General features: G+C 39.2%; 5 protein-coding genes across 8 annotated transcripts in view; 2 read left to right on the top strand and 3 right to left on the bottom strand.

The window, feature by feature from the left end:
* The window catches only part of LOC128511868 (E3 ubiquitin-protein ligase TRIM9), a 26,698-nt gene extending 24,678 nt beyond the window's left edge, over positions 1-2,020 (top strand). For both annotated transcript variants that reach the window (XM_053484877.1, XM_053484886.1), the window contains one exon: positions 1-2,020. This exon is cut by the window's left edge and continues 1,171 nt beyond it. The gene's annotated coding sequence lies outside the window, so the exon portion shown is untranslated.
* A 540-nt stretch (positions 2,021-2,560) lies between these two features.
* Positions 2,561-7,117, bottom strand: c2h1orf131 (chromosome 2 C1orf131 homolog). Its single transcript, XM_053484899.1, has 8 exons — positions 7,044-7,117; positions 6,875-6,962; positions 4,780-5,075; positions 4,622-4,678; positions 4,411-4,506; positions 3,732-3,821; positions 3,582-3,622; positions 2,561-3,394 (listed from the first exon to the last, which is right to left on the bottom strand). Exons 2-8 carry the CDS (start codon positions 6,960-6,962, stop codon positions 3,268-3,270), a joined length of 795 nt encoding a protein of 264 aa, XP_053340874.1. The 5' UTR covers positions 7,044-7,117; the 3' UTR covers positions 2,561-3,267.
* A 150-nt stretch (positions 7,118-7,267) lies between these two features.
* gnpat (glyceronephosphate O-acyltransferase) lies at positions 7,268-17,517 on the top strand. The gene is made up of 16 exons (XM_053491086.1): positions 7,268-7,405; positions 7,624-7,815; positions 7,901-8,077; positions 8,645-8,774; positions 8,869-8,996; positions 10,238-10,313; positions 10,941-11,092; positions 12,049-12,179; positions 12,287-12,510; positions 12,640-12,891; positions 13,029-13,108; positions 13,229-13,369; positions 13,489-13,588; positions 14,426-14,519; positions 14,641-14,702; positions 14,835-17,517. Exons 1-16 carry the CDS (start codon positions 7,382-7,384, stop codon positions 14,876-14,878), a joined length of 2,007 nt encoding a protein of 668 aa, XP_053347061.1. The 5' UTR covers positions 7,268-7,381; the 3' UTR covers positions 14,879-17,517.
* Positions 17,518-42,851: 25,334 nt separating this feature from the next.
* On the bottom strand, positions 42,852-212,760 carry LOC128515110 (exostosin-1). Its single transcript, XM_053489143.1, has 11 exons — positions 211,777-212,760; positions 70,707-70,800; positions 65,591-65,698; positions 61,991-62,110; positions 56,321-56,453; positions 53,655-53,773; positions 51,276-51,371; positions 48,584-48,673; positions 45,303-45,463; positions 44,195-44,366; positions 42,852-43,439 (listed from the first exon to the last, which is right to left on the bottom strand). The coding sequence occupies exons 1-11, from the start codon at positions 212,688-212,690 to the stop codon at positions 43,254-43,256; spliced, it is 2,193 nt and encodes a 730-aa protein (XP_053345118.1). The 5' UTR covers positions 212,691-212,760; the 3' UTR covers positions 42,852-43,253.
* A 67,809-nt stretch (positions 212,761-280,569) lies between these two features.
* Positions 280,570-285,153, bottom strand: LOC128544468 (uncharacterized). Of its 3 annotated transcripts, none has more exons than XM_053514602.1 (10): positions 284,975-285,153; positions 282,988-283,299; positions 282,568-282,879; positions 282,264-282,320; positions 282,070-282,150; positions 281,707-281,799; positions 281,582-281,640; positions 281,413-281,478; positions 281,255-281,320; positions 280,570-281,157 (listed from the first exon to the last, which is right to left on the bottom strand). In XM_053514602.1, exons 1-10 carry the CDS (start codon positions 285,111-285,113, stop codon positions 281,050-281,052), a joined length of 1,293 nt encoding a protein of 430 aa, XP_053370577.1. In that variant the 5' UTR covers positions 285,114-285,153; the 3' UTR covers positions 280,570-281,049. The 3 variants fall into 3 exon arrangements, with proteins under 3 accessions (XP_053370577.1, XP_053370593.1, XP_053370584.1); XM_053514618.1 differs by having other exon boundaries at positions 282,568-282,913; positions 284,975-285,149; XM_053514609.1 differs by lacking the exon at positions 284,975-285,153 and adding an exon at positions 284,640-284,789.
* Positions 285,154-288,358: the final 3,205 nt, after the last annotated feature.

Raw genomic sequence — 288,358 nt, forward strand, 5'->3', positions numbered from 1 at the left:
CAGAACCAGCGCCAACGTTTCGGGTCTGTAGACCTAAATTGGAGTAAGAATTGTTTATTTTGTCATCAGGATGACTCTTAAACCATTTACTAAATGTTCTTCAGGGAAAAACACACCACTGATCAAGACCAATGATACTTGGTCTTCAGGCTTTCTAAAAAACTTACTTTTTCCATCAAGAACAATGATACCTGCCAGTACCCATTGTTTACAATTTTAGAGAAAAAAAAATGGTTACACCTGTAGAGGTCTAAAACGTTCTTTGGTTTGTTTCCACTAAGGGTAATGCTTTAAAACGACAGAGGGATTTGTATCTCATAACCACCCAAAAACTCTATTTGAACTAGACATGGCTCTCTTTAGTGGTACCATTGAACCGATCAACCATGCGATTATAACCGTTAACATTAAAAGCACCTAGGTTTTAAGTTCCCCTTGTGCAGCACAAACGGTTAGCGGTGGATCCTTTGGGTGCTGGGGGTTCTGTGTTGGGGCTTCCGTGGATCAGACCTGTTTGATCCACAGAAGCTTTAGATGAGAATGGGATGAGACTGGGATCCGGAGAGTTTGAAGGCCAGTTCGGAGGTCTTGAGCTTTGCCTGCTGAGCCTAATGTGTAGCAGCTGTTGTGTACTGAGTGTTCTGGTGCCTCTCGCTCATGGCAAGTGTTGACTTTTTTCAGCAATTTGTGCTACATTGGCTTTTCTATGGGATTAGACTGGTAGTACTTATAATATTATGGCTAATCAGTGTATTCTTCAGCACTTAAACAACATGTCTTAGTTGCTTTTGCTTAGAACTCCAGAAAAAGCTTACATCTGGCAATCTATATATTCTTTGGATTATTCCAAATGTATAAGTTTTACAGATTCTGCTTGCCATAAGAGGGTTAACGTTTAACTTAACCATTCAAAATAAAACTTCTAAAAGTAGGTGACACATGACCCCTTCTTCCTCCAAGGCTTTCTAAAAGGTCCCAGTTTGGTAGTAAAGTTTGAACAAACTGGTAGAACCAACCAGTGTTGGTAACCTTCAACAGTAGTCTTAGACGGCTACAAGGGAACAACACTTTACACTAATCTCAGGTTTAAATACTCAGCTGTTTGGTGCTCCGGACTCAGATTGAACTTTTAACACTGCCATAGTTAGCAAACCGTTAGTAGGCTGAATCTGTGTCTGGAACACAGGACCTTATAAGACCGTCTTTGTTGCGGGTCTCTTAAAATTCTCTGGAAATGAATGATCTGAAAAAGTGTCAAACGTGTAATATAGGGAATATAGGAATATCATTTGCTGCTCGTAGTTAGACAACATATTTCATCCTTCAGGATTTGACACTGAACCCTTTCACACTGTGATATATACGCAAAAATGTGAATAACATTCCAGAGTCATTTCTCAAATATCTTTTACTATGTTTGTCTATTTAATACCCTGTCCTCATTCATTTATTTTTTCTCCAAGCTGTATAGTTGAACAGAATCGTGTGGGGGAAGCGTGTTTTATTTTGCATGGTACACTGCTGTTAATGATGGAGCCGGTAACGACTTGAGCATGAGGTTTATAAACCTATCTTATACTCTTCTTGTATATAGTGTGAAAGTGTGATGAGACGCAAAGCCGAAGTGTGAAAGCTACAAGGTGTGCTTTGATTCTTTTTTTTTTTTTTTTTGGACCAACTGCTTAAGCCTTAAGCAAAAAAAAAAAAAAAAAAAAGCACAAAAGTGTCATAGAAACATACCAAACTTTTTACAGTTGAAGTCCAAATAAATAGCGCAATTGAAATGAATAATTCAGATTTATAAATTGTTACAGCAAAAATTACCACAGACTTTTTAGACACAGCTAATTTTTGTAAGTAGTCGTAAGGTTCTCCGGGCCCGTCAGCACGTTTGATGTGTAAGCGACTCGGCAGAGGTGTACAGTAAATGTTTACCGAGTTCTTGTCTCGCTCTGGATCGAATCATCAGTGCCAATGTCCTCAACGATTTCAAGACATCATCAGACGGTTTCAGAAGTGTTCCAGAAATACTAATGATGTGTTTGTGTATCTCAACCCTCTTCTTCGGAGGCATTTTTGCCCCAAGAGGCACTTTTTAAAAATATATACAGTATATATTACAAGATAACAGATTGACAGCTTCGTGGATGAACTTCTTTTCCTTTATCGAATCAGAGAGGTGAATTAAGATAAAACTCATTCAAAACAAAAGGACATTTTTTTTAATGTAATGAATTTTAAGAAGGGTGGGGCAGTGGACCGGACAGTTTAAGGAGGAGTCAGCGATAGTGGAGAACAAGTGCTAGAATCCATATCCATAGACACGCACTGCCAAGGCAGCGACACTGACAACAGGGCTGCCTGATCGATATTAATATAAAACATCTTCATCCTCATCCTGCTGATTGGCTGTAACAATGTTGTGTGCTGTGGTCTGCACCACTTTTTGTTTTTTCCCCCGTTGATGAACACAAGATTTTTTTCTGGTCACACCAACAACGGTAAGTTAGCACACAAGTGAAATGAAGTGAAATGAAATTCAATAAAGAAAAAAAAAAACGTATTGGGTTAGAATCGCTGATTACTCCTTCAACAGCTTGTTTAATGGGATAGTTCAAAGGATCCAAAGATCTTGGTTTATAACAAACGATCAGAAATCAAACCAAGACGATGTGTGCGTCATGTAAAAAGGTCAAAACGCACCCTGTTTCTCTGCCATGCAAACAAACCAAGTTCATCCCTTCTGATCTGTGCAGTGAATTACAATCCTGTGTTTGAGTTTGCGGTGCTGTGATTCTTTTATTGCGTATGTTTTTTTTCCTACTCCTTCTCCTGCCAATGTGAACGTTTTTGTACCTCCGTGTGGCATCACGACTGCATTGTAATTACAGCGTGCAACACAACAGCATTGTCTTTCTTCTTTTTTCGTTTTCATAAATGAGTAAAACTGTGATGAGCGAAACAAGTCTCAGGGTTTCATTTCCATTCTTTATGTCAGGGTTTCTGTTTGTTTACACACACAGACACAAAAAAAAACATAACAAAACTCATGCCCCCGTAGTAAAGTCTTGGCAACATGACGATGTATCGATATCGTGATACGATACTGTCGAGTATCAGTGAGTCCATATCAAATAATGTGATAGATTCCTGCCATAACTGTTCATCTCTACCCATCATGCACCACAGGTAAAAAAAAAAAAAAAAAGTGACTGGTGGAGATCCGGCTCTGTTTAAGCAGCACAATTCTTCGGATTCCTCTTCCGCTCACTTTTTCACTTTCCTGTTTAACTTCTGCATGTCCTTCGAGCTCAGGACCAGCATGCCGTTCTTGAAGCGGCCCACGTGGCCCGTCGGTTCTGCGCCCGAAGAACCGGATTTGCGTTTGAAGTTCCTGGAAACAAACAAGCGACAAAGTTCTTTGCTGGCAAAGTCAAATGAGGCAAAAATCTACAGATTTGTGTACAATTTGTCCAAAGTTACATCACATTCATTACAATTAGAATAAGAACTCATTAGTTTGAACTTAAATTCAACGCCATTGTCGGAAAGTGGCATTTAATAACAAGAACTTATCATACTTTTGCTTTCCAGGCGATTTCTTCTTCTTTATCTGCGTATCCTGTGTGGCAGGGCAAACAAATAGTGCTCAGATCTCACATACACTCATCAACCCAAAGCTCTAAATCATATATTCCTTTTAACACACATGCACAAGAGATCACACACACCACTTTGGCTTCGTCCTCCTTTCCTTTCGACTTTTTCTCCTTTATCGTTTGCTGGTACACTTTATAATTGACATAGGCCTTCTTTGGAGGCTGAGGAAAGAGCAAAAAAACACAAATACAGAAGTTTTTGGTACATACTTGAAAAACAACACTAACCAAATATTAACAAAAACCAAAAAAAAAAAAGTGTTGTTGGAATAAGAAGGAGCAAAATCCTATCCTAGTCCTGAATTTTTTTTTTTTTTATTATTACTGAACACTAAATTCCATAATTCCATCAGCTTAGATAGTTATGCTAATGAGTAATCATTTAATTGCTATGAAGAATTTAACTGATTATGTTTGTCTTGCATAATGTTTCTCTGTCGCTCACAAACCTATTAACATGTCCAAGACAAGAGCAGTGCAGGAAAAAAAAAAAAAACGATTGAAACATGGTGATATATATGAAAAACCTGGCAGCATTTAAACCTTATTTTTAATTATTTAAAATTGATTAAAAGCAATAAAACAATAAGATCAAGTCCTGTGCTTGTTATAAGTGTCATTAAAGTAACAATCATTCTAGAAAACTAGACATCGTAATTTTCAAATCAAAATCATGTGATTTAGTCCCGCCGCTTAAGGAAGTGCCTTTTCTTTCCCTATAAGAATGATCAGGTACTGTGTAAACCCCTACCCTGGCTCCCAGCATGATGGCTCTGTCCTGCTCAAACACTCTTTGCTGCTGCTTCTGGAATCCGGTGATGCCGAACCGGTGGACGTCCAGCCGAGCCTGCGGAGGAGCGAAGACGCACCCGAGAAGATACACACACACACACACAAACATTAAAAACATATACACTTTATTGAATATGTATTCTATAGCACTCCTTATGTAATGTGTGTACCTTTTCCATGCTTAAAACATCCGGCTCTTTTTCCTTTTTCTCTTTCCTTTCAGCTGGCTGAGAGCACACAAATTAATATACATTGTTTTTTTTAGAAATATCATATCTAATCTATAAACACAGATTTATTATCAGACGTACACAGATTTCCTACGTACCTTGATTTCAGCTTTAACTCGTTTTAATCTGTTCTTTTTCCGCGGATCCTGAAACGTGACGACCTCCACAGCCGACGCTTTCCTTCCTAAATGCTCGGAGGCGTCGGGTGTCGAAGCCGAGACGCCGGTGCTGGTCACATGACTCACATGATTTGTCTGGTCATTTTTACAACTGATCTTTTTTAAATTCTCTTCCTGCGCTGCCGTCACATGCTCCTCCTCTTGCTCTTCTTCTTGATTCATCTGTTTTCTCTTTTTATGCTTTTTCTTTGATCGCTTGTTATCTGGTCCATCTCCTGATTGAAGAGAGACACGGCGAGCACGAGAGGTCACATGGCTAATAGAGATTCTACAGCATTGAGCACTGTTTTCATTGTAATGATATCCTTCATGATGACTCGACAAAATTTAAGAAATTAAAGAATTCTGTCAATAAAGTTCATACAGTTTATAATGCCTTAATTGACTTAATTGTGGGGCAATTAATGTATCAACTGCAGAATGTCGCAGTTCCTCTACAATCCCACAGGTGGCGCTCCAAACTATTCACACAGTGGCAGGGAGTAAAGCATTCTGTGCAAGTTTAGAATTGTAACGAAACCTTAAATTGTAATAAAATTATGATACTAACAGAATGGCGATACAGATCAGAATATATTTTTCCATCATAAGAAACAAAGTAAAATGTATTTTTTTTCTATTCTAATAAAACTCTGTTGTGCTCTACTGCAAACACAATCTTCCATAAAAAATATCTAACATGATCAGGGTTTCTGATTAAATTCTATTTTATTTCATTCTAACAAAATGATCCTAATCTAATCAAGTTGAATTTTATTTTGATTAATATATATATCCTATTACAATAAAGTTGCATTCCATTGTAATTTATTTATTTATTTTTTAAATAGGACAATTTCATTAAACTTGACAAATTATGTCAAAAGTGTCAGTAGAATTTGCTGGGCCCTGGGGCCAAATTCTCGATGCAGAATGATGTGAATGTTAAAAAAGACGATTAACATTTACTCGGTTGAGCTGCAGACCTGCCTCGCCTTTATTGGTCTTGACGGGCTCCTCCACTGTGAAGACTGTTGCTTTTAAATCACTGAAAGCAAGTCAAATCACAAATCGCTGCCAAGTCCATCCCCAGGCTGCTGACCCAGAAGCAGAAGGAACACCGTGTTGAAGTCAGCGCCTGAGACGAAGCAACAGTCTCCACAGTGGAAGAGCCCATCATCTCCACAACTGAAAAAATGCGAGGCAGGTGTGCAGCTCGACCAAGCGCATGCTCATCATCTTTTTCAACATCCCAATCATTTTGCACCAAGAATTCATTCTCAGGGGCCAGACCGTCAATAGCAAATTCTACTGGAAGGTTTTAAGGCGTCTGAAGTGTTGCGGATCTGTGGCGCAACGAATCTCAAACCTTCTTAATACCACGTCGTATAATACATTATACACAGGCTTAGTTTATATTAGCTATTCTGATAAAGTTGTATACTATTGTAATAAAACCTGTCCTAGTTTATTATAAGAAACTTCTATTACGTTTTATTGTGATACAAATGTGTTTATTCTAGTTTACACTGCTAAACGTCTATTCAATTCTAAATAAACTATTCTGATAACTTTGTAACATATTGCAACATTTTTATCAATTAAGTCAAATAACATTCTACTGTGATCAAAGTATATTCTGGTCTTTTGTGATAAAATTTCTATCATAAAAATATCCTATCCTATTTCAATAAGGCTGCATTTTACCAGTCAAAATCTAATTTTATTATTCTAAATTAATTATATTCACATAAAATATTTTCTGTTTCAGCAAAACAACTTTACTGTAATAAAACATACTATGTTACATTTAAAAAATATATATATTGCACCAACTTTCTGTTAAATTTTACATAACAGGGAATAAAATTATATTCTGATTTATTCCAATTCTAATCCCTAATATTTAATGAAATTAAAAACATTATTTTTTTAGTGCATTAAGCAGATTTAATGATTCAACGTTTTTATGATTAAGAATTAGGAACTGTATAAACACAAACATTAAAGCTAGCTGGTTTAGCATTAGCCTTACCAAAATCATACAGCTGATCCAGAATCTGGTCCAAAACATCATGATCCACGTCAAAATCCTCTTCGCTTTCCGTTTTTCTTCGCTTCATCTTAAAAAGATAAAATAATAATAAACTAAACACACGCACACACACTTCTCACGTGGTCCACTTTCACAGCGTTTCACCTACTTCCGCATTTCGCGCAATGTCCTCTCACAGCCACCGTCCGACCAGCCGCGTTTCCAGGAAGTGTCCCGTCTCCAGGGGTTGGATTTTAAACAGCGCGTTCTTTCTGTACAAGCGCACTTTATAGTGGGTAATATCATGGCGTTTTACAGCCTAACGAGGGCGCTAAACTTGTTGACGGACGGTAGTTAGGATCGAGCCTGCTATTTTTTGACACCGCCCATGTGTGGAGCTGCTAGCTTGGGAGATGTTTGAATTGAGAACTTTCAAGTGGATTTTTTGGTGATTTGGAGAATTATTAGGTCACATGGTTGTGAGAGTTGGGATTTAAAAAAAAAAAAATGTCTTCCAAAGTGATCTACTCGGTGAGAAAGCATCGATTAAGGGATCTAGTGTGGTGGTGGTGGTGGTGGTGTAAGAACTGGAACTTGCAGATGATTTAACTTCCAAACATTGTTGTTATGGTGCCATTGACTCAGTCTTATAAAATCCAAATCAATTTTTTTTTTAATAATGTAATGCATTTACTCCTAATCATGCTATTAATGCTCTTTATATAGTAATAATGTGTATCCATGTGCAGCTCAGAGATCCTGTCCCCAAGAAAAGGGATGACTTCGAGGACATCCTTGAGGAGAGGAGGAACTCCAGTGACCTGAGATACGCCCTCAAGTGTTACACACCTGCCGTGTACAGGAACCTGGTGCCGTGTAAAGTCAGCGTCCTCAAACACCTCATCCTGCAGTCCGAGTCCCTGAGATACGTCATCGATCAGGTAGAGAGCGGCGCACTGTGTATGAAGCCGTAAACCCCAGGAGGTTCGGTTTAGATTTCAGGCTCTCGTCTGGTTCTCCCCGTAGGTGTCCATGGAGAGCGGCGAGTCCCGAGAGGTCCTGCAGGAGGAGGCGTCTCAGGTCCTGGAGGAGATGGCTCACCGGCTGCAGCTCAGCACCGTCCGCTTCTTCGCCTTCATGCTCAGCAAAGCCTTTAAAGCGCTGTACCGCAGTGTACGGGTCAACGAGGAGGGCTTGCAGAGAGTAAGGCCCGCCTCGTCACACGCCCACGCTGACTTTAGAGGGTTTGGGTTATACTGAGCATCAATCCATGCATCTGTCCGTTTGTCCAGGCATCCATCTGTCCATTAATCAATCAATATCTTTCCATATAGTCTAATCTATATCTATAGTTTTTTCTATTAACATATTCTTTCACAGATACCATCAATCTATTCAACCTTTCGTCCATCTAAACTTTTATTCACCCATCCATTCTTCTTTCTTAAGATTTTATTAAGAATTGCAAGTGTATAAACCATTTTAACATCAATGTCAGAGCGTTACTAACAAGGACTAACACATCATCACATTTCAACATCAGCACATCTTTAGCTGGATGCATGCATACTCAAAACAGTGTTCGGCTAGTTCGGATTTTATTCAAAAAATGTAAGAAAATAAATTTTTCTTTCTTCATATTAACCCTGATGATGATGATGATGATGATGTTCACCGTGGCCCAGCATGCCTAATGTGTCCTGTGGCATTATAACAACTCCTCTGTATATGGATGCATGAGTTGATGTGTGTATGGATCGTTGTTTCCAGCTTCAGCAGGCCATTCAGGAGCATCCGGTGGTGCTTCTGCCCAGCCACCGCAGCTACATGGACTTCCTGATGATGTCATACCTCCTGTTCACCTACGACCTGGCACTGCCCGTCATCGCTGCAGGAATGGGTGTGTATCTCTCACGATAACAGTCCTCAGAGAGACTGAGTTATACTGTTCGCGTGAACACGGCACTCGGCTAAACCTCGTTCTTCTATTCCAGATTTTATGAGCATGAAGTTCGTTGGCGAGATGCTGCGCATGTCAGGAGCGTTTTTTATCCGCCGCTCCTTCGGAGGAGATAAACTCTACTGGGCTGTTTTCTCAGAATATGTCAAGACCATGCTGAGGGTATTAATCATCTATTTGTCTGTCTGTCAATCCCTTCATCCATTCATTTGTTCTTCTCTCTGCCTTCCCATTATATATATTTATACATAGAACTGTCTATAAACTTTCATACACTCACCTTTCAGCCACACTTCCATTTATTCTTCCATCCTGCCAGCAGCAGTCCATCTTTTCATCTTTTTATTGTTCTGCTTATTAATCCCTCCATCTAACCAAACTTCCATCCATCCATTTAGAAATGTCAGTATGTTTTCATTTATCCATCCATCTGTCCATCTTTTCAACCACAACTTCATAAATCCAACCACAACCTTATAAATCTATATTGCCGTACATCTATCCATCCATTCAGGCTCTACTTCAAAAATCCAACCATCCATCCATCCATCCATCCAAACACAACTTCTTAAATTTAAAACTCCATCCATCCATTGATCCATACACAACCTTATAAAACCATAAGACTGACTAGCATCCATCCATCTATTTATCCGTCCAACCTCATCTTTATGAATCCATAACTCCATCTGTCTGCCCATCAAACCACACTTCCATCCATTAATTTAGCAATGTCTGTATGTTTTTATTAATCCCTCCATCCCTCCATGCATTTCAAAAATCCATAACGTCATCCATCCATTAATCTAACCATCTATCCATCCATCCATCCATCCATCCACAACCTCTTAAAACCATATAAGGCTTAACATTCATCCATCCAACCTCATGTTTATAAATCCATCCATCCAACCACAATCTTATAAATAAATAATGCAGTAAATGCATTTATTCATGAATCCATCCATCCTTCTAACCACAACTCCATAAATTCGTATATCCATCCATGCATGTAGCACAAGTCAGTGTATATTTATCCATCTGTCCATCCAGCAGACTGGTCATCCATCCATCCATCCGTTCATCCATCCATCCATCCATCCATCCATCCGTCCATCTATCAGGCTATTCATCTTTATATCCATCCATACATCTGTTTGTCCTTCCTTCTCTTCTACTTTTCTATCCATTCGTTATTTTCACCATTTCTGTCGCTTACGTTCATTTCTTTCATTTATTACTTCCCCATTTCCAATGTCTTTTATTTCACTCCTTCATCCATGTGTACATGAATATAAAATATAGTCAGGCCCTATCTTTTATCCCTATATTTGTCCTCAGCACACAGAGCACTTCTCCTCCTCCTGTAACGCTCACGCTCGTTCCTCTGTTGAATTCCACAGAACGGTTACGCTCCGGTCGAGTTCTTCCTCGAAGGCACCAGGAGCCGAACGGCAAAGTCTCTCACGCCAAAGACGGGTAAGCTGATCGCCGAACGCACAGCTATGTTCAGGGATGAGGAGTACCCTCTCGAACTGCGAAAAATCTTGGCACCCGGAGGCATAATGTAAAAACCTACGACTGCATGCGTTAGGAAAAGATGAAAGGCTTCTAAGTAAACAAAGCCTAACAATACAGGAGATCAGCAGTGTACCTAACACCAGGGGGCGCTCCGGGTGTTAAACAGGGACAGATCAGAAGATATTACGGTGCAGTAAAGTTCTGGAGAGAACGGTCTCATTGGCAGACTTTAAACATCGTTTGCTGAGTTAATCCAATCTGCATAAAACATTAAACTCGTCTGGGATCCTGACACGAGGCCCACGCTGACTCCTGCATAATATAGTGCAGCGTCAAGACTTTTCTCCTACGTGTCATCCGTTTCATTTTTTTCCCCCGGTTCTTACAGAAATAAATGAGACACGACAGGAAAATGCTTTCTGGTTCGGCTGTGTCTTAAATGAAATCTCGCCGAACAGCTGCACAATCGAATCAGCAGTGATTTAATGCCACAGACTGAGAAAGTTTGGTGTGATGAGCCTGAACTCTGATGCGGCTATTAATCAGGTGTGTGTGTGTGTGTGTGTGTGTGTGTGTGTGGTGCAGGTTTGCTGAATATAGTGATGGAGCCGTTTTTTAAAGGTGAAGTCTTTGATGTCAACCTGGTTCCAGTGAGTATAAGCTACGAGAGGATTCTGGAGGAGTCTCTGTACGCGCGCGAGCTGCTCGGCGTCCCCAAACCCAAAGAGTCGACGTCTGTGAGTCTCTCTGCAGATCCTCAGTCTCTCACTCAGACACAGGATATGTGGACTTCTCCCTCCTTCTCTCTCTCTCTCTGTCTCTCCCTCTATTTTTATCTCTTTCTCTCCTTCGCTGTCTTTCTTTCCATTTCTTTCGCTCTTTTTCTTTATTTCTGTCTCTTCCCTCTGTCTCTCCCTCTCTCTTCGCTTCTCTCCAGCTGTCTCTCTCTTCCGCTCTCTCCCTATCTGCCTGTCCTTTCTGTCATAGTGGCCGTGAAGTGCAAAGCAAAATGAACAAAACTGAAAACGAAATGAAGAATCCAAAAACAAAATAACAAATTTGAAAACAAAGTAACGAGTGGGGAAACAAAATCTGATGTTATTTCTGAGTCGTTATTTTGTTTCTGAATTTATTTTGTTTACAATTTAGTATATATTTTTTTATTATAATTATTATTGTTTTCAGTTTTGTTATTTTGTTTTTGGATTTTACTATTATTATAATTTTTTATTGTTTTCGGTTTTGTTATTTTGTTTTTGGATTTGGTAGTTTGTTATTGATTTTTTTAAAGTTTTGTTTTCTATTTTGTATCCGGTTTTGTTCTTTTTGTTTTCTGTTTTGTTCTTTTTGTTTTTCATGTTTTGTTATTTTTGTTTTCGATTGTATTTTGTTTTCGGTTTTGTAAAAATAGTTTTTTTTTTTATTTTGTTTTCGGCTTTATTTTCGTTTGCACTTCTCGGCCCCACTTACTCCCTCCAACTCTTTCTCTCTCACTCTGTCTTTTTCCTTCTCTCTCTCTCTCTCTCTTTCCTCCTGTCTCTGTCTGTTCCTTTGTCTCCTTCTGTTGCTCTGTTTCTCTGCTTCTTACATCCTCCCCCCTCCGCTCTATTTCTCTCTCTCTTTATCTCTCCACACATTTCTGTTTTTCTCTGCCTCACCCTCTGTTCCTCTCTCTTCTCGCTGTCCCTCTCAGGGGCTGTTAAAGGCCAGAAAGATCCTCAGTGAGGATTTCGGGACGATGCACGTGTACTTTGGAGCCCCCGTGTCGGTGCGGAGCCTGGCGCAGGGACACATCAACCGCTCGCAGTACAATCTGGTCCCCAGGTAACACTTGTGTCCACAAAGTGCGCAGATGTTTTTCTGATTAAACCAACCACACTATTATAGTATGTCTCTCTCTCCCTCTCTCTCTCTCTCTCTCTCTCTCTCAGACACATTCCCCACAGGCCTGCGGCAGACACTCAGGCGTTCGTGAACGACGTAGCGTTCCACCTGGTGCGGCTGCAGGAGGAGAACATGGTCCTGAAGCCGTGGTCCCTGATCTCCACGCTGCTCCTACAGAACCCCCAGGGCGTGGAGCTGACCGCTCTCAGCCAGCAGACCGACTGGCTCCGGCGTCTAGCGCTCAGCTTCGGGGCGTTCCTGGACTGGCCGGGTACGAGCAGGAGGAAGAGGTGGAGGAAGGTGCAGAGTGTACAGGGGGTCCCTGAAGTCTGGATCCAATAGGGGAAATAACACACACTTCTTCTGTCTGTCTGTCTGTCTGTCTGTCTGTCTCTCTCAGACGGCGAAGCGTGCAGTAAGGTTGTCAGCTCCAGTCTGAGCGTGCACAGGAACTTGGCGTGCGTGTCCGGTGGGCGTGTGCAGCTGGTCGTTCCTGAGGCGCCCGGGGCGGGGCTGAGTCCAGAAGAGGCGGAGTTTAACCGAGCGGTCATCGTGCTGTCCTGCGCGTCCTACAGGAACCAGACGCTGCACGTCTTCGTGAGGCCGGCTCTCCTGGCTGTAGCCATGCACGCCGCAAACTCCAGCAGGAGAGGTGATGCACACCTAACTCCTGAAATTCATTTACAGTTAGATGTGCTGTGGTTTATCCTAGTGTATTTATTATTATTATTATTATTATTTATTTATTAATTAAATTATTATTATTTTTTTTTCTTTGATCGGCTTTAGACGAGGTCTACAAGTGCTTTAACTTCCTAAGGAACATTTTCTCCAATGAGTTCATACTTTGTCCCGGAGCGTCTGTGCAGGTTCAAGCGCGCACACACACACACACACACACACACACACACACACAAACACACGAATGAATCTTTTATATAGAGAATATTTTGGCCTTGTACGGATTGTGTGTGTGTGTGTGTGTTTAGGACTTTGAGGAAGCGTGTTGCTTGTTGGTGAAGTGCGGCGCCATACAGGAGTTACAGCAGGAAGTTGTGATGTCATCGAGCGGAGAGAGGACGCTGTCCTTCCTGTGTTTGCTAATGGAGCCGTTCCTGCAGGGGTACCAGGTAAAGGCGGCCTGACAGCTTCCTAAAGTCATCGTCTAAAATCCTATGCTTGCCTTACCTTTTGTGTGTGTGTGTGTGTGTGTGTGTGTGTGTGTGTGTGTGTGTGTGTGTGTGTGTAGGTGGTGTGTCGGTACCTGTGTGAGGACGCGCAGGAGGATCTCCCCGAGAAGACCTTTCTTATCGCTGTGAGGAACTTTGCTCTCCGGCTCATCCTAGCAGGTGACATCACGAATGCCCAGTTAGAATTGAGTGCAAAAGTTTGTGCGCCCTTAAAAAACAAAAAAAACAGAGTTTTGAGTGTGATTTCTATTCACATGTACAGGTAGTCTCCGACTTATGAGCGAGTTTCGTTTCAGAAGGAATGTTAGTAAGTCGGATTTGTTCTCAAGTCCGACAGAGTGAGTCTTCTACGCTTTTGACACGAATATACAATCTAAAGAATACAAAATCCACTTGACTAAATCCCTGTCCCCTTTCCCCACACTGCCAACATGTGGCCAAAAATTTTAATTGAGCCTAAGGAAATGAATCTCACAAAGAAATATAACAGTGTTGTAACAGAGTCTTTAAATTGCGAGGGAAATCCCAAACGCCATTTTTGTCTCAGAGCTGTTTTCCACTGTATTGGACTGTAAACTGTGTTTTGTTGAGGATTTTCCCGTAGTTAGGATTATTCACCATCAGGACAGCTTTACAGGACAGACATTTCCTATCATTGTGCTTCCTGGAATGATTTGCCAAATTCGATGAGGCCGACTAATTTCTCCCACACACGCACACACACACACATACAATATTCGGGACTTTGGACACATTGTATAAATTCACTTACACCCTGAAAATATTTTGTATGCAATTGTAAATATTGGTATCCCGTGCACTGCAATACCTTATTTTTGTACAATACACGTAAGCTAGAACCGTGATTGAATCGGAAGTAGATCCGCGGTCCGTTCGTATCTGCAGAAATGTTCGTAAGTCGGGGACTACCAGTATATTCCTGCATGGTTTTTTCATATCTCTTGTGGTTAAGGTTTTCTTCTCTCATTGTTTCAGGGAGTCTGAGGTATCACGAAGCCTTGTCATCTGATTTGCAGAAGAACGCTCTGGCTGTGCTGGTGCACCTGAAAGCTGTCGAGAAGGTTAAAGAGTAAGTGTGGGTTTAATAATAAATCAATTTTTTTTTGTGTGTGTGTGTGTGTGTGTGTGTGTGTGTGTGTGTGTGTGTGTGCTGTCTTTTTGACAGGTTTTGCTTGTGCTTTCTCCTCTAGCGGCGATCAGGTGACGCTGAAGATCAACAAGGTGACGGTGAATGCGTTGGAGGACATGCTGGGTAAGTGTGGTGTTATGTCCTGTCTAAGATTTTTGCTACAACATTATGCAAAGCCTGTATCATTATTATGCATAATTTATAGCCAGCGTGTGTCTAAGTTTGCACTGAGTGACCCAGTTTCCGTCTTGGCAGGGGGTAAAATTCCCACCCAAAAGCCTGTCGTCGCTCGGCTGTAAGCACATACACACACGCGCACACATTTTTTTTCCTCCAAGTGTGCCTCAACTGCCTACATTAGCATAATTTTTGCGTCACGGCTCCACCGGCTACAAGGACTGTTTGTCATCGAGCTTTAAGAAACCGTAACCATCTGGGACGTGCTATCTCTCTCTCACACACACACACACACACACACACACACACACAGCTTCAGACTTGGTATCCTGCTGTGTGATCAATGCATCAGTTTTGAACTACGCCGAACTTTCATCATCAGCTGTCACTCTTTGTGGTTTCGCCAAATTTACTTAGTTACTCTTCTGTCTGCTTTCTTTATTTAAAGAAAATGTTCGAAAGCTCTATTTATGAACTGGAATTTTTCTTTTTTTTTGTTGTTGATGTTTTTATGTTTGAGCAGCATCAGGTGCTTGCATTTTGTTTCTTGATGAAACGCTGCCATAAAAAAGTGAACCAGAATTTTCTAGATGAGAATATGCAAAAAAAAAACTCTAATAGAAATACTTTTTTTATTACATATCCAAATATATTTGTTTGTTGTTTATCTAATTTAAATTACAAGGTTTAATGTGCTTGATTTATATTTAAAATTTTTGTAGAAACGGCCATAAGTAGATATATCCAGAAAACAGTTTGATTTTGTAAGTAAGGGGGGGCCGGGATACAATCGGGTACATTTTAATATTAAACTGGGATATTTTGTACTTAATTTGGATTTGGGATATTTGACCAAATTCATTGAATATCACGCTTAAGTTTCAATTCAGGCAAGGATATTTGGTAAAAGGTTTGGATTTGGTCTGTAATTTCTAGCTCAACATAATGGGTTTGGTCTGGAATATCATGCTAAAGTTTCTAATTGGTCTGGGATGCTTGGTTTGAAAAAAAAGTTGCCTTTGGTAATAATTTTGGATTTTGTTTGGGATATTTAGTTTTAAAAAGTTTGGATTTGATCTGGCACATTTGGGAAATTTGGTTTTAAAAAAAGTTTGGATTTATTAGGGGATATTTAGTAAAAAGTTTGGATTTGTAATGGAAACTGTGGGAAAAGTTTGGATTTGGTCTGGAGTACTTGGTGTGGGAGGGGTTGGATTTAGTATGGGGTACTGGGGGGGCGTATTTGGGTTTGGTGTAGGAAAAAGTTTTGGTGTAGGAAAAAGTTTTGATTTGTCATGGGAAATTTAGGAAAATGTTCAGATTCTGTATATGGTATTTGGTAAAAGTTTGGATTCGTTTGGGAAATTTGGGAAAAGTTTGTTTTGGAAAATTTGGTTTAAAAAAAGTTTGTATTTGTTATGGGGTATTTAGTAAATAGTATGGAGTCGGCATAGGGTATTGGGTAAAAGTATGGATTTGGTCTGGGATGTGTCTGGGTATGCCTAGGATATCTTACTGAAGCTTGATTTTAGTCTGGTGTTAAAGATTAGATTTGGTCTAAAAAAAAAAAATAGATAAACCCTACACAGGATCTGAAATATTTGGCTAAATTTAGATTTCGTCAGAGGTATCTGATTAAGTATGGTTGGTGTTTGGTATATGTGTACATTAGCCTTTTTTTATATCCACTTCTCTAACCAACGTCTCAGTGTTTTAAAGCCATATTTCAGTTTCTTTATATTTTGTTTTAAAGCCATTAGGCAAGAATATTATGTAAAAAAAAAAACATTTTATGTATTATTTATAGATCTATCATATTACAGTATTCAGATAGTGCCAACAAAGCAGTCAAAACATCTCATGAAAAGCTATGCATTAAGATACACAAAGGTTTCTCATGATGTAATGTTTACTGATCTTCATGGTGAATTGTCACGTCGCCCAACCCAGGAACCATGTGTTTGAACTTGTAACTAGATTAAACGCATTATTTACTTGGTAACAGTTCTGATATGAGCATGATGTAAACAAATCATGACAGATCAAGGGCAGAAATGAGGTAATGTCATAAACATTCAGACACAACCTTATAGTGTAAGTCCAAAACCTTCAGACGCATGACCACTGCTACTGATTTTAGACATCTGTCTTGAAGTTGTCATGAGAACGGTGCTTTGATAGAGTTTTATAAGGCGGAGTTTAGATTATGTGCATGTGCGTGGGGTGGGGGGGGGTGTTATTTACAGCTGATTGTACTAAAAAATAAAAGGTCATTATTATATGATTATTATAGTGTGCCAAATGTATTTTGAAACTCTGTTTTATTGAAGTCCACTCAGGGCATTTTTGTTTTTTTTTTTCTTTCTTTTTTTTGCTTAACGTTGCTTTAAAACCCAAATTCTTCTCCATCTGCTACATGGTGTCTTAGTAAGTGAACTTTGTCACATTAGGACATGTCTAACGAGTTCCTGTTTTTAATCCCTGTTTTTTCTGTCCTAAATCCTAAGCAAAAGAGATGAAGACCTGACTGTAAATTTATTTGATGCTTTTACTGTAATGTCTTTGCCAACAACGAACTCTTTTGCCAAAGTCACTTCCTGTTACTGATATTTGTGTGCTTTTGTTTTGCGGTGCGTTTGAAGCATTACTGATTCAGTCTAATTTCACGGTTTGACAGCGTTTGTCTAATGAATATTGATTGTGTGTGTGTGTGTGTGAATGTGGTATTAAATCTGTAATGACAATAAAGTTTGATAATTGAGTGTGCATTCATGCAGACTGTGTGTGTGTGTTTACACATATTTAGCGTTTTGTGAGGACAAGATATGACCAGGGGTCCTCATAATAATAGGGTAGTATCATGAGTCCTCATAAACACTGTGTGTGTATTCCTATAGTCCTGTATGGACCAAAAATGCCTTTAAAAATAGGTCCTCACAACGATGGGTGTCCACACAATCACTGCCTATGTATGTGTGAGTATACACACACATTCAGTCCTGTTTGAGAAAAAGAACTAAGTATCTCACACTGACATGTGCTACACCATGACAAGCATTCGGCATCGTCTGATGAGTGTGAATGTGAAGTGTGTATGTGAGAAAATCTCTACTTTTCAAATGTCTTGCTTTTCACGTGTACCGCCCGTAATCCCCTCTAGATGGCACACAGGTGCTGTATTTTCTTTCCCCTCCACTCCTGGAATGACTGTGGCGGGTTTCAGAGGTCCGATGAGCAAACAGAATTCCTGTGAAGTTTTTCTTACATCATTTGTGCAGTCAACACTGGTTTGCAAATCGACTGAGCATAATGACCAATTTACATCCAGTTTCACCCGGCCCTCATTTCTCATATGAAGCTCGTGTTCGTTTTCACGCCTGTGACGTCAACACTTAATGATTCCCTTAACTTCGTCGTGTGAAGTTTTTTTTTTTGGTGCAGCCTGTGTGATTTTCCTCGCAGCGTGTTACGGTGGCCGCCGCCCACCCTCCGTGCTCAGCCGTGCGCTCTGTTGATCTCAACAGCCTTTGATTGATTAGGCTCATTTACCAAGAACGCATTTGGTACATTTGCATTTAACAGATGAGAGACGTTGCATAGAGGGACGTGAAGGCACTCAACACTGCTGATGTCGACAGTATTTTCACAAGTTTGGAGAAATTACTGTGCAATGGGAGTCAATTAAAAACAAATATAATGAAATGAAGAAAAAAATATGATTAGCTCAAATGTAGTTGATTAGATCTTGGAGGATAATGTAATGGAAAAAAGAAATCCTGTCCAAAAAATCTTTCATGTAATCATCTGGCACAAATTGATACGGATGAAGGATATACAAATTTCAAGTGCTATCAAAAATTTCTCAGCAAGATGTTACCAGTCAGTTGTCCATCATGAGTTGTACAGTAGAGCTATAAGTCTAACAGCGCTAACTGATCTCGCACACTACATGGTGTGGCGCGGCCATCTTGAGTGACGTTAAAGGATCATTGACTGTATAAAATGAACTGGACAAACAGTCCATGATGTCACACATATGTCGTCCCCTTTTTGGCCGAAGCTGACTGCCTAAACCCTGGTTTATCCATTAAAAAGCAAATGGGCGAAATGACCCACATTTGGAGACAGCCCCCAGTGGACGTTCGAGGAACTGCATGTTTTAGCACATTTGTCAAAACCAGAAGTTAGTCAGATTTCTTCGGCTCCTGTTGGAACTCCATGATATCACGCCAACATCCTGGCACCCAAGCAGAAGGTAAGGAGATATTTGTTTCATTTAGGTAAAAGATATGCTTACTGTACATGGGAAAGGCCACATCCTGTTCTAAAATCATACAACTTTGGTACCTTTAACATTGATAATTCAATTATAAAAAAAAAAACTTTCTAATGCTTGGGAATAATAAGGAAAAACCTTCAAGAAGCTATGATGTTAGCAATTTATTTTAAGCAAACACTCATGTCCAGTTAAGCACGTGACCTCTTTCTGCCTTCTCAGCATTAAAGATGATTTTAGACTCTCATGAGAGACACTTATATTATTTGTTCTTGAGCTTTCGCTATTGCTGCGCTGACAAAGATCTGAACGATAACCCCCAGATGGGAATTGTCCCGAAATGATGCTGGTGTGAAGATTTAATACCATCTAGTTAAAGTGATGAACGTCGGTCCTTAGACAGACAGCTTTCTTTACTTTTGTCCTGATCTTTCGGACAAGGTGAAATCTCAGCATTGCTTCTTCTCTCTTTTCTTTCTCTTTTTGCTTTTTGTTAGTTGCGTATATGAACATGTCTGAAAAAGTATCTTAAATGGTAGCTAATAATTAAGTATCGTATGTACGAGAATGAGTAGAAGTTCAGCATTTAGTGGTCAGGGATTTAAAACGACAAAGTAAAGGATTTTAATTGAAAAAAATTAAAAATGATTATATTGTGTAGCTACAGTATGAAGTTAGTAGTTTAACATAACATAGCATTCACACTGTTTATATACAGTAGACAAATTGTTTATGTATGATTTTTACAGTACCTAGTTGTAGCAGGTACACATTTCCCCAAATCATGGCATTTATTGTAGTCATAGCATTTATATGAAGAAATGTTTTTGGTAGCCATTTCCTTCACTTTTATTAAACAACTGGCATTTGCAAACATGAAATTAGGTTTTTCTTTTTATTTAATTTTATATTAATTTGTAATTATTTATTTTTATATCTTTGTAGTAATTTATTTTGGCTTTCATATTTATTATATTTTTTATTTAGTAAAAGGAACCGTAACAAGAACCTTGGGTATTAAGACTTGTAGGACTCACTCTCACTCATTCTTTATACCGCCTGACCTGTACTGGAGCCCATCCCAGGCACGAGGCGGGGTACACCTTGGATGGGATAGCAGTCCACTTAAACTTGTAGGTTTTAATGCAATATAAATGCTATCTTCTACTAAAACAAATAATTATAAACACATTAAAGGCTTTACTTATTTAAATAAAAACACACATTGTCATATACATATTTTGGGTAGCTTGGGGTCTGTTGAGATACTGGACTTTTCCAGAGCAACAAGTGTGATGCGCGTTTAAGGCGGAAGAGCGTCATGTACACGGGTTAAATGGAACATGCCCCGGGAACTTCATAGAGTACGCCTTTGATATCTGTAACGAGGACAGCCACGAGCTCACCGCCCACCAGATCTGCACGTGCACATTCCTTCCTACTCTTTCTTTCCATCGTCCCTCCTTTAACCCTTTCTTTCCCCAATTTCACCTAGATAAATGACCCTTTTCTCGTAAGACCTCGCCTCGTGTCTGTGCTTTATGGTGCCGCCCGTGCAACATGAGTCGAACCTGTTACAGTACTTTGGTTGTATTTGGTAGTTAAGCTCATAGTGCTTTTTTATTTTGTTTTATTTGGAAAACAACTTGGAAAAACACAGAAAATCATGCATTGTGCTGCTTTTGGGTGGAATTTTAAGTGGCGGGGCAACAAGAGAAGTGATGTAAGTCTTTACAATTGCCCAAGAGACAGAAAGAGGAGAAAAGAATGGGAAGTAGCTTGTGGACGAGTCCAACCTCGAAAAGACCTGCAGCTGTTTTCGTACCATTAAACATTGCCATTGACTGGACAATCATGGACACATTCATGCAATACACATTTATATATATGACCGTTGCACATGACACTTTCTTAAGTCACTTTTCATGCATATTTGCACAGCCATTGCCACTTTAAAATTTTTATATATACTTTTTTTTCTCCCCCCCCCCATATTCCTATATTTCTATATTTCTATAATTTGTAATTTTTTATTATGCCCTTATTTCTACAATTTATTTCACTAGTTAAATTTATTTTCTTTCGTATTTCTTTTATTAATATTTATTCCTTTTATAATATATATGTACAAGCATTTCACTGCATATCGTACTGTGTATGACTGTGTATGTGACAAATAAAATTTGAATTTGATTTGAATTTGATTCATATTCTTTGCTTGTACAGCCACCACGAGAAATCAGAGCTTCTTACAGCAATCGCGCTCCTTCTAAATTTCCATGGACATGCAATTGGCGCAAAGATGCTGTCGATTTTACCCGACTTTCATCTTCTCACTGCTTTGATCGTCTCCGTTTTGATGTGAATATAAAAGTCTTCCGGGTTTTTATTTTTTCCATAAATATTGTGCTCTGGGCAGATGACATTTTTGTCTTGTCGAGAGGTTAAGAGAACTTGTTAGAAATCGCAGCAACCGTTCAAAGTCACTACCCAGACTGCATTGCAATCTAAACAACAATGGTGGCCTACAAACAAAAGTTTTTATATAATCAAGATATATGGGTTGTAAATTACGGGAAATTGATGAATCCAAAATGCACAGAAACACAACCGACCGAATTGCTAAGGTCAAAAATGGCAAAAATAAAAAAAATGTTTTTTTTTTTTTTTTTTTTTTTGAGAAATCACACAAAATCAATGAATTTGTCTTAAAGTCTTACCTGGAGTGGACAACCTCCTGTTGCAAACCACTGACACTGGAGACTCTTTCCAGAGAAACATTCCGGTTTCTCGGTTTCCTTGCCAGGATGTGCTTCATCAGAGCTGTGCGGTGATTATTTGCCCCCTTGGCCCCCTGGGTAAAGGCCCCGCAGTGTGTGCATTACTGCAAATTATATTATGAAATTACAGGCTCTCAGGTTGATCAGCACTATTCAAATGAGTGCGTCTAGCACATTAGCCAGCCCGCGTGTGTGTGTCTATGTGTGTGTGTGAACGCGAACAAGCGCAGTGTAATTGCCTTCGTGGCTGTGCCGCTAGTCAATTAGCATTACCAAATGAGTTCCATTGGGTTTCAATGGAGCTTTTCATTAAGTGAATGGCGAAGGCTGCTTTAATTAAAATGGCTTGATAGGTAAACTTGTTCACAGTGCTGCCAAAAAAGCTTTCAGCATTACAATTACAGTGCATCAACGCTAGCTTCGCTCGCACTCGCGCTTAGCAGCCTCTCATATTTGGTGACAGGCCAGTGAGGACAAAGTGAATGAAATGCAGCAGGCGCATTATAATCGGACGGGAGGAATAAACCGCTCGGAATCTCTGTTGCGTTAATGCCATCTTGCTTTTATCACACAGGCGCGCTCCAGGGGTTGGCGTTCGCTCCGGTGTGTCTTACGGTATAGTCAGTGAAGCTCAAAGACAAGGATGGATCATCGAAGACACCAATATTAAAGGTCACCGAAAACCGAAAACGTCTATGTTCGGGATCTCTATCAAGAATTGCCCACCTGTTTTCTGGCTTTACCCCACACACATTTCTGACAATTTTATTACATTAACTTAACTGTGTTCTATACAAATGATTAAATTTCTTTGCAACAAATGTTTTTTTATTTGCAGCCTTACTGTAAATGGGCGTTCAAGTCAAAGCGGGACTTTTTCAGAATAATGGAACACAGTTATGAGAGTGAAAACTCCCTTTATTGCTCCATATAATCCCCTGCTACAGTAGACTAATGCACTTATCCCAGTGTTTCTTTAACTAGTGATTGGACCCCATCAAGGTAGAAGGTTTTCTCAGTAAGCCGGAGCAATGATCCGACAACCTGCTACACATCTGAAACCCCGGCCTCCCAGGAACTCCTTTAATGGGCCAAATATGTGGAATAGCTTGAGCTGAGATCCTGTAATGTGCAAGTGGTGTTGGTAAACGATTGTGTGTACAGTTCACACGAACAGATGCGTCTCTTCTGCAACTTGGTGACAAGATGTCCATCAATCTCCAAGGATCACATGTTCCACTTGGTGAATGGGAAGGACTGCGCATGACCTTCTTCAAAACGTTTGCATCATTCAAACCATTGAAAATTAAATTTTTCGCTTTTATGCCTGTGTTCACCTTTTCAGCACTTTTAATGCGTATGTTCACCAGAAATTGTATCACATTTGGCTTGAACATTGCTATTATTGTTATGGGGGAAAGAAACTTGAGAATTTCAGAAGATGAACGATATCTTACTTCAACTCCACACAAATGAAAGCGACTTTGAAGATTCCTTTTTCTCTTAAACTGAAATGTAACCATTTTTTAAAAATCAGGGAAACTTTTAGCTTTGCTTATTTCCGATGTTGTTATTCCTGCCCGAGTACCACAACTCAGAAGATCCATCATTCCTCGGTGACTGTTTCGATATATGGAACGCGGCAGTGCGGGAACGGTCGAGGGCGCTGGTGACGTTAGAAGGAAACTTGAAATATGCTCAGCTTAATCAAACAAGAGAGCTGACTCCATAGACCTTGAAACTGAGAATAACTGGTAGAGAGCTTGTAGAAGGCGAGAGCAGTGAGGGATGGATGAAGGGAGGGAGGGAGGGAGGGAGGGAGTGATGGAGGGAGGGAGGGAGGGAGGGAGGGAGGGAGGTGTCAGGCAGGGTTATCGCAGCTCAGGAGAGAGATGTGAGCTGTACGGAGAGAGGCAGAACGTTATCAGTCTCGTCGCTCACCTCCCACCGAGAGCAGAGGCCACCGAAGTCGGAGTGAGCTGTACAACCTGTCAGAGTTTGAGAGGATCGACGTGTGTGAGGGGGGAAAAAGTAGACAGATAGACAGATAGATAGAAAGAATCTCTGAGCATCTGGTGCCCTGGAGGAGATGAGCGAGGTCAACTCATACGAGTTTGCCAAGTTTTGCTACAGAGGTGATGAAGATTTCACACTCACTTCAGTTCAGAAGAAGGTTTTACTGGCACGAATAATCAAAACATACAGTACGTGGATAATCATTTTATTATTGAACAGATTGAACATTATTTAAATCTCTCCACTGTCAGTGCTTTGCAATTTGAAGTTGTCTTGTTTAAACCTGTTTAAGTCTTTTTTTCATAATACTGTATGTTTACACGGTTTATCGCATTTCAAGTTATTTTTATATACGAAGGGCGTTCAAGTCAAAGCGGGACTCTCGATTGTGCAGTTTGTGCATGATCGGACTTTGTGTGTGAAACGCTAGCCTCCCAGGAACTCCTTTAAGGCACCACACATATGGAAATGGCTAGGAGCGAGGTCAGGACTATACAGGGGATGTGGCAATAACTCCCAGCCGAGCGTGAAAGTGGTGCTTGTAAATGATTGTGTGTACAGATTCCACAGACAGATGCGTCTCTTCTGCGAGTTGGCAACAAGTTATCTGTCGAATTTTCAAGGATCAGGCGTTCCACTCGACTCAAAAGACTGCAGTGGCCACTGAGCCACCTCGGCCGGGATCGTCTTTCACAGATACACCACCTTTTTTAAAATTCTTTAACACATTCGCACCATTTAAATTTACAAGCTTCATTCACCAGAATACCGTAACGCACTTTGAGTTACTTAAAACTGAAGAGCCCTGATCAGTTATACTGGATGTGTTTGATGCCTTGATATAAAAAAAAAACAAAAACAAACATATATGTGATGAGAAAAGCATGACTGATGTTCTACCCTGATGATGGCTTTGGCATGAAGTTCAAACTTGAGATCTCTTGACGACAGGTGACTGTTTTTCCAACATATTTGGAGTTGATGGTTTCTTTTATTCATTTTTTTTAAATAATAATGCATGGACTTATGAGATAACACTTCGCGTTTCTTCACTGCAGTTCATTGCAAAGTTCTGGAAGGTGTATCTGCCCTCTTCCACATACATGATGCCTGTGATTGGCCAGCGATGTTAGTTGTGTAATACAGGAATCGACCCCAGAAACCTAAAGTTTATTTAATTTTTCATTTAGGATATTTCTAAGTAAAGTTAAGTTCAGGCTGTGATCATCACATATACATTACTGCACTGTAAAAATTCTTCACTCTCATCTATTACACGGGACCAGGCGGGGTTAAGGGCCTTGCTCGAGGGCTCAACACTGGCAACCGGGCGGAGCTGCGGCTCGAACCTCTGCCCTGTCGGATCGGTAACTCGAACCCTAAACACCTTGAGCCTCATCATACTACATCATACAGTTTCATGCGTGAGAAATGTAGAGGCAGGTGGGTGTAATCAGGAACCGTTCCAGTAACTTCCTGTGCACAAGCTGCCTTTCTTCTCCTGGAGTCGTGTACGGCAGTGTGTGTTCCTGTCAGAGTGGCAAGGTAGAGAGTGTGACACCGGGAACTCTTATCCTGAGCGAGGGGGGCTGACACGTCTGACAGGTGTCTGGAGGATCCATCAATGACTGTGTGTGTGTGTGTGTGTGTGAGTGAGAGAGTTGAGAGATTATAACTCAAATCTGCTGCACCACTGGACTGAACTCAAGCAGAAAAACACTTTGTGCTGTTCTAAGAAAAATAATCGACGATGTGCCGCTGTGGTTTGAGACGTGGAGTTACTGTTACGTCCCCAAAGTCGATTCTTTCCCTCCATCTGCGTCCCTCTCTCACTGCATAGAAGGACATTTTTCAACTACGTGTACGTTTGATCTTTTAATAGGTACAGCGTTGTTGCATGTCGATGTGATGATACACACAGCTTCTGACCAATCAGCATCCCGACTCTGCAGCGCTGGAGAGTAACGAGTTTTAATGTATCTTGATTAATTTTTTTAATTTTATTTTATTTTTTTTGCTCACTATGCTGTTTTTCAATAATCTACCAGATTTTTAGGCAGCTAACAGATGGGCAGGATTTCTACCATGGGAATTCATTGTGTGTGTGTGTGTGTGTGTGTGTGCAGACACAGTCTCGTCACCCAGACTGCAGGTGTGTATGAGTGTAAGTATTAATGACTACTCGTCTGTGGAATGCTATAGCAACTGCTGCACCTGCAGCTGTGTGTGTGTGTGTGTGTGTGCGTGTGTGTGTGTATAACTGAGCATAAGTATACAGTACAAAGCAGCATTCTGACTCTAAGAAATTTTGTGGTTGATGTTAATTAATAATTTACAGCCAGAGCCAGAGGTTTGCTTTTAGTTTCTCTATTAATATATTTTTTAAATCTTAGTTATAAAAAAAAAAAAAAAAAGTTTTGCTACAAATGCAGTGTTCGTGCTTGAAAGATTTCTTTTGGTTCATATAGGTTTATATATTGCCTAATAAATATATTATAAAAAAATATTGCGCAATATGGTGGCAGTTCCACTAACGTGACACAAGGAGGCAGAGTTCACTACCACAAACCGTACTGTTGACGTTCCTAGTCTTTAATCTACTGTCATTTTATAATGAACTCTGGTTATTTATTGACGAGATGAATATTACCTCACAGTCTGATAGAGAGTGCTTTAATGGACTCCCTGGAGGGGAAAAAACAAAAACAAAACACCTCAAAAAAGAAGAAATACGAAAAAAAATCCTTTCTTTGCATTCATCTGTTAGTTCCTTGAGGCAATAACGAGTGTTTTATTATTATTTTTTAATGGAAAAAAAAAAGAACTCTGACTTACAAGCATGAACCTGAAAAGTTATTCATGTTCAAGTTGTTCTTAGTTAAAAAAAAAAGCTTGAGCTAAAAAAAGCGCTACAATTCCTTCCAACGTTTCTTTGTTAATTTGTGCACACGAGATAAGCACATATTTACTTCTCGTTCAGTTTGTTTTGAGTTTTTTTGCAAGTTTTTAGTGAAATGGGTGAACAAAGTAAAAAAAAATATATATATTTAAGCGAATCTATAGATGGCTGAACAATTTTGTAAACAAACACTATTGAATAAACTAAGGAGTAGGTGTGTATATTTCTGTCTCTGTAAAGGAGGCAGGGCTTCAGTGGAGGAGGTGTGGCCTCTGCATCTTTTTCTTCGAAAAAGGTGTGGCCTATTTATCTGCCTCAGTGAAGGGGCGTGGCCTGGGCAGGTAAATAGGAGTGTCTCAGTGAAGGAGGCGTGACCTGTGTATCTGCCTCAGTGAAGGAGGCGTGGCCTGTTTATCTGCCTCAGTAAAGGAGGAGTGGCCTGTTTATCTGCCTCAGTGAAGGGGGCATGGCCTGTGTATCTGCCTCATTTAAGGAGGTGTGGCCTGTTTATCTGCCTCAGTGAAGGAGGCGTAGCCTGTGTATCTGCCTCAGTGAAGGAGGCGTGGCCTGTGTATCTGCCTCAGTGAAGGAGGCGTGGCCGGTGTATCTGCCTCAGTGAAGGAGGCGTGGCCTGTGTATCTGCCTCATTGAAGGAGGTGTGGGCTGTGTATCTGCCTCAGTGAAGGGGGCGTGGCCTGTGTATCTGCCTCATTGAAGGAGGTGTGGGCTGTGAATCTGCCTCAGTGAAGGTGGCGTGGCCTGTGTATCTGCCTCAGTGAAGGAGGCGTGGCCTGTGTATCTGCCTCAGTGAAGGGACGTGGCCTGTGTATCTGCCTCAGTGAAGGAGGCGTGGCCTGTTTATCTGCCTCAATGAAGGAGGCATGGCCTGTGTATCTGCCTCAGTGAAGGAGGCGTGGCCTGTGTATCTGCCTCAGTGAAGTAGGCGTGGCCTATTTATCTGCCTCAGTAAAGGGGGCGTGTCCTCTATGTCTCAGTGAAGGGGCGTGGCCTGTGTATCTGCCTCATTGAAGGAGGTGTGGGCTGTGTATCTGCCTCAGTGAAGGGGGCGTGGCCTGTGTATCTGCCTCATTGAAGGAGGTGTGGGCTGTGAATCTGCCTCAGTGAAGGAGGCGTGGCCTGTGTATCTGCCTCAGTGAAGGGACGTGGCCTGTGTATCTGCCTCAGTGAAGGAGGCGTGGCCTGTTTATCTGCCTCAATGAAGGAGGCATGGCCTGTGTATCTGCCTCATTGAAGGAGGCGTGGCCTGTGTATCTGCCTCAGTGAAGTAGGCGTGGCCTATTTATCTGCCTCAGTAAAGGGGGCGTGTCCTCTATGTCTCAGTGAAGGGGCGTGGCCTGTGTATCTGTTTCAGTGAAGGAGGCGTGGCCTGTGTATCTGCCTCAGTGAAGGAGGTGTGGCGTATTTATCTGCCTCAGTGAAAGGGGCGTGTCCTCTATGTCTCAGTAAAGGGGCGTGACCTGTGTATCTGTCTCAGTGAAGTAGGCGTGGCCTGTGTATCTGCCTCAGTGAAGTAGGCGTGGCCTGTGTATCTGCCTCAGTGACGGGGGCGTGGCCTGTGTATCTGCCTCAGTGAAGTAGGCGTGGCCTGTGTATCTGCCTCAGTGAAATAGGCGTGGCCTGTGTATCTGTCTCAGTGAAGGAGGCGTGGCCGGTGTATCTGCCTCAGTGAAGGAGGCGTGGCCTGTGTATCTGTCTCAGTGAAGGAGGCGTGGCCTGTGTATCTGCCTCAGTGAAGGAGGCGTGGCCTGTGTATCTGCCTCAGTGACGGGGGCGTGGCCTGTGTATCTGCCTCAGTGAAGTAGGCGTGGCCTGTGTATCTGCCTCAGTGAAGTAGGCGTGGCCTGTGTATCTGTCTCAGTGAAGGAGGCGTGGCCGGTGTATCTGCCTCAGTGAAGGAGGCGTGGCCTGTGTATCTGTCTCAGTGAAGGAGGCGTGGCCTGTGTATCTGCCTCAGTGAAGGAGGCGTGGCCTGTGTATCTGCCTCAGTGAAGGAGGCATGGCCTGTGTATCTGCATGTAGTCTTGAACAGATGTTTATTCTCCTTTAATACTCTCTTTCATATTTACCACACACACACACACACACACACACACACACACACCGAGCGGAGGTCATACTGGCATAAACATTGTGCATGTCAACATTCGGTTAACATTCTGATCAGCTCGAGTGTGTGCTTTGGCAGCGCCTCAGTGATCAGTCTGCTGACTCTACAGAGACTTCACACACCAGTGACACAGCTGACCCTACAGCTACTGTTCTGTTCATAAAACCTGCAACACACACTCTCACACACACACACACACACACACACACACGCTCAGGGCTACACGTCAGGGGCCCATATTGCATGATTGATGGCATTAAATTGCCTTTATCCGAGGCTTTATCAGGATTTAGCAGCCCCCAGCACCCCCGAGCTTCACTGCCTCTGTTTTCATAAATCACACTGGTAAGAGACCTGGAGAGACGGAGCGAGACGGAGAAGAGGGAGGAGAGAGAACTGGGAAAGAGACAGGTGTTGGGGAGTGAGCGGGGCGAGACGCGTGCAAGTAACAGAGAGACTGTGAGGAGGAAGTGTGTGTGAGAGAGAGAGAGGGAGAGAGAGAGAGAGAGTGAGAGGAAGAGTTGGGGTGGTATGAACAAGTGACAGAAAAAAAAGAGAAGTGTGTATGAACTAATGATCAGAAGGCTGAGAAATACAGGCGCATGTGACAACGGCGGAATGCTACGATCCTGACTGTCTTCTCCTCGACAGTTAGGGTTAGAGAAGAAGACGGCGAGGGAACGGAGAGAGTGATATTAGAGATGTTTGAGAATAAGAGAGTGCAAGAGAAATAGATAGACTTAGAAAAAAAAGGAAAAGATGAGTGTCGGTGTAAGAAATAGAAGGTGTACATGACGGGAAAAAGTGACGGAGGTTTAGAGATGGAGAGAGCGAGAGAACGAAGGAGAGGAGAGATGGATGAGCTGACTGAGATCCTGCGTTGTGTTGACGAAGAAACATGCGCACGTTTTTAGGCCATAATGGAAAACGTCAATCTGTCTGAGTACAGACAGGAAACGACACTTCTCATCTCACCTCTTCTCATTTACAGCACCGCGCGTGTGTGTGTGTGTGTGTGTGTGTGTGTGTGTGGTATCTATTTGTGTAGGTATTGTGTACAGCACTGATTACGAAAAATATTCGCTTGTGTGTATACATACGTTGTGAATGGAGAATTATGTGCTCAGGAGCTGTAGAATTGCTTTTCACGACGTGATGATTACAGATTAAAGAAAAGTTCAGTGAAGAATGAAAATGCCAAGAATTTCACACACTTTTCAAACTGAAGTCCTAAACGATCGGATTATTCAAAAAAAACATGGTGAAAAAATGTATAATGTCAATAGTTGCACTTTACTACCAATTATTTCAAGATATTATCTTGTTTTGACTTGACTTACATACTCGACAATATTATTCTGTTATTTTGAATTGATTTAATTTCCTGACTCATTTCACACTTTTATCTTGTTATGTTGACTCAGCCTTGTATTTTTGATCAAAATATTGTTTTTTGCTTTTTTTTTTTACTTAGTATCCTTGTTTTTAATATCATGTTATTAGATTTGGTATTTTATTATTCTGATATACTCATTAATTTAAAGATTTTATCTCATTATTTTGACTTGATATCTTGATATTTAGACCTACTTCTTATGATATTGATGTCATATCTAATTTTTCCTGACCTATTAACTTATTTAAAGATATTAAATCTTTTTTTTTTGTTATTTTTGTTTTTGACTGACAAGTTAATTTTGAAATGTCCTGTTGTTTGACTTTCGCATCTTTACTTGGTATTACTTTGATGTACTCACTAATTTCAAAATATTGCAACATTATTTTGATTGTTTATCTATAATATTTGGACTAAATAATATCTTGTTATTTAAACCTACTAACTTCGTTCAAGATATATCTTTATATATAATATTGACTTTTCAACATCACATTATTTTGACCTATTTAATCATTTGCAAATAATAACTTGTAATTTTGACTCATTTCAAGGTATCGTTTTTTGGGCTTAGAATAATATTTTAATTTACTTACTCATTTTAATATATTATGTCATTCTTTATCTTGATATGTTATTTAGCTTAGCAACTGATTGCAGGATATTTTCTTATTATCTTTTATTTGATATCGGGTTATAGATTACGTACAATCAGTCGAACGTATCTAGTAATTCTGATTTAGTATCTCTATATTTTAACTTACTAACTCACTTAAAGACTTTTACTTTGACTTGATAATTCTGAGACATAACCTCATTTCAAGGTATTATCTTGCTAAGCAAATTATATTATTTAGTCATACTGTATTTCTTAAAGTTGACTTATAACTGATTTTAAAATATTATCTCATTATTTTGATGTTATTTTGTCATTTGAAAACATTTTCTTGTTGTTCTGACTCGGTATCTTGTTATTCGATTCACCAGGTAATATTTTGACTTACTAACTCATGTCAAGTTATCCTGGTATTTTGGCTTGGTATCTCCTTATTTTGACTTATTAACAGATTGCAAGATATTATCATGATATTATCATATATATTTATATCAAGATAGAAGTCATCTAGTAAATCAGATTTTTTTTTTGCCTTACTAACTTAAAGATATATTTTTGTTGTTTTATTAGTATCTCACACCTTTTACTTAATATCTTGTTTTAACATGTTATCTCATTGTTTTGTCTTACTGGCTCATCTCAAGCATAGCTCGCAATTTCAGAGAAAAATAACACAATAAGAAGAAAGACGGACATCCTCCTTCCCGCGAATGGCATCTTTATTTATTTGACCAGCGTGCATGACAGTGAATCAACTCCATGTCTTGTGGGCATGGAAGCACCACAGCAAGCGATAAGCAGTTGAAATGAAGAACAGATGGTCTGGTGTATACCTCAGCCTGAGATTTCTGCCAGAGAGAGAGAGAGAGAGAGAGATCGTCAGCGTTGATATGGATGACCTTTCTCAAACTCGTCCTGCTGTAAAAGACTGCGAGCAAAGAGAGATTTAATCGAGTGGAGATGACACGACGCACTCAGCGACTTAGCAAATGTACACGCCGTGCCCCTTTTCCCCCTCCCTTCTTTTATCACTCGCTCTGTTTCCTTCTTTTCTCTTCTCTCTGCATTTCTTAGAGGAATATTCCAGAAGGCAATATAATACAAAGGCGAAGAACAAAGTGAGGATTCATGAGCGCTGTTCAGATTCATCCTACGATGATGTAGTACTTTAGACTCAGCTGGTACTGCAGGTGCATTTCTCTTTCCCTCTCTCTGGCAGCTCCTTCTTTTACTTTCCCACTTTTCCCCCAGAAATAATGGTTTCTGCTGCTCTCGTGATGTGTTCCTGGAAGTGTTGCAATGTAAGAATACCTACATGACCAATGGCCCTTTGGGGTTCACACAAAGCAAAAAATCTAATCCTTACAGAGCAGGTGTGGCTTGCTGGTTCTCATTTGCACCACAGCACTGTTGAAACGTTCGGTCTGACCGCTCAGAAAAGTGTTGATTAATTTTCTTAAAATAGGAGCATGGACAGTAGTTATGCCTGTGATGAAAATACGAGACTATAGTTTAGATATTATAACTATCATAACTATAGATTGATGGCTGTGATAACCAGATTGACACGGCATGGTAGAGTAGCACCGCCTCCAGGGTCTGGGTTTATATCCCGACTTGGGGTCTGTGCAGGTTCTCCCTGCTTGGTCGGTTTCCCCCTGGTACTCTGGTTTCCTCCCACAGTTCAAAGACATAAAGATTAGGCTAATTGTCATGTGTGAGTGTTGACCAGAGGTCCTACAATGGTTGTAAAAGCAGGAATGAACACAACGGCCACTATTGGCTTTAAAGGTCCCTATTTGGACTACAGAGGTTCCTAGATCAATAGATGGATGAATTAATAAACATATTAAAAGTGTTTCATTTTTAACATTTAAAGCCACAAAATCATTTTAATTTTCAGTGTTCAGTTTTAATAGGACTTGGAACCTGAAGAACTTATCATTTACAGTTTCTTGGAAACAAACTGCAAATTGTGAGATTTATTTATTTATTTATTTAATTTTTTTAAATAATTTGTTAGATCAAACTTGCTAATGCTTTCAGTTGCATATTTGGTATTTACATCTATTAGATTTGCTACTTGTAGTTTATTACTTACTGTTAGTTTATTCTTTGTGATTAATCACTACATTGCAAATAAAATAAATAAAGTGAAAATATCTTAAATATAGTTACATTCATTTACATTTTCTCAAATTAAGATAAAAAACAAACCAAATATAATACTATTAGGCTTATTTAGTCAAATTTTACTAATATTTCAAGGGATTTTTTTTTCTTTTTAGATTTATAGGATTTTCTTCTTTAAAAGAAGCCAAATTAGATTAGCTCTTTAATTTAGTTTCTTGTTTATTAGTTGTTATTATTATTAGTCTATTATTAGTCTGCCGTGGCGACCCCATGTATTAGTGGTTTATTACTTATACTAATCTCAGCTGTAATTCTGTTCGTTCTAAAGCTGTACGTTCACTTAATGTAATTTAATCTCAGCTCTTATGATGAACCATAAATTCCCATCATTGTGAATTTTAAAGAGATTATTAATCTGTATTAATAATTAAGATGATAAAACTGTTAATAAATAGGATCAGAATGTTGAATACCAGTGTGTGTGTGTAACTCTTACATTGGGTAACTTCTGAATAGTGCTTAAGTCTATAGTTACTTTCTTCTGAAATCTGAACAGCAGTGTGCACAGTTTCCATATTAAATTCTCACAGCATGCTCTTAACTCCGAACGCAGCCTCCTTTATCAACAATGACAGAATCTAAAACATTAACCCAGGCTGTTTGTTGCATTTCCTGAGCAATAATTTATGTCATTACCGAAGCGGTTTTGATTCATGCTTGTGCTTGTATACATTCAATATGACTCAGAGACTCTGATCGCTCTAAAGTCCCGGCAGAAAAGTATTTCCTTGCAGGATATTGCCAGCGAGATGAAGAGTGCGCCTTCCGCTTCCCCTCCACCCCGCGTCTCCCTCCTGCTCGGGCCTGGATGAACGATGGAGCCGAGCGAAAGACAGAAAGTGAACAAAGTGGGGGCGGAGTGGGGTTGGAGGAAGAGGAGGAGGAGGAGAGGCGGCGGAGGGCGAATGGGAGTTGTGGGGGGGGGGGGGTTGGGTTTACAGGAGGCGAAATTGAAAACCTGCTGGAAAATGAGATTTCAAATCAACTTCTACCATGGGAATGAACATGGTGTGGTTTGTGTGCCTGCAGTGATGGATTGTTGTGGCTGTGTTATTAGGATCAGTCACATATACACACACACACACACACACACGCACACACACACGCACTCATAGGGATGGCTCTTCAGGTCCACAAGAGAATGCTGAAAACAATACGGAGTAATGTGTGTATAGATTGTATTATAGTAGCATTGTTATGTAACTATGACAAGCCAGTGACTTGAATTCTGGACTCTGATTGGTTGGAGGATGCTGATTAAACCCCAGCATGATATAAATGTGCTTATTCTAATTCTTAGACAAAAAAAAAACTGTAAATTTATCTTTTCTTACATGTTTAGGACAGAAAAGTTCCTGTTTTATTAATTTTTTATTATTTAAAAAAAGAAGAAGTTTGACACACACACATTTTCGTTTAGTAACACCAAAAACGTCTGCCGCTGATAAGGACGAACAAGCAGAAAACGCCAAATCACACAGAAAACATACGTGTACGTTAACAACACGGTTATGCGCTTCTATAGCTATCTGTTACAGTGTTTCCATTTCAGAACTGTTGCATCATACATATGCGCTAATATAAATTTAAAAGTGATCCCGTGTTAGGGTAAACATTTTGTGTTGTTCCATCACAACTGTATTGTGAAAGTCAATTTTCCTGCACGGGGCAAAGCCAATAAAGCATGACTGAAATGAAAATGAAATGAGAGAGAGAGAGAGAGAGAGAGAGAGAGCATGCGAGACTGAGAGAGTCAGAGAGAGAGAGTAAACAGAGAACGAGAGAAACACCGCAAGCACTAAGAGCTTCGCTGAGCTCCAAACAAACAGCAGCGTCTCGCAAGCCGACGTCGCACCCTACAGTAGCTATGACAACGCGGCCTGAGGCGCGCGAGACTAATACGACACGCACGTCCGATGTGTGTATAACAGTTTTCGGAGTGAAGCAGTGTCTGAGATCGACTGCTGTGCTTAACCTTTCTGTTTTGTTCGCTTCGGGGACATGGATGCTCAACCTAACCTGTGTGCTTAGAGTTTTCATTTGATATGTTTAATGTGATAAATAAAATAAAAACATCCTTTAAGTAGCATTAAACCTTTTTTAATTTTATCTATTTGTCTTATCTTTCATCTGCTCAGCCTATTGAAAAAGTGTGTATTTGTATGCTTTGTTTTTCTACACTTCAGCATTTGTTAGAACCCGTGTTAGAGCCTCCACTCCACCAGGGGGCGCTGTGATTTTTTTCTTTAACAAAAAAAAAATGATCCTCATGGTCTATAGCACTTATAAGCGTGGATCCTATCCCAGAGGACTCGGGAGACAAAGCAGGATATAACCTGGACATGTCTATATCCTGGCAATCTTAATGCTCCAGCATACCAAGACATCTTGGACAATGCTATGCTTTTATGCGACCATGTGGCAACAGTTTGGGGAGCGCCCTTCTCTATTCCAGCATGACAGTGGCTCAGTGAACAAAGAAAAAGACTATAAACACATGGTTTAATGAGTTCGGTGTGGAAGAACTTGACTGGCCAGAACACAGAGCCCTGACGTCAACATCATGGAGCAACTTTGGTACAGTATGAACTGGAACGGAGACCACGAGCCAGACCTTTTTGTCCAACATCAACATCAACATCATCATTTCAAAATCTTGTGAACAGCCTTCTAGGAAGAGTTTAAACTGTTATAGATGCAAAAGGGGGACCAACTTCCTATTGATATAGGCATACTGTACATTGGATATAATGTCATTGCAGGTTTGGCCAAATACTTTTGTCCATATATAAAAATTAATGAACTAATCCTGCATTCGACTAAAAGTTGTAACCGAGACTCCGACTGGGAAAAACAAAACAAGCGCTTGCTGGTGAAATGGTATTGGGTTCCTAATGTAAACGTTAGCATTAGTACTTTTTACCCCAACATGTTGTCATCTACATACAAGAATTTACTTCAAAGCAAGAAAAAAAAAAAAACTGCTTGTAGCGGCATGGTGGCTTAGTGGTTAACAATGTCACTTGGGTCCAGGTTCGGTTCCTGTCTATGTGTGCAAGGAGTTTGCATGTTCTCCCTGTGCTTGGTAAGTTTCCTTCCACAGTCCAAAGGCTAATTGGCATTCTCAAATTGCCTGTAGTGTATATGTCTGTGCCTTGTGATGGATTGGCACCTGAAGTCTCCTGTTATAGGCTTCAGGCCCCCCGCGACCCTGTATACAGGATAAAGCAGTATAGGTATAGAAAGTATAGATGTGATTTTTGCTTGCTACTTTCTCCACAATTCACTTTGTTCACTTATTACAGTTAGCTGGCTAGCCTACTGCTAACAAAAGACATATACATATGCATCCATGTTGTTCAGTTTGCAGCATGAATGCACTGAGGTAAACAAACAAACAAACAAACAAATTAAGATCTGTCAATTTTTGAGTTTAATTGAACAGAACCTACTGAACCATTAAAACCTAGCGAGGATGTGACAATTATGAAGTCTTCATATTTATCTAGGGTGAAAAGTGAAAGAAAGAAAAAAAGCGGGACAGACAAAGAGGCCAGCTAGCAAACAATGCTAATGAACTATGTGTTTAGTCACATTTCTTAGTTTTCTTTCAATTAAGTTAAATGGAGTTTATATTTATCTGCTTTTATGCTTTTCTTGAAATGAGAAACATCACTGGCTAGCTAGTTCGATACCCAGAGTAAAGAGTGCTATGCTAACATGAGTCGATTAGCTAGCTTGTGAATACTAGCTATGATGAAGGTTTCTGGTTGAACTGATGTTTAATAGCTGCTCAGCTTGTTGAAACGTTAAAAATGTAAAAACTTATTTTTAAAATTATAGAACTCTACAAATGAAGTTATTATTTATTAATTAATTATTATTAATTATTATTTATAATATACTGTAAATGATGCAGGGATCTTAACTTCGTTTTTCAATTGTACCTCAAATTCCTTGATATAGACAGTTAGGCACAATGCTGGCTGGCTGGATGCACAAGTAAGGCAAAAATAATGCCCTTTTTTTGAGTGACAATGGGTGTTCAAGTCAAACCAGGACTTTTGATTACACAGAATAACAGAACACAGTTATGAGAGAAAACGCTCCTGCTGCACTGATGTACTTATCCCAGCACTTCACTAGTACCACCAGTGTATAAAATTTTTCCCAGATTCCATGATCTGACTGCCTGCTTCACATCTGAAACGCTGGCCTCCCAGGAACTCCTTTAATACCTTTTCCAAACATGTGGAAATGGCTTGGAGCGAGGTCGGGACTGTACAGTCCACACATACAGATGCGTCCCTTCTGCAACTTGGAGACAAGTTCTCTGTCGATTTTTAAAGATCAGGCGTTCCACTAGCTGACTGTTCACAGTAGGTTTCATCATAAGTCCTGGTTTAATTTGAACACCTGTCGTGTGTTAAATAAATAATAAATGTAGCTCTTCAGAAAAGAACGAATGAAGCTAATTTTCACATGTTAGCGTGCTTTGGGGTTTGTTCTCCATTAACGAAATGTTCTCATTAAAATTGGCATGAAGTGCTTTTTTTTTTGTCAAATAACAAAATGTCCTTGTCTAAGTAAAAAATAATGTAAAGTAATAAAAAGTAATAAAACTACTGATTTTAAGCCAAGCAGAACATTATGGAGAAATATATACGTAAATAATCCGAGCTGCTTGGTTGGAGACACTTTGGTGACACGCCAAGCTGGCAGCCGATAATCATCTATTTATAGTCATGATGTAAGGAATTAAACATCTTAGAGTTTCTGTTATAGGAAAATTTTCAGCATTGGAAAACTATTTTACTGGAAAACTGTTTATTTCTAATTTTCAGTTTGTAAAACAATAGATTTTGCTTTGGATGAGAATATATCGAGAAATAACTGAGACTATTTTGAACATAAATGAGAATGAAAATAATGACTGTTTATGATTTGATCAGTGCATGGCCTCGTTGTAACACACTCATCATTCAGTCCCAGTGTGTGTGTGTGTGTGTGTGTGTGCGTGTAATGCCAGCACTGATGAGAGAGCTGCTTCTCTATGCGCGTCCCCAATCCCAACTCAATTTATGGCATAGAGAGACTATTAGCGAGTATTGACGAGCACTTACCAAACCTACAGGGGGCAGAAATCATTTTTATTAGCATGCAGGGAAAAAATTTTCTTTTTTTTTTGTGAGATTTATAGATATTTTAACAACGTCTTTGTGACTGATTGATTCAGGACTGTAATAATCGACTCCCATCAGGTTGCTGTTTGAAGAAAGTGAAAGAGAGAGAGAGAGAAAGAGAGAAAGAAAAAGGGAAGATCAAATTTAGCTTCTATTTTTGCGACTGTTGAGTGGCAGTAATGAGCAAAGTTCGAACACAGTGCCACACAAAGGTAATAAAGTTTTTCTAGCTCACGCACCATGATGCCACAAGCAAAAATCAATGTCTGGTTAAAAAAAAAAAATAGAAAGAAAGAAAGAAGGAAAAAAACGTAGACTGGGAGTATGTCCTAGTGATTGATGTGAGGAGAATTCAACTGCGATTTTGATGTGAGTCCACTCTGGTATATGTGTTCTGGAGATATGAGACATACACACACACACACACACACACACACACACACACACACACGCACTCAGAGAAGCATAGTCTGATGTCTGTCACTTTCGGCTTAATTTTTTTCCCAAGGTCAAAACACACACACACACACACACACACACACACACACACACACCCATACACGCCCCTACTTGTCCAGTATACCTCCCTTTGTGTCTGACCGATGCAATCCCTCTGCCAGTAATGGCTGTCCAATTTTAGTGCACCATCTGAAAGGCAGCTAGGACTTGGCAAATACACAATAATCGGTTTAAATATCACTAAATATTTCACACGATATACAATTCTGGACTCTGATTGGGCAGAAAGTGTTTGTCCCTCGTTACGCGATTCCATAATTGCAACAGCGATGCAGCTAAAGACTAAAGTTTCACAGTGTTTGCTTCATCTTACGGAGCGTCAGAAGTTCGTCGAAGAAGACATCAGAGCGTGATGAGAGCTGGCATCAGGCTGAGCAGGAGAACACCGTGGAGAAGAAGAAGACGGATGGGAGAAAGCGAGACACAGAGGGAGGTATGGAAGGGTGATTCTCCGCCTATCAGCCCTTTTCTTTGTTCTGAAGGTTTCTCAAGAGAGGGATGAAAGAGTTCTTAAAGCCGTCGATAATCAAATCGTGTCAGCACACAATCACTTGAAAAGAAAACAACCTGATCTCAAAAGCACTTTGAAATAATTTCAACAATGTGATGGAACATGCCATTGGATTTTCTCCGTCTGTACCGCTTTAGCCTGTATACAGGGTCGAAGGGGCCTGGAGGCTATCCCAGAAGACTTAGGGTACGAGGTGGGGTACACCCTGGATAGGGTGCCATTCCATCGCAGGAATGTGTACACATCATGGTCATTCACACACTACAAGCAATTTGGGAATGTAAACGTAATCTGCATGTCTTTGGACTGTAGGAGGAAACTGAAGTACTCGGAGAAAACCCATCAAGCATGGGGAGAACATGCAAACTCCATGCACACAGACCTGAGGTGGGAATAGAACCTATAAATACATAGTCGTTTAACATCACCCTATTACGTCACATTACTCCTCGTCTGATAAAGAGAATTATTTATTAGACAAGGAGTAACGGAGTTTAACCGATCATAAACATGCTTAGTACAATTGCATAAGCCAGCTGTATCGCCAAATATCCAGAAAAGGTGGAAACACAGTACATGGTAGTGTTTGTTCTTTATCTTTGCGATTGCGTGGCTGACTGACAGCTTCATGGGGGACCTCGGACATCATATGGATAGCCAAGGAAAAGATAAAAACATTTCGCATTTTATTTAAAAATAAATAAATGAAATCTTAAGTAAAATCATCATAAGTCGGGGATCATCTGTATTTAACTTGATAAAGGTAAATAAGTTTTACAAGAGTCAGATCTAGCTATTAATGATAGATCTAAATAATAATACAGTATACTCGCTATGAAGCATCTTTGGTTAAAAAATATAAACACTGATTTTACTCTAATCTTTAATGTCCTTCTATATAAAATGTATTTTATAAACTTATTAAGTGAAACTATTTTTTTTTTACTGAAAAGTGCTCGAACAAAAACTATCAAACAGAAAATATTATTTATCCTAAAACCTATACATTTTGGACTATAAGCCCAAACCTAAGTGCAGAATAAATGGTGTATATACAATACAAAAAAACAAAAAACAAAAATGTGGATCATTAGTCAGTTTTCAAAGTTACAATTGTCTGCTTTTTAAATATCAGAAAATAATTAGTGAAAAAAAGAGAAAAAAAGAAAAAGAATTCCCATAACATTAGCAACTTAAGGTCATCGGTGAGCTGAAAAATGTGAGCTGATTTAAATATATATAAAAAAGTATAAAAATGTTCAGAGTAAATCACTCTCATGCAGCATACTGTGGCAGTCGTCATTGAGTATTAGTCACTAAATTAAAAATACAGATCTGCTACAGTGTATAAAAAAAGAAAAAGTGGGGGAGACTGTGTGGTGTTGATGGAAAACTGTTTGTGTTGAAGAAAATAAATGGACTAGGGGCATATATTTGCAGCATGACTAATGAAACTTCAATTTCAGAAGACCAGCCAAAAATGTAATTTACTTAATTTCCCGCATCCCAGAGTAGCCAAGTGTCTATTTTTTATGGGTATTGTGTTAATGTTAGCATGATAACGTTAATTATGCTTGAGGTCGGGCATTTTGATTGATACAATGCACACAGTATTCTGACACATTATTTTTGTCAGCATTTTATGTTATCGCATTTTATCTCACAACAGTACTAATTACTGTAGTGCCAAATTGTTTTGCAAAATGCAGTCTATAGTCCCACTGGTCTGTGTAGGTGTCTGAATCTGTATAATCCATTTTTATCCAACATCAACCTCTTACAAATCTTATCATCATCGTCTTTAGTAAGTGGGATTGATTGGCGAGCGTTATAAAGTGCCGTATATAATTACTCAAATACTGCATTCAAATACTGTCAGACTATAAACAAAAGAAAACATTTAAGTTTAAGGTTTTTAAATAAAAGCTACAAAACACTTTTTTGTGAGGACTGAATTGTTGTGAGGACATTTGGTCCTTTTTGGTCCTCACTAAACAGCTTAAACAGAGATACTTGGGGATTTGTGAGCATCTTTAGGCATGTCTAAGCACCCCAAACACACACACACACACACACACACACACACACACACATTGTAATTTTGGGGACTTTTGTAAAATGTAACTGTCATTGTGAGGACCTTTTGTCATTGTTGGATTTTTAAGACAATCCCATCATTGGAATTTCATTTCATTTGGTCTACGTAAGAACTTGTAAAGTTATTCTGTTATTGTGAGAACCTCAGTATACTATGTGGTCCTCATAAAGCAGTAAACACACACATGCAATTACAGAGTGATTGTGAGGACTTTTAACACAATATGTTCATTGTATGAACGATTAGCCAGTTTTGGTCCACATAAACACACACAGTGACTGTGATAACTCTTGACACTACATGTCAGCACCAAAAGTGTGACACACACACACACACACACACACACACACACACACACACACACTGTATGATTGTAAGGACTTTTAACACTATCCTATCACTGTGAGAACCTTTAGTCAGTTTTGGTCCTGACAAACTAGTAAGTACACATAAACACACACAGTGACTGTGAGAACTCTGGACACTACTGTAACACACACACACCAATCCACCCCCCCCCCCCCCACACACACACTGTAATTGTGGGGACTTTTTGTGAAACATAACTGACATTTTGAGGACCTTTTGTCATTGTTGGATTAAACACACACATAGGGTAAAGGATATTTGTGAGGACTTTCAGGCCTATCCTATCATTGTAGAGACCTTTTGTCATTTTGGGGCTAAATAAGAACACACACAAAGATTGTAAGGACACTTAACACAATCCCATCATTGGAATTTCATTTCCACAAACATTTGGTGTATTTAAGAACTTGTAAAGTTATTCTGTTATTGTGAGAACCTTGGTATAATATTTGGTCCTCATAAAGCAGTAAACACACACATGCACTCACAGAGTGATTGTGAGGACTTTTAACACAATGTGAACGATTAGCTAGTCCACATACACGCAGACAGTGACTGAAATAACTCTTGACACTAGAGTGTGACACACTTACACACACTGTGGGATTGTAAGGACTTTTAACACTATCCTATCCCTGTGAGAACCTTTAGTCAGTTTTGGTCCCGACAAACGGGTAAGTACACATAAACACACACAGTGACTGTGAGAACTCTGGACACTACTGTAACACACACACACACACACACACACTATCACACATCACACTAGATGATTGTGAGGACATTATGAAGTATTGTATAACTGTGAGCAGCATTTTTGTTATTCTTTTGGTCCTCAGAAAGTGTTTAACATGCGCGCACACACACCAACACAAATCTTCTCTTTAAGTAATATACATCTAATATTCGAAAGGTACAGTAAGAATGACTGCAAAGGGAAAACATTTCACCAACCTGTCCTCAGTGTAAACCACTTTCTATTACAATGCACCAGAAATAAACCCTGGCAGGAAAACCGAGTCATCAAAATCAGGCTGTTTGTCATCTCAGAGACATGAGCCGAGACACACTTAATCAGCAGTCCTTTTTTCTATAGCATTCAGAGATTTTATTTGACTTTAGACTTCTTTTAAAAAAGGCAAAATCGTACAAAAAATAAGGGAACTAAATGTACATATTGCAGGCATTGGTGTGATTTCGGGCGTCATTCCCGTGACCTCGACTTCGGCCATCCTTCCTTTTTTACGAGTGGGTCCTATTAGTAACGACTGGCTCTGCAATGGACTGTAATGACGAGGATGGAAAGTCCTTGGTGCTGAATTCTCAGATACCCCCATTGGAGCCATTAGAGAAGACAAAACCTGGAGTTGCATATATTTTAAATGAAATGACTTTGCAGAAGTTATATGCGTGAGGCCAAGTCCATGCCAATCAGCACATGACTCATAAAAAGCATCCATAGATTCCAGACGTCGGTGTTGAACCGAGGTCTCCGAGGCTGAGTCACGCGTCTCTATAGTCTCTCGATGTCTCTGTATTTCTTGCGCAGGATGGAGACCTGGTCTTTGAACAGGACGGGATCCAAACGGAGCTGCGAGTGAATGAGTGGCATGAAGCCGAACCACGCAGCGAAGGAGTTCATGCAGGACTGCCGCTGGGCGAAGTGGTCCGGGTCAGCCCAGCGCGATGACTTCGAACCCTGAGTGAGAGACAGAGAGAGACAGAGAGAGACAAGGAGAGACAGAGGGACTAAGCCACAAGTCAACTCTAGAACATTCACTTTAATACATCTCTCCTAATGAGATTATATAATAAATGCTAAGAGATGCGTGACAGGGTGGAGGCTAATTCCAGTTGTTCAGTAAATACCAGGTGTTTGGCTTGGACAGACTGAGCGAAGAGTGATTTAGCGTCAGACAGACCGTAGAGAGCAGGGAGAGTGACCGCATCACTGTCTGATATAAACATTTCAGGACTTGACAGGTTGATGAAGAAAAAGCAGAAAACATCACTGGGGTGTTTTTCCCTCCAGAGAGAGAGAGGAGTAAATGCTCTATCTGCACAGACACCGGCTTTATGGATGACCTGTCCTACCCCCCCCCATGCCCCCCCTACCCCCCCCATGGACACTTCATCCACCTGCCATCTGGTGGAATCTTCTATCCGGAGCCTGAGCCCTAACTGTCCAACTTGAACACTAGACTTGGAGATCGAGACATTTGTCAAAAGGGATATACTGCTGAGTCAGTGAGCAGCCAGACACACACACACACACACACACACACACACACACACACACACACTGCCCCAGAGCAATCCATCTATCAGTCCTGACTTCTGCCATCCTCACTGCTGCATTGGATCCGCCTGGCTCACACACATTTAACACACACACACACACACGTATATAACACACACACACACACACACACACACACACACACACACACAGACCTGTTGCATCATCGTCTCCTTGTACTGTTTCTTCTGTGTGACTTTGATTGGTGGCAGCTTGGTTACCGTGGAGATGAGGAAGTTCATAAGAATGTCCTCACAGTTGGCGAGCTGGTCGACCATGGAGAGGAGACGACCGGGCAGGTAGTGAGTGTAGAGGAAATGATAGTACCTGAGAGAGGGAGAGAGAGAGAGAGAGAGAGAGAGAGAGAAAAGGAGGGAGAGAGAGAGAGAGAGATTAAAATGGGGAAAGAAAGAAGGAAACAAAAATGTGTGGGAGAAAAAATACAAAAGGGAAATAAAATGTGGAAAGGATGGAAGGAAGACAAAAGAAACAACGATAAAGCATGGACAAGAAAGAAAGAAAGATAAATAAAATGGGTAATAAATAAATGAATAAATAAATAAATTAAGAAAGAAAGAAATTAAATGAAGTACATACAAAAGGGAAAGAAAAGAAGGAAGAAAAAGAAAAACATAAAGAGAAGTAAAATAAGTAATAAATAAATAAATAAACAATTAAAGAAAGAAAAAAGCAAGAAAGAGAAAAAAAAGAAAGAAAAAAAAAGAAATAGAGAAAAGAAATAAAAGATGAAAAAAAGGGGAAATTAAAATGGGGAAAGAAAGAAAGAAAGAAAGAAAGAAAGAAAGAAAAAAACAATGGACATAAAAGAAAAAAAGCAAGATAGATGATAGAAAAATAAATAAATAGCATGAAAGAAAGCAAACAGTAGAAGAAACAAATATGAAATAAAGAAAACAAATGAAAGAAATAGAGAGATCCAGCTGTTGTTAATCTAAATGAAATGTTTGTCATTTCTGTCTTTTCCACACCACATCTTATGCAAAGTGCTGCGTCTGTAAAACTGTCTTCTGTGTGTGTGTGTGTGTGTGTGTGTGAAAAATGATCAGAGGGGCCTTCAGTTTAAAACAAACTGTGATCGCTGTCTCACCTGCGCTATAGATCTCTGAGATCTCCCACTGAACCTGTCAGTGCAAACATTTATATCACACTGTGTCTGAGAGCTCTCTCTGTCTCACACACACACACACACACACACACTCTGATTAAACTCCCCACACAGCCCTCGGGGTGCTGATCTGGTACCTGTGGTAGAAGGCGGCGCCCGTCAGTACCATGGAGTACTCGTTGGTCCACTTGGACGTGTAGCCCCACCTCCCCTTGGTGGCGTCCCAGTAATGGCTGCGTGCCGGATATCCGACTATGCGCTCGGGAAAACTGTGCCACACGATGAAGGCGAAATCCACCTGAGTGCACAGAGGGAAAGGTGTTAATGATCTCTCAGCACGGCTGCTTTAACGCAGACTTAGCAAAAATGACACTCTTATAAACAGGACGTCTGCAGGACGAGGGCTGGGAGTGAACTCGTCTCTGACGTCATAGACTTTAATTAGAAACAAACAAAAAAAACATACTTCTGAACATCAATCACACGCAGAATAAAGTCTCTGCACCACCACAGAAAACAAATCTCCTTCACTGATCATGACACACACACACACACACACACACACACACACACACACACACACACACACTGCCAGGTCAAACAGAGTCACCACCTGGATTAAGCCCATTATCCTAATGGATGGTCACTGCAGTGATTAATATACTTCAGATTTTTCCATCAATGGATTTTTTCGCCTGTGATGACACGGCCATGCTCCGAGACGACGCTGCCAGGATTCATCAAAGTCGAACAGTAAAATAATGGTTCAGGGAGCATGAGACAATGACATTTTCACACATGGTTTGGCCACCACAGAGTCCAGACCCTAACCTCATCGAGAATCTTCAGAATGTGCTGGAGAAAATCTCACACAGCGGTCCGACTCTCCCATCATCACTGCAAGATCTTTGAATTCGAACCTATTCGAGCTATTCGAAACAATCTCATGACTGTAATCACAGCTAGAGGCGGTCAAAGGAAATATCAGATTGTACATGTTTTTTTTTTTATCGGCATACAGTAAATTAAAAAAAAATCACATTTAATGTTAGAAATGGAAGAACAAAAAAATTAAGGAAGGAAGGGAAGGTAAATAAAACCGAGAAGAAAAAAAGTAACTGGAACTAAAACAAAAAAAAGAAAGTTAGGAGAAAGAAAGGAAGAAAGGAAGGATATAAATAACTAAGGAAAAAGATAGAAAGTGATGAAAAGAAAAAACATGATAAAAAAGAAACAAAAAGGAAAAGATAAGAATGAAAAAAGAAAGAAAGAAAGAAAGATAAAAGAAAAATAAAGAAAAAGATGATGGGGAAATTGTGGGAGAAGAAAGAAAAAAAGAATAAAAGAAAGAAAGAAAGGGAGAAAAGGTAGAGAAAATATGGGAAATAAATAAAGAAAAAGTTAGAAGAAAGAAAGGAAGAAAGGAAGGATTAAAGAACAGCTAAATAAAGATGGGAAAATAAATAACAAAAAAAGGTAAAAAAAGATAGAAAGTGATAAAAAGAAAAAAATGTAATAGAAACAAATAAAAAATGGAAAAAGATAAGAATAAAAAAAGAAAGAAAAAGTTGATGGGGAAATATTGGAGAAGAAAGAAAAAAGAAAGAAAGAAAGAAAGAAAGAAAGGGAGAAAGGGAGAAAGGATGGAGAAAATATGGGAAATAAATAAATAAAGAAAGAAAGTTCAGGAAGTTAGTAAGAAAGGATGGGAAAATATGGAAAAAAGAAAATTAGGAAGTTAGGAAGAGAGTATGGGTAAAATATGGGAAGAAAAGAAAGAAAGAAAGAAAGAAAGTTAGGAAGAAAGGATTGGAAAAATATGGGAAAGAAAGAAAGAAAGAAAGAAAGAAAGAAAGTTAAGAACAAAGGATGGGGAAAAAACGTGAAAGAAAGAAAGAGAAAAAAGAAGGAAAGAAGGAAAGTTAGGAAGAAAGGATGGGGAAAATATAGGAAAGCAAGAAAGAAAGAAACGAAGAAAGTAAGATGTGAAAGTGGCATTGGTTAGAAGTGAAAGTTAAAGACTGAATGGTAAGAGTTCTGTTGTACAGTCAGATATCGACAGTACAGTCACACTGCATGCACCTAGTGTGTGTGTGTGTGTGTGTGTGTGTGTGTGTGTATCAGTTCGTTAAGGCAGCGCTCTTCCATTATACACACGTCGTGTTTTCTCTATAACACTATATTTGCATCGTCAACATGCGGACAGTAAGCACTAAACTGCCTAATGGCTTTTCTAACCGAACTCGGCATGCGTGATGAATAACCCTCGTCCACGTCCCCCTGCCTCCGGCCAAGGAAACAGGCCAAAACCAGGCTCCATTTGTTCTGAACTGACAACGGCAGCGCACAAGTTAATGACAAACAGAGAATTACTTCATTTATTTATCTTCCAGACTTTCTCAGACCTCGAGCTGTTACTTTTTCTTCTGTTTTACTTCTCAGTCAGCGCCATGGCCCGGCTCCCATGATTCCCTTCGGCTGCCGATGTCTGGGAGGGTTGCCTTGGGTTTACCAACATGGATCGGCCACATCATCATCACCATCATCATCACCATCATCATCATTATCATCATCATCATCATCATTATCTCATTTTCTTTTGGCAGTCAGGAACAATACAAAACCTCTCCAGGCTGATTTCAACTTGATCTGTTTTGGCTTGCAACCTTGGTCTATCAAAAGGACTTTCACTAACATTCAGAAACAGTGTATAAAGAAACGTCAGTGCTTTAGGAGCACTAGAAGTCCGATGGAATCTAATGCAGATCTCCCAATAGAAATGTTCTCTTCATCCTCTCGTAATTCTCCCTCTCTCTTTTTTGTTTTACATTCCTTTATTTTCTCTTCCTGTCTATCCGTCTCATTCTCTCCTTCTTAGACACGCACTACTGTCTTATTAAATTATACAACCAAGAGCAATTAAAAGCAAATCCAGGCAGCCCGCTGATCCCGCGCCGTGTAAATATCATGCCTGCGCTAATTGAATCTGAGGAGAGCGAATTGACATTAACAAAGTGCGTGCACAAACACAAAACACGGCGACGAGGGAGGGGGCAGCGCGCTCTGCATAACAAAGACGTCTACGCTAAGAAAGCAAGCTGATTAGCAGAAAATGAAAACGGAGACAAAAATAAGGCGGATTAATGGCATTTTTTGTTGTTAGGTCAGGTTCTATTTATTCATCTTATGTTTTATTTTACAAAAAACACGCTAATTCAGAATAATTCGATACAATGAGCTCAAATTATATTAAAATACATGAACTTTATGGTAATCTTAATGTCAATTGTGTTCATTTACAAAACTTTTGCATAAACAAGTATTTACAAAGAATAATAAAAAAAAATTCAAACGTAATATTCGTTATTATGTCTGCGATAATGTTACAGTATCATCCATTATATGATGTAGTCGTTACCTCATTCGTGGACAGAACAGAGTCCTCGTCCAGGCTGAGCACGGCGTCAGTCCCAATGACATCATAAGGGAAAAAACGCCGACTCATCGTCTGAGGAAACCAAGACAGGAAAGCATGTGAGTGACAACAGCAATCTAAAAAAGTCCTCCAGTTATCACTTTTTCAATTTCCCTGTAGTGCGTTCTAAAAAAAAAAAACAAAAACAAAAAAAAACAGAAAACAAAACAGAAAACAACTTCATCTCCACTTTGTTGTTTAGTCATTGTCTTCATTATCGGAGCATCTGTTTCCATGCTTTGTCTCAGTCATGTGAAAAATCGCACTGTGGAATATGGCAAATTGTGAAGCGCTTCAGAGTGCAAAACACGTTTCAGAGTGCAAAACACGTTTCACTCCTTCATGTGTAGAACTTTCAGTCTGTGGGGGGGTTTATACGTTCTCCATATTTTTTTTAATCAGACCTGGACTGCCCTACGACCCTGAGCTTAAACCGAAAGTGCTGTTTTGCTTATTGCACCTTTAATTGTTTAACATGCGGAGATTTGTTAGCGGGCTGGAATCTAGGAGCGTGACGAGAAACCGCGCCGTCGACCAGACTGATATGATGGTGTTCAATCATTCCGGTCAATAACTGCTCCGAGCAAATAACTACCCTAATTGCACTATTGATGCTTAATTAGAGAGGCTGAGTCCTTTAAACAACTTCATTTTAAAGCAAAGAAAATTTGTTTAACCCTAATCTACTGTATGTGGCCATGAAGGCCGAATTGTAATTATTATAATTTTTTTTTAATTAAATCAGCAAACAGATTGAGAGAAAAAACAAAACAAAAACAGGTGTTTTTTTCCCCCCAATCTAAAACTCTTGGGTTTCCTGTTATTCTGTCTCAGATTCCTGCACTTGACTGACTGGATCCCCATGATGTCGATCTTCTGTTGTTGTAGTTCATCCACCTGAAGGTACGACATATCACATGTTCATATGTACAGTTGAGCTGTTTTTCTGTTCACAAGCAGTACAGGCATGTACATGAAAATGAGGTGTGTCAAAGTCCAAAAAAAAAGGGACCCAAGCAAGGGAACATCAGCTAATCAGTGTTTGACCTCATGATTTTTTTCCTATTCAGTGTTACATCTGCACAACCTTTTTTTTGTCTTTGGGAAACAATGTTTCCACATTGTTTGTTTTATCCCTCATTTGTTTTTACCCCTCATTATCCTTATATGGTCATGGTTTCCAGTGGACATTTGGTTCCCAGAAAGACCAGAGTGACTCATAGGGTGTCATGTCCACCTTCTCAAATCTTTTTGATCCATTCTTCAATACTTAAACATCCACCTAAGTTCTCCTCTAGTGTTCCTTATATGGTAAATGTTTCCTGTTCTTGAATTATATATATACGGTCATTGTTTCCTGGAGGACATTTAATTTAAGCACAAAATGAGGACCGGATTGGACGGTCTCTCGTTGACTTAACCAAAACTTCTTGATTTGTTCTTCTCTCTCTCTCCTAATATGGTCAGCATTTCCTTGGAAGATTTGGCTCTGACAGAATAGTAAGATGTCCAGTAGTGGAGGACACCATGCCTGCTCTGTCTCTAACCATTGCTCTCCCTCGCATACCTTATATGGGCATTTTTAGTTTTTTAGATGGTCAAGTAAATTTGGGATCCCCTTGTACTATTAAAATTTTAGGTGAGGACAAATTGTAACATGTGCAACGTAATGTATGTATCTGCTTTGATTTTGTGTTCAAGATCCATCATTTCCTGCAGACTTTTCCCATTGTTCCCATTGAGTGCCATGTCCTCTCATATAATCTAAGGGGTAGTATTTACCTAATCATCATAGTTCTTCCTTACAGTATATGGTCATCATTTCCCGTGAACCGAGTCCAAAGTGCCAACATGATTTCACATTTTGTACCTCACAACCCTTATATGGTTGACATTTCCTAAAAAGGAAACTATGATAAGTGGGGATTTTGTCTCAGTTTGTCTCCGAGTAGGCTTTGCAAGCTCCCTCGACTGATATCTTCTTTTCTTTCCTTTTTTGGTTCTGAGAGCTGCTTCCTGTAACAGTTACCATGGTTGCTAATTAATCTCACCTGATGCTTGTTATCTTTGTTTTCGTCAAGTTTTGTCTATTTATATGCTCTTGTTTTTCAGGTATTTCATTATTTATTTACTGTAATTTCCTAGACATTGCACTTGTGTTTTCTGGCTTCATAGTTTTCCTTTTCATTCTGGCTCTGGTTCATCCGTTGAAATCCCAACTCTTGTTCTGCATCACAATGAGAAGGTGTGATGTGAGTGAAAATGATGAGCAGGAAGAAGAGAGCTCAGAACATCACATGCACACACACACAAAACACGGTACATCCCCTGAGAGGATGTAATATAAAGTTGCAGGTAAAGGTCAGTTTATTAAAAATCTACCAACACAGTGACACGCAGCGGAAGGCTGAAGAACGGAGAACCCGGTGTCCCTCCGAGGCCGACCACAGCAACAGATCAATAAATGTACCGTCCCTGTTTCATTCCGACACAAGCTAGGGATCCGAGTCGTGTCCTCAACATGCTTTCTGCTGGACTATTGGTAAGGAAGCGTCTCAGGTAGGCTGTGGTGATGAAGGACACAACTAACACAAACACACAGTGTGGAAATGCTATAGTCTTTGTTTTGCGCTACCTTTCTCTCTTCCTCAATGACGGTCAGAGGGACGCTGATGGACGGCCATTTGCTTCTGGGAGGTGAAGGTTTGTCACAGTTCCACAAAACGATGATCTGTAACAGGGTGGAATCATCCAAAATTCAAGCGAATTATTAACACAAGTTTTAAAATTTTCCATAACAGCGCATCTGGAGTGGTTTGCTCCTTTTATACCACAGCAATTAGTCAAAGAAAAAAAAAAAAACACTAGTTATTAATTTAACAAGAAATTTTTTACTCATTTATAATAAATCAAAACATAGTTTTACTTATTTTTTAATAACTTGTAACCCTTAAAACTCAGCAATTTAGACCATTTAAGTCATTATTTGTTTTTCCGTTTTTTTAACAAACATATACTAATATATAAGTTCATATATAATGTTCAGCTTTTGTCGGTCACACATACATTACTGCACAGTGAAATTCTTCAATTCTTCGCATATCCCAGCTTCTTAGGCAGGGGTCATTTTATGGTGCCCCTGGAGCACACAGTGTTAGGGGCCTTGCTTAAGGGCCCAACAGCGGCAACCTGGCGGAGCTGCGGCTCGAACCCCCAATCCCTAACTCAGAGACTTAACACGCTGAGCCACCACTGCCCCCTATATATATATACACAGTGGGGCAAAAAGTATTTAGTCAGCCACCAATTGTGCAAGTTCTCCCACTTAAAAAGATGAGCATGCTGAGGATGAGCATGAGCGAGGCCTGTAATTTTCATCACTTTTGAGAGACAAAATAAGAAAAAATAATCCAGAAAATCAAATTGTAGGATTTTTTAAAGAATTTATTTGCAAATTATGGTAAAAAAAAGTATTTGGTCAATAACAATATTTCAACTTAATACACTCTACTTTGTTGGCAATGACAGAGATCAAAGGTTTTCTGTAGTTCTTCACAAGGTTTTCACACACTGTTGCTGGTATTTAGGCCCATTCCTGTTGATGTTTTGGGGCTGTCGCTGGGCAACATGGACTTTCAACTCCCTCCAAAGATTTTCTATGGGGTTGAGATCTGGAGACTGACTAGGCCACTCCAGGACCTTGAAATGCTTCTTACGAAGCTACTCCTTTGTTGCCCGGGTGTTGTTTTTGGAATCATTGTCATGCTGAAAGACCCGGCCATGTTTCATCTTCAATGCCCTTGTTGATGGAAGAAGTTTTCACTCAAAATCTCACTATAAATCGCCCCATTCATTCTTTCCTTTACACGGATCTGTTACAAAACAGCCCCAAAGCATGATGTTTCCACCCCCATGCTTCACAGTATTTATGGTGTTCTTTGGATGCAACTCAGAATTCTTTTTCCTCCAAACATGACAAGTTGGGTTTTTACCAAAAGGTTCTATTATGGTTTCATCTGACCATGTGACATTCACCTTAACCTCTTCTGCATCATCCAAATGCTCTCTAGCAAACTTTAGACGGGCCTGGACATGTACTGACTTAAGCAGGGGGACACGTCTGTCCAGGATTTGAGTCCCTGGCGGCGCAGTGTGTTACTGATGGTAGCCTTTGTTACTTTGGTCCCAGCTCTCTGCAGGTCATTCACTAGGTCCCCCGTGTGGTTCTGCGGTTTTTGCTTACAGTTCTTGTGATCATTTTGACCCCGCGGGGTGAGACCTTGCGTGGAGCCCCAGATCGAGGGAGATTATCAGTGGTCTTCTATGTCTTTCATTTTATAATAATTGCTCCCATAGTTGATTTCTTCACTGGTGCAGGTCTACAATTTTGTTTCTGGTGTCCTTTGACAGCTCTTTGGTCTTGGCCATAGTGGAGTTTGGAGTGTGACTGAGGTTGTGGACAGGTGTCTTTCATACTGATAACGAGTTCAAACAGATGCCATTAATACGGGTAACAAGTGGAGGACAGAGGAGGCTTTTAAAGAAGAAGTTACAGGTCTGTGAAAGCCAGAAATCTTGCTTGTTTGTAGGTGACCAAATACTTACTTTGCAAATAAATTCTTAAAAAATCCTACAATGTGATTTTCTGGATTTTTTTCTTTCTTATTTTGTCTCTCATAGTTGAGGTATACCTATGATGAAAATAACAGGCCTCTCTCATTTTGGGAAAACTTTCACAATTGGTGGCTGACTAATTACTTTTTGGCCCCACTGTGTGTGTGTACTGTATATAGCTCTATAGCTCTCATGCTCCAATGCTGCAGGTGGCGCTGTTAAAGTTCCAAACGTAGAAGATGTAAACTTGTGTTGCTCAGAGTCATTCGGTATACAGTATAGTCCTGGACATGCCTCTTTTGTAACAACCAATCGCATGCTTGGTTTCCTGTATCATAAACAATAAACATATACATATTTAAATATTTACACACACACACACACACAAACACACACTCACTTGAGCACAGAACTTGGACTTGGCAACAGCGATGATGAGCTTGAGGATGGGCTGCTGAGGAGACTGAAGAGGCGCTACTGCTTGGATAACAGCTGTGAACTCCTGCTGAGGAGTCTTACCTGAATGCACACACACACAAACACACACACACACACACACACACACACACACACACACACACACACACAGGGAATTTAATTGCCTGCAATTAAGCCTACTGGCAAATTGAATTAATGGGGGTATACAAAGACCAGTCTGTGTGTGTGTGTGTGTGTGTGTGTGTGTGAGAGAGAGAGAGAGAGAAAGAAAGAGTGAAAGCTGACATTAATGCATGCATTAAATATAGAATCCAGTAAAACACACACACACACACACACACACACACACACACACACGCACACACACACATTGTAGTTATTTATTTTGCAAAGTCAAACTTCAACCGTAATACACTTTTTTTTAACCCGGTCCCCACAATGCGGTGCCTGTCATGTGTTCCTATCATTTCTATCATTATGGGGACACAGAGATCCTATTAAAGCTACACACTCCAGCTGTGTACTACTTCCCCATCACTGGCTCCCATGTGAGCAATTTTATCAAGAAAGCATCAAGCTACTGACAGAAAAAAAAAAAAAAAAAAAAACACTTCTCAGGTATATTTTTGTCCCCAATAGCGTGAACAATATGAATGTATTCTCAGTAGTATTCATTGAAATACGTTTTAAAGCTCTATGACATTTACTTTCCCAGGACACGTTAAAGATCAAATGTAAAAATGACTGTGGAATAATTCGAAATGAAAAAAAAAGTAAATATTGTTATTAAAGTAAGTTTTAAAAAGAAGTTATTAAAGAAGGATCCACCACATACAGTAAATTGTATATACAGTAGTATGACCTGACATCAGAGCGGTGTAATATTTTGTACGGGATGACTAGCTACGGTTAGCGTGATGGTAACAGGTTTAGCAGATTTACACGTTTTTTTTGAGTACTTTGATGTGAAATGTTGTGCGTCTGACATTAGCTTGTTACAATACTAATGTAGCTAACACTGTATAGAAATCTATTCGCCAAAATCATGCTGCTACGTAAAGGAACATTTACTGTTAACTGTTTACTCATTACCTCAACCAGTTACCTCATTACCAAAAAGTATTGGATTGTTATGTTGTTTTCACGTTTGCACGCGCACCCTTTTGTATAAAAATGTAGATAGTTCTCTACGCTCTGTCTTGTCCCAGCGAGCCAGCTAATTAGGTCTCTAGCTAATTAAAGCTAGTTAGCGTTTTGTTCATTTATGTTGCTAATTTATTATTATTGACTTGACTTGAATAAATCCAATTTTAGTTTTTATTTGTAGAAAGAAATGGATTTATTCTGAAGATATTCGAAAGAGCATTTACATTACATGTGATATTCATTGAAAAAGAAAAAATCCAGTTTGGAGACAGTCGTTCATATCCCATGAGTTTATGTAACGAGGACCTCTAATTGATTGTCTTCATATTATATAATTGTTTTAGTTTAACGTTAATCGTATTTACTTTAAAATCTCAAGAACTTTTTGTGAAACTCTAATCACTGCTAATGACCGGAAGGAAAGCAATTTTAACAAATAAGCGTACAAATCTGATTGAATCCGAAAGTAATGGCACCCAACAACTGTGATATAAATACCCTCCCTTGGTGTTGATCATTTGTTTACAGTTTAAACTCCTGCATTCACTATGTCGCATAAAATATTTCAACATGTCAATAATCCTGAGGATTATCTGTTTTTAGATCGTCTATCGTCGACTATGCAGTTTGAGGTGTGTGTGTGAGGATTTTAAAACACCAAATTGAACAACACAGAAGCCTCGCGTCACGCTAGGTGTTAGCGAAATTAGCCTAACCGTTCCAGTTCAAAAGAAACACACCAAACATGTTTTTAGGGTCTCTCTCTCTCTCTCTGGGTTTTATGTTCAGCTGATTGACAAAAAGAAACTGCAGGTGTCGCAAAACCCAGTGTGTATTGTATGAGAAGTGTGCGCTACGGTGTAAACCCCGACAGATTTACGAGGGCGGAGCACCAGCGGATATATCAGCGCACCGAGCTGCTCCTGCAGCGTCATCAGAATTATGGAAAGTGAGACTAACAGTGCCGATGCCACTGGAGAAACAGGTCGTATATCAAGGCAGCGCTACAGATTTACAGCTCTGAGATGGAGCACAGCGACAGCTTGAACACACACACACACACACACACACAAACAGGTGTGAAAATCGCTGTGTGACTTGCAATCGAGTTACACGTAAGAAACTATATTGCATGATGTTGTTGTGGAGGTAAAGATACACCTTTATTTTACACACACTCAGGTATACAGTGACACACACACACACACTCGCTCTGTCTGAGACAGCTTGGCATCTGTCTGAGTTACGGTTTCATTTTTGCTGCCACAGACTTTTACAGCTCGGAGCTGAAGATGCTCAGGAGAGACAGGTCCATGGTATTTTTCTTTCTTCTTCTTCTTCTTCCTCTGCTTGTTCTTCTCTCTCTCTCTCTCTCTCTCTTCCTCACACACACACTTGCACACAAAAGCAGTTACCTGACACGCAGCCTGATGGAAATCAATACCACAAACACACAGCACAAACACACTTGGTCCTACTTACCCAGGATTCCGTAGTAAAAGGGGAAAAGGGTGGTGTATGAAGAAAACCGGGGGAGTGTGTAGAGTCCACCGGGGAGTGAGTTCCACATCAGCATGCTTCTTGATGTATAGGTGTATATCCTGTCCTGGATGATCTGTTCAACACACACACACACACACACCAGATATTAAATACGCAATAGAATATAAGGAATAAAACACCCGATTCCGTGCTGTAGTAGAAAAAAAATAATCAATGACAACGATGAAACGGAATCGATGTTACCACCCGGCGTTCTATTCTCGTCAGCAGGTAATGAAATTCGAGGAAGATAAAAATAAAACCTTTTCTTTTGATGCACCACATTTGCCTCAAGTACCTCTCAGCAAATATTCCCTCTAATTAGCAGATAACTCACCTCGGTGTAGCGCTAATTAATCACACCCCTCCTAATCAGCACACCTGGGCCCGCGTGTGGCCCCATAAGGAGATATTTGGATTAGGTGGATGAAAATAACCTATATGAAATATCACACACATGCACACACCTACACTTACATTCACAGGGGGGTGTAAAGAGCACACTCGACTCGAACAGATTGTTAATGTTGAAGATCCAATGTGTTCTTTTGTAACAGTTTTGGCCTTAATGACAAAAGTCAGTCAGTCACACTAGCCAAGACAGGCGAAGGTGAAGTATGCTTGACGCTCTGCGATATATGCAAAGTTTGTGAAACGTCTCCATGGTTTTAAAATGGAGGAGGAGAAAAAAACGGCATAATTGCAGCCTGCGCATATGCTTCATTCACCAATTTTTGGGGGGTTTGCTTTTCCATGTCACCTGCGATGTTATAATTCCACACGCGCTTCCACCGGAGAATAACATTACGTCATTAAACCGCGAAGAAGTCGCAGTTTTAATGACGTACAAAACTCTGATCGTACGGAAATCCGATCTGTCTATTTTACGCGACAATCACATTAGCACATATCTGATTTATATCTGATTTATTTCCACATATGAAGGAGGCCTGAAACCGATCTCGAAATATCGGAACGCATGCCTTTTTTTTTTCCTGTTTACATGGACATAGAACATATCGGATATGTGTCACATACGAGCAAAAGATCGGAATTGGGTCACATTTGACAGTGTAAACGTAGCCTTTTTGTAGCAACTATACCTTGTTTTGTATTACTGTATATAGCCACACTTTAGTTAATAACTATAAATAGATAAAAGAGCGATTTTTTTTAAAGAAATACTAGATACTAGCCCTGGAATGAAATTCCACAACATGCTGATGCTTTGTGGGGACATTACGGTCCTTACATTGTGGCAAAAAAAACGACATAGACAGCAATAGTGAGGACATTCAAGTAAAATAAAATTTAAGATGACATCGCGTTTTGCAAATTCAAAGTATGAAAGACTGCACGATTCCTAATGTTTAAAGTCTAAATACATGAAGTATTGAACAGTTTTACCTTTTATAAAAATGAATACTGAGGAAAATCCAACAAAAGTAAGGTTTTGCATGTGTGGGAATGTGTGTATATGTGTTTGTGTGTGTGTGTGTGTTTGTGTGTGTGTGTGTGTGTGTGTAAGAGAGAGAGAGAGAGACAGAGATCAGGTCGGTAAAATAATGTGCCGTTATTCCCTGTTCGTGTTCCTCCATCTGCTCTGGCACGACTCTGTCTCCTGTGAGTCTGGAGAACTGCTGTGTCAAGCTGTAGCAGCCAATTAGGATCAACTACAGGGTCTAATTAAGTGTCCCAGCATTTACTACTCTGGGGCAGCCCACTGACCCGTGTGTGTGTGTGTGTGTGTGTGTGTGTGTGAGAGAGAGAGAGAGAGAGAGAGAGATAAAGCATGTTACATCCCGGTCTAATCCCCACAGGGATAGGAAATCCAGACAGTGTTGACATTGTGGGGACATTTGCCTGGTCCCCCTAAGGAAAACTGCTATGTTACAAGAAACTTCTACTTCCATGTATAAACATCTTGTTGGTTTCTCACATAAAGGTTAGGCTTATATTTACAAATAGCAATTATCTGCATTAATATTCATTAAAGTGAGGTCCTCACAAGTATGACAGGATGTGTGTGAAGTGTCTACTCTAATGAAGATCTATAACTTTAAAACCTCCACAAATATAATATTAATATTTAAACCAGAACTGTCTATATTTATCCATCTTTCCATTAAAAATATGGAGGCTAGCTCAACAACCTTGACCACCCAGTGTACAGCAGGCTGTGATGCATTGGGTCATTCCATACCTTTCGGTACCTATCGTGACCAGCATTGACTTTTTTTTGGCAGTTCATGCTGCATCAATATTTCCGTGGAAAGAGACAGGTTGGGCTGTCCTTTGGGATCTAAGGCCATGGGTGAGCCTTGGGTGCTCACAATTCTGTCACCAGTTTACTGGTCAATGTTATTAAATTCACCTGCTGGTGGTGAATTGGAGTGGCTCCAGGATCTCCCATTACCCGTCACAGGATCAGTGGTATAGATAATGGTGGGTTATCACTATAATTCAGGTGGGTAAAAGACAACACCATGCAATGTCCATTCTGACCACCAATTATTCAACTACATCACGTTATCTATTCTAAGACTACCGACATATGTTTGGAAACCATTGGATATATAGTATATAAAAAAATTGCTAGCATTCACAACAATCCACACCTACTGTACACACACACAGAGCATCCCATGGAGTATTATGGATGCCTCATTTACTCTGGTGTCAATGCATAAGTCCCTCCCCTTGTTTAGAGCATCTGCCATGCATGCACACAAAGACAGAAACAAACGCACACCGAGCATACCCGACTATGGAATAAGGGCTAAATTAGTCTCAGCAGGATTTCTTTATGCACCTGGTGACATTTATGCTGGCGAAACATAAAACTCGAGCTTTGCTTTAATCCCTCTACACACCCGAGACTCTATTGCTATTTTTTTTTAAATCTCTCTCTCTCTCATAGTGGGAACATCTTTTCCCTTGCAAATTTAGCCTTTTGTTTTGTTCTTCACACTTCGCTTTTGTTCTCTCGCCACCTTTCGCTTAGTTTCTTTCTCTCTGGCTATATTTGTGGAATTGTCTGGAGACAGATGTGGAATTTCACACTGATGCTTTATGAACTCACATCCAGAGAGGCATTTAATGGCATAAAACGAGGCGACTGGAGTGCTGGACTCATTTGTTCTGCGCTAATGTGGCTATTGCGGAATTAACACTAATGAGAATCATTAGAGATTATTGGGGAGCCCTGGAAAGCTGCTGGAAAAATTGGTGATGGAGATTTTTCCAATTTATTACTGCAAGTAACACAAAGACTAGAAACACCAAACACAAAAGTGTTTGTGTGTGTGAGATGTAATACCTCCTGGAAACATCTGATTGGAAACATCATGTAAACACTCAATAAGCTAGTGTTTAATTTTTAGAGAGTTTTCCAAATTACGTACACAGTCTTCAAACTGACCAGCAGTGGAAATCTCACATTCCTGACCTGTACTTAGGGAATATTCATATTTGCTGTGTTTAGTCTATTTGAGTAGAGCTTTGGTTTGTCTCTTTTTTTTAGGTATTAAGATGCTGCATATGGTTTTGAACCTTCCCTTTCCAGATAGTAAAAGGACTCTGAATCAACCTTTAGGGACTTTAGAGAATCGAAAGACAATCAAACATGCAATGTGTTTCGAATTGAAGAGTTTGTGTAGGCATGAGCTGCTCAACTTAACCAAATGGCATATGAACCAATAAATAAAAAAAGGGAAATAAACCCTATAGATGATACCAGTATGTTTTAAACTATATAAGTACTGAACTACAAAACCACCTATTACATTTCAAACTGCTCAACTACCATTTTATTTCACTTGCATAAGCCTTCAGATAGTCTTCATTGGCTAGTCTCACTATGATTGATGTTTTCAATCATAGTGAGACTCTTTCGCGTGGGAAGGGTGAAGGTTTGCCACCCTTCCCACACAAAAGAATTTAGCCAATCACTCTCCAGGCTTCCAGGTACAGATGGCTGTGGCAACCATTGTGGTGTTCCTGACCAATTTGCAAGGGAATTTGGAATTTTTCAGGGATACATGCCCCTCAAAACTATCTGACCTTTGACCTTTATTTATTTGAGTACAGGATTAAAGCACACTTAAACAGCTAACTTATTAACACACAACATTCTATCTCTACAGTAAGGCATAAATCTAAAATTTTTAAGGTGTTCCACAAGGCTCTGTCCTGGGTTTTTTTTTATGTTTGTTACCTGCTACCAGTACATGGTATATACAGTCACACCCAAGTTTATTTTGGTTTATTTTAGTGTTTATTCTAATGAATTTTGCTTAACTATATTTTTGCTAGTAGTATGTAATGTATAAAGGTGTAAAAAACTAAAGATATGCATGTCGAACTTTACAGAACTAGACGTTATACAGAATTCCAAAAGAAAGTTCTATTGAACCCATTATTTTTTTATTTTTTTTATTTCTACAATGCTATAAAATATTCACAAATTATACAAGTGCTCTACTTGTGCTTCCCAACAATTTAAAAATGTTGCTCACTCTATGATGGATTATAGAGTTTCTCTCATGGCACGTTCAATGGCATGGCTGTTCTCTCAAACAGATAATAGTCAAAAAGTAAAAGGGCTCTGAATCAACCTTTAGGGACTTTAGAGAATCAAAAAGCCCCAGGTTTGTTTCCCAGATAGTGTCCCAAACGTAGTCAAAGGATACCAGGCATTCTTATTGCTGGTCCTAAGCCCAGATAGATGGAGGGGAGGATTGCATCAGGAAGCGCATTTGGCATAAATACGTTTGACAAATTAAATGTGTTGATAACTGTGGTGACCCCTTAAATAAAGGAGCAGAAATTAATAACAGGACATGGTCTCCTTAATTTTTATTGTAGGTCACACCCAGGTTTATTTCGGTTTCTTCTAATACCCTGCTAAGATGTTTTACAGAATTTCTGTTCAATTTAATTAGACTCTATAGAACCTATTGCATGGAATAGATATATATTATTGTATTAAAAAGTAGATGGTAGATAGATTTTAGCATCATAGATTATAGATAATAGAAAGGTGGAGTTTAAACCTTTCAAGTGAGCCAAATTGTTTTAAAATTAAAGTTAAAGTGAGGCATGGAATTGAATTCGGATAGCCCTTCTTATAATCTTTCACAAAATCCATTTACATTTTCAAAAAAATGTTGAGAAATTTAAGATTATGTAGTCTCCACAGGCATTTTAATAAAATTCCACATCATCGTAAGAGATTTATTTTATTCAATTGAGTTGTCAAGCTATCACTGGGTAGAGTGGCTCATCCTCATTTACCCCAAATCTAATAAACTCAAATTCATACAGTCAAATCTGTTCCCAAAATGAACTTGCTTTGCGAGTAATAAAGTGTCATCTAGTCTGAGTTGTCCACACTGATCGACCGTGTTTAACGATGCGGCATGTGTGAAGTATCGCAGGCACTACATCGCTTAGACGCAACGCTGTCGAGAAACCTGAGCGTTTGTGTGAAAAGGCTGTGACAAACAAATTACCACAATGTCAATCTGTTCCTTTCGTTTTTTTTAACCCGCCACATAATCTGTTCGCTCCTAGTCTGACCTTTTTTTTTTTTTCCTGCTGTAAACTCACCTCTAATGTGGTTAAGACAATTTTATCCACGGAGGAGAAGTAGGAGTCCCACAGGAACTGTGTCTGCTGTCTCAGAGCCAAGATTCGCTCTGCATCGACAGACCTGGTGATGGAGGGAATCTGAGATGGAGAGATTGAGAGGGAAAGAGAGAGAGAGTTAGCAAAGACGAAAAATACATCTCAAGGCACTATGTCTGTCAGTGCATGCATGTGTACGCAGGGAACAAAGACGTAGAGGGGAAGGAAAAACATAAAGTGAAAACACATGCTGTATTAATGTTTGTGCGCTTTGCCTCAGGCAGCGTGTTTTGTTAAATTAACATTTACAGATAGATGTTTTGCATACAAGACGTTCTGATTTTAATCAAACGTGTCAGTTTATGTAGATTTATTTTTGGTCTTTGAGTGAACAAAAAGTAAATGCTGATGTATTTTATTAACATATGAACAAATATCCGTTAAATTACTTAACAAATACAGGAAATAGTATTATTTTCCGTATTATTTTCCTTATTCGTTCTGTATTTTAGTTCTTCGGAAAAGATTTCCACTCTACAATATTGCATTGCTGACATAATAATTGGATCTACCATGTAAAGCCATTTTCATCATAGACATATTGCAAAAGTTGTTTATGTTACACGAGCGATAAATTCCTGCTATCACTTCTGTGGCACTTGAGTCCTGCTGTGGTAACTGACTCCTCATACAGTCTATTTGATTCCTTCTATTGCACTTGATTTCTGCTAGGGGAATTTAAATTTCTTTTAAAGCACTCAATTTGTGCTACAGCATCAAATTCTTCTTACACTTGATTCTTTGTATGCCATTTGAATTCTTGAACACTTGACTCTTTGTTAGATCACATGATTCCTTATATGGCACTTGGTTCCTGCTCAACCACTCAATTCCTGCTAGGACATTCAACTCCTGCTGTTGCTTCTTAGTACACTTGACTACTACTACACTACAGCACATGATTCCTGATAGAGTAGTCTAATCCTGTTATAACACCTGGTTCCTGCTTAAGCACTAGGTTCCTGCTACAAGACTTGATTCGGACTTTGGATCTGGCTCCCTTGGGGCATGGCTCTGCAGGGCCTTTGGGTGTATGCTGTGGTGTCTGGCACCAGGACGTGAGTTGTGGGGTGGGGCCTCCATGGATTGGACTGGCTTCTTCAGTGCCTCTCATGGGAACTCTATCAAACTGAGATCTGGGGAGGTTTGGAGCCAAATCAGCGGCTGTGGACTCATAGCATCCAGGGCCCTGTCTCTAGAGATCTGTGGTGCACTGAATGTTCTGGTGCCTTTTTTCATGGCCAGCATTGACTTTTTTTTGGCAATTTGTGCCGCATTGGCTTTTCTGTAAGATTGGACAAGACTGATGGCCCTTGATCCACTGCCTAGGTTCCATGGACATGTCTCCAACTTACTGGTGCACGATCGGTGATGAATGCTGTTCAGTTCACCTTTCAGCGGCCGTAACGTTAAAGCTCATCGATATTGCTGTGATTTAACAATAAAACCAATGATGGCTCAATTCATGAGTGAGAGTCTCAGCGTTCTCATCTTTTTATATTATTAACGACTGTTTAAAAGAACATGTCATAAAACTTACTTTAGGTGTTATGAATAGCTCACCACCCACAATGAGTCACTGAAAAATTTAAGAAAGACAAATGTGTGTGTGTGTGTGTGTGTGGGGCCCTAAGGGCATAGGGTCATTAATAATGGCAATTTCCATTTGTGTCCCCTGCTATAAAATCCCCCCAGTCTGGTTTCTAGTCTTTACTGACATTTTGCCCGTGATATTTCAGCAGCACTGCGATCGGCACATTAATGGCTTCGCTCGGAAAGGGCAGGCAGGTAGCAGCCATTAATAACCCTAGTAATTAACGAACATAAATACCATATCGCATCTTACAGCACGTCCTTAATGAACACCGGTGACGTGTGCGTGAAATTTACTACTCGTAGCTGAAGAATCAATTTGGAGCTTTATTATCCAGGCTTGAGAACTTGAAAGTTTTAAAGCTCCACCTCGGTAAAGAGACTCAACAGCTTACGAGGAGATTAACATTAACATTTACGTTTACTCTTTTAGCGATCACTTTTTTATTCGAAGCAAGTGATTCTATGAACCTTCTGAGCTATCAGTGCTGTCTGAGGAACACATTGTCATGAGAAGTAATGCTAGTCAGCTAGCTTGTTAAGTCGCTAATCATTACAAACAAGAAAATCTAAAGAGATTACCTAAATGATTAGCTAGCTAATAAGCGTCACAGATTTTTTCTTAGCCTAGCAACGATAAAACTAGCAACAATGCTATGATTTTTTTTAAACCAGCCAAAGAGATGATAATCTTATATGTATGACATCATTTAAAAACAGCACACATGAAACAAACAAACAAAAAAATCAATATGTCACAACGTGTCAAACCTTTATTCAGTAATGCTGTTTTTTTTTCACAGGCTTGCCCAAGGATGTCAAGTCAATGTCCACCCTCAGGCACGTCCAGACACACACAATAAAAAAAATTAAATTACAAAATCAGCTCCTGGGGTATTAAGGGAACCCCAAACTTGCAGGTTTTAACATAGAACCTTCTGGATGTTCCGGAGGAACAAACACTAAACAATGACACAAAAAAATCTTTTCCTCTTGAAGATGACTGACTGTTAGAGAATAGGATTTGTTCTATTTCCTTTAACTAGGTTTGCTTCATAATTCTCTTAAAGAAAAAACATGCATTCACATTAAAGCTTTGAGCTTTTGAGTTGAGATCTGTGTTTTTTTATTTTTCAGTTTATTAGAGTGTAGTAATCTAAGAGAGAGTGGTGGTTTAGGTGGTTCAGGTTCTGGATTGCTGATCTGAAGGCCGGGGGTTCGAGCCCCAACACCCCCATACGATTTGCCACTGTTGGTTCCTTGGGCGAAACCCTAAACCCCATGCTCCATACAACCCATTCACTGCATGCCTGTGCCAGGTCTTGTGGATTTAATGACTTGGTGTGGATAAAACTGACAAAGTACAATAATAATAAAAAAAAAACGTTCCCAGGGAAAACCCATTGGAAAGCAGGTGAGGAACACTAAAGTTTAATGTTTAAGTTTTATGGTAATTTTTCTTTAGCATTTCTTTAAGTTACTGCATATAAAGACACATTATTAAATACACATTTACATATTTACTTAATAAATGTATGAATATATTATAATATTAATACAAGTAATATAATAATAATAATAATAATAATAATAATGTAATATTAATTTATATTTTTGTCATAGTTTAAAACTGCTGGCTTTTGAATGTGTTCAAATAGTAAGAAAAACAAAAAATCCCACTTGCCAAAAAATTTTAACCTGGAGAATTTAACAATAGGGGTTGTTTTTGTAGCAAAAACAAACAAAAATTAAATAATTTAAATTAAATAAATTAATAAATAAACTGCACATGCTTAAAGATTACATATAAAATTGTGTTGAGAATTTTTTTAAGTTCATCTTGATCATGACTAAATAGCAAAGAACAGTTGAGTGATTCAGTGTGTGTGTGTGTGTGTGAGTGTGTGTGTGTGTGTGTGTGTGCTGTACCTGCAGTAGTAATCTCTCATCTCCTACGATGGCAGCTTTACTCCAGTCGATGACCTCAGAGAAAGGCAGCTCCCATCCGTTACTCAATAATACAGGGATACACGCCGCCTAAGGAAGACACACACACACACACACATATACGTGGTAGTACCCAGAGATCAGTACACTTACAACTTTATTTCAGTTTATACAATAGTGGTGTTGAATTCTTTGTCCTAATTCCCATTCTAATATGATATGGTTTCTATGGCAACAGCTCATGCTCAGTGAACGTGTACAGTGGACATGTCATATAATCCGTTTAGGGGTGGGGTTTTCTTGCAGGAGACGGTTATTTAATATAGAAGGAGTCATCCTGGAAAAAGAGTGATGTACTGCGAGAAAAAAAAAAGGCTGGTGAACATTAACTTGTGTGTGGACATTCTATACCATTGCATGTAGCTATAAATAAAAAAAAATATATATATACGGTGGCATATTCTAAATATTTTAATAAAACAATATGAAGGAGAGATGAGCATGATATCACAGGAAGGACAGAACCAAGATTTTTACCCCCGAGCAGAAACCAGGAGAATCGCTTCTTGCTTCTTAGAGATGAAACATGAATAAAAGCTCCTGAGAGAAAGAAACTCCCTGAATCAAGGATTCTGGAATAAAGCTTTCAAGTGATGCTCATCAAAGTAAACCTCCAACCATAAATTATGCCGAGAATACTCTACCTGTTACCAGGGCTGAGCCTTACAGAACATGTACAGAATAATGAATTATAGAAATACATAACCAAAACATATATGTAACTAAAGCATATCAATGTGTAAACATTATGTAACAGTTATTATTATTATTCACTTAATATTAAAGTGCCCTCAGCTGATGCCCCCGAGTGGCGCAGTGGTCAAGTGCTCGCCCTATCATCCGGAGATCGCGAGTTTGATTCCCGGTGATGCTGTAACCTTTCGCAGCCGGAGCCCTCTCAGAGAGGGGGGGGGGGGGGAATCTGGGGAAAATCCCCCCCCAAAAAGCAATTAAAATCACAAATAAGAAAAAAAAAATCTGAAATTTGGAAGGGGGCCAATACGTTTTGACAGCATTGTAGAAACAGAGGAATATCACCCGAGTGCTTCTAATACTTTGGCAGGTGTGCTCACACTGGGAATTTCACTGCAAATTAATTAACAGATTCAATATTATTATAATATTTTTCTGTAATCTGTAAATGGCTTCATTTACTTAACAAATGTGTCTCATTTACCTTAAATGCCTTATTTATTATAAAAAAAATTAAGCTGTTTTTACTTTAAATATTTCTATCATTCTATCTATAAATGTTCTATTCTACTGTATGTTTTGTTTTCTATTTAAAAGCAAAATTTAATTACTTCTAAACATAATTTTCTGTTTGGTTTCCTCATTTATTAATCTAATTAATATATAGGGAGAAAAAAAAACCTCTCCATCACTTAAATTTCAAAACGTTTAAAGAAAAATATACAAAATTTGATATAAAACATTGAGTATACTGTATTTCTTTTAATTATTTCTTTTTGTTTTCTCATTAATGAACCTAATTTTAAATTTCAGCTTAAATTTCATTAACTTTCTATTTTTATTTATATAAATCTGTTTTCAAATGTGCCTAAATACAGTACATTCATTTTACTCCAAAAACATTAGTATTTTATTATTTTAATATACTTTGATATTTATATCATTCCTGTTCTGGTTTTCTTATTCACAACCCTAAGATGCCTAAAAAGAATGATCTCCCTCCATGCTGTACTATATTCTATAGTAATATAATCTAAGAGTAGTGTCCTGTTATAGCTCTCAGACTCGTTAATGTCCGAGAGATTTCCTAAGACAGAAAACTGTCACGTCTGAAAGCTTTTTGATGTCGCTTTCTCAACCTCTGAAAGCCACTGAGTCACACATGAAAGGCGGACAGAGATCAGAAAAAAAAAAAAAAAAAGATAGTGTCCCCAAGCGCGACTTGGCATTTTGTCCTCTTTATCCTTTTTTGAGGAGGGGAAGATCGAAATTGTGACATGCTAGCTTTGCTTTTTGTGAGGCTCCGGAGTTGAAAATCGACTTTTTCGAAGAAGAAATATAATAGTGGAGTTAATGAAAAACTTTAACTTGTTCATGACATTATGAGTAGTTGAGGTAAGCTCTAGGAGGTGGAGTGTACACACTGCTCTGCTAAAAGATTACATGATGCATTTATATCCAGTGGTAAAGAGCAAGCCGGTTGCCAGATTTAAACATAAACATTCCACAGCTACTATGGTGTTGATTTTTTTTTTTTATAGCAATTTTTAATAAATCTATTCTTATATTTTTTGGTAACAAACAAAGTGTCCAAGGAGTGTCTTTATGAGAGATTTTAAATGAATAACGGTTAAAAAAGTACAACATGTCATGCTTTAACAAACTGCCTTCAGATATGAGAAATAAAGGCTCCATACAAGGGAAAATAATCCACTTTGGTGAAATAATCATAAATCTGTGTTCATTTCTGTTTATAACAGCCCAATACCGAGTGTTTTATTTGTTACCCAACTAATAAACTGGCAATTTAGAGTTGCAATAGAGCATGTTTCACATAACTTGTGTTTCTAAAATAAATCACCGCAGCTCGATTTAGGATTTGCTGAAACAGGGCAATGGCCGCCTGAGAATTAGCGCTAAGTTTATTTACAGACAGCACTGGGAGTGTGTGTGTGTGTGTGTGTGTGTGTGTGTTTTCAAAGGGTTCAAAATTAGTAACTCTAAGTCAGAAGCTTCTGCTAGGAGAGCATGTTTTCCAAAGCATTCACTGTAGGGAATTTAAAATAATTGCTATACAGCTCATTTAATCAGAAACTTTAATGAAAATTTACAATAAGGATGAGGCTGTAACCTTTGTTCAAATCCTTTAATTAACATCTATTGGATTTATTCAAATTCAATCAAATTGAATTGAATTTTATTTGTATAGCGCTTTTAACAATTGTCATTGTCGCAAAGCAGCTTTACACAATCAAAAGAATTATTGTAGTTTGTATGGAATGTGAATGTGTATGAAGTAAAATGGTCAGATAGTCCCAAATGTGGATGTACAATATGGATCTCTGTGAAACTTGAGCCTGAGACTATTTAATGAGACATTATGTGTATAGCATTTGTAATAACATGTAATAAACATGTTATTACATATTAGTTAATGTGTTATTACATACAATTTATTAATTCAATTAAAATATGGAACTTCAGAGCTTGCATGATGGGCGGTACACACACATATCAGTGCAAAGTAATCATTAGAAAAGCTATAAATGCTAAAAAAATGTCTTATTTGTAATTATAAGTTTACATTACCTTAAATAGACATGAGAAACTATTGTAGCTTGAATGTCTGTAAGCAATACAGTTAGAATCGATTAAAATACATGTTTCTAGAGGATTATATCTATATTGATCCAAAGTAAAAATGAACCAGTGCAAAAGATATTGCATGTCTCTTAAGAATCAATTCAAAAGAAGTATTGAGTCTATGTAAGAACTAAATAATAAAACTGTTATGAAAAAATAATAAACAGTAGGTATGGAACGTACTGTTACTATCACAAAGTTGCTCATTATACCAAAACAGAGCATAATAGAGTGGTTTTATTTTCCAAAAATGTGAAATTTTCCTTTGTTGAAGAAGACGTAGATTTATCCAATTATAGTAACATATCCACTCCTAATGCTTGCACAAGCTCACAGATGCCCATGATTGGCTAATGTCACAATGATGGATGTAAAAGTGCCAGTATGTCACCCACAGCTCTGCCCGAAACAGCTCGGCCAATCAGGTCTCTCTCGGCTCCTCCAGCTGTGCTCGGCTACAGCATGACCCAGGATCCGAACTTGCAATCTCCCTTTAGTTCACATGCTTTTTTTTTAGTGTTTATGTAAATAAACATAAACCTCCTGCTGGACTGATGAGCTAAGCAACAAGCTTGGAGGGGGGCTCTTCTTATAGGAGGGGTAAATTCTAATTGGCTAGTTTAAAACAAAAATGGAAAAAAGTGACAAAAAGTGGAGACTCATCGGAATGTATAGAATGACTAAAAAATTAATGTTGTATAATACGTCCTCTCTATTTTTATTAGTTATGTTACTTTCATTAGAAATACCTCTTCATGGCAGAATGCTTAACGGTACAGCTTAGTGTTCTGACACCTTGTGTAAATGTTCCTCTCCAAAGAATTCAGCATATTAATGATGACTTTTTATTCGACTTCCCAGCATGCAAGCTGTTACTAGAAACAATACCATATTACAAGTAACAACGTGAGGAGGTGGTGGCTCAAAAAGTTCTGAGTAACCTTTCAGAAGGTAGAGGGTTTGAGCCCCCTCACTGATGAGCCCTTGAGCATGACCCTTAACCCTATCTACTCCCGGAAGCACTGTATCCTGGATGACCCTGTGCTTTGACCCCATAACTGCATATCCCTGGGATGGGATATGAGATATGTGCTGTAAGGTACATGTGATAAATAATTAATCTTAATTAATGTAAACCTGAGATTTCTGTCGCAGAAGAAAGTACCCTAAGAGCTGTGATGGGAAATTAATGAACACTTTCTGACCAATCAGAAGTGAGAACTTATGAGCACCATGGTTTAAATTATTTATAAGGAAAAACCTGATTAATAATTATAGCTCTGTGTTGCAGATAAACTCCAGGCAGGTAATGAAGAGATGAAGGGTCTGTATAGAATTTACAATATGTTAAAGTTTCTAAATTGCACCTCAGGTCTTAAAGCTGAGAAAGTTGCAGGTGCAGAAATGAGAAGGGGGAAAACAGTAAGATTGCATTAGGAGAGAAAGAGAAAAAGAGAGCGAATATAAACAATACTTTTCTCGTTACAGAATGGGAAACTTTCCTAGCTGAACGAAGACAGGATGTCAATACCAATAACCCAAACATCAGCACTCTGTAACAACAAGACGCCAACCTGCCAGGCCAATACCAGTTGCCATAGAAACCAGTCACATAGTATGGGTGTGTGGTGGGAGTATTGGGCCTTCAGGGTATTTTATTTTTATTTTTTTTAATCAAAGGCGAAGATGTCTAGCCACCTACCTGCAGGGCTTCAAGGAAGCGGAAAGACCCGAGTCGCCGGCCACGAGGTACCAGGCAGAAAGTTGAGTTGTGTAGCAGCTCCTGGTAATCATATCTGTAAGGACACACACAGACACACTTGTCAGGAGAGATCAGAGACAGCTTTTAGAAGAAGAACGAGGGGGAAAAAATCAACACTAACACACAAAGTCACACCAACAGCAATAGTTTTAGCCTCTGGTCAATATGGCAATAAAGATTAAGTGAAGTTGTCGGAAATGAAGAAACTCTCTATGACGTGCTGCCAGATTTGTCCACCGCGCCATTTCTGATTTAAGTAAAAAGAAAGGTTCTGGTTCAGTTTCGAAACATCAACTGTTAAGTTAACTGTTGAACAGTGCTGTGGTACAAGAAGTTAAAGATGATCCTACTTTTGTGGTTTGCATCAATGACACCGCAAGTGTGTGTAAATATATACACCAATCAGCCTTAACTTTAAAACCAGTAACACTACAAACGACCTGGGTTGTAAGTTTGTAACACTACAAACGACCTGGGTTTCCCCCACTGGGAGTTCCTCTGGAGCAGCTCCATGCTGTGTTGCCTAGAACTGGGACGTTAGTAGGAGATCCTTTGGGGACTGTGGCCTTCAGGGCGGGGCCTCAGTGATTCGGACATATTTGTCCGGCGCATTTCACACCAATGCTCATTCGGACTGAAATCTGAGGAATTTAAATCGGATGTGCTGGACCTTGGAGCCCAACAGGCATAATTCACCTGGTAGTTAAGGCTGATCAGTGTATTTGCAATTGTAGCCTCATCAGCCCCAGCTCAACATTTATTTATCTTTAGACATGGCTAAAAGAGGTTTATTTAATTTCCTGTAAATGTAAACATTATTTAATTTAGCTACTAAAAAGTGCTACTAAAAATATAATTCCAAGGAATCCACTAATAGTAGAGCAGAAACGATGCATGAGCGCGTCCTTGCAGAGATCAGATTGTCTTTTATGTAATATCCAACCAAACTCTAAAGCCTGCTAAGATGCTCCTTATGCATTATGTATGCAGTTATAAGTCAGGACAGACCAATCATAGGAGAATTCAAGATATAACAAATCTAAGTGTGAAACATGACAGACAATAATAAAATAGATGACAGAAAAAAGGAAAAAAAAAAGATATTTCCTATTCTTATTTGCCTTGGCCATTTTGTGCGTTTTTTCATAATTGACATGGCAGAAGCTATTAATCTCACCCAAATCTTTCACTCTGCTATCTAATTATTTCTTCATTATGGATGGCCCATGGCTTTTCTCCTCGCTTATTTCACTTTGTCACTTATATAATATTCCCCATGGCTACTCTCTCACTCTACACCTTCCCCTATTCCGTTTTAACCTCCCACATCCTCTTTGTGCCTTTTATCATTACCTGGAAAGAGGGATGAGGTCGTTAATTTTATTTTATTGGACACATGGACTCAAAAGAGATGTTTTATTTCCATTAAAGGCCATCACTTTACACTGATTGAACGTGAGCACATGTTCACATTTAAACTGATTTGTAAAATCCTTGCTCTGAATCACAGGGTGTACTTCACGAATAGCAGGGATGACATATAAATGAAATAAAAGATATATCATCATGGATTGGCACCCCTTCCGGGTTGTATTCCACCTTGTGCCCTGGGATAGGCTCCAGGCCACCCGCAACCCTGCATACAGTACGGAATAAAGTGGTTTAGAGTGATATATACTGTCATGGCGTTTAATATGGGGGCTACAATCTGATATCTATCAATATTCTGAGAATAAATGTAGCTGTAGCTTTAAATTAACTGCCCTAATTGCTCCTTTGAGGAAGTGCATTATCCCAGACAATCAGAATGCAGGGACTGGAAACGTTCATGTTCAGGACCTAATCAAGCGTTTCCCGTCCATGCTCAGGCAATTGCAACTTGCATTTCTGACCGGCAAAATGATGGAAAGATATGCGAAAGGTTGTTATTCATACACAATGACATCCTAAATGTTTTCTGATATAAAAGTTAAAACACAACTAAAAGCTGAAGCTGAAGCAGCTGCTATTATTATCTGTGGGTCTTAAAATAATGTCCAGAGAACAGCAGAGTTGGGTAGATCTTAGTGGAGTTAAGCAGAGCTGGAGAGTCTCTTGGTTTATGAGGTTACAATGAGGGGGATCTGATTGGTTTGTTTAAACCCTAGCCATTACAAAAATGAAAAGAACAAACAGAACATGTTCATGCAGACCAATCTTAACATCTAAAAATTGTCACAATAGGTGACCTTGTAGTAAACTGGTCCATCTGGCCATCTACCTTTTTACCAGCTTTTTTTGGGTCAGCATTGTAGTTGATAAATAGTTTGCCTTGGGTAAACATGATGTAAAAATAAACCCTGGACTAGATACCAGTCCTCCCTTGATCAAGTAACAAAACAATTGAATAGCTGTTTTCCATCTAGGCCATTGAAGAACTAGTTCGGAGCCAAAATCGAACCGGTTTGGTTGTTTTCAGACTGTCAAAGCCTTGGCTCTCAGACAGGAAAACCTACTTCCATGGTGGCACCAACAATTTGCTGGACTAGAACAAAGAACCACTTGTCTCTGGGGTTGGGGCAGAATTGCCACGACCAACTAAATGTTTGTGACCACCAACATCTTCACTACATTGACTCAATGGGCAGCTTAAAAGCATTCTAAATGCTGATTGAACTGAAAGAAGACCTGCAGAGCCGGGGGAAAACTGCTTGCAAAGCCAAGTTAAAGTTTGCTGTTGTAGTTGTTGCGCTTGCCAGTTGCATTACTACTATTATCACAACTAGCATTGCTGGGAAAGTGTCTACAAATGTATACAGTGATGTAACAAAGCCAGTTCTTAGGAGGTTCCTACTGAACCGGCTCTGAATTGGCACTGGTACTAGACATGAAAGAGAATATGGTTCACTTCCTGTGGTGGGGAAGAGGAATGAGTCAGGGTCAGGGACATGCCAGTGACAATCCTTGTTTTTTTTCCATATGAAATGACAGTACTGTATGCCCTGTACGACACCAGTTTACTACAGGACACCACACAGTTTCACACGGTGTATTTAGAATTAAATTTGGAGTCATTTAGAGTTGAACCCTGTAGGAACCCAGACAATCGAGAGATCCCTGAGGAGTTCCAGAATTTCCATCATGGTGTTGTTCATAACTTCCCAATTCCCTTTATGTACATTAGGTTTTATTAAGCATTTCTATGAAATTTGGATAACTAGCGAGAGGTCTATAGCATTTCGTTACATATTTTCTTCCACTTGAAGATTCTACAAAGAAAAACTTTGCTGTCTGCGATTGCTGTCCTACCATGAACCAGAATAGACTGATCCATATTCAGGTGATGGACTGCGAGCCGAGAAAATCATCTGCAGCTGCAAGAGCTATAGCCATGATCACCTGGGGCCATGGATTCTTCAAGCGTGGCAACTCCGAGTATATCATAAAGCACTTCTTAAAGCAGCCATGCTGAGCAGATTTCTGAGATATGCCTGAACTGATGCACACCAGGTGCTTTGTACCCAGAAATAGTGGCACCTGTGGTGTTAAAATATACAGGCCATAGCTCATTTCAGCATGTGGCAAAAGACAGGCTTTAAACAGGGCTTTAAAAGGTTCATTTCTTTCCTGTTTAATTGTAGACATTTACTGCAAAAGACCCACATCTGTAAAAATAAACTGCATAACTAAATATGATAAAAGAACAATACTGAGTATGTAAGACTGTTACAAATGTTCCTTAAAAGCTTCTGCATGGACCAAAATTTACAAATAAGGACCTTTTAGTATGTTAGAGAACCCTGAAATGGATTGTATTCCCATACTACAACTGGTGTCACCAGGATTCAAATCTGAATCAGTGAAGCAATGTCAGTACCTTCCTATTGGTAGCCTTGGGGTCATCTTTACTGATGTAAATTGTCCATGTCAAACTCATCCTTTTTAAGGTTAGGATTAGAAGTTGAGGTCAGCATTTCCTGATTCTTCACTTGTAGTACTGCCACTCATTCATCCAATACGTTGAACCAGTCTTAAGGTGATAGCATGAAATCTTATCAAATGACTAACCAGAAACAAGGAAGCGGGCCTCCTTCCTGACAATAGATATAGCACTTCATGGTTATGCTGGATACCTCTTCTTATTGCCTGGTGATTGTTTTAAGCTTTATGCACCATTTATGTTTGTGGTGAAACCAAAATTCAGTACATCTCTAATCGCTTTTCAACAAATTGCGCTTGTTGCATTTGGTAGACACCCTTATCCACCACGTTACCCATGGAGATACCCTTGCTCCTTCAGCACTGACTATACTATAATTTATGGTCAGTTGGTGCAACGTTGAACTCAGGATGTTTTAAAGCTGGACTTCTTGGACCTCAAGTTCCAACACCAAACAGGGTGACCACCAAGTTTAAGCTAGTGCTACAGTTTATTGCTGATTTGGCAGTACAGTGGTTTAGTGGTTAGCCTCGCACCTTCAGGTTTGGGGGTTCTAATCTTGCCCCCAGTATGTTCCCCCTGTGCTTGGTGGGTTCTTATCACACTTCAAAAATATCTAAATGTGTATGCTTGTGTGTGTAAAGATGTGAACATGAGCCCTGTGATGGGTTGGCACCCCACTCAGGGTGTACCCCACCTTGTGCCCTAAAATCCCTGGGATAGGTTCCAGGCCCCCCATGCGACCCTGCCCAGGAAAATTTGTTATAGACAATAGATAGATGGTCCAGCTGGTTCTGGTTCTTACAGTGTGAAGTGAAAAGGAAGTAGAAAAATTGTTGGGGAAATGAAATTTGTTGTTTTTATTTCCCTCACTGCCGTGTCGAGCACATGGTAAAAGAATTTAAAGAGCTCTGACAAATGCAGCATTCTCAAGGCAGCGCATCATGCATTTTTTATAAGCCACTAATTCATTCCTTGTATAACTCGATATAAATCAAATCACTGGGCTACAATGGCATCACCGACTGCAGTAATTAGATAAAGAAACCCGTTCGCTTGAATGATGCATGCCTTAGAGATGTGCAAACTAACCTGACATCGTATTTATTTCCGTGTTTTCTCCAATTCACCGCTGGCTAAGCTGCTGAATGGCTCAGGATGATGCATTTGTTTGCGGTCTTGGCATGCGAAGTATTCGGGCTGGTGCGCATTTGTTAATCCTGACTCTTTTACACGCTTCTGTCGGTTCGCTTTGTGTCTAATTACAAAAAATGAGATGTCCGCCACAATCCACGCATCTCTGAATGGACTTAAATTGGCTGCCTGAGGGGCGAAAAAAGGATCTCAAATGTTGAGGAACATTTCTGATTAGATTGCTTTTTTTCTAAATAACACTACTTCTGCTTTAGCAGGAGATTTGTTTATCCTATAATCTTTTTTTGTTGGAAAGAAGAACATTTATAAGGATTGTTTTGTCTGCATGAATTTAAGGTCTGGGGATAAGTACGTTTTGAGTCTATTATTCAGAATCCTAATATATTTTAACTTGCTATTGATTCCCACAGTGCTGTTGAATTTCTGGATTCTGATTGGTCAGAAGGTGTTGATTAATTTTCTTTAACGATAGTGCAATGTGTATTACACACAAATGGGGGGGAGGAAAGTTTAAGGTGATTATTCTTTAATCCTTCTTAGGACTGAAATATGGTTCATGCAAAAACAAGAACTTAAATGACAACGATTGTCTCAGCCGGCACTTCTGGTAAATATACTCAGCTTTTACTGACTGAGGCTATTATGAATTATGAAGGAAGTGGTTTAAAAAAATAATCGTAACTTTTATCGCTTTACTCAGTTAACACATCAGAAATTAAATGAGTTATTGTGTTAATATATAAGAATGTTGAAGGGTGCCAGTATTTCTACAAGACATTTAATCTTTTTCAGGCTGAAATCTTTTTACAGCCAATGCTTTGTTTGCCCTCGTATTAATAATGCATGAGCATGAATTTTTCCCTACTAGCCTAGTTTTTGAGAAAACCGTACCAACAGTGTTCATGGTTCCCATCACTTTTCAGAAAAATCCGAGCAGACTTCAAAGTCTGGCAAGAGAAAACACCTGAGCCAAAACCTCAGCAACCCTTCATGTGTCTACCTTTCAGAGTTCACACAGAGGTCTCACTCACATTCTCTGTCTGCTTATTAATGTTTAATGTTCTGCCTTGCTGCTGAATATTTATTCCGTTGGCGGTTTGAAGGGTATCGATTACCTCTCGGCCCTGTCGCTGAGTGAAAGTGATTGGAATGAGGTGGAGACGAGATGTGAAAAGAGCCATGACACCTTGCTTGCAAGTTTCTGTCTAGAGCCAGTTAGAATGATATAAAGGGAAAATCGATCTCTTCCATTGCTGGAGCTCGGCCTGTAATGCTTCTCTAAATGACTACATTGACCTCCCTATTATTCATCGCTTCATACAGTATTCAAGACAACACACAACAAACTCCCTACCATGGCCTTTGTATTCCATAGTGACATGTAGGGCTTGATCCTGGTCAAACGTGCTGTCTTTGTGATTAATGGCCAGTCATAAATTATTAGTAGGATGCAGGTCATCAGGTCTGACAGTGGCCATTTGGGTAACGTGTAGTAACTAAAGCTTTACCTGGAGATTCCCATATACACCAATTGGGCATAACGTTAAGAACAAAAATCACCTATGTTTTGGGTTTCGTTTGTGCCACTGGGATAGCTCTGGTACGTGAGGGCGTGGCTCTGCAGGACCTCTAAGGGTGTGCTGTGGTGTCTGGCTCCACAGTGGATCCTTTGGGGGGTAGGTGCTCCATGGATCATGTTTGTTTGTCCAGCACATCCCATGGTTGCTCGGTCAGATTGGGATCTAATTGGTTTGGGGGCCAGGTTGGTAGCCTGGTGCTCTTTATCTCTGTGCCTCATGCATACTGTGCTGTGGTGCACTTTTTGTTCTGGTGGTGGCCACACAGTGATGGTTTGGCTTTTCTGTAGGATCGGACAAGACGGACTGGCCTTTTTATTTCACTGGCATGGGTGAAGCTTGGTTTCCCATGATCCTCTCACCAGTTTGCTGGCGTATTTGGCGATTCATATTATTAAATCCACCTGGTGGTGGTGGATTAAAGTTATGGCTAATTGTTTTGAGTCAAAGTCTTGTTTCTGGCCCTTCCAGATTGTAATAATCTGTTCTTTGCTCAGCTATTGAATTGTTCCTTTATTTAAGCCCTGTTGTGTCTCTTTCTGTCTTGTGTCCAAGTTTTCTATTTCCATGTGTCTCATTTCATGTGTTTCGACACCTCGCCTTATGTGTTTCATTGTCAAGCATGGATTTCCTTCGCTATTGCCACAAGGCTTACAATCCTTGGATACTCCAAAGTGTTTAGTGTTCATTACACATTTTTTCCTCAAATTATTGCTCATTTTCTAAGCAAACAGTCCATGTGTATAAGTAGAACAAACTAGATGTTAATGTTGATTCCCAAAATTATACAGAATATGGCTTTGTCTGCAAAGGATATGCAGTTAAGTTCTGTTTAATAGCATGATGCAAATGATGCAATGAAAAAAAAATCGCTAGCAGATAAATTTATATATTTCACAGAATATCCATGGCCTTTTTTTTGTAGAAAGTTTGGAGGCAAAATATTTAAATGGCTGATGGACTAGCATCATTCAAAATCATCAAAGAAAAGCTAATTAACCAAAGACATCTTCAGCAGCAGCTTCCACATCATCCTGCAAAAGAGATGTCTCCCAAAGAGCCGAGCGCAAATCGTCGCTCACGCCCCAACCCCAAAGCTGAAACCCAGTTTAAAGTAAACTTTAAACATCCGAAACATCCGCAACAAAGCTAGAAGTAATAATAAGAACGTCGAAACAGCAATGATGACCTGATGCTAAATCAAAGTACACTGCCTCATCCGTCTTTCCTCAAAAGACCGCTCCTTGCCACAGTGCTCCTTAAGTTAGCCTCACCTGCAGGGCGAAGCTAAATCAAACCCCAGATGTCTGTTAACCTCTAACTTACTGCTGCAAAGCCCTTCTGTCAGATAAAGCAGGCATCTGCACGATCCTAACTTCATGTAATAAAATACACAGCGGTAACGACTAGCAAGACATCAAGCCAGAATAAAAAGACAACAAGCCAATATTAGCAAGTGTTTTTTTTTTTCTTTTTAAGCCCTGAAGTAGAAGGTCATCCAACCAGGCAGCCGTAAACAGTTTGGATGCATTCATGCATCCTTTCCACTTTAACGTTGAGTTATTGAGCATCTCATTAGGAGGCTGTCAGGTTAACGGTCATGCTAACACACCTTAAAGTTGTAACCTGCTGTCGTTGGGATAATTACTATCATCAATTTCAATTTGGTCTGCGGAAAATTCAACACTTCCTCGAGAACTCGATGCAAATTTACTTGGGGGTTCGGTATTGATGCTCGTTTCAGGTTCGATTAAAAGTGACTATTCCTGTTCAGTCATGCTGCAAACACATGTAGCCTGGATTCCACAAGAGAAATATTTACCCTGACGGTAAAAGGGATGGTATTACCCTCTCCCCTGCTGATCGGAGTGACATGGGGTAGGTTAAATTGTTGGCATCTGTTAGCCCAGCTAGGAAGTACTGTAGCTTACACACAAGGTAACATGACATGTAATAGAGTATAAGATGGCTTAACGTCACATAAACAGCAACAATTATGATGGAAAACATCAGAAATTTCAAAAATAAAAAATAAAAAAAACTAAGGTTTATGAGCGGCCTAATCAAAGACTTGAATCTGATCGAGAAGACCTTAATCAAGAGGTTCATGCTGGAAAACTCCAATGTGGCTGAATTAAAGCAATTCTGACCATTGCCAAATTCCTCCACAATGATGTAAAACACTCAATGCTCAGTTATCGCAAACACTTGATTGCAGTTGTTGCTGCCAAGGGTGGCACAACCAATTATAAGCTTTAGGGGGCAATTACTTTTTCACATACGGCCAGTCAGGTTTGGACATTTTTCCACTTAATTAATAAAATCAAGGGGCAAATACTTTTTCACAGCAATGTAAGGTTATAACAGTACCTGAAGTATTTTTCTGACTTGCATGTTTTTGTTTATATGTGTTTATTACATATTGAGAGACATGTACACATATGAACAACATGACACAGATATCAAGCTGAAGTTCAAACACTATGAGATCTAACATACATATATATATATATATATATAAAATCCTATAAAATCGATCTGGCTCATAAGTCTTAAGACTTTAGCCTTATGTCATTAATGTCACCGTACTGATAAAAGCAGCCTTTATGTCATAAAGAATAAACCTACAATGGATCTGAATCTGGAGCTTGAGTTGGTCAAGCAGACCTGACTCATACACACATACACACGCATCCGTCGAAATCTAATCTCCTCTCCGAAACTCTTCTCTTTGCTTTTCCCATTCATATTTATTTTGATCCAACAGAAGTGTGATTCCTTTCTCCCACATATAAAAGTGCAGAAGAAAAAAGTGCCCATAACACCACAAAAAACACCTCATCTCACAACAAGCACGCTGTTGAATGCAGGCTTTCTAGCTGACATGTGTGCCGGCGTTACTGCGAATGCTCTGAGGATGCACAAGAGCTCCGGTGGTCCTGGCGGAGTTGCTTTTAAAAGGTTGCAAATGGGTTTCTGTTGTTCGGAGAAATATCTGTGGTCCGCTGGGCTCGGAGAAGCAGACAGCCCACGGAACACAATGAATGCAGCGAGTACAAGGTGATGTGGATGCAGATTGGTTTAGGAGTCTCTGCGGACCAAGTAGATAAACATTTCTAAATAGCGAATGCCAAAACTTCCAAAAGTTACATATGAACGGGGAAAATATCCTATTTTAATAGGGACAAATTTGCTCATAATTATAAAGATTATCAACAATAAATAATAATCGATAAAAACGATAAATAATCAACATCAGGATGGTGTGATTTGGAGTTACAACTACCACCCTGGCATTTATCCCATGAGGGAGGTGTGGCCTTTGTACATAGTGGCCTTTGTTTCACTGTAGGAGGTGTGGCCTTTGTACATATAGGTTTCACTGTAGGAGGCGTGTCCTCTGTACATATAGTTTTCATTGTAAAAGGTGTGGCCGCTACACCATGTGAGTCTAAGAGCAGCAGGCATACAGTAGCCTCTTCACATATGAGTTCAGTCAAGAATAAGTGGCCTCTCTCTATATAAGTCTTAGTAAAGGAGGCGTGGCCCCTCTATATTTTGGTAAAAAAAAAAGAAGTGTCCTCTCTACCTGTGAGTTTAAGAGAAGGAGGTGTGGCTTGTGTACATAAAGGCCACAGTGAAGGAGGTGTGGCCTCCCCACATATGGATCTCAGTAGAGGAGGTGGAGCTTCTATACATGACTTTCTGTAAAGGAAGCGTGACCTCTGTGCATATGAGTCTCAGTGAGGTATGAAGTAAGGGGGTGTGGCCTCTGTACATATGAGGTAAAGAGTTGTGGCCTCTGTACATATGAGGTAACCTCTGTACATATGAGTCTCAGTGAGGTATGAAGTAAGGGGGTGTGGCCTCTGTACATATGAGGTAAAGAGGTGTGGTCTCTGTACATATGAGGTAAAGGGGTGTGGCTTCTGTACATATGAGGTAAAGGGGTGTGGCTTCTGTACATATGAGGTAAAGGGGTGTGGCCTCTGTACATATAAGGTAATAAGGTGTGGCCTCTGTATATATGAGGTAAAGGGTTGTGGCCCCTGTACATATGAAGTAAAGGGGTGTGGCCTCTGTACATATAAGGTAAAGAGGTGTGGCCTCTGTACATATGAGGTAAAGGGCTAAGGTCTCTGTACATATGAGGTAAAGGGGTGTGGTCTCTGTACATATGAGGTAAAGGGGTGTGGTCTCTGTACATATGAGGAAAAGGGGTGTGACTTCTGTGCATATGAGGTAAAGGGGTGTGGCCTCAATACATATGAGGTAAAGGGGCATGGCCTCTGTACATATGAGGTAAAGGGGTGTGGCCTCTGTACATGTAAGGTAAAGGGGTGTGGCCTCTGTACATATGAGGTAAAGGGGTGTGGCCTCTGTACATGTAAGGTAAAGGGGTGTGGCCTCTGTACATATGAGGTAAAGGGGTGTGGTTTCTGTACATATGAGGTAAAGGGGTGTGGTCTCTGTACATATGAGGTAAAGGGCTAAGGTCTCTGTACATATGAGGTAAAGGGGTGTGGTCTCTGTACATATGAGGTAAAGGGGTGTGGTCTCTGTACATATGAGGAAAAGGGGTGTGGTCTCTGTACATATGAGGAAAAGGGGTGTGGCCTCAATACATATGAGGAAAAAGGGGTGTGGCCTCAATACATATGAGGTAAAGGGGCGTGGCCTCTGTACATGTAAGGTAAAGGGGTGTGGCCTCTGTACATATGAGGTAAAGGGGTGTGGCCTCTGTACATATGAGGTAAAGAGGTGTGGCCTCTGTACATGTAAGGTAAAGGGGTGTGGTCTCTGTACATATGAGGTAAAGGGGTGTGGTCTCTGTACATATGAGGTAAGGTGGGGGGGGGTAAGGTAAGGTATGAGGTAAGGACCACACCTCTTTACCTCATATGTACAGAGGCCACACCCCCTTACTTCATACCTCACTGAGACTCATATGTACAGAGGTTACCTCATATGTACAGAGGCCACACCTCTTTACCTTATATGTACAGAGGCCACACCCCTTTACTTCATATGTACAGGGGCCACAACCCTTTACCTCATATATACAGAGGCCACACCTCTTTACCTTATATGTACAGAGGCCACACCCCTTTACCTCATATGTACAGAAGCCACACCCCTTTACCTCATATGTACAGAAGCCACACCCCTTTACCTCATATGTACAGAGACCACACCTCTTTACCTCATATGTACATTTTGAAGGCAGATTGATGAAGGCAACCACAGCCCTAATGAACATCCAGTAAATGAGCAGAGATAAGACGCCATACTGACTAACATACAGGGAAACGAGTGTAAGAGGCGCGCAATCTTCTCGAGTCAGCGCTGCAGTGAGTGCGAGTGTGAGTGCGAGTTCTCTCAGACCAGATAAATCACCAGAAAAATATCTGTAGCTCAGCCAGACAGACGCATGACATTTCCTCTGTTTCTGCCTCTGTCTTCCTGCCAAACATGTCTGAAATAATGCTGTTATCATTGAGGAATACTGCTAACCTTTTGTATGAAATATCAAAGTGGAAAAAGGGCTTAATTTATCAGGACGTGGACAAACACCAAATCATCATATCTGATCTCAGACCAAAGTCCGCTGTCTAAACCTTGATGTGCGCGCTATCTGATGAATTCCGCTGTAATTGCTTTCTATGAAAAGTCTGAAAGCTGTATTTCGTCATTACACACACACACACACACACACACGCTATGGACTGTACGCCTCATATACCAGGCGTTCTCTCTGCCTCAGTGAAACGCATTACAGAGTAATTTAATTTAATTAAGCGTTTGTCGTTTCAAATAAATGCTGCCACAATCCTTTTGGAGCTTTTTGGCAAGTCGGTGGAAACAATTGCCTTGGTGTAATTGCTCCTAGAGTCTCAAACAGCTTGCCTGCTTGCCTGTTCACACACACACACACACACACACACACACACACATACACTGTCCCGCATATACACACTCTCAGTCATGGCTAGGTGCCTCTGTAATTGTACAGCGGAGAGAATTATTCTACACGATCCCTACAGTCTCTTTGAAATGACTTAGTGCTTGAATGACCTTACTGAATATAATATTACACTTGCACCAACACACACACACACATACACGCACAAAGCAAGCAGAAGACAGAATCGAACAGACTGTTTAATTTAATAGATCATTTACATCTAAAACAGCTTCGTTCCAAGGGACGAGTCGCGAGCGTACACAGTTAAAAGCAACGACAAATCAGCCGTTATCTCGCTTCACGCCACCTGACTGAAACAGACCTAGCATCGATAAATCTTCTGCCCAGATGTGTATCTGTTCAGTAAATGGTGTATCGTCCAGATGAATCTTTTACAACACAAGTAGTGTGAGCTGAATTAGAATTCCTTTAAATGATTTGTGTGAACAAGATACATAAAAAAAAACCTTACTAAATTTGAAACGAGGTCATAGGAAACAGCTTTAAACACTAACCACGCCCCCTAAAAAATGCCCTCTATACATGTTTTTGGATTTGCAAATTTCACGTTTTTTTTTTACTGATACTTAAACATGTTAACTATTGATAGTATCGGTAAAGAACAATATGTTGATAAGCAGTTAATTGTTTAAGTTCTGGGGGTGTGGTCTCTGTAACTGTCAATCACGCAGTAGGAGGTGAGGTCTCTGTAACTGTCAGTCACAAAGCCTACTTGTGAGCCTACCTAGGTGTGGACTCTGTAACTAATTGGCAGTTACAGGGTCCACACTGACTGACAAGAACAGAGACGACGCCTCTTATTTTGTGGTTGACGGTTGCAGACACCACGCCTCCTACTTTGTGATTGACAAGAACAGAGACCACACCTCCTAATTTGTGATTGACAAGAACAGAGACCACGCCTCTTTCTTTTGTGATTGACAGAAACAGAGACCACGCCTCGTACTCTGTGGTTGACAATTACAGAGACCACGCCTCTTATTCTGTGATTGACAGTTACAAAGACCATGCCTCTTACTCTGTGATTGACAGTTACAAAGACCACGCCTTTTACTCTGTGGTTGACAGTTACAGAGACCACGCCTCCTACTTTGTGGTTGACAGTTATAGAGACCACGCCTCTTACTCTGTGATTGACAGAAACAGAGACCACACCTCCTACTCTGTGATTGACAGTTACAGAGACCACGCCTCTTACTTTTTGATTGACAGTTACAGAGACCACGCCTCTTACTTTTTGATTGACAGTTACAGAGACCACACTTCCTACTTTGTAATTGACAGTTACAGAGACCACGCCTGCTACTTTGTGATTGACAATTACAGAGACCACGCCTCCTACTTTGTGATTGACAGAAACAGAGACCACACCTCCTACTCTGTGATTGACAGTTACAGAAACCACACCTCTTACTTTGTGATTGGCAGTTACAGAGACCACGCCTCTTACTTTTTGATTGACAGTTACATAGACCACGCGTCCTACTTTGGGATTGACAGTTACAGAAACCACACCTCCTACTTTGTGATTGACAGTTACATAGACCCCGCCTCCTACTCTGTGATTGACAGAAAAAGAGACCCCACCTCCCACTCTGTGATTGACAGAAACAGAAACCCCGCCTCCTACTCTGTGATTGACTGGAACAGAGACCACGCCTCCTACTCTGTGATTGACAGAAACAGAAACCCCGCCTCCTACTCTGTGATTGACAGAAAAAACAAATAAAAAACAAAACAAATATCTGTATTTAAACCATGGAAGGAACGTCACTGTGTTATGGACGTGACAAATCTACGTTCTGTGATGAATTCATTCAGGAAAAATAAACAAATAAAGTTGGTTTTGATAATGCTTTAAATAAAGATTATACTTTATTTACTTATAAAGATACTTATAAAGATAATGCTTTAAATTAAGATATATAGATATATATACTGTGTTGTTTCGTGGCTGTATGCACATTGTTGCGTTGGGGAATGTTTGCTCAACGTTATTCCAATGTTGTCTAGTCAACCTTTTGCTGTTTAAAGTTTATTTTTTAACACTAATACACGCATCCCAGCGTTCCATCAAGGTAGCGCGTCTCTGTAACTGTCAATCACGCAGTAAGGTGTGTGGTCTCTAACTGTCAATCACAAATTCGTATTAGTATGCAGTATCCATGATAAGACTGCCTGCTTCATGCCGGCCTCCCAGGAACTCCTTTAACACCCCAAACATGTTGAAATGGCTTGAAGCGAGGTCAGGACGGTACAGAGGACAGTTCCCACGGACAAATGCGTCTTTTTCACAAGTTGGCGACATGTTTCCTGTGAATGTCCAAGGATCTGAATGTTCCACTCGCTGAAACGTCTGTCACAGAAACCGTTCACAGAAATACAGCCTCCTTTAAAACATCTGCACCATTCGAATGTTTTACTGCGACTAAGAGCCTCATCACCGTACCGCGCTTGCAGCCTTCTGTAAATGTAAATCGCGTTTATGGCTTCATTCAGCAGAAATTTCATCACCAGTGACTCGAACGCACCTTGTTTTTGACTCCTTCTTTAAAAATTCCGGATCATGGATTTTCCCAGTCTGGTGCCGTCTGCCTGTTCTCTGACCCACGCCTGGAGTATTGATGCTTATTGGATTTGCTGAGTTCATGCACTTTATACACTTTATACACCTCCTACTGTGTGAACTAGATGAGACGAGTTCTTACACAGGGTTTAGAAGAAATGATGGAAATGAAAGAAGAGAAGAAACAGAAAGGTCTCGGAATGTCATGTGATACAGAACAAAACCCAATCAGGAAGCAAACAGCGCGTGTAGCGTCATTATTGTATGTGTCTAGGTGTGTGGGGTTAAACGTTTACATCTGCGGATGACAGAAGAGCACACACACACACACACACACACACACACACACACATTCATCATCTCCAAACCTTCTTAACTACACACTCATTGATCACACTTGTAAAAGCCCAGTGTCTGTAGAATAACTTCTGGTCAGTGAGGTCACACACACACACACACACACACACACACACACACACACACACACACACACTGGATTTGTGTTAAGCTTTCTAAATGGTTTTACACATGGACTGTCTCGATCGATGCACCACAGTCACGCACACGTACAGAGCCATTTCCTCCTATAAGACACACACCCACCCACACCCACACACACACACACACACACACAGCACCCTGCATCCTACTGGAGTCCAGCTGACACCCAGCACTACCTTAATTAAAGTTTTAATTGTTCGCACAGTTGTTGGATAAGAATGGAAGAAAGGAAGAAAAATGGCTGCACCGCCAGGAAAAATGAAAGAGGATGTAAGAAAATTAAAGTCGACTAAAAGATGAAAGAGAAAAAGGAGAGAGAGAGAGAGAGAGAGAGAGAGAGAGAGAGAGAGCAGGCAGAGAAATGAATGGTACTCGAGATGATCCTCCACTCCCATCACTCAGCAGTGCTTAGAGATTACACCACTCCATTTCAGTCTCTCTCTCTCTCTCTCTCTCTCTCTCTCACACACACACACACACACAAACACACACACACACACACACACACACACACACACAAAACAGTCCATCAGACACTTATCTAACACCCTGGCTCTGCATTCGTACAGTAGTGACATTTACACACACACACACACACACACACACACACACACACACACACACGCACGCACACACACACACACAGAAATGAAAATAGAGTATTACTAACACAATTTACGTATGTATTCAATCTAGAGGATGAATAAATAAAGCATGACATTAAAAGATTTTTAGAATAAACAGTCACCATGTTGAAAGGCCACGCCCCCTTTACATTGTGATTAACATACACAGAAGCTCCGCCCCCATTCTTGCAGCAAAGGGACACACAGTCCACAAGCAACTGACGATGATTTACTGACACACCTTTACTGACACATAGGCAGACAGGTCACGCTAACAGATGATAGCCACATAGACCACGCCTACTATTATGTGATTAAAAGACACAGAGACCCCACATTCTACTTCTGTGATTGACAGGCACAAAGACAAAGTTTACTACTGTTTGATTAACAGGCACATATCTCCTATATCTCCTGTTTTGTGATTGACAGGGCCATAGGCTATACCCCTCATTTGTAATTGACAGGCACAGACAGAAGACACACCCCCTCCTCTGTGATTGACAGGGACATAGGCCACACCCCTACTCTGTTATTGACAGGCACACAAGACACGCCCGCTCCTCTGTGATTGACAGGGGCATAGGCCATACCCCTTATTTTTAATTGACAGGCACATACAGAAGACACACCCCCTTCTCTGTGATTGACAGGGACATAGGCCATACCCCTCATTTGTAATTGACAGGCACATACAGAAGACACACCCCCTTCTCTGTGATTGACAGGGACATAGGCCACACCCCTACTCTGTTATTGACGGGCACACAAGACACGCCCGCTCCTCTGTGATTGACAGGGGCGTAGGCCATACCCCTCATTTGTAATTGACAAGCACATACAGAAGACACACCCCCTTCTCTGTGATTGACAGGGACATAGGCCACACCCCTACTCTGTTATTGACAGGCACACGACACCCCCGCTCCTCTTTGATTGACAGGTGCATAGGCCATACCTCTCTTTTGTAATTGACAGGCACATACAAAAGACACACCCCCTTCTCTGTGATTGACAGGGACATAGGCCACACCCCTACTCTGTTATTGACAGGCACACAGACACCCCCGGTCCTCTTTAATTGACAGGGGTATGGGCCATACCCCTCATTTGTAATTGACAGGCACATACAGAAGACACACCCCCTTCTCTGTAATTGACAGGGACATAGGCCACACCCCTACATTGTTATTGACAGGCACACAAGACACCCCCGCTCCTCTTTGATTGACAGGGGCATAGGCCATACCCCTCATTTGTAATTGACAGGCACATACAGAAGACACCCCCGCTCCTCTTTGATTGACAGGGGCATAGGCCATACCCCTCATTTGTAATTGACAGGCACATACAGAAGACACACCCCCTCCTCTGTGATTGACAGGGACATAGGCCACACCCCTACTTTGTTATTGACGGGCACACAAGACACGCCCGCTCCTCTGTGATTGACAGGGGCATAGGCCATACCCCTTATTTTTAATTGACAGGCACATACAGAAGACACACCCCCTTCTCTGTGATTGACAGGGACATAGGCCATACCCCTCATTTGTAATTGACAGGCACATACAGAAGACACACCCCCTTCTCTGTGATTGACAGGGACATAGGCCACACCCCTACTCTGTTATTGACGGGCACACAAGACACGCCCGCTCCTCTGTGATTGACAGGGGCGTAGGCCATACCCCTCATTTGTAATTGACAAGCACATACAGAAGACACACCCCCTTCTCTGTGATTGACAGGGACATAGGCCACACCCCTACTCTGTTATTGACAGGCACACGACACCCCCGCTCCTCTTTGATTGACAGGTGCATAGGCCATACCTCTCTTTTGTAATTGACAGGCACATACAAAAGACACACCCCCTTCTCTGTGATTGACAGGGACATAGGCCACACCCCTACTCTGTTATTGACAGGCACACAGACACCCCCGGTCCTCTTTAATTGACAGGGGTATGGGCCATACCCCTCATTTGTAATTGACAGGCACATACAGAAGACACACCCCCTTCTCTGTAATTGACAGGGACATAGGCCACACCCCTACATTGTTATTGACAGGCACACAAGACACCCCCGCTCCTCTTTGATTGACAGGGGCATAGGCCATACCCCTCATTTGTAATTGACAGGCACATACAGAAGACACCCCCGCTCCTCTTTGATTGACAGGGGCATAGGCCATACCCCTCATTTGTAATTGACAGGCACATACAGAAGACACACCCCCTCCTCTGTGATTGACAGGGACATAGGCCACACCCCTACTTTGTTATTGACGGGCACACAAGACACGCCCGCTCCTCTGTGATTGACAGGGGCATAGGCCATACCCCTCATTTGTACTTGACAGGCACATAGGCCACACCCCCAATCTGTGATTGACAGGGACAGAGGCCACACCCCTTATCTGTGATTGACAAGCTCAGAAACCACACCCCTACTTGACTTGCAACATAGGCCATCATTTCTGGCAGGCAGGCAGACATTAGAAAGACCACGCCTACTTCAGGCCACACCTGTTTCATGGTGATTGACAGGCCACGCCCCCTCCCTCTGGATCTTCAAAATGTGTTCGTCCTGTTGCTCATGCAGCAGCAGCAGCTGACAGAGACACACCGATGATTCATACTTTCTTTTGTTAAGTTTTTAAAATAGCGCCTTATATATATCTATATAAAACACTTAACATTTGAGAAACACTTGGATGGAAAGTTGTGATACAGCCCGGGGCATTAGGGACCGATCCCATAATGCACTGGGGTGCGTGGGTGTCAGGGCACTGTGGGGGCAAACTGACTGAGAGGACATGTGTTCAGTTTTTGCAATGAAGCAGCGAAATCAACTCTGTATTAGTGTAATGGGTTCAGCCTGCGGTCAGAATCAGAGACACACACACACACACACACACACACACAAAAGACACACAAAGACAAAAAAGATAGAAAACAAAAGACTCCTACGCAGTGATACACAGATGCACACATGCACAAACCCACACTTTAGGGTCATTTAAAGTTCAAGGAAATGAGGAATCAATAACACACACACACACACACACACACACTCCTTCCCTTGAGTGCGTGTATATATATTTATATGTGTGTGTGTGTTAATGTAGCCAGCTGAGATCTGAGATAGCCAAAAGGTCACAGATGTGATTATTTGCGTACAGTTTATTCTGCCAGCGGCGGCATGTTTTAGGTTACTGGAGTTAAATTCCGATACAAAATACACAAATGTATATTTCAACTAAATGATATAATTACAATTAGAATGAAAACACACTGTACGTTCGCTCTGTAAAGACAAAGACATTTCAGTTCTCTTTGTGTAAGGGACTTGTAAGAAAATGTAAGAGTGGTGTTAATAATAGCAAAAATGAAAGAGAGAGAGAGAGAGAGAGAGAGAGAGAGAGAGAGACTCACCTATATTGGAACCGATGCAGAAGTGAGGAGGGCAGCAGCACATGGGGAAAAAAGAGAAAGAGAACAAAAGCGATTTTTATTAACAGAATTACAGATGTGGTGAGAGAGCCATTTGTCATCGCTTTGCTTTAATAAGATTGTGTGAACATGAGACTCTGTGCTCCAGTGGAAGATTCATTTAGTTTTTTTTTTTTAAGTTTTTTTTTTCTTAAGATTCATGATCAAACTCCATACACAGCCGAAATCCATCCCCTTCCACATTCCAGGTTAATGCTGTGACAGAATTAACTCAAGAGTGGGAAGCTGAAAGCCAGAATTACACCACTTTAGCTACAAAGAGGATAAAACAGTGAGCTGTGTAGTCAGTGGTGTAGATTTAACAAGTAAAAGTGTCGACATGTTGAGTGGTGTAGAGCACATACTTGTACATAGAGTATAAGGTGAAAAGTGAGCAGCCATGGTGATTCGATATCATGTGCTGATTTTGGTAAATTTGGAGACATTTCTGATTTCAGAAAGTAAAACTTTTCCATTTGGTTGTAAATTTAAACCTGGGAAGGTTGGGGAGTTCCTCCCACATGAGAATAAAAACCGCCCAGTCTCACAAAGAACAGCAAAAACAAACAGTCCCACCTACAAGAGAAGAAAAAAGGGCTCAGTCCCACCCACTCCAGGGTAAAAACCAACCAGTTTATCTGACATGAGATTAAAAACTGCTCATTTGCTCTTAGGCAAGAGTAAAAAATGCTCAGTCCCAAACTCACGAAAGTAAAAAACCACCCAGTCCCACCGACAGGAGAGTAAAAAACACCCAGTCCCATCCACGAGAGTAAAAACCACCCAGTCCCATCCACGAGAGTAAAAACCACCCGGTCCCACCGTCAGGAGAGTAAAAACCACCCAGTCCCACCGACAGGAGAGTAAAAACCACCCAGTTCCATGAGTGAAATTAAAAACCATAAGTCCCAGCCACGTGTGAGGAAAAGCCACCCAGTCCCAACAACACGAGAGTAAAAAAAATGCCAAGTCTCTTGCACACTAAAGTAAAAACCACCCAGTCCCACTTATATTAGAGTAAAAACCACCCAGTCCCACTTATATTAGAGTAAAAACCACCCAGTCCCACCCATATTAGAGTAGAAAGCACCCAGTTCCACATATATTAGTGTAAAAACCACCCATATTAGGGTAAAAACCACCCAGTCCCATCCACGATAGTACAAACCACCCGGTCCCATCCATGATAAAACCACCCAGTCCCACCCATATAAGAGTGAAAACCACCCAGTTCCACTTATATTAGAATAAAAACCACCCAGTCCCACCCATATGAGAGTAAAAAGCACCCAGTTCCACATATATTAGTGTAAAAAACACCCATATTAGAGTAAAAAACAACCCAGTCCCACCCACATACAAGTAAAAACCACCCAGTCCCAACAATATTAAAGTAAAAACCACCCAGTTCCACCCATATTAGAGTAAAAAACACCCAGTCCCACCCATATTAGGGTAAAAACCACCCAGTCCCACCCATATTAGGGTAAAAACCACCCAGTCCCACCCATATAAGAGTAAAAACCACCCAGTCCCACCCATATTAGGGTAAAAAAAAAACACCCAGTCCCACCCATATTAGGGTAAAAACCTCCCATTTCCAGCAAATGACAGTAAGAATAAACGCCCAGTCCCAACCTTACAAGAATCACCAGCATCTGTCTTCCTGGAGTAAAACAAATGTCTTGTAACAAGATTTTTTTTTTGTTGGTAAGTATTTAATGGTTTTAATATAGTGTAATATAAACCACAGATTTAATATTTTGCAGTCTGAATGAAACTCATCCACGCAACAACTCTGCACAGGTTTAAATTTTTTTTTTTATGCCGGATGCCCTTTGTGACACAACCCTCCCATTTTATCCGTGCTTGGACCTGGCACTGCATCCAGTGGCTGGACATCGAACCCTGGCTTTCCACATGGCAGGTGAGAAGCCTACCACTGAGCCACCAATGAATATAAGACCTAAAAACGGTGATGTCTGTTATCAGTTTCTGCTGTAACGACAGAAAAGACACCATGTGCAGTATGGTTTTGATTACTACTCGACGAGCAAAAGCCAGTCAGATGGAACCCTAAAAAAATCACAATGCTTATACACTCCTGTATCGTATATCAGATCCGGTCTGCTCTCAGGATCAGACTCGTGTGATGGATTAGATTACAATCCGAGCTGAAGGGATTAATGCCTGCTGCTGAAGTGAGGAGCGATACCTAGGCAGGCTCCATCAGTCGTCTATGGATCTTTGGGAGATGTAATTGAAGGGACCGGGCCGTGTGTAATTGAGCTCAGCGACACTGCGAGAAGGAAGAGCTTTCTGTTATTGCTTCTTGCTGAGAGTTTTTCGATGCTGTTGTCCAGGAGTTTGCATTTAAACACTAGCTAATAAATGTAATGATGTGTGTTAGAGTCATCTCTTAAACCTCTGGTGAGTGGAAGTGCTTACATTTTACATTGGTTTTCTTTTACACCTCAGTAATCTGTATGTTTATTATTCCGTACACTTCAGAATTCCTTACATTGTAATGCTCTGTACACGTCTAATATCCAAGCATATCAGTATTCTGTACACTGCAGTATTCCAGATGCTTCAGTACTCCATACCATACATTATTCCACATGCTGCAGTATTCCATGCACGTCAATATTTCAAACACTTCAGTAATCAGTACACTGCTATATACCTTACATGACAATATCCAATACATTCCTCTATACAATTAATTATTTAATGTACTGTTCCAAGTATTCCATAATGGTTTGCATTCTCGATACACTCCAGGATTTCATACAGGTCATGTTCATTCATGTTTCCATGTTCTTTCTATTTTTTTTAATTCCTTTATCTTTTTTATTTTTAGAACTTTATTATTCTGTACACTACAGTATTCCATACACTTTATTATTCCATACACTACAGTATTCCATACACTACAGTATTTCATACACTACAGTATTCCATACACTTTATTATTCCATACACTACAGTATTCCATACACTGCATTATTCCATACACTTCATTATTCCATATACTACAGTATTTTATACACTACAATATTCCGTACACTACAGTATTCCATACACTTCATTATTCCACATACTACAGTATTTCATACACTTTATTATTCCATACATGTCATTATTCCATACACTATAGTATTCCGTACACTTCATTATTCCATACACTACACTATTCCATACACTACAGTATTCCATACACTTCATTATTCCTTACACTACAGTATTCCATACACTTCATTATTCCATACACTACACTATTCCATACACTACAGTATTCCATACAATTCATTATTCCATACACTACAGTATGTCATACACTACAGTATTCTATACACTACAGTATTTCATACACTTCATTATTCCATACACTACAGTATGTCTTACACTACAGTATTTCATACACTACATTATTCTATACACTACAGTATTTCATACACTTCATTATTCCATACACTTCATTATTCCATACATTTTTCTTTTCCATACATTACAGTGTTCTGTACATTTCATTAATCCATACGCTGCAGTATTCGGTTCACTTCTTTATTCCATACACTACAATTCTGTCTCTCCTTTCTTCTTTCTTTCTTCTTTCACCATCTCTCTCCTCTCTCATCTCTGTCTCTCTCTCTCTCTTTCTTTTTCTCTCGCTGACCTAAAAGGCTTCTCTCTCACATTACATTCTTTTTGTCTTCTTTTTAAAGATACACTATAATGTGTTGGTGTGCCTGGGGGCCAAAACAAATGACCATAATAGATTACAATGATCTGCATGCTAGAGACAGAGAGAGAGAGAGAGAGAGAGAGAGAGAGAGAGAAAGGGGAGATTATATAAAGCACTGAAAGCTACAGCTATGACTAAACCTCTAAGTGTAGTTGGAGAATGGACATTTTAAAAACCTATATATGAGATATTATATATATATATATTTCTGGGTTTTTGTGAACGCTTAGTGAAGACAGACAGACTTTAAAGAAAGGTAGTCAGACACACACACACACACACACACACACACGCAGTTGAATCAATACTATAATCGATGTGGCCCAGTATTCCAATTTATCTTCTGCCCCTCCCATCGCTTAACCTCTGACCCTGGACAACAACACAATAACAAGAGGACAGCGTACATAAGAGAAGGAGTGTGAAGGGAAAAAAAAAGACAAGAGCGGTAGAGCGTATGTGTGTGTGCACGTACAAAAAAAAAAAAAGACGTCTTAGCATTTATGAGGGCCGAAAAGACGGATTATTTACAGTATTAAATGAAAGCGCTCGTTCTCCGTCTAAGCAAAGGACAAGATGGGGGTCAGATAATGGAGAGAACTCACAGGGAACCAGAGAATGGAGGGAGGGATTGATGTAGAAAACAAAAAGCGCAGCTTGTGTGGTAATATGATTGTGGAGGAGTCACTGGTGTCAGATTAAACACAGGAATGAAGAGGGTACTCATCCAGTGTGTGTGTGTGTGTGTGTGTGTGTGTGAGAGAGAAACAGAGCGCGTTCCCCTCCCCTGTGTGAGGGCCTAGGCTCTTATTTCACACTCTCTGCCCTCACTAATTACCACTGTACGAGCGACAATAACGATTTACATACTAAACGCTATCTCGAGTGGCAGACACACTGAAGTCTGGAGTCTTTTGTGTTTGTCATGCTCTTCGTCTGTGTGTGTGTGTGTGTCCCGAGTGTCCTGAAAAGACCTTCAAAACACACACACACACTCAAACACACACTCTGGCTACGTTGTAATCACGCCGCTAATGTGTATGCTTCACGCGCCACTGTAGCAAAATTGAAATTAAGCCAATTTATTCTCCACAAACAAATAAATAAATAAACTGAACGAAAAAAAGCAAACAAACAGGTAAACAAACCGTGAGCAAAACAGATGCGAATAGAATTAAAAAGAAGAAGAAGAAAAAAAAACCTAGTAATAGCATCGCTTTCCAGTCACCGCGTATTGATAGTAAATTACATTTCTCTGCGCTGATGTGATTTAGGACTCAACTGTGATATTGTTCTCCGCAGCTGAGACGAGCGAAAAATATATTACCATCAGAAAAGTTTCAAGTTTAGATCAGTAACGGAGGCGAAGATTGAATAAGCATATGCTGTACCACCATCTGTATTTAACCATTTGGACTTAAATAATATTATTTTAACAATCATTTTTTCCTTATGTATATCTCGTGCTCCATCTGGCTATTGGTTTGCCATGTCTTCGTTCTTCAGTCAATACTTAATAACGTACAGTAGGAACATTATACCAGATCATGGTTGAGTTTCAACAATCGAGCTGAAGCTTTACCAGGTTATTACTACAAATACAGAGAATCTAGATTCAGCTTTTGGATCAAACTCAGTCTAGCGCTTTTATTGGGGTAAATCAAGTCAAGTGTGGTTAGCACGGTCACCTTTAATGTCCAGGGCTGGGGTAAGAACCTCACCTCCCACCCATGATTAATGAGACATGGAAGTTGTACTGTAGGTTTTCAAATTGCCTGTAGTTTGTGATTACGTTGTACGAGTTTGTGTTTATGCCGTGGAATCATCGGACAGTTTGGGTTTATGCCTTATCGGTTACCAAACTATCCAGAATGTACCCCACCTTGCTCCCTGTCATCAGTTGGCACGCTATCCTGGGGGTAACCCACCATTTTTCCTGTGATTGGTTGGTGAACTATCCAGTATTTACCCCACCATGTTTTCTTCGATCAGTTGGTAATTATTTACGATGTACCCAACTTTGCTCTCTTTGATCGATTGGTGAACTATCTAGTGTGTTCCCCACTTTTGTTCCCTGTGATGGATTGGTGAACTATCTAGTGTGTTCCCCACTTTTGTTCCCTTTGATCGATTGGTGAACTATCTAGTGTGGTCCCCACTTTTGTTCCCTGTGATGGATTGGTGAACTATCTAGTGTGTTCCCCACTTTTGTTCCCTTTGATCGATTGGTGAACTATCTAGTGTGGTCCCCACTTTTGTTCTCTTGGATCGATTGGTGAACTATCTAGTGTGTTCCCCACTTTTGTTCCATTTGATCGATTGGTGAACTATCTAGTGTGTTCCCCACTTTTGTTCCCTTTGATCGATTGGTGAACTATCTAGTGTGGTCCCCACTTTTGTTCCCTTTGATCGATTGGTGAACTATCTAGTGTGGTCCCCACTTTTGTTCTCTTTGATCGATTGGTGAACTGTCTAGTGTGTTCCCCACTTTTGTTCCCTGTGATGGATTGGTGAACTATCTAGTGTGTTCCCCACTTTTGTTCCCTATGATGGATTGGTGAACTATCTAGTGTGTTCCCCACCTTGTTTCCTGTGATGGATTGGTGAACTATTTAGTGTGTTTCCCACTTTTGTTCCCTTTGATCGATTGGTGAACTACCTAGTGTGTTCCCCACTTTTGTTCCCTGTGATAGGTTGGCACACTATCCTGGATGTATCCTGTGATCAGTTGGTGAACTATCCAGTGTGTATTCTGTCTTGTTTCCTGTCTTCAGATGGCACACTATCCAGGGTGTATCCTGCCTTGTTCCCTATGTTTGTTTGGTGCACTATCCAGAGGTTACCCCACCTTGTTCCCTGTGATAGGTTGGCACACTATCCTGGATGTATCCTGTGATCAGTTGGTAAACTTTCCAGGGTGTGTCCTGCCGTGTTCCCTATGATCATTTGGCACACTATACATGATGTACACTGTCTTATGCCCTAAGCTCCCTGGGATTGACTCCAGGCCTCTCATGACTCTAGGATAATCATTATGGTATAGACTATGATGTATAGATGGAACTTCACGTGGTGTGTCCTTATTTTGGAGAATTTTTCTGCCTGTGTACTTTCCTGCAACACATTATAATGATGTTACATGCAACAAATTCAAGCACACACCTACAGTACCCACATCTACTAGATAAGGATACAAGTTAAAGAAAGAAAGAGCTCTCGTTGTGTTGCAGAAATCAAAATACGGTACATATACCCAGACCTAGGATCATACTTTTGATATAGAGTATAGTCTGCTTTTTTCAAACATTAGTCAAACCCACGCTCAACAGTCTGATCACATAGTCTTATCACACCATGCATACATATTCATAAACAATTATGCATATTCCTCATCTCTCACTGCCGCCTAGCATGGATCTTATGGGACATTTGGAGAGCGGATCTGTTACCACACGGCAAATTAGCGAACGCTTGCCAAAGCACACTTTTAACACACTCACACAACCGTACACACAGACTTGCACTCCTAAACACCACCTGTGCATGCTTGCTCAGCTAATGGAGGGCACGGAACACCATGCAGTTGCTCACCTGCATGAATTAGTAAAAGCTTCCACCTGTGACCTCATGCTGCTTCATTGCCTGAAGTGCTCTGGTTGATATGTTGCTCTTTTTGAGTTTATATAGCTCTTTGAGTTTCGAGTGCGCTTTGTGAATCTCTAAGTGTTGTACGTATGTGCTGTTATTAGAGTATGTCTATGCATGAAGCTGAACCTAGGTAAGTCTATTGAAGATGTTAAACCGACTTTAAAGCCCATGTCAGACCATGAGCTGCTGATAGATTTGGTCATTTGTTGAGATGCTGTGTACCTACAGTATTACGGTGGTTTATGGGTAATATGGCTGATTATTATTAAATCCTGAGCAGCAATGTGAGTTACAAATGGTCCATTTATGCAGAAATAATGACCAACAGGTGAGTGTAATTTGCAAACGTGAGAGACAATCAGTTTTAATAAGGAGAGACTGGTTGTCTTAAATAAAATCTTGAACACACAAGTTCAGCTGTAGTGTACTGTGGCTCCTCTTTCAGGCAGCTAAGATGTGATTTGTGTAAATTTAGGGTAAGTCTTTTCTGTGAAAATTGCTTAAATGTGTGTTAAATTTTTATTTTATTTTAATGTATTAAACTTAAATACAGTTGGAGGGATTTAATATGTGTGCTAAATCTCAGCTTAACTTTAGTTGGATATGAGTTCTCGAAGTTTTATTGTCCTCAATCGAGCGAGCCAATTGAAATGTACATGAGCCTAATTCCTGCTGCTAATTATCACTTTAATGGTTTGATTTTAAGATATGGTGTGATTTATACGTATAAGAAAAGGTCATAACCCACATGCTTTACACTGATCATTCATAACATTACAATGCAAAACATTATGCCCAGTATTGTGTAGGTTCCCCTTGGGGTCACCAGAGGCAGCTCTGTACCCTCAGGGTGTGGATCCACAAGACCCCTGAGGGTGTCTTAGGTTCTTTGCCTGCTGCGCCTCATGCATCGGGTGCCCTGGGTGTTCTGGTGCCTTTCTATCGTGGCCAGCATTGACTTTATTTGTTGACTTGTGGTGTGTTGGGTTTTCCATTGGATTTCACTGGATGAGCTGGCCTTTTGTCCATGCAGGAATGGGTCAGCCTTGGGTACTCATGATCCAGTCAACAGCTTGCTGGTATATAATTAATAATCAATGTTACATTTTTGAGTTGTTACTATTATGGCTGGTTGGTGTATGTATGCTTTAAGGTTTATAATTCATAGCACATAACCTTTGGACCTCCAGGACCTGCTGAGGCCTTTGGAACTCAGTTTGAGATAAAAGAATTGCTATTCTACACTTTTCTCCAGTGGCCATTTGTGTTTATTAGTGTCATGTTTAACAGACTTGTACTGTACGCCATTGTAATGCATTTTAAACTCAAGTTGAGGATAAGTTGCTATAGTGTTTTTTTCCTAATTAAGCACCTTGGATTGTATTTGAGTTGCATTTTTTTAAAGCTCTGCTTGAGTCACTAATATGTATGCTAAGCTAAATGGGGACCGTTGGAATTAAATTGAATTGTGTAAGTGGTATAATCAGCACTGCCGCTTTGCACGTCCAGAGTTCGGGTTCGATTCCCATCTTGGGGTTTGTGAGCATGGAGTTTGCATCTTCTGCCACATGCTTGGTGGGTTTCCTTGTGGTGCTCTGGTTTCCTCACACAGTCCAAAGACATGTAGATTAGGCTAATTGGTGTTTCCAAATTGCCTGTAGTGTGTAAAATCATGAGTGATTGTTGACTGGAGGTTCTACTACAGTCTAAATGGGATTAAATACAGGTCCTTCTCAAAAAATTAGCAAATTGTGATAAAGTTCATTATTTTCTGTAATGTACTGATAAACATTAGACTTTCATATATTTCATATTCATTACACACAACTGAAGTAGGTCAAGCCTTTTAATTGTTTTAATATTGATGATTTTGGCATACAGCTCATAAAAACCCAAAATTCCTATCTCAAAAAATTAGCATATTTCATCCGACCAATAAAAGAAAAGTGTTTTTAATACAAAAAATGTCAACCTTCAAATAATTATGTCAGTTATGCACTCAATACTTGGTCGGGAATCCTTTTGCAGAAATGACTGCTTCAATGCGGCGTGGCATGGAGGCAATCAGCCTCTGGCACTGCTGAGGTGTTATGGAGGCCCAGGATGCTTCGATAGCGGCCTTAAGCTCATCCAGAGTGTTGGGTCTTGCGTCTCTCAACTTTCTCTTCACAATATCCCACAGATTCTCTATGGGGTTCAGGTCAGGAGAGTTGGCAGGCCAATTAAGCACAGTAATACCAGGGTCAGTAAACCATTTACCAGTGGTTTTGGCAGTGTGAGCAGGTGCCAGGTCGTGCTGAAAAATGAAATCTTCATCTCCATAAAGCTTTTCAGCAGATAGAAGCATGAAGTGCTCCAAAATCTCCTGATAGCTCGCTGCATTGACCCTGCCCTTGATAAAACACAGTGGACCAACACCAGCAGCTGACATGGCACCCCAGACCATCACTGACTGTGGGTACTTGACACTGGGCTTCAGGCATTTTGGCATTTCCCTTTCCCCCGTCTTCCTCCAGACTCTGGCACCTTGATTTCCGAATGAAATGCAAAATTTACTTTCATCCGAAAAAAGTACTTTGGACCAATGAGCAACAGTCCAGTGCTGCTTCTCTGTAGCCCAGGTCAGGCGCTTCTGCTGCTGTTTATGGTTCAAAAGTGGCTTGACCTGGGGAATGCGGCACCTGTAGCCCATTTCCTGCACACGCCTGTACACGGTGGCTCTGGATGTTTCTACTACTACTCCGCAGGTCCCCCAAGGTCTGGAATCGGTCCTTCTCCACAATCTTCCTCAGGGTCCGGTCACCTCTTCTCGTTGTGCAGCGTTTTCTGCCAGACTTTTTCCTTCCCACAGACTTCCCACTAAGGTGCCTTGATATACTTTGTGTCTTACCCTCTTGTTCAAGGGTGTCAATGATGGCTTTCTGGACAGCAGTCAGGTCGGCAGTCTTACCCATAATTGTGGTTTTGAGTAATGAACCAGGCTGGGAGTATTTAAAAGCCTCAGGGATCTTTTGCAGGTGTTTGGAGTTAATTAGTTGATTCAGATGATTAGGTTAATAGCTCGTTTAGAGAACCTTTTCATGATATGCTAAGTTATGAAGATAGGAATTTTGGGTTTTCATGAGCTGTATGCCAAAATCATCAATATTAAAATAATTAAAAGGCTTGAACTACTTCAGTTGTGTGTAATGAATCTTAAATATATGAAAGTCTAATGTTTATCAGTACATTACAGAAAATAATGAACTTTATCACAATATGCTAATTTTTTGAGAAGGACCTGTACAATGGCCACCACTTTCTCTACACATCCTGAGGCATCTGGAAATTGTGCCAGCTCCAGTAGGCAGAGGTCAACCCTGCGGAGATCTTGAGGGGTCCAGAGAAGGACCACCTCCAGCTGGATTCTTCGTCATGATGGTTGGACCTACACATGCTGCTCGAGCTCCCAGTGATCCAGCGCCCCCCCCACCCCCCCCCCTCCCCCCAGCCCTCTTTCTGTCCTCTGCACCTGCTGACTCATCCCTTTGCTAATGAGAACACATGATGTCGGTATATAATTTCCGTTATCTGTTATCACCCAAATGAGGATGGGTTCCCTGTTGAGTCTGGTTCCTCTCAAGGTTTCTTCCTATTGGCATCTCAGTGAGTTTTTCCTTGCCACCATCGCCCTCAGCCTGTTCATTAAGGAAAATCTCATTATTATCTAAACAGATTTTTTTCTCACTCATGCACACTTCCGTAAATTTGCTTTTCATTTTGTGAAGCTGCTTTGAGACAATGCATCCTACAGTACACCATAATGGAACTCATTTTGAGTTGGATATGACTTGGTAATACTGTATGTGTATTTATCCAGAATCAAGCCTTTAAATTTGTTCATGTTGTTAAAATCTACGGTATGTCTATCAGAGCTGTAAGGTGCTGGGGATGTTTGGCCTGGACACTTTTATTAGAGCTGGTTGCTAAACCTGATGTATATAATTAAGCCCTAGTCAACCGTCTCAAGTGCATTCAAGCTAATAATGTGTGCATTAAACCGGAGTCGGGTCGGTGAAAGTCGATTAGAGCCGCGTTTGAGCTGGTGATGTAGAGTATATATTAAGCCTTGGGTATACCTTTAGAACCTTTTTTTTTTTTTAGCTTTGATAGAACTGGTAGTCTAGATGTAAAGCTTTAATGGGTCATGTGTAAATCTATTAGAACCGAATATGAGCTGTAGGCTAAATTCAGATTTCAGGGATCATATTCCGGTGCCTGAAGACATTACAATGATATAATAATATCCATGCAATTTAGCAAAACAGTGGGACAGACTGATATTAAGGACTTAAATTTAATATTTTGTACAAATTATTAACACACAAAAGAAGTGAAATCGTTTATATTTCTGCATGAGAGAGTTGGAAAGCATCAAGAACATGTAAAACTGTCACGGTTGAATGGAAGTCTGAGAATATTTCAGGGGAAAAGTCATGACACACACGCGTCATTTAGTGTCAGTGCTGTAAAGAGTGTGAAGGTCGGAATAAAGAACAACACACCTTTGACGGACACGAGCACATTAGTGTTGTGGTTTGGTAAAAGAGATTCATGCGTAAACGACAAACAATATACAAAATCAATCTCATGCAAAGCCATTAGAACTGAGTTAATCATTTTTATGCTGCGTGTGAAATATAAATCTGATGTATTTAAACTGTACTAGAAATGCCTTTAAAACAGAGCTTTAACACACTGGGCAGCCACTGTTCATGACTGAACTTATTCATGCGAGAATTTCCACATCACGAGTTTTCCCGCAACCCTGTATGTAAATAGGTCGCGTTCCAGATGAACTGAAGAAGCCTTCCGAAGCGAAGGGAGTTAGTTTTTAACTAAGTGCTACTCAAACAAAGAGCCGTGCGTGCACACGGAGAAAATTATTTCATCATTCAAAAAGACAGATGCTAATGAAAAGTGACGCATTAATCCATCATTAGAAAGGCACTGGCCTTCTCAGTCTTAAAAAAAAAAAAAAAAAAAAAACTTGGTGAACGGCGCCCTTCAGAAAAGCCAGACTCGTAATTACACTGAAGTGTGCTCATACATCAAAGCAACGCAAATATATGGAATGTAGGGAGCTAGAAATGAAGCAACAGATTATAGATTTGTGTGTTATTACTCAAGGCTGGGATGAGAAAAGGATTTTTTTCCCTTCTATTTTTTCATTGACTTTTCAAGTAATTAAATTTTATTTATAAAAGTTTATTTAATAAACTTTTGGTTATTTATACTCCTGTATATCTCTGTCTGCTTGCAAAGTCTTCTTATGCGGTTAATCTCCTAAATGTCGCCTCTTGAATTTGCGTTTTCTTATTTTCTCATTCCGTTTTTATACTTTCAGTAAGAATAATCTCTTGAACACTTTTAGATCTGTTTATTTCCACAGATTTAAAACACACTAGTTTCATCCATTAATTTCGTTGTGTACTCCAGACCTCGTTTTTAATTATTTAAAACATGAAAGGAAGATTCAAAAGAAACAAAGAAAAAATAAATAAATAAACCAAACATGGTATCAAAGGAAAATCTTGTTGCGGGTAATTTTTTTTCCTGGTCAAATTTTCTCAACTAAACAGAAATTTGTTGTAACGTGAAAAATAATTTAGTTTAAATAAATTAAAACAAACAAAAACATAGCAAAAAAATATATATATTTTTTTATTTGCTAATTTGATTCAAGGTTAATTTAATTCAATGCAATTTGATCTGCATTTATAATATTATGCCTAAGAGTGTTTTCAAAGGCAGGCCAAGTTTTCCAATCACGTTCAAAATGATTGTAAAAGAGTAAACATGATGCTTTTAATTCATCATGACTAAAACAAAAAGGGGAGGCCTTTATTGAACAATACATCTTTATTTGACTGGACGTTGGCCACCAATTAGAAGCCTTTGATGTTCAATAAGGATCTCCTTTTTTTAAATTGTCTGGATTTATTAGTTTTGGGAAATTCAGAGTCACCATGTTAATGAATGAAGCATCATGCTTTAAAAATGAATAAATAAATAAAAATGTAAAGTTACAGTCCATGTTGAGGAACACCAGCAAGGTAGATCCTGTTCTCACTTATTGACTAGTGACTAGTCTCCCGTCATGAAACAACAGGAGAACTAACATTGTACTGTATGACCATTGTAATTTGGTTGTAATAATGTTGCGATGACAAGCAATGTTTTTTTAATGGAATAACTTTAATCAAATGACCTAGAGATATTATTGACCGTATGATCAAAACATCACGTTTCAAACACAACCTCAAAACAACTAAATTATAATTTTTTATTTGGTGCATTTATGCCTATTGACATCCATTTGCACAATGTAGAACACATTCTTGGTTTCGTTTTAGTTTCTTTTTTAATTATTGTTTCATTTTTACTACTACCACTCAATCAGGAGGGCCGAAGATTATCACGTTTTTCCTCCGAACCACGTGACGCCAGCCAACCACTTCTTTCCGAACTGCTCGAAGCAAGAAAACCTTTTGTCCCTAGAGTTGATGTTTTGTAAGAAAAAAATAAAATGGGTAAACGTAGGGATTTAAACGACTTTGACAAGGCCGAAGTTAAGGGATGTTTCCTGTCTGCAGTGGTCAGGACCTACCAAGTGGTCAAAGGAAGGAAACCAAGTGTTGAAGGATGAAGGGTCATGGGAGACCAAGGCTCACTGATGCATGTGTGAAGTGAAGGCTGGCGCATGTAGTCTAATCCAGTGGAGAAGTAAGTATACCTTAGATTGCTGAAAAGGTTAATAATGGTGCCGAAGGGGGCCGAAAGGGCCGACACAATATTAGATGGAATGTCATAATCTTATGACTGTTTGGTAATCTGTGATTTGGTAATCCTTAATTACTCTACTATAATATGGTGTTTGTGGCGCTCATTGTTATGTACGCACATTGACAAGCTTCAACGGCATGCCCCCTAGTGGTCTAGTGATTAAAATGCACTGCTCTTGCTAAGGTTTAGGAGTAAGGAGTTGGGATCCCGCTCAGGACATTGGTTCGGTATTAATTTGGTTTTGAGCATTGTGTTAGGAGCATTCTTTTGGCCTTGTTCACACAAGCGTTAAAATCGAGCGTTTTTCTTGCGTTCGTAGCGTCCAGTGAGCGCGGATCAAGCGCAGAGTGTTTTCTACACATATGAGTCAATGAGAGTGTTCACACGGGCTTTGGTGACGTGCGTTTGTCCGGCTGCGCGTTTATACGGCATCAAAAAAACGTTGCATGCAGCTTTTTCTTGGCGTTCAAATCCCAACAAACGCAAGGAAACCGCTTCTAGTTCGTTTTCCTCACGTTCATTTTACGTTTCGGAGGACCAGATATATCCCATGATCCTACATGCTATACATAGGGAAATGCGGAAAAGGGCAAAATAAAATAAAAGAAATTGTTGAAAAACATACGCGGAAATTTTCGAATTTCTTTATAACCCAAAAAAAACTTTCTTTAATCCGATGTTGTGCAGTCAGAGAGTGAACCCGGTAGCAGCGCGCTTTCATATCCAGTTCCCGACACACTGCCCCTACAGGTTAACACACAAACTACAATTTGGGCTGCAGGCTGACGTTAGACAGAGACAAACCAACCCCAGTGTAGAAGTCAATCGATTGCCACTACAAAACACAACATAAACGTCTAGGTCTTTTAATTCTCTTCTAGGGTCAATGGCAGTCGTATAATGCATTTCACTACATTTCGTACTGTGTATGTTTGTGTATGTGACAAATAAAATTTGAATTTGAATTTGAATTTAGGACGTTCAGAGCACGTTCGTTTATCCATCAATTTAACGCCCGTGTGAACAAGGCCTTAGGTGTTATCCCCTTATCCCCTTATCATGTCGTCAATGTTGTTTTGATGCCATTTCATCAAAATCGTTCTAACTTTCAAAACAACCTAAAGTCTGAAACGTTGCCGAAATAACATCAACACAACCGAAAATTCCTGATTTAAAATGTAAAACTGTGTAAAAAAATGTGAAACTTTAGTATCAATGTTCGAATGTTTTTCTCACCCATAAATCTGTTTAACTTTGGAAAGAAATCATATTTTTGGAGAAGCAGTTCAAGCCGTTCCATCTTCTTCTGGGTCTGACTGACGGATGCTACTAATAGCGCAACATTACTGAACCCGCTCTTCAGTTAAAGTGGATTTTTATTTTTTTTCCCGAAGCTGACATTTAATAAGACGCACTGCGCTAAACTCTACACCATGATTACTCTCATTGTTCCCTCTCTGAATAGGGGGTAAATTTGGATGTGTATTTCCTGACGGCACTTTTAGACTCTGCCTTTATTCCATTAAAATGTCAATTTATTTTACACCCTGCTGGTGCAAATCTCTAATTACAGGGGACATTCGTGTGACTAACATGTGTGTGACTATCGCTCTGGCTTTAACGTCAGGGGAAAGGCTTTCCTTCCGTTTTGAAGGAAACGTGCGCGTGTTTAGGGATGCGTGGATGTGCGGAGGGGTGTGTTCGCTTCCTTCAATTATTCCATTTCGAACATGAAGATTGACACTCGGAGTCTCTGACCTTCATTTCGGAGGCGTATCACAGATGAGACCGCGTGCGTAATAAAAGGCAATAAAACGTTGTCTCTGATGCAACTCGCTTTATTGACAGCCTATTAGCTTCCCTTCAGGGAACAGCGCATTCGACTGCGACACACCTTTCAGACTGGATGCCGACTTTTCAAAGGCGTTTTCACAGTGATGACTTAAACAGCCCGAGCTTGTGGAAAACACTCGCTCTTTTGGCATGGCAACCTGTCATTTAAAGAAAAAAAAGTCCTAAATTTGTAAAATACTTTCGATAGGAGGCACATGAGCTTATTGGTTAGCGCTGCTGCTTTGCACCTCCAGGGTTGATGGTTTAATTCCTGCTTTAGGGGTCTGTGTGGATGGACTATGTACTGTATGTTGTCCCTGTGCTTGGTGGGTTTCCTTCAGGTACTCTGGTTTCCTCCCAAAAAAATAAAGACATGCAGATTAGGCTAACTGCCGTTCCCAAATTGCTCGTAGTGAAGGTGTGAATGTTGACTGGAGGTCGTAGGCAAGGCAAGTAGGTGGAAGGCAGTAAATATCCCCAATGGTCACCCTACAAAGCCATTGGCCTCCATAGGTTCCTAGATGGATGGATGGATAGATGGAATACTTTAAAAGGTGAAACATTCTTTATCTTACAAGTTTATTTTATCTTTATCATTTAGAAAATTCTTTATCTTACAATATAAATTCAGTAAAGTAACACAGTACAAAATACATAGTAAAAAAGTACATAACTGTTTTAGAAAAATATAAATTTTACACATTAAATATTTAAGAATGTGATTGTGATTTGTAGAAGATACAGTATAAAAATAAGTATAAACTTTATTCGTGGTATGAAAAATTGAATCATTTTATGCATATTTTATTCATTGTATGTATATTTTATTCATCTTATGTGTATTTTATTATATAGTAATTACTATGCAAAAGTTTTGGGCACATGCAAATAAATGCAGTAATTTAATGAAACATAGTCAGAATTTGGTGTGAAAACGTTTTACCTGGCATCCTGAGGAACCTACACAGTTCTTCTAACGACTTTGGCTGTTGGACCAACATTATTATTATTATTATTATTATTATTATTATTAAAAGTGGTTGTTGACTTTGCCTCTGACTGATTGTACTGACTCGATAATAAATTCCTTTAAAATCCATAGGAAAGTTTGTACTAAAAACCACAGTGTGTCTAAGACCTTTGGTATATATTGCTATAAGGTCAGAGGCATAGCCATAACAAAAGCAACAAATAATACATATCTTGTTTGATTTGTTAAAGAGAGCTGTCTGGCAAAAAAAAAGGAAAAAAAAAAAACACACACATTGACAATTTCATTAAAACCACCACTAAAGATCTTTTCATGCATCCCCCCCAAAAAAAGGGCCATTAGCGATGAGGAGGCACCCATGACAGGTCCTTTTGAAAGGCAGCGACATTAGCAAACAGCAATCAGCTGAATCACTAGCGACAAAAGGCTGCGTCAGATGTACATTAGGAGGACAAAGGGAGGCTGCGCGGGACATGACGGGATCAATCAGACGCACAATGCAAGAGGAGCAGGAAGCAGAGCTTTAATAGAGACTGCACACACAAAGGCTGTCTGAGGAGGTCTCGCGTCAGCGTTCCGGGCTCTAATAACGGCATCAGTTTAGGCGCAATTGGGGCAAGGAAGCAATACTAGGGAGTTCAGCTCCCGAGGATGAACTCACTCTCACTCCTTTAACATCTTTCTCTCTCTCTTTACCTACGATGCTCTTATTTCAAAAGTGAACAGTGAGTCAAGACTCTCAATAAGACCTAACAGCTGTCGAGGGTTTTTAAGCGATAACAACGGCACACATCTGGTGTTAAAACAAGTAACACACAAGGCAACTGACCTACCCTATGTAGCCAAACACACACTTGATATATTTGGGCTTGTCTGAGAAATAAGTATAGCGCTCTAGGGTCCTGGTGTCTCATTGGTCAGAAGGCGTTGATTACTTTTCCAGGATAACAGCAGCTCTGACAGGAGTGCAGCTGCAAATCACCCCACATTAGTGTTTCCATGGCAACAGCTTATTCACAGCTATTGTGCACTGGATGCTTTATAGAACTGTTGGTGAGAACAAAGAAACGTATTATATAAATGTTGATTTAGTATAGTTTTTATAGTTCCACAACACATGTACTGTAGCTATACTGCAAATGGATAAAAGTAAGGATACACAGTACTTTTAATGTGGGGGGGGGGGGGGTGAATTTAAGGTTGGAGGCTTGCTTCATCTTCCATCCATCCATCCATCCATCCTGTTTAAATTATTTACCCATACATACATTGGCATGTCCATTTCATCCATCCATCAGAGTACCTACTTCAATTTAATTATCCATCCATCCATCCATCCATCCATCCATCCTATTTCCAGTATTTATCCATACAGTACATATATCTATTGGAGTGCCCAATCCATCCATCAGATAACCTACTTCAATTTAATTATCCATCCATCCATCCTATTTTTATTATTTATCCATACACTACATACATATATTGGAGTGCCCAGTTCATCTATCCATCAGAGAACCTACTTCAATTTAATTATCCATCCATCCATCCATCCATCCATCCATCCTATTTCCATTTCAAATTAAAAATTCAAATTTTATTGTATTTGTCACATACACAGTCATACACAGTACGAAATGCAGTAAAATGCTTACACGACCGCCAGTGACCTTAAAAAGAGAATTAAAGCTTATAATAGTAATAAATATGAATAAAAAAAATACGATAGAAAATTTAAATAAAAAAATAAAATAAATAAAATAAAATTTAACTAGGAAAAATAGAACGAAAAATAGAAACTGAAAATAGAAATGTACTGTACAAATAGAAATATAATGGTGTGCAAATATGCATAGATATACATTATTTATCCATACAGTACAAAGATATATTGGAGTGCCCAGTTTATCCATCCATCAGAGAACCTACTTCAATTTAATTATCCATCCATCCATCCATCCATCCATCCTATTTAAATTATATACCCATAAAAAATTGGCCTGCCGAGTTCATCCATCCATCCTACCTACTTCAATTTAATTATCCATCCATCCATCCATCCATCCATCCATCCATCCTATTTGCATTATTTATCCATAGGGTACAGACATCTATTGGAGTGCCCAGTTCATCTATCCATCAGAGCACCTACTTCAATTCAATCATCCATTCATCCATCCATCCATCCATTGAAGTGCCCGTTTCCATTATTTATTCATTCATACATCTATTTGAGTGCCCAGTTCAGTCATCAATCTATTAATTCAACAGCTATATCTAGATTATATATCCATACTCCATTATTTCTGTAAAGTTGTGTTGCGACAATGGCCACTATTTAAAAAAAACCCTGGAAAAAATAAATAATTAAGTAAATAAACTGAATTTATTTTAGCCACTGTAGCATAAAAATAATCAATATATTTATATGCTGAAGCAGCCAATTGTATTCATCGAGTATCCAACTAGCCATTTTTTTATTTATCATTTGAAACATACTTTTTAATCATCCATCCACCAATTTAACCAATGAAATAAATCCATCCACCCACTGAAACATCCATTTTTAATCATACAAACTATCAACATATTCATTCATTCATATACGTTTATTCATTGATTTATTCAACAATTTGAGAATCTACACATTGATTTGGTCATTTACAGTAGGCATCAAGTTCATCCATCCATCTATCCATCCATCCATTCATACACTGAAGCATTCTTTTTTATTCTCTAAAGTTTATCCAAGTCCGTTTGTTTGTCCATTTATTTTCCCATTGGAGCATCATTTTTATTCGTGCATTCATCCAATCATCCACCCATCAGAGCATTCTTCCATTTACTCCATCCATCCATCCATCCATCCATCCATCCATCCAAACAAACACATTTATTTATTTATTTATTTACTGCCTGTAATTGAGCACAACAGATTATTTGTATTCCCTTAGCCGAAAAAAGATAAGATATTGTTTAACAGCTATATTAGATACTTATTACTATTAGTTTGAAATCTCATCACTTAAATCTTTTCTATTTAATGGCAATCTCTTGAGTAATTAACTGGAGAAACTGGTCCTGAAATACATTTTCAGCCACATATGGTGGAACAACCTTCCTCTCCCCGGCTCATAAAAACCAGGCAGGCTGTGTGACGAACTGATCGAGGTGTAAAATCAAAGGGCTTACACGGATACACCCGCGAATAACGACGCACTAATGAGACGCCGCAGACTGTGAAGGACATCGAGGGAAGGAACAATGAGAGCATCGACTGGAAAAAGTCGAATTGTTTGTATGAATATGACTTACGTTTTTTTTTTTATACAGAGCAGAATAATAAGTCAGGCAATTGTTTAGTTTGTTAACTTGAACCTATTTTGCACTCATGGTTACAGAACACTAAGGTATGTGTTTGGATCTCTGATTTCAAGAAAAAGAAGAAGAAAAAAAGCAACTTACAGTATGTGCCATGGTACAATTTGTTCTCGCTTTCTTGACCATCTAGCAAAGCTATACTTTGCTTGGAGGGATTGCCCTGGGTATTCCAGTTTTCTCCCACAATCTTTCCAAAAACTAGCTGAAACTATTTTGTGAGTTGGACCAAGAGACGTTACAATTTGCCAGATTTCTAACAGCAAAGAGAATTTTCCAATTGGGGGTGAAAAAGCTGTGAAGAATCCAGCTGTTGCTCAGAGTGATAGCACTTCCACATCTCATGCGCGCACTCAGACACTGCTCGAGCGTAAGGAAAACGCTTAGCGTAGCGATAAGAGCCTTCGTGCTAACTCGATTCTTCTTTTTTCCCTGTCGTCGGTGTACTTTGGCATAATTAGTTCGGGGGGCTTGTAAGCGTTGTAAGGCGTCTCCTGTGACAGAGAGCCAAGATAAGTCTCTCTCTCTCTCTCTCTCTCGCATACTCACAAGCTTGAATAAAGTTGTTGCTCTGATCCTCTAAATGCTAAAGTCATCACAGCAGGGTCTCATATTGCCGAAAATATTTTAACGTTTAACGTTTCAAGCATACAGATGCTGACTCTTGACTAACAGTTAAACATTTACTCACACTATCATAGACTGACAGATTGAAGGAATGAATAGTTGAAATAAAGATTGAATAAACCCACATACTCTACATGTTTACTCTATGTATATAATAAAAAAAACATGTATATGAATATTCTACACAACAAAAAAAAAAAACCCAAGAAAAAAGGGGAAAAAACAAATTCGAGATTTGCACGCCACAGATCCGGTGTCTCTTACCGTACGTCCCCCATCAGACGCCTTAAAACCTGAATTTGCTATTAATGGTCTGCCCCCTGCTGGTGAATTTTCGAGGTACAATGCTATAAACGTCGGAAAAATTGATGAGCATGCACTCGGTCGAGCTGCGGACCTGCCTCACCTTTTTCGGTTGCGGCGATAACGGCCTCTTCCATTGCTTCGCCTCAGGCTCGACCCATACATCCAAGTTTCGTCACTGGAAGACAAACCTGGCAGTAACACGGAGCTGAATGTTCAAATCACATGTGGGAATTACCAGGACTGTTCTATGACACACCGACCATGGCGGCAATGTGGTGGATTGTTCTCCAACGAATATCAAGTTGCCAAATAGTTTAACATTTTCAGGGGTTCAGGTTGTTGATAATCTTCCTTATAATCTCTCGTCATTTTCCAGTGATGTTCTTCTGCTCTTGAAGTGTGCGTGCTACTCAGAAGACCTCGGATGACTTGTTGCAGCAACGCAGCAAAATCGTGCTGAATCATGCCAAGTGGCAGATTTGCTCAGTTTCATGCAGAATTTTATGTTTGCTGTTTGTTCTAACTTCGAAATCACAGACATAACGCACATTGTCAGAATTGCGCTAATTGCACAGATGCTGATGTACACAGGACCATGTCTTTTGGCACGCTGACTTATGAAGGTTGGTGCTCTTTGTGGCTGTACGTGCAGCCTTCTGCTGCCATCTGTTGGCATGTTACAAAACTCGTCTTGAATCTTTTTGATACCACCTTGTATACCTTACCATGACAAAAAAAAAAACTCATTCTCGATATGTAAATATTAATGAGTTGAAAAATGAATACTGTAAGATATAGTACTATGCAAAAATCGTACTTTTCTTAAAGATTTTTTTTATTTTATGATATTAAAATATTATTATTAATTTAGTAAAAAAACATTTCGGTTGAGGATTTTGTCAAAATTGAAAGTTGCCAGAAAAAAGCTGGTACAACAGACAAAAGTCCTCAGAAGAACTTCAGGTGGTTCTCCATAAAGCCGTAGTAAAACTTGGTGGCTAATAACCTATAAAACTGCACAAAGTCTACCTAAGACTCAAGGGTCTACAAAGCGTTGTCACACCTAATACTTTTTTTAAATGCATTTTTTAACTATGGCATTTATTTGCGTTTGAACTTTTGCACAATCTTGTTCCTAGTTTCCAAATGAATGATAAAAATTTAAACAGACCCATGCACACATGGAGAAGTAAGGCAAAAGGGTTAAAAAAACAGACAAATTAAGGAAATATTTATATATAAGACAAAGATTCAAGACATGTTACACCCACATACCCACAAACCATCACGACCCGATAAGACAAAACGTATATATAAGACATCTTATTCCAATTCACTGCTCCATGTGTTATTTACAGCCCATGGCATTTTTGTAATCCTCATAATTCATCCGTAGGTTGTGTGAAAGTGCACGCAGAGTCGCCGAGCAACTCGGTCAGTCGGAATAATCCACGCTAAGGCTACTGGAAGCACAAAGCTAGGCTTGTAGATTTCAAATGACAAGCATGACAAAACAGGAGCTTCTGTCATGCTTGGGTGCGGTGCGTCGTTTGTTGTTTGTTCAGAAGAAAAAAATGCAACTCGTCACCCAAATAATATTGTATAAAAAAAAACCTAAAAGGTTATACGAATTGAGAACGATTTTTGCATTACAAACTTTTGCTAGTAAGATCCAAAATACTTTCCACCCTATCACGTTTGTAAAGTGTTAAGGTGGTTAAGGCGCCTAATCTGGAGCTCTTCCTCTAACATTCAGACCACAAGAGAAATGAATCATTACTCCACTTCTAGATTCCTCCTCTTCCTCCAGCCACCATGGACCGTAGGAAGGTGAGTCGCGAGGTTTCCCCCCCCGGCTTCCCGCAACTCTGGCATTTGGGCGTCAGTGCATTAAGGCCGGAAGAAAGGTGGACCTGCTGTCTTAGATTCTTATCTCATTACCAGCCGAAACTTAATTAGCAAGCACTCACTGCTCTCTAATACGCAGGAAACAAGTCGAAGATTGAAATGTCCACAACAAGCTCTCAGCTGTCACTACAAGCGTTTCCTGGAGATCATGCACATCAGTAGGCGTGAGAATCACATCAGGAGTATCGTGCCAGCTGATGTTAGGTCAGAGATGTTCAAAAGTATAAAGGTTTCGAGAAATTTGATTGCACTGCAATGAATATATATATATATATTCATATATATATATATATATGAATATATATTCATATATATATGGGGGGGGGTTTGAAACTCAGAAGAAGCCAGAATTTTCTAGAAAACGCCATCAGAAACAAGAACCACATGTTCCCTATAGGAACTAGTAAACAAACAAAAAGAAAACAAAAATGGAAAAACAAGCTTTGAACAATATGAAAGAAAGAAGAAAAATCCTTAAAAAAAAGTAACTTTTCGAAGAAATAATAGACGAGACAGAATTATCCTCACACAAGCTTGCTGACTGACGCTGACTAACCATTTTGCTACCGTATTTTTATTTTTTATCTTTTAATTATTATAATCATTATTTATTAAATCACTTAATCAGGAGCAGATTAAACTCAGAATGAGATATAAGAATACAAAACGATTATGCTAAACCGTTATTATGCTAAAAACACAACCATTTAAGCCCCGCCTTTATGTCCTAGGATTCTAACCAATCAGAGACAAGACTGAATTCTTCTAACCAATCATAAAGCAGGAAGTGAGATTTCTCTTTACACAGAGGCTTCCTAACAGTTTAGCATTTTGTACAAAGCTTGTTTTTTGTCTTTTAAATTTCTTTTTAAAGTACCATCACTTTTTGAAGCAGTGAGAAATCTGGGTAAATCTGATCTGAAACAGGAAATACAAGGCAGGAGAGACAGAAAATATGTCGTTTTAATAAACATAAATCATTTTTTTAAACCGATACAGAGAAGCATGATGAAAAGTGTAATGGGGGAAAAGTATATATATATATATATATATATATATATATATATACATTTAAAATGTTTAAACTAGGAATGTCAGTGTTGTTAACATGTCCCAAACGCCTTGAACGTGATGCAGGACGCATCTGATTGGACACGATTCTAGAACAGGAAGTCTAATTTCTAACGGAGACAGTACGGAGAAAACTCTAGAGACAGGTGCTTCCTGTGTCATAGTGAGGAAATACTGTAGATACTCACTACTGACTCATAAACACTACCGTCAAGAGCTACACTCATCAGGAAGTCCTCAGGTACAAGAGCACACTTTACTGAGGAAGACTGCTGTATGTTGCACTGCTCAAAATGGAAAGAGTGGGTTAATGTGGTAATTTGACAACAAGAGCACTAGTTTTGTGAATAGGTTGAAAAAACAGGAAAATATAAGTAAAAAAATAATATATATATCATCACAGGAAAGCATTCTGTCCACAGCAGCAGCCTCGACACAGCCGGCACCGCGAGGGGAGATTGTGTGCCGGACCGCTGTCCTCTCCTCATCTCTTAAACAAACAGTCGTGCCCCGCCAGCACCTGCCTTTCTTAAGCGTATTGATGTTGGTCATCGACAGGGCCAGGAGGCTTAGCGAAGGTCACTGGGGGTCGTGTGTGTCGTTTGCGGCGTTTGTTTACCTCGAGCATATCGATGGCTACGTTCAAACCTTTCCCTGGTGATGTGTGCTGAATAATGCAGGGGCAGTCACACTGGATCAAACAAGCCTACAGGGAAAGTCCTCCGTCTGTCTATCTGTCCATCAGTCCATACACACACTCTGTGTATCTATCCTTCTGCCTTTCTCCATCCACTCATGCCCATCTGCCCTTAGTCTGTCTCCATCCATCCATCCATCCATCCATCCATCTATCTATCTATCCATCCATCTGCCTTCAGTCTGACTGTCTCCATCCATCCATACATCAGAGTAATCTATTTATCCATTCATCCATCCATCTGCCCTCAGTCTGTCCCCATCCATCAATTCATTCATCCATCCATCCATCCATCCATCTGCCCTCAGTCCGTCTCCATCCATCCATTCATTCATCCACCCATCCATCATCCATCTGCCCTCAGTCTGTCAACATCCATTCTTTCATCGATTTATCTGCCCTCAGTATGTCTCCATCCATCCATTCATTCATCCATTCATCTGCCCCCAGTCTGTCTCCATCCATCTATTCATTCATCCACCCATCCATCATCCATCTGCCCTCAGTCTGTCTCCATCCATTAATTTGCCCTCAATCTGTCTGTCTCCATCCATCCATACATCAATGTAATCTATTCATCCATCCATCTGCCCTCAGTCTGTCTCCATCCATCCATCCATCCATCCTTTCATACATACATATATTCATCCACCTTTAATCTGTCTCCATCCAGCCATCCTTCCATCCATTTATCTGCCCTCAGTCTGACTGTCTCCATCCATTCATCCATCCATCCGAATAATCTATTAATCCATTCATTCATCCATCTGCTCCCTGTCTGTCTCCATCCATCCATCCATCCATCCATCCATCCATCCATCCATCCATTTTCCCTCAGTCTGACTGTCTCCATCCATCCATCTATTCATCCATCTGCCCTCAGTATCTATCTATCTATCTATCTATCTATCTATCTATCTATCTATCTATCTATCTATCTATCTATCTATCTATCTATCTATCTATCTGCCATCAATTTGATTTCATCCATCCATCCATCTACTATTCATCCATCTGCCATAAGTCTGCCTCTTTGTATGTGGCCCTCTTTTTCACTCACCTTGTCTACCTCTCCATCTCTCTGTCATTTATATATCTCTTTCTGGCTTCATGCCTTTTTTTTTTTCTTTGTCGCTAACCCTTTTTCATTTCACTTTACAAACAGCAGCTTTAAAAGTCCAAACCCATCTGAGGAACACCCTCGGTGTTACAATTCCTCATTTAAGCCAGTGAGCGGACAGAAAGAAAGCGCTTGGTGGAGTTTAGCAAGGCCTCAGCTCTGCCGCAATCTATTTACCCCATGTCTCCACTCCCAGGCAGCACATCAGCACGTCAACTTCACATCTGATGCCGACAGACGCGCCGCAAAATGAACGAAACAAAGAAAATGAAAGAATCTAGACAAGGGCAAACTGTTCATCAGGCAGCTGCCGAGGCCGAGACACTCGCACTGCTCTCGGAGAAATTACAGTTCACAGCTGTCACAGCTCAGATCTGTCAGAGAGAAAGAGAAAGAGAGAGAAGAAGAAGAAGAAGGCTGAAGAGGAAGAAGGCCAGATTAAAGAGAGACGTATAAAAGATATAGATAGCGACGCATACAAAGAAAGAAAAAGACGGAGAGAAAGGAGACAGAGGGTCATGCACAAAAAAGACAGACAGACAGATCAACTAATAGGTAAATAGAAAGACAGATGTATGGAGGCGACTAGCTGAATAGATAAATGGGAAGACAAAATAATTGATAAAATAGATGGACAGACAGATCGAATTACAGGAGGAAAAACTGTAAGATGGATAGATAGAGACAGGGGCAGATGGATGAATGAATGGTGGGATGGATAGATGGATGGATGGATGGATGGATGGATAGATAAATGAATGTATGGATGGATAGGCAAATAGACAGATGGATGGATGGATGGATGAATGGATGGGTGAATAAATGGATGGATGGATAGGCGTATAGATGGATGGATGGGTGGATGGATGGATGAATGGGAGAATGAATGGATGGATGGATGGGTAGGTGGATGGATAGATGCATCGTCCAACCCAAAAATTTAAAGGACAAACAAACAGACGAAAAAAGTTGCTGTTTTGATTTAAATAAGCAAATTCTTTTGATCCTTTGATTGAAATATTCCTGCAGTGAATTATCCTTTAACTCTAACTGATGCAGTGAGTAACTTCTTATTTTTTTATTTTCTGTTTCAGTAGATCAAATTATTGAGCTGTATCAAGCAAAGAAAATACCTAAGGGGATTGCTGAAATGACTGGCACTGAGTTATGAAATGTCCTACAGAATATTATCCAAAAAAAAGGGGTCATGTGATGTGATCTGATGAGTCCAGACTGATCCTATTCCAGAGTGATGGTCTCGTCAGGGTAAGAAGGGAAGCACGTGAAGCGATGCTCTTATCATGCATACAGTAGTGTCTACTGCACAAGTCTCTGGAGACAGTGTTATGATCTGGGGTTGCTTCAGTTGCTCAGGTCTAGACTCTGAAAATGTAGTCAGCTGACGACCTGAATGTAGTGAAATCCCTGGCCGTCCATTTAGCCAGGGTATCACCTCTATGGAGTTTTTCTCTTCCCAGATAGCACATGCCATATTCCAGACCTCAGAGTGAAAAAGAGTGGTTCTGGGAGCACAAGGAATCATTTTCACACCTGACCTGGACACCATGGAGACCTGACCCTCAGCCCATTAAAAGTCTTTGGGATGTGCTGGAGAAGACTTCATGAGTGGTTTAACTTCATCATTAATACAAGATCTTAAGTGATGAAATGAATAGAACACTAAGAGTGTGAAGTTTAACTCAGAAGCTAAAGGTGATCACAGGTGAGTTATAATCATTGTTGATTGTGAAGAACAAGGAATAAACAGAGATGGGTGGATAGAGGAAGTGTTAAAAATCATAGGATGAGGAATAAACTGATAGAAAGAATTGAAGAGATGAATGAGAAAAGAGAGGTGATGAAGCCAAGAGAGGAAGACGGAGTGAGGGGAGACAGACAGATCTCTGATCTGAGACGGGACGCATGGACCAAAAGGACCAAGAGCAAGTTTGTGTCTATGTGTGTGTGTGTGTGTGGTTGACCTTGACAGCGGCGAGCGTGTCTGATGAGATTTCACACTCCCCAGCAGCAGACGCTCAGCTCGTCTTTCGTGTCGTCGCACTGCACATCGATTTCCCTTCTTTCAGTCAGACGCGATTGTGCTGCATGTTTAAGATGAAATATTCATGTGCTTCAAACAAGCCAGCAGCATCAAAACACACACACACACACACACGGAACAAGGAACACTGGCCGAACCTGACGCTGAAATTTACCTATTGTGTGATTGAGTCATTTCTAACCATCTCGAACATTTGCACTCAGACTCAGGGTCTAGGGTTCTCACTGCAGGAGACATTGCTCACTTTTCTTTACAGTTTAAATGCTCACTGTCTCTGTGCACTTCCACTTGTTCTTTTGTCCTTGTACCTGCAGTCTCTGTGCAACTGTATGGTGTTAAAATTTATATGCATGTCCTCTTAAGACTGTCCCCGACATCTCCGCTCACCTTTACCCGACAACTTTGCACACCTGTACCTGACATTCCCGCGCACCTTTACTCAATGTCTCCACGCACCTGTACTCGATGTCTCCGTGCACCTGTATGGTGTTAAAATTTATATGCATGTCCTCTTAAGACTGTACCTGACATTTCTGCTCACCTGTACTCAACGTCTCCATGCACCTGTACCCGACATCTCTGCGCATATGGACCTGATGTCTCTGTGCACCTGCATTCGAATTTTCAATTCACTTGGTCTTTATTTGAAATTTCTGTGCCATTGCAGTCTCTGTGCATTTGATGTCCCTGCACTTTGGGTTAAAGGGTCCCAACATGAATCTGGTTAATTGCATAAATGAAAAAGACAACAACTGCATCATCTCTTGACACAGCATGTTAGAAATTACTGATATTAATTCGCATCTATTTAGACAGGCATGCCAGTTGCCTCGTTACCCAGAACAGTTAGCAAGACCATGTGGGTTTATTTATTTATTTATTTATTTTAAATGAATCTCGGGATGTCCCACGTACTACTGAAAGAGTAAGCAGAACAACGACGGCGGATGATTGAGTTATGATTCAGTGCTGGTCAGTGACGTGACCTCCAACTAACCCTAGATATTATGAAGCCTTGATCCGCTCCAGACAGCCTCCATCTCTTGGGGGTTCTGCCGCGGAGATTAATTACCATACCGATTAATTATTCACGAGCCGACCGCAGACGGGCGGGGCTCCAGCCCACGGTTAGACACGCGCGATCCCTCGACGCAAATTTACAATGCAAAGGTTGTGTAATATTTATGAAGGGAATGGCAGAGGCAGAACGGGGCCTAATCAATGTGGAGAGACGGATGTAGACTTTAAACGAGGTTAAGTGCCTAAATATAGTAGCGCATGATCAAAATTCTAAGAGTCGCACACGTTCTGCCCTGGTGATTTCACCTCAAGGTCACGTCAAGGTCCTGGTCTATGGCGGTGTTACTCGTCCCGAGTATTACGTTTGGAGTCGGTGATGTTGGATTTGAAGTTGCTGGAGAGATGATGTCGCCGAATGAAACCGGCGGTCAGCGGAGTAATATCTGATTTGTTGATGCATGATATAAAGTCATTTCTATTCCGGGGCCTCCAGGCCCCCCGGCCAGTGCAATCTTTTTCATTGTAATCCAGCGGCAAATACGACTCAGCCAGCTAATCAAGGCCTGCGGAACGCTGATGACATGCCCCAGCTGGAGAAAAAATACATTCTGACAGGATGCTGCTGATGATGGGGTTGTTTACCAAAGCTTCAGGGTGTCATTTTAAAAGCGGTTTCAAAAGCATCTTGAAAAACATTTTTTTTTTTTTTTAAATGACTAGAATGTGATGCATTGCTACAAACACCAGCATGTCATTAGTTAGCGGCGTGTAATTGCAAAGGAATTGTGAATTTGGGTGAATATTGGAGGAATGATGAATCGCTGTTCCACAAAACGCGGATCCTGGAGCGTCTAAACGAGAGTTCTCGGTTCTCGAAGAGATTTGATTCGGAGTCAAATCTGAATCTTGCAGGAAAAATCAATCAAACATGCCATGCGTTTTCCTTCACATTGTAAATACAGTAGATAAAAGAGTCACAAAATGACGCGAGTGAACTCGATTACTGCCATGTGTTCTAGGATGCATTCTACTGTACTGTAGCTATATAAAGCAACCAGTCTCAAATGTACCCCAGAGCAATGAATCACACATTGATCGACGTGAACTCAATTGCAAGTGAGAGCGACTGGAATCGAATCACCTATAAAAAGCGTTTCAAACCTGCCATGTGATTTCTTCTATGCTGTAATGTATATACAAACTGGAGCCGAGCGAACTCGGAGAAAGGAAAACGACTCGCTTACAGGGTTACATCATCATGCCATGTGTTTGGGGTGACACTGTACTGTACTGTATATACGGTGAAGCAATGAGTCACAAACTGACCCAACTAAACTCAGTTGTAGTAGGAAAGTCATATTTACATGTACAGTGTTTAGAGCAGTAGATACCCGTCTCCCCGTGCTTGATGGGTTTCCTCTAGTTACTCCGGTTTCCTCCCACAGTCCAAAGACATGTAGATTGGCGTTCCCAAATTGCCCGTAGTGTGTGAATGAGTGAGTGTATGTGTGTGATGGATTGGTACCCTGTCCACCATGTACCCTAGGCCTTGTGCCCTATCTCCTGGGATCGACTCCAGGCCTCCTGTGACCCTGAATATAGGATAAAGTGGAATAGATGATGTGTGAGTGAGTGAGTGAGTAACAAGTCCAGAACTGACCCACTCACTCACTCTCTTGCAGAAAGAGATTCGAACCTGCCATGTATTTTGTGTTGAACTCTTTATAAAGCAACGAGTCGCAGAACTGACCTACTGGACTAATTGAATCATTGTGGGCATTTAGGGATACAATGTCTACAGAGCAACAAGGCACAAACTGATCCAAGCCAACTCTAATGTAGTGAGAAAGTGGTTTTTAAGTCAATCAGACATTCCATGTATTTTGCACTACAGTCTATATGAGGCAATGACCGTCAGAGCGATTTGACTCTGAATCGAGTCACATGCAGAAAGTGAACCAAAGTTAGTATATATAGAGCAACGAGTCACAAACTGAGCCAAGTGAACTCTGTTCCAGCAGAGAATGTGATGTGACTCGGAATCGACTCGATTGTGAATCATTATACCATGTGTTTTGGGTTCAACTGTGTAAAGAGCAACCAATCACAGATTGAGTCATTTACAGCGAGAGTAACTACCCTAACCATAAGGGTTACCCTAACCCTAACCCTAACCCTGATACACACTCCCTATCTACTTCCTGTTCTCACACAATGTAAAATGAAATAAAATAACCCTCTGAGCGTCCCGTGTGTGTGAAGTCTTGCCAGCGTCTGTGTCTGAGTCCCGAGCTTTATAGACTGTGATTCTCTTTCTGCACTTTGTCTTGTTTAATGACTGCTGGTTGTGGTTTTTACACTCTTTGTTTAGTTCACAGTATTCCCAGATCTCTCAGTCTGATCATCGCTCTTGCATTCATTTCGATCTTGGTATTAGATACTATTTTGGGTTTTATAATATCAATAACCTTCCTGTGTACGGATTCAAACAAATCTTTAGTTTTATATTATAATTCTGTAAAGGTGTGTACGCTTGCCAGGCTTAAAGAGAGAGAGGAAAAGAGGGAGAGAGGAAGAGAGAGAGAGAGAGAGAGAGGAAAAGAGGGAGAGAGGAAGAGAGAGAGAGAGACTTGACTTTTAGGGGTCTTTTATTTTTAAACAATCATGTCATATCCATCCCATTGGATATATATATGGGGTTAAAAAAAACTAGGTAAAAAACTAAAAGTGTTCAGATAAAGACAAAGATCTGGGAAAAAAAAAAAAAAAAAACGTACACACACATACATTCATATATACACACACATTCACACATGTACATACTTGCACCTAGTAATACCAGGTCGCCCCCCCCCCCTTTTTTTTTTTTTTTTTTTTGACAGTTTAACATTCATGAAATAGGTAAGTGTAAGAAAAAAAAAATAATAATAATAATAATAATAAATAAATAAATAAAACCTGTATAGTAGACAGAGCATCAATAAAAGTATAATCACAGGATATCGGTCTGTATTGGTTTGATTTTGTCATGTTCCAAGAGGAGCACAGATATCTTATAGTCCATGTGAAACGGTAGTGGAGTAAAATCATCACGAGTTCATAAAACAGCATTGACACGCTCAAAATACAATAAAAGGTTAATAAATACAGTAAGATAAGATGACATTTCCATGTATAGTGCATAAATTTATATTAAAAGGTTAAAAAAAGCAAGTCATTTTCTACACTACATAAAATTCCCCCCTGTCCCCAAACTTCATGGAAATCCTGCAGCTTCTGTGTCATTGTTGCATATGCGAATTCAATTTTTAGTCTGGTTTTTACAAGAATTTTAAGCATATTTTCTGCATTTAGGGTGCCATCGTTTTTAATTTTGTTTTTTCTTGTAAGCCATGTGGCCAGTTTTGCTTTGCCAATTAAAAAATTTATTATGCAGATCTTTTTCTTGTTGTTAGCTGAGTATTTTGGGCCGAAAATGTACAACTCTTTTGTTAAGGCTTGCTCAAAACTTGCTGTCCATACTCTCAGGGTGTTGAGCATTGACCTTAACCTCTCACATCCTAAAAAGAGGTGCTCTATAGTTTCATCCCTCCCACAGAATGGGCATGCTGTAGCTACGGTAGGGTCGATATGTGCTACGTGTCTGTTTGTGGCCACGGCCCCGTGCACGATCCTCCACTGCAGATCAGCTGTACGCTTCTCCGCAGGGGGTTTGTACAGGGACCTCCAGCTGCCCCGTGGGGAAGAACCCGGCGCCAGCAGATCCGACCACCTCGACTCTTTTACCCCGGCCAGAGAGTTCTGATGGGTCACCTTCACACTGGTAATGTATAAGGCTCTCTTGGTGGCGTTTTCAAAGTCCGTCAGTTGTGGTATCTTGAAGGACAGTATTTCTCCGTTGGTTTCCGGTCGTTCTGCTGCTGCAGAGATAGAGAGAGGGGGGAAAGGTTGCTGGTCCCCTCCGGAGTCCCGTTTTAAAGTCTCCTTGAACTCTCGAGGCAGCGCTAGAATCACCTCTCCCATTATTCTCTGCAGTATTCTATGAGACTGGATTTTCGTCTCTTCCACTAGTGTAGCTGTGGGTTTCCATGTTCTACCAGCCCTCAAGTCCCCAAGTTTCATAATACCAGCTTCTTGGAAACGCCGACGTATGTTCCTTGATATCAGGATTTTTGCTGGAATCAGTGGGTTGCTAAAAAGTGGTTCTTGATTTACAGAAAGGCACGGCTGGCCCCCCGTTCTGCTGATTTTCAGTAGTGAAGACCACGCTTTTAAAACTGTCTGATAAAACTTTGACGTTTTGGATGTATTGATCTCGTTTAAGTTCATGATGAACAGCTGTCTGTCGTATTTGAGATCCTCGATTTTTTGAAATAACTGACTTGCTGTGTGAGTCCATGTTGTTTCATTCTCATAAAGCAGTCTTTGTGCGGTCTGAAGACGGAATGTTTTTATTCGGCTTTGTATGTCGATTAAGCCCTGGCCTCCCTCCTGTATCGGCAGGTAGAGAACTGGTGCCCGTGTCCAGTGCTGTCCGTTCCAGAAAAAGTCGACCATCCTTCTCTGAATCTCTCTGACTGTTGCTTCCGGGGGGTCAAGAGCTGTGAACTTATGCCACAGCATCGAGGCGACCAAATTATTGGCGACCAGTACTCTCCCCCTGTAGGACAGCTGGGGCAGGACCCAGGTCCATTTAGACAACTTTGCACTTACCTTCTCCACCAGGCCCTCCCAGTTTTTCTGCATGTAGTTCTCGTCCCCTAAATGTATTCCCAGGTATTTAATTCCTGTTCTTCCCCATTGCAGGTTCTCTGGGAGTTTGGGAATCTGTTTTTCTTTCCACTGACCTGCTATTAGACTTTCGCATTTGCTCCAATTGACACGTGCTGAGGATGCGGCCTGATACTTTCTTAGGCTATTGGAGAGGACATGCATGTCTTCTTGTTTGGTGATAAAAACCATTATATCGTCTGCGTAGGCCGATGTCACTACTTTATTTGGCATGCCATATTCTGATAACCCGTTCATGTTTTTTCTTAGTTGTTGTAAAAGCGGTTCGATGGCCAAGCTATATAACTGCCCTGACAGTGGGCACCCTTGTCTAATCCCCCGTTGTATCTTAAAAGGATAGCTAAGCCCTCCTCCAACTTTCAATATGATGCATGCATCTGTGTATAAAAGCTTGACCCACGCTGTGAACCTTGTTCCCATTCCAAATGCCTTTAGTGTGTTAAATAAGTACGTGTGGTCCACTCTATCAAAGGCTTTTTCTTGATCCAAAGATAAAAAACCCAAGTCAAAAGAATTCATTTTACACAATTCTATCATGTCACGTACTGTAAAAACATTGTCTATTATCGTGCGTCCAGGTATGCAGTATGTCTGACTTGTGTGTATTATTTCACTAATATATTCTTTTAGTCTGTTTGACAAGCACTTTGATAAAATTTTATAGTCTGTGCATAAAAGAGCTACAGGTCTCCAATTTTTTAAAACACCCAAGTCTCCTTTTTTTGGAAGCAAAGATAGAGCCGCCCGTGTGCAGCTTGTCGGTAATTTCCCGTTGTTAAAAGACCAGTTAAAAACCTCGTGTAAATCTGTTCCCAGTGTTTCCCAGAAATGTTTATAAAATTCGGCTGGGAGACCGTCAATGCCCGGTGCTCGACCAGTAGAGAGTTGTTTTACTGCTGTGCTCAGTTCCTGCAGCTCGATGTCCGTGTCTAATGCTTCCTTTTGCTCTTCTGTTAGTTTTGGTAAATCCTTTGTTAATTCCTCACTGCATTGTGGGTCGGTGATCTCCTTGTGGTACAGGTCTTTATAAAAATCCACTGCAATCTTTCTCATTTCTTCACAGGATGTAGTTGTGCTGCCATCCGGACGTTTTAAGTACAGCATTTGGTTCTGTCGTCGGGTTTTCCGTTCCAATTTAAAGAAGTAGGTGGTTGGGGCATCAATGTCTTTGATGTTGGAGATTTGTGATCTTATTAGGGCTCCCTTGGCTTGTTCGTGTAAAAAGGAGCTTAGTGCCTTCTTTTTTTGTTCTAAAAAGTTTCTTTTTTCCCCTTTATTTTTAGCAAGTATCTCACTTTCTATGTTTATTATCTCCCTCTCCAATTGTTCAACTGCACCTTTTTTTATTGCATTTGTATGAGCTGTATATTGTTTACAAAATATTTTAATTTGTACTTTCCCCACCTCCCACCATGTGCCTAAGGATGTAAAATCCCCTTTCCTCCTTCTCCATTCTTCCCAAAAGATTAAAAATTTAAAACAGAAATTTTGATCCTGAAGTAGTTTTGAGTTAAAACACCAGTAAAAACGAGGTTTTGTGTTTTCAGACAGTGTAAGATCTATTGCGGCCATGTGGTGGTCGGAAAACCCACTAGGATGAATAGAGCTCATTAGGATTTTATTTCTGTAAGTTTTTGTAACATAAATTCTGTCCAGTCTTGCAGCACTTATTCTTTGTTCAGTGGTTTTTATCCATGTGTATTGTTTTGTTCCCTGGTTCTTTTCTCTCCAAGGGTCTACTAGTCCACATGTTTTGATTATGTTGTTTAGTACATCAGAAGATTGAGAGTGCGGTTCTTCTGTGTTCCTATCTACTGTAAAATCTTCTGTACAATTCCAATCTCCACCCATGACTACAATGTGGTTGTTACCGTGTTGTGTAATTGCGTCTTTTATTTTATAAAATGTTTTCATTCTCTCACTTCCTTTATTAGAGGCATAGACATTAAAAAGTAAAAAGTTTTGCCCTTCAATCTCGGCTTGTACCATTATTACACGACCCTGTTCTATCTCAATGCTTCTGGTTACGTTTATTTTTATTCTTTTTGAAATTAAAATTGCTACCCCGGTACTAAAGTTTGTCCCATGACTAAAAAAAAGTTGGTCTTCCCACCTCATCTGCCACTCTGTCATGTTGTCTACGTCACTATGTGTTTCTTGTAGGAAAGCAACATCTATGTTTTTCTGTTTAATGTATTGTATGACTACGGCTTGTCTTTTCCTATCCCTGCCCCCGTTAATGTTTAGGGTACCTACTCTTAGCCTATCCATGAAGAAGAGTGGTAAGAGAAAAGAGAGGCATATAAGAACAGCTGTATACAGAAAGACAACACCCGTGTGATGAGATTTGATCAGAACAACAGAGAGCACCCAGTGTGGTGTGTTCATTTGTGCTTGGGATGAGACCGCTGCCATTTCAGTATGTGATCTTTTAAACGCCATCTCATTTTTTTACTCAAGAGATCATGACTTGTGGTACGCTGTAAGTGTGCCACTGATGCTATAAATTTTTTAACATCTGTGAAATGGTCTTCAATACTTATTGGTTTTTTATATGTTTTTCTCAAATATTCTTTTATGTCCTCAAGTGTGTAGAGTTGTTGTTCTCCCCCAAATTGTGACACACTAATGTCTGATATATCAGAATACCTGTCCTCCTCATAATCCTCATCTATAAAATCATCATCTTGCTCTAAGGGTGATGTTAGTCCTTCCATGCTACTCGCCCCACCCATGCTATTAAATCCCCCCAATGAGGTTGATTCCTTCTGAGTGTTCCGAGTGCTTCTTTTTGCTCTGGGCTCCTCAGCCCTCTCCACCTCTTCACATTCCTTGGCCCTTTTTTCCCTGTATGACCCATCATTTAACTTCCCTTGCTTTGTTTTTTTAACTATCACCAGTTCACTGTCTGTTCGTAAGTCTCTTGTCTGCTCATCTTCAGTTGTTTCACTGTTCTCTATAGTGGGTTGGCTCCCATCCTGCCCCTCTGCAGCAGCTGACCGCTGCACACTGGGGCTCACTGCACCCAACACCACCATTCCACCTGCACGCTCCCTGCCGGAGCTCTCTCCATCCTGCACCACTGCACCTCCATCCTGCACCACTACACCTCCATCCTGCACCACTACACCTCCATCCTGCACCACTGCACCTCCATCCTGCACCACTGCACCTCCATCCTGCACCATTACACCTCCATCCTGCACCACATCACCTCCATCCTGCACCACATCACCTCCATCCTGCACCACTACACCTCCATCCTGCACCACATCACCTCCACCCTGCACCACTACACCACCAGTCTGCTCCACACTGGACCCCGCTCCGTCCTGCCCCACTGCCCTGACCCCACTAGGCCCCGCCTCCTCCCTGCCCTGTGCTCTATGTGGGCAGCTGAACTTTTTGTGCCCGATGTCCCCACATTCGAAGCACCTCATGTTCCCAGTGCTGGCGTACAGCATGTATGACTTTCCCTCATGTGTGACTCTGAATGAGATGTCCAGAGTGGACTCAGTCAGGAACATGAGCACTGTACGCCTGAAGGACACGACGTGCTTCAGCGCGGGGTTTTTACAGTTCAGAGAAACCACTCTTATACTGCTCACTATCTTACCGAATCGAGACAGTTCCCTCTCTATATCCTCATCAGGGATAAAAGGAGGAATGTTCGACACGGTGACCTTCATTGTTGTTACACCCAGCGGAGTAACGGAATAAAGTTCTCCACTCACCTTTATTCCGTGTTCAATCAGCTGATGTACGAGTTCCCTCTCCTTAATGAACACCACCACGGCCTTGTTCATCCGCGATAGAGAGGAGAGAGAGGGAGAGAGGGAGAGAGAGAGAGAGAGAGGGAGTGCGCACACACAAACTTGAATGAAGTCTTGACTTTGTGATCACCTAACTGACACCACCTTCTAAAAATACAGCTCTTAAGGTACACACACACACACACACACACACACACACACACACACACACACACACACACACACACACACACAAACCTTACCCAGGTAATGGATAAATCTTTTCAGCAATCTTAAGTGATGCTGTCATATCTATAGCAGAAGGTTAGATATAGTGTTGATTGTGTGTGTGTGTGTGTGTGTGTGTGTGTGTGTGTGTGTGTGTGTGTGTGTGTGTTTCATCATCTTTTTCTCTTGTGTCATTTTTTCCATCTTGTTCCATTAGCTTTCTATCTCAATTCATTTTCTGTATCATTTCTCTCTCTCTCTCTCTCTCCCTCTCTCTCTCTCACACACACACACACACACACACACACTTTTGAAAAATACTTTTTTTCCTTTAGTTTTTAGTTCCTAATTAATTAGCGGATAGTTAACACGTGAAGTGAACTGTGAACTGATGATGTCTCATTTTCCTTCCACTTTGTGTTGGTCCGTCACATTAAATCCCAATAAAACACCTTGTCATTTGTGCTCGTGACGTGACGAAACGTGGAAAAGTTCAAGGGGTGTGAATACTTTTGCAAGGCACTGTAATTAGAGCGGATGGCAGATCAGACTTGTTTATCCTCACAGTATCAGCCACAGTGAGCTTCCTGTCTGGGGTTTGCCGACCGCATTCATAAAGCCATAAGACGTGAGGATTTTATTGGTATCATGAATCTGACAAATCTAATTATAGGTCTTTAGGTATCATTTATATTATTCAATCATGTACACGTGACACACACACAACCCTCTGACCTACAGTGTGGATGCATGGGGAAGGAATAGATGAGATGAGTGGTACTTAGTTTGGAGGTGTGTACAGTAACCTGAATGAGATCTTAATGACGCTCTGAGACACCCTGAGTATTATTATTATTATTATTATTATTATTAGATTTCTTATTATTATTATTATGATACAAATGTCATTATACATTATTAGTAATGATAATAATTAGAGGAAATATCCTTTTTTGTAATAAAAATTAATTAATAAATAATAATAAATCTTCCAAACATTATTATCATTAAAAAAACAAAATAAAAAAACAGTATACAGCGGTACCTCGGCATACACATTCAGGCGAGCTCTTAAGGCAAAATTTCATATTGTGAAACGCATTTCCCATAGGAAATAATGTAAATGCAGATGATCCGTTCCAGCCACCCAAAAATATGACCAATATTACACATTTTTACCACTATAACAATATTTTTAAATATAAAAACAATAAAAAAACATTTAGAAAAGACAAGATAAGACATTTTACTTAAGTAAAAGTATTTTTGTTTATTTCTTGCTACCGTCCTTAATAACATTCTTGGTACCTACAGTGCTGTGTCCTCACTAAATCGTACACAAAATGCAAAAAAAACAAAAAACAAAAAGTTAACTGATGCAAACAAGTTCTGATTGTCTACCAAAAGTACGCAGCTCGGTCGCTTGTATGCTAAAAATGCCTTGTATTGCTGAGACAAATTTTAAAAATTAAAAGTATACAGAAACAAATAAAACAAATGCAAAATAAAAGAAACAAATAAAACAAATATATATATATATATATATTTATTATTATTGGTTAATAATAAAAAAATTGGCCATTTTTTTACAGAGACAAATATCAAAAATTCAAGGTATACCGAGACCAATTAAAAAAATTCAATGTATATCGAGACAAATATAAAAAAATTTAGGTATACAGAGACAAATAATTTTTTTTTAAGGTATACAAAGGTACCGCTGTATTATGTAAAAGCATTTTTCAGACAAAAAAGATTCGCTGCATTTCCTTATCAAACTGCACAAATTGTACCTGATGCTATATTTTAATGAAAGACTCATCAGACTAATCTTTGGCTTTGTTTCATTAAATACTGTTTACTTTGTTTTAACATCCAAATTGAACTTGGATCACTTTGTGAACGGAAAACATTCCAGGCGAAATAATGTCATTTATGAGATTTTTAATGCTCTCAAAAATGTCGAAGTTGACTAAAAAAAAAATTTTAAAAATCCAGAAATAGGTTAATAAAATCGTACGTTTGGGTTGATTGTAATTTTACGTCCTGTAGATTACACAGTGATGAAGGTTTTTACAGCGTTGGGGCAGGTCACCCCAGAAACAGTTTATAGACTGATTAAAGGGAGCGCTGGCTCAAGCGCACACACACACACACACACACACACACACACACAACTCACTGATGTGGCTTGTTTCTTCAACATATCGTCTAGCAGATGTGCACATGTGTACACCCTGATATACAAACACGGCTTCTTCCAGAATAAACACACACGTGCAGTACACATGTGAGCCAGATGTGGACCGACAGGCGAGTCTGTGAACGGCAGCTGTTCTCTTCGCTCTTAAATATTTATTTATTTTCCTGGACCTTTTCTAAATCCTCTCTCTCTCTCTCTCTCTCTCTCTTTGTCTCTCTCTCTCTGTCTCCCTTTGTCTCTCTGTCTGTCTCTCTCTCTCTTTGTCTCTCTACCTTTTCCATGCCTTGTTTTGACATACCGATCTCAACATCACGCTTTATCTCTTAAACGTGAACACTGTACGTGGGCATTGTCGTTCAGACAAAAACCTCGCTCTTTCTGGCAGCTTTGTTCGCGCATCTCCACCGCGGATATCTGGCACTCGAAGCTGAACACGAACAGCGATGATGTTCTTTGTGATAAACATTGTTTGACGGTCGTTTCTTTCATGCCTGCGCTCCTGTCAATCCTTCATCTTCACCATGTCTTACATTATCTAAGTAAATAGCATCTTTTTTTTTTTGACACAAAAAAAAAGAAAAAAAAAACCCACAAAAATATAAAATAAATATATAAACCATATAAAGGCGTAAATTTTAGTTAGGTTTAGGATTTCAGGATCGGACATGCATTAGATATTAAACATGCAAAGCTTTGCAAAAACTGACCTAAGAATAATAAGTATTGCATTACGAATATTGTGTACAGTACAGTGATGAGCCGCAGTAAAACATTTGAACTTGAAAGACGATCCAGGTTGAAGTGACTCGAAGCCCACGGCAGTCGTTCCTCTCAAGTTGAACGCTCGATGCCTTACAATCGGCAGATAACTTGGCGTAAACTTGTTGAAGAGACGCATCTGTGAGTGTGAACTGTACACCCGATCATTCACCAACACGTTACAGGAGTTCAGGTACATTCCTGCCCTCACCCAAAGCTATTTCCACAAGTGTTGGTGCATTTAAGGAGTTCCTGGGAGGCCAGGGTTTCGGACGTGACTTCAGTCGTGCATTTTAAAACTTCCTTCGTTGAAATTCTGGGATAAGTGCATCAGTGTAGCAGGGGATTAAATAGAGAAATAAAGGAAGTTGTTTACTTTCATAACCCTTTTCTATTACTCTAAGTCCCACATATAGCCTAAATTTCCAATGGTTAAAGCGCAACATAATTGTCTCATTCCCTTGTGTTAATAACACCCGTGCCCATGCATAATTTCATTTGTTTTGTGTTATTTTTTTTTTTTTTATGACGTACAAGATATACTAATACGTGCACCCCCGAACGCAACACATGATGAAATTAAATAGCAAAAAAGTTCTTGTATCTCCATCCAGTCCTGAGTTTATAGGATTTGTGTTTCATTTTGCTGCTGAGACCTTTTGGTCCGTAACAGTAACAGTAACACCTCTTCATTGATTATATTCCTATAATGGCACGATACCAAGTGTTTTACTCCCTAGTTGTTCCATTATTGCTCCTTCTTTATTAAATTATACACTGAATAGAAACTAACTGCATGAATTCACAATGAAAGGTACACTGTTATAAATCATTACGCTCAAAGGCATTTATTCAGCAAGCGGGTTAGCAGCTCCATATGTGATCTAATATTTCTTTTTTTTTTTCATTCTGTTTGAATTCCGCACCTTATCACCTCTCTGTAAAGTCTGATAATGTTGACATTCTGATTTCGAGGCCTGTCGTTCCTCGAGCATCATAGGCTTAGACGGGCAGACACACTGAAGGTCAGAGATAACACACAGATAAAGGACGAAAGAGCGAATAAACAAACTAGCCTGCTGAGTGATAAGGAGACTGAGCGAGAGAGAGAGCGAGAGAGAGAGAGGGAGACAGGAAGAGTTATCTACAGTAGATAGAAAGACCAGAAACCAGTTTAAAGATGTTTGGAATTGGGATAAGTTGTTTAAACTGTCCCAAAAGCTCACGCTTTGTTCATAAGAAGTGTGGAGAAAGTAGATAAACTAGGTGTGATCAGGTGCTTACACTCACGAAAATAGGATTGGGTGTGTTTTACTCTCATCAAGATGGGATTCCACTGGGAGCTGAGAAGATTCGTTCTGGACCAGACTGGGCCGTATAAGCATGCTGGGGTATTGGTGAGGTGAAGAGTCCTTAAAGCAGGCAGGATTGAGTTCTTGATAAGCAAAGGAGAACTGATCAAAAAACATTTTGAGTAGGTAGGTTTGGACAAGATGTAGAAGTGGGTGGAATTGGTTAGCAGTCCTTCAGGACCTGCTTGGATTGGTGAGAATTCCTATGGTAGTGGGCAGGATTGCTTAGAATTCCCAGAGCAGTGGACGTGATTGGTCACGGTTAGATTGGGACCAGAAAATTACTTTGGCAACATCTGAGATTGCTCTTAATAATCTTTTATGGTAAATGGGATTGGTCAGAATCCCTTAGATAATGAATGGGATTGGACAGAATTCCTATGGTAGTAAAAAGAATTGGACAGAATTCCCATGGCGGTGGATAGGATTAGTTGGAATATCTGTTGTAGTTGATGGGATAAATTGGAATTTCCATGATGGTGGATGGGTTTGGTCAGAATTCCCAATAGCAGTGGATGGGATTGATCAGAATTTCCATGATGGTAGATGGGTTTAGTCAGAATTTCCATGATGGTGGATGGGTTTGGTCAGAATTCCCAATAGCAGTGGATGGGATTGATCGGAATTTCCATGATGGTAGATGGGTTTAGTCAGAATTTCCATGATGGTGGATGGGTTTAGTCAGAATTTCCATGATGGTGAATGGCTTTGGTCAGAATTCCCAATAGCGGTGGATGGGATAGATCGGAATTTCCATGATGGTGGATGGGTTTAATCAAAATTTCCATGATGGTGGATGGGATTGGTCAAAATTCTTATGGCGGTTTATGGGATTGTTCAAGAGTGCCTGCAAAATTTAATTTGATTGGTGATGTGGTTTGGTGGGATTTGGTCACGAAACTTTTGGGGGAACCTTTCAAGGTTCTGAAGCATATAAATACATATTTTTATAAAAATCAAGTGCAATTCACCTGAAAAAAAAAAACACTTCCATGAGCAATTTTTAAAATCTAAAAGCTTGATCCTTGTTCATTTGAAACATTAAACAGCAAGTTAAGTAAAAACTGCATTGATTTGATGTCGTCACTGCATCCACAGACCTATACAGCAAACCTGAGAGATACGTTTTCCAGGAACTTTTCAAGCTTACATTATTCTCACATACTGTATTTCAAGTCAAAGTAATTAGACAGGTTATATAAATAGCTTTGATTTTGCCCTCATATGGGCCATTCCTTAACCAGGTCCTGGCTTTCTCTCCCTCTTGGTCTAATTAATTTATGCCTGAACTGAAAATGCCAGCATGAGTGGAAGAGATGAGTCTGGATAAACCAAGGTGGGACACGAAGCACTTTGAGTCGCATGACTTAGACGTAACACCTGAAATGCTGCTGGTTCCTATTTTATGATAACAATGCATTAATATCTGGAGAAAATAAACGTAAACATAATCCACATATCCACACATCCAAAACCTTTTTCTAAGACTTCATCTATAATACACCCCAACCTTCTTCGAAATACATCTGCTGGATTAATTGAAGCTCCCAAAAGGCATAAATAACATTTTACACTGGCTGAGGCTTAATCGTTGGCATATGGATAAAAAAAAAAATGGAGTGCAGGGTGGTGGAAACAGACTTTTGGCACACGGCAGGTGTGTGTGGGGGTTCAGTCATGACTGTACTCGGCTTTAAAAAACATCGCACCTTGGGTTTAGTGTGGAAAGGTTTGATTTTTACAGAGCCAGGTGGGTTTGTGCAGCTTTTATCCCTTAAAAAATGAATAATTTATTTTAATAATCGTTGAAGTGTAACAAATATAAAAGGAAAAAAATTTAAACCAGGAAGGCAAATCATTTTAGACGTATATTAAGAGGAGCCCAAAAATGTATACACACTTCAACAGTGGCCTTTTTTATAACTCGAATTGAATTATGGCAGCAATGTATAGTATTATATTTTATATATATATATTCGATTACTTGCAATGAGTCTGTTGGAGCACTGTAGAGGAATTTTGGCCCACTCATACCTGCATCAATTGTTGTAAAGCCAGGGGTAGCTCAGTGGTTAAGGCATTGGACTATGGTTCGGAAGATCCCAGGTTCAAACCCCACAACCACCAAGTTGCCACTGTTGGGCCCTTGAGCAAGGCCCTTAACCCTCAACTGCTCAGATGTGTAAAGAGATAAAAATGTAAGTCGCTCTGGATAAGAGCGTCTGCCAAATGCCTAAATGTATGTAATTCAGCCACATTGGAGAGTTTTCAAACATAAACACCTTTTTAAGGTCATGCCACAGCATCTCAATTGGATTCAGGTCAGGACTTTGCTTTGACTAGACCACTCCAAAGTCTTCTTTTTGTTTTTCTCCAGCCATTCAGAAGTAGAGATGCTGGTGTGCTGGTGTGCTTTGGATCACTGTACTGTTGCAGTACCCAAGTTCGCTCAGTAAGAGGGCAAAAACTTTTGCACACCATTGTGTATATATATATATATACTCCGAAGGCATTGACGACCCCTATGACAAGGCACTGTTTTGGGGCAGTGGTGGCTCGAACCATTAAGATTGAGGGTTACTGGGTTACCAGTCAGAAGGTTGGGGGTTCAAGCTCCATCACCACCAATTTGCCACTGTTAAACCCTTAAAACGATCTACTCCAGGTGTACTCTATCCTGGCTGATCCTCCTAACTGGGATATGTGAAGATAAAACATTTCACTCTGCTCTAAAGTACATGTGACAAAACTGGAATACTTATCTACTTATTCTACTGTGGGTAAACACTTATCAGTCATTTAGAAGGTGCGTAAACACTCTTAGCGTTTATTAAGCCTCCTCTAAAGCCCTGATATACAATACATACTGTATATCGCCACCTTTTGCCAAAGTTATATAACAGTCAGATAAATATTTAAAACGGCAACTTTATCAAACATAAAAAACAACTTTCTAAGTGACTATACAAAAAGCTCAACTCATTAAATCCAACATCAGCATTCTGTCATTGTTTTTAATTATTTAGGCTGATAATTAAAATAAAATAATAATAAGAAGATGAGGACTGAAATGTTAATGAGTGCTTTCCCACATCAGAATTCATTCTTCTTGATAGATAGTCCTAACGTACCCTTATGATTCATGCATTGTATTCTTACATGGGGTGCCAATTCTTTCAGCATTGATACAGATCTGTAGGAACCCGGGGAAGTATTATACAATACTGTATGTTTGTGGTTTTTTATGCAAAGTCCTTAAAAAAAATAAATAAAAAATCACTTTTCGTTAATTAAATGCAGAGAAATAAAGCGTATTAGTTCTGGAGCGCATTGGAGAGAAGTTGTGAAAACATTATGATTTCTTTCCTAAAACTTTGGTTCATTTCCACTTCAGACACCAGCACACACTCTTCCCAACTTTCATATCCTGGCATCACTTGTGGCAGGAAGAGCTGAGAAACCCACAAGGCCGAAAGATATAAAGTCCACCTTTCTAAATTAGCACACCCCTCTCTCTTCTCCTGTCTCCAGAACAGCTTTGGTCTGGCATCTCCATTGGCACGTATCGACCAATCCATTAATCAGATGCTCCCTCTATTTTTTTTTTTTTACTTTAATACAGAAGCAGTAACTATTTCGGAGGCCGTTAGCTGACTGTATGTTATTAGATTATTATTAGTGGTGAGTGGGCGCTTTCCTGTCTATGAGGGACAGAAATGCTGTGGCTCTGGCTCACGTCCATGGAAATAGAAGATGCAGAAATGGGTAAATTCTGTTTTAGAGAGAGAGAGAGAGAGAGAGAGAGAGAGATGGGTTGGGTGAGAGTTGCAATAAAATAATTAGCCTCATAAATCCAAATGAAAGAGTTGATTCATGATAAGGAGTATTGGATTGCCAAATCCTCCTGAAGCTGAACAATATATCATTCAATCACAGCCACGTTCCTTCGGTTTATAGCAAACACTCTATGATTAATTCATTTTATTAATTAGGTATGGTGTGTTATTGTTGATGTGGTGTAGTCTCTCGTAGGAAGATGATTATTTAATGTTGTTTGTTGTCAGTGATGTCTAGCGGTTGGAGGTAAAGCTGAAGGTTTTTCCTCAGGACAGCGGAGTTATGGTTTCTTGGTCATACGGCAAGCTTGGCTTTAATTCACTTTCATTTTATTTTATTAAAGCTTGACAAAAACATCTTATTAAATGTATTCGAAAGTTAAGGCGCACATTGATTGATTAGTGAATGCTCATTGATGACTTTCCTATAGCTTTCTAGCTTGACGGTATCCAAGCAGTGAAACACTGGGATGTAAGTGCATTAGTGATGCAAAGGATTATACAGAGAATAAACGGAGTCCTGGTTTGACTTGAACGGCCTTCAAAAATGACATTTGACTCGATTACAATATGCAGTGAAAGACATAATCATAGTTTATTAGTAATAACAATCATTTTGTTTAGAGAAATTTTACTATTAGCATATTCTACAGCCGTAATTATGCCGCTAGCTAACATTTAAGCTAAGCTAACTTTATATGATATTAAATATTATATCTATTGTAAAACGAGCATAAGGAATTTGGAGATTTGAAATGAAACAAAAACGAACGAACAAACAAACAAACAAACAAACAAACAAGATAGAAAAAATAGAATCCCCCTAGTGGCCTGGAGGTCTTATAACACATATATATATATATATATATATATATATATATATATATATATATACAGAAGGGTTTTGAAATTATATATATATATATATATATATATATATATATATATATATAATTTCAAAATGATTTATGATTTTATAGTAGAACCCTTCTGCAATAATAACGTACCTCAACGAAGATTCGATCCCCATCCTCACTAAAACTCATTGATTATTGATCACTGCTCCAGGCTGGCTATTTCCCATTACTCTCCGCTGTACGACAGCAAAATAAATGACACACACACACACACACACACACACACACACACTGGAAAAAGCTGATAAAGGTGAATGTGTAGAAGAGGTCACCAGGTGCTGGTCTAACTTTATTACTGTAGACCTCTTTCAGGTTGTTGTTCTATCTCTCTTTCTGTCTCTCCCTCACACACACACACACACACACACACACACACCTTTTTGAGGAATCTGTAGAAACGCAATAAAGCCTTTGTTGATCATAATAAAAAAAAAATAATAAAAAAAGTTGTTGTGATGTCACAGAAACCATGGCTCAAAGATGTAGAAATGACAACATTATACTGTAAAGCCCGTACCTGAGCAGAGTGTGTGTGTTTTTATTGTGATTGTAGTTAAACCAAAGCAAGGACATCCAACTCCGGTTTACTACTGAAACAAACACTTCATCTTATTATTACTTTTTGTAATCTGTGTTTATTAAAGCCATTGCTATCATTAATCACCATAATAATAAAAATTAAAAGCAAACAGTAATATGATAAATGATCCCGATAGCAGCACAAGGAGTATTTTACTCATTCGACTCCTCTATCCTCCTCTATACAGCGAAGCCTGACCACAGCATCTGTAATGAAAACGGTGAAAATCAATAAAAAAGATCATGCCATTATGAGGCTTATTATCATTTAAACAGATCGCTGGATGATATCCCAATAGTGCCAGGGCATAAGGAATAATAATAATAAGTAATCAATCCCAAACTCCTGACCAATCAGAACTGAGACTCCATCAGCACCGCGGCGTCACACTCCAGTTGCTCGATCCTTCTAGTTAATGCAAACATCTGAATGAAGCCCTGCAGGACTTTACCTTTGCTTCCTTATTGTCAGCGGTTCCACTGAAAAATCTGCAGCCTCTGTGCCGGGGGACTGCGAGAAAAGGGCACCATGCGGGAAACGCAGCGTCAGCATTTCCACACCACTTCCTCACTGTCATTCTGGACAAATTGGCTTGCATTTACGACCAGTGTCCTTTATTCAGCCCAGGCTCAATGTGAATGATATCTCAATCTGTAATGTGCTTTATGCCCTTTATTAACATTACTAGAGTATAATAATATATATATATATATATATATATATATATATATATATACGTACAGTAAAACCATGTATAAAACCATGTCCTTAACCGCATACGAATTGTCTAGACATTACTGATGAAAAGGTACATACCGTGCCAATTTACCGTGCCACACTCACACTTCCACTATATACTGATGAAGTGTCTACTACTGTACTCCTCACAATCTGCTGGGAATTGTCATCATGACTTGTCATCATGTCCCACCTGATAATAGAGAACTGGATGCCGATGTTGTGAATACAGTATGTGTGATTCACATAATGTAGAATCGACAGTATTATGATATACTGCTTGTAGTTTAGTGCACAGGGTCAGACTTGTGCGTGGAGTTCCGTAATATCTATTTGATTGCACTATTAGTTTAGTGCACAGAGTTGGATTGAACCATGAATACTACAGTATGTAAATAAAAGAATGCTTTTTTTTTTTTTTTGCAATAATGTCTTTATGTTTTATACAGGTATTTGCCTGTCAAAATGTTTAACAGAAGTTAAGTTAGGAGCATTTAGTGTATGTAGGCGCATCTTAAATCGGCCACTGGACAGAATTTACTGAAACTTTCACAGTACAGTGGAACCTCGGATTACAAGCATAATTAGTTCCGGAAGTGGGCTCGTATTCCAAAACACTCGTAAACCAAATTGAATTTCCCCATAAGAACTAATGGAAACTCAAAATATTCGTTCCACAGCCCAAAAAAATAAAAATACATAAAAATAATTAACACAAAATATTAAGTAAAAACAAAATAAATTAACCTGCACTTTATCTTTAAAATAAATAAATAAATAAATCCTGACAGATAAGTGTTTCCGTTTATGCGCGCAGGCACTGTGTGTGTGTGTGTGTGTATGTGAGAGAGAGAGAGACACTGAGATACACTGAGAGAGTGTGTGTGAACCGACACGGTGTCAAATTACACGCACACACACATTAGGAGGGAGAAAATGGATTTTTAACCTTCTAATGAGACTTTCTTTTGCTTTACAAACGCGCACACATGTGTGTTATAAGAAACAGTACACGCGCACTGTACACACGCGCATACAAACACAAAAAAAATGTTTTACACACACACACGTGGTCACAGTGTTATAGTAAACAGTACACACGTGCACGGACGTTGATTATACCAGTAGGAGATGCACTAAGACCCAGTAGGGGGGACGATTACCCGCAATTCCATTGGCTCAGTTGTGATCACGTGACGCTCGGCGTCAAAGCAAGAAGCGCATGCGTGATACATGATACTCGGTACTCGGAAACCAAGACTTGCTCGTTTTTCAAGTCAGAATTTATTAAAAATATTTGCTCGTCTTGCGGAACAGTTGCAAACCACGTTACTCCCAATCCAAGGTTTTACTGTACTTGGATATCTGCCTGTACCTTAAGTGAATACAACATGTTGATGTTATGAACAGCTATGTGTTGGATTAAATAATCTTCTTTTAAAATAAGTGATATAACTTGCTTAATGTAAACAAACACCTGCACCAATAGATATTAATTAGAAAAGCTAAAGTGAATATTTTAACTGTGATTAGTTCATATTTTTATTTTGGCTGAAATAACAGCGCTGAAGTGGTATAAGTGAATTTTAACACGCTGGAGTGGTTTTTAGTTGTACGATTTAGTAGTTTAGTGTGCAGTGTGGGAATAAGCTGTGGATTTAGTATCTACAGTAACAGAGTGAAGTATTTAGTAGTTTAGTGCTCAGGATTGAATTCAGGCCTTTTTAGCAAGTTTACTTATTCACAAGGTTTATGTGAGTTTTTTTTTTAAAGCAATTCAGTAGCGACAGCTTAAAGCATAACACTTTAGAACTGTTTAGAAAACACTAAATAAGTAATTTAGTATTCGTTTCGATTTTACAATAGTAATGTGTCATTCATGAACAAATCTTTAACGTGACTCAATAGAACGAGTAGTACGGAGAGCGATTCGTTCATTTTCTACTGGGCAAAAGAACGAACAACTCGGACCAGAAGATATGAGAGGTGAGCTGCTTTTCGTGTATGTAGATGTGTTGGGGGTCTGTTTATTGAAAATGTAACATTTTATTTCATACTGTATCTGATCAAAAGAACGAAATAAACTAAATGACTCAAAAAAAAAGGATTTGTTCATTTAAGAACCGAGTCACTAAAATGATTTAAACTTGCCATCACTATTCTACAAGTCCACCTACAAAGTTAATCTATGAACCACTACAGTCCACCTTTGGATGATGTATGAACTGCTACAGTTTTCTAACATTCTGATGATCTCTTTATGACTTCAGAACTTGAGATCGCACTGGTTCAGGATCGACCCAAGCAAATGTGGGAAAGCCCAGAAAACACAAAACTAAACATTTTCCCCAACACTGCTGTAGGCTATTAGTTGAAAAGTGCTTTCCAGCCTACTTGTATTCACCTCTGCTGGGTCCGAGAAATCTATTCTTTTGGTTTGGGCTGAGTTTCACACGAAGCATAGTTAAGAAACTATGATAAAAAAAATATATATAGTATTTTTCAATGTTTGTGTAATCAATTTTTTTCTCATATACATTGGTTATAAACACAAGACCAGTGTGAAATAAAACAACACTCACTTCGCAAGCGTGTCAAAACACCTAATAGAGTTAAATCCAGTCCGGGCTCGGCTTTAAGCTAATAAAGTGTCTAGCGGGTAATGTGTTGTTTATTACGCTACACCGCTTGTCTAATGTGCTAACTGTATCAGATTGCATCCCGAAGGCCCGTGGAACCGGAGCTGTGCTCAGAAACACTACGACACTGCTCTCGTTCGCTGCTAGCCGCGCTCTGTTACAGTTTGCTAATTCACTCTCGCTACGACGACGGAGCAGGAGAAGCTAGCTGAGCTTCATTAGCATGTACAGCTTTAGGCTAGCTCACATAACAACCAGTGAAACACAGATATAACTTACACAATCCTGAACTGATCAGAGCGCAGTGTGTGTGTGTGTGTGTGTGTGTGTGTGTGTGTGTGTGTATTTGTGTGTGTGTGAGATTGAGAGAGAGAGAGATATGTACTGTACTCTTTCCAGGAAGACTGACGGTTTCACCTTAGGCACAATTTTTTTACCAGGAGTGAGTCAGAAGAGAGTGTGGAGTGAGAGAATGCAGGAAATGTGAGATGGAAAGAAGGAGATGTGGAGAGAGAGAGAGAGAGAGAGAGAGAGAGAGAGCTTTAGACTGTAGTGAGCACGGAGAGAGAAATATTCTTTAAATAAATGGAGAGAAAAGATTGATAAGTGTGTGTGTGAGTGAGTGAGTGAACACGTCAAAGGATGAATAAGTGAGTGAATAAGTGCAGTACTTGACTGACAGCCTTTATGTTTATGAATTAATATGTGGGCGAGAAAGTAAATGAATAGACGAATACATAGCGTATATCGATGAGCGACCGAGCAAGAGTGTGTGTGTGTGTGTGTGTGTGTGTGTGTGAAATGTTAGCAAATCAATGAGCAGGTCAAAGAAAGGGAGTGAGAGTGAGCACAGGAGGTAGTGAGTGAGTGAGAGTGAGTGAGAGTGAGTGAGTGAGAGTGAGTGAGAGTGAGAACAGGTGGTAAAATGAGTGAGTGAGTGAATGTGTCTGTGATTGAATGGGTATGTAGGGATACACTGCAGTGCTAATGAGTGTGTGTATGAATGAATGTAAATAATTGTATAAATATGTCTGAGTGTGAGTGTGTGAGTAAGGGAATGTGAGAGGGTGAGTGAGAGTAAAATTGAGAGAGTGACTAAGAGGGTGAGTGTGAGTGAGATTGAAAGTGTGTGAGAGTGTGAGTGAGAGGGTGAGTGTGAGTGAGATTAAGAGTGTGTGAGAGTGTGAGTGAGATTGAGTGTGTGTGAGAGGATAAGTGTGAGTGAGATTGAGAGTGTGTAAGGGTGAGTGTAAGTGAGATTAAGAGTGTGTGAGAGTGTGAGTGAGAGTGAGAGGGTGAGTGAGTGAGATTGAGAGTGTGTGAGAGGGTGAGTGTGTAAGAGTGTGAGTGAGAGGATGAGTGTGTGTGAGAGTGTGAGTGGGAGGATGAGAGTGTGTGAGAGTGTGAGTGAGAGGATGAGTGTGTGAGTGAGATTGAGAGTGTGTGAGAAGATGAGTGTGTGTGAGAGTGTGAGTGAGAGGGTGAATGTTAGTGAGATTGAGAGTGTGTGAGAGGCTGAGTGTGTAAGAGTGTGAGTGAGAGGATGAGTGTGTGTGAGAGTGTGAGTGAGAGGGTGAGTGTGTGTGAGATTGTGAGTGAGAGGGTGAGTGTGTGTGAGAGTGTGTGAGAGTGTGAGTGAGAGGGTGAGTGTGTGTGAGAGTGTGTGTGAGAGTGTGTGAGAGTTTGAGTGAGAGGGTGAGTGTGAGTAAAAGTGTGTGTGAGAGTGTGAGTGAGAGGGTGAATGTTAGTAAGATTGAGAGTGTGTAAGTGGGAGGATGAGTGTGTGTGAGAGTGTGAGTGTGTGTGTGAGAGTGTGAGTGAGAGGATGAGTGTGTGAGATTGAGAGTGTGAGTGAGAGGATGAGTGTGTGAGAGTGTGAGTGAGATTGAGAGTGTGTGAGAGTGTGAGGGAGAGGATGAGTGTGTGTGAGAGTGTGAGTGAGAGGATGAGTGTGTGAGATTGAGAGTGTAAGTGAGAGGATGAGTGTGTGTGAGAGTGTGAGTGGGAGGATGAGTGAGTGAGAGGGTGAGTGTGTAAGAGTGTGAGTGAGAGGATGAGTGTGTGTGAGAGTGTGAGTGGGAGGATGAGAGTGTGTGAGAGTGTGAGTGAGAGGATGAGTGTGTGAGTGAGATTGAGAGTGTGTGAGAGGATGAGAGTGTGTGAGAGTGTGAGTGAGAGGGTGAATGTTAGTGAGATTGAGAGTGTGTGAGAGTGTGAGTGAGAGGGTGAGTGTTAGTGAGATTGAGAGTGTGTGAGAGGGTGAGTGTGTGTTAAATACTCTCACTCACCCTCTCACACACTCTCAATCTCACTAACATTCACCCTCTCACTCACACTCTCACACACTCTCAATCTCACTAACATGAGAGTGTGAGTGAGAGGATGAGTGTGTGTGAGAGTGTGAGTGAGAGGGTGAGTGTGTGTGAGAGTGTGAGTGAGAGGGTGAGTGTGTGTGAGAGTGTGTGAGAGTGTGAGTGAGAGGATGAGTGTGTGTGAGAGTGTGAGTGAGAGGGTGAGTGTGTGTGAGAGTGTGTGAGAGTGTGAGTGAGAGGGTGAGTGTGAGTGTGAGTGAGATTGAGAGTGTGTGAGAGTGTGAGTGGGAGGATGAGAGTGTGTGAGAGTGTGAGTGAGAGGATGAGTGTGTGTGAGAGTGTGAGTGAGAGGATGAGTGTGTGTGAGAGTGTGAGTGAGAGGGTGAATGTTAGTGAGATTGAGAGTGTGTGAGAGGGTGAGTGTGTAAGAGTGTGAGTGAGAGGATGAGTGTGTGTGAGAGTGTGAGTGAGAGGGTGAGTGTGTGTGAGAGTGTGAGTGAGAGGATGAGTGTGTGTGAGAGTGTGAGTGAGAGGGTGAGTGTGAGTGAGAGTGTGTGTGAGAGTGTGAGTGAGAGGGTGAATGTTAGTGAAATTGAGAGTGTGTGAGTGAGAGGGTGAGTGTGTGAGAGTGTGAGTGAGAGGATGAGTGTGTGTGAGATTGAGTGTGTGTGAGTGGAAGACTGTATGTGATTGATGAATATGCAGTTAAGGCCGAGCTAAAGGCTACAGTGACCTTTTATAAACATGGCCCCAGTTCACCACTGATTATTCAACATTTTGGGGTTTTTAATTTTCTTTTCTCGCTTTTTTTCCCACGGAGAAGTGCACCATATGCAAATGCTAACACCGCCGAGACCAATTACTGTATATGCCAAGCCTATTTTGGAGCGAATGACAGTTATTGAGCACTCTGTTGGGACGTTCCTTTTTATGAGAATCTTCACCTCGGTGATTGAAAACCAAATTGGATTCCAAGGTTTTACTCGCTATTGTCCTCCAGCGTCCGTAAAATACGCTCATGACTCAAAGAAAACAAAAGGTGCAAACTGTGAGGCAGAAATGAATCTGATTACATTGTACAAAATTACACCGTGAACGCCGCTCCGTTGCCTCGCATTGCCTTCTCGCACAGACTCATCTGAAGTTATAGTGGATCTTAGAGCGAGAGCGGCAGAACAATGACGCGGAAGAGCGATGCTGAAATCTTCCCCTTTCACAGAAGTGCATGCTGTTGGGATTACTTATGAGCCGTGGACCGGAGAATGATAACGCCAGTCTGGAGGAATCGATGTGAGGGATGGAAAAGGAAAACTTAAAGTACAAGGGGACAAATACAGTGACAAAATCAGTGTTTATTAGCGAGTTATTAGCTGGTTAGCTTTATTAGTCTTGGTTCCAACATGGTTCCTGCTAGTATTAGATCAGTGGTGACCAGTTGTTGTAGCAGGTCTCATTTTTTCCTCTTGTGAAGTTACAAATACAAAAAACACAGCTTGTCATGTCACAACTGTTACAATGCTCTGACACTGGAGACTCCTTCTCTCTATATTTGGTTTGTAACTATCTGTTTAGGGAAAACATCTTTGTTTACGGGGAGCATCCAGTATGGAAGTCCCTGTAGTTGAGACTTTAACGTCAAGATCGATGCCATCATGAGAACAGTTTACCAAGACAGGTGTGAAGCTCAATACTGCAAGGACAACATTGCCACGGATCTCATGTTCGCTGATGATAGTGCCATATTTGACAACGCTGAGGCTAAGAACATTCTCGACGATATCGTCCACACGGACCAGTCATACGGCACCGTCTACCTCAAGGGTACACAAATTGAACCCACAACCAACACCAGTCCTGGAAGCAATTCCATCTAGAAAACACAACTGGGAATGTAACTTCATCTTAAACAACACTTTGTCTCATTAGTAACTGCTTTTAAACCATTCCAAATTTTCAAGTCCCAGAACTAAAGCTAGCAAATTGCTAGGTTACTCTTTTATCTGTGTCACAAAGCAACAGGTAGGTCATCAGGTGATCAACAGGTTCTCTTTGTTTAGTTTTTTTGATTTGGCAAATGTAATCATCAATGATGATACATCACAGCCTAATGATATATTCTAGTATAGCTCTAGAAAAACAACCAATCAGAATCCAGGCTTTAACAAGGCTGTGGTAATGTGCGCGGTAGCTAAGTGGTTAGCACTGTTGCCTTGCACGTCCAGGGTCTTGGTTCGATTCCTACCTTGGGGTCCGTGTGCATGCATGGAGTTTGCATCTTTTCCCAGTGCTTGGTGGGTTTCCTCCGGGTTCTCCGGTTTCCTCCCACAGCCCAAAGACATGCAGATTAGGCTAATTAGTGTTCTCAAATTTCCTGTAGCGTGTGAATGAGCATGTGAGTGTATGTGTATGTGTATGTGTGTGTGCCCTGCAAAGGATGGGCACCCTGTCCAGGGTGTCCTGGGATAAGTTCCAGACCGCCTCTCGACCCTGTATACAGGATAATGTGATATAGATGATGAGTGAGTGGTAGAGAGCTAACTTTGGTGTATTTTTAAAATCACAATTATTTAGCAGCTGTCCTTATAGTACACACCAAATATGCACTACAACGCGAAAATAAATCAATGTCTATAGAATACGTAACGCTTAATTACTTTCACAGCTGCTCAAAGTCCAGTGCAATTTCACTGTAGTGGATCGAATCATCAATTTTCCAACTTTTATGCTTTAAATAGACACTAAATCTCCACTAATCCTCCTGGTTGTCTAAAGTCTTGAAACTAGTCAGCTTTTTGGATTCAATAATGCTTTTTGCTCCATATTCAGAATTAAACAAAGCAGAAAAAATATATCTATAGTTTAAAAAAAAAAAAAAAAGAGGAAGAACTGAACTTTTTTTTTGGCAGCATCAAAGCAGCACAAGCCAACACCCATCCATCCTGTGACCTTGTAGATGAACAGCATCTTCTAGACACACCTGTTCGGCTTTCTCTCCCAATTTCCATCCCTAAGTCCGTCTCTCTCTCTTTAACTCTCTCTCCGGATATAAACAGCCCACCTGTCCCCTCTCTTTCACACACACGCATACACACTCCTCCTCTCTGTTGGTAGTGACAACCTTTACCACCAACACACCTGCTCTCCAGTTACGCTTCTTTCTCCAACACATCCCTCAAACATCGCTTCTTCCGTCCTTCTCTCCTCCCCACATCTGTTAACTCCACACATCCGTCCTCCATGTACCCTGAGCTCCACTATAGAAAAAAAAAACATCTGCATCTAAAACATTAATAATTTATAAATCTGTATTGTTAAATAATCCCAGATTTTACGCTATTGCAGCTCGTGGTAAAATATATAAATAAATAAATGAGGAAGTATGAGAACTATTTAAATGATGACTCTTTATTTGGCTAAATATACTTTTTAAATAATAATAGTAATAATAATAATAATAATAATAATAATTATTATTATTATTATTATTAACTGTTTCTCCCCACTCATAGATATACAGTTTAGCAACAAAATCAGTTTTGTTTTTTAGGTCATAAACAGACATTCCACAGAGGTCTCGGATTTATTCGCTGTTCTATTTTAAAGACAGAATAGCAAAAAAAAAAAAAAAAAGAAAGAAAGTTTCGAGTTTTCTTCTTCTTTTCGTGTTTATAGGTTATCTATTTACAGTGTCGATTCCCAAATGTACTTAAAACTTACAATTTGATATCTGTGCTGAAAAACATAAATGTACAAAATACTACATTTCTATTTAAAGTACATTTCTTTGTATTGTTCCGTAATGCGTACAGTATATACAAGTCTTTAGGTTAAACATTGGCTTAAACACATTTATTTGTCCTAAAAATTCCATAAATCAATGCCCTTAAAATGACTTAATGTAGAAATAATAAATTACAATGAATAAAAATTAAATAAAACCATTCTAATTAGCCTAAACTGGAATGAAATTCTGAGTGAACACAGAAAAATACATATTAAAAAAATGTAATCATAGAAATATTTAAATACATAGTACAAAACTGAGTTACAATGCTGACTAAACGTCCTGTATGGAACACCCTATGAAAGCTCAGATCATAAAGAGAATGAACCTAATTTCTCCCTACGCACTACAACAGTTGTAGTGAAGAACTTAAACAAAACTGTTAGTTAGAGAAAGATCATCTGTGAATATTATGAATATTATTACCTAAATGTTGTGGATAAAACCTTGTAGCATTAGCAAGAGGAAAGAAGCGGGGGGAAAACCTACACTGAGGTTGATTACAACAAATTATTCACAGTACAAATGAGAAAAGAAAAGATATTAAAAAAACACCCTTTTTAAAAAGCAGTGTAAGCTCAGTAGGGAAAAGTCAAAAGCAAAACTTTGCAAAGTTCATTTAAAGGTTGATTATAAATACCTATCTAAAGGAGGTTTATAGCGTGGAACAGGTAGGAGTGATGAAGATGATGAAGCCGAGCCAGCCCTTAACAAGTCGAAGAAGTCAAGGGCCAGAGCGTCGGATCAGGGAGCACAAACTTGTGCTTGAAAATAATGCTCATTAAAATCCATTTATAATAGTAATAAGCAGCAAAAGCATGTAAAAAATATTTCTACTTATAAAAATGTATAAGCTTCTTTAAATCCTTGAGATTTCTAGAAAGTGTCTAAGGCAGCACAGCATGTATTGTTTATGTAACAACCTCAGCAGCAACCTCATTTCCCCTCTCGTCTGTTCCAACCACTCAGCATTCAGCATCACAAGTGTAATAATCACCGTCCTGATCATCTCTCATCATCTGCACCTGATGACCTGATCTGCACAGTAACATCACCCCGAAAACTGCTCAGGTAGGGACTGGACTGACAATGGGAAGCAAACATGTGCTCCAGGAAGCCTGGAGAACCATTCCTCAAAACCATATTAAAAATACAAGAATTTCTGGCTTCTTGGAAGCAAAATTATAATGCACTGTAAGCCAAATCCCAATGAGTTCCAATGTCTAAGCTTTTCCAGAAGACCAAAGTGGGGAATTTGCTGTAATTGCTCTCTTTTGCAATGAAACGAGGGGCTACAAGCGTCATAATTAATACCGTGTGACTGATTCACAGCTGTATCCACAGCTGTTGGTGATCAGTTGGAAACAAAATGCAATTTACTACCAGTACTATCAAAAAAAACAAAAACAAAAACAGTGTTTTCAATGTGGCATAACAACATTCACATACATTATATATGCAAAGTTTAAATAAATATGCTATTGTTTAATGATCAAGTCAAAGAAGGACTTTTGATTATGCAGATTAACAGAAAACAATTTGAGAGTAAAACCTTATATTATCTCTGTGTATAATCCCCTGCTACACTAAAGCACTTCACTAGTGCTAAAAAAGTTTTCCCAGTACGCCGGCGCCATGATCAGACCACCTGAAACGCTGGCCTCCCAGGACACTGACAACTGATGCTATCTTAAACTATTATTTATAAGTAGTTATTTTACAATTGATATTTTCACCGAAAATAAAATCCGAACAATGTCCATCTAAGTTATAGTCTGTAACACCACAAAATGTGAAAAAAAAAAAAAAAGCTTCAGGGGGTCAATATTAATGCAAAGCAGATTAAGCCAGCTTCACTAATTTACTAATGGAGCGGGTGAACGATGTGTGTGGGTGTTTTAGGTGTTCCAGAGGAGTAAAGGTTGATCGACGTGCTGTGCTGCCTTGTGATTTTCCACCTGTCCATCATGATGAAAGAGCGGTGGAACAGGATTACTGAAATCCTCAGTAGCTTGTCGAAGCCTCCACAGAATCCATCAGACGTCTGTTCAAGTGAATGTTTGCAACTACATTATGAAAATGAAGACATATAGACAAACAGATGATCCAACTCTTAGCTTTTCGTTTTTATTCCCAGACACAATTTCATTTATTCCTTCTGATGTGAGGCTAAAATATTTTGCATATTTTTTTCATTTTCTCATGAACTTACAGAAAACATGTGTTGCAGATTTAATTCTTGGTAGGTCTCGGTTGAAAATGATGTTAAAAAAGGTTACACTCTTGGAAAAAAAATAGTTCCTTTTTTTATTTCTTCGAACCTATCACATCTAGATGTTTCCTCACTGATTCACATCTGGCTAATCTGGCATTGTAGTGCAGTTTACATAAACTATCAGTTTAATCTTTTTACATTACCTCCAATGGTTACAATGGTTAAACCACCACCTGCTAGCGATGCCAATGGGGATTAACCTTTGCATCATATATAGAGATCGACGAAGTAGCACTTTAATCTTTTCTGTCCAAACCACAATATCTAGTATAAAAAAATAAATAATGTAGTATATAAAAATAAATAAATATATTAATACATTTAAAAAAGACATAAGCTGAAGCTGAAGGTCATCGTTAAATGAAAACTCCAAGAAGTTTATTAATCACTATTGAGAGAATAAAACAACTACACATTCAATATGGAATATTTTTAACATCAGCCACGCTTCAAAGAACTGAGCATTCCATCATGCACTTCTTCACTGAGGAAGGTGAATTTTATCATTTTTATCTTCTACATTTATGTTACCCAAAAGACATTTTGTTCTTTATCCATTACTCAACTTAACATCAGCAACGTCAATGGTAAGTCAATGACATGAGTCAAACTGTGAACTCAATAAAAACTATTGTGCACAACTAAATACCATGAACAAGCAACAGCTACAAAAAACACAATAATCTCTAGAAATAGTCAGGTTTTATGCGTTTTTCTTTCCACTTACTTTGTGTTCAAGGTCTTTTAACAGCATCAGCAGCAGGAGGCTCGCCATTTCCACGCTTTAAACGCTGCACTATCTTTAACTAATCAACTGGCTGACACAAGATATGATGTGATTGTTCACAGTAGACACTCGAGATACCATAAATGCTGATCAAGCAGTGCATTAAAGAATACACTACGGTTTGATCTGGCAAAATAATATAAATAACCAACACGCAGTATAAGAATAACAAATAAAAAAAAAAAATTAAAGATCAGAGGTGGGTAGACTCTAATCAGAGATGAGTAAATGATAGTCAGCGTTGGGTAGACATTAGTCAATGGTAAGTAAACGCTAGTCAGTGGTGGGTAAATGCTAATCAGAGTTGAGTAAATGTAATCAGAGGAAAAGAAATGCTAGTCAGAGGAGGGTAAACGCTAGTCAAGTGTGCGTAGACGCTAGTCAGATGTAAGTAAACAATAGTCAGAGGTGAGTAGATGCTAGTCAGAGGTGGGTAGATGCTAGTCAGAGGTACTTGATTCTAGTCAGAGGTGGGTAGATGCTATTTAGAAGAGAATATATGCTAGTCAGAGGTGGTAGATGCTAGTCAGAGTTGAGTAGATGCTATTTAGAAGAGAATATATGCTAGTCAGAGGTGGTAGATGCTATTTAGAACAGCAAATATGCTAGTCAGAGGTGGTAGATGCTAGTCAGAGGTACTTGATTCTAGTCAGAGGTGGGTAGATGCTATTTAGAAGAGAATATATGCTAGTCAGAGGTGGTAGATGCTAGTCAGAGTTGGGTAGACGCTATTTAGAAGAGAATATATGCTAGTCACGGGTGGTAGATGCTATTTAGAACAGCAAATATGCTAGTCAGAGGTGGGTAGATGCTATTTAGAAGAGAATATATGCTAGTCAGAGGTGGTAGATGCTAGTCAGAGGTGGGTAAATGCTAGTTAGAAGAGAATATATGCTAGTCAGAGGTGGGTAGATGCTAGTCAGAGGTGGTAAAATTCAAATTCAAATTTTATTTGTCATGTACACAGTCATACACAGTACGATATGCAGTGAAATGCTTTTTCGACTACCAGTGACCTTAAAATAAAAGCTTAAACATAAGAAATAAATATGAATAAAAGGTAATACGGTAGAAAATAAAGGTAACTGGTAAAATAGTGTACAAGTAAAAGTAAAGAAATATATTAGAGTAAAAAAAATATTGCAGAAAAATGAAATTAACTAGTAAAATATAGTGTGCTAAATAAAATAAAATAAAAATATACTGTACAAATAAGAACAAATATATATAATATAGAAATATAAAAGAAGAAAATAGAAATTTGTCCATATAAGTAATGTAAAAATGGCTGAGGTGTGCAAATATGCATAAAGTGACTTCTTAAAGTGTCTTATTATTAAAGTGATTTGTGCAGTGGTCCATAATGAAAGTATAAGTATATAGTGCAAAAAGTGTGCATGAATGTGTCCATAGTGGCTATGAATGTCCAGTCAGTGTTACCGGAGCAGTCGTGACGGCAGCCGACCTCACCGGCGCCATCTTGGTAGATGCTAGTCAGAGGTGGTAGATGCTAATCAGAGATGGTAGATGCTAGTCAGAGGTTGTAGATGCTAATCAGAGATGGTAGATGCTAGTCAGAGGTTGTAGATGCTAGTCAGAGGTGGGTAAGCACTAATCAAAGGTGGGTAGACGCTGATTGTATTTGTGCTTAGAGTAACAGTGTCCTGGTGTGATCCCAGGGTGGAACTGACAAGCAAAGTGTCATCGAATTCACTAAACACTTCACACATGCTTTAATATTTTAGGTTAATTAATCATGGGCGCTATTTAGTAGTGTGATCATCATCTTGTCACAGTGTAGCAAGAACAAAAGCTTGTTTAGAACCTGACAAGTCTAATGTTTCTGAAGCGTTACACTGTATGAAGCAATACTACGTTGGGCTGTAGATCAGTGATTCGTAAGTAATCACACCATAATATGCCGCCTATTTACAGTGAGAGGGAACTCAAGAAGATTAGCCTTCCTTCATATTTATATAATTAGAATCTTAATTACAAATTTAAAAGTACGTTTAAAAGTTTCTAAACACTGTGTGCTTATTTGTTAAGGTAAGAAGGTACGCTGCGGTACACATCACGTATCTTTTTAAAAAACACTTTCCAGTGACTTGATTGATAATGTATCACAGAGTACTTATTGTTTTTGCAAATGAGGTTTCTTGGCAATTACACACTCTCTTCAGAAGCGTTTGTCTTTCTGTCATCTGTTTAAGCTTTATAAAGTAAAGATAAGACTGCTGCAATTAGTCATGATTAATGTTTATCACTTATTTGTGCTTCCTGAAGAGGAAGCTCGGTTGGATCGGGACCAGTTGTTGGCACGGATAATCTGGTGAAAATGTACAAGTAAATGTACAGAGTGTAGAGAGACAGTTAGTAATGCACTGAACAACAATTCTGTGACATCTGAGCACTTTAAATACGCAAAGATTGAGGACAAACGTGTGAACGCTTGTAAAGCCTATATATATACAGTATATATATATATATATATATATATATATATAGGGTTTTAATTAATTTAATTAAATGTATTTCATTTAGTTATAAAAATTATTTATTTAATTAAATTATTAATTTACTTTTTGAAAGAATTGTTTAAAAATAAGGAATTCTAAACATTTTTTTTTCCTCTATATTCCATGACAAACTTTATTCAGCAAATGTAGTTAAAAAAATTACTGAAATTATGGGATTGAAAAAAAAGTTAAGAAAATACATTATGAATGATATAAAAATGCATTCTGCACTAAAATACTTTATGATTTCAAAAATAAATTATGAAATTAGACAATAATAATGTACAACTCTATTTATTTATTATTTACAAAAAAGAAGAGATTTTTTTGACAAATTAAGGCAAAAAATCAAAGGTTTGCATACTTTTGCATGCCACTGTATTATTTGTTTGTTTTTGTTTGTTTGTTTGTTTGTTTGTTTATAAAAAATAAATCACCCAAAAAGATCCAATCCAGGCTATAGAAAAGGCTTTTAAACAAACATATTTTACTATTTTAAATAGTATTATTCAATAATAATAATAATAATAATAATAATAAATTAAAAACAAAACAAAATCTCTTGTTCTTTAAAAAAAGGTTTTCTTAAAACCCTGGAATTTAAATTAATCCTGAAAATCATAAAACAAATTATGCAAAAACATAAAAAAATGTGCAAAGGTGGTTACTTACAGTCTAAAATCATATTACATTAGGTTATATACGTTAAGTTAACCATCATTAAAACAAACAAACAAACAAAACATTTCTGTTTTATCTAAGTACATTTCTAATTTGATATTAAGATTAAAACCCAAACTTGTGTTTGCTTTGAAATTAGTTCTGCATCCTCGGCTGACCCAGAAAGCATTCTGAGTTTAGCTTTTGCGATAATGACCTTCCTCCCATGGGCCTGTGTGCATGAGAGTCGCCGTGTGTTTAGGGAAATCCGATTCTTCTGGAACGAAAATAACAATGTCTTGACTGTGGCGGGTCGAGGACTGTTCATTACGACATTAAAGTCTTAAATTATTGTACATTTACCAGGGAAACCTTGTGTGTGTGTGTGTGTGTGTGTGTGTGTGTGTGTGTGTGTGTGTGTGTGTGTGTGTTTACATTGCTTTTTTTTTTTTTTTCATCAGGGCAATTAAAGCCTGCAGAATATTTGATTGTTGGTGTTAGAAAGAATAAATGTTTTAGAACAGAATGTACTTTTGTGTGTGTGTGTGTGTGTGTGTGTGTGTGTGTGTGTTGGGGATATCGTGTGGCCAAAATGATTCTCTGGTGATGATAGAGCAGTGCAAAGCCATTTCATCCAAACAGACTTTGGAAAGCTTTTACTTTCTACACAAAGCCTGATAAAGAGCATGAGACACTGCAGATGTTCTTTGTTCGTGTGTGTGTGTGTGTGTGTGTGTGTGTGTGTGTGTGTGTTTTCAGCTGTACACTGTATACCGTGTTTGGCAAAGAGAATGTGTTTGTCTGAGTGTGTGTGTGTGTTGTTTGGGGAGTGTTCATACAAATAGCTGAGCTTGATAAATATGCTGGCATCAGAGAGCGAGCGAGCGAGCGAGCGAGCGAGCGAGCGAGAGAGAGAGAAAGAGAGAGAGAGAGAACACTATACCATTACTTTTAAACGCTTGTCTTTCTTTATTTCTTTCTGTTCAATCAAATCAATCAGTCTTTGCCCCCAGACACAGTGTGAAACACCTCCAGAGGTAAAACACGCACCATGGTCGTGCAATTTCTGGCTCCAACAGTTCCTCAACCTCAGCTACATCACTTGAGTGCATGCCCATCACCTTTGACTCTCTCTCTTTCTCTCTCTCTCTCTCTCTCTTTCTCTCTTATTCTTATTCTTATTGTCATTGATGTTTTCAAAGCACACACAAACAAAAGTCAAGAAATCGTGACCAAAACAAATGCAATTTCTATCAATCCCAGCAGGCCGTTCATTATTATTATAATTGGACTCTGCCCCCGGGGAATGAGTTCGCTCTAGAATGATCGTCTATCTGCTCTCTGACACATTCTCAGCACCCAATATTTAGAGACCAGGAACAGTAGAGTTTCTACCAACACTCCTAAAATGACTGTTTTCTCAACGTTTCAGCAGCTACATTAGTACCAGAAAAGAATACAGTGATAAATATGACTAATAAGATTATGGGATGTGAAGTTAGGTTTAAGTTATAGGATATCTGAGCTATGAAATTAAATGTAAAAATGGGGTTTTTGAGAAAGAGTTTACAATGCAAGACTTGGAGAGATAAAAATGGAGCCAATGGTACACCCTGGATTGGGTGCCAGTCCCTTGCAGGGCAAGCACACACACTACGGGCAAGTTGGGAACACCAGTTAGCCTAATCTGCATGTCTTCGGACTGTGGGAGGAAAACCCAGAAGAAAGCCAGCAAGAATGGGGAGACGGGAATCGAACCCGGACCCTGGAGGTACAAGGCGACAGTGCTAACCAATACACCACCGTGCAGCCTCAATCTCCAGAGATGGAGGAAAATCGATATATATCGAGTCATGTATCGCCACAAAGACTCCCAAAATCGATTTTTTTGATATTTTTTTATTGAAGTATTTGGCCAAACCTGCAATGACATTCTATCTAAATACATACACTTGAATATGGAGTCGGTCCCCCTTTTGCAGCTTTAACAGCTTTCTCTCTTCCTTCAAGGCTGTCCACAAGATCTTGGAGTGGTTCTGTGGGAACTCATGCCCATTTATTTTGCAGAGCATTTATGAGGTCAGACACTTATGTTGGACGAGAAGGCCTGGCTCACAATCTCTGTTCCAGTTCATCTCAAAGCATGGGGTTGAGGTCAGGGCTCCGTGTTAGGGCCGGTCAAGTTCTTCCATGCCGAATTCATCAAACCATGTGTTATACTTCTTGCTTTGTGTACCGGAATGGAGTCATCTTGGAATAGAAAAGGGCCTTCATCGAACTGTTGGAAGCATACGGGTGTATCGGGTGATCCCTGGTGATTCCCATCTCTACGTTTTGTAGAGACTAGCTGGTACAACACCATTTTGGACCATGTTTTTGACCAGACCATGGCTCGGCTGTACTCATGCATGTTTGTATAGGGATGCACTAACATGGCCTTCTACACACACACTTGTAACGACACACACTGTATTTACGTGCACATACTCAAATAAATAAACCTGCACAAAAACATGAGTAATAAGGATGTCCACACACACACACACACACACACACACACACACACACTAACACGCGTAGATTAGCGTCTCCTCAATTAGGCTGTCATTGTGTCTTGCACTCGGTGCAGAGCTCCCAGTGTGTAGGAGCGTTGTGTGTGTATAACAAAAGCATTCATTCCAGCACACACACAGGAGAAAAAGAGGTGTCGGGGGTGAAAAGCGAGAGAGAGAGAAAGAGAGAGAGAGAGAGAGAATAAATGAACAACATATGCTGCTTATGTTGTCATGAAAGGCAGCAATACAATTGTACTTGAGTCTATTTCTCTCTCATCTCATGTAGGGTTCGGGACTCCAGACGGAGCTTCCATTATCTCTTTTCAATGTTGAATTTATTGAATCAAAAATGTCTCAATTCAATGTTTAAACAGTTTTGTTTAAGAAAAAGAATAGAAACTGAATTGTACTAAAAAAAACTGTTTAATGCTTCAAAATTTGGTGTAAATATTGCTGTGGTAATGTTTTCAATTTAGTCGTTATTTCTGGAAGGAGTCTCCAGTGTCAATACTTTGTACCCATCAGGTGTAGAGCTGCCACTGTATGTTTTCTGACTCCTTCAGGACATGATGCAAAATGTGTCCTTTTAACAGTGAGTCGACTGACTAAAGCCCCGCCACAAAGTAAGTAAGCGTTTTGCTGTACAGTGGTGCCTCGGCACACGGACACCACGCCTCTATGAATTTTCTCCTTAAGAACAGAAATTTTGCAAGAAATTTGTCTCGGGAAACGAAGCATGTTTAGCATACGAGCAACCAGGGACGTCTGGAAGGTCAGTGGAAAGCCAAGCAAAGTGAGTTTACTGTACAAAATGTTCTTTTTTGCATTTCATGCGAGATTTAGTGAAGACATCTCAAGAAGGTTTGCAAGGACGGTAGCAAGAACAAAACGGAGCCGCATTCAGTTTGGTTTTGCTAAAGCAGCCGGTGCCAAGAGGAATCATAAACCAAGGTTACAGTAAGTGAGGTTTAATGTCTATTTACTTCATTCACATGTCTTTTACAAATGTTTAGATTTTTATATGCACAAATATGGTTATAGTGTTGAAAATTGGTAATATTAATAATATTTTGGGTGGTTGGAACGGATCATCTGCATTTACATTATTTTCTATGGGAAAAAACGTTTCACAATACAAAATTTTTCGCCTTAAGAGCTCGCCTTGGGAAACGGATTAACTTGGTTTGCTGAGGTATCGCTGTATATGTGTATGTACCATTTACATTTTATAAATATGAAGTTATATGCACATAGCTTGGTGATTACAATACAAACAAACAAAAAAACAAACACCACCTCTTCCGGATTTTATGAAATGCCTCATGGCTGCAACTGTTCGTGTATTATTTAGTGCAAGCTCTTGAGCAGACGTGGTTAGATCGACTGACAAATAAGACACGTTGAGTTCTTTCAGAGAGAGAGCTGTGAAATAAAAAGGAGAGGAGTAAAAGAATGGTTAAAAAAAATTATTTGCTTGGACAAAACCAAGTCACTGTTCCGAATTTGTAAGACCTAAAACACCAATAATTCATTTATGCTTAATAGTCTCTCTCTCTCTCTCTCTCTCTCTCTCTCTGGCTCTGTCTCGGTCTCAGCCTCATTTTGAATGCTCTTGTTAAATGGGTCATTTAAATTATTTCATGCTCATATAATAGGGTAATTCTGCTTACTGACTCTGCTTAAGTGAGTTCGTAATGCTGATCACAGTGAACTGGGAATAAATAAACCGAAAAGGATTATGGGTTTCCTTATGAGTAGGGAATCCACAGTGAGGACTTACAAGTCCACGTCAAGCTGTATCCAGAGAAAGAGACAAAGGTTCATCCGAAAAGTGATCAATAGGGTTGAGGTCAGGGCTCTGTGCTAGGGCCAGTCAAGTTCTTCCACATCGAACTCATCAAACCGTGTCTTTATAGTCCTTGCTTTGTGCACTGGGGTTCAGTCATGTTGGTGTTGGAAGCATCGTATTGTCCAAGATCGGGTATCGGGTGTATCCCTGGTGATTGCCATCTCTTGTTTGTTGTTTTCTGGTAGTGGTAGCCTTAGAAAACAACTTGTGCAACAACATTTCCCACATTGCACTGTAATAGGTTCATGTCTAAACAAGGAACTATGAAGTGCATACTACTACCCATGATGCACTCCTACTTTTTGTAGTGACTAGCTGGTAAGACACCATTTTGGACCACAGTGGAGAGGTACGAGTTCACGTCAAGCTCCATCCGGAGGTAATTTTTTTATTTTATAGGAATAGAATGAGGAGACACTCATTTCTTTTCATCATTGTGCCACTTTTGTAGGTCTACAGACTGAACTTGGTGTATGTTAACATTTTTCATTTTCCGCCAGTAAGCTCAGTAAGTATAGCTTACCTCCAGCCAGTAAAAGTGATTCATTGTTCGTCTCCGGGTAATTACAGCAATGTGGCCAATTTCAGAGTTTGTACTTTGTGGAATGTTATAAACACTTATGATTAGGGGTTAGTTAGTTAAAATGTTCTGGATTAGATCTTGGTTTGAACAAAATTTATGTTTTCTGCTTGTAAAACCTTGAAACAAAAAAAGCTTCCCTCAACTAACAAACTTAACTCGTTCTTACACTATACTTGATTCCTATACCGACTTCTGATTAGACATATTTTGTCAGTATAAAACAAATGGATTATTTTATAACTGCAAATATACTATGAGATTAGTCAGGACACTCTCGGGTTTCTGTATGTACAGTAGAGTATCATGGCTGTGATTAGCTCCTGGAAATAGAGAGTCTCTCTCTTTGTCTGTCTCAGCCTCATATTGAATGCTCTTGTTAAATGGGTCATTTAAATGATTACATGCTCATATACCAAGGTAATTCTGCTTACTGACTCTGCTTAAGTGACTCTGTAATGCTGATCACAGCCCTATGCTACTATAAGATTAATCAGGACACTCTTTTTCTGTATGTTGAGAATCATGACTCTCTGTTTAGCTGCTGGGAAAAGGGCGAAGTGTGAGTGCCCTACTGGCCCAACAATTCAGTTTATAAACTTAAGCTCTTTCCTACTCACTCTTTTTTTTTAATACAACTGACATAACTTAAATTTAAGCCGTTTGGTAGATTATCCAGAGCGACTTACTTTTTTTTTCTCATTATACATCTTAGCAGTTGAGGGTTAAGGGCCTTGCTCAAGCACCCGCCAGTGGCAACTTGGTGGTGGGGTTTGAACCTGGGACACTTTGATCAATATTCCAATGCCTTAACCACTGAGCTAGCTGTGCCCTAAAATAATTCCATTATGACACAAAAAAACCTCACTCACTCATCCTCTATACCACTTTATCCTGTATACAGGGTCACAGCGGGCCTGGAGCCTACCCGAAGAGACTTCGGGCATGAGGTGGTGTACATCCAGGACAGGGTGTCAATCCATTATAGGGCACACGCACTTATTCACACACTTCAGGGCAATTTGGGAATGCCAATTAGCCTCATTTGCTGGTCTTTGGCCTGTCGGAGAAAACCGGAGAACCCAGAGGAAACCCACCAAGCAACTCCATGCACACAAGGATGGGAATCGAACCTGGCCGGGAATTGAACCCGGTCCCTGAAGGTGCAAAAACAAAACAAAAAAGCAAATTTTTAAAGTGGTTACTTTAACATAAGCCATTTACTACCACTATGAAAGAGTATTATTATTATTTTTTCATTTTTGTTTATTGGAACCATATAACCAATAAACACTGCATGCACTGGCTGGGTGGTATAGGGTGCAGCAACCAATCAACTGCAGGGCTCAAACCCAGATCCTCAGATCTTAAGTCAACAACCTAAAACCTAGACAGGATCGGTCAGGACTTAATACCGTACGTCGGATCCAGTGTGGTGGGGTGGGAAGAGGCAGATCTTAGGTGTGCCCTGTCCCGCATTCAATCCATCCCTGATCGTGAGCTTGGAATGACAGCATAGTAATCGGTCATGTGACATGAGCCTCATAGTTTCATAATTTAAAGGCGAATTCTGGGAAATAGAGTTCAGCACTAACGCAGCATGCCTAGAAACATACGGCCTTGAGTTTGACGCTAAATATCGATCCAGCGCTCAATCCTTTATCGGCATTACAGATTACAGCAGTGTTCTCATTCGCATCTGGTTCCAGGACATTACAGTGTATTTCAGAAATTACCTCAGCGACAGAGTCTTTCAGAAGGGTCAGACGGCAAAGCTCGAATCAATATCACTAAAGCAGACCTGGAGCTCCAGTTTACCAGCCGTCCCATCATCCCCATAGCAGCGCAGGCCTCCTCCTGAGACACTCCATCACCGCATGGATGTGCGCCTCTAATGCGCCAGCAAATAACTCCGCAGCAGGGAGTCGAAGCCTGGTGCGTGGGCTTATTACAGAGAAAGGGAAAAAAATAAATAAATAAAACCTTCTGCTCACTCTGTAAACTTAATCATGACCCCAGGCCTTGTTACGCGCACAGAGTAAGATCAACATCTGCCCCAGCTGGGCCGCGGAGATACTATCCAGGACTAATTAATTCTGGAATAAATGTGCTCGACTGGTTTTCTCGTTTAACAACAAATACTAAAATCTTGCACACAGGTCTGGAGAGTTTCTCTCTGGAGGAGTGCGCTCGAGTGCTTTTAGCCTCGGGCTCGACAGGAATAGGAGTTTGAAGCCTTTCTGTTAATGGCTTTTTAAGCTAATCTGTGTGTATAATGAAGATAAACAGTTTGTTTTAAACAGCTGTTGTGCAAAAGTTCACACGAACCGTGCTGTATGAAAAGTTTTGCCAAACAGGCGAAAAGCAAAAAGCCTAAATTATTGCACATCTCTAGCAGCGCAATCATTTATTTCAATTTAGATCATATTAAAACGCCTCTCAGAGCTGTGTGATTACATCGATTATACACTTTAATTGATTTTTTTTCTCGATTCATTAAATCAGTGATTAGATTCAGAAATCCCTTTTTAAGTCATTGAAGTAAAGTTGCAAATATGTTCAAAACAATCAGAAATTAAAAGGCAAACTGCTTCCATCTTTCACAAATACTTGCATTTTATAAGAGTATCACTGCTCCTTGTGCAATACAGCCACTGGACTGGAATGTGGAGAAGATGAATAGCAGGATGAAAGATCGATTTGTACGAGACATGGCATTTAAACAACCAAGAAGAATAAAAGTTACACAGGAATTCAACCTTTCAACATTTTTAGTAGATTTAATATTTCAAAACCTGTAAGAAATGTAGCTGCTTGAGATAAATTAGATAATAAACTTTTTTGGGCAAAAATCCAACCGAGTTGACAGACTACTAAAAGCTAGTTTTAACATTCAATTTCATGCTAAAATTTTTAGATTTTAGAATTTAAAACCAAAATTTCAGCTAAACAAATAATTAAAATATTTTGCTTAATGACTTTATACTAAAAGTTTAATGAAATTAATTGACGTTCAGCTATAAAATGACTTAAAAATAGAACTACATAACAAAAAAATTATAATACTTTATAATACTTTATATATACTAAATAAACCAACATAAAACGTTATTGTTAATCAATTAAAAAAAAAATAAAGAAAACGAATAACTTCAACTTTTGCAAAATTTTTGTATAAATTGAAGTTTGGTATTTAAAATTGGTACAAATTTTGGATTGTAAGTTTGCGCAGTTGTGATTAGTCAACCTCAGTTACAATGTTGGAATTTCATTAAGATTAAGTCTATACATAATATAGCTATAAATAAATAAATAGTTTAAATATTGGAAATAAATCGGTAATGTTGGTACATTTTTTTTTGTTGTTGTTGTTTTTTATTTAGATAAATTATCTTTAATTAACATTAAAATCACACAATATCCATCCCAAATCCATCCTCTAAACCCACCCCATCACCAGAACCACCTCAATTATTGCAACTTTTAATCAGTTTTATTTGACTTTTCTTCTAACGTGAATTCTCCTGACCCCTCTTTCCATGTCCTCGGATCTCCTTTAATCTTTTAAGCTTTTTAAGTTTATATTACATCGGACATTCTTACACCAATCTTGGTCTAGCACCTCATTTCCGTATGGATTACACTAATCATAGCTAATTATCACGTTCATCCGCGCAGCACGGGAGGGGGTTTAAGGACGGCATCAGGGACTGGAGCTACTCGTCTAGCGCAGTTTAATTACAAGGAAGAAATGACGGAGGAAATGGAATTTTCTCTGAGCTTAGGATCGAGGTACTATCTGGAAATAAACACCTCTTAAATTCACATCTCCGTAAAAATTCCACTGAGCGTCCCATCTTGGACCAGATAACCAACGTCCAATGTTGTTAAAACACTCAGTACTGATGATGTAGAGATGATAGAAAGACAGAGTTGAACCCGGTGTCCTGGAGGTTGTTATTCTTTTTGTGCTCGCTCTGTGTGTCAGCTGAACAGCTGCAGATGCGTGTGTGTGTGTGTGTGTGTGTGCATGTCATGTTGAGATCAGCCCAGGGCGATCGTTACAAAGCTAAAGAGTGCAAGCTTCAATCAGAGAGCAGGACAATAACGCGGCTGGGGTCAATTTAGCAGGACTGGAGATAAGACACACACACACACACATATACACACACACAGACATGCATAAACAGAGCTACACGCAATCGTGGAGAAACAAAAAACCTCCGATGCAATAACACTCTTACTCACACCTATAGTGTTGACAGGGTTTCTTCTATATTTTCTTTTGTTGACTTTATGTTAAAATACATGAGACAGGAAAAAGAAAGCTTTCGGAAAAGAACCCGCTGGAATATTGGCCTCACATCCAAATCACTAGCTATAGATAAAATTTGCGCTTTTCTTAGCTTCATTCGAATTAGTTAGTAGTGATGAGAAGTTTGGATCATTTTAGTGACTCGGTTTTTTCAAATCAAAATTAACGAACCTTTTTTTAAAAATCATTTAGTACATTTCGTTGTTTTGATCAGAAATAAAATAAAATGTTACATTGTTAATAAACAGACCCCCAACACGTCTACATACACAGATTTTGGCTATTGCTCCAGTAATAAAAATACTACAATGCAGCTAAGGACATATTATAATAAACAGAATGAGCAGCTCACCTCTTATATCTTCTAGTCCGAATCGTTCGTTCTTTTGTCACATGCGTCTTTGGGAGTCACGTGACAAAAGAAGGAACGAATCGATCATAAACGAACCATCACTAAAAGTTAGTTAGTTGCTTGTGTAGCTTGTGGACATGTAGCAATTCCTACTCTAGGTTGCTTGTGGGCGTGGCCTGTTTTATATTATTTCTACATAAATGATAGTAGCTACAGTATGTACAACTTCTTAACTTCAAACTTGAAAATTTGTTATCATTTATTATTTACTTGCTTTGTAGTAAATTTGCATTAGCTTTGTAGCTATTTTATACTAGTGAAGCACACTAATTATTCGAGCTTAATCCTGATTTATCACAATATTATGTGTGACAAACTTGTTAGAGGAAACAAAATGATGCAGTTTTATAATATCTCAAACATTAACATATGTGTTTAGCAATGTATGCAGTGGCCGGGTATTATGGGATGCTACCAACATCGAGGCTCGAACCTAGATCCTTAGATCCAAGAAGTTACAACCTAGAGCCTTAGCCACCTGAGCCACCACTTCCATGGCTTACGGTCAGCTCGAGTATGTCTACAGGAGAAGTTGAACTTGCGGTTCAGCACACCTGGTGATGTTTCCTCAGTTATCTTGTTATTTGCGTAAACCTCCAGGTTCCTGCAATTATTGGAAGCCATAATGTTGTTCTGTGCTCATCAGAAGAAAAAGTTCTTAATCTACTAGATATTCGAGAGTCCTACTAGCTTTTACCCTAAACCTATTTTCGTATTTCCTGCGAACACCAGATCCATTAACTTAAGTAAACAGATACAGTACGATAATGGACGACTGTAATTCCATCTTTATTCCAGGCTCTAAAAATGGCAAGGCCACAAGGTCACGTGACCAATCCCTCAAGCCCGATGTTAGAGCTTATAAACTCGATCTCCTTACTAGCATGAACGTTTTCCATTTTATTACCCGTGACCCCGTGTTTCGTTTTGTCCCCCCCCTTACATCGCCTCAGAGACGCGTGGCTCAGCGGCACGCAGACCAGAGGGACGTCACAGATGAGCGAACGTACTGTGGCGCGCGGGGCAGATAATGCATCACCTCGACTAAGCAGGCATGTTTAATAGAAGACGCTTCCGCAGAATGCTCCATTAATTCAAGCTCGGGTTACAGCTCATCCTGCTGCTGCGCTTCTCCGCGATCAATCAGGAGGAGGAACACGGACGGATGTGGGACACGTTACCGTAAAACGTCTCCGAGTAAATCAAACTCGGGGGATTCGCCTTAAAGCCTTCTCATGCCTCGTGCACATGAGCCGTGTAGCATTTACCGCTCTACACCTGAGGAACAAGAACAGCCTCGGACAGGTACATTAAGTGTTATAGGGTACGAGTGGAGCGGAAATCCACCCCGCATTCATCCTAAAAAGACAATAAAGTACCAAAAATTACACTTTCCCAGCAAATCTAACATAAAAAAAAACTTTTCGTAGTAGCTAACTTTCATTCTTTGACCTGCCTTTATTCGTGTATAAAAACCATGTACTGTAATAAACACTTAATAAACCATTAATAAGCATAAAATAAGTGATTATCAAACAAAACATTTATTAAATGCATGATAGCTATTTATTACATTTGAATGTTTTGTTGACTTTAAAGCTATTAAAATATAAACGTGGTCTATCTGTTGACATACTGCATAATTATAACCGACCATGAAGTGTGACATGGTAACATTTTTCAGTGGTGTTCAAGCCAAAACGGGACTTTAAATTCTTTTTTTTTTTTTTTAAACATTCCTTTATTTCTGTATATAATCCCCTGCTACGCTAATGCACTTATCCCAGCGTTTTACTAGTGCTTGGAGTTTTCTCAATACGCCAGAACCATGATCAGACTGCCTGGCCTCCCAGGAACTCCCAAATGACCCAAATTTGCGGAAATGGTTTGAAGCAAAATCAGGACTGTATGGGAGATGTGGCAATAACTAGCAGACGAGTTACAACATGTGTACACACGTCTTTGTACACACGTCTTTGTTTCGAATGTTAAGGATCAGATACTCCAATCAGTGTTCACTGGAGTGACTGCAGTGATCCAGGAACGTTCATATGGTCTCTAAATACGCTTGCGCTATTCAAGTCTCATAACAGCACATTAATCAGCTTTATCAGTCATCATATGTCCCGGTTTGACGTGAACGCCTGTCAGTTTTAATTATCTCTGCGTAAATTTGTTATGATGAATTTGAATTTTAAATAACATGAAAAATAAAGTCATGACTGGTGTCAGGATATTTTTAACATGTGTGCATGAGTGTTAACCTCTCTCGTATCTTTCCATACAACTTGCCATACGTAACGTCTAATAATAATAATAATAATAATAATAATAATGTACGAGATGTTATTAAAAGAGTTCCTATGGACGCTGTATAATATAAGGCCAGGATTTTATTTTTCTATTGTAAATAAATAGCAGAAGGAAAAGCGAAGCGCTCCAATAAAACAGAACATTAACCCGGACTCTCTTTACAGATCGATGGCAGTGTGTTGAAGCTCCGGAGCCGCCGCCGCCGCCGCCGCCGCTTCAGTGCCAGGGGTCCTCTTCCTCATCGCTGTATTAGCACAGATCGTTCCCTCAGGAGAGAAAAGAAATTAAATTTTAACGGATTTCAAACTGTGGCTCTTTCACTGGCCGGCTCTCTAATATCTTTTACCTGCTTTTAGACACTTCGGGACACAAAACAGCCAGCGGGGCATAAAATCCTCCCCCTCCCTCCCCCTGCTGCGCTCCTCGCCGGGGCCGCGAGCGAGATAATTCACGGAATAAGCGCCGCGAGCACCGGGAAATCAATACGCCTTCCATTTCCATTATAACACACACGCTTTAAATCTTTGAGGCCACTGACAGGGGAGGACGGCGTCCGATGGAGGCGGCTTCGGATTTAGCTAACCAGCGGGAATAAAAGTGAAAATTTCAGTTTTAATAAAAGGACATTTTTTTTGCGCGAGCGGTGCAGAGGAAAGGTTCTCTCCTGGTGGCTTCAGAGGCGCCGTCGCTGTCTTACACTGTGAAGCCGATCCCAATTAGTGTGTGTGAACAAGACACCGCAGGTTTTCCCTCATTAACCTTTATCTGTAGACATGTGATTAGCAGGCTAAAGCACGGCCTCGTTACAAATGAACAAGACCCAAAAAGTTCTGGAGCGTGACATTGACGCTCGGTATTTCTGCCTTTCTTCCTCGCTTTCTCACCCCATTATCCTCTCCATGCAATCATGCGGATATGATTTCCAGTACGTTCATTTATGTCATGTTCCGTTCAGCCAATCGTGTAACGGTGCATAATAACATGCAAATACCAGGTCTTCATAATAAAGACACATGGTCTCAGAAACACCTTGCTGATGAGAGGAGGAGAACGATCAGCCTGGTTCGAGCTGTCGGGAAAGCTACGGTAAAAGTCCTGTTTTGACGTGTGTATTAGTACGACCCTGAGACGAAGCGACCGTCTTCACGGTGGATGAGCCCATTCTCTCTCCACGGCTGAAACAGGCGAGGCAGGTCCGAAGCTCGACCAAGTGCATGGTCTGTGCAGTTTCTGTCCCACGCCCCTCCAACCCGATTGTATGGGTATTCCTAATAAACTGGCCAGTCTGTGTACATTTATAGCAAACCATGAACAACCCTACAATAACACTATACACTTATGTTATCAGCTACAATAAATGCACTTAAAAACAAAAGAAAGAAAGCATGACCGTTTGATTAATAAACAATTAGAAATAGGACTAAGACGGCGTGCACTTTTCTAACTTATAAAAACATACAAAATGTACTCTTAGTACACTCAGTACAGTACTTTTAGTACCTTGTTTTGTTTTTCTCTGAATTTACTCTGTAGGGATTTAAACAGGCAGGATTTTTTTCATATGAATTACAAGGAATAAACTCTGTTTATTATTTTTGTAATAAACATGTAATAACATGTTAATAAATGTATAATAAAGCACCAATAACCTTTTAATTTAATGACAGAGGTCTTGATTTGTCTGAAATTAAAAGGGTTAATCGAGGCTGTTAAACTAAATGTAAAGAGTATTTAATCATATTATAATTCAAAACAGAGTAAATAATAATTTATAAATGGTATTGTAATAACATGTTATTGTATACATCTTAAATGTAATTGTGCAACAAATTCTGTATGTGTGCGTTTGTCATTTTCTGAACCTTTATATACTGAAGTGAATGAATGCATACCAGAAAGAGAGAGAGAAGGCGGAGAGAGAGGGAGACAGTAAGTGTGTATGGAGAGACGATTTTCCGTTCATCGAGCCACGGCTCCCTTCCATCATGATCAGCGACGTGGTAAAGACAGCTCGGCCGTCCCGAAAAAAAATGAAAAAAGCTCGCTGTGGTTCAGAGAAATCTCAAATTGAGTTTTGTGAAACCACCTCAATCGATAGGAACATCTGAGCTACAGGCGAGAGCCACTTGTTCTAGCGGATCACGTTTAACCCTTTAAACTCTCCACATTCGGATACTGATTTACACCTCATCACCTCACGCTCCTCACGTGTAAACCTTACAAGGAGGAATAACAGCTACTGTATCAATACCGGTGTTGTTCTAGACGTTTATATTTAATAATAGCATTACATCATAGTTTATTTAAGAACAAGACAGTTTGTTAGCAATCGATAAAACACTTGTTTATAAAAATTATAAAAATAATTGATTAGTATATTAGCTTTTCTGCTTTATCAGCTAATATATAAGATAATATATCATAATATATAATAATATAATATATAATAATATAATATAATAATAAAATATAATATAATATAATATAATATAATATAATTGATTAGTATATATATATATATATATATATATATTAAGCTTTTCTGCTTTATCAGCTAATATATAAGATAATATATCATAATATATAATAATATAATATATAATAATATAATATAATAATAAAATAAAATATAATATAATATAATATACTGTATATATATATATATATATATATATATATATATATAGATAGATATAAATTGAGCTTTTCTGCTTTATCAGCTATAGCTGTGTAGCTCAGAAGATGGGATCAGTGCATGCATGCAGTGGAGACATGAGGCACTGATGACGTCAGGTTCTAGACAGCGGTCCACCTCCATGCTCAGGTAATGTTCAGGTCTGATTCGAGCCATGCCCGAGTACACCATACCGTGTTTAAGACCACCATGAGCATGGTTCTGGTACGCTTTTGTTCACACTGATCAGAATGAACCGGACTTTGGGGTTAAGTGACAGAAACAGACCCGGGTCCCAATTGTGAAAAGTTAAAGCTCCACCCCAGGACTGGTATAAATACGCCATATAAACATGTTAAAATAACTTTTATCATAGAAATCTTCACCATATTTGAACTCTTTATGTGAAGTGTGCACAAGTCCTGTGTTCGCTTATTTGTTCAGGCTTCACTACTCTGGGTGACATTTGTGTGTGAGTGTGTGTGTGAGTGTGTGTGTATGCGTTCACACCAGGAGGTTGACTCATTAGCCACAGATGACACACCAGGAGGAAGAGCAACACACGTCACAATGACAACCTCACAGATCACGGGCCCGCACGGCGGGAAGGACGGCCAGCCGGCCGGACACGGTGACAGGTGGGACGGACATGACGGAGATGCTCTGCCCAGACAGACTGTTTACAATTTAGTAGCCAAAACGGATCAGAAGGCAATGCAACGAAACGGCAGAGGAGAGGAAACACACAACCAGAGCTGAAGTGTTACAACTTATGGAAAAGCTTGTAGTGGAGTTCACTGAGGATTATGGAAGTATGTATATTTTAATCTAATATTAATATGACTTATTGCTCTAATGTCTTCTAAACGTCCTTATGTCATCATTAAACCTCCACTTCTTCCTTCCCGGTCCCTCGTTCCGACTTGATAACCCACTCGATTGGGTGGACATCTGTCTCAGCATTTTTTGATTGGATGGACATCTGCCTAGGTTCGTTTTGATTGGACAGCCATCTGTTTGCGTGTGTTTTTTTTCTGGACAGGTGATTGTTTTTTTTCCCGAACCAGACAGCCAGCTGTCAAGGACGTTCTTGATCAGATAGACATCTGTTTGATTTGCTGTTGAGCACACAGGTGTGTGTGTGTGTGTGTGCGCGAGAGAGAGAGTCAGAGGTGTCTCTGGAAACGACGACAATCGTCTCAGCATGTTTTCGATTGGACAGACATCTGTTTGTGCTGCTCTGATTGGTTTAGGGTGACGCACGCCGCCAGGACGAGTTCCCGAACACCTGAAGTTTCTTGTGTTTTGTCACAGTCTAAACAACGAGAGTGTCAGACAAAACAAAGCGGAAAAAGAGGAGGGAAAGTATTAAAGTGTTGCACTGAAACGCCTAAAAGTCTTCGACTTAGAACTATTAATGAAATCGGCTTCTTTTAACATTACGCGCTTTTATCCATTTTTTTTTTTTTTTTTACAAGCGCCTTAACCACCCGCTGAGCTCTCAGTCTCAAGAGTTTGTCTTGCAAAACTTTTGCCTTCCATTTTGTTTCATCCTACATGGCTGCTTTATGCTGGTCAGGGTCGCATCGTTCATAGAAAATGACAAAAAAGAAATATTCCGAAGGGAATAAAAAGCAGCCGTGCACAAAATGCTGAAGTGAAACGCAGAGAGATAGATAGATAGATAGATAGATAGATAGATAGATAGATAGATAGATAGATAGATAAATGGATAGAGAGAGCCTTTTCACTTTTTTATGATACCTTTAATACATGGTTTTAGCATCATATTAACTCACTCATTCACTGTAGCTTCGATCCCGTACAGAGACCAGGCCTTCTGAGGGCAGGACACACTCACACACTTATGGCATTTTTGTGAAACGCTTATTGTCTTTGGACCTAGGGTCCAGACCTGACACCCTGCTGGAGAGACACCCCGTCCCCCCGAGTCCGTGCCGTCACCACGCTCACTCGTCTTTCAGCTGTTTGCTTTACTTAATACCTCAATACCTTCACTGGTTAAGTCCAAACCCAAGCATAAAATTGGCAAAAAAACAACAGGCTCTGTTCATTCAGAGACAAAGAGAGAGAGAGAGAGAGTTACATAGAGACTGACAAGGATGGAGAAAAAAGTAGAGATGGAAAGAAAAGCAGCAGAGATATAGTGACATAGCAACAGAAATCCAGAGAGCACGCAGGGGTAGAGTGATCGAAAGAGAAGTAGTGTGAGAACAATGAGAGAGAGAGAGAGAGAAAGAGAGAGAGTGGACAGGGAGAAGAGATGAAAGAGAGAGACAGAAAGACTGACAAAGAAATAGGATAGAGTGAGACAGTTGGAAAGAGAGATAGACAGTTTGCAAAAATTGGAGACAGACAGAAAAAGTAAAGGAGGGAGAGAGGTGCGGGAAGATGAGAGGAGACAAACGGTGAGAGGAAGAGACATGAAGAAAAGGGAACAGGGGTGAAAGAGTGAAAGAGAAAGAAGAAGAGACAGGCAGAGGAAAAGAAACAAATGAAGATAGATGGGAAGGGAGAGAAAGCAAAAAAAATAAGAATAGAGATGGAAAAAAGGCAGGTGGGAGAAGAGAGGCTTTTCAGGATATCAGTTAAAGAAAACGATAGAAAGACAGAGAGAGAGAGAAAGAGAGAGAGAGCAACAGAGAGACACGGAGACAGAGATAAGCAAGTGATGGAAAAGAAGAGACAGGCAGAAAGAAAAAAGCAATTAAAAGGAAACAAAACAGAGGCAGAGCGCAGGAGAGAAAGAAAGGCGTGATAAAGAGAGAGAGAGAGATCTGAAAACCGAGAGCTGGAGAGAAAGAAAGGCGTGATGAGAGAGAGAGAGAGAAAGAGAGAGAGAGAGAGAGAGAGAGAGAGACAGCGGCTTGTTGCTTTATATGGCTGTAAAAATGACAAAGCTGCTGTTGGGTTTGAGTGTGAGCTCGGAGTAAAACACGCAACCACACACACTTTTACACACTAACACACACACACACACACACACACACTAACACACACTAACACACACATGCAAAGAGACAGACAAGAACAGACAGAGAGAAACGCACACAGTGAGACAGACAGACAATCAGAACACACAGAGAGACAGACAGGAATAAACAGAGCGTGAGACAGACAGACAGACAGACAGACAGACAGACAAACGGAAACACAGAGAGACAGACAGGCAGACAGAAACACAAACAGAGACAGAAAGAGAGAGAAACGCACACAGTGAGACAGACAGAAAGAAACACAAAAACAGACAGAACAACAAAAAGTAGACAGACGGAAAGACAGAGAGAGAGAGACAAATAGACAGATGGACAGGGACAGAAAGACACAGAGAGCAAGACAGAAACAAAGACTCCTCATACATCTGTCCATCTTTTTCCTGTCCATCTCCCTGTCTCTCCGTCTCCGTCTCTCAGTTCCATGTGTTGCGTGAGCTGAAGGTAAGCGGAGTGTGAACAGGGTTGTGTGTTTGCAGATGGAGCGAGCCGTGATGATTCATCACTCGTGGCGTTCGTCTCCGTCTGCTGATCAGGTCGGTAAAGTTACTCATTTAAGCCTAAAATGCTGGAACTGAAATGTCAGGAGAGTTTCTCGCGCCTTCTGTTTCACCGCAGAAGAACATTAAGAGTAATAAAGATGAAACAGATCCTGTGGGTCTCAGGTTAACACGGAGGAGCTGGGAAACAAAGCAGGCAACTCAGTTCACTATCATCAAAGCCAAAGTCCACGGAAACTTCTTCATTTAATTAAATAAAACACACGTAAAGTTTCCCCTTGTCTAAGCTGACTGCTTGTAAAGTCTGGTTTTATCCGAGCTAAGTCCACGCTAATGATTGTTTTATCAGAGGAAATTATCTTTCTTTCATAGTTCTAGTAAAGTTTTCCGATTATCCCAGATCAAAGCAAGTAAAGTTGTTTTGTATGTTGATGTAAAGATTCTTCATTATAAGCGGGAAAGTGTACGTACAGTAAGGTTTCCTTTTACACAAATTAGCAAATTGTCTGCAACGTTTTTCCTTTCATCAGCTTCATCTAAAGCTTTATTTAAAAAAGAATGACATGTAAAACTTCTTTTTATGACTGTTAAGTTTCCGTACATTTTGAAACTTAAGCAATTGTAAAGTTTACAGTTAAGTTTAAGTGCAGGTAAGTTCGTCTTTAAGTGTCCTGACATCACGGCTAAGTTAAGGTGAAATTTTCCTTAAGATAAGGGGTTACGTTTTGTTAAGGGTTAGTAAGGGGACGAGTTTTTTTTTTTTTTTTTTTTACAACAGACATAGAAACATGTAAAGTTTACTAATTAACACAAGTAAAGTTTCACTTCATCTCAGGTAAAATTTCCTTTGATCAGAACTTCTTGCAAAGTTTTATTTTATTAGACATTTTTAAGTAATTTAAACTCATAAAGTTTGCTTTTTGTCAGCGGTCAGTGCGGTTAAAGTTTCTTTATAACAGACACAGATGCATGTAGATTCCAGTGATAAGGGTTAAGTGGAAGTAAAGCTTTCCTTCATCCCGGGTAAGTTTGTAAAAAGTTACCTTTGATCATATCTGCATGTAAAGTTTTCTTTTTTACACTGATACAGTTTCTTCATTTGACGGTTCACTGCATGTAATGTTTCCTTAACATCCAAACAGGTTCACGTAAAGTGTCTTTACAGATATACAGTAGATACAAAGTTTCATCATTAACAAAGTTAATTGCAAGTAAAGTTTCCTTTTTTTATTACAGGTAAATTTGTGTAAATTTCTCAGAACTGCATGCAAATTTCCCTTTTAGCACAATTGTGTGTGAAGTTTCATTCGATCAGACCTGAAAATAAAGTTTTGCTTCTTTTAGCAAATAATAAAAATGTAATAATTTTCTATAATTGAACTGAATTAGTTTAATTGGATTTAGTAATTATCATAATTTTTAATTAGTGGATATAAAGTTTTCACATAAGGCCATTTGTGAGCAAAATTTCACTTTATTACATATACAGTTTTATTTGATCATGGTTAAACTGGTATAATTCTTTACCTTATCGAGGTGTAAAACAAAGAAAAACTAACTTAGCAGTAAGGTACACTTTCTTAGCAAGAAGCTAAACTTTGTGCTCCTCCCGTTGATGGGTTGCACAGCAGCCCATCTGACTGGCAGTGAATCTAGTGGCTGGGGGTTGGAACCCGGGTCTTCCACAGGGCAGGGAAGAAACCTACCACTGAGCCGCCAATGGCCCAGAGTTACACGTGCAGTGCCTTACCATAATTAAACGTCCACTTATCAAATATTAGCTCTATATAAGCAAGACGGGTTATTAATACTGACATATTACCGATTTGGAAGTGAAAGCATCGGAATAAAAAGGGAAGCTGTTGAAAGCTGTTCAGATGATTAACAGCTCTATACCTGTAATGTACGAAACTCCCCAGGCTGTAGGTGTTTGCTTAATGAGTGCAGTAAATCATTCAAAATATCCTGCATGCAAGTATCCTGTGTGTTTCAGGTCTTTGATTTCATCTTTACACAAAAAAAATAAATAAAAAAAATGCACGGGTCGGGTTTCTTGATAAAGACTTTTAAAAAAATCTGTTTGACTAATAACACTGGAGAGCGGGAGGGTTTTGCACTCAGGTGCTCGCCACTATACTTGAAATAGAAGAGTGCAGAGTTCTGGTCAGTACATTTATAGCATCTGAACACCTACGGTGAAGGGAAATTTTTAGAAAAGAGCCTGTGTTACACATACTTTCACAGAATTATTGCTGTTCTTGAAACCATTATGAAACATATCATAACAACTGACTGTTATGAGCAAAACCAAAATTCCCATGAAGTTAATCATCTACAAACATCTGAGTGAAGCAAATGTGTGTACTGGTGTGGACATCAAGCAGAACTATACAGAACCAATTTCTTCACTCTGGTTTTCTCCCAGCATTCTCTCTCTCTCTGTTAGACACACACACATACACACACACTCACACACAAAAGAATAAGCGTCAGTCATTTCAGCAAGCTCTGAGCCCTTATGCTCCACTGAGAAAGAGAGTTTTATCTCAATCTAACCAGCAACAAAACAAATCACAGCTCACATCTCTCAGTCTGGAACCAATCACCCCAAACCACCTCCACCACCCCTCCGCCCCTCCACCCCTCCGCCCCCTCACCCACCCTCAGTCCTCCTCCTCCTTCTTCCTTCTTTTTCTGTTCTTTCTCCATTTCTGTATTAAGGTGAGAAGGGAATTATTCACAGCAGTGAGGGCCTTCACAAGGACTTGTGCTGTGGCGAGAAATTATATTGAAAACGGCACGTCTGAGGATTTGGAGAAAGAACAGCCAAAACGATCTCGAGTTTGTTCAACAATGCACAGGCACTAAAAGAGGTCTAAGGTCAGATTAAGGTATAATGATCAAAGTAGACAAAAGAGCCCAAACAAAACCCGCCAGAGCAAAGAGGATGGATTTAAGGTCACGATTTGATGCTGAAGCTGAATATCAAGTGGTTTTAAAAGGGAATGTAGCGATGAGTACTACTATTTTTATTCGAACATAAAAAAAACGGGGTAAAAACGGGGGACCAAGGTGGCATAATGGTTAGCACTGTGGCCTCGCACTTCCAGGGTTAAGGGGTTCAATTCTCGTCTTGGGGTCTTTGTGCATTGAGTTTGCATGTTCCCCTCATGCTAAGTGGGTTTCCTCCCACAGTCCAAAGACATTAGCAGATTAGGCTAACTGGCATTCCGAAATTCCCTGCGCCATGTGATGGATGGGCACCTCATCCAGGGTGTACCCGCCTCATGCCCCAAATCTCCTGGTATACAGTAGGCTCCAGGCCCCCCGTGACCCTGTATACAGGGGCAAGTATGTGAGTCTTTTTAAAACTGTCTATTTAAGCTGATGATAGAAACTTAGCAAGAAAATTATGGACAAAAATGGCAAACTCGTGACAGGATGATGGGCACCCAAGGCTCACCAACGCCCACGAGACCCACGGCAAATCCGTCCAGTCTGATCCCACAGAAAACATTCTTTTCATCGAAAACCCAAGGGATGCAAGAAGGAATTTTTTTTTTTTTTGGTTAATGCAAGGGAGAAATACCAAATTACTGTTAAACTGCAATTCACAAGGATGCAAAGATATGTTTAACCCTGGTAATCAGAAAGAAAAACAATAGAAAGAGAGAAACAATACTAATGTACTGTATTATGTCCCACTTTTACTATGCACTGTACGCTTTCTTTTTCAAAAAGTGGTTGTACGCCTGGTTCAAGTTTACATCATTACACTGAGCAACAATGTTGTGGCTATATTTTTTTATTTTTATCTATTAATAGCCCTTTTGTGTGTATTAATCGATTGTACAACTAAAGTTTTCTTAGTGAAAGCTAAAAACAACAGGACCATGAGCCAGACAGTGGTGGTTCAACATTTAAGCCCCTGGGTTACTGCTCTGATGGCCAGGGGTTCAAGACCCAGCACTGCTGAGCCGCCACTGAGGCTGCCGCTAAGTCCCTTAACTCCGTCGGCTCCAGCGGGGATACTGTATCATCGCTGACCCTGCTTCCCAGCAATCTGGTTCTGTGAAAGAATTTCATTGTGTGGTTCAGTCATAAATATGTGCCTGTATTCAACATAATGTACAATTATAATTAACTTAAAGAACTGAGCTTCAAAACATAAGTAAAATGATTTAAGTCCACTAGCCAGGGTTTTTATCAGTCTCTATTTTTTATTAATTAATATTAGAAATCGGCTTCATGGTGGCTCAGTACAGTAGTTAGCACCGTCGTCTCGCACTTCCAGGGTCCGGATTTGATTCGGTCCGGCTTGGGTCTGTGTAAATGGAGTTTTTTTTTTATAAAAATGCTAATGTGGCACATCCACCAAGTCCTTGTTAATGAATTGTTACCATAGAAACGATAATACCATGTTAGGAGTCCTGCGAAAGCTCAAGTGATCACTAGATAAAATGCCACGTTGATAAGGACAGGAGTGTACTGGAAACGGTGCCACAGCTGGCTGGTGTGAAAATGGGATTAGGAAGCAATAAAACTCCAGCTCATGCCAGGTTAAGGGTTTTTATTGCTCTCCAAACCTGAACCCTTTACTTCCAGTCAGCTAATAAATGTCTTAGCAGTCAGGATAAATTAAATGATGAATTTGCGGAACACCTCGAACTAGTTCCTCGATCCAATTTCTATGAGAACGTTCTCACATTCTCATTGTCCAACCCAGCCCTCGCGTCCGTGATTCACGCCGTCTTGTCCACAGTGGTGTTCCTTTTTTATAGCTTAATTTACATTTTTTGTAACCTGCAGACATTATAGTATAAGCTAGAAATAAAAAGCTAGTAGGTCGTCATGATAAATGCCGCGTGTTTGTCAGAGATTTGCTCCCTTCGCTCTCCGTCAGCGGCACTAATGATCAGCCAGGTGTGGTGTCGGGTGAGTAAGCACTTGTTAAATTTGGCTCGGCTGCCGTGTGATGGAAGGCTGAGAATGTCGGTGAGGCTGTCCTACACAGCGGCTAATCAGCCGTTAGCGCTGAGATGCACTCCTTTTCATTTGGCTGTTGGCTTGTCTCACCGAGTGTGTCCAATTAAAGTTAATGGAGTGGAGGTAGGGCTTTTATGGACCCTTTCATACAGAGCGGTACGTTACGAAAAGAGGAACCAGAGGCCACGCCATGGAAACGCCAAGCCCTTTTTCAGTTCTTTAAATGATTCTCATGGAAACAATATATAGGGATACGTGAATACTATGCAGTTTTGTTAGGGTCAAAAGAAAGTTCGTGATTCATTTTTGGTCTTTCTGACTGGTGCACACACTGAAGACTCATTCCATAAGATAAAAATGTCATCCATTTGTTTAAACTCGTTTGTTCATTTGTATTGTCCAGGTAAAGATTTGGCTTTGGCCAACGGTGGTAGGACCTCTGGTCAACCTTCACACACTACGGGCAATTTGGGAACGCCAATTAAGCTAATCTGCATGTCCTTGGACTGTAGGAGGAAACCCACCAAGCATAAGGAAGAACATGCAAACTTCATGCACACAGACCCCAAAACGGGATTCAAACCAGGACCCCGGAGGTGCTAGGTGACAGCGCTTGAACCAATAAGCAACCATGCCGCCAGAAAGAATAAGGTGTACGTACATATATATTTAAAAAACTAGCCACACTTTTGACCAATCAGAATCGAGAATTCAAGAGTGCAGTATATATATATATATTACTTAGGTCAACGAGTCTAAAAATGGCAGTAGAAGCTAGAAGGTTATGATTTTATTCTTAGGCACTAAAGCGGTACGAGCTCCCACATTCTGCCTGGGGAAACTGCACACTACCAGAAATGAAAATAAAATGCCAAGAGAAGTGCGGAGATATACTGACATGCATTTAAAAAAAAAAAAAAGGCAACAGCTGCAGAATGCCACTGAACAGATCACAAATCAAGGCTTTTATGAGCATTAGTCGGGCCTGAAATGCATCACTCCGCTCTCCCACACGAATCCATATTTTATCAAGAAGTGACGACGTACTCAAGAGGGTTTCAGCAACGAGAAATCAAATACATGTATAACTCCTTATGCGGCTTCTTCTTCTTCTTCTTTTTTTAAATGCAACAGCTGCCATCTTATCAGTCACAGATCCTGACATGAGCAATCTCTCCCTTTTTTTCTCCAGTGGAGTGTTTTTAGCTGTCAGTAGGAGAACGTGCTGTTAACCCAGGCCTCCGTGATTCATGGGAAAGAGATTTGCTTGACATAATCCTGGGACTTCAGAGCATCTGATTGGATGATACGACTGAGCTCCCGGTGAGACCTTGACCTGTTGGGATCAATCCGGTTTCAGAAACCAGGTTCGGTCCAGAGGGACGACAATGTCACGTTCTAAAAACACTCACTCTTACTGCATGTTCAATGTGGTGACACTTCCATTTGCCATTTAACTTCTTTGCTTAATTGGTTTTCCAACATTTTTGTGTGTGTGCCCATGTGTGGTGTGTGTGTGTATTTCCCAGCTTTTACACATCTGATTAAACTCATCAGCTAATTATCAAGCCCCTTTGTGAGTTAAGACAGGTGTGACAGAGCGCAAAGAACAACAAACAGCACAATGCTGGAAATTTGCACCTGTGAGTTAAAAAACAGGTTGTGTGTTTTTTTCCCCTTTTCTTTTTAATACCCTTTCGCTCGTCTCACCTGTCATGTCAAACAGTACGTTCATCTCTATTTTCAGTTTCATGTCACGCCCTATTTTAGGCAAGCTTCTCAAACATCTGTTTTTTTTTCTTTTCCTCTTCAGCATCGGCTGCGTTTACTTCCGCACATTTCTGTCACACCAGATATCGTCAGTCTGTTTCCGCACATTCCAAATGACCTGCTTACATCTACACTGAAATTACTGACGAGCGCTAGTCCTTCCAGACCTTATTAAGCAGCTAATTTTGGTTTAGCGCATGGGTCATCAACAGCCGAAACAAAGACGCATACCAATTAGTATTTTTTTATTATTTTTAATAATAATAGAATTGAGCCAATCAGAAAATTAAGAAAAAAAAAAAAAACCTTCCTGTAATTTTGCGACTTCGGTCTAGACTCGGCATGGCGTGAATAATCGCATGTGTTCATGTAAATGACAGAGCTGAAGGCGGAGGTGAGTTCCGTTTCCCTTCTCTGGTGTAATTAGTGAAGTAAAAACATGGTTTGTTAGAAAAGAAAAAGTCAACAATGAAAACAATACTTAAAACAACTTTACTGTGTCCTAACAAGTCTAACGTCACCTCCGTCTAAATAAAACGTCCTCCAAAATTGTCCTTATTCAACAGGAAACTAAGGAAAATAAGCTATTCATCCTCTTGTACACACAGATCATAGATCTTAATGCTTAGCACTGTCGCCTTGCACCCCCCCGGGGGCCGGGTTCGAATCCCGCCTCGGGGTCTGTGTGCATGGAGTTGCATGTTCTCCTCGTCCTTGGTGGGCTTCCTCCGGGTACTCTGGTTGCCTCCCACAGTTTGATGATTAGGCCAATTGGTGTCTCCAAATTGCCTGTAGTGTACAGTATATATGTGTTGCGGCGCGGTGGTGTAGTGATTAGCACTGTCGCCTTGCACCTCAAGGGTCAGAGTTCGATTCCCAGCCAGACTCGATTCCCGTCTCTGTGAGCATGGAGTTTGCATGTTCTCCCCATCCTTGGTGGGTTTCCTCCAGGTACTCTGGTATCCTCCCAAAGTCCAAAGACAGGTAGATTAGGATAATTGGTGTCTCCAAATTGCCTGTGATGCATGTGTGCACCCTGTGATGGATTGGCACCCCATCCAGGGTGTACCCCGCCTCGTGCCCTAAGTCTCCTGGGATAGGATCCAGGCCCCCCTGACCCTGTATACAGGATAAAGTGGTACAGGCACTATAAGAAAATTTAGGGAGCATTCTGGACCAGAAACTGCACTTCCTGCAACATCCCACCATCCCTTCATTGACGTACGGTCGACTTTACCATGATATTTTACACATTAACACGCAAAGCTGATTCATTCATAATCTGGAGACAAAATGAATGCATTTAGAATGCAATTATGATTTGAATTAGACTAACAAACTAAACTAGCGTACACCAAGCCTAACAATTACAGTGCTCTGTGTAATTACACAGCTGTAAGCATGTACAGGTTTGCTTTCACTAAAACAAGCAGGGTTCCACCTCTCAGGCGCATAAATCCGTCTGGATCGATGTCATCAATGTAACAGTATATTTTGTGTGTGTGTGTGTGTGTGTGTGTGTGTGTTGATATGAATGCGGACCCGCTTGTCGAGTGGGCTATTGATTCGGTTGTTGCTCTCTCGGTGCGAGCACGAGCAGGCGGATAAACTAAAGAAGGAAATGTGAACAAACACTGAAAGCCAATCCATCAGAGCTGGCAGTGCTGCCATGGGAAGACAAATGGAGGTTAAAACTGGAGTCCGACAGGAGCGTTCGAGCATCAGCTCCGTGATACACACTAACCGCACTGCGTTGCCAGTTTGTTAGGTACATCTACAGTATACGGAGTGTGCACTCACTGTAGCATGGCCTTCCTTCGGGTTTTTAAACACGGTGTATACTTTGGCAGGGTATATTAGCGCCGCGGGGTAGCCATGATTTACAAAGCGGTTAGCACCAATTTCTCAACGTCTTTACCAACGTAGTGACAGGTGATACAGGATGTAAGGTGAAGACGTTGGAGCTAGTGGAAGACTGAAACATTTTTAAATGACCAAAGAGATGAATAGTGTTGAGTTTGGGTTACTGTAAGGAGATCTTCCTGGGCTTCCTCTGAGTTCTCAGGTTTCTTCCACCTGAATGAAACCATGCACACATGACTTGACCGTGTGGTGTTTGCCCACAGGTTTTATTATATCTCTGAATTGTGGCCTGTGATGAGCTACATCACATCTCATGTTCTTGATATTTCTGCACATCTATCCTGACTCAAACCAGAAAAACACTGAAGATGTAAGAAAGAACGCCTATCTACTGTACTGTATATCTCACTAGTCTAAGGATGATCCCTCTTGGACATGTTGGGTCATTGGTTCACTACCAAGATATTGCATGTTAGTCAACATCATATAATATTCAAGAAGTGGTTTTGGTTGGAAACTGTCCGATACAATCCTCTTGATAGGTATTTATTCACCGTTCGTGGCTAACGCATTAACTATTCAGAAAACCTCAGTGAGAAGACTGGCAGCCTATAAACACATCTCTAGACTAGGCACTTTACACCTGCTGTTTATAACTTTTTATATAACTTGGATCTCATGATACAGACAATATGACGCATTTCGATGCAAGGCTTTCAGACATGGGTTATTTTTTTCCACGTTAGACGCTATTATTTGAGTCATAACACAATTATGCCAATATAGCCATTAATTATCGAACAGACCAAGGTATGACAAACTACAAGTATTAACTTAGCAAGAGCTAACATGAATTACGCATCAATAATTAATTAAGTCAGTAAAGAAACAGATTTAATCAGCAAAAACACTGCTTTATTCAATTCCAGTACAAAATGTACAACGGAACAAGTCACGTATTTGTAAGTAATAATAATAACAATAATAATACCTCTTGTTTAGTATTTTTGGATCTAAAAACAACTTTTGAATAAAAAATAAAAAAAAGAAAGTTGTGGTTATATGAATACATTTGTAAAAATTAAATATGCTAACCTCTGTGTTGTCACCTTGATTTTTATTAAACATACAAATATTGTCATTTATTTATAACTTAAAGAAGTTAACAAAAATAACTTTTGATTTCTATGACATCATAAATCAGGAGCCAATCATGTTTCATGTGAACTCAGCCTGTGCAATATTTGGTGGAGTCTAAAATAACGCGTTATTTTTAAAAAAAAGAAAATAAGTGAGATTGTTTAGTTTTAAGGTTTATTTCCAATTTGCATCTTCATAGAAACTGTTTTTTTTTTAATGCCAGTGGAAGAATAGGATGTACTGTAACACCAGCACCACAAGCCATTAATTATCCAGTACAAAATTAGTGTAGACTATTAAATATTAGGTTAATTTAACCTTTAATTACACAACATGTTTAGCCAACATAAATAATTGAACAAATGGTTTGTGTCAGGGGTTATGCTAGAAGTTTTGTTACACATTAATCCATATTTATATATCCGAGCACAGATTTACTACACACCTACAGTAGATAACCCAAGAGCCTTAGAGCAACAACCTAGAGCCTTAGCTACCTGAGCCACCACTGCCCTTGCTACTCTCACTCGCTACCTAATTGTCTATACCGCTTAATTATGTATACAGGGTCACCCGGGGCCTGGAGCCTTTTTTCAGAAACTTAGGGCACAAGGCAGGGTACAGCCTTGATAGAATGTCAATCCATCTTGGGGCATACACATTAGGGCTGCAACACCAAATTGATAAAATCGATAAAAATTGATTAATAAAATCGTTAGCAACGAATTTCATAATTGATTCGTTATGTCACGCGACGCGGAGACATTTGATTATAAAAAAAAAGTATTTGAGCGCGGAGCGGAGTGAATACGCTCGGCCTCGTGCACTGATGCTAGCAGAGTTCGGCGCCTCATAGACAGGACGGAGCAAAGAAAAAAAACACGAGCAGAGGTAGAGGAAAGATACATAGCGGAGGCTGCTGGGTCTTTTACTGGTATAATCGACATCCGTGCACGCGTGTACTGTTTACTATAACACTGTGACCACGTGTGTGCGTAAAACATATTTTGTGTCTGTATGCGTGTGTGTACAGTGCGTGTGTAAAGCAAAAGCAGTGTATGCGTGCGTGCGGGCGTCATCGGACACTGTGCCTCACACACACAGACCCCTCTTACTTTCGCCTTCACAGACACACACACACACACAATTTCTCTTTGCTCTACACAGAAACACTACTCTGTCGCGATTCTTTTCAAAGGTAAAGTGCAGGTTAATTTGTTTTATTTTTACTTTACAGTAGTGATTTCGTTAAAATTAAATTTGGTGTTCGAGTGTTTTGGAATACGAGCCGCTTCCGGAACAAATTATCCAAGGTTCCACTGTATCTATTTGGCAGATGTAAACTGTCTATGTTTTTTTGTGTTAGTCCATTTTTAATTTAATTTTTTTATTTAAACAGCTTAAGGAGCAACATGTTTGTGCACTTTCTAAGGATTTTAGTTCTGTTTTTAAATAAAGGGTTGGAAATGAATGTGTTTCTTGTATTTTTGGGTTTTATCCGATTAATCGTGAAAAATAATCGACCGATTAATCGATTATTAGAATAATCGTTAGTTGTAGCCCTAATACACATAGACACACACTCTAATGCTCATCCACACACTACAGGCAATTTGGGAATGCAGGTTAGCCCAATCTGCATGTCTTTGGACTTTTTTCACCAAGCTGCTTGGCAATTGCCCCGTAGCCCTTTCCAACTTCGTGAAGGTCTACAATTGTGTCTCTTGTGTCTTTTGACAGCTCTTTGGTTTTGCCCATGTATCTACTTAGACTTTGGCTGATTATGGGGTGCGCAGGTGTCTTTATGACAGCTAATGACCTCAAACAGGTGCTACTAATTTAGAATCATGAGCAGAATGTAGCTGGTCTTTAAGGGGCAGAAATCTGGCTGATAAGCAAGTGATCAAATACCTTTTTGACACAGTAATTCACAAATAAATAGTTTAAAAATCATACAATTAGAAACCATCTCTGCAATAAGGTAGGTTATCCTATACAGGCCACCTCTGTGAGTGCATGGATCTCTATCGGATTTTTGAGCTACAGAAAAGAATATGTGGTTAAACAGAGGTTCGGTGGGCGAAAGCTATCTTGCTTGCAGCAGCTTTACAGCCTTTTCTCATTCCACAGCGATTTCCCCGAACATCAGAGACGGCACTTCATATTGGAGCCTCATGTTTTTGACACCTCTTCCGTCTCATCTCTGATCGAATCCTCGTGGTCATTCCGTCTTCCTCTATCTTCTGCCATTTTCATTCCTTCCTTCAACCTAGCTCACTTGGAAGGCAACCGCAACAATCAATAAAGACACACACACAAGTAAACACAAACACATACACATAGACACATACACAGTCAGGATCGATACGTGGCAGTGCCCTCTGTGACAGCTATTTATTTTTGTGACGAATGTGAAATGGCTGGACTTCATCGGCTGGGCCGTCCCGAGCATTTAAAGACACATTAATACTGATGAGGTAACACACACACACACACACACACACACACACTGCTAAAAAAAAAACTTACTGAATGAAAAATGTCTCCCCGATACGACTCTGTTCTACAAAGTCACTGCAGAAGAAGGTGACGTGAGTTCACCGCTCCGCTTCATGAACTCGCTATCACATGACCTCTAGATCTTTCTGACAAAAACCAAGCGGCTTTTTCAGAAACATCAAAAATAGCAATGTAGAAAAGTAAGGCAGCATGCTGTTGTACTTGTCATGTCAGAACTTTTTTTTTTTTTACCCAATATTATAGGAAACATGATACAATTTCATATTTAAAATTATTTCTCACACAATTAGGGATGTAATTAGAATGTAAACAAAAACATCTTTGCAATTGTATTGAATGATGGGTGCCAAAACTTTAATGCAAACACAAATTAATTTTTTTTTAAACTCTATATATAAATATATAGATAGATAGATCAATAGATAAATAATTATCTATACAATTTTATAATCTTATCACTTGTCATTTAGATCTGACAAACAAATAAAGTGGGCGGGGCTTTTAAGTTAAGGCATAACTGACATTCCTGCTAATTTCCCTATGCGTTGCTTTTCGTGGCTGGCGTGGCCAGTCATAGGAATCTACATTAAGTTAAATTGCAAAGTCGTGACTGTTAGCAGTGTCCGTGAAAACTAAATCTAAACTCGCCCACAGATCAAGAATCACTTTAGCCCAGAAAGCAATAAAATGTCATTATAACATGACTAACTATTGATCTGCCCATATTTGTTATCATTATAAAAGAACCTGCCACCACCACCATTAATTTACACCACAAATGTCACTCTTGAGTGCCCAAACACAGTCCCCGCCCCCAGAGCATTGATTGACAGGCCTATAAGAATACATCTGATGTGGATCATGTGTAGGATACGTGGGGCAGAAACTGGACAGAAGTGGAAGGTAACTAAGTACGTCTAAGCACATATTTCATCTATCTATACTTTACTTGAGTTGTATTATTAGATCTATTCCATCTATATCCATCCATCTGTAATACAACTAGGTTGTGACATTGTATTTATTCCCATTTTAAATGGTCGAACCTCCAGTGCATTCACAACGTTCAATTTGGTAACGCTAATTAACCTAACCTGCATGTCATTCAACTGTGGAGAGAAGGAACCCAAAGGAAACCCACCAAGAAAGGGGAGAACATGCACACAGACCCAAGGTGGGACTCGAACCCGGACCCTGGAGGTGCCAGGCCACAGTGCTAACCACTATTTGCGCCCTGCCGCCATTAGTCCAATTGATACTTTTTCGCTTTCACTCCACTACATTCTACAGCAATTCTACTTCACTAATGTCTTTAGATTCCTACGCGGCATTGCATTACTTGGCCACAGTGACGGACATTATTTGAAGCTGTAATATCGCCAGCTGCTGGCTGTTATGCGTAATTGCACGATTTGCCTTCCCTAATTATGTAGCAGCTGTTAGAAATCAGAAAAGTAAAGATGGTTGCAGAACACTTCTGAAACTTGAGGTGAGTACTTTTGGACTTTTACTCAAGTACAAATGTAAATGGTGGACTTCTACTTTTACTTCAGTAAAATGTGACCTCTACTTTTACCTTTTAGGTCCCGGATGTGTATACTGTAGCACTGACCTTGGAGAACCTCAAGCACAGGAGAAGAACAAGAAACTTGCAACACACGCAGATGGAAACCTGAGCGCGGGCTGCTTCAGCTGTGAGGCGGGGACGCCAGGTTTTAGTAACTAGCAATCTGTCAAGTTTGAGCAATATTAAAATCAGAACTCAGCAGTTTCAAAACCTTATATTTCAACGATATAAAAATAAGACTGCAATCTTCTGTATCCTGCTGTGCTATTTAATTGTAGCTGCTGTAGTTGAATAAACCTTCTTCAATCCTTGTAGCTCTTCTTGTTTCTTGAAGTTCTGCGTGGGAGGGAATGAGTGTAGGAGTGTACATACAGTACAAGAGAAAAACCAGGGGAGAGCTAGATGGAAAAAGATGAAGATGTCAAGAAAAAGACAGATAAGAAAGAACAAAGGAGAGAGAGAGAGCAAGAGAGAGAGTGTCTAGACTGAGGTTGTAAACTTCAGGCCAAATATCTGACACTGAGCATTTAAGCTGCAACACTTTCACTCTACATCATGCTCTCTCTCTCTCTCTCTCTCTCTCTCTCTCTCTTTCTGTGTCTCACGCTCACTGTCTCTCTTTCCAAACATCTCTCCTGTCATCTCCTCTCATTACCCACAGCCCTCCAGCTCGCCGTCCTGACAGCCTCACAACTGCCCACGGAGTGCATGAATGAGGGACAGAGAGAAAGAAACAGAATGAGGGAAAAATGATAAAAAAAAAGAAGAAAAAAAAACACATGCCACGGAGTGAAGTGAATCGAGAGCACTCGTAACCCCGCTCGTCGGTTTTGATGCCCGCCGCTCCTCCTCTGCAGCGCTCTCTCCAAACTTCACCTCGCTGTGAGCCGTGGCTCGAGTCCAAGCCGAGAGAGAAGGAAGCGCACGAGACAGACGGAGCGGCGAGAGAAGAGTCGAGGAGCTCTCTGTACCTCCGTGTTGATTCATGTTCTGTAACAGGAGCTCTGACAGCGGCGCAGCTCCACATCGCAGGGTTACATTCATGCGCTCGCTCCGACACCACATCGTTTCTATAGTAACAACCGTAGAGGAAAACGTTCACTTGTTCGTCGTTTTGATTTTGTTAGTTTATAGTTTTGCTTAAGTTTTATTTAATTATTAAATTATTCATTTAATAAACACATAATTCCCCTTGCCATCATGGTGAAGATGCATAAATGTTTATTAAATTAAATTCTGTTATTTACTTCGACGTACTCATTCATTCATTTATGCATTCATTTCTATTTATCTATCCATCCATCTATATATATATATATATAGTTTTGTGCAAAAGTCTTGAGCACACACAGAAATATGGATTAAACAAAAGATGCTTTTGAAAACATTTCTGCATAAAAGAAACTTCTATAAAGAGCAATAGTGAGAAATAAAGAGTAATGAAATAAACAGTCAATATTTGTAGTGAAAACTTATTGAGTTTTAGACACAGATTTGTGCAGTTTATAAGTAAAACAGCTGTTAGGTTTTACTGAGCTTGCTGGAGAATATGAGTTCTTTCTCTCCTTTTAATTCCAGGAGCGTTTTTGTCAAAGAAATTTCAGGTTTTTTGTTTCCATCTGAAAACTGGTCTGTCCTGTACTATACGCGTAACTCATCCCATAACCTCATACTCCAGTACACCTATCCTGAATGGCAACTACGCTAATTCTCTTCATCTTTTCTGTATTTCTCTACCCATCCCGAGGCATCTGGAGATTGTGCCAGCTTTAGTAGACAAAGGCCAACCCTGCGAGGTTTCTAAGGCATCTTGAGAAGGACCTGCTCCAGCTAGATTCTGCTTTATGATGGCTGGAGCTACACATCCTGCTCCTGTGCTTCCAGTGATCTGACCCCATCTGCCCTCTGCACCTACTGCTGAACTGAATCTACACAACTTCTGTTATATTGAACTTTCACCTGCACAACACACTTGATGTTATTTCTATCTGTTATCACCCAGATGAGGATGGGTTCCCTGTTGAGTCTGGTTCCTCTCAAGGTTTCTTCCTATTGCCATCTCAGGGAGTTTTTCCTTGCCACTGTCGCCGTCACCCTTGGCTTGCTCATCAGAGACACTTCATTCATCATTCATTCATTTCATTATTATCTAGACACATTTTTCTCACACATACACACTTTCAAATATTTTCTTTTCTTTTCTTTTCTAGAAAAAAAAAAATATTTCTTTAATTTTTTTTTGGGGAAGCTGCTTTGAGACAATGACCATTGTTAAAAGCGCTATATAAATAAAATTGAATTGAATTGAATTGAATATATATTTTTTTTACAGCCATGTACATATTCTCCTGTAATGTCATTCATTTTTTTATTTTTACTGAATGATTTTGTACCTAATTATGCAGACATGATGAACATATATACTGTAACACAATTGGTACAGCATATAATATGGTGCCTAAGACTTTTGCACATTACTGTATATATTTATCTACCTTTTTTTTTTTATTGCTCACATATTGATTTAATTTATTATAAATTTAGTTTGTTAACTTCCACCCTTTATTCTCTTATTATTTACTCCTTCTCTATATCGCTTATATTCTATATGGTGGCCTGGAGCCTTTCCCAGGGGACTGGGGTCACAACGTATAATCTACCTTGCATGGGGTGCCAATACATTGCAGGTCACAAGAACTCACACACATCTGCATACTCACACACTACGGGCAATTTGGAAATTTAGAAATTAGCCTAATCTGCATCTCCTTATAGTGTCCCATAAATTAAATGTTTATTCATCTGTTTGTTTGTTTTCCTTAATTTAAAGTCCCTATTAATCACTGATTGATTGATTTATTACAGGTTTCCATGTTTGTGTTGTATAATTTATATATTTCCTTTTTCAAAAAAAAAAAAAAAAGATGTAGATATAGATCGTTCTAAAAACGTAATAACAAAATAAAAACACGTCTTTGAAATATAAGAGAGAGGAGAGAGAGAACATCACCGGCACGACTCGTGGTATGAAAATAAAAAATCAGCGAGGTGTGCGATGCCGAGTGTGTAGCGCTCGCATGATGAGAATCCTTCCAGTTTGTGTTTAGTGAACATGTCTCTTCATGAATCTTTTAAAGTTCACGCTGCTGTGATTTAGGCCACCTCGCTCACCGAGCACTCGCACAACCTCTGACAGACACACACACACACACACACACCTCTGTGGAAACACCTCCTACAGCGTCGCTGTTAAATAAGTAAAGCGTTTGACCTCGTTTAGAGAAGAACTCACACACGCACACACGCTCACAGACAAACGAGTGAACGTCTGAGCTCAGGTATAGAGATGTCTGGAAAATTCCTGGTCTGTTAGAAACAAAATATAGAGGCGTGAGAGAATGACAGCAGGTAGGATCACAGGAAACTGTAATCAAAAGATGAAAGAGGCATGTCCTCTCATTGCATCTTACTCACTCTCTCACACACACACACACACATGCGGTATGAACTCCCAGAGAACACATCAGCTTCACTCGCGAGCTTCTTCAGCATCCTCGCACCAGCAACAAATCAGTGTAACGAGCGCTCAGCTCCGAACATGAGCAACAAGCCGAAAGCGCTCGGGTGAACTTTATTACGCTCGTTTAATTAAATGCGTAAAATCTCCCCCATTTATTGGACACTAAACGTTCCCTGATATTAAGTCCCTATTACGCTATCAGGATTTATACCGCGCTCCGTGCTGATTGGTTAGACGCTCACCTGAGTGTAACTACAGTATGAAAGGAAAATACATATATAACATGTTGTTTTTATATGATTATTCATTAAAAATGTGATGTGAACAGAATGAAACTCTTTACACCAGGCTGTGCAGGGTGTTAACAGTAACAGTAACCCTGCTTCATTACACCGCCTCATGGCCTCAAGTCATAAAAACTCATTATCTATATACCTTTACAGCATTTGTTTTTAGTTAAGTCAAGTATTATAACATGCAGTAGATGCACACAATATATAAAATATAAAACTATATATATAAAACTGTATATGCAAAATATGTATAAAGCATTTACTGTTAAAGGATGCCTGCTATGCATTTTATTATTATTATTATTATTATTATTTACTTTTATAATTATTATTATTCATTTTTCTCCCTGCTTTTTGCATTGGCCTTAGACTTTAATAAATGAATTAGATGTTTCCCCCTAATGTGACCTCACATAGGAGAATTACACCCGGCTTGTTGCTCCGCCCTGCTGTTCTCTCTTTGAAGCAGGAGTGAAATAAAAGGAGTCTAAAGTATATATATAAAAAAAAGATTATCTGATGGGTATTTCATCTGGAGCACTAACAGACACACTCTGGGTGAGATCTATTACCTGCGTTAATTTGTTATATTATAAAAATAGCAACATATTGTATGAGACCTTTACATTTCTCCTGCATGAGCCTTTCTGTGGCTGTGCTTTGGTCCCTGCGGGCGTGGTTGAGTCTTGGGCGTCCCTGATCCCTGTATAATTGGTGGTCGATGTTGTTTAGTTAACCTGTCGGTCATGTTGATGTTATGGTTGTTTAAGTACGATAAACTAATTCAAGCCTATTCGACTTTAAGTTGTTTACATTGAGCTTAATTTGTTTTCTATAAACTGCCTATTTTAAGTTAAGTGAAACATGAATTATAAAGTGAAATATGATACGATGGAAAATTTGAAGTGGGTTGAAGTGGGTGAATAAATTCTTAGTCTAACACAATAAAACACACATTGCACACCTGGTACTTTTTATGTATTTTGCACACTTTAGAGTTCTTTTTGCACAATTCAGGGATTCGCCGTTTTCACTCTCATACGCAATCATGATTTAAACATCACATGGATATCCCATTCACTGTACATACAGTACTGTATATAGACATAAATCATGTCAAGATGACGAGAAAAAAATAAATCCATGCTACAAAGATGAAACATTAATTATGCTTCACAGCATTTCTGTTTTTTTTCCACCTGAAGAAAAAAAATCACTTGAACACTTTGTTCCTGGCGAGGAAGGAGTGTTAATGAAAACGCGACGCTTCCTTCTTCCATGCTGTGACTGATTTGGTTTTCGAGCAAAAGGAAGATACACGCGGCGAAAGACTGCAAAGACCACGGAACAGCCTGCGCCGCCACTGAAATATATAAAAGGACACATGGCGTGCGTGTGTGTGTGTAGCTTGGTTAGGTAACACAAACTCCTTAGTGATATCTGATTTTTTTAAATGAGCCTTAAGAACAACACTTTTGCATTATATACAGGATACAAAAGCAGGATTTTATACAGTACATACAGCGAGTAAAACTTCTCATGGATCTCTCTCTCTCTCTTTCTTCCTTTCTTTCTGTCTGACCCACACACACAAACAAAATGCAAACAAACCCACACCCCGTCACACTAAGCTACATTCCCACTACATCCTCAAAGATTTGAGTGAACTTTGGGCGAGCAGAAACTGGTAAGGACGTACTATAATATCGTCTCACTTGACATGGAGCTGCCATGCTTCGTTTAAAATAAGCCTGGTGAGAACGTGATCGAAGCAAGACGCCTTAAAAAGGACATATTAGCAACATGTTTGACCATTGAATGTTAGAACTTCTTCACTGTACTATAAGCATGGAAAGGTGTAATGGCGTTCTGACTGAGTTGTCACAGGGACATCACCACGTTGTTGTCTCCAGCATGGCATGGACCTTCTCAGCCTAAAGAGGTAATTGTGAGACATCTGTAGTATTGTGAGATAACCACACAGTGATGTCCCAATGACAACTCGGTCAGAAGACCATTAAAGCTTTCCAGTCCATGTCATGCCTGTAGTAACGTCCCTAAGATAGTTAGTTACATCATATGATGTAGGTATTCAATGGATCCATCACTTTGTGACTATATTTCCTATCATGCCTGTGATCACACGCTCACCAAGTCCGATGTCACATCGAGAGAATCCAATTCCTCACCCTTTTGATAAGCGCTGCATGTGTGTGTGTGTGTGTGGTATTTACACCAACCGACAGGACGCAGTGACAACGTACTGTAGTAAGCATGATCGGAAATAGTTTCATCAGACCTGATGAGCATGTGATCGTGTGCATGATAGGAAATATAGTGACAGCAAAAAAAAAGTGACACGCGGCTAGAAGGCAGTATGAACTTGATGAATGCACATTTTTCCAATTTTGTGTGTGTATGTTTGTGCCTCTAATCTAAAGGATGGATGGGGAGCATTTGGGACACTTCCAAAGTAAGATGAAATCAGAAAGCCTCAGCACCTCCTCTCAGACCAATCAGATTAGAGACTCCCAACAACACGGGTGGTACAATAGTGATATAAATACAGTATATAAGGAATGAGTGTGATTAGATGGACGTGGCTGATTATCACATTGCTTCACGAAGACAAGGACGTGTGAATTATCGTGTCTACGCACGCTACTGCTAAAGTGTGTGTGAGTGTAGCTAAAGGGAAAGTGTGTAGTGTGTAGTAACTGGACGTATGAAACAGCACTGCATAAGAAACCATCAACAGTGACTCCGACTGTTGTACAGTTCCTGGTTCTGGGAAACAATGGAACGTTAGAACACATATAGCCACTCTATATGACCGTGGCGTGCGGAAACGCATCTCAGAACGAACAGGAACTTTGAGATGGATGAGCTACAACAGAAAGAGACAATATTGGGGTATAATCCTGTGCAGGAGCAGGAGATAGATGATACACTCAGAACCAAAATCGGCTGGAGAATTTTTTATGTTTTTCATGTTTAAATTCAAGAAATCTTAACCAAGACGCTTTGATACCAGTACAGGAACTTTGATACATGTAATATCAGTCTATCTAGACCTTCACTACTAATTCTAACTACGGACAGTGGAGGCCAGTGGTGATTACCATTGTATTTACTCCCGTATTCTCGTTTCGTTTTACGATCGTTTAGTCAACATTCACACACTACGGACTATTTTGAGAACGCAAATAAGCCTAATCTATATGTCTTTGGGGGGAAACCAGAGTACTCGGAGGGAACCCATCATGCCCGGGGAGAACAGGCAAACTCCATTCACACAGACCCTGAGACCCTGAAGGCGACAGTGCTAACCACCAAGCCACGGTGCCGGCACCTGTAATATCAAGCTGCATCAGTTATCCCGTTCTGTACTTCAAGCTAGGTGTTAGCATTGAGCTTGTTTCTATGGTCAGAAATATTCTATCCCTAGCTAATCTGTGATAGCGATAGCGATTCTGACTAAAGTTTTTGCTAGCTACTTTGATATTGTTTAAAGAGGAACTAATTCACCACAAGTGTTTTTTTACGCTTTTTACGACCTATTTGTAACCAACGCTTAGAATTTTTTGTAAATACTAACAATGCAACCACCTTTTTGCTAGCTGCAACTTTACTAAACAATCCGTGCACGTGCCACATGAGTTTCCTAACATAAATAATGCAAAGTCTTACCTTTTAAAGCTTTCCTTACCTTTTAAAGCTTTTCCGAACTTAAATCTGTAACATCATATTTTACCCCAGGATTTATTTAAAAAAATATGAGCGAGCGCTTTTATAACCTCGGGACGTTTCCAAATCTTAAATGTTTTTTTATCGTTTTATGTTTAACAAAGAAACGTTATTCAATACAATGCAGGTTCAATCTTTAACCCAGGAAAGTTAAGCCTTTACGGAAATGTCTATGATTTTCAATCCATGTCCTTATCAAAGCTTGTGTGTGTGCGTGTGTGTGTGTGTGCGTGAGACAGACGGGGCGACTTTGTTCTGTGATAGTCTAGTTGCATGTACTCTTCCAGCTGGGCCTTGTTTTCAGCGCTGTTATTTGGAGCGCCTCTAAACACACTGCTCGCCATCTGTTACAACACACACACACAGAGCCACACACACACAATTATCTAAAAATCCACTGTGTCATCAGATTTTTTAAGGGCATAATGACCTAAAAATCCAAGCAGGAATTTTACTACAGAGTATTACGATCAAAAGAGAATTAAAACCATGGTCCGTGTTCACTCAGTAGGCGTGTGCGATACTCATTTCCACCTGATCACATTCTACAAAAGAAATATATATAAATCTTTATTAATAACATAATTGTGCTATTGATTGCAATTTTAAATAACTTTAAATAATCTTTTCATTGAGCTTGAATCCAAAAATGTAAAATACAAAATGAATTTTATATTAATGTTAAGTTACAGTACATTTGTTTTCCTTATACCTTTAACGCTCTGATAGAGCACATGTTGAGTCACTTTAGCTTATTGAAATAATGAGGTCAAGTTATCCTAATTGAGCCATCTCTACCCTTTGGTTGAGGTATGCTATGCTTACCCCATGCACAAATAATATCTGTGTTGCATTTCAGGTGGCTTTTTTTTATAGCCTTTTTTTTTGTATTTTGTTATATATTGACCATGAAACGACATCTAAACCATTCGGAAGAGGCCTATACCGTGACCTGTCAAAGATAAATAAATAAATGAATAATTTAAAAAATAAACAGTTAAGTAATATCACACTTGAGGTCATACTGCTGTGTTAAATATCAGCACCAGTGGGATGCGGCTATAAAAACGACTGAGAATCCTGAAAACTGAAAACATCACAGCAGGGCTGATATCCAGTACAACAGCACAACCTCGTGTATGATATTTCTTTTATAGAACAGTTCCATAAACACCTTTTATTATTAACAGATTATGATTTATTTGTTTATTTAACCAGTTATTTTGGTCCATCAACACATATCCATCCACGACGTAAAGAAAATGACTTTCATAAATGTGTTCTGTTATTCTGGACCATCAAAAGTCCCATTTTCACATCTATAGCACGTACGATATCATGGGAAGTAATGGGTATATATTTCCTCTGATTTCACTTATCAGTTACAGTGGTGTAAAAAATTTGCCCCCTTCCTGATTTCTTATTCTTTTGCATGTTTGTCACACAAAATGTTTCTGATCATCAAACACATTTAACTATTAGTCAAAGATAACATAATTGAACACAAAATGCAGTTTTTAAATGATGTTTTTTTATTATTTAGGGAGAAAAAAAATCCAAACCTACATGGCCCTGTGTGAAAAAGTGATTGGCCCCCTTGTGAAAAATAACTTAACTGTGGGTTATCACACCTGAGTTCAATTTCTGTAGTCACCCCCAGGCCTGATTACTGCCACACCTGTTTCAATCAAGAAATCACTTAAATAGGAGCTACCTGACACAGAGAAGTAGACCAAAAGCACCTCAAAAGCTAGACATCATGCCAAGATTCAAAGAAATTCAGGAACAAATGAGAAAAGTAATTGAGATCAATCAGTCTGGTAAAGGTTATAAAGCCATTTCTAAAGCTTTGGGACTCCAGCGAACCACAGTGAGAGCCATTATCCACAAATGGAAAAAACATGGAACAGTGGTGAACCTTCCCAGGAGTGGCCGGCCGACCAAAATTACCCCAAGAGCGCAGAGACAACTTATCCGAAAGGCCACAAAAGACCCCAGGACAATATCTAAAGAACTGCAGGCCTCACTTGCCTCAATTAAGGTCAGTGTTTACGACTTCACCATAAGAAAGAGACTGGGCAAAAACGGCCTGCATGGCAGATTTCCAAGGCGCAAACCACTTTTAAGCAAAAAGAACATTAAGGCTCATCTCAATTTTGCTAAAAAACATTTCAATGATTGCCAAGACTTTTGGGAAAACACCTTGTGGACCGACGAGACAAAAGTTGAACTTTTTGGAAGGTGCGTGTCCCGTTACATCTGGCGTCAAAGTAACACAGCATTCCAGAAAAAGAACATCATACCAACAGTAAAATATGGTGGTGGTAGTGTGATGGTCTGGGGTTGTTTTGCTGCTTCAGGACCTGGAAGGCTTGCTGTGATAGATGAAACCATGAATTCTACTGTCTACCAAAAAATCCTGAAGGAGAATGTGAATGTGAAAAATGATGTTTTTCACACCACTGTAGATATACTTCCAGGTTCTGGGATTGAATCTCAAAGAGCGTTAAATAGAAAGCTATTGTGCTATGTAAGATGTACATACAGTCACTTGTTCCGCACACCAAGTAGTGCTCTTCATTAGGGGTTGTAGAGGCATTAGGGATTCAGCCTTGTGTTAGGCAGTAGTTAGCTTTGTAGCTTGAATTAGCCCCAAACGGAACAACACTGAGGGTTCAGAGACAATCTCTGATTCAGAGAAAAAAAAAAAACATCTCTCAAACTTTAACATAGGGAGGAGCCCAAAAATTTATACACACTTTAACAGTTGCTATCTATGCCCTTTTTTAAAAACTCTAATTGAATTATGTGTAGTATTATGTTTCTGCTTCTTCTTATGATCTCAGTAGTCGTAGAGTTGTTGATGCTATCATGTGACTCTTGGAAAAGAGGCATATATTTTTCAGGTGGAAGTGTGTATCCATTTTTTGTGCCCCGCTGTATATGTAGGCTAAGTAAATATTATGTATGTCTAATATACAGCATTTTTGCAAATACTGATATGACAATGTTTTTGTAAAAAGCTGCTAATCCACTAAACAATCGATGCACATGTCATATACAATTCTCATAGTAGCTTTTTGTCCATTACTTCTTTTCCACCTTTGAAGAACACAGGACTGATAGAAATGTGCTTTTGTGGCCGGAATGTCTTGAAGCTTCATCCTTTAAATTACACAGTGAGAGGGGATATAGGAGTGATCAAATGTGACCAGCTCCACTTCAACCTGCTGCATTGTATTCTTTGCTAGCTTAGTTCCAGCAGTAAATGTGAAACTTAAAAAAAAAAAAAAGTCAACAGCTTGCCAATATGCATTTAGGCAAATAGGCAAAAACTTTGACTAGGTTTTGCTTTCTGAAGTCTAAGTGGTTAGAAGTCAGTGATTAGTGTTGTTTAGTACCAGTTGCAACTTACAGGATTGTAGTAGTAATGCAATTAATCTTCTACATTACTGAATACGGTTCTGTAGTTACGATGTACAAAGGGACTTGTGTGATGGGATCTTTCACAGAATAATGTGTAATCTTTGATGTGGGTTTTCCTGTAAGTGTAATAAAGTAAAGCTGTAACTGTCAAGTTCCTCTGTGACCTGGCAAAGGTTGCTTCTCAAAGGTTCATAAAACTGAAAGACATTTACAGAAGACTTCAAGCACAGTATGGTGATGAGACTTTTAGCTGCAGTAAAACATTTGAACGGTACAAACGTTTTAAAGAAGATGATGACGATTGTGGCCGAGTTGGCTCGGAGCCCACTGCGTTCAATAAATGGAGCACCTGATCCTTGAAAAGCAACTTGCAGAAGAGACACATCTGTCTGTAAGAACTTTACACACAATCCTGCTCCAACAGCCTTGTACATAATAGAAACACAGCTGGTGAAGCAGGCAGTCCGATCATAGCCCTGGTAGACTAGAAATCGTTCTACCTTGATGGTGTCCAAGCACTAGTGAAACACTGGGATAAGTGCATAAGTGTAGCAGGAGATTATATAAAGAAATTTACTTTCATAAATGTGTTCTGTTATTCTGCTCCATGAAAAGGCCCATTTTGACTTAAAAATCCCTAGTAGGTATGATATCATTGGAAGTAATGGGCAGAACAGGCATGATTGTTTTTTGCTTTGTATGAGATAGTTAGATAGATACTGTAGAAACGTTAAACATTTATCAAGGCAAAATATACAATTCAAATCAAATCAACCATCTATAACTACAGTATGATTCATGGTTCAACTTGTCAGAAGGTTTAAATCCTGGCCACCCCAAAACTACCCTATTCAGTACCTAAGCAAGATCCTTTCCTTTTAACTGCTTTCCTTAGATTCAATTTGAATAAAAACATCACTGAATGTTAACTTTATAAGAATATCACGCTTGTATTTGATTTTATTAAAGTGATAGATTTGCTTAAAAGGTGAGCAAAACATAAAGGTTCGAGTCTTTCTCGAATCTAAAACCCTTCAAATATTCAGGCGATGTTGTCAGTAAAATCTCTTGACCCTTGAGCTACCGTACACGTGTGAGCCACAGAGCGGTGAGAGCCCTGGCATGCCGGAGTGCACAGCTTACTCAATAAAAACAGCCCTGTATCAAACGAGTACCTTCATCCATCCATTCCTCCCTCTAGCTATCACTCAATCACTCTATTGCTTTTCTCACTCCATCACTGTATTATTGAATCCATATTCAGGTCCCGGAGAGGGTCGCGCTCCGAGGCGGTACCGTCGAATAAATCAATCCTTTTTTCTCTCTCTCACACTCTCACTGCTTTTCTCCTCCTTTTTTCTCCGGCACAAAATAGAAAGCACAACTAAAGACATCTTAATGTTTTTTTTTTTCCCAGTAAAATTTAAATGAAGGAAATTCATACATGATGTGGAAAAACAGAAGTAGGAGTACCTCAGGGTCGTATTATAGAGCCAAGGCCAGAGTGTAGCTTTTCCTGATTTGCTCATAAATAGAGCCAGAGCACAATCTGGGCAATCACACACCTTACAAAGTGATTCACTGCTGAGAGTTTAGAGGCCAACACGGCTCCACCTTCGACGCTGATTTCACCTCATACATTTTCGAACATGTCTCATAATAAGAGGTCGCTGCCTCAACATCGCGGCGTACTCAGGGTGTTAGGGTTTGAAACTTTCTCAGGGTGATAGCCTAGTCTGAATATATCACAGTAATCAAGTGGAAGGAAATGATTATGATTATGAAGTATTTATGCATAAGTCTCTTTGCATTTTAACTTTTTAGAGATATGCAAGCGATTTTCCAACACAAACTCAGTGATGGTATTTGCACATGTCCTACTGTATCCAGCTGCATGCTACTACAATGGTTGATTTATGAATGAAGTAAACAAGTCAGAGGTGTCGATTTCACTCAAATAACGATGAAAAATATGAGCAAACCAGTGTAAAAGCGCTTTTTAAGTTAAGTGCATTTAGAAGTAGAAGTGCAATGTTAAGACTTTGCTTACATGCTGACAGGTCCTCTGAAGGTCAAATGAAATGAAAGTAAAGAAAAATAAAATGAAGTCTGTCTCCGGCTGATCGATGGCGAGTCATGGTAAATATCAGCTGCGATGTAATGAATGCAGAGCTCATTCTGGCCGGTTCACGTTTCCAGCCAGAAAATTTGCAGAAAGTCGGAATTGATGTTGCAGTAAATCAAGTTTTTTTTTTTTCTTTTTGGTTAAAATGAATGCCCGGCTCCTGAAAGCAGACAGCCTACGCAGCTGGAGATATATCAAACTGAAACGTGGTGACGCTTCCAAATGCTTACCACGCTTCTTCTGGATGCTTTTTCATAATTAGGGTTAGTGGAAACAATTAATTTGGCCATGGTTATAGATCTGTATTATGTCTTGTGTGGCTCATGGCTCTAAATTGATTTCTGCTGCCAGTTTATTTTTCTTTTCTTTAAACAATCCCACCACATACTAACGAACGCACCTGATCTCCAGTCAGACACAGCCATCCTGAATTTAGACTAAGAATTTGTCTTGGAATCTGATTAAACTGAGGTCTGTTAAAAAAATCTGGTGTCCAAGCACCCATAATGAACTTGGAATCATGGGCTGTGTGAAAAGAACTAAACAAACATTCCATGACGTTACCCTTAGGTTTCCTGAAGAGCAGTTTTGAAGCTCAACTGTGGGAGCACTGTTTGTCACCATTTTGGCAGGGCTGTCGCCATCTAAAGCTTTGCTAATCCATAAATGGGAAGAACAAAGCTTGGCTTTTGGTTGGAACACGCCTACATATTACACTTGCCAAAAGCTAGCTTACTTAGCTTTTATCTTAGCTAAAATACTAAGGTGGCTAAGATATATCATGTTATATTATATTACAATACTGTACATTGCATCTTGCCATTTCAACTCCTACATTTTTGTGGTAAGTTAAACTACAAAAATTCCACTTAGACGGTTAGCTAAAATGCAGTAGGGGTTTAAAACCTGCCAATCAAATCAGTCTTGCCCTTAATTATGTCATGAATAGGAAATCTAGCAATGGAGACCAAACCCTTTTTTTTTGTACCAGGCTGTAAATGTGTTTTATTTCTGTTGTACAGTTGGACATTTTAACATGTTAGCTAAAATGGGGATTGACTCACTTTTGGAGCCAGATCTCCTAGTGGACATTTAAGGTAATACATGTTTTGGCACTTCCACACTGGACTCATTTTGGCCCTAATATACAGTTGTAATTAACGAGGAATAAACACTAATTTTATGCAAAAAATGTTGCCAAATTACAGCATCAACCCCTTACTCCACCCTATTATTTTTTATTTTTTTTGACTAGGTAAATTTGTGTGTATTGTTTGAACGCTGACACTGGAGACTCCGTCCGCAAAGTCACCAGATTAACAATCATATTTTGTTTTTTAAATTCATTTTATTATTAGGTTAAGCTCTTACGGTACAACCCTCTTGTTAATGGACCGTTATTACAGAAATCATAATGTATTAGAATAAGTGCTTTAATATAATTATGTAATTAGAAGCTGCATTATTGTTAGAGCTGCTGTTATAGAAAATTAATCAACACCTTCTGAACAATCGGGTTTGAGAATTTAATAACGCTGTCATATAAATCATCATAAAAGATGATAATGTGTGTGTGTTTGCAGGAGTGAGAGAGAAGGGTGGGGTTCGACAGGTGGATGGATATTAAATGACAGTGTGAACAGAATGGAAGGGTTATTCAGGCGGATGTCACCTTTCATAAACACAGCCATAAAAATGACTGACCTGCCAGATGCAGTCACAAATCAAAGCTGTGACCTTGTTTGCTTGACGCTACATAGACACGGAGCTCACACACACACACACACATGCACACACTTTACATCTATTTTATGCACAACCAGGCATCCAAAGTCAGATTTCCATGTATCGCATATATCACCAATGCTAAGAAAAAGTATGCACACGAAATCAAGACTCCATCTAGACAATAATCTCGGCTTCTCCTTAAATGCCTTTTTATCTTCCCGGTTTGTTTGCACCAATTTGCAATGTTCTAGCAACATCCAGTAATTTCCATAACCGTAGCTGTCCTCAGCTGCATGTCAGTTACTGATTTGCAAAGATTCGTCCTAGAGCAAGCCAGTCACGGCTTCGCTTCATTCTGCACAAAACACCTATCTGAGAAATACGAACACACATCTGTGCCACTGTGGATCCGTAATCATTAAAGGCACGGACAGTTATAAACCGGCTGAGAGAAGGAGAAATGATAATGTACCACGGTAGCGGTGCAAAATCAGGAAAAGATCATTTAAAAATACTTGTAGATACAATAGATCTATGATTTGTGTTACTAACCCGTCTGCAAAAACATTGCATTAAAAAATAAACGTAAAAACATATATAATATATATATATATATAAAAAAACAGAGAAAATACAATAAAATTTCTAAACACTTATATAGTGTATATTTTACTTATATATATATATATTACTACTAATATCATCATTGAAGTCAATTTTAACAGGTTAAGTTACCCCGCCCGCATTTGTAAGTAAGAATAATTATGTCTACGTTCGTAGGTGACCCCGCCCACATTTACGGGTAAGAATAATTATGTCTACGCTCGTAGGTAACCCCGCCCACATTTACGGGTAAGAATAATTATGTCTACGTTCGTAGGTAACCCCGCCCACATTTACGGGTAAGAATAATTATGTCTACATTTGTAGGTAACCCCGCCCACATTTACAGGTAACAACACCCACTTTTAAAGATAGGAATAAGTCTGGTACAAATAAGCCTTATAGGTAACACATTTAGAGATAAAAATGTCTGTCTACACTTACAGGTAATCCCGCCCACATTTACAAATAGGAATGCATTCGTCTACATTTATTGGCAACCCCGCCCACATTTTCGGGTAAGACTAGGTCTGCCTAAATGTATATGTAACTCCGCCCGCATTTACAAGTAGGAATAAGTCTCTCTACATTCATAGATAACCCCGCCCACATTTACAGGTAAAAATATCTGTCTACACTTACAGGTAACCCCGCCCACATTTAAAGGTAAGAATAAGTCTCTCTTCATTTATAGGTAACCCCGCCCACATTTACAAGTAGGAATAAGTCTCTCTTTATTTATAGGTAACCCCGCCCACATTAACAGGTAAAAATGTCTGTCTACACTTACAGGTAACCCTCCTAAATCTACAGATAAGAAAACGTCTCTCTACATTTATTGGTAACCCCATCCAGATTTACAGATAATATATAAAAATAAGTCTGCCTACATTTTAAGGTAACCATGCCCACATCAGACAAGTAGTGGACTTCCCACATTTGCACGTCCACCTACCTAAATTTGTACTTATGCAAAGGCCAGCCTACAGTACACTTAAAGACAAGTGTACACCCACCAAGGATTATAAGTAGGCCGGCCCACATTTATTGACTAAACGTATCCCTACCCAGATTAATAAGTAAGCTGCTCTCCGGCTGTGTAATATTCATGGTATCTCACTCTGAAAGCATCAAAAAAATTTTAAGGATGGTTTGGAGTAAATGTTTTTGTCTGGAAAGACCCTATACAGTACATGTCTGCCATAGCTGTCTCCATGCTTTAGACCAATTTAGAATGGACTGCAGGAGTTTCTAAAGGAAGGAGTTAACATAAGCTAAGCGATAAAATGGCCATAATCCTAACAGTTAAACAATTCCAAAACAGGACAAAAGGAATAGAGAATAAATTGACTATTCTCTCCAGCGCTCCGTAGTAACATACAGCACCCGGAACAAATGAAACGTGGCCTTTTTATCGATGCTAACTCTGCAAGACTTGTTTCCTCCGAGCCGAGAGCATAAATATGAAACCTGCTTATCTTCGGCTGAAAACGAACACATCCTGCATTCATCGCCAGTGGCAACACAACTCAAGTACAAGGTGGAAATATCAGAGGCAACCCCATGATTTATTCATATTGGAGATCAATAATGCCACAAGCAGATCATTCCTGCATTCCCCCCGTCTCCTCTGGATGTCATCAATCTTAGCTGACCAGCAGCGTTTGTATATTGCGTTTCTGGCTAAAGAAAGAAAGAAGGCAACTAGAGAGGCTTTAGACCTAGAAAGAATGTGATATAATGCTGAAACTCCCTGCTTTCAACCCAGAGAGTAAAGCTAGATTCGGGTCGAAATTGTGTTTTTGACGTTTGGTACTGAATTTTAACTTGACTATGGTTGAAAAGAAGAAGAAGAACAGGAAGAAGAAGGAGAAAAAATATGTTTATATAAACATCGGTTTGATTGATACTGTGTCTTCAAGCATTTATGTACTTCTCCCCATCTCTAACGTACGTGTGAAATAAATATATGCCGAATAGATGCATGCATGGTGTCATTGTGCTTACTATGGCACTGCCAAATTCCGTGTACGCATACACATTCACACACACACACACACAAGTATACACAGTCCCTCCTGTGGAGTAATGTGTTAGCTGAAATGTCAATCAAGCCCAGGAGGCCACCTGCTGCAGACTGTCTAATGTGTCATTCCAGACATTTACATAAAACAATAATAATATTCGCTCATTATACTGGCCCGTGTGTGTGTGTGTGTGTGTGTGCATGTGTGCATGAATGCGCATGTCACTGTGTGCTGGATTGACGGAGAGGAACGAAGAGGAAACAGACTGAGACGGAGACAGTGTGTATGCATTTGGTGTCAGAGTGTGTGTGTGTGTGTGTGTGTATGCTGTAAGGTCATACACGAGCAGGCAAGTTATTAGTGCAGAACTCAGCTGTATACACCTACACGCACACATACACACACAGCAATGTTAAACTACCACAGTATGCAGTCTGGTGAAAATAAAAGTGGGATTATGATTGGCATGACTGAATTTAATAACCATAAATTTAACAGCACACAAACACATTTCTGACTAAATCAAAAGACATACAATGTATTTGCTTGGATGTGAATCAGCCAGTGTGTGTGATATTGATTGTGATTTATGGTTTAAAGAATAAGGATTAACGGCGTAATCTCACACAATAAAAGACAGGAAAATGAGCCCTTTCGTTCCATTCCTGGTTTAAGGGGATTAGGAGACGGTGTGAAGTCGGGAGCTGTTCGCTAGCAGTGCCGATTTTGAACCACATCGGCATGAACTGGCTGTCTGTCTGTTATCATTAATAAAGAAGGTTTCTTATTTGGCGCTGGCGTTAAAGAGAAAAATGTCAGATTTTACCTCTATTCAGGAGATGAAATGATAGAGTGATCTAAGAACAGCTTTTATCCTGGCTGGGAAATCCAAGCATAGTGCGCGTGACCTGAGGGTTAAGGGCAAGCCTGGGTTAGCGCTGGTCTGCTGATTACGCTGTGGTGAGCTGAACATGCTTCTCAATATTATTAAAGGACGCAAGGATGAAATGCATGTTGCGGACATGCTGCGATGTTAGGAAGTCGTCAGTGACAGAAGGACGTGATGGAGCAGAGTAAATATGCTACCGCAATGAAATTAAAAGATCTATTCTTCTTAGACCCTATACCAGTTTGATTGTTATTACACTATTTTGTTGTGTCCAAAAATCCATTTAAAGTCACATTTCTAGTTGTGAAACCAGCTGCTTCCAGGTATCACTTCAGATATAGTCGCTATAAATAGTCGCTTTTATCCTATTTATTAAATGGTAAGGTACAAGAATACAAGAACAAGAAACAGCAAGCTATCCCTCAGGTCATCTTTTGAAGGTTTTTAAAACTCAAGCCTCCTTAATTAAACCTTCGTGGAGAAAAAAAAAAATTACTAATTACTTGGTGAAGGCTCCTTAAAAGAAGGTTTCGTTAGTCTGAGGCTTGAAATTCATCCTGAAGATGTCTGGGGTCTTAACATTTTTTACTGCTTTATTGGGTTTTGAGGACATCCCTTTAGACCTCTACAGTAAAGCCCAATCCCAATTCTACCCCTTACCCCTACACTTAGCCCTACCCCTCCGTTTGGCGCGTTCACGTGAAGGGGTAGGGGTGTCTCATTTCTCTTTTGGTTGGAGGGGTAGGGGTAAGGGGAAGGGCCAGATAGCCCTCCAAACGAAGATTTTTCGGGACCTCACTTCAAACGAAGGGCTAACGAAATTTTCAAGATGGCCGCTCACTCGAGCAAGCAGACCCGTAAATGTAACTAATTTTTGCCATTAATAAGGATTTTTATGACAAGTTTTCATTATATGTATATTAATTTTAGTCTTGTGTTTGTGTTTATGGTGATGTTTTGTAAAAAAAACGTTTGCAAAAAAACCGCTAAAGTTTGCTAGCGGATAGCACCGATTGCGCAATATTACAAAAATATATTTTTATGTCATATACACTTTACTGCATGCTACAAACAAATATGAAAGTTCAGTAGCTTTTGATAACGCATTGTTTGTTTTGCTTACGGCCATACTGTATGTGTACATGTAAATGAACGGATACGTATGATGACGTATAACAGTGTTGTAGTGGTGTCCCATTTCTTAGGGGAAATATTTTAATCCTTCCCCTTTCCACTTCGTTTCAAGGGACAAGGGGAAGGGGCGAGGGGTAGGGGAAGGGGTAGAAAATAGAATTGGGATTGGGCTTAAGTCTGTCCTGCTGTTCTATCTCTGCCTGCTCTTTGTTAATTTAGCTGGAGATATAATTATAATTATATATTATATTATATTTATACTATAATTACTGTATACCTAAAGATTAATTTCTTTGTCAAGTAAAACCACATTTTTTCCCATCCATGACTTACATTATGTAGCGTTTCTGAGAAAGCCAACCAACACCTTCTGACCACACAGATTTGAGAATGCAGCAGATCTGTGGTACATACAGTACGCTGGGGTAATGGCATAGTCGGTATGTTAGTGCTGCGGCCTTGCACCTCCAGGGTCGAGATTTTCAGTCATACCTTTGCATGTTATCTCCGTGCTTTCCTCCAGGTACTCCAGTTTCCTCCCACAACCCAAAGACATCCAGATTAGACTAATTGGTGTCTCCAAATTTCCAGTAGTGTGCTTGTGCCCTGTGACCCATGACGTACACTGCCTAGTGTCCTGAATCCCCTATGATAGCCTCCGGGTCTCCTGTACCCCCCTCCTGTACCCTGTACAGGATAAATGGGACTGTATATAGAATGAGCAAGTGATAGTTTTGTTTACTTTTTTTCGAGCCTTTTCACCTGTTGTCTAGCGAACAGACTTGTGTGATCACTTCAGCCTGCCTACAAATTCTACCAAAATAAGGATCCATAGCCGACAGCTGTCTACTGATACCTTCCAGATGGGACAGGCTTCATCTCAGCGGTAAAGAAAAGAAAAAGGAAAGAAAGAAAGACAAACACACCCCAGGCTGTCTCGGCCTGAGGAGAATGCTGAATGACTATTCCACATGTATCGAGAACTGTGTTTTATCCTCTACTATATACGCTACAACTGTAAACATGGACCAAATTAGAAACTAGTATGACGGAATATATCGCCGATGACAGATCCAAACTCGACTGAAGACCATTATTTCCAGGCCAGTAAACACACTGTGGCAGAGTGAAGGTGGTGTTTCTCCTCATGGCTCCTCATTACGGCGGTTTAAAGTGTGACTCCCACTGACACCTTACACTGTTACTGAACACATCACAGCAGGTGGGCCTGTTCCAATCTCATCCTGTCACACACTCCCTCACGTCTCTCTCTGCTGCTCAACTGTTGCTCCGTTACCAACCCTCCTCTTTGTCCCTTTTACTCTGAAAAAGCCAACATAAACTGTGTGTTTTTGTTTACCGTAATCGTCCCTGCGATGAGATGATATAATCGAGCGTAAACATCCATGAAGGGATTATAATACACACATTTGCTGGGATGGAATTACTTTCGTACAGGTGCAAACTGTACTTTAAAATCTGATGTGGCATGGTGGAAGAAAGTGGTTCAAAAGTGCAGCTTATAAAATGGCATTAGTTGACAAATCGGTTTAAAAAATGGTTTTGCGCAGATTAAGGCACTTGGTATAAAAGTGTACTAGAATTGAAATGTATTGGCTGTACTTGGGATGACTGCAGCTTTAATGAAGTCCTGTCTGATTTGTTTAATTACTTTGATGTAAGCAAAATGAATGTCCAGTGTTCCTTATGATGTGAGCATTATAAGAAGGGTTGCCAGATCAGCATGGCAAAAACAAATCTCAGGATGAATCTATTTTAAATCCCTAAATGCAAAGAATTAAGTTGAGATAGAATCCTGGGGTAACTTACTTAACCTACAGGCTCTCTTTTGTGACTTGATTTCCATTCAGATGTTGTTTTTTCCTTCGTCCTATACTTTTTTCATCAAACTCAGTGATCGTTTCAGTCCTTTAGGCATAAGTGATGCTCAGTTACCTCATATTAAAAATAAATAAATAAATAAAAAGATCAGATATTAAACCCTTCCTAATCTGAGAATTGAAAAGGGAATGCTTCTTGTGTACTTCTTGTAGACTGAAGTAAATTTGTTGCATCATGCACAGATAATTTATATATATATATAAAAAAATACAGCCTGCTAGAAATTCAGCCCTCCTGTGGTCTTTGAGATTTGAGATCTTCATCACTGAGGAGATGTGTAAAAAAAAATGCACCTGCTTATAAACCAATCCGATCTGAACAGGGCTAAAAATGTAGATACGTATGCCAAACTGATCTAAGGGCTTCTTAATGGTCTCGCACCTCCATCTTGGGTTTGTGTGTTTGAGTTTGGATAATTTTCCTGTAGTTGTTGAGTTTTCTCTGAGCACCGTCCGAAGACATTTTCTGTCAGTGAGTGTGTGCATCCAATGAGTGAGTGTGTGCATGTTTGTGCCCTGTGATAAACTGGCATCCCATCCAGGGTGCACCCTGACTAGTACTCTAGTCTAGTCTCTGACTAGAGTTTAGTTGCATAGACTCCAGGCCTTTTCTCTCCCTCTGAAGGAGTGTCAGTGCTTTGTAACAGTCCAGAATTTTTCCACCATGGGAAAGTCTTTAGGAAACCACTGTGGTGTAAAAGAAATGAAACACCTTGGGGCAGTAATGTTAACGCTGCTTAATCACACTGCCCTATTGTTATGTATTTTTTCCTATAACAGCTTGATGCATAGGGTTTTATTTGTTAAATACCTGAGAGCTTTGGGAGAACTTAAGAACTCGGTGTATTTTATTTAAAGAATTCCTGAATACATACAGTAGAAATGAAATAAAAAAAAACTATTTACTATTATACGCTTTTAAAGATTGCTCTAACATGAACATATTAATAACCATTTATCTGTTTCAGTTTTATATCTTTAAATGAACTGACCCTAGACTGAAAAAAAACATACATTCCATTAATCACAAACTAATTAATGCACTTTCTCACCTGCTTCTACTTCTTGCATTTTGTCATACCATACCTCTATTACAGCATCGCTCTCCATCCCTTCATCTCTCTTCCTCTTTCTCTGCATGTGCCTCCCTCTCCCTCTCTTTCGCTCTGTGATGAATCTGCAGGTCGTGAACGTCTCTAATTTACAGTCAGCCGATACATCTTATCAGCAGGGTTCCCTTTTCTGTCTCCTTCCTTCATCCTTCCATCCGTCTCTCCTTCCTTCTCCCGCAGGCGTAAATGAACAGGAAACCGACAAAGACATCTGACAGCATTCTGAATCGGGCCTCTCATTGACTCGGAGTCGCTCGATAATGAAATCAAGCATCGACTGTGTGTGAGTGAGAGAGGGAAAAAGAGTGTGTGTGTGTGTGTGTGTGCCATGCCCAGTCTGGGCTGTCGTAGCAGAATTATGCTAGGCTCATTTTTAATCCACCCCGGCACAGCGGGAATGGGGTGTGTGTGTGTGTGTGTGTGTGTGTGTGTGTGTGTTTAAGGAATGCTCTCTTCCTCTGGCTCTGAGCTCCTACTTAATTTAACAGAGCGCCAATTATTGACCGCACCGCCACTTTGAAATCCTTTCCAATTTATTTAAACTGTAAGTGCATGCTAGCCAAGACCTCAGGCTTTAATTTGCAGCCAAGCGGATCATATATTACTCCACTTAAACTACAGATGAGTATTCCCCTATTAGGGCACGCTTATAGCTCTCTAATACAAAACGAGGGTTATTTATGTGTTTTATTGTCCAGGGCATGGAGCAAGAAAACTCTGTCTTAATTGAAATGATCACATGATGACGACTCTATTAGCCCATTGTCTAAGAGCATCGGTCAATCAGTTCACACATTTCAGAACTTTATGTTCAAGCAAAAATGTTTAGTTTTTTTTGCACATGAAACATTTTACGTTTTTTTTTTTTATATATGTGTTTTGCCTGACTTATGCATAAATGTAGCACAATCCTAGAGTAGCCTAGAGTACGGCCTGCACAAAAAGACAGTGCTGGGGTAAAGAGGGCATTAAGCAGAGAGCCTCTCAAAACAATATGCCACCACCACCCCACTTCACTGCAGGAACAGCCAAGCGATTTGTGTCAATGCCAAAAAGTTCATCAGACCAGAGTAATTTTTTCCACGTACTTTCCAAGACTTTTGGCAATTGTCATGTCATAGGGTACTTCCATAAAACCTAGCTTCCTGGACTGCCAAGGATCTGGTTATTCTGCAAAGCTGCGGCTCTCTCCAGTTTCTTTTGGGTTAACTCTGACAATTTGTTGCTTCTCTGACTAATAGAATGTGTGTTGAAGAGGGACTGATTCAGTTATGTCTTGCAATTATCTTGTGTGGCAAATCATTAATCACCACATTGAGACTTGAGATCTATGTTTGCATCTGTGGTGGAAAAATCTTGCAGTTACCCTTTTATCCTATCTATCTATCTATCTATCTATCTATAGTAATACTAACTCCTCCTTACTAACTAACCACGCTAACCCCAAACCTTTAAGCCTTCCAGGTGGAAAGTTTCAGTTGTACCATAATTCTTTCAAACTCCATCCTGATGCTTCTTCTTGGATGTTTTCCCTGACAAAGACTTTACACTATATTAAGATTATGGACAGTTGAATTGCACATACTTGAGTTCATATTTATGTCATTATATCTCTAAGCAGTTGAGGTTTTAGAGCTTTGCTCAAGAGCCCAAGAATGACATACTGTTGGTGCTGAGGTCCAAGCAGGTCACCTTCTGAGCAGCAGTCCAATGCCCTGTCGCTTGTGTGAGTTGTAACACTACAAAAGTTGATAAGTTATACCAGGTTAATAATACACAATTCATAGTGATATACACTGGCAAAAGTTTATGAACATTTTTGTTGGAATGGGGTTCAGGTAAAACAGGTCACAAAAAGTACGGGTAACAAATATGCAGTAAACTCTCTTTTTAATATCTTGTGATGCTTAAATAGGTATTGTGAGGTGAATCTTGGCTTACAGTAACTACAACAGATTTCCCTGCCCCTCATGAATAAAACAGTAATAAGATATATCTGGTATCTGCACATCAGCACACCAGGAACCTGGGAGGTAAGATAATCGCATTTAGGCTCCTTTGACAAGAACAGGTATTTCGATAACACAACATAGAGATGCACTCATAACAAGGCATTAACCAGAAATTATGTGCATAAACCTTAAAGTAAACTGTCTGTGTTTGGAGCACAGCACAAATTCACCTCAGGATGGATCCAGAACCAGCGGCAACAGTTTTCCTTGCACTAACACTCCTTAGGGAACTGATCAAGAACATTGGTTGTTGTTTCTGCCTAATGATAGCATGCTTCAGCTTTTTCCTTTTTCCAATAGACTATTTTTTTTTCTTGGTAGCTAGTCACAAAGGGTTTTAGGTAGAACTCCTTTAGGAAGCTTGATGATCTAAACAATACTGTATATTAAGGGAAAAAAAAGAGTAAAATTTTGTTTCCACACAAGATTACGGAATAATCAGTATGAATTCATGTGCTTACAGTACATTTTATACCTTTTTTCATCTATAACACAGGTCTCGTTTTTTTTTTTTTTTTTTTTTTTTGGTGGGGTGCATTCTCTCTGGTTTGGGAAAGTACTTTTCCTATAATGTAAAAGAATCAATAATGTTGAAATACACACTCTGTAACAAAGCACAAATGAGAAACATGCAATTTGAAGTGCCCAGGACAATGACGACCAACTCTTCCCATGGGGCAGTAAAAGTGAACGTACTGTACCATTCCAGTCATCTGCAATGGATTACTGTGACAGATTATGGTACTCGTTGTTTAGTGCCGACTGTATGTATGTTTGAGAAAATGTGCTTTGTAAGGTGCAACTAAAACAATGTGTCTCAATTCAGCTTTAATCCTGATACACAATGTTGAAACGCTCTCACCCAGTCACCCAAGGACAGAAAGCACTAAAAGAGCCTCACAAAAAATGGCGAAATTGAACAAGAGGTACATATGTTGCCTAAATTGATGCATCTCTTGTTACCACGACATACATATAATTCGCTGATCACATGTTCCACCTTAAAGTTCCCTGCCCCTCATGACTTTCAGTGATGCAACACTCATTACGCTGCAAGGTCTTTTTTCTCCATGACAGCACAGGATTCATTTCATTTTAATAAACAGCTGCTTCGGATTTGTCAAGACAAGGACTGCAAACATTTATTTGCCATGTAGTGTGACACCCGGGTATTGAAACCACATCGACCTAGGTAAGTAGGCTTGGACCAGAAGCAAGGTGATAAAAGTAATAGACTTACTTTGAGTATTCTTCATTGTCCTGGTCACACCTGGCGTCTTTGTGCTTCTCCCAGTCTTTCCCGTGCTTGCAGGTGGTCAACAAAATCATATCTTCCCCATTATGTATGTGATACAAAGCGTTCCTGGTTTCTGAACCAATTCCAGTAAGGTACCTCTTCCCCTTGAACACCAGAAGGTATTTCCTTGCAGGTGGGACATTGTTGGATGTCAAATAACCTTTTTCCCCTCCTTTCTGGGGGTGGTCTTTGGAAAAAAGAGGTATTGAAACGTCAAAATGGCGCCTGAAGTTCTGCACGTCAATGCTGGCCTTGGCCAACATGGCCTGCCCTACATCAAATCCCAAATCCTCAGCATAGTCAGGCCACGTCCCAGAGTACAGGTTAAAGATCAGGTGGTTCCTGCCATCGTTCCACAGTGGAAGGTTCTGGATCTGAGTTCTAACATCCTGCACATATTGAGGCGAGAGCTTGTCTCGGTCCAGCGTGTCTACACTGAGCACAAAAAGGCACGCCTCACTTGGATCGCTGGTAAAGAACTGCGAGTCCTCGATGGCTGCCAGGACTTTCCGGTAATTTTCGGAAATTCCTGTGACCGTGCTTGTACCTGGTGGGTACAGGTAGACACGGAAGGCACCCTGGCACCGGCCGAAGTCAAAGCATGTGTCCATGCGACAACGCCGGCTCTTGTACATGTTGCTTTGGATCTCGCGCCGCAGAAGCACCAGCGGTCCGTACTCTTCTGGTTCTGCTTCCTCCAGATACACGTATGGGTGCTGAGTATCTTGAAGAAGGGCGTGAAAGTGCGGCTCTGCACTGCGCGTCTGGAGCTCGGTGGTGTGTAGAGTGCAGATGTAGGCGAGCAGCATGGCGCAAGCTGCCGCCAACGCTAGCACGTAGCGCTTCTTGGCCTGCATGTGGACTGGCACGGAGAAGCTCAACGCGCCACGAAGACTCTCATATTGGCGCTAGAGCATAGCGGCAGCGTATGGGCCGCTGTGAGCAGATACACACACACACACACACAATCACACAGATTAGCCAAAAAACAGATTACGTATTGTGTTAGTAAGATGATCCACATGCATTATTCTAAATCCTGAGGTGATTTAATTTTAATTATTCTGTTTGTAACACTTTGAAACATGGACAAATGTACAGCAAATATCCCTGTGATGAATTATTATCTGTTGTGCTGGAATACATAAAGTACTTTTTATGATTTAGTTTGACACATCATTAGTGATTTCCCCTTCCTTTTGATCAAATGTTTTTATATTTTTTTTAAATAATAAAAAGGATAAAGCAACAAAATATGAGCCCATGCGTGAAATAAACCTGCAAGGTGTCATATCCTGTTTGCAATCGAGAAGTGACAGAGCAGCAAAGGTGATGGAAATTGCATGAAGCGATGTGTGAAATTCTTTGAAAGTGCAAAGAAAGTTGGGAGGAAGCGGCGACAAAGGCGGCGCACCTGTTTGAGCGCACGTGACGTTAACCAACCTTCAGCTTCGGTCAAGAAGATCCATGCATCATTTAAAGCAAGATGGAGCATTTTCTTCATGGAGTCAGTCAGACTGATATTTTAGACATGAAATATGATTCCCTGAAGGAGAAACGTGGTGAGCCGAACTCGAGACACGTTCCCAAGACATTGTTTTTTTTTTCCTCCCCTTTAAAATGGATTTAACATCAGTTAAGCGGATATCTCTTTGCCTCTGCTTTGAATGTTCACGTGCTGAGGATCATCCTGATATTAATCCTGAAACCGGGTTTTTTTTAAAAGCACATCTAATCCCATGCTTTATAAACTGTTTCTGTCGTCATTCCTGTCTTTTTCTTCTTCACAGATTTGGACTCTTACCTGGTTTGTAACAGCATAAAACATACATGAATAAACTACATTCATCAGTACTTTAAAAATAATCATTTTAATGAAATAACATTTTAAGGCTTTAAAATCAAAGTCAGTTTCAGTCAAAGCGACGACAATCTGGTGAACCCTGACATCCTGACAGGATAATAAAACTTCATTTAGCTCTGAGGTAAAACTTTCTTCCTTTCTCTCTTAATTTTTTTTCCCGCCAAGATTTCTGTCAGATCCAGCGCCTCCGCGCGCTCCTCCGCCGTCTCGCGCGCGCGTCCCCCTACTTCAGACAGAAAGTTTGTTTAACGGCGCAGACACACCGAGCATCCCGCGCGCCTCAGGGACCGAGCGCGCGCGCGGTCCGGTCTTAATCCAACAACAACAACAACAACAGCAATAACAACCAAAATACACAAGTGACATGAAATGGCGTTAAAACCGCTTCATCCTTTTGCGACACGGAGTAATCTTTAGCAACCCGTTTCCACGGTGATCGCCTCAGTGACATGCGCGCGCGGATGAAACCGAATCAGACTCTGAGCGCGAGCAAACCTGCCTCAGCATCATCTGAGGGGAGAGGAGCTGTGGCGCGCCAATCGGGTGAAACTAGCGCTGTTATGGAAAGCCAAACGGATCAAAATGTCATCAAAAAATGATATTTATTAGGGTTTTTTTTTTAAAGGCTGTTAAAAAAAGATGTGGATCTTCATGTTAATTTAAACAACTTCTGTTAAATTGAACTTTCACCTGCACAACACACATGATGTTATTTCTATCTGTTATCACCCAGATGAGGATGGGTTCCCTGATTGAGTCTGGTTCCTCTCAAGGTTTCTTCCTATTGCCATCTCAGGGAGTTTTTCCTTGCCACCGTCGCCGTCACCCTTGGCTCGCTCATCAGAGACACTTCATTCATCATTCATTCATCTTATTATTATCTTACTTTTAAATATTTTATTTTGTAAAAAATTCTTTCATTTTTGTGAAGCTGCTTTGAGACAATGACCATTGTTAAAAGCGCTATATAAATAAAATTGAATTGAATTGAATTAAAACCTGACATCCTGACAGGATAATAAAACATCATTTAGCAACGAGTAAAAATTAGCTTTGCTTTTTTTCCCAAAAAGATTCTGCCAGATCCAGTGGTTCCACATGCTTTTCTACCGCCTCACATGCGTTCCCCACTTCAGACAAAGTTTGTCCAAGTGATCCAGACCCCCTCTGCCCTCCTAACCTGTCTGACTGACCGGTGCCCCACTTCTGGTTGGAGATTTTGTGGCATGGAAGCCCCGTGTGGTCGGCTTAGGATGACTGGGGACGGTTCTAGTCCACCGTGTGATGCAGACAGCTGTTCTCTGAGTACTTATGACTGCAGTCGCTCAATACGTTAGGGCTGGAATTTCCTACAGTTTTTTTTTTTTTTTTTTTTTAAACCTGAGCCTCCAATGATGAAACTAGAGACTCCATAATAATTTAATCACGTCTTCTGTTATATTGAACTTCCAGCTGCCTAACACACAATAAAACAATTTCTGCTATTTGTTTTGGCCCATAGTTTGCATGTTCTCTGTGCTTGGTGGCTTTCCTCCAGGTACTCAGAGTTCCTGCCACAGTCTTAGAGTTTTTGGCTTTAGTTAAAGGCCAACCCCTTAAGTAATTGCCACAGAAATGATGGGTTTATGATTAGTTTACTTAAACATTTTTTTTATGTAAATATCAATTACACATTTTTTTTTTTTACCTAGTTAAATATGGGGATGTTATGAATGATGTCTTAATACATAAATTCTTTGCATTGGCAAAATTAACTGTTACTTGAAGTATCTGTTATCTGAAAGTTTTAATTTATTTAATAATAAATTTATTAGTTTTATGTATTTTAATAACCTTATGTTTTTAAAAAAAAAGGGGTAGGTATTTGCTAATTTAATTCATAGACAGTGCTGTTCAATTCGTAAACATGAGTATCAGAGGGTCTAAATTAATTTTCTGTAACAGCAATTGTGCTGGCTGTAAGGAAAAAGCAGAGGTGTATGTTAATGTGCTCTTTTTATAAATTGTTCATTAATAAAAACACACATCAACATCATCAATAAAAACACAGAGTACATAGTATTCAAGAATAATAATGCCCAGTTTATAATTGTTTTTACAAATAGAAACAACGACAACAACAACAATAATAATAATAATAATATGAACACTTTGTAGAATAAGAAATTCATGAAAATGGAGATTTTTTTTGGAACAAATAAAAGCGAATAATTGCTAAAATGTAAGTTATACCAAGAACTAAGTGTTTTTTTGGATATTCTACAAAATGAAATATAACTGTTTATGAATAGATGTAAGCATAATATATTATTTAAAAATATATAAATGGAATAAAACATAATAGAATGTGGTGTTAAAAAGCAAGAAATAATGGGTTGTAACAATAACACTGCTCTCTATTCGCCATGAGGAGAAGATTATTTTTCTTGCATTTTTTCTCATTTTTCTAAATATTTTTCTCAATAATTCTAAAATTATTGTTTTAGTAAAAAAACAAGTTCTTACTCAATTGTACAGAATTGATTATTTGCCTGGTTTTAACTCATGTTATTTGATCTTTTCTTACCTGTAATTCTGAGTATGCGAAGGACAATTAAACTGAATTATTTATTTATTTATTTATTTATTTATTGTTGGCTACTTATACACAGCACTGCTCTGCCCTTGGCATTTTTTTTTAACGTGACCAAACTAATAATTTCATCTTCATTATTTATAAATACAACACATAATAATGATTATTATTTTAAGACAATCTTCAGTGCTGCATTAATATTTAGACAGTTTCCTGTAAAATTCGTTTAACATTCTAAAAGATCCAAAGCTGCATTCGTAATATCATAATCTAGGATAGAATGTAACACGATCGGTGTGACTGCTGTGATCTGGGAGCTAATGATGCCATCTAGAGGTTTTTCATGTAACCATGTGTACGGTAAAGGAAAAAAAAATCCTCTGTCTGTGGAGTAGCAAGTCTTTATCTATCCTATTGATTAGTGCATACGGCTTTGTTAATTATCGCTATAATTACAGACTGCCAATCAAAGTTATTGAACATCTGTAGTTTCTTGTGTTTTATTACAGCTGATTTATTCCTTGTATCAGATGACGCTCTGAGGTGTAGAATGAGTAAAACAGTAAATATTAAAACAGTGCTTTAACCAAGACCTAAATTATGCAAATTTATGATATATCATAGCGGTTCAGTGGTTAGAAGGTTTTGCCTTACCTCCAGGTTAAGGCCTCAAATTTTACCTCAGGTCTGTGAGTGCTTTGGAGGTTGCCTTTAGGTACTCTGTTTTGTAGGCTGATTGGTTTTTCAAAATTGTCCATAGCGAATAATTTAGCATGCGAGTGTGTGCTTGTACCCTGTGATGAGGAAAGGTGTAACAGGCATTAGGTCCGGAAGGTCTCAGGTTTAAACCCCACCCTTACCATGTTGCCCATCTTAGGCCCTTGAGCAAGGCCCTTAACCCTCAATTGCTCAGATGTACAGTATAATGGAAGTAAAGATAAAAATGTAAGTTGTTCTGAAAAAGAGTTTGCCAAATGCCATGAATGTAAATATAATGGATATGTTGACAGCAATCTAATATGTCTCTGTCTTGTGCCCTAAGTTCCCTGGGATAGGCTCCAGGCTCCCTGCACATGATAAACACAATGGGCAATACAGTTTACTGCAATATAAATTCAACTGTATTAAATTGACAGGGTTACTGTATGTGATGAAGTGGAGCCACTTGTACCAGCACATCTCAATTTTTTTTTTTTAACAATCTACCTTCCAAATAATCAACACATCATACATTTTTTCCAATTTTAGTTGCATTTAATGATGTGGAACAATTTATTCCCTGGGATTACTTCATTTATAGGAGCTATAAACAGGTTACTATCTCACCAAGTTAATTAAAGAGAGAGAGAGAGAGAGAGAGAGAGAGAGAGAGAGAAAAGCACACTTACAAAAAGATCACAGCTTGTACTGTTAGTGGAAATGCATTACTGTAAATTCATTACTCAGTTAATTAACCCTCTGATGAATCAGAACTAAGCACTGCGGTATAAATGGTAGTATCGATTTATTTAAATTCCCTATTAATTGTTTGCACTCTGCTGCCAACAATGATAAATGTTAAGGAAAAGAAAATGTTTGAGTGAGAAAGTCTAATTCAGAGTTGCGTGAATAGCCTGAACGAGCAGTGCGTAATGGTATCTGTGCGTGTCTGTGTGTGTTGGAGTGTAAATCTCATTTTCTTCCCATTCCTCTTTTCTGTTGGTTCATTAGGCACGTAGCGGCTGTCCTTTGCTAGCGGCTATGCTAACAGCATATTCCAGCACCTCGGTGCAAATGGGGAAAGTTGCTCACGCGCTAATGACCGAAGCACTTCTTGACCTTGCAGGGAAACAGGACATAATGTTCATTTCACTCTTTCTGAAAATGTGTGACACTTTTTTTTTCCTCTGAAGCGCTAAATTAATCCAGGCGCTAGGCATCAGACACTAAGCTGAATTTATTCATGAGTGAAGAGTTCACCCTTGCATGAGGACTGTGCTGTCCGAGTAGAAGGGATGGTGTAACTTTAGCTTTCCTGTCAATCAGAATGACGCTAGTTAATCAGAGTTATACTGTACTGTATGTAAGCTTACTGTATGTTTGCAGAAAAAAATAGATGGCGCTAGATTAGCTTAAAATATGCCAGTTTGAAGCTCTCATGTGATACTGAAAGAATGAGCAATAATTGTGTATCTGTGGGAGGGAATGCTGTTGTGATAAAAATCAGCACAGCTTTGATGTAGTCATGGGCACGAGGGTATACCTCAAGTGGGGAAGGCATTGCAGCAGTGCTGATATTTAGCACAACAGCACGACCTTGAGTGTGATATTGCTTTTATATCACAAACTGCATTTATGCATAGATTATGCATATTATGAATAGATTATGATTTATTTCTTTATTTAAGCAGTTATTTTGCTACGCCAACACATATCCATTCATGACTGGCAGAACTAACTCTAATTAGCTTTATCGCCATAAATAAAAAAACATGGATCGTTCAGAGGCAATTTAAAATGACTTAAAAGCAGTTATTAAGGGGTGCAGTCAAAGTGTTTGATTAAGATGTATCTTCTTGCTAAATGTGCCTTTGTGACTGGTTTTGAATGTTTGTTTTGGCAGGCAGCTGCTCCCTCCTCATTACTGCGGACTGAACAGACCTACACTCACCCATGCCGTGAGCGAGAGTTAGTGTACATAACGGTGATTAGAATACCTGGGATGTGGAGTGATACAGTACATATAGTTAAACATCGCAATGGTGCAATATCCATTAAAACCAATCGTCGTCTGCCTCTCGTCCAATCAGAAGGCTTGGTTTATTAGATTTTTTTTTTTAGATTAGATTCAACTTTATTGTCATTGTGCAGAGCACATGTACAGAGCCAATCAAATGCAGTTTTATTGATCTGAACTACAGTATACTGTTGTATAATGCTAAATAAAACTGCCATCATTTACTTCATACACTTCTACGTTACTATTTGATTATTCATTTACAGCCATGCCATTAAAATTTCTTTTTCTAAAATAAAACATCTGTATGTGTCTAATTCCTTATACAACCACTACAATAGATTTGTTTAAAAAGTAATAGTAAGCAGAGCAAAGAACATAAGTCTGGACCTATTAGTTAAGGAATTAAGAAAATCAATGTTATTCCATTAACAGCTTTAGAAACGTACAGAAAAAACAGGTTAATAGTAAATTTTAAATTTATAAATTCAACCCCAATGGGTTGACAGTGGCTAGAAAAACTCCCTGAAAACTCATGAGGAAGAAACCTTATGAAAGAATCAGACTCAAAAGAAAACCGATGAACATCTGGGTGACTCCAGATAGTGTCATTAGTAAATATTATTCTTCAATAATGATGCACTATACAGTATAGCCAACAAGTGCTTATGAACTTCTGAGCAGTTTATTCATATGACCACCAGAGATGTTTAAGTTGTGACTGTTGACTTGAACACACTAACTTTCTTTACAGAATCATTCAGCATTATCCAATCGCAAACAGACATTTAAAAGCAATCGGGCGTCTTCTTACTTCCTATTTTAACTGATACAGCAGCCAACTTCACTTCATCACTCTGCAGTCTATGGCACTACGTGAAGCTCTGGCGTCTACATACGACTCATTCACTCTCCATTAGAGTGAAATGAGGTGCTGAGGGATGAGGACGTCCGAGCTGCCAGTTCTCGGTCTTTAGTAAATCCGTTAAACTGCAACGCTGTCTCGCTTGCTTACACACGCTGCTCGGTCGTGTCATGGAAAAGATGACACGGGGGGTGTTTGGACAGCGCGTCGTCGTCTCCTGTCGGATTTTCCGCTGGACGAGTAGCAGCAATTAGAGCGGAGTTAGGAAGAGCAGATGGGCCGAGTTTGGTGCTGTCAGTCGTACGTGTTGAGAGCGAGCAGACGCTGTAGACAGTTTCAGTATGTTATAGAAGAGAAAAAAAAAAGAAATCTCACAGCACTCTTGTGTGATAATATTTGTAATGAGATAAAGACTTTAAATCTTGTGGGCTGATTAGATATGGCTCAGATGCCTATATGTTTGTGAAGTTGGTTTTAATTGACTTACTTTAATTGTAATGTTAATAGATAAAGAAAAAACACTTGGTCTTGTATGGGAAATTAATCAACATTAGTGTAATTGGATCAAGTTATCTCTCTTAATCTCCTAATCTCCAACCATTACAAACACTGACACTGAAGACCTCTTTCATATTTTTGAAATACTGTATAATATTTAACATTATATTGGTTCTAGTTTTTACACTTGCGTCTAAAAAGTTTCACCCTTGTGTAAAAAAAAAGAGCTCTGCAAAAGCATTTTGTCACTTCATTATTAAAGCAAACTTCATATATTAATCTACATAATATGTCAACAGTTTGAGAGCTTAATGCGCATTCAGAATCTTCAAACGTCGGAGGGCGTAGTGCTCAAGCTGGCACTCCTTGACCTCACGTGGTCCGATTTCTTTCTTTATCTCCTGGTGCATTATATTTTTAAACCCAGCAGAGGATGCAAGCAGGCCGGTCAGCATGACTGAAATCAGACATCAAAGTAGATGAACATGCTCCCGCTGTTCTTTTCCTGATTACTACCTGTTCACACACGGCAGGGCATTAGTGTGGGCTTCCCCTGTATCGCAGAACCCTGCTGCACACACACCTGTTTCGGGGACAATGACAGCAAGCAAGAGAGACTAGAAGATGCAGAGAGAAAGAAAAGATGCCAAAGGACAGAGCATGAGAGAAAGAGAGAGAGAGAGAGAGAGAGAGAGAGAGAGAGATTGTAGGTTTTTTTAAATCATTGTGCTTGCTGTATTTAATTTCTTTTTTAAGTATTAGATCAAAGCAAGTCATTAGTAAATCAATATTTGCACATTCTAACTGTAGAAACAACAATTTGGGCTTTTTATTTAAACTGAAGACCTTTAAAGTAATATTAACTAATAACTATTGAAGTATTGTAACTAAATATTAAAAGTAGCTGAAGTATGTTAATGGATGATATTTATTTATCCTACTGTAATAATTCTAATTAGAGATTTCAATTTATCTATTTTCCCTAAAAATCTGATCTGATAAAATGTCTTATCTTACATGCCAAAAGCATTTAATCAGAATATTTTTCTATGTTTTATATGCTTTTGTCATCTGTTTTATTTTGAGTTATTTTATGCAAATTTGTATGTAAAATTTATTTCTCATCTCTATTTTATTAGATTTTTATCAATGTTCTATGTTTAATCATTTTCACAATTTTTCTTTTTAATATTGTGAATCACTTAAATTTAATTTTTTATTAAAATGTTATTTGTCACATATACAACCATATACAGTACAGTACAGTACATGCAGTGAAATGTTTGAACAGCTGCCCTTGACCTAAAAAATTAAACATATTAAATTCGAGTATTTTAAATAAACAATATGAAATAAGAATATAATAACAAAATAATAAAAAAAACAGAATAGTGAAGAAAATACTCAAATAAGGAATATAAAACATACAATACAGTAAGAATATAATGATAATAAAAAATTCAGTATAAAAACATTTAAAAAATAAACTTAATAAAAAGGGTAGAATTAAAAATAGACTTAAGATGAAATTGAGGTGGAATGTCTAGTACTTACGTCAACCATGTGGTTGTCATTTAATGAGCTATTCAAATACATTTGACTTTGATTGACTTGACTTAACATTTTTGTAATGTGTAAAGTTGCTCTTCTTGCTTTGAATTTAAATCTGCCAGAAGTATAGATTAATATACCTTAAAGTTATTAATCTCTCAATCTTTTCCAACTAATCCCTTGGTCTGCATTATGATTGGCTACAAGAATTCAATGATTGTTCAGGCGTTTTATTACGTATAAAATGATGAACCAATGAGGTTTTTGTTTCTCAGTGGACGAAATGATGAAGTTCAACTGGAATAAAACCACATTTTTCTTCCTGGAAACTTGTCACATAACCTGGTGAAAGAGTATATTTATTACAACGATCAGATCAAGTGTTTACATGGCTAATATTTACCCAATAAGCAAATTATTAAAGGTTTATACCCCTCTCAATTCAATCGGGTCAGATTGATGTGTTTACATGATGCATTTTTACTCCAGTTGGACTGTTGTTCCCAATATTAGGCTCCATGTATACCCAATCGTCTAATCCTAGCTAAGATAGATCATTACCATAGACATTTTAAATGCTCACAAAAGTTACATTCTAATAAAATACTTTGTTTATGCGGGTGCACGTGTATTATCATCTTATCAGCATCCATGTGCACAGTTGCGCTGGGGTCTCTTGTTATAATGGTTTCAATTTAATAGAAGAAATGTAGGCCATACTGTAGCTACTGATCTCACACTTGCATATGTATAAGAAAATGCTAGACTGGAGGTTAAAGGTTAGCTTAACACCTTTTTGTAAATTGATTCTTGAGAAATTTTATAAATGATGATGACAAGTATATATCATCCTATTTAAATACATAAAAAGTGACAGCCTGGCATGTTCTACTCGATTGGAACATTATAGATGCAGAGAAGTGCAGAGTCACCATTGAATGAATAATGGAGCGATCAAATCCAGATAATGGTGTGGACAACACAAGACTGCTGTATTTCAGTCGTTCATATTTCTCAATACAGAGCACTACTTCAAAGTTTTTATTCATAAACAGGACAACATCCATGTGTACTGTATCCCTTGGTCTGCAACCCAAGACTACTGTATAGAGTATTTCTAATAAGCGAAACAAACAAACAAAACAAACAACCCATGGAGACCTACAACCATACTGTATGTAAAACCAAGGTGGGAAACTTTAGTTTTGTCTATCAAGCAGTTTTATTACTCTCTACTTTCAAAGTCATGGTTACATCCTTTTCTTTTGAATGCAGACTAGGTGGTCTGGGTGGAAGAGACTTTGTGGGTTGATCGCCGTGCATCATGGGAGTTACACATCTTTCCTCTTCTTTTGAAATCGATTTCTTGTTTTTCTGTGAATAAAAAAAGAGAGAGGAGATAAAATGTTGAGCCAAGCGAGAAAAAATAATTTATATTGCAGTGTGTGTGTTTGTGTGAGATGGTAAAATGTAGGGGAGAAAATGCAGTGTGTATCTGACACTGAAGGACACACACTGATCGGTATGGGCTCCCGAAAACACAATACAGAAAAAACTAACAACTAAAAAAAAATAAACATGTAGATATAGATCAAGAACTGCAGTGATGTAACATCAAACCCTTACAATGTGGAAATGATGTCATCTCTCAGAAGAGATATCAGAAACTAATGTTTAAACTAAAATTCATTACAACTACACTAGTGCCATGCTTTAGTAACAAAATCTTAGTAGTTTAGTAGTAGGAACATTTTTGTGGTATTAAATAAGCAAAAAACAAAACAAAAAAAACATAAAAAAATTAAAAAACATTGATAATTTTTGGGGGGAATAACACTTTATTATCACACCACAGGTGATATCATTGATAATTTTCCCAAAACAGAATGACAAAAGAGTTGTATATATATATTTTTTAACTGTTGTAAGTTATTTTTCAGTCTGCTTTTGTTTAATTTTCTATTTAATTTCATAACATCCATTGATTTTACTGTGGGGACTTTAGTCATACACTTCTACTTCAATTCTATTTTATTAGCAACCTTGTACATATTGTACATTTCTCTTAATTTTTTTTTATATATTTGTATACTTTTCTTATAATATTAGAAAATAATGTACTTGCTAGTGCAATTAATTCCCCCAAAGAGCCCTTGTTTTTAAGTCACGGGTGGTTGTATACACATTTGACTGCATATCATGCTGTGTATGTGACATATGAATTTGAATTTAGACGTTTATTGTCTTTTAAATGTACTATATTAATAAAAGTGACTTGGAATTAGATAATACACAGCAGTCAAGAAGAGTGGAAATTGTCTCCTTGACCCAGATTGACATGCTGCAGATCTGTTGGCTGCACTTACAATATGAGCCTCCCATTCCACCACATCCCCACCATCCAAATGCCGCACCAGAAAACGTGTCTCGTCAGACCAGGCGATGTTTTTTCAGTCTTCTGTTGTCCAATTTCAGTGAGCCCATGCGAATTGTAGCCTCAGTTTTTGGTCTCCCTAGTGGATAAGTTCCTCTTTTAGATCATTCTCAGTAAACCCTTCAGGCGTAACTTCGTTCTTAAGCAGTATTTAGAAGTCACACACACATAGGGATGAGTTTAAGTTAGACGTGTCTCAGTTAAACATGATTGCTATATGGGCAAATTTCATCACAAATTTCTTCACGTTTAAATTGACATCATTTATGAACTTATGTCACTAATTCTGTCTTACATTTTGCCAGGCATTTTCCAACCTGAACATACACACACTTTTCTTGTTTCATGCTCTATTCCATCAGTCTTACTGCTCATTATGATCTACGATGTAATGTCGGCGCCTGTGTTAATGATTTCTTTTTTTTTTATTCTTGCCTTGGGAAACTACCGTCAGAGAGTCAACGGGTTCAGCTTTTAATTGCGCCTGTTTTTCAGGCCATGATAAATTCCCAGCTGCTCCGGAAGTGATGGATCGAGGGTCCTTGGCTCAGGCCGACTGAACTGTGATCATCCTTCATTATCGATTTCAACCCTCAGAACTCACACAACATCAGAGCAGACGGGTGTAAATTGGAGGGAAATTCATTAGTTTATATAATATATAATATTTTTGAGCTTCAAAACAAAACAAGCCAGCCGAGGTTATGTCCACCTATAATATGATGATAAATAGATGACTGATCTGAAATGAGAAGTATGCACTCTGCGATTCTGCTGTTAAACATAATAGATGAAGCTACTGCATAGAATGAGAATTGTCCTTGCTTTGAGTTGTCATGTGTGTCACAGCGGTCAGGACTTGAATGATGAGCATGACAGTCTTCATGAAGAGTTTCAGATTTCAAAGTGAATTTCACTTCCAAGTGGTGTAGATCTTCTTTCTGGTGGCTCAGTTTAGTTCCCCACAGTGGATCATGCCTTTGATTTGGCATGTCATGGTTTCCCCCTAGTGGTGCACTACTGAAGGTGCACCCTTTACATGGTTTGGATTTTGGACTCATTGTTAAGAACTTAGACATTTCTAGACATTTCTCCATAGTTTAAGTCATGTTACATCCTTAATATCTCCATCTCTCTATTGCTTAGTTCTAATTTATATCATTATTAAAACCCCTTTTTTTGTTATGTATGTCAGAATGCTAATCATCAATGCTAACAGCCACATCTTTCTCTCCATAGTTCCCAGATTGTTTTGGAAGTGCAAGAATATATATTAAAGATCTGCAATTCTACACATCCAGACTTATCATCATCATCATCATCATCATCATCATCATCATCATCCATAACATAGTACAGGTTTTACACTATATACTGAGAATGCACTGACTCTATGCAACCTGTCTATGGGGTTTCTTTACAGAGAAATGAACCCAGATCTTCTATATAAAAGTAGAGATACTGCCAATGTACTAATGAGTCAAGATACAAATATAAAATCAGATAAAATCGCCATTCTCAACCTATAATAGTGTGAGGCAGGGAATTAGGAAGAGTGGGGATAGAAATATGGTGAAGAATATGTGTTTAAGTGTGAGTCAGGAGCATTGCCAGACAGCTGGGGGCAGAGCTTTTTCTTACAAAGCCCCAAAGTTATGGAATAGTCTTCCAAATAGTGTTCGGAACTCAGACACAGTCTCAGTGTTTAAGTCCAGGCTAAAAACCTATTTATTTAGCCAAGCATTTTTATAAATAGATTAGCCTTAGGTAAAGGAGCAGATCTGGGGGACTCATGGACGTAGAGTATTATGGTGAACTGGTATGTTTGGATGCTGTCTTCCTCACTCTCATTGATCACTCAGGTTTGCTGACGGTGAGGTGATTGTTTGCTTTACATGTCAGGAAGCCCTCATGTTTGTGTTTCCTTCTGGCTCTCCCTTTTAGTTATGCTGTCATAGTTAGTCCTGCCGGAGTCTCTGCTTGCACTCTACAGTTAATATACATTCACATTATACATTGTGTGACTGTGACCATACCTAACTGCCATCTCTCCTCTTCTTCTCTTTCCCCCCCGCTTTCTCTTTCCTCTCTCCTCCTGTCTCCCCCTTTCACTCTTTCTCTCTCTCTCTGTCGAGCTACACATGTTGTTCCTGAGCTGCCAGTGATCCAGACTCCCTTTGCCCTCCGGACCTGTCTGACCCATCCTGGTGCCCCGCTTCTGGTTGAAGATCTCGTCACATGGATGCCCCGTGTGTCTCTCTGGGATGCGTCTGGTGTCTGGGAATGATTCTCTCTACCTAGAAAATAGTTCTGGCCTTGACTGGTGTTGGCAACTGTTTCTCTGGGGACTTGACAGTTCGATAGTTCATGACTGGAACTTCTTACAAGTCTCCCTGGGTCTTCAATAACTACCTGGACTCCATATTAACATCAATTAACATCAGCTATTATAGCTGAACTGCCTCCCACCCTACACACTGTATAAATGCAGATCATTTACTGCTTTCTGTTTCACCCAAATGAGGATGGGTTCCCTGTTGAGTCTGGTTCCTCTCAAGGTTTCTTCCTATTACCATCTCAGGGAGTTTTTCCTTGCCACTGTCGCCCTCGGCTTGCTCACCAGGGACAAACTGATCATTTTGATTCATACAAATTCACATTTCATACAAACTTAAATAATTCTTTTGACTATGTAAAGCTGCTTTGCGGCAATGAAAATTGCTAAAAGCGCTATACAAATAAAATTGAATTGAATTGAATTAAGAGCAAAGAAACCAACATGGCTGTCGCAGTCCAGTAGGGAGGTGGAAACCTGGTACTGGAGGCGTAAAAGGTCGAGACTGTGGACAGCATCTTTCCAACAGCTGTGGTGCCCTGTAACTACAGAATATTTTTATTTTTATCCTAGTTAAATTTATTTTCTATTGTATTTTTTTTTATCTATAAGCTTTTATTTTTTAAGGTCACGGGCAGTTGTATAAACATTTCACTGCATATCGCACTGTGTATGACTGTGTATGTGACGAATAAAATTGAAATAAAAATGTAAGTAAAGCACATGAAACGGATGCAGTGAACACTCCACAACATCAAAATGCAACACCACTTCGCCATTTCACAGCACACTGCGTGCCAACCCGAACCCTGACCTCTGAACCTAAGAATAATAAGTGTTAGACAGTCTGTCTGTCGAAGAGAAGAAAGAGGAACTACGAATCAGAATGTGCAGAGGCCTCAGAAAAAGTGTGACGCTTTGAATCTGAGAATGAAATAGACTAACTTTAATATTAATAGTTAGGTTTACAGTTTTATGTTAACCAGAGTTAAAAAGAAAGGGAAACTCCTTTTCTCTGTCTGTATGTATGTGTGTGTGTGTGTGTGTGTGTGTGTGTGTGTGTGTGTGTGTGTGTGTGTGTGTGTGTGTGTGTGTGTGACTGAGTAAGAGGCAAAGCGGGGAAAATGGAGTAACTCCACCACCAACCACGTGATCGAGTGTCTTTGTCACGGCACAAACCCCAAACTGTTACAAGCCATAATTGTGCAGAACTCAATCGCGTGTCCTTTTCGTACTGTTGCTTTGAATGCAGTAAAAATGCAGGCGTGTTTTTATCTTTTCATCTTTCTTCAAGTTGCTGAAGGTAAGTCAGATTTTCTTGAGAATCTGAATTGCACACACCTGCACTAATCCTATTGAGGGTTGTGGGAGGCCTGGGGCATGAGGCAGGGTACATACTGGACGAGGTGCCGGTCCATTGCAGGGCACAAGCATGCACACACACACACACACACACACACACACACACACACACACACACACACACACACACACACACACACATTCACACACTATGGGCCATTTTTAAATGCATATTAGCCGAGCCTGTATGTCTTTGGTCTGTGTTCATTTAGGGCTGAAAATATTTCTAGCTCAAAGTTATTCATGAAGCTTCCTGTTCTTATTTTCCGTGAGAAGTAGGACTGTGCCAGCGTGTAACGTTACTGTTTACAACTGAGGTCCATAAAGTAGGTTTCAAGTTATAGTGGGTGCATAATTGTGACAGGTTTTTATAGTTTTAAACAGTGGAAAAGTAAAATGGTGAAATCAGTGGCAGTTGTGTGAAAGCTTTATGCAAATCTTATAGACACGTGACTCGGCCGCTGGACTTTACCTTATTAGACTGCTTCAATCACAACTGTTTCAAGCCCCTATAATAGATTTCTAAATTTATAATTTCTTAATCTTCGACAGACATCGTTATAAACCATCTAACGTAACAAAGGTAAGCATAATATAGTTTTCCAACTACGTACACAGTTTGCAACTAGACAATCACCTTAATGCATTGTTTATTATAAACGGGCGATTAGGGATTATATAGAGACGGATGTACATGGAGAAGAAGCCATAACCATGTTCTATGAGAGTATAAGTTAACTTACACTCCGCATTCATCGTGATTATTAGAAAAGGCGATCTGCAAAGATTTATAGAAAAATAAATTACTCACCGAGCCTGGTGAAGATGAAGCAGGAACACGAAGCGTTAGTACAGATCCATTTTCAGGAGCAGCTTCCTAGTAAAACCAGCTTTATATTGACCCGCGTTTATAAAGCAGTCTGGTGAAAAATGATTATCACAAACATGAACGCATTTAGGTAAATCGGCGGGGACGTTAGCTTTAAAAACTAAATTCAGCCACTGCGTCCTCAGTGGCTCAGATACCTAACCCTAGGTAGGTACCCTAGGTCACTAACCCTGGGTAGTGAATGACGACTGCTGTGTTCGCTATTACACCCAACAACTGTACAACACACTCGCTTAGGCGACATTTTGCTCCAGTGGCGAAAAACAATGGCCGACAGCTTCTTCTCACTCGGGGCGGGTCTTTGCTAAAACACCAGTGTCAATCAACTAGTGTAGAAGCGGCCTCTTGCGGTGTGGCGTCACATCGACAGGCATTTGCGATTGGCCTGATTTCAGAAGGGGCATGTTATTGTAATAAATGAAAAGAAAACCACTGGGCGGCTCTTTATCATCGTAGAGTGGTTGTGTACGCATTTTCCTAACACACAGTTCAGTCCAAACAGCTTAAAAAAGTGCATGTAGGCCTGTATGACCCCTTTAACAGATAAATTAATTCGAATCTTTCATGTAAAAGTGAAGATACTGCCACTGTACTAATGAGGCATTTACTTGAGTCAAGATAGCCACGGTGCCAGGAACAAAAGACTTCATCACCTAAGAATTAAGCTGGGGAGATAAATTTTTTTCGCCAATCTCAACCTATAATAGCTTGACAGCACCACAGACACAAAGCAAGATCTCTGTCAAAATAGTGCATATTCAGGAAGCACAATGGCAGCAAGCACATAAAGGTCATAGGACGAATTCACATTTACAGCAGTGATAATATACAGGAGTTAAAAGCAAAGAAACCAACATGGCTGTCGCAGTCCAGTAGGGAGGTGGGAAACTGGTACTGGAGGTGTAAAGGTATGTATGTATGCCTCCTTGTTAATGAAGTAGTGCTCATAATGGAGAATCTCAAGAAAAAAACACATGGCCTGAACGCCATTTCCTCACTACTCCTGACCAGGTGAAAACACCTCCAGAGCTCTCCTACATTTTAGTGGAGATGGGAGTGATTTTCTATTTTAAGAATGTTGGGAAATAGATCTTATTCCTACTCCTAAAAGTAGGACCAAAATTGTGTAACTCTGGAAGTTTTTGCAGATTCAGGAGCATTTTTTTTTATTTCGAGATGCTTAGTTAATATGAGCCCAGATCAGAAACTAGAAAACTAGACAAATAAGCAGCAATCCAATCAGCTGCTAATCGAAGATAACCCAGACACGTTATGTATAAACCAAATTATACAGTAATTCCAAACCACAAGGAGCAAAACTGCTGGGTTGAAGAGAACTGTGTACGGTGTAGGGAGCACCTTAACAATGGTTTATCACTTCGACAGACGTTGACATGCAAAAATACCCATCAGTCTTTGCATCTTGCTTAAGCATGGAAAAAAGTAGAGGATATCGAAAAGAGATTTATATATTTATTATCATAAAATAATATTAATAACACAATAAGAATTCATACAATAATAAAAGTAATTAATACTCATTCACTCAGTCATTGTCAATACCGCTTTATCCTGTATTCAGGGTCGTGGGGGCATAGAGCCTATCCCAGGAGACTTAGGGCACGAGGCAGGGTACACCCTGGACAGCGTGCCAATACATCACAATTATTAATGTAATATGTAAATTTAATAAAAAAAAATCTATTTAAGGCTAGTAAACTTTAATAATAATAATGATTATAATATCTCTGCACATATTGCAAATAAATCTAATAATTTACTCAGATTCTATTAATTTCTGTAGTATGGTATTTCCGTATTATCAGTGACAGTATCTCCTGGTGCTTATGTTATTTGGGTAACACATGGAGGAAGTGAGGTCTGAGCTCATTTATCCTTTTATTGTTTTTTTTTTTTATTTATCCTTAAATGTATCAAACATGGACTAAGTTTACATAGCAAATAATAATAATAATAAAAATAATAATATATAATATATATCAGATTAGAGGCGTTATGAAGTCTTTACAGAGCAGAAGTAGCAGACACATCTCACCATTAACTGTTCAAAGGAGATTAATGCATTTTTTGGATGCCTTCAGCATTCCTTTACAATGTAGAAAGAAATAAAAATCAGGAACCATCATGCAGTTAGAAAGTGACCCTAAACTTTTGAACGGTAGTGTACACACACACACACACACACACACACACGGTTCATGAAATTAATGCAATATGCATATGACATAAGTTATATAAGCTAAAATATACCAGCTATGGATAAAATAATCACAATATTGATGGGCTGAAATGTAATTGATTGTTTGATTTTTACTACATATCCACACACACACACACACACACACACACACACACACACACACACACACAAACACACACACACACACACACACACACACACAAACATACACTCATATATGCATGTAATTTATGTTGTAACCCACAGGCTGTGTTCTACTGATGATATATTTTCTATAACGTGTGTTTCTATGGTGTAGTTTTGTCAGGTTGTGAGTGTAAATAATAAGTTATGGATATTGCAGGATGATATTGTAAACATCGGGAAACAGATTAACTTGATACACTCTCTTTATTGTACAGGTTGTATCTTGAACAATGCTGAGGTGTCCATAAGAGCATCATCAGGAGGGTCTGTAGTGCTGCCGTGCTCCTGCACTAATCCACAGAATAAGGAAAGCAGTTTCATCTGGGTATTTAAAAGAAAGGGTCTTACTGCATTTAATGACTTCTATCCCACTGATCAGATTAATCACTACAGCGCTCGAGTTCAGCGGGTTAATGTTGATACTCCAGGAAATTTTAATATAAGCATCTCAGGCCTGACTGTAGAGGATGAAGGAGATTATAAGTGTCGGGAGAAGGATAACACAAATAGATTTATTACTGTCCACCTCACAGTAGAAGGTAAAGTAAACATTATAATATTACTTTTAACTAAAATTATGATATAATTTCTGGGAATATAATTTCTCTAACATAAATATGACTGTAAAAATATTAGGTTTGTGACTATTACTGAAAATATTAATCTATAAATGTTATTGCAATATTTGTAAGTGATTTAAAATGTCATTTCGACCCAAACATTGGTTAGTGTTAGTGTACTGACAAACACAGTAATGATCCAGAGATATTTCACATTCTGTGTGTGTGTGTGTGTGTGTGTGAGAGAGAGAGAGAGAGAGAGAGAGCACTAAATATGATTTATGAATAAACATTTATTTACTTACTAATCAAACTGTAAACTTCTCTGTGCTCATTAAAAACAAAGCCAGCACATCTACAGCCAGCAGCACGCCAAAGCCAGAGGGTAAGTCTGATTTATTTTGTAGGTAAGAAATACACTTGGTGTCATATTGTTACAGGAAAAACAATCAACAATAGAGTGAAGCAAATAAGCTCCAAACTCCAAAAACATTTTTTTCTTAAACACAGGTTGTCCTAAATTGTTGTATTCTTTTATTACTTAAAATGATTCATAATTAACATCTACAAAACAAGTTGATGTTATTACTTTTGTTACAATGTAAAAAAAGATGAAGGTACATAACAAATTAGAATAAATGCAATAGTAAAAATGCATAAAAAACACTATATTAAAGTCTTTGATACTACAGGTTAATACATAAAACATACTGTAAATATAAGCCCAGTTGTGGCTTTTACAGTTTTTGCTTTAATTTTCAATCATGTCTTGCTGTGTGTCACTGGCTCCATGTCACTTGTCGAAATGTCTTTTTGAAGAATGTCGTGCAGTGAAATGATGATTGTACAGATTAAACTATTCCTTTTATGCGACACAGAACAACTACAGATTCACTGCACATTATAGCTCGTCATAGTCCTTCAGCTGCTGAGGTTTATATACTGAAGGCCAATAACAGGCTTACAGGAACATATGGTACCTTACACAGACCACGAGTCATGATAATAATAATAATAATAATACATTACACTACTCTATGGTGTCCCTTAATGGTTAAAGACAAAACAAATTGACACTCTGAAACAGATTATACACCAGTTGCATTATTAATACAATTATACTGTTCTAAATTGAGACATAAAATATGACAGGGCATTCTGTATTTGGAAAATGATCAGCTTTCATTTCATTTGTGTTTACCTGTTAGTCACTTCAAACTCACAAAGTCCAAATGCTGGCAGCACAATTACATCCAATGTAACACGGCCACATGGGGGGAGTGTAACTACAGTCAGCACCAAAACAAAGACAGGAAGTAAGTTAGATTTTTTTAGTAGGTAAGCAATACACTTGGTGTCAATCAACAATGGAGTGATGTAAATAAACTCCAAATTTTTTTTTTTTCAGCATTTTTCACAGCATGTCGTAACATATTTTATTATATAACTTTATTATATTACTTATTATTTAACCAATCCATAAATAACATAAATAAAACAAGTTGCTCTTATCACTTTTGTTACAGTATCAAAAACAATTAAGATACATAACAAATTAGAATAAATGCAAAACTAAAAATGCATAATAAAACTAAAACACTGAAGTCTTTGATACTACAGGTTAATACAGTACCCTAGTTCTTGTTTTTAGAGTTGTTGCTATGGTTTCACAATCATGTCTTGCTGTGTGTCACTGGCTCTATGTCTCTTGTCGAAATGTCTTTTTAAAGAATGTCATGTAGTGAAATGACGTGTAGCAATCTACTGTATAGAAAATATCATGTAAGTGGAGAATGAGCTTTATAATAATAATAATGATAATAATAATAATAATGATAATGATAATAATAAGGATAATAATAATAATAATGATAATAATAATAATAATAATAATAATGATGATAATAATAATGATAATAATAATAATAATAATAATAATAATAATAATATGTAAAGAAGAAGGTAGGCTATTTGGGGATATGAGTGTTTGTTTGTTTGTTTGTTTTTAAGAGTAATAGAAATGAAAGGGCTAAAAACAATCTAGTTATTGTTATAACTTGCTTTACAGAAGCTACTGTATATGCAGTTATTGTCCAACTAGTCAAGTTTAGACTTTTGGAAAACTTTACAACCACAAACATTAATTTATTTTATTGAGATTTTATATGATAGACCAGCACAAAGTGGCGCATAATTGTGAAGTGGAAGAAAATGTTTTTCAATGTTTTTCAAAATACTTACAAATAAATATCTGAAAAGTGCATCTGGCGTACTTTTGTATTCAGCCCTTCTGAGGCAATACTTTGTACAGTAGAAGCACCTTTCACTGCAATTACAGCTGCACGCCTTTGGGATCTCTACCAGCTTCGCACATCTAAAGAATGAAATGTTTGCCTGTTTTATTTTGCAAAATAGTTCAAGCTCAGTCACATTGGGTGGAGAGCGACTGTGAACAGCAATTTTCCAGGCCTGGCACAGATTCTCAATTGGATTTAGGTCTGGAATTAACTGAGCCATTTTAACACATGAATATCCTTTGATCTAAATCATTCCATTATATGTTTGGGGTCGTGGTCCTGCTGGAAGGTGCCCAATTCTAGTCCATTTACTCGTTCTTTCAATTGTGATCCATATTCGATTCATGTGCTCACACTTGCCAGACCATCTGAAACATTGCGCATAAAAGTGACAACTACTGTATAACATCAGAGAATTGTGCTAGTTTTTAATGTGTAATATATGAATAAAGCAAATTCAATTTTGAATGTTTAAGATTGGTGAAAAGGCTTTTCGAAGGACTTATTTTAGCCGAGCCTATAGGTACAGGATGGTTTACAAATCAGAAATGTTATCCCTTTAACGTTTGGTATGACAATTTATATATAACGTTAATATAACTATGTTTCAGGAGGAGAGGCATTAACATTAATGATGTATAATTAATCACATTTTCTCATTTAGTGACAAAACAACAACGTAGGCTATCAAACATTAATCGGTTTCCCTGTTAACAACATGATGCTGCCACCACCATGCACAGTGTTAGTTTTCTGCTACACATTAGGTCAAAAATGTTGGTCTCATCTGACCAGAGCAGCTTCTTCCACGTGTTTGCTGTGTCCTCCACATGGCTCCACATGGCTCTCTATTGTGTAATGTAGCGTAATGTTCTCTAACAAACCTTAAAGGGCTTTACAGAACAGCTGTATTTATAATGAAATTAAATTATATGGACTTTATTTATTAGTCAGGTGGGTTCTGAAGGCAGTTGGTTCCACTAGATTTTAGTTAGGGGTATCAGAGTAAAGGGGGCTGCATGCAAATACATGCCACACTTTTCAGATTTTTATTTGTAAAAACAAATTGAAAACCGTTTATTGTTTTCTTTCCACTTCCACAATTATGTGCCACTTTGTGTTGGTCTATCACATAAATCTCAGAACTAGTAAGAACTACAACTCTCAATACCAACGCTGCTGTTCACCTGAATACTAACACCAAACAAAGCCAGTCGCCTCCCACACATCGACCCTACGACTGTGCTATCGAGCTCATTGAAGGTGCTCCTCTCCCACGAGGCAGGATCTATTCATTATCACAGAAAGAAACAGAAGTAATGGAAGAATACATCACTTGTAGAAGGGTTTTGAAGGATTGGGATGCTTTAGTATAATACACATTGTATTATACTAAAGCATCATGATCCTTCAAAATCCTTCTCTGTGAAAGTAGACGCCTCTGAAACCAGAGTGGGAGTAATATTGTCACAGAGATTTGGTATCAAACCTAAGCTACACCCCATAGCATTCATATAAAAGAAATTAACACCAGCCAAGCAGAATTACAACATGAATGAAACTAACATTGGAAGTATGGCGCCATTGGCTCAAAGAAGCAAAACACCCGTTTATCATAAACACAGACCATAAAAACTATAAATACATTCAAACAGCCAAGAGAATAAACGACTGCCACGCCCGATGGGCTCTGTTTTTCACAAGAATCATCTTCGTGCTATCCTACTGACCAGGATCCAAAAATGTCAAGGCAGATGCCCTATCAAGGATCCACAATGCACCATCTCCAAACAAAGGCGAGGACAGAATAATCCCAGAGTCCAAAGTTGCATGTACTGTCACATGGGAAATTGATAAAAAAATAAATTTAATTTCCAGAAGTCCAAATACCGAAGCAATGTCTGCAAAACAAGAACAAGAAAACAATTTGTTCATATGCCAATAAGGAGCAAATTGATAACGTGGGCTCACACATCTCCAGTAAGGGATCACCATAACCTGTTGAAGAGAAAATACTGGTGGCCAAACGTGAGATCAGACATCAACGAACACAATAACTGCTCAGCCTGTGCACAAGCTAAAGTCCCGAGATCTCTCCCCACTATAAAGTTAATGCCACTGCCGATTCCACAGAGACCGTGGTCTCACATTGCCATCGATTTCATCACCAACCTACCCAAATCCTGAGGAAAAACCACCGACAGATACTCAAAATCCTTGAGGATAATTTCTCTAGCCAATCTCTCCACTGCTTTCATGACTGCAGAAATCTTTCAACATTCAGATACTTCGGGCTACCAGAGGACATAGTAAGTGATCGCAAGCCCCAGTTTACTGTATCTCAAACGTATGGAGGGACTTCATGGAGAAGATGGGAATAACAGTAAGTTTGACGTCAGGATATCACCCCCAAGCGAATGGACAAGTAGAACGAGCAAATGAGGAAGTAAGCAGAATGTTAAGAACATACTGTGCAAACAACCAACAAGTCTGGTCACAATTTATCCCATAGGTGGAATGTGCACAAAACTCTCACCTAGCTTTAGATTTCCTATAAATTTCCTATAAATTTTACTCAAACACCAAGCTAACACCGTTTAAATGCATTCTGGGATTTCAACCCCCGCTTTTCCCATTGAACGCAAACATCACACACTCCCCAACAGTAGATGAATGGTTTAAGAAAAGTGAACAAGTATGGGAACAAACACACCAACAACTACAATGAGCCTGCACAGTGAGCAAGAATGTCGCTGACTGACAAAGAGCAAGGAACACAGAATATAAACCAGGGGACAGAGTATGGATCTTCACAAGGAATATGCAGATCAAGTAAGGGTGTAGAAAACTCTACCACAGATTCATAGGACCATACAAAGTAGTAAAGAAAATAAATGACGACGCCTACAGAGTAAAGTTACCCCAAGACGGCCACATCGCTCCCTAATTCCACAACTAAAACCAGCTAAAGAGGGACCTTTGAACGACTTAATGCCAACCAACTCATTTTCAGAATAAGAAACATATAAATTCACGAATAAAACAAGGTAAGCTACAGTACCTCATTGATTGGGGCGGGTATGGACCGAAAAAAGGTGCTGGATCCCAGCTCAAGATGTACTAGACCCTCTGCCAACCCAGGAGTTCCACCAACAGACCAAAACCTGGCCAGAGGGGTTCACCTGCATACTAACACCTGAAACTAATTACCTATCCAATAAAAGAGACTCACACACTTCCAGCCTTTGAGAAATATACACTCCCTGTGATTAGCTCCAGTGTCGTTACCAAGCCGTTCTTTAATACCTGTTGAATCTGATATTGAACCTGCTTGTGTTTTTGTTTCCGAGCTTAGCCTGATCCCGTTTATGCCTGACGCACATCGCCTGACCTTTGCTTGTTTTCTCGACTCTCGATTTTGGATTATACTTACTGGTCTGTTTGACTTTCTCTTAGACATTCTTATCAATAAATACCTCAACTGCACCTGCATCCCCCCCCCCCCCCCAAAAAAAAAAAAAAAAATTACGTTTGTGGTTGTAACATGACAAAATGTGAAAAAGTTCAAAGGGTATGAATACTTTTGGAAGGCACTGTACGCATAAAATTATCTTATTAAATGTTGGTCAAAAACACATTTTCCTTTTGCATTTATTTTTGGACTGTGCTGTGCTAAAATAAAAATGAAACACTTCCGTCTGATTTCTGTTTTTTGAAAATAATCAAGTCTTAATTGAGCCTTGTGCAAACAAAATATTAATATTATTTATTATGTTTAAACAATACAGCAATCTCACCAGTGAAACTTCCCTTCGTCCCCTTCGCTTTGGTGACTGTGTTCTTCCTGCACATCATCGTGGCTGTGGTCTATTGCAGCACCAGAAAGAAAGGTATTTACAGTATTCATACAGTATTATCCAGCTGCTCAGATAATATGAAATGTGAGTTTAGTTATTATACACTTTACTTTTGTCTCTGTCAGATTTTTCCAGAGTTCACTACAGCACAGCTAATGGAGGAGGAAGTGTGACGCTGCAGTAGTGAATCTCAACACAGGAATAGTTAAATAGATGATTTTTTAATTTTTGCAAGTTGTTATTTGATTTCCATTTTTATGTGTATTAATATGGTACTGTATTGCCAACTGTATTGTGTAAAGACATGCAAAGTATTACCTGTCTCAGGATTGCCCCCAGTGGCTCACTACTGCAGGTGCGCCCTATTACTCCTTACTGTCTTGTTGTGTTGTTCGACTTTTATGGTGAGATGGTGTTACAGTGGTGTTACTTGTGATTCATGCTCACGGTTGTCTTAGATCAGTATTTGTTCACATGTGTAATGTAAGTTTTTCTCAGTGCTGTTCTTAATCTGTCTTTATTTTTAGAGTCATCATCTGCATTCATAACAACCTGCAACTATATATATATATTTTAATACTGCAGCATTTTACCACTGGAAGGATCTTGGAGAACGAGTGAGCTTGCTTGCTGCCCAAAGCTAATGGCTGGGAGTACTTTATTTACACACAGCACTATATAGCATGAGCAACACTTTCACACGAAACCTACACCCAATTCACCCTAAGCATGAACCAGAGCACATTCATCAGGTCACTCACACCCTAACACACAAACATGGTTGAAGCCACTAGCCCAAACAAACATGGTGAACACACAGAAACCCTCCCGCAATGCAATGATGGTCGTCAAAAAAAAAAAATAAGCCCGATTAGGTCAAATGTTGAACGTCAAAATGACGTCCAAGTTGGGTCATGGTTGGACGTCCAAATAGTGGACCAAGTTTGGACGTCGAATAGATGTCCAGAATTGGTCATGGACCGACGGACCCAATATAGACATGATCTGCACGTCTATCCGACGTCCAATATTTAGTGGGTTGGGGACATAAACGTGTGAGTTTTGTAGAGATTGATGGATGTGCCCATTTGAGATGCATTATGAAGGATCCAGATAAATCTGCAACCCAGAGACCAAGTAGGTAGCTAACCAACCTACACTTTCAAAATTACATGTCATTTGTTTAAACAAGGATTGGTGGAAGGGTTTTAATTTTCTCCTTTACATATGGTGTATGAAAATCAGAAAATGGAGTAGAAGACTAAAAACACAGTTCTAACCTTTGTTTGTATGTGCTTAAGTTTAATGACTTAATGGTGGTTTAAATAACAAAATGTAAACGTTTAAATGTAAACCTTGGATTTTTATTCAGATCTAGACTGCATCAGTAAGGCTTTTGAAACAAGCTCAGAACTTCTAGCAATACATTTAAAATCCAGGACCTGTTGTTTTATATATATATATATATCATCACGCCTAGCTTTAGATTTCCTATAAATTTCAAAAAACTAAACTTTAGGTTTCATGTCAAGTCCAGACCTACTAGCTCCAGACTTCCCCTCATGCTCTTTAATTATAATCAGGATTTAAACATGACAGGGAGCTGGAATATTATTATATATTATTGTCGGTAATAATACTTTATCTCCCAGTAAAACCGTTTTGTAAGATGGCATGCTAATACAGTCCATCAAATGTCAACTTATGGATGACTTAGCAATTTTAAATTAGTTTATCACTTGCAGTACAAGTTAATACGCTTGTTTTTTTTCAGACTTGCCACAGAAGCGAGAGGCAATAAGTGTCAGACAGTATGTCTGCAGATCAGCCACAAAAAGAAAAAGAAAAAAAGAAGGAAGTGGAACTAGTAATCAGAATGCACAGGGACCTAAAATAGGTGTAAAAACTTTTGGGCACAGAATTAAATAGACTTTAATGTTAATAGTTAAGTTTATATCAGTGTGTTACAGTTACACAATATACAGTTTTGCATAAATCAGTGCTAAAAAGAAATAAAAATTCTGTGTGTGTGTTTGTGTGTGTGTGTGTGTGTAATCGAGTAAGCACGTAAAAGGTGATTTTCTCTGTCCTCGCTGCAGGGTCATTTTGATGTCCTTCTAATACTTATTAATTTTCTAATAAAATCAGTTTAGATTAGTGTGATCTTGTGTTAAATTGTTGCTGTTTATTATATGGTCCTCATCTACACTATGGACATACACCAACTGTCTACGCCAGAGAATTTACTAAACTCCATTTCCCACAATGCACCTTTGCCTACAAACATGGGCACCTCAGACTATAACACACACGGCACAATTATATTGTAATTGCAGGCGGGCGTGCGGGTCGAAAATCAAAAGACAAAAAAAACAAACAAAAAAAAAACAATCTTAACTGAAAAGGCTAAGAACCTCTCAGCTTTGACCTTGACCTCGGTCGGGGGAACAGAAAACGTCCTGACACCGTAGACACGGCTCAGTCCTGGGGAGATAGGAAACAGAGTGACCTGTTGAATACGAACACACAACATGGAGAAACATACCGGTGGACAGACAGGGAGGTATGGGTTCGACTGGCGTGAAAAGGGAACACACGGGGCAGACACAGGTGAACTTAATGTACACACATAGACACACCAGAGGGAGACAAAGAGTCGGCTCAGTAATTATCATCATCATCATCATCATTATTATTATTATTATTATTAGTAGTAGTAGTAGTAGTAGTAGTATATTAGTAGTACTACAGTAGTATACTCTAGTGTACAGAAACACGAATGCAAGCATGACAAAGCAAAGCAACAACCACAGTCCACCCACAAACTCAAGAGGGTTAAATGTTTATGTATTAAGGTGTTAAATTATTAAATATGCTCCTTTGGCCTCTGACAGATTTTTCCACAGTTCAGTACAGCACGGCTGATGGAGAAGGAAGTGTGACTCTGGAGTGAGTTTTATTTGTTTGTTTGTTTATTTGTTTGTTTTTGCAACTTTTATTTTCTTAGAATTTTTTAAATATGCACAAATACAATATTGTACAATATATTCTTAACTACAAAAAAATAAAAATTCCTGTTTGGTTACTGCATGACTCCTTTCTCAAATGGCATGATCGTCTACAACTTGTGAGAGTATCATTTATGTTTTTCGTGAATAAATGAATGAATGAATGAATAAATGAATTAATTAATCTATTCATTCATTTATTCATTCATTTTTAAACAAAGATAGAAAGATACCTCCTTGTCCCAATAACCATGTGAATTATTTATTTTATTATTCTTTTTTTTAATGTATGGGTATGCAGTTAGTAATTCTGCAGGAGAAGGAAAAAAGAAAATAAAAAGGAACAGAAAAGAGGAACTATTTACAGTAATACGAGGTGAGAATGACAAGAAGGGTAAAAAATTATTAAAAATTAATTGATTTATTCTCAAATTTTCAGTGTTTGAGTGATTAGTGAGTGTTTATATTAATAGTGGTTTAAAATCTTACAGTTGTTTATTACTTGTGTTAAAGAGAAGGGGAAATTTACAGTGTGGGAAAGTTCGTAAATGAGTGGGTGAGAGAGAGAGAGAGAGAGAGAGAGAGGGAGGAGGAGGGGAAAACATCAAGTCTGCCAGTGGCCATGTGATCCAGTGGCTTTGTCACAAACCCACAGCTGTTGCACAGCAAAACTCTGCAGCACGAACACTGAACTGTCATTTAGCTACTGTCGGTGCAAATCAGTCAAAATGCAGCCGTGTTTTTATCTTTTTATCTTTCTTCATATCGCAGAAGGTGAGTCAGGATTTCGTTATGTTCTCACTTCTAGTTTCATGTGTGAAATTCTTCTAATATGATTATTACACCCATGACTTGTCATTTAGGTTTTTGTTTTGTGTTTTTTTTTTTTTTTTTCTTTTTAGTGATTATCTGTAAAGACACAGGGTTATTCAAAAGTTTTTGCAAACTTTGCGATTTTTAATATTATTGTTTTTTTTTAAATAGTGTATCGCTATTAATATATTTATGAAATGAAAGATAAAAAAAAAAATTAAAGTAGAGAAAGAAAAAAGAGAAGCTGGTGAGAACATTTCAGAAAATAGAAAAAGGAAGAAGTGACATTTTGACGTGACATAAGTTTAACACTAGGGAATTTAAAATGATTTAAAATAAATAAATAAATAAAAATCACTATCCTAAAATAATATTATGACAAAAAAAGATAACTTTGTAAGCTTAAACACAAAAATACAAAATGAAACTAGCTCGACAATAATAATAATAATAATAATAATAATTTATGTGATATGTACCTTAGATATAAACCTTTTTGCATCATATTTAATATTTCTATTTAACAATCAAATTGAAGCTAGACTAACACACTCTACTAGTAATATTTAACTTTTGCATTTCATATTTTGTTTTTCATCTTTATGCAGAACAAAAAAGTCTGCTATATTTTTATTATATTTCTGTTTTGAATTATTTTAATATTTTTTAAGTACAAAAAAATTGTAAATTGTAAAATTGTTCTTGTAAAATAATTTATTTAATTAATTTTAGATGTTAAAATGATTTAGTTCATTAAAATAGAGTTGCTATAAAGAAGCTCAGCATACAGTATCTCTGCACATTGATGAAGTTCACAGCTCTCTGTGGTTCTCTCTGGTGTTGTTTACTGTCACCTACAAAGGATGTTCATGCACAAGTGGGTTTTTTTTTTGTTGTTGTTTATTTTATTCATGGGAGTTTACAAAATTGACTTACAGCATAACTTTTTATTTTCAAAGTATTTTTAAAGGTAGCTTATTAGTTTAGATTATTTACGTACAGTTTTGTATATATAGTACTGTGTACTGTGTTTCCTTTCTTTGTTTCTTTTTGAAAAGTCTTTTACATAATCTGCTTTTTCTTTTCCGGCCTACAGATATTGTCATGTAAGAATAATTTTTTTTGGCTGGAGTTTGGAAGTTAGATTTTTTTGTACTGACTTGATAATTAATTAATAAAATGAACATGTTTACTTAGGTTTGAAAGAAAAAAAAAAGAAAAAAAGACTTTTACACTAACACACACGCGTATAAGTCCTTTTATATTATTGATAACATGTGCAATTAGAATAATCTACAGTATACCTGTTAATAAAAAAGTAATGCCACTTCTGCATTACTTTAGGTACAGCAATTGTGTGTGTGCATGCACTTGTGCTTGCGTGCATGCAAGTGTGTGTGTATGTGGGCGTATATATACTGTATATGTGTGTGTGTGCAACTTTGACATGAGTTTCTTTTAGATGTTCTGTATATATAATACACATTCTTATGATATCACAAAAACAAATACATAAATAATAAAATAGCAAATTAAATAATTTAAAAAATGTACATCTATTAGGGCCGGGGAAAATACAATGTTATTGCATTTTTATTTTTTTTAACACGTTACGAAAACATTAACACCGTAAATGCAATGTCATTTTTTCCGTTTCCAAGTTTTTGCTTTTTAGCGTGGTATACCACTGTTCTTATGAACATACACTTGTTTAGTCCCCATCCTGTGAGTTTTTGTCACATTATGTGTGTATGGAAATGCTCGATCTTTCACTATTAAACACAGCTCTGGGTTTCACTGTTGATGTTCACATGCAACTTCGCCAAGCGTTTTAGTGATCTCCGTTCATGATTTTAAATTTCTTTCACAAAGGTAACAGTTTAGCACTATCCTCCCAGGTTTTGATAATTTGATACTTCTAGAATTGCAACTTTTTTTTGATGGTATCAGAATCAGAAATAGATTTAATTTGTTGTTTTGTTTGGTTTTATGATAAACTTCTCACTATTGTCTTCTGTTATTCTATGTGCTGTACGTGCATAACACACCATACAGTAGTTGAAATGCAAAACTCTGCGTATGATATTAAATTTGAACACAAATCCCTTTTGGGTGCAGAGTTGAATCCCTTATTATATTATTATACATATATACAATCTCATGCAAAAGTTTAGGCACTTATTAATTAACAGATTTTGGTGATTTTTTAATTGAAACACAGTTTCAAAAAATCAGTCTTTCTTGGAAATGGAAAAAATGCATAGTTACTTTTTTATGTCATAAATTGATCAAAGATGTAAAATAAAAACATAATGGCACTGTGCAAAAGTTTGGGCAAGCTACATAAGTACTTAGTAACACCTCCTCTGGCAGATATCACAGCTTGCAAACGCTTTTTATAGCCAGCTAAAAGTCTTTCGATTCTTGTTCTTGGGATTTTTTCCCATTCTTTTTTGCAAAGGCTTTCAGTTCTGTAATATTCTTTGGTCATCTTGCATGCACAGCTCTTTTAAGATCTACCCACAAATTTTCAATAATGTTTAAATCAGGGGACTGTCATAGTATTTTAGAGGTGCTGTGATGTTTGTTTCCAGAATTTGCTGGTATTTAGTGGAATCCATTCTTCCCTCCACCCGTGCAATATTTCATGTGCCACTGGCTGCAACACAACCCCAAAGCACGATAGATCTACCCCCATGCTTAATTGTTGGCAAGGTGTTGGCAAGTTTTCTTGGTTTTTCCGGATCTTTTCTTGACCTCCGCAGTTCCCCTGAACTGCCATCTCTTAATTACGTATGTCACTGTGGAAACTGCAAGCTGACAACGCTTTGCTACCTTCTTGTAGCCTTCTTCTGCATTGTGGGCATCAATATCTTTCATTTTCAGAGTCTTACACAGCTGCTTAGAGAAACCTATGGTTGTTGAGTGTCCACAAGTGTGTGCAGAAGGTATTAAGAGTCATAATATTTGTATTATTATTTTTTTTTTCAATTTATGGCGTAAGAAGTAACTATGCATTAATGTTTGCTGAAAATATTGTGCATTTTTTCCATTTCCAAGAGAGATTTTGTTAACATCTTTTCAATTAAAAAATTACCCAAATTTGTTATTTATCAAGGGGTGTCTAAACTTTTGCACAAGACTGTATACTATACACATTATACAGTATATATATTATACATATTACACATCTAAGTCGTGTAACAGCCTGAATCATGACTCGCATCAGCTTAAAACTGTAATAATTAAAATTCTAACTAAACTACAAGCACAGCAACTGTGAATTACATAATATAATTATTTATAAAGGGATGAACTAAAAAATATTGCATCAAAAGATTAAGAATTACAGCCATTATTTAACACAGTCATTTTAATTCCACTGGCTTAAACGCAAGTGATATGATCATGCATTAAAATAAATATAATTATAATAATTATTTTTAATGATCTTGGAAAAAGGGAAGCAAATATGTTGCAGTCATCAATCGTCTAAAGTCTGGAGTCCCAGCTCATCACTTAATCAAGAGTCTACTCCCTTGAGTTGTTTTGCCTTGGCTTTCCCTTATTGCAGTGTCAGTATTTCTGTGATTGTTTCTGTGTCTTTCTGTCTTTAGGTTTATCTTCAGCTCATTTATGTTGAGGTCAGGTGACTGACTCGGCCATTTAAGAACATTCTATTTCTTTGCCATATAAGGTGAATCCCAATTCTACCCCTTACCCCTACACTTAGCCCTACCCCTCCGTTTGGCGCGTTCACGTGAAGGGGTAGGGGTGTCTCATTTCTCTTTTGGTTGGAGAGGTAGGGGTAAGGGGAAGGGCCAGATAGCCCTCGAAACGAAGATTTTTCGGGACCTCACTTCAAACGAAGGGCTAACAAAATTTTCAAGATGGCCGCTCACTCGAGCAAGCAGACCCGTAAATTTAACGATTTTTTGCCATTAATAAAGATTTTTATGACAAGTTTTTATTATATGTATATTAATTTTAGTCTTGTGTTTGTGTTTATGGTGATGTTTTGTAAAAAAAACGTTTGCAAAAAAACCGCTAAAGTTTGCTAGCGGATAGCGCCGATTGCGCAATATTACAAAAATATATTTTTATGTCATATACACTTTACTACATGCTACAAACAAATATAAAAGTTCAGTAGCACGGCAGTTTGCAGAGCATTTGATAACGCATTGTTTGTTTTGCTTACGGCCATACTGTATGTGTACATGTAAATGAACGGATACGTATGATGACGTATAACAGTGTTGTAGTGGTGTCCCATTTCTTAGGGGAAATATTTTAACCCTTCCCCTTTCCACTTCGTTTTAAGGGACAAGGGGAAGGGGCGAGGGGTAGGGGAAGGGGTAGGGGAAGGGGTAAGGGGTAGAATTGGGATTGGGCTATATTGTTGTTGCTGTACGTTTTTTTAGTTTGTCATCCATCTGTACTTTAAAGTGCTTCCCAATCATTTCTGAAGCATTTGATTAAATTTAAGGAGGAATCTACAGTAGAGCTCTAAACACTACGGAATGCATCCTGATACTTCTATCAGCAGTCACATCATCACCAAACATCAGTGAGCCCATTGGTCGGGCACTCACACATACCCATTCAATAACACTGCCTTCACTATGTTTAACAGATAATGTGGTTCACTGGTGTGAATTTTTTTATCTTTATGTTTTTCTGTAAAAAATACTGCATATTGTATACATGATATTGTAAACATCGGGAAACAGATTAACTTGATACACTCTCTTTATTGTACAGGTTGTATCTTGAACAATGATAAGGTGTTCATAAACGCATCATCAGGAGGGTCTGTAGTGCTGCCGTGCTCCTGCACTGATCCACAGAATAAGGAAACCAGTTTAATCTGGGTATTTAGAAGAAAGGGTATTGACATATTTAATGACTTCTATCCCACTGATCAGACTAATCACTACAGCGCTCGAGTTCAGCGGGTTAATGTTGATACTCCAGGAAATTTTAATATAAGCATCTCAGGCCTGACTGTAGAGGATGAAGGAGATTATCAGTGTCGGGAGAAGGCTCGACCACATAGATTTATTCCTGTCCACCTCACAGTAGAAGGTAAAGTAAACATTATAATATTACTTTTATCTAAAATTATGATATAATTTGTAGGAATATAATTTCTCTAACATAAATATGACTGTAAAATGATTAGGTTTGTGACTATTACTGAAAATATTAATCTATAAATGTTATTGCAATATTTGTAAGTGATTTTGAATCTCATTTTGACCCAAACATTGGTTAGTGTTAGTGTACTGACAAACACAGTAATGATCCAGAGATATTTCACATTCTCTCTCTGTGTGTGTGTGTGTGTGTGTGTGTGTGTGAGAAAGTGAGAGAGAGAGAGTGCACTGAATATGATTTATGAATAAACATTTATTTACTTCCTAATCAAACTGTTACCTTCTCTAGTGCTCATAAAAACCACAGCCAGTACAACAAGGCCAGATGGTTTCAGTAAAACCAGACCCAGTTCATCTACAGCCAGCAGCACGTCAAAGCCAGAGGGTAAGTCAGATTTTTTTTTTATGTCGGTAAGCATAAAAACTTGGTGTCATACTGTATTGTTACAGGAAAAACAATCAGCAATGGAATGATGCAAATAAGCTCCAAACTCCAAAAACATTTTTTCCCTCAATCACAGAATGTACCAAAATTACTTAAAACAAACCATAATTAACATCTATGAAACAAGTTGATGTTATCATTTTTGTTACAGTGTCAAAAACAATGAAGATACGCAACAAATTAGAATAAATGCAAAAGAAAAAATGCATTAAAAAAACTTTATTAAAGTCTTTGATACTACAGGTTAATACATAAACATAAACATAAGCCCAGTTGTGGCTTTTACAGTTTTTGCTTCAATTTTAAATCATGTCTTGCTGTGTGTCACTGGCTCCATGTCACTTGTCGAAATGTCTTTTTGAAGAATGTCATGCAGTGAAATGATAATTGTAAAGATTATACTATTCCTTTTATGTGACACAGAACAACTACAGATTCACTGCACATTATAGCTCGTCATAGTCCTTCAGCTGCTGAGGTTTATATACTGAAGGCTTACAGGCTTACAGGAACATATAGTACCTTACACAGACCATGAGTCATGGTAATAATAATAATAATAATAATAATAATAATAATAATACATAAAACCCAGATTTATTTGGTCTTACATTGCTCTTGGGTGTTTCAAACAAATCCCTAATGCTTAAGGACAGAACAAATTGAGACTCTAAAACAGATTATACACCAGTTGCATTATTAATACAATTATACTGTTCTAAATTGAGACATAAAATATTACAGGGCATTCTGTATTTGGAAAATAATCAGCTCTCTTTTTACTTGTGTTCACCTGTTAGCCACTTCAAACTCACAAAGTCCAAATGCTGGCAGCACAATTACATCCAATGCAGCACGGCCACATGGTGGCAGTATAACTACAGTCAGCACCAAACCAAAGGCAGGAAGTAAGTTAGATCTGTTTAATAATTGAGCAATAAAACAGTTGATGTCATATTATTACAGGAAAAACAATCAACAATAGGATAATATAAATCAGCTAATTTACAGCTACCATTCCAAAAAATATTTACTTTTAATTACAGCATGTCCTGAAATATTTTATTCTTTTACACGTAGAACAATTTGTCATTTTTATAGTTCCTGTTGTAGAATGTCCATAAGTTATCATGTAGATATGCTGTTATCAATCTTAGCATCTGTAGACAATACAGTGTAAAATCCTAATGATACAAATGAAGTGAATTCATATACTGTAAATAAATAACATACAGTCTGTAAATACGATACTGTACTGAAGTCTTTGTTAGCACAGCTTATTAAATTATTGTTGTGTACTTACTGTAGTATTAAACAAAAGAAACTTGAGAAACTGAAATGTATTCCTCTAATAGCAAAACACATACACACTCTACTACACGTGAGAAATGTAATATAAATGTCATTTTACTACTTTAGGAAGTTAAACATGATGTCACAAACTGTTTGGAAAATATCTAGATTTGGGTTGGTAACAGAAACTCTGCCTCAATGTGATAAATGTGATAGTGATAGTCATTAAAGAACTGTTGAAGCAAAAATTATCATTTGTGGATGGCAATTGATACACATCTATGCATAACAGCTTCTTCTTTTACTACAGCACATGACGTGATTTTTAGGTATTATCTTTATGTCCTGGTTCCCATTCTGCTGGTGTTGCTGCTCCTACTTATATGTTTCCTCTGCTGGATATACAGAGGTATGAAGACAAACATACACACACATACACACACATACACCAGAAGAACCCTTCCAATCTTGTCTGCAGTTCTCACTCTGCCTTGTTTCATATTGCAGCTCAGAAGAAGAGCAAGGAACAGAGAAGTGAGAAAGGACCGGTGAGATACTGTATATTCCTCCCTTAGACTCAGCTTGAATTCCTTTTAATGTCACTTTTTTTTTTATGGCATCATGGTGGATTAGTGGTTAGCACTGTAGCCTAGCATCTCCAGGTCCTGAGTTGAACTGTGTGCATTAAGTTTGCATGTTCTCCCTCTGCTTGATGGGTTTCCTTTGGGTACTCCGGTTTTCTCCCAAAGTCCAGAGACATGCAGATTAGGCTAATTGGTGTTTCCTAATTGTCTGTAGTGTGTAAATGCACGTGTGAGTGTTCAGCAGAGGTCCTACCACGGTCATACACAATGGGAATAAATACAATGGTCACCATTGGCCTCCACGATCTCTAGTTGGACTACAGAGGTTCTAGATGGATGGAGATAGATGTTTCTTATATATTTATTTAACCGCTTCTTTGATAAAATCATTTCTTTGATCTGTGGTTCCTTTGAGAATGATGAAAATGATCTCATCTAAATCATGTCAGGAAGAAGATTTGTTCAACCTGTCGTGCTACTATTTGTTCCTGAATTTGTGATACCAGGGAAAAGTTCGTTATAATTATTGAAAAATGAAATCAGACTTGTCTGTAAATGTTTTTGTTTCATGTGGGGGCTCATCTAAGGAGCATCACAAAAACTTGTGAAACCCTGCAACCCTAATTATTTTCTTACATGTGGTTGGCTGATCAACTACAGAGTGTCTGATGGTAGTTATAATTGTTTAAAAAGGTCTCCCCCCCCCCTCTCTCTCCCTCTTTCCCTTTTTTATCATTTGAGTGTTGGTGAGAAAAGAAGGAAAAAAATAAACAACAACTTAAAAGAAACAGCACGATTCCCTTCTCAATGGGCTTTTATTGGAATCTGTTGCAGTTCTTATACTGTCCACTTGGCAGTAGAAAATGTCTATGGAGCTAAAGAGGGGCAGTGAGCGTGCTGTCATATAGAAAGGAGCATCAGCTAAATTGCTTGTAAATAAGGACTTCATGAATATTACAATTTGTTAAACGGATAATATTAAAAGTGGGGATCTGCATCACCTACCTCTATAGACACACAAGGGAGTAGATACAGAACATGTAAACAGACAAAGGAAAAAAAAAACACTTAAAATTTCATCCTAATTTATACTAAATTGACCTTTTGCTGTGTGTTTTTGTTTACGCAGGATAGTGATGATGTGACATATGCAGCTGTGACATGGAAAGCTGGCAAGAAACCTGCCGGGGAAGCACCCAAGGAACCCTCTGTGAGCCATCATCAGCTGTTAAACATTGAATAATTTTTCAAAATTGTATGATTTATAAAATGTAAATGATTACAACAGCAAGCAGAGAGGATTCAATGGCAGTGGATTAGTAAATTTTTTTTAAAGAAAGTATAGATTGATCAGCAATAATATTAAAATCACTTACAGGTGGAGTGTATATTGATTGTCTTCTTATATTGACACCTGCAAATTGGTGGCAATCATTAAACAGCTTCTTTTTTTTAAGTTGATGTGTTAAAAGCAGGACGAACGGGCAAGCACATGATCTGAGATACTTCAGTACCTACCAAAAATAGTCCAAGGAAGGACAACTGGTGAACTGGTGACACCGTGTACACCCATGAACATCATGGACATCCAAAGCTTATTAATCTGCATGGGAAGCAAAGACCAGCCCGATTGGAGAAATCTCACAGAAGAACTACTATAATACAATTTGATTTAAAAAAAAAAAAGAAAAAAGTTACTTCTGGCTATGATAGGAAGGTCTTAACACCCAGAGTGCATTGAAACTTGCAGTGTACGGAGTGGTGTAGCCACAGACCAGTCTGAGTGCCCATGCTGACACGAGTCCACTGCTAAAAGCTCCTACAATGGGCATGGGAATGTCAGAAGAAGTCATGCTGGTGGAGCTGATGTGGTGCAATGTTCTGCTGGAAAAAACCCTGGGTCCTTGATTTATGTGGCAAAATCCTTTAGGTTTAAGAAACATGACTGAGTTCAAAGTGCCGACATGGCCTCAAAATTCTCCAGAGCTAATTGGGCATCTGTGGGATATGCTGGGCTGGCAAGTTTAACTCAAGGATGCCCCACCGTGCAACATAAAGAACTTAAAGGATCTATTGATAACACCTTAATACCAGATACCACAGCATATCTCCCAAGGGTTTGTTGAGTCCAAGCCTTGTTGGGTTAGCGTAGTCTTATGACCCATACAATATAAGACAGGTGGTGGCTTAGTGGTTAGCACTGTTGCCTTGCACCTCCAAAATCCAGGTTTGATTCTTAACTTCTGTGCATGGGGCTTTCATGTTCTCCCCATGTTAGATGGGTTTTCTCAAGGAACTCTGGTTTTCTCCCATAGTCCAAAGACATATAGACTAGACTAATTTGCATTCCCAAATTGTCCATAGTCTGTGAATGTTGCTCGGAATTTCTACCATGATCGTAAAAATGGGAATAAATACAATGGTCACCACTGGTCTCCCCATCCCAAATTGGACTACAAAGGGTTCCTAGATCAATAGATGGAGTGTCTCTGCTGGTAAAAAATGTTAAGTATCTTACAGTCACTTAAGTTCATTGTATGTTTGTATGTGTGTGTTTCTACAGAATAATGAGGAAGTGCTGTATGCCGGTATAAAAGGGAGCACAGTTAACAAACAGGTTTGTGTCTCATTGGGTCTACATACTGGCTTTGGTCTCATTTATAGCAGCCTTTGCAGGTGAAACATGTTTTGTGTCTTACACTTACTTGAGTTTGCTGTGTGTGTGTGTGTGTTTCTACAGAATGATGAGGATGTTCTGTATGTCAGTATGAAAGGGAACACACTTGACAAACAGGCTTGTGTTTCAGTGCGTCTACATACTGGCTTTAGCCTTATATATATATATATATATAGCGCTCTCTGCTGGTGAAAAATGTTTAGTGTCTTACAGTCACTTGTATGTTTATTGTATGTTTGTATGTGTCTTTCTACAGAATGATGAGGATGTGCTGTATGTCAGTATGAAAGGGAACACACTTGACAAACAGGTTTGTGTTTCAGTGGATTTACATTATAGAACATTTTTGTGTTTATATTTACACCTTTATTTTATTACTTATAAACCCTTATAATTATACAAATGATTAATAATATGGCAAAGAACAGATAGCAACACATGCAAATATAAATAAATATATGTATATAGATTTCCTTAAAGAAATAAAACAGTTCAGGTGATTTATTTTTTTATTTTTTATGAACTTACATGTCCAAGTTGCAAGGACCTTCTTAGAATCTTAATACCAGAGTAAAAAAAAAATGCAGTGTTATGTATTTCATTCTCTGCGAGACATTCGGGTCCAACCAGGACTGTGACTGTTAAAGATAACAGAACACAATTTTAAATGATGCAAACATGTAGATATTGCATCATTTATTTTGATGCAATATCTACATGTGAGTTTTTTGTAATATGTAAATTTGGTTAAGGATTGTCTGTCAAGCTGACACAGACAAATGCGTCTCTTCCACACGCTATCTCCCAATTTTTAAGCATCAGGCCTTTCACTCGCTAAATGTTCATGGGAATGAGTGCAGTGTGCTCCGAGCCAACTCAGTCAGGATTGTCATTTACAGACGCCTGGCATTCTTTACATGTTCGCATCATTCAAATGCTTTACTGGAGCTAAGAGTCACATCATTGCACTGTGCAAGAAGTCTTCTGTAAATGTTTACGCCTTTATTAACCAGGAAGTTAATCACAAGTCCTGGTTTGACTTGAACGTCAAATATATATTTTATTTAGTGAAATATAAAAAATTTTTGTATATATAACAGCACTGAAAAAGAAACTGTATTGGAGAAAATGGTGCATGTTGTGTGTGTGTGTGTGTGTGTGTGCAGGAAGATGTGACCTATGCTACAGTAAACAAGTCGCATGCCAGAGGCCACAAAGCTAAAGACTGAAGATAATAGGATGCACATGCACATGCACACACTCGCACATTTGCACGCACACTCGCATGTACACACACACATACACACGCACACACTTGCACACACACACACACACTCCACAATTTTCTCTGATTATCTATGATACCTTATTTTTCTTCCTCTTATTATTATTATTATTGTATGTTGCACCATACTTGACACTTTTTAAATTCAAAGTTATATTTTAATATCTTTATTTTTATTAAGTAAATGCTATAATTTTTCCCTGTACAGAAATGTTAAAAATTCCTACAAAGTTAAAATAGACAAAAATGAATTCCATGTATGTGTAATGGGTTCAACCCTACAGTATTCAGCATGGGCAGCACCATAAAGCACGGACACGGAGCAAGGTATTACAGATAAAGGGGTAATTTATTTATGAAAAATGGGGAAGGAAGGGTTAAAGGAGGAAGGATGGAAAGATAGGGAAGGAAGAAAAGATCACGTGCAGGTCTGGGGGCAGTGCCTAGCTGGCGATAGGTGGCGGTGGGTGGAGTGGCAGAACGGAGCACACGGAAGCAGCGCTCCTGCACGCACCCTCAACAATTTTTCTCCACTTTCGATGGCCGGCCTGGCCCCTCCCAGCTCTCTGTGGGTGAGGCCTCAGGCGGGAGTCCTCGCTGACGTCTGTCGGCTGGGCGGCTTTCCTGGCTGGGATTGAGGGCCTTAACGCAGTCCGCCTCTCGGCCTTCTCCTCTTAGGTGGAGATGAAAGGGCGGAATTCCAGTATCCTTTTTCCTGGGGTCCGTCACATCGCCCCACTCGCATGCCACTCTGTCCTGCTCCACCACATCACGTACGTCCCGGACCTGCACATGCACATTCTTTTCTTCCCTTTCTTTCCTAAATAAATTATCCCTTGCCCCTAAGACCTCGCCTCGTGTCCATGCTTTATGGTGTCGCCCGTGCAAAAAAGGGTTTAACCTGTTACAGTATGTTATGTACATTTTTATTTAATCGTGAAAAATAAACATTTATTCAGGTAGTTTGTGATGATTGTGACATGTGAGGATTCTTTCAGATTGTTTGGTTTCTTACTGTAAACTGTGCTATTACATGTTTTATTTGGGAAAGTCAATAGTACCTATGCAATTGGCATGTAGACAAGCTCTCAGGTGATCTCTTAAAGGTCTTTAAAACCCCAAATATCTTAAAGAGGTCTTAAGGTCTTCTTCCCGAAAGCATTGTATAGCACATTGCCCACATTCCTGTCAAACCCAGCCTCACTGCGAGAACATGTACCTCCATTTATATTCTGTGCTGACTCCATCTTAGTTTGTACTCCACTAGTACTACCCAGTATAAATGATTAAAGTCCCTCTTCTATCATTCAGTTATTTTAATCGAGGAATTTCATGGACCGCAATTACCACTGGGAAATCACAAAATTGTCCTCTTATTGAACAAGTATCTATTTGCATCTAATCACAGCCTCAACCTTAATAAAGAGCCCTGAGCCCCAAGCTCCTACAGATATCCCCATGAACTATTAGGAGTTCCAAGATTTATTCAGCAAGCCCAAAGCTAGTGAGGTACCACCACCCAGACTCTATGACTCCTACCAGGCACAATACCACCATACAATCAAATCTCTCCTCCTCTTTGCCCAAATAACAAGCCATGGGGATTATGCTCAAGATGCAGTGCAAAAGGAGCATATTTAGCACCATTCAAATGTTTTACTGCAGCTAGTAATCTCAACACCATACTAAGTCTGAAATCTTCTGTAAATGTCACTTATGACTTTACCCAAAGTTAAATCACAAGTCTCAGTTTATCTACTGTAAAGCCATTAAGCTGCGGGGGGCCCAGACACAGAAAGACGGAGGTTTGGTGCAGTGTTCAAACAGTTTCTTCTATTCAGTTCTCCAGTGAAGAGGATGGTAAAAAACCCGTAAAGACAAGGTGTAAAACACAAGATTTGTAAGAATCTTACAGGTTCTTAAGGAGTTTTTTTTTGCCAGTACTTACACACAAATTTATTCTAATGTACATGTTATAGTCCCCTTCTTCAATAAGTGTTTTGAGTGAGAAAGCATTACTTGGTGTCTTTACATGAACAAAAGTAAGTTTTCAGCAAGTTTGGACAATTTAACAGATTCTCCTACAGTTTTGCAACAGTAACATGAATTACAATTGATTTTGGAGATAGAGATACCCTTGGTGTGGCATTATGGGTTTAAATTAAACTGTCACGAACTGGGCGTTATGGCGGATGTTGTCGCCGTGGGCGAAATGAGCAGGCATAAATGCAGAGGGGTTGTGTGAATAGAGTCTTTTAATAAGGTCCACAGTATATAAATAATCAAGACACAAAAACAAAGGAACAAACCACAAACAATACTCAAAAACATAGGGTGAAACATGAACTCTCTGACAAGACACCGGCTAAGGGACATATACAGGCTCTAATATCCGTTACATGAAGCCTACGCCCTGTGGCGAAACACAGGCTTAAGGACGATACACAGGACATGACCCACAAACTAGGCATAAAGCTGAAATGGGGGAAAAACATGACAAGAGACGAGGGACAAGGGCTAAAGACATGGCAATCAGCTAGACATACATTTAGTTAAGCAGGTCTTTAGCCTTACATGCACATAGCTACACTTACCTAATAGCTAACAGGACACTCAGAGGCTAGGCTAGGCGACACTCAGAGGCTAAAGACACAGGGAAACTAGAGACATGAAAAGTCTAGGAACACAAAGGGGCTATGGCTAGAAGCATGACAGTTAGCTCAACATGGGTTTTAGCTAACCAAGCTTGTAGCCAAACACACACCTAGCTCCTTACTTAACTAGTTAAACACACAAGGAAACAGGATGACACAAACAACAATACTCACAGACACATTAAACACACCACACTTGAAAAGACTGAGTCAGCTCCACGAACTTAGACACACACAGAACATCAACAGTAAACATTGCCAACATGAGTGCCAAACCCAACAAAACTTAAATCAAACTGAACCAAAACAAAATGCCCACATAAATGAAAGGAGTACAACTAACAATGCTCAACCCAGTTTCCCAGACTACACAGCTATTTATAGATGTTTTAATGATATGCCTCGGATCAGGTGAGCTCCCGCATCACCTGACCAAGGTGCCTTCTGAGAAACTGGGTCTGCAAACAAAAAAAAACTACACATGAAATAGTGACCTCTAGTGGAGATCCCTTACACAAACAAAAAAAAAAAAAAAAAATCAGATTTTGGTTGTCTTTCCCTTTTTGGAACATATGTTCTTGTTTGATATTAATTTACATGATGGAATGATATCTATTCCATATGTGTGGTTTTATAGTGTGGTAATTTTCAGGTTTTGAATGTATAAGTAATTGAGTTATGAATAGTGCAGGGTAATATTGTAAACATTTGGATTCAGATTAACCTGATACACTCTTTTTATTGTCCAGGTTGTTCCTTTTCATGCAGTCCTCATGTTTAGTGTAGTGCTGCTGTGCTCCTGCACTGATCGACAGGATAAAGCCTCGAATCTCACATGGTTAGTTAGAACAGCAAATGTTGTTAATTTAATGTCATCTATCCCACTGATGAGAATCAACGCTACAGCGGCTGGGTTCAGCTGGTTAATGATGATGCTCCAGGAAATATTATTGTCTGGATCCCACAGCTGACTGTAGAGGATGGAGGAGATTATCAGTGTTGGAATAAGAATCCGCAAAGTAACATTAAGATTATCCAGCTCACAGTAGAAGGTGAATTAAGCATTCTGATGTTACTCTAATCTACAAATACACAGGATATAGTTTCTGTAACATGAATAAGGCTGAAAAAAAAAAAACACATTTTGTGGTGTTTACCAAAACTGTAACAGCACGCATACTGTAAGACTGGCTGATGTCTCCCCATTATATATCAGGGTACATTGGCAAGATTAGCTTAGCAAGATTAGCGTTTGAAAATTGGAAGGATGTTGCTCAGATGTTGGCATTTATTCCAAAATGCTCACCAGATGATGTTTGCATGACGAATTAAAGCTGTAGCACCTGAGCGCTCTGCAGATATGCTTTGTTAATTAACTAGACCATTATTTATTGTGTGTCCTGTTCGGCTAGTGTTACTGCTTCTACTCAGACACAGGGAATTCAGAGGTAAAAAGACCCCTCACCCACACCCCAACCACACCCACACCAGATGAACCTATTTAATCTTGTTTGTACTTCTCACTCTGCTTCATTTCATATTGCAGCTCGGAGACAACAGATGCAGAGCAAAGAGCACTGTGCAGGACAGAGAAGCGAAGAAGGACAGAGTTATATTCCTTACTCTAGCCCAGCATGAACTTTGCACCACTTTTGTTTTCCATATTTGAGCCAAGATAAAGAATAATCTCTTGGTTGAGAACAGGCTTTTGTACTATTTCTTTACTTCTTGTTGAGGATGATCTCATCTCAATCAATTTCTTTTATTTTTATTTTATTTGTGCTTCCGGGGAAAGGGTGTTTAGGGTATTGCAAAATAAAAACATGTTTTTATAAACCAGGAGCACTTCAGTAACTATTTACTGCGGTCGATCATTTAAAGAGCACATACTTCTGTAAAGTTAAATGAGACAATGAGCATGCTGTCATGTACAGTAGATAGAAACATTTGCTTAAATTTGCCAAATAGATTTGTTTAAATTAATGGTTGAATGGTGGTACCCCTTACACATATATGGACAGACATGGTCGCTTTAAATCCTAGGGAGCCCTTATGTCTCTGTTTCCTTCCAGCTCTCCCTTTTGGTTATGCTGTCATGGTCAGTTCTGCCAGAGTCCCTGCTTGCACTCTGCACTATATATACATTCACATTATACATTGTTTGATTGTGACCATACATAACTGCCATCTCTCCCTCGCTTCTGATCTCTCTCTTTCTCTTTTTCTCTCCCTGTCTCTCTGTCAAGCTATACATGTCGCTTCTGATGTGATCCAGACCCGCTCTACCCTCTGGAGCTGTCTGACTTGTCCTGGTGTCCTGCTTCTGGTTGGAGATCTTATTGCATAGATGCCCCGGTCTGTCTGGGATGGCGGTCGTGAAGCATGTGTGTATCAAACACGCCAAATTTTGGCATATATAACCTCGGTCTGGTGACGTCATCTGATGAAGCGCACCTGCAGGTTACAAATAGAAGTGAATCGGAAACCTTCCTTAGATCTTTTTGTCTTCAGGACCATATTGTGGTCACGTGTGATGTGTGCAAGTGAATTTAAAAGTATTAACTCACCGATATGGTGGAGTTTGTTAGGAGATCTGTACCTCCGCTCTTTCGGAGCGCGATTTCCACATCGTCGTTTCGAGTGCTTCGTGCGCGGCCCGCATTCTTTAAGCGGAACCGCGAGCCCTGGCGCATACCTGGGTTAAACAGTGTAATCTGTTTCTCTCGCATTCTCGCCGAATCAGGAAGTTTTCCGTTCACTTCTCAAGTGTGCCTCGATGCTTCTTGTGAATGGATAGAAAACACAGACACAAAAAAAGCTGTGGGAGACGGATTCCCCTCCTTTCTCTTGCACTCGCTGGAACAGGAAATTCCTCCGTCCACTTCTTAAGCGCGCCTTGCGCTTCTTGTGAAATGGGCAGGATAGACATTTTCTCTTGCATCCGCAGAGATGGAAATAGACTTCAAGCACTCGAATTAGACGACAGGTTTCTGTCGGTTGGCCGGGGGGCAGAGCCTCAATGACGCTCTCTCCCTTTCCTTAGCAACCTCCATGATTGATTAACCCTTTCATGGAGCAAGCTATTCATATATTTTTGTGCCGTCGACTTATTTATTTATTTAAATTATAGTTGATGTGGAAGCGCAGGGTTATATGATGATGCCCCAGATAGAAGAGATGCTTCCAGGCTATCTCTCATGGGACATCATCCTACCTGAAAAGCCAACACTTTCTTCTAAGAGATGTAGACTTTTATCTTCCCTGGAGGGAAAAGCTTTTCAGGCAGCAGATCAGGTTGGTTCTCCACTGCTCACCCTGGCAGTTTTGCAGGCCTACCAGTCTGACCTGCTGAAAGACTTGAGCACTAGCGGGGCTCTTGAAGATAGGGCATTCTGAAATTACACCGGGCCACAGACTTGTCTCTTCGTTCAACAAATCAGACAGCTCGTGCTATCAGCCGTTTTTTGGCTGCGATGGTTTTCGCGGAGAGGGACTTGTGGCTGAATCTCAAGGGCATCAAGGATAAGGAACGTGCATTCCTCCTTGATGCCCCCATCTCGCCTTCCGGCCTGTTTGGCGACACCGTTAACTCAGTCGCCACTAGGTTTCGTGAGGCAAAGTTATATGAACAAGCCTTCGTAAATTCCTTCACTGCCGTGCTCAAGAGTCGGGACTGTCAGCCACCCAGTCTTGACCGGGTCTGACTCTCGGGAGGCGTGAAGCACACAAGGAGAGTGTTTTGAGCCAGGCACCCCCTCGTAAAGTTTGGGGTGTGGCGCGCCGCGCTTTGCAATCTGTCTCAAAGAAGTCGGACCGGCATACTGTCTCCTTCACAAAGAAGTCTTGAGGTTCATGTGCCCAGGACCATGAGGTGGCCCCCCAAAGGGGAGAGACACGTAGAATGAAGTGTTCTCCCTGGCATTTCAATGGCGTGGTCTTCACTTCTGTGAAACCGGAAAGGGCGCATCTGCTGACTCTGGAGTTACAGAAGTTGCTGGGAAAAGGGGCCATAGAACATGTTCCCCTACCAGACAGAGAGTCAGGCTACTACAGTTGGTATTTCTTGGTTCCCAAGAGAAATGGGGGCTGCGTCCAATTTTAGATTTTCATGGGCTGAACCGCTATCTAAAAATGAATAAATACAGCTTTAAAATGTTGACTGTCAAAGTGATTGTTTTCAAATCCAACCAAGGGATTGATTTGTGACAATCGATCTGAAGGACACATACTTCATGCCACAACACAGAAGGTTCTTGAGGTTCGCTTTTGGGGGCGAAGCTTACCAGTATCGGGTCCTTCCATTTGGTGTATTCGTATCTACTCTATTCTTCTACTCTGTGCGGGTAGAGTATTCTTCATACTCTACCCGCACATAAACAACTGGCTGGCCCAGTCTCAGGAGCTAGCACTTCGACATCGAGATGTCATCCTAGCTCATCTGTGTTCCTTAGGATTAAGACCCAGCGCCACAAAAAGCGTGCTCTTTCCTGTTCAGGGGACAACATACACTCACCTAAAGGATTATTAGGAACACCATACTAATACCGTGTTTGACCCTCTTTCGCCTTTAGAACTGCCTTAATTCTACGTGGCATTGATTCAAAAAGGTGCTGAAAGCATTCTTTAGAAATGTTGGCCCATTTTGATAGGATAGCATCTTGCAGTTGATGGAGATTTGTGAAATGCACATCCAGGACACAAAGCTCCCGTTCCACCACATCCCAAAGATGCTCTATTGGGTTGAGATTTGGTGACTGTGGGGGCCATTTTAGTACAGTGAACTCATTGTCATGTTCAAGGAACCAATTTGAAATGAACCGAGCTTTGTGACATGGTGCATTATCATGCTGGAAGTAGCCATCAGAGAATGGGTACATGGTGGTCATAAAGGGATGGACATGGTCAAAAACAATGCTCAGGTAGCCCGTGGCATTTAAACGATGCCCAATTGGCACTAAGGGGCCTAAAGTGTGCCACACATCCCCCACACCATTACACTACCACCAGCAGCCTTCACAGTGGTAACAAGGCATGATGGATCCATGTTCTCATTCTGTTTATGCAAAATTCTATCATTTAAATGTCTCAACAAAAATTGAGACTCATTAGACCAGGCAACATTTTTCCAGTGATTAACTGTCCAATTTTGGTGAGCTCGTGCAAATTGTAGCCTCTTTTTCCTATTTGTAGTGGAGATTAGTGGTACCCGGTGGAGTCTTCTGCTGTTGTAGCACATCCGCCTCAAGGTTGTGCGTGTTGTGGCTTCACAAATGCTTTGCTTCATACCTTGGTTGTAACGAGTGGTTATTTGAGTCAAAGTTGCTCTTCTATAAGCTTGAATTAGTCGGCCCATTCACCTCTGACCCCCAGCATCAACAAGGCATTTTCGCCCACAGGACTGCCGCATACTGGATGTTTTTCCCTTTTTACACCATTCTTTGTAAACCCTAGAAATGGTTGTGCGCAAAATCCCAGTAACTGAGCAGATTGTGAAATACTCAGACCAGCCCGCCTGGCACCAACAACCATGCCACACTCAAAATTGCTTAAATCACCTTTTTTTGCCATTCTGACATTCAGTTTGGAGTTCAGGAGATTGTCTTGGCCAGGACCACACCCCTAAATGCATTGAAGCAACTGCAATGTGATTGGTTGATTAGATAATTGCATTAATGAGAAATTGAACAGGTGTTCCTAATAATTCTTAACAGGTGTTCCTAATAATTCTATGTGAGTGTATTTGGGTGTCACATAGGATTCCATCATAAGGCGAGCACAGCTGTCTTCCGCTCGTGTCGAATCCATTCTCAACACCCTCAAGGAACACAACTTAGACCCGAAAGTGACTGTTCATCACTTTCAAATCAAATTCAAATCAAATTCAAATTCAAATTTTATTTGTCACATACACAATCATACACAGTACGAAATGTAGTGAAATGCTTACACGACCGCCAGTGACCTTAAAAAGAGAATTGAAGCTTATAATAAGTAATAAATATGAATAAAAGAAATACGATAGAAAAATTTAATAAAAAAAATAAAAATAAAATTGAACTAGGAAAAATAGAACTAAAAATTGAAATATGCTGTATGAAAATAGAAATATACTGTACAAACTACTGAACTACTTTCAGAGATCATCTCAGTTGTGGCTAAGAACCAGAGGATTTCACTCCAGGGCCAATCCCCAATAAGGGTCACGCGCCAGGAGCTTCGTACCCTTTTTATGTGGTTCTGACCCTGGTTTCTGACTTTGGTCCCACTCTAAGTCCATCTTGTCATTGCAAGATGCTAACAACAGACACTTCCCTCACGGGCTGGGGTCGGTCTTAGATGGCCGTCCAGCCCAAAGGAAGCTGGAGAGGTCATCTTCTCGCGTGGCACATCAATTGCCTGGAAATGATGGTTCTATTTTTGCCCCTAAAGCACTTTCTCCAGCAGTTGAAAGGCTACCAGGTCTTAGTGCGGGTGGACAACACTATGGTAGTCTCATATATAAATCGCCAGGACGGACTGTGCTCGCACCACTTGAATAAGCTTGCGCACCAGGTTCTGCTTTGGGCACAGGAAGAGTTCCTGTCCTTTAGGGCGATTTACATTCCAGGCCATATAATGTGGGAGCAGATTTACTGCCTAGTCAAGATCTGACACACGGGAAATAGAAACCCCACCCCGAAGTAGTCAGTCTATCTGGAAGAGATTTCATGTAGCAGAGGTGGAAACGCAGGAAACAGCAAATATCCCCTTTACTACTCTCTGACTCTTCCAGCCCCCCTGGGTCTGGACGTCTTGGACCATACGTGGCCCAGATTACGCCTTTATGCGTTTCCTTGATAGCTCTGCTCCCGAGAGCCTTGGCGAGGGTCGTCAACAGGGTTTGCGCCTCTGACTGATAGTGCTTTGTTGGCCGACCAGAGTGTGTTTCTCGGTGTAATATCTCTCATTAAAGGGCTCACCGTACCTGATTCCAGTGAGAAGGGATCTTCTGTCTCAGGCACAGGGGACAATATTTCATCCCTGGCCCAAGCTCTGGAACCTTCACATCTGGCCCCTGATCGGGACCAATTAAGAGATACTGGTCTCAACCAGCCAGTGTAATTGAAACTATTTTAAGTGCTAGGACTCCCTCCTCTAGAAGAACTTATGCCCTCAAATAGAGTGTATTTGAAAGTTGGTACATGGTAATACATGTAGACCCAGTCCACTGCCGAATCGTTTCAGTGCTGGAGTTTCTGCAAGAAAGGTTGTCCTTTGGCTTATGCCCTACTTCTCTCAGAACGTATGTAGCTGCTATTTTGGTTTGTCATGTTCTGACTAATGGGATTTCTGTGGGAAAGCACCCTTTAGCTGCCATTTTATTCATGAAGCTAAACAGTTGAGGCCACCCACTAGAGCCGCTGTCCCTTCTGGGGACTTATCTATTGTGCTCGAAGGTCTGATTTTCACCCCTTTTGAACCACTAAAGTCAGCGCCTGTTAGGTTTCTGACTCTTAAGATGGTTTTTCTCATGGTTGTTACTTCCCTGAAAAGAATTGGAGATCTGCAGGCTTCGTCAGTCCCGCCATCTTGCCTAGACTTTGCCCCTGGGCTGGTCAAAGCTATTCTGCATCCTCACCCGAACCATCTTCTGAAAGTTCCATTCTTAACCATGCACCCAGTTGTTCTCGAAGCATTCTGTCCTCTGCCTTTTACAGTTCTGGAGCATGAAAGACTTCACTTACTGTGCCCAGTACGTGCTTTTCAGATTTAGGGGGGTGGCCGCCACTACAAGTTGTCACATTGGATGAGAGATGCTATTGCCCTAGCCTATGAGGCGTGTGGTCTCACTTCGCTTCTAGGAATCAGGGCTCATCTAACCAGAGGAATTGCCTCATCTATTGCGCTGGCAAGAGGTGTCCCCCTGCAGCAAGTGTGTCATGGGTCGGGTTGGTCCTCTCCACACAAGTTTGTCAGATTTATATTCTGGATGTTTATGCTACTCCAGGCTCACGGGTCCTCGAGTCAGCCTCCCAGAGCTAGCTCTGAGACCTCCTTGGCCTTTGTACGCACACGCTACACACCCTTGAGGGTCCAGACACTTGCAGTGCGGTGGCGTTGGTTTTCTTGTTCCCAAAGCGTTTTCATGCAGCATTGAGTGTAGCTTTTGAAAGGGAACGTCTCGGGTTACTTCACTGTAACCCTGTTCCCTGTAAAAGCGGGAACGAGATGCTGCGCTCCAATGCCGCACTACTTGCGTGCCTTGACGTCCTTTCAAACAAAATTGATCTGAGGAATGTTTCTGGTTCACTCCTATTTATAATTTGCAGGTGCGCTTCATCAGATGACGTCACCTGACCGAGGTTATATATGCCAAAACAGGTTTACAGCAAAGTAACCAAAGACGTTTCTTTCTATTACCATCTCAGGGAGTGTTTCATTGCCAATGTCGCCGTCATCCTGAGCTCGTTTATTAAGAACAGTTTTATCATTTTGATTCATAGACATTCACATTTCATCAGTGTTTGGTGTAATGCATTACAAAGTTACAAAATAACGCGTTAGAGTACTTGGATAACTTTTTGATGAATTTAACCTGTTATTCAGACAAATTATGTATTCCGTGAGACAGACAGCAGTGATTCCCAATTCATTAGTGTGTGTGTGTGTATGTGTGTGTGTGTGTGTGTGTGTGTGTGTGTGTGAAAGTTGTCCTATGAGCCCTGCCCCCGATAACATGCCCTCTCTGTTATTCCTCCCCTATCTCACCAATGCGGTTTGACCCATCAGTCAGAACATGACAAGCCGAAATAGCGGCTACGTCCATTCTGAGGGTACTAGGGCATAAGCCTGAGGACAACTTTTCTTGAAACAATTCGGCAGTGGACTGGGTCTACATGTTTCGCCATGCACCACTTTTAAATACACTCACCTTGAGGGCATAAGTTCCTTTAGTGCGTGAAGGTTCCAGGGCTCCCATCTTCATATGCCCTGGAATGTAAATTGCCTTGAGGGACAGGAACTCTTCCTGTGCCTGAAGCAGTATCTGGTGCGCTATCTTATTCAAGAGGTGCGGGCTCAGTCCTCCCTGGCGATTATACATGAGACTACCATAGTGTTGTCCACCCGCACTAGGACATGGTAGCCTCAACTGCTGGAGGAGTTGTTTCAGGGCCAAAATAAATCCATCAGTTCGGGGCAATTGATGTGCCATATGAGAAGATGGCCTCTCCAGCTCTCTTGGGCTGGACGGCCATCTAAGACCACACCCCAGCCTGTGAGGGAAGCGTCTGTCGTTAGCGTCTCGCGATGGCAAAAATGCACATAGAGTGGGACCCAAAGTCAGAAACCAGGGTCTGAACCACATAGCCACCTGGCGAATAACCCGTATTTGCCTCCTCCATACCCGCGTAAGCGAGAGTATGTCTTTCCTTTCTATTCATAAGGAGTGCCGATGCGCGATTGAGAAGTGGATGGAAAACTTCCTGATCTGTTGAGGGCGCGAGAGAAAGGGAGAATTCCGTCTTGTGCGCGCCTGTCAGATTACACTGTTTAACCCCAGGAATGCGCACTTCAAGAATGCGAGCCTCACGCAAAGCACTCGAAACAAAGGTGTGGAGATTGCGCTCCGAAGTGATCTATCTTGCGGAGGTACGGATCTAACAACTCCACCATATCGGTGAGTTAATACTTTTAAATTTGCTTGCACACATCACACACAATCACAATACGGCCCTGAAGACAAAAAGATCTGAGGAATGTTTCTGGTTCACTCCTATTTATAATTTGCAGGTGCGCTTTATCAGATGACGTCACCTGACCGAGGTTATATATGCCAAGATTTGGCATGTTTGACACACACATGCTTCACAACCAGCAACACAGAAAGATGTTCCCATAGCATTTTCATGCAGCATCGAGTGTAGCTTTTGAAAGGGAACCATACTTACGGCCACCGTGGAAACTGTGTAGGTGACATAGGGGTATTAGTAGTTAACAGGTTATGGGCCAAACTTCGCTGAGTGATGATGGTAGAATAATTATAAAGGTCTTGACTAAAACAACATGTATGAGGAATCACAAAGAAGTTTTTATTTTCTGCAATTAAAAAGTACTCAAACTAGTTACTTTTATCAGAAAGTTACTGATTACTTTTTATTGACACACTGCATAAAAAGAGTTGTATCCGGACAAATATGTTCGGATACAGCTGTACAAATTCATCTATATATTAACTTCGGTACATGTCTGAGTGTTTTTAGGGGTTAACATATGGTGTGTTTTGCAGTTTCTGGAGTTCAGGTATCGGGTCATTCAAACAGATTCAGAGAGGAGAACTGTGGCAAACTGCAATACTGGACCTGATGTCTGATGAGGAGGATGCTATTGTGTGCCACTGGTTTGTGTTTATTTTAGTAATGCTTTTTATTTAATTGTATCTTTATAAATGCATATTTGTTAATTTTTTTCCATATTTTCTGTTTTTTTTCCCTTTATTTTTCCTTTGCTTTGTATATTTATTAGTGTTTGGTCTAATTTTAATAAATAAATTCTAAATCAATTCTATTGTCATTTTTTAAAGGATATGTGGGGATATATAGTACTGTGTGTGATCACAGCAGGCAGAGAGGATTCATTGGCAGTAGATATTTCTCTTAAAGAAGAGATTATGTGTGTTTGCTCCAGCTTTAGTCTTTTATATAGTGATCTCTGCTGGAGAAAATTGTTTAAACTCTTAGACTGACAGGTTTGTATAATTTTCATGATCTTGATCATCAGTTTAGCTAATGAGATTTCATAATTTCATAATTAATTAAAGATATGAGAGTAAAGAATATGAATGAAATTCCACCTTAGAACATGTTTAGATATAAATAAATTCCTGATGGTGTATGTAAATAAATAAATAAATATGATGCGTAGATGAAACGTAGCAAATGGCATATTATGTCTATACTTGATCATTTATAGCACATGACCTAAAATAAATCATTGAGATCAATAAAGTTCTGATGATTACTTTAGGAATTCACATACCTTAGTTCTATAGATATTCTTTAAAAAAAAATCCACTTAAAAATCTAGAAATTCATTTACAGCATTTTGCGAAATACTTTTGTATAGTTTTGTATATACTGCACTGAAAAGAAAACTGTTTTGGATAAAAATGGTGTGTGTGTGTGTGTGTGTGTGTGTGTGTGCAGGATGTTGTGTCCTATGCTGCAGTAAACAGGTCATATGCTCAGACTAGACAGCTAAAGAATATAGATAATATACACATACACATATGTACACACACACACACACACACACATGTATATTATGTGACTACATAGTTTAACAGTAAAGATTTAATGCAGTGATGTAATGACACTGTTTGTATCTGTATCTAATTATAGCCCCACATAAAGTATTGTACATATATACAGTATCTGATCTGTACTTTGATATCAACTCCCTCTGGCCACTCAATCACTCCTAAACTGTTGTTGTTGTTGTTGTTATTGTTGTTGTCTTATTCTTATTAATAAGACACCACCATCATGGAAAAAAAATCAGTATGTTCTAACTAGTGGGGGTGTGTGAGTGTGAAATACTTAAAGAGGAAGCCGTAATAGTTCTGAGAATTCAACTTATGCTGTACAACTATTTGTGGTTTTACGTCACAAGTTTCTGATGAAAACCTTAAATACAGACGAAGTATTGTAATGTTTGCTGTTCTTGACCTCTGCTGTGAGGCAGTGTGTGTGTAGATTTGTATGATTTTGTGTGTGTTGGTGTTTTGTTGTTGAGAATGATCCTGGGGTTTTATCTTTTCCTCTTTGTGCTTCATGTCGCTAAAGGTGAGTTATAAATGTAAACTTTTGCCACAATAATTACATATATTTTCTTTACCCGAAGTTTGCTTCTCTTTCTCATGTATCTAAACCACGAGTACAGTCCTAGAGTTTTAAAAATGTATTAAATATGACAATTTATCTGATTCTGAATAGAATGACCTCTATTAAAGCTGTGTTATTTAAACTGGCTTATAATTTAGCCAGCCTGAGCATATGTAAGGATTAGAGAGTAAAAATTAAACATTTCTGAATTATATTTGTTAAATATATTTATGTTCGAGGCATAAAAGAAACATAAAACCTCACTACATAACTTATTTATAGTATCTAACATAATGATTAAATTACATCACAGTAAAATGATGATTACTGATTAATTCTTATTATTTTATTTATTTCTTTATTTTTATTTGTTAATTTTTTGTTTTGGCTAAGCCTTAACTGTTTAAATCAACACTGCCCCTAGCTGTTTTATCTGTAAAAAAAGGAAATGCATGAAAAAAGTATATATATAAAGTATATATAGCTTTGTTTCTCTTTGACTCCTCTTTTACAGCATGATCATATGTAAAGTTATACAGTAGACTTCATAAATGAATAAATAGCCTTAGTCAAGTTATCAAGGCCTGTAAGAAGCACAAGCAAAAATCTGCATGAACTTTATCTGCCTGTTTTATCTGTAAATAGTGATAGTGAAAGTCATACATGATTTTATTTTATTTTTTTTGCATCTTGAAAATTCATCTAGTTTTGTTGAATTTTTTATTCTTGAAAGCGACAAGCCATCATTTTAAACATTAATCTGATGACAACTGTGTTCACAAAGCAAGGACATTATATTCTAAAATAGGTTTTGTGTGTGTAGTAGAATATTTCACTATGTTAACGTTTAAAAAATACGCATCAGCCATATAAGCCTTTACTTTATGTGCATTTACACATTTCAGAAATGGTATATCATAAAGAAAGTATCATCAGTTAAATGTACTGTATGACTGTGTGTTTCTGCAGGGTGCACCTTAATGAATGATAAACAAATGATAAACATTACTGCACAAGTAGGTGATGAAGTACTGCTGCCCTGCACTTGTTCTGATCTTCAGACCTCACCTCGGAATCTTATGTGGAGGAAAATGGGCAAAAATGAGTGGGAGTCCGTACCAACTGATCACAGGCGATTTCAGCTCTGTAATGTTCAGTTTCCAGGAAATGTCTCTCTACACATATCACACCTGACTGTAGAGGATGGTGGACTGTACAGGTGTGAACCTGAGCGTGATGTATGGACAGACATCGACCTCATTGTTAAAGGTAAAATTATTATTATTACTACTATTATTATTCGTAATAGTAGTATAAGTTGTAGTAGTAGTAGTTGTTTAAGGCCTTGTTCACACGGTCGTTAAGTTTTTGGATAAACGAACTTGCTCTGAACATCCTAGACGTTTATGTTGCTTTTTGTAGTGGCATTTGATTGACTTCTACACCGGCGTTCGTTTGTCTCTGTCTAACGTCAGCCTGCAGCCCAAACTGTAGTTTGTGTGTTAACCTGTGGGGGCAGTGTGTCGGGAACTGGATATAAAAGCCCGCCGCTACCGGGTTCACTCTCTGACTGCACAACGTCGGATTAAAGGAAGGTTTTTTTTGAGTTATGAAGAAATGCGAAAATTTCCATGGATTTTTTTTAACAATTAATTTTTTTTATTTTGCCTTTTTCCGCATTTCCCTATGTATAGCATGTAGGATCATGGGATATATCCGGTCCTCCGAAGCGTAAAACGAACGTGAAGAGAGCGCACTAAAAGCGGTTTCCTTGCGTTCGTTGGGTTTTGAACGGCAAGAAAAAGCTGCATGCAACGTTTTTTTTAATGCCGTATAAACGTGCAGCTGGACAAACGCACGTCACCAAAGCCTGTGTGAACACTCTCATTGACTCCTACGTGTAGAAAACACTCGCTACTTGATCCGCGCTCACTAGACGTTACGAACGCAATAAAAATGCTAGATTTTAACGCCGGTGTGAACAAGGCCTAAGTGCTGGTGTCGAAAATGACAACCTGAAAGAACATTATATATTCTGTTGCAAAAAAAAATACTAATAAAAAAGTATTGTATTTAAAAAACCTGACTACCGGAAAAAAACATCCTCAGCCACTGCAGTCTCTCCAGAGCCTCTTTCCTTCATACCCTTTGCTGTGGTGTGTGTGATCTTTATGCACATTATCACGGCCGTGGTCTATTGCAGAACTAGGGGGAAAGGTACAGTACACACACTATTCTCACAATATTATCAAGCTGCTGTGATCATACTCAATGTATTTGTGTGTAAAATTATTATAGTTTTTTTTTTTTATCAGATTCTGTGCAAGTTCTTATGGAGAGGGAAACATGAGTCTGGAGTAATGAACCTCAGCAGAAGAATAGAGAAAGGATACCATGTGGATAATCCACTCCAGAAACTCCACTTTTCAGAATACACTGTGGGCTACAATCAACTACAAACTACAAACAGTACAAAATTCTCCATCACAAAACTCCACAAACACATGAGCTTTAATCAAATGCATATTTGTTTCCAGACACAAACCCTATATAAACAGACTTTGAACATACACCCAGTTGACTGACTTACCATGACTTGTACTTGTTTCTTGTCGCGGTTCTGTTTTTTAAATGTGTTTGCTGCTAAGATTTTGGATTTGGTATCTGTCCATATAGTTTACTAACATTCTTTTAAAACTGGTTTACTTCATGATTTATGCTGCATGTTCTAAACCTGATTGCCAGTGTCTTTTTAAAAAAATATGCCAGTCTCTGTAGTATATTGATAGATGTTGATTATTTCTTTTATTAGCATTTTTTAAAACTTTTTTATTCAACATGCTGTTAAACATATCAGGCAATTTCTATAGCAGTGGTGGTTTTAGAGGCCTGTCACGAAGCTGAACCCTCTTCTTTCCCATCGGGTCATTGGGTCCGGAAATAGTGAAGTATTTCTGTATGAGCACAGGGTTAAGTGTGTTGCCCCTGGGGCCTGACAGTGGCAACCCAGTGGGGGCAATGCTCAAACCCCTGACCTTCTTATATATATATATATATATATATATATATATATATATATATAGTTTGTGAATAATATGAAGTGACCTTTACATTAGAATCCATATAAATGATCTATGTACTCTATCCATTGATTTCCTTGTGTGCTAAAATTAAATAAGAATAATTAAACCACAATGATGTGTCTTTCCTCTTGTGTTTTCAACGTGATGATTGACATAAAGATGTTTTTTTTTCTCATCATGAATATCTGGGAAACTGTAAAAGTGAAGGAGCCATTCTTATGTAGTTATATACAGGATAAACAGAACATAAATCCATTATGAAGAACAACATTAAATAGTTAAAGCACAACTAAGATATGAAGTTGCCTAGACACCAATATTTATTGATTTGATGTACATTTAACAAAAAAAGTAATATATTTACAAGGTATTAAAAAGTAAAGCTCCGTTTCTCTTTTACTCCTAATTTTTCCAGCATGAGAACATGTAGTTATAGACAAATAAGATCAATAAATAAACAAATAACCTTTCTTAAGGTAGCAAGACCTATGATAAGATAGGATGGCTAACTGAAGATAAGATGGCTAACCTAACCTATCTTAACTGAGTCCTAGATAATCCAGTAGTGATTACCAACTGAGCTGCAGAGGGCGGAGTTAAGTAGATCTGGGCAAAGCTGAACTTGTAGATGGGGAGGTTCTGTTCATATATGAGGTCACAATGGGGGAGATTGATTTGCTTGTACAAACAGTGGGGAATTTATATAATTTCTGTATGATTTGTGTGCTTATGCACAGTGGAGACTTATCTGCATGTCTTAACACTAAAAAGTACATTTTGCATGATAGGTCCTCTTTAGTTAAATATAAGTCACTGCAAAAACTCTATGATAATATAAATAATTATAACATGCCAGGGGAACTCATATAAATAGTTCAGATTCCTGTACATATCTGGCCATTTACTCACTTCCCACCTTAACGACCCCAAAGAGGATACCTTCGTCTGGTGTCTTACATCCTTCCTTAGAAGACAACACCACCAGGAAAAACCTGAGTGTGCATTCTGAAAAAGTCACTGGGGTTGTGTGATTGTGCAACACTAAAAGAGGAACAGAATATGAGAAATAGTTCTCAGAAATAGAATTATGCTGTACAGCTCTTTGTGGCTTTGTTTCTTAAGCTTCTGATGAAAACCTTAAATACAGATGAATTATTCTCATTTAATTTATTTAAGTGTGTTTGGTGGTGGAGAGCTCTGCTGGGAGAGAGTTTGTGTGTGTGTGTGTGTGTGTGTGTGTGTGTGTGTGTGTGTGTGTGTACTCTTATACAGTCAGAGCTGTTTCACCTGTGAGAATGCTGCTGTGGATGATTCTTTTCCTCACTGTACTGCATGTCAATGAAGGTGAGTCCCAAATTTAAATTATGTCCAATAAAGGCACGTAATTAATACATATTTTAAGTCTATACATTTTATTCAACTAAAATCTATTTGTCTGTCTCAAGTATATCATCCACAGGTAGAGTCCTAGAGTTCTAAAACGTGTAGACATCAGTATGTTTAGTCACCAAAATGTATTGATTTAATGTACATTTAATGAAAAATCTAATATATATATATATATATATATATATATATATATATATATATATATATATATATATACAAATTACCCTATAGCTTTGTTTCTCTTTTTTACAGCATGAGCATATGTAAATTTATAGACTTCATATAAGTGATAGTAAAAGTTATATAGTATATTTATTTTTTTTGTATTTTGAAAATTCATCTGTTTGATTTTATTATTGACAGCGACAAGCCATCATTTTTAACATTAATCCAAAAAGAACTGTGTTCACAAAGCAAGAACATTGTATTCTAAAATAAGTTTTGTGTGTGTGGTAGAAATATTTTACTATGTTAACATTTAAAAAATACGCATCAGCCATATAAGCCTTTACTGTATGTGCATTTACACATTTCAGAAATGGTATATCATAAAGAAAGTATCATCAGTTAAATGTACTGTATGACTGTGTGTTTCTGCAGGGTGCATCTTAATGAATGACAAACCAATAGTAAACATTACTGCACAAGTAGGTGATGAAGTACTGCTGACCTGCACTTGTTCTGATCTTCACACCTCACCTCGGGATCTTAAGTGGAGGAAAATGGGCAAAAATTACTGGGAGATTTTACCAACTAATCATAGCCGATTTCAGCTCTGTAATGTTCAGTTTCCAGGAAATCTCTCTCTACACATATCACACCTGACTGTAGAGGATGGTGGACTGTACAGGTGTGAACCTGAGCATGAAGTATGGACAGATATTACCCTAATTGTTAAAGGTAAATTCTTCTTCATCTTCAACTTCTTCTTCTTATTATTATCTTTAGTAGTAGTGGTAGTTGGAGAAGGCAGAGTAGGAGGATGAAAACTATAGTACTATTGGTGGTGAAATAACTTTTAAAAAAAATATTGTTTTATGGTTACATTTATTTATTGTGCAAATTATCCAGTATACACATTCATGTTATTGCTCAACTTTTAAAAGCTATAAACAGATCAAATATAATTCAGCTTATGTCCTAAAGACTTAACGTTAGCTTTATGGGATTTAACATTGTTGATTTAGTAATTAACTGTCAGCATGAATCTGCGATCACAGAATATGAGCCTAAAATGTGCACAAACCTGTGTGTGTGTGATATGCTTTAAGTTTACAAGCCCTAGCTGGGAAAAAAAAAAATCATTAAAAAAATTTTTAATAAACGTACACTTTAATTGACATTGACTGGCTCGTTAACTTTGCACCCATATATTGCACCAAGCTGAATATCTTTGTATTTAACAAGAAGTGATGTTGTAACTGTCATGAAAAGGTTACTCGGTATACAGTATGTGTCTTTGTATGCGTGTGTGATGGGGTGTTAGAATAAAAATTAAACCTTAACGGGAAACCCTTCCTGAAGAGACACACAACCACAACGCATAAGCAAAAGAGAATCTTTAGCACCCAAATGCTCTCCTGTGTCAGAAAAATGAACATTGGACCTTTTTCATTGACTGTATAAAGTGCCAACACTGAAGATTCCTTCCGTATAATCATCCCGGTTTTCCACACACTCTAATATGAACCAATCAGAATAAAGAATTCAAAATTGCCATTATTTACACAATGCCACTAAACACATCTACTTAAAACTGAGCATGTCAGGTCTTGTCTTCTATATTTCTAGGGCAGGGTGTCATAGAGCAAAATAACCAAGGGGATCAGAGGTTCCTCATCTTCATTCCTGTGGCACTGCTGTTGCTCGGGCTCATGGGAGTCGTCTTTTGGAGATACAGAGGTGCGTAGTCATGGGAATAGAGTGGTTTCTAAGATTTCTGTCTCCTGTGTTTACGCGTCTCAAAATTTCTCTCTGCTTTGTTTTATTATGTAGCAAAAAATCAAGCTCAGACACCAGGAAGTAAAGCACTTGCAAAGCAGAAGAACGAGGAGGAAACCCTGAGGGAAGAGCCTACCACACAGGTGAATACACACTCACACTCACACCTCTACTGTACTTACATTTCATCATTTACAGTTGTTATTAAGGGAAAAACTGCCCTGATTTTCAAATGCATGTAACTAAAACAGAGCTAGCAAATTTGTAGAAGTGGTTGAACACAAGCTCGCATTTTCATCAAACTCGTTTTATGTTCAGAAGTCAGAAGTCTCCTTTTAGGGATGAAAAAAAAAAAGACTATGTACTGTAGACGTACAGAAAATCCTTGATTGACAATACAGACTTCAGTTTTGGATTTTGTAGAAAAACTATAATTTATCAGTACAGAGTTTTACCCCACCAGCAGAGGTCACCATTGCCAGAGTAATACCATACTGTAGCTCTAGATCTCTACTTCCAGTTCATGTTCTGGTTTTAGCATACAGAACATAATCTCCAGTAGGGACCGCAAGACATGTTTCTTGAATCAATCCTAATTAAAAAAAAAATTCCTTCCATTCTTCCTTTCTGTTTTCGCAGCATAAGAGTGAACGAAATCAAGGCCCTGACTAATATTTACAAATTTTACACAAATTTAATGTTCTTGTTCAAATAGCTATCCATTTAAAGTAACTAGTAGTTTTGTAAAACTCATCCATTGATGATGGTTTAAAGCTAATAGAGGACACACTAAATGACCTAAATTATCCGGTGCCGCTATAGAGCGCATGCTAATGTTTTCATATTTACACATAAACAAACTTTTACTCGATTAATTCCTTCACCCTTTTAAAATCAAGTTATATTATTTGTTTTTTATTTATGTTTAACATTAAACCTTTTAATTGTACAATTATAGGTTTTTTTTAACTATTTATTTATTGTGTGTGTGTGTGTGTGTGTGTGTGTGTGTGTGTGTGTGTGTGTGTGTGTGTGTCTTTTGCTCTCTTTGCAGGATGACATCATGTACACCACTGTGGTTCACACTAACACAACTTCAAGGTCCAAAGTGGTTAGCATTGAGAAAGGAACAGAATACGCCATCATCAAATTAAATGAATAGTCACATACCAAAACATTATATTTTACTTCTTTAACTTATACACAACATACTTATGTTTCACCTTTCGTGGCAGGCTAGCATACAACAGTAATACTGTTCTATATGCAAAGGTGACATAAGAAAGACCCATAGTGAGTTACATTCAACACCAACATACAGTGGTGTGAAAAACTATTTGCTCCCTTCCTGATTTCTTATTCTTTTGCATGTTTGTTACACAAAATGTTTCTGATCATCAAACACATTTAACTATTAGTCGAAGATAACACAAGTAAACACAAAATGCAGTTTTTAAATGATGGTTTTTATTATTTGGGGAGAAAAAAATCCAAACCTACATGGCCCTGTGTGAAAAAGTAATTGCCCCCTGAAGAAGTCTTTTACAGCGCTCTGGAGGAATTTTGGCCCACTCATCTTTGCAGAATTGTTGTAATTCAGCTTTATTTGAGGGTTTTCTAGCATGAACCGCCTTTTTAAGGTCATGCCACAACATCTCAATAGGATTCAGGTCAGGACTTTGACTAGGCCACACCAAAGTCTTCATTTTGTTTTTCTTCAGCCATTCAGAGGTGGATTGGTGGTGTGTTTTGGGTCATTGTCCTGCTGCAGCACCCAAGATCACTTCAGCTTGAGTTGAGGAACAGATGGGCTGACATTCTCCTTCAGGATTTTTTGGTAGACAGTAGAATTCATGGTTCCATCTATCACAGCAAGCCTTCCAGGTCCTGAAGCAGCAAAACAACCCCAGACCATCACACTACCACCACCATATTTTACTGTTGGTATGATGTTCTTTTTCTGAAATGCTGTGTTACTTTTACGCCAGATGTAACGGGACACGCACCTTCCAAAAAGTTCAACTTTTGTCTCGTCGGTCCACAAGGTATTTTCCCAAAAGTCTTGGCAATCATTGAGATGTTTTTTTAGCAAAATTGAGATGAGCCATAATGTTCTTTTTGCTTAAAAGTGGTTTGCACCTTGGAAATCTGCCATGCAGGCTGTTTTTGCCCAGTCTCTTTCTTATGGTGGAGTCGTGAACACTGACCTTAATTGAGGCAAGTGAGGCCTGCAGTTCTTTAGATGTTGTCCTGGGGTCTTTTGTGGCCTCTCGGATGAGTTGTCTCTTGCATGATGTCTAGCTTTTGAGGTGCTTTTGATCTACTTCTCTGTGTCAGGTAGCTCCTATTTAAGTGATTTCTTGATTGAAACAGGTGTGGCAGTAATCAGGCCTGGGGGTGACTACAGAAATTGAACTCAGGTGTGATAAACCACAGTTAAGTTATTTTTTAACAAGGGGGGCAATCACTTTTTCACACAGGGCCATGTAGGTTTGGAGGTTTTTTCTCCCTTAATAATGTAAACCTTCATTTAAAAACTGCATTTTTTGTTCAATTATGTTATCTTTGACTAATACTTAACAGTTTTTGATGAGCAGAAACATTTAAGTGTGACAAACATGCAAAAGAATAAGAAATCAGGAAGGGGGCAAATAGTTTTTCACACCACTGTATATTGTGCATTTTATTATGGGGGAAATAGGCAAACCAGTGACACATATATAAAATAGTTCTTCATAAGTGATACAGTATGAACATACTGACTATATTCTAATTTTAGTGATGATCTAAGATGTTCATGGAAAGGCATGTGATCTAAAGATGTGTAAATAATGTGACATCAGGACAGATGAAAAACAAATGTGGCGTGTGTTAAGTGTTTGCTCTTGTGGTTTCACTTCTCATATTAAGGCCACTGTTACAGACTCAGCAGAGACACACTGAGTTGTGTAATGTATGACTAATCCCCGTGTCGCAAAAAGAAAACCATTTCTTCTCATGTAATATAGTGTAATATATTTATAGCATTTATCATAAGAGTGTGATAATGCTAAAGAGCTTAAGGAAATATATTGTTATTAGTTCAGTAAGGGTTACAAGAGATTAGACAGTAATCAGGTAATGTGCAGTTCTGTACACATTGCTTTTATTATTAGCCACAGTCTTTTATTTCTGCTTTTTATTTAAATTAAACTGAACTGAGTTGAATGGAGCCAAATAGCAAAACTGTTTTTGTTTGTTCGACTTTATGGGTCCTAACTGGTTGTCCTGGGTATATCTATATAATAACTGACAAGAGGCTTATCCAAACACAAACAGGTTCTTATAATACAATGCATCTCAAAAAATTATAATACGGTAAACAGAATATGTTTATTTCCAGTATTCCAAAACTCAGGATCGCAAAATATTAGCATACTAGATTTTGGGTTTAAGTAAATAAATACTCATACAGTATAAATACTGTGTATCTCTCAGCCTAGTTTAGTACAAACATGAAGAAGACTGCTGACTTGACAGTTATTTAAGCTGATCATTGACACCCAATACATGGAGAATAAGCCACAGAAGGTGCTGTATCAAAGCACATTCTTGGAAAGTTGACTGGAAGGAAAAACGTATGATAGGAAAAGGTTCACAAGCTGCAGGGATGATTGCAGGCTTGAAAAATGTCAAGCAAATCCAAATCAAGAACTTGGGAGAGCTTTACAAAAAGTAAAGTGTGGCTGGAGTCAGTGCCTCAAGAACCATCACGCACAGATGTTCTCAGGAAATGGGCTACAACTGTTGCATTCCGAGTATCAAGGCTTTCCTTACTAGAGACAACATTAGAAGCAGCTTACCTAGTCTAAAGAAAAAAAATTAGACCTTTGCTCAGTGGCCCAAAGTCCTGTTTTCAGATTAAAATAATTTGGCATTTCATTTGAAAAACAAGTTCCCAGGGTTTGGAGAAAGTTGCGATTTTAGACTTTTAGACGAAACTTCTGATAAGCTTAATGGCGAGTCCGATTTCCTATTCCAGAAGGACTTAGCACCTGCCTACAGGGCCAAAACTAGTATTTACTCATTTGCTAAACTTGATTATGGTGCTTGATTGGCCAGCCAACTCACCTGACCTGATTGTCTATCAGGTGTTTTTTTTTTTTTTTTTTTTTTAAGCAAGAGGAAGATTAGAAACACACAACCTATACAGACAAGCTGTAGGCCTGGTCTTCAATAAGGCCTCAAAATCCACCAGGCTGACACCTCCATGCCATGCTTAAGTGATGCAGTAACTCATGATAAAGCAGTCCTGATCAAGCATTTAATGCTTAAATAAACTTTGTTTTTCCTTCTGGAATGTCTGTTTTAAGAATTAGTTTTAATTAATCTTACAAAATATTCAAATATTTTATTATTGTTGGATTTTTTATTTGCAAAATTAAAACGAAAAAAATTACTCTTGATTCATGTGATGAATCTAGAATATATGAGCGCCAAAAGAAAATACATTTTCACTTAATTTAAATTTCTATAATTAAATAATATTTAAATTTCAATATTATGTTATTAATATTATCAACATTCAAATTTCAATCTTAATTTTTTTATATGAATTTTGAATTTATATGAAGTACTTTACATGTGATGAAGCTATGAGTTTAACCATGTGGAACCTATTGATGTCACCATCCAAGTTCTTACTAAATGGTTTGATTAGAATAAAAACATGTAAATCACAAACTAGCTTGCCATTCACTACGTCCCCACCCAAGTGAGTTGACCACTTTTTGTTTGGCCATTGCACAACATTAGTGTAATGATAAATAGTTAAAGATCTACTCTTTTATTTATTTATTTTTCAATAACTTTGGGTAAATGTTGTGGTCTAATGATGAAAAAGTGTTTACTTGCAAAGTATTATTCTGCTACACGTTTAACAATTTTGTGATACTGATCCTAAAGACAGAATTCATCTCCGCCTATAAGGGAAGCTCAGTGTTACTCTCTTGCACTAACGCCAAACTTGCAACATTCAAAGGAAAGAGAAAAAAAATCCAGCCTCTCATATGCCATGTGACTGAAGAGGATGAGGGAGAATACACAAGTGTCCTTTAAAGAAATTAATACAAAAACATCTGGCTGAAGAGTAAAGACAATTAAAACGGTACCTTAAAAACTCAGCTAAAACATGCTTCCTCTTTGTAACTCCGGGCTTTTTTGTAATATTTGTTTGTAATATTTTTGTGCAGTATTCGAAAAGAGCATTGTGTACTTCCTCATTGCCACATTTGCTGCAATAATTTTCCACAGTGTCATCAATATTTACGTCATAAAGAAAGAAAAAAAAGTCAGAGCAATGTATCTTAGTTATTATAAGTATCTTTATTCTATGGTGCTTTCTCAATGGGTTTGCCCTTCTTTTTTGTCTTCGTGCCTCTGATTAAACTCCACCTAGACCACACTATGACTATACTGACGGAGATTAAACAGATCAAGTAATAAATCAAAATACAGTACATAAAAAAACAGATGCTAAAATTGATTCATGATGATCAGCCCTACACACTTCAACACAACATCTTCTATCAGACACACACACGCACGCACACACACTTGTTCAGCACACAAATGTACCATACTATACATTTACATTATCATTAATCTTACAAAAAACGACATTCATGCCACGCTCTATTTTATATGATGTGATGTTGCAATGCTGTTCCATGTGAAACGAATGTTTCAAAAGTTATGCTTAACAAAGTGTGTGGTCGATGATGCAACTTCCAGTGGGGCAAAAAGCACGAAAGTATGTAGTTCTGCTTTCTACAGAAGATTTTGAAATGTTGAAAGAACAGCAGAGAAAAAAGACTGCCGAATTGCCTTGTTTATAATAAATGTATGTATTTATTGTGTTATTTTCGGGGCTCGTCGGTTCCCTATTGTACTTTTATAATGTGCTATAAATCAGCTGGTAAAAAAGTCATATTAATGCCAATATGTATCTTAGATAAAGTTGGCAAGGTGGTGTAGAGGTTAGCACTGTAGCTTAGCACCTACAGGGTTGAGGGACTGTATGTGTGGAGTTTTGCATGTTCTCCCCGAGCTTGGTGGATTTCCTCTCACAGTCTGAAGCAAAGCATATTAGGTTAATTCGTGCTTCCAAATTTTGTGTGTAATTTTGTCCTGAGAAAGACTTGCACCTTGGGCTGAGGACTGGATAAGCCGTGTAGACGATGGATGAATAAATATGACTTAAGTGTTATTGTTCTCCAGGACTGTTTAAAATGGCCACTGACCGCAGTGAGTTTTTGTTTTGAGACATGAACCTGTGAGAAGGCAGGCCGCAGTGTGCTATTCAAATTGTATAGTTTATTTATGAAACTGAAATTAAATCGCGTTTTTAACAATTATGTACATTCAATTGAAAGACTTCACAGTTTCTACAGCGAGCTTAAAGTTCTTTAGGTCTGAGGAGGTATGTTAAGGTATTAGTAGCCGTTGCACACTAAAGAGATTGAAAAGGGATTTTAAATAATGTTAAACTGTTTCTTCGACGATATTAAAAAAAAATGTTACAAAATCAGTTTAAAGATTAAAACATGTTAAAGCAGGAATAAATGCAATAAATGAGAATATACACTATAGGAACAACATGAACACATAAATAATCATCGCATATACAATATTTCCCACAGTAAACTAACATATATAAAACAAAAAAAAACATAGTTTTGATGTAGTAGTGCTGTATTTACTTACAGTAATACACAAATTAATGGAAAAAAAACCCTCACATTTATAATACTGTATGTGTGTGTGTGTGTGTGTGTTACTTTTTGATGCTGGCATACACTGTATTATCGTCTAATACCACTGGAGTGTGTGCTGCTCTCATTGTGTTACTGTGGACCACAGTCGAGTACGTCACATCATCCTGCTGTAACAGAACATCAATAACATGTTAATACACACACACATAATCAGATACACACACATGTACTGTAAGGCACAGATGCTTTTAGAACAATACACACCTTCTCGTCTGCTTCCTTGTGTTCATTAGTTTGATGTATAGACGCATACAGAATTTCAGAATCATTCTGTAGGGAAATATACAAAAAATAAACTTTAAACATTGGGTCAAACCGACAGCTCACACACACACGGGTGTAACGGACGCTAAAACACTCACCTGTCTGTCTACAGATTCATACATGGGTTCTGAAGGTACAGGTAAGTGCAGAGGGTCTGTAACGTCCTACACACACACACACACACACACACGCACACACACCATATTAACCATACGTTTTAATACTAAATAACATTTTACTAGAAAATGAATGGATGTGTGTATTCACCTGCTGTGTCCTTGGTCCTGTTTGTCCCTGAACAATCTTGGGCTGTCTTTGTCTCGGTCCTACAGAATGAAAAAAGAGTGTTAATGCAGAATTATTTTTTGGGGTGTGTGTGTGTGTGTGTGTACCTTTGCGTTTCCAGTACATGACTCCTCCGAGTATCAGTAGCAGCAGCAGAACCACAACAACACCAGAGCTGATGATGATCATGTCACCTTGGTCTGGTAGTCATTGTGAACATCAATAAGCAATGAGTAATTAGTTGAAAGTTTGAATTGAAGAAAAATTGTTAACTAAAAATATATTCTCAGTGTTTTTATGTACTGTTTTTTTTTTTTATTACTAAACATTTGGGTAAGTTGTAAAGTGTTTTAGAATAAAAAAAAATCTATTGTCTTTTCTGGAAAACGTTCTTTTTTTTCCCTGGAAAAAGTTCACAGCAAGCATGAAACACTAAACCAGCTAATGACGTTAATGCAGTGAATCGTTACCTGTTCCAGATGTTTTAGGCTGTGGACTGATTTTGTTCTTGACCACCAGGGTTGGTTTTGTAGGTGTGACGTCCACAAGAACTAGAAGAAACAGATAAATGTAGTGTGTGAGTGTTGTGTTTGAGTTTGGCTCCAAGCTGATGCATTAACCTGCACTAACTATCCTGACTGTGTGTTACAGTGGTGTGTAGTACCTGCTGTGGAAGTGGGTTTGGTCTTTGGTCTGGGTGTTGAAGGTCTTCTTGTGGCCTCTGCACAGAGAAAAACATTTAATCTGTTATAAATAAATCCAGGAAATGTAGTGTGGATCAGAACACACACTCAGATAATCCATAATCATGAACACACACATGGAAACATGAAACAGAAGAATTTTTCTCTTTTTTGGGAGTAAAATTAGACAATATATTTAGTGTGATTGCTGCCTCACGCGGCTGTAAATGTTATTCGGATTACACAAATATTATTTCTCTTCACTCTGAGTGGACATCATTTTACCTTTAACTTCGACTGAGACGTCTATAATTTCATTGTTGCTGATGTGACACCTGTAATATCCTCCATCCTCTACAGTCAGGTGTGATATGAGTAGAGAGAGATTTCCTGGATGATGATCATTAATGAGCTGAACTCTGTGTGTGTAGAGATTTGTCTGGTCCTTTGGGAAGATTTCTTTATTATCAGATCCCTCATATAAGAACCATCTGAGAGTGTGTGGTTTGGCTTGTAGTTGAGAGCAGGAGCAGGGCAGAAGGACAGACTGTCCCACGTATCCAGTCACACTCACTGTCTGCTGATTCAATGTGCAACCTGGAGAATTAACAAACATCAACATATTGCATTGCTGTTACAACATTAGATTAATCTGTCATGAGATTATCACTGAAGTAGCATTGTGTATAAAAATGAGTCATTTACCTTCAACAGTGAGTCTGACGTCTCTGTAATCACCACCTTCAACACTACACCTGTACCATCCATCATCCTCTACAGTCAGGTGTGATATGAGCAGAGAGAGATTTCCTGAAGAGTGATCATTAACCAGCTGAAATCTGTCTTTGTACTGATCACTCTCAGGAGATATCTCTACCCAGTTATTTGTTATGTATTTCTTCCATGTGAATGTCCCAGGTGTGGTGTGGAGGTCAGTGCAGGAGCAGGGCAGCAGTACTGAGTCTCCTGTATATGCAGTGATGTATTTTGTCTCTCTGGATCCATCAAGTCTGCAGCCTGTAGGAACACACAGTTACTGATCTGTTAATGAGCAGTTCACCATCTGCAGCAACTCCACACAACTACACACAACCTGTAACTCCAACACTCACTAATGTCCACAATAGGAATGTAACTGAATATGAAAACATGAACTAATAACATGGTCTAAAGGGATACAAATATAGTTATAGTTCAGTATCTGAGTTGCTGTAACTCTACATTATTTAGCTGTGAAATAAATTATAAAAAATAAACATGTTTAAATCCAGATATTAAAATGAATATTCGGAGCACTAAACAGATATATATACAGTATAGTGTCACTGTTTTACACCACAGACATCTTACATCTTAATATTAACTGCAGAACACAAAACCAAATCACATAAATAGTTACGGCTGATCAGTGTGCACTTTACATTTCACACATATTTCACATTTTAGCATCATTTCACACGTCACAACAGTGGTGGCCGGTTAATAAGGGACGTTGGGGCGTCGCCCCCTTAAAGTTAGGGAGAGAAGAATGGTACTTTAACATGTAATTATTTATTTTAATATTGAAATAAAGTCCTTTGGTCACAATATTCCACTGTATTTTTAAATATAATTTATTTACAAAAAAAATAAATTATGATTGTGTTTATGTACGTGCGGACACATGAGTGTCTATGTAGTCACGTACATTTTTGAAAAGCATGTGATTTAAGGCTGAGCTCTAATTGATTTTTTTTTTTAAATATCCCTGGCGTGCAGCACTGTGCCCCCCGAACCCTCGAACTTTTGTTCTTAGCGAATCAATATTGCTTTTAAATATTTGGGCTCATGTGATTGGACCATTCTCAACGAGTCTTATTAACGGACAGCAGATTGTTAGTTAATTTTTTGAATAGAGATTGATGTGAAAGCCAGATAAATATGAGAGAAAATTCTGTAATTTCTTGACTCTTCACAAGGCGATCTGATAAAGAAAGAAAAAAAGTTAAAGAGCTTGGACCAGATCGACCTGATCTTCTAATTAAGCAGCAGTCAAGTGATCACGGCCGAGCTTACACTCGGTGCTTCTCCAGCACTTCTTATGGCAAGTGGAGCTGCTAAGTGGTTACAATGTGAGACATGACTTCATTTTATACTAGTAGTGATGATGCATAATCACCTAATAAATAGCTATTTACAGGCGATTATTAAAAGTTTCATCTTTATTTTGTTCGCCCCCCCAAAACAAAAAAATTGCACCAGCCACCACTACGTCACAATAAGATTACGACATGCTGTTGGCATTGTAAGGTTTAAAATCCTATTGTTAAATAGAGAGAGAGTGAGAGAGAGAGAGAGAGAGAGAGATGCAGACTCACCTTCAGTGATGTGAAGAAGAAGAAAAAGATAAAAATACATCAGCATTTTAATAACTAATGTCCACAACTCACTAATGTAAGAGACACTGTCGAAATGCAATCCTACAATTGCTGTTTAATGCACGCGCGCGCACGCACACGCACGCACACACACACACACACACACACACACACATGTATGAAGTAATAGTTTCCACTAGGTTTTCAGTTGCTACTTCCTCTTTTATGTTTTTGAGCATATGATATAGCACATAGTCACATGCAATTCTATCTATCTATCTATCTATCTATCTATCTATAATATTGAGCAGTATTAGCTAGTGTGTATTACTTACCTTCAGTGACATGAAGCTGTATGAGGAGGAGAAGAAAACACACCTGCATTCTTACTGAGGACCCAAACACACACATTAATCCGGAGAGAGAATTAGAGCTAAACACACACTGACCAACTGCTGCACCGTGTCTCATCATAATGAACACACTCTATACCTCACACCCTACACGTTTACCAGTTTACCACATTCACGCCTTGACAGGAAGTGAAACTACAGGAAGTGAATATTGAGCAGTATGTCATTGAGGAGACAGTAAAGTGGAACCTGTTGAGGAGACGAGCAGTGCTGCAGAGGAACACACAAACCCTCAGAGGTGACAGAAGTACACAAACTCAATAGTCAAGTACGAGTATAGGCTTAACTTCATTTATTTAATTTTACTCAAGTGGACGTTAATACTGTAGTATCTGCACTGAAATGCAATTTAATTACAAATGTACAAGTACTCCACGGCTCGAGCCGAGCCATTATTACTGCGACTCCTTTCCACACTCCATTCCACGGCTTCCGTTTTGCTGCTCGAGCTGCTCCTTATTTCAATCATCACTTCACTCTATATAACTCTCACACTCTGTCTGCTTTTGGGTCCTTTAAGTCTGAGCCACACGGTCGAAGCTGTAAGGTTTAATTTGTTTGGTAGGTTTAGACATGGCTGCACAGAGAGGAATAAACCTACGTTATTAGATAGACGACATTACAGCTTGAATCATGAATAACTTTCAGCACTGGTAGGTTTTATGGATAAAGAAAAGACACCCTACAACAGTGTGAGTAGCCACTTTGCAATGTTTGAAGTTTTATTTCCAGAGAGCTGTGGCTTTTTTATACACTAAAATAAAATGTTGATTACCTTTTTATTTTTTTCATTATATTTAAGTTACATCCTTAAAACACTCACATACTCTACTGTACATCTGTATGGGTGTTTACTGTATATATATATATACAGTTGCAAGAAAATGTATGTGACCCCTTTGGGATTACGTAGAGTTTTGCATGAATTGATCATAAAATGTGCTCTGAACTTCATCTAAGTCACAACAATAGAAAAACACAGTCTGCTTAAAATAATACTACACGAACATTACATATTTACATGTATTTATTGAACATAACATGTAAACATTCACAGTGCAGGGTGTAAAAAGTTTGTGAACCCCTAGCCTAATGACTTCTCTAAGAGCTAATTGGAGCCAGGAGTGAGCCAACCTTGAGTCCAATCAGTGTGATGATATTGGATCTGTTGCTGAAAGCTGTCCTGCCCTATACAGACAGAACACACACCAGTTTTGGGTTTACTGGTTACTGGTTACTGGTTAAGAAGCACTGCTTGATGTAAACCATGCCTTACAAAAAAGAGCTCTCAGAAGACGTACAAATTGTTGACTTGCATGAAGCTGGAAAGGGGTACAAAAGTATCTCCAAAAGCCTTGATGTTCACGTGTCCACAGTAAGACAGACTGTCTACAGAAGGAGAACGTTCAGCACTGTTGCTACTCTCCCTAGGTGTGGTCGTCCTGTTAAGATGACTGCAAGAGCACAGCGCAGAATCCTTAATGGGGTAATGAATAATCCTAGAGTGTCAGCTAAAGACTTACAGAAATCTCCGGCACATGCTAACATTTTTGTTGACACATCTACAATAAGGAAAACATTAAACATGAATGGAGTACATGGGAGGACACCACGGAGGAAGCCATTGCTGTCCAAAAAAATATTGCAGCACTTTTAAAGTTTGCAAAAAAACACCTGGATGTTCCACAGCACTACTGGCAAAATATTCTGTGGACAGATGAAATCAAAACTGTTGTTTGAAAAAAAAAAAAAAAAACACAACACTATGTGTGGAGAAATAAAGGCACAGCACACCAACATCAAAACCTTATCCCCACTGTAAAACATGGTGGTGGGAGCATCATGGTTTGGGGCTGCTTTGCTGTCTCGGGGCCTGGACGGATTGTTGTCATTGATGGAAAAATTAATTCCAAAATTTATCAACTCATTTTGCAGGGAAACACTAGACCATCCCCGCACAAAAAAACTTATATAAACATATATGTTTTAATATAGGTTTTAATATAGGTTTTTAATATATGTGACATATATAAAATTGGCCGTTTTCCTATAATATATGTACATATATGCGTACATATATGCACGTATATATGTACACATACATGTATGCCTATATGTACATATAATATAGGAAAACGGCCAATTTTATATATGTCACATATATGTCTATATAGGTACATATATGCACGTATATATGTACACAATACTAAAATCTAGGTAAACATATATGCACCTATATGTTTACCTAGATATTAGTAAAATTATTAAAATTCATACCTGCTAGACAACATAAATAAAAGCCCAAATTGTAGAAATTTCATTTTTTTTTCTAAAGAACAATCAAATAGTGAAAGAACAAAAATATAGTACAAAAACAAAAACAAAAAAGACAAAAAACTCAACAGGAAGAAAACATATATATATATATATTTTGAGGACCTTCTCAGCTTCGTGAGCTTTGAATTGATAGATGTGCCTGTCTGCCCTCGGGTGGCTGTCGGCCACTTCTTCAATGTAGCATCTAGAGAAGACAAAAATAATAAGACAGTATAATAATAATAAATTACTATTTATTAAAACTTCAAACGACAACAATTAGTGCAACGAGGTTATTTGCAACACTACAAAATAGAGGACTACACACCTTACAGCGCAATACCCCAGAAATGTGGCTTTAGAGGAAAGGTAGAATTAAGAAGTGAGCAGGCGATGAATTAGTATATAGGTCCCAGGCAGATACAGTAACAATAATGGGTGTCCTACCTTATGCAGTCTCCGATGCCTAATAAACGCGACCAGCTGCTCCCCATCCCCTCTGGTTGGCTTTTCACCTTAAAGTAATATTTCAAAATTATTATTAAAGGGAGGTAAAATGAAGGTGGAGAAAGCAAGAGTTTTTTTATATACACATCACGTTTTCTTGAGGGCTAAGAAAATACAAAAATGGCAAGTAAAAAAGCGATGGCCCGCACACAAACATAATTTATTCCACAGAACATGGCTGACTTCTTTTTTTTTTAAGGACAGAAGAGATTAGGAACATGTTTTGTACCATTCAGGTTGCAGTAAAGTCTCCAAGTCGAAGGTGCCCAGCAGCAGATTCCGCACCATGGCAGTAGCAGAGGTGGCAGGGCGGGCTGCTCTCCACGCTTCTGCCTGGCAAAACACCCCAGAGCGCTTTCAATCTAAAAAATAATTTCACATCACAATATTAATTTATTGGAAACTTTTACAAACTTTTTCATGTTTCATACTGATTCTTGCTTAGCTTCCCAATAGCTAATAGGATTTTATGTATGCAGATGC

This window comes from Clarias gariepinus, chromosome 2 (assembly GCF_024256425.1).
Source record: "Clarias gariepinus isolate MV-2021 ecotype Netherlands chromosome 2, CGAR_prim_01v2, whole genome shotgun sequence".
Lineage (NCBI taxonomy): Eukaryota > Metazoa > Chordata > Actinopteri > Siluriformes > Clariidae > Clarias > Clarias gariepinus.

Bases quoted from the DNA above. Each gene is read 5' to 3' on its own strand.
- LOC128544468 (XM_053514602.1), bottom strand. From the start codon at position 285,113: ATGATGAGACACGGTGCAGCAGTTGGTCAGTGTGTGTTTAGCTCTAAT. The intron at 282,880-282,987 runs GTAAATGACTCA...TTAATTCTCCAG, and splicing joins CGTCAGACTCACTGTTGAAG to GTTGCACATTGAATCAGCAG. The intron at 281,800-282,069 runs GTAACGATTCAC...AATGACTACCAG, and splicing joins GCCTAAAACATCTGGAACAG to ACCAAGGTGACATGATCATC.
- gnpat (XM_053491086.1), top strand. From the start codon at position 7,382: ATGTCTTCCAAAGTGATCTACTCG. The intron at 12,892-13,028 runs GTGATGCACACC...GATCGGCTTTAG, and splicing joins CGCAAACTCCAGCAGGAGAG to ACGAGGTCTACAAGTGCTTT. The intron at 14,703-14,834 runs GTAAGTGTGGTG...CCGTCTTGGCAG, and splicing joins TGCGTTGGAGGACATGCTGG to GGGGTAAAATTCCCACCCAA.
- c2h1orf131 (XM_053484899.1), bottom strand. From the start codon at position 6,962: ATGAAGCGAAGAAAAACGGAAAGCGAAGAGGATTTTGACGTGGATCAT. The intron at 4,679-4,779 runs GTACGTAGGAAA...GTGTGCTCTCAG, and splicing joins GAGTTAAAGCTGAAATCAAG to CCAGCTGAAAGGAAAGAGAA. The intron at 4,507-4,621 runs GTACACACATTA...GCTCCTCCGCAG, and splicing joins ATGTTTTAAGCATGGAAAAG to GCTCGGCTGGACGTCCACCG.
- LOC128515110 (XM_053489143.1), bottom strand. From the start codon at position 212,690: ATGCAGGCCAAGAAGCGCTACGTGCTAGCGTTGGCGGCAGCTTGCGCC. The intron at 53,774-56,320 runs GTAAGTAGGACC...GTGTGCATTCAG, and splicing joins CTTTTACTACGGAATCCTGG to GTAAGACTCCTCAGCAGGAG. The intron at 44,367-45,302 runs GTACCAGATCAG...TCCCTCTCTCAG, and splicing joins GGCGCCGCCTTCTACCACAG to GTACTATCATTTCCTCTACA.